Source organism: Podarcis tiliguerta (assembly GCF_965153285.1).
Source record: "Podarcis tiliguerta genome assembly, chromosome: 2".
Lineage (NCBI taxonomy): Eukaryota > Metazoa > Chordata > Lepidosauria > Squamata > Lacertidae > Podarcis > Podarcis tiliguerta.
In genome coordinates, this window is record NC_139535.1 from 76,821,401 (window position 1) to 77,109,758 (window position 288,358).

At 41.0% G+C, this 288,358-nt stretch overlaps 1 long non-coding RNA gene across 1 annotated transcript; it reads left to right on the forward strand.

The window, feature by feature from the left end:
- The first annotated feature begins 71,090 nt into the window (after nucleotides 1-71,090).
- On the forward strand, nucleotides 71,091-202,704 carry LOC310673112. Its single transcript, XR_014508864.1, has 3 exons — nucleotides 71,091-71,281; nucleotides 73,074-73,203; nucleotides 202,614-202,704. It is a non-coding gene; the product is annotated as an uncharacterized lncRNA (long non-coding RNA).
- Nucleotides 202,705-288,358: the final 85,654 nt, after the last annotated feature.

Consider the following 288,358-nt stretch of genomic DNA (forward strand, 5'->3'; position numbering starts at 1 on the left):
AGCGAAGAAAATGAGGATGAAACCAGATAAAGAGAACTATCTGAATCTGTCCAGGTTGCTATATACACCATACAAATAGGGATAGGGTCTCTTTACAAACAAAATTGAACACAGGAAGAGTCCTTCCAGATTAGAGCAAGGATTTCAACAGTTGCAACATCCCTTCCCTACCACTTGTCTCCCAAAAACAGACATTCAAAGAATGGGAGAATATGTAAACCAACTAACTTAAAGAAGACAAATTTAAAGGAAGGCTTGTAACTCAGTCATAGAGCATCTGCTTTGTATCCAGAAGATCCCAAATTCAATCTCTAGCATCCCTGTAGTTTGGGAATGTCCCCTGACTAAAGTGCCAATCAGTATAGACAATTCTGAGCTAGATGGACGAATGGTCTGACTCAGTAGAAGATTGATCCTATTATCCTCACCATTTATTTGCATCACGTTTTTAATTTAAGCCAGTTTTCAAACAATTTGGGACTAGGACATCTCCAGGAACGTATATCTAAGGAATCTACCTACTTGCTTTGATCTTCACTTGAATCTCCTTACCATCTGAGATTCAGAGGAAATATATGCACAGGATAGGTGCATGGGGAGCCTGTTTTCCCCTCCTCTGTTTTCAGACTTCTGGTTAAGCTACTACCATTCTGCCATGTCCACAAGGTAGATGGCAACTGCACTGTCTCTACTGCTTAGGCCTTTGGTGTTCCTTGATACCTGGTTGTATCTTCTGGATTGCTTATTTGTTTGTTTATTTATTTATGCATGCATTGTTAGCATCATTGGGCACCCTATACAGACAGGAAGGAAGGTTAAAATGTGTTAATAAATAATGATAAATAAATAATGCATGTAGTTTACGAACAGCAATTGGTATGACAATTAAAACAGGTCCATTTGCAATTGAAATAGAATGTTTACAGCACTCATGGTAGAATCTGAGACCTCTCGCCATGCAGTTCCCAAACCTTCAGAACTGCAAAATTTTAAATGATTCTATAAGCAATTGTGAAATGAACTCCAGTGCAATCCTGTTTGCACTTACTTGCATGTAAATCCTATTGAGCTCAAAAAAACTTTCTTCTGAGTAGACATACATAGGATTTCACAGTCTGAATTACTGTTTGGCACACTCTCACCACATCTAAGGACATTAAGCTAGATCACTTCCTTGAAAACTTAAGTATCAAGCCTCCAGCATCAAGGTCTGGTAATTACTGTACAGAAGTGTTTTTTCAGGAAATTGAAAGTAAATGCCCTGTTATTTAGCTGACAGCCTAACACTAGTTGTACAGTAATAAAAGTAATACTGTGTTGTGTTTATAATATTTTACTATAAATCACATTTTCCCCTAATTCATTTTTCAAAAAAGAAAAATAGATTCAGTTTTACAGAATTATGAGCACTGTCCAGTACTGGCTGGTTCACTAGGGGAATAGGGCACTGTCCCACCAATTTCAGTCTGTCCTTAGCCAGTCCCCATCTGCCCACTTACTTTACACCTAGTTCATAAGGTGGGACTAATGGCCACCTTCCATTTTCTTAGTCTTAGTAATGCCCTGGTGGAACCCAGCAGGGAAGAGAATGAGGGAAAGACTAGAATGCCTTGGCTGTGCCTACTCTTGGCCTCATTAGAATCATAGAATCATAGAATCATAGAGTTGGAAGAGACCACAAGGGTCATCGAGTCCAACCCCCTGCCAAGCAGGAAACACCATCAGAGCACTCCTGACATATGGTTGTCAAGCCTCTGCTTAAAGACCTCCAAAGAAGGAGACTCCACCACACTCCTTGGCAGCAAATTCCACTGTCGAACAGCTCTTACTGTCAGGAAGTTCTTCCTAATGTTTAGGTGGAATCTTCTTTCTTGTAGTTTGTATCCATTGCTCCGTGTCCGCTTCTCTGGAGCAGCAGAAAACAACCTTTCTCCCTCCTCTATGTGACATCCTTTTATATATTTGAACATGGCTATCATATCACCCCTTAACCTCCTCTTCTCCAGGCTAAACATGCCCAGCTCCCTTAGCCGATCCTCATAAGGCATTGTTTCCAGGCCTTTGACCATTTTGGTTGCCCTCCTCTGTACACGTTCTAGTTTGTCAGTGTCCTTCTTGAACTGTGGTGCCCAGAACTGGACACAGTACTCCAGGTGAGGTCTGACCAGAGCAGAATACAGTGGCACTATAACTTCCCTTGATCTAGATGCTATACTCCTATTGATGCAGCCCAGAATTGCATTGGCTTTTTTAGCTGCCGCGTCACACTGTTGGCTCATGTCAAGTTTGTGGTCAACCAAGACTCCTAGATCCTTTTCACATGTACTGCTCTCAAGCCAGGTGTCACCCATCTTGTATTTGTGCCTCTCATTTTTTTTGCCCAAGTGCAATACTTTACATTTCTCCCTGTTAAAATTCATCTTGTTTGTTTTGGCCCAGTTCTCTAATCTGTCAAGGTCATTTTGAAGTGTGATCCTGTCTTCTGGGGTGTTAGCCACCCCTCCCAGTTTGGTGTCATCTGCAAATTTGATCAGGATGCCCTTGAGTCCATCATCCAAGTCGTTGATAAAGATGTTGAATAAGACCGGGCCCAAGACAGAACCCTGTGGCACCCCACTAGTCACTCTTCTCCAGGATGAAGAGGAACCATTGATGAGCACCCTTTGGGTCCGGTCAGTCAGCCAGTTACAAATCCAATGAGTGGTAGCATAGTCAAGACCGCATTTTACCAGCTTCTTTACAAGAATATCATGGGGCACCTTGTCAAATGCCTTGCTGAAATCAAGGTAGACTACATCCACTGCGTTCCCTTCATCTACCAGGCTTGTAATTCTGTCAAAAAATGAGATCAGGTTAGTCTGACATGACTTATTTTTCAGAAATCCATGCTGACTATTGGTGATCACAGCATTCCTTTCTAGGTGCTCACAGATTGTTTGCTTAATGATCTGCTCCAGAATCTTCCCTGGTATTGATGTTAGACTGACTGGGCGGTAATTATTTGGGTCCTCTCTTTTCCCCTTTTTGAAAATAGGGACAACATTTGCCCTCCTCCAGTCTGCCGGGACTTCGCCTGTTCTCCAGGAATTCTCAAAGATGACTGCCAGTGGTTCTGAGATCACATCTGCCAGTTCTTTTAATACTCTTGGATGCAGTTCATCTGGCCCTGGAGACTTGAATACATCTAAACTAGCCAAGTATTCTTGTACTATCTCCTTAGTTATTCTGGGCTGTGTTTCCTCTGCTGAATCATTTCCTCCAAATTCTTCAGGTCGGGCATTGTTTTCTTTATCGGAGAAGACTGAGGCAAAGAAGGCATTGAGGAGTTCAGCCCTTTCTGTGTCCCCTGTTTGCATTTCACCATCTTCTCCTCTGAGTGACCCCACTGTTTCTTTGTTCTTCCTTTTGCTACGAACATACCCATAGAAGCCTTTTTTGTTGCTTTTAACCTCTCTAGCAAGCCTGAGTTCATTCTGTGCTTTAGCTTTTCTGACTTTGTGTCTACACGTGCTGGCTATTTGTTTGAATTCCTCTTTGGTGGTTTCCCCCCTTTTCCATTTTTTGTACACATCCTTTTTTAATCTTAACTCAGTTAAAAGTTCTTTAGATAGCCACCCTGGCTTCTTTAGGCACCTTCCATGTTTCCGTCTCATTGGTATTGCCTGAAGTTGTGCTTTTACTATCTCCCTCTTAACAAACTCCCAGCCATCATGAACTCCCTTTCCTTTTAGTATTACTGTCCATGGGATCTCACCCAGCACTTCCCTAAGTTTTATGAAGTCGGCTTTCTTAAAGTCAAGAAATTGAGTCCTAGTATGCTTGGCTGCTCCTTTCCGTTGTATAGTAAACTTCAGAAGAGCATGATCACTTGCGCCTAATGATCCTTCCACTTCTACCCCATTAACCAGGTCATCGACATTGGTTAGGACCAGATCTAAAATGGCTGTTCCTCTTGTTGCTTCTCCCACTTTCTGGACAATGAAGTTGTCTGCAAGGCCAGTGAGGAATCTGTTTGACCTTATGCTCTTGGCTGAGTTTGACATCCAACAAATATCCGGGTAATTGAAGTCCCCCATTACTACTATCTCCCTTCCTTTTGCTTGCTTGGCCATCTGTTCCAGGAAGGCATCATCCATGTCCTCCGTTTGGCTTGGGGATCTATAGTAAACTCCCACAATGAGGTCACTGTTATTCTTCTCTCCCTTAATTTTGACCCAAATGCTCTCACTTTGGTTTTGAGGTTCTAAATCTTGGATCTCTTCACAGGTATACACATCCCTGACATATAACGCCACTCCTCCTCCTTTCTTGTCTGGTCTGTTTCTCTGAAATAGATTGTATCCCTCCATTTTTACATTCCAATCGTGGGACTTATCCCACCAGGTTTCAGTGATGCCTATTATGTCATATTTAGTTTGCTGTACCAAGAGCTCAAGCTCATCTTGTTTATTTCCCATGCTTTGAGCATTAGTGTACAGACACTGAAGTCCATTAGTCATTCCCCCGTGTCTCTTATTTAAGGATTTTTTCCTCCCACCACTAGGTCTGCTTGCTGTTTGCTCCATTTGGTCTATGACATTTGGATGATCATCTTCATCAATTAATAGACTCCTACCTTCAGGAGCACTGTCTCCCTCCCCCACATTAGTCAGTTTAAAGCCCTCCTGATGAGGTTTCTTAGTTTTTTGGCAAAAACATTCCTCCCAACCGTTGTGAGGTGCAGCCCATCGCTTGCCAGAAGTCCATCCTCAAGAAACTGCAGTCCGTGATCTAAGAATCCAAACCGTTCCTGTTTACACCATTACTTCCACCCCACCAGTCCAATGCGCACCCGCCACCACTGGTGTAGATTATGATATAGTTTGCATTCAGATACCATATGAACAGGTTATTTTAGAGGGATGTAACAGAAACATTTATCTTTTTTTAGACAAATATAATTACAATGAAGCTGAGTTGCTTCAACCCTGCTCAGCAATACACCATCTTTGAACACAGAGGTTCCATTTAGCAATTTAGTAGATTTGTCCTCCACAATGGTGCCTGATCCACTTTTAAAACCATGTAGCCCAGTAGCTATCACCACATTCTTGGGCACCAAATTCTATGCTAATTATTATACGTGTGTGTGAAATGATACTTTCATTTGTCTTTGGTTTCAGTCCACTGCTAAACAGCTTCATTGAGTGATCCTGTGTTCTTTCCATACAATGCATAATTCTATAAGCTCATGTCTTCTTGTTAGTTGCAGGAAAACCATTAGAGAATGTATGGAAGGAAACACATCCATCTTCAGTTGGGATTCAATATACTGCTGATTTTTTCCTTCCCTCTTGACATGAACATGTGAAGTTGCCTTCCTAAATCAGACAATCAGTACTCTGATCAGTAGCAGTCCTGCCTAAGTTCTTTCCCAGCCTAGCTATTTAGATGCTTAAAAAGAAAAAAAAAAAACTTCAAGATGCCAGGGACTCTTTAATTTAGTTTCTTGGATCTGAACTTCACACTCCTATTTGTTTGTTTCTATTATAGATTGGCCAGGGCACAATCAGATCACACAGCACGGTCTCCTCTCCAGTCATTTTTAATGTGCAGCTTTGTAACAACAAGACAACAGTGCTTAAAATGGATAACCCAGCACAAATGTATACAGATTTGTGAACTCTGTCTCTTTGGGGAAGTTAGCAAGGGATATTAGGAGTGACCTGTCACCCTACCACTTTTAATTTTATCTATTACTTGCAGCTTAAATTGCACCAACCAACATAGAAATAACATAATTTGAAGTGTTATGTTTTACAGTATGCTTGCAATAAAACATGGCAATTAAGATTATTTAGCTGAGCTTCCAAGAGCAAAGCTGCTAAATCAAACCAGGCAGTGTATATACAGCATCATGCAGTGACTTGTTTTGTTCAAAAGGGGAACTATCTCAGTTACACCTGGAGACCTTTATGCAAAATTGACGCCACCTAGAACATGACCTGAGGCTGGCATCTAGATTGCATTTTTCAGGGTAAAGTCACAGTGTTGGAAGGCTGCAGTGCCTGCTGTGGCTGTAGAGACAAATATGGAAGAGACATGTTTGTTGCAGCTAGGGCAGGTGAATGTGTCTGGTTGTACTGCTGCAGATGCACCATTACGTTTCTTCTGCACTTCTCCCAGGGGTCATTTCTCCTCTGGTCACTGCTATGGATACATGACCTGACTGTCTCCAGGTACTGCAGTTGTCTGCAAAGGATTCCCACGTGGCAGGGTTGATGTTGCCAGCCTTCATGTCACGTTTGCAGACGTCTTTGTAACACGGAGTTGGTCTGCTAAAGGGCCTGAAGCCAGCATAGAGGTCACTGAGACAGGATTGCAAAAACACTGGGACTGTTGGCTTGGGAGAGCACATCTTTCAAACTGTCCTGCCATGTGATACCCAAAAATTTCCCGGTGCAGTGCATGTGGAAGGCATCATTCCTGGCAGTTGTTAGTTGCTCACAACTCATTCCATAAGCAGCTGGCTCAACATGTGAGCCTAGTAGATCATCTTGGTATTGGACTGTAGCATTTTAAATCTATTTTCATACATTTCCTGAGCTGAAGATTGTGTCCAGAAGTGTGAATTAAGTTCATTCATACTGGAATTCACAAAGAGCAAATTTCTCAAACATCTCTATAAATTGTGAACACCTCCCTGTATTAGATGCTGAATCAATATAAAGTAGTGTGTATGTTGGTAATTTGAGTTTTCTCTGTTTAGACTACCCTCCACATACCAGGGTGGTCCACTCCCACTGGCCAGCGAACAGAGAGCCACTGAGAGAATGCACCCCCCCCGGAAAAGTACTATGGTGAGGGAAGATGGCTAGTCTGCTCTTTACCATCTGTAAGAGAATGAACTGCTGCAGGAAGACTACTTTCCTCTCTGCCTTCCAATTATGAAGAGAATATCACTCTCACTTTTGCTGCCAGCCAGAGGAAAAAGGACCATTAGATGATTGCCACAGGGAAGGAAGAGGAAAAAGGACCACTGGATGATTTTGGGAAGGAAGAGGCAGGCAAAGGGCCTACTTCAGTCAGGGTGCTCCCCACCCCACCCACAGGGCCTCATTAAGGTGAAAATGTAACACCTCTTACTTGAAAAATATAAATTCAAAATGCATTGGGAATTGCATGAAATGGACCCATCTTGAAGATCAACATGGCCCCAGCTGGATGCAAATGTCCACTAACAACTCACCACTTCATTCCTGCATTGACCAACTGGCCTCTCTTCTCTGTTTTTCTCTCTACTCTCCTATACTGTGAGTCCTGTTTAGTTTAGAAGCCTGTGTCTTATATGCACTGTTTTATGTTTAATTGCTGTGAGTGACTTTGGGGGACCACTCTACGCCCTGAAGAAAAAGGGAGGCTGACTTTGTACATTCAAGCAAAAAGGGGGAGCAATGTGGCTCATAATATTTCAAGCATCTCTGAGAAACAGTTATTAAAATAATAATGGTATTTCTATCAGCTGCATAAGAAGTCACATTAAATATAGCTATAGGATGTTGTAACAGCAATGCAATTTTCTCTGCAAGCTGTTGGGAATTCTCTATAATATGCATTAATAAAAAGGAGGATTTTGTTTGGGTGGGTGATATTCTCTTTCTGTTTTTTTTTTTTGTTCTCACATTAATAATGCCAGGGAAAACATGACTAGCATTAGTGCTGCCACACGGAAAAGATCAAACAAACTGTGTGTACTCAAGACACACTTTAATTATTTTTAATTCACAGTAAGTGACAAAGTGTGCTAGTGATGCTGAAAATATTGAAGGATTCCCCTTAGGAAATCAGATTCCTCCTCTGTATGCCACACTCCCCACACCACCCCTTTCCTACACATGCCTGAGTCATTAATTTAATACCATTCCTTAAAGTGCTTTTAAAGAACATCACCACTACCTCACTCACTGAGTCACTTTACAGGAAAATGCTTTCCAGACTGGATCGCACATTCCTATATATTTTATTTTAGTCCTTGAAGCTTTTTTGTGTAATATAAAGGCTAACACTATCAATTTGCTTTTTAGAATACTACAACCAAACATCAGGGGGTTCTGAGCATCTGGAAATAAATTGGCCACTCTTAAATGTAAGATACTCAAGAGCCTGTACTAGCACAGAGGGTGTCTTCCTGTGTATTCTTTGGATTTGCTACAGAAACATTCTTAGAGTCTTTTTTTTTTAATGAAGATGCTTATGGTATTGCAAGTGTTGCATTCCTCCTAATATTCTATTATGGACTTTTTAAAAATGGTTGAAAATTCCCACTTAATTTAGAATGGGAATGAAGGAATTTGAATAGTTATGACCTGCCTGTATTAATGTCTGAACTGGTCATACATTCCCAGGTTTTTTTAAAAAAATAAAAAGCCTAATTAAATGCAAAAATATGCACATTATACATTGTTGTATGCCTCTATTTGTACCCTGATTACTTTAGGAAATACATAAGTATAATGTGTATATATGTATAATTACAATAATTGATATTTTAGTGAAACTGGTTTAAAAAAAGAAATCACTTCTGCTTGATATTAAGAGAAAAGATAAGAATTAGATAACAATGTTGTGGTTGACACTGAGACTCCATCTGTATTCCAGAGCCACAGAAAGCTTTGGCCCTTTATAGCTCTGTTTTCACGACAATTTAGATTAGAAATAGGCTGATATGACTAGTCCCACATAATGGTCAATCTGTGCAGCCTTCAATAACTGTTTGTTTTTTCTTCTGCTACTGAATTGAGAGGAATGCTGCAAAGGACAGGTAAGCAGGAGTATCAGTTGGCTTGAGCAGGGTGCTGATAATGCCAAGGCTGTAGGTTTGATTCCCAAAAGGGATAACTTCATATTCCTCCAGCTCTATGATTCTATATACTAGTTAGACTACAACTCCCATCATCCCTGACCATTGGCCACACTGGCTGGGAATAATGGGAGTTCTAATTCAACCATTTCTTGAAGACACCATATTGGCTACCACTACTTGGGAATCCTCCCGCACCAGGCCTTACTAGACCTAATATGTATCTCAACTTGATACATTTGTGCTCAGATTGTTTGCCCCTCCTTCCATATACCCATTTCCCTCTAGGCCAGAGATACCTTTAGGACAGTGGCTTTGGACACTTGGGAAGAGATATCCTTGGTGAGACAATAAATTTTCCCAGTTACCACTGAGCCAGGTACTGTACTTTCTCCCTGTATTTTCTCTTTGAGAAGATGGTACTGTGAGTGTAAATGTACAATAATTTCTATGTAAGAGTTTCTGGGTGGCAAGTCCCCTGTCAGAGTATGGTTCCAGTTAAATATTTTATTCTAGGATACGGAGACAACTCTGAACACACCATTTAAAAGAAAGTTTCATTTTGTTTCATGCTGCTGCATATAACTGGCAGATTGTAAGCTTGTAAACTGCCACAATCCATGAGGACAGTATTCTTTTCCACACTGTTGAAAGTTTCCATAGTCGAAAAGCCCTTACTATAGGTTTAGAGAATAAAGGTTTAGAGAACAAGTTACAGGGAACCAGGCAGAGGGCCTTCTCGGTAGTGGCACCCTCCCTGTGGAATGCCCTCCCACCAGATGTCAAAGAGAACAACAACTACCAGACTTTTAGAAGACACCTGAAGGCGGTCCTGTTTAGGGAGGCTTTTACTGTTTGATGTAGTACAGTATTTTAATATTTTTTTTGGAAGCCACCCAGAGTGGCTGGGGAAGCCCAGCCAGATGGGTGGGGTATAATTTTTTTTTTTAATTATTATTATTATTATTATTATTATTATTATTATTATTATTATGGTTCATCAATTAGCACCCAGTGGATAGAAATTCATTTGTCCCACACACGCTGATAAAATGATATTGGTGGACTGTCTAAAAACTAAATAAAGCCTCTTGATGACTGCAAGCATGATGGATATATTAATGAAATATTAATTAGATGGAAGTAATTAATTTATAAAAAGGAGAAACAGAGGGAATGTTTCCCAATTGTTCTGGGCGAAAACTCTAGACCTGTGTTGGATGGATAGTGTATGATGGCTTTCTTGAGGCGTTCATAGTTAAGAACTTAAGATATCAGCTGTGGTTGTGAGGCTTTAGTCGAGTCCCTTGTGGAGTCAAAGAAACACTTCAAATTTAATAAACCTTTCTCAAAACTGTCTGTTAAAGAAAATACATTTATGTTGAATCATAAAGGGCTTCAGAACTGGCTGTGGGGCAAACACAGAGAGTTTGCATCTGGAACCACCCTGTACATATACAGTTCATAACTTACACTTCCCAATTTATCGCAGAACTATTTGGGGAAGCATACAAATGCAATAAAGTCTGCTGTCACAGAAAGGCCTCCTTTGAGAAACCTCCTACACAAATAAAATCTTGAAACGTTGTGATGTGAAGCATCAATGCCCCCTCCCTTGAACTGCAGGAATCAGTAAGTTTCAAAAGCAGAGCAAGTTCATCTGATAGTTCAGGCAGGCAGTTTCTGGTGTAATATGGTAGATATGGGTCTATACTGATGAATTTCTTTTATACTGTGCCTAAAGTGGCAGTTGTGAAAAACTTTTCTTGTCCCCTTGCAGTCATTTGCAGTAAATTGAAATAGCTCTTATTACTTGCCATGTATCATCCCCATTGCAATGACCGGAAAACATAGTTGAGTGCATGTCAGTGCATCAAAAAAAAAGTGAAGCAAAACAGAATCTTCGCAATGTATCCAGCTTTGACAGGTCATTCAGGCTGCATTTTTGTTGTTTCATTTTTAATCACTTCTTTGCCAAGCATGTACACATGCTCTGCATTCTAGATTGTGAATTTGTGAGTAGGAGGGGCCTAGTGCATGTAACAGTGCAATCCTATACCTCCCTTCTCAGAAGCAAGTTCCATTCTCTTCAATGTGGTTGAGTTGCAGATAAGTGGATATAGTTTTGCAGCCTTAGATGCTTTTGAAAAATAAATAAATAACAAATATATTCATTCTATAGCAAATCGAGGCTTGTACTCCAAAAGCTAGGGAAAAATTTAAAGAAGGACTTGACCAGTACAACAGCCATGTTCTAATGATAACATATGACATCATTAAAAGGATTTGAAGGTTGGCAGGCAAATATATAATACCATCAAAAATAAAGGTATTATCTAGTAAGAACTACAGAAATTAAAATATCCATTCACTGAATATTGGTGGGAAACATTATTAATGTCTGAGTCATTGAAAGTATAGGGCAATAACTATGTGAACTTCTTTACACAGAGCAAACGATTGAATTTACTCCTGGAAGAAGGAGTAATGATGATGATAATGAAGAATTCAAATAATAATTATTATTATATACCACCATTGATCCGAAGTTCTCAGGGTGGTTCACAAAATAAAAATGCAGGAAAAACAAATAGTTGGCTCCGAACTTGGATAACTTTAAAGATAATTAGACAAATTCGTGAAGCATAAGGCTATCAATGCCTACTAGCCATAATAGCTATATTCTACTTCCACTGCCAGAGACAGTATATCTCTGAATGCCACTTGCTGGGACTCACAAGTGGGGAGAGTGTTGTTGCGCTCAGGTCCTGCACCATAAAGCATGGGATGAAGATCCTTTTTTTAAAAAAAAAGGAGGGGGATGAATGCTCAATAAATAGTGGAAGTTGTAGAACTCCCATGCAAGCAATTCAGAATGAATGCTCAACCAAGAGCAGATGTTGTTTAAGCTTGTGCAGAGGTCATACAGTGTCTGCTCTTTACCAAGCATTCATTCAGATTGGCTTGTGTGGAAGTTATACGGCAGATCAGGATGAATGTACAATAAAGAGATTGTCTGGAATCTGCCTGTAACTGAAAAGGCAATTACAGAGCTCTGATTTTGACAAGATAGAAAAAATTAAGAAGCAATGTACAGACCAGGAAATATCCACCCAGTCTAGCATTAGGTCCATTTGCTAGATCCAGTAGAACATTTCATTAGAATTGCAGAAAGTTGTACCTACTGAAAGGTACATGGCCGAAGACAGGCACTTTCAACTACCTGATGTAGAATCCTTTGTGACTGCAAAGCCTGCTGAGACTTATTCTTCACCTGAATCACATAAACATAAGAGTATGGGCACTTTGTATCTGGGAAAAAAGGTAACTTTCCGTTAGAAAGAAATTATTCTTTGTATTAAATCTTTCAGATTGTTCTCTCTTTTTTATTTATTTGAGATTCGGTTTATGAGGGCCCTGCAGGAGTCTAAATCCTGATTCAGCTTTTATGAAACTGGCTATATCAAACTGAACTGTTCTCAGTAGGCAAATCATTTGAAGCCAGTGCCACCAGAACAGATACAAGCCTTTTTAGAAACACTTACATTATATCAAACTGCCTCCCCATCCCCCAGCCTATCATCACTAAGTTAGGAAAATTCTGAAACTTCATGCCAACCTAGAGAGAACCATGCTGTAGTTTTAACCTGCAACAATACTTTCTACAGCCCACAGCCTCAAGAAAAAGGGAGCCAGAGAAGATTACAAATCTGGATCAAGTACATCAGCCTGCCTTCAATTTATTAATTTTTAAAAAAGAATAGTAGCAAATGCTTTCATAATTGGCACTGAGAGCTGTGCTAGTCAATGAATACAAATGGATATACATATACCAAATAACCAACTGTGCACATTCACCACACCTCATGCACATTGTCCATGAAGAGGGAATTGTGCACATATGCATAACCTCCAAGGGAAATTGGGGAATATGCATGTTACCTGATGTTTGCATACTCTCTGGTCAGTATGCATAATCACAAACAGGTTTGGGAGAATGTGCATTTTGTACATGTTCTGGGCATTATGCATACCAATGCTTGGCCCTAGATCTATTTGATTCCCCCCCCCCATCACATTATATCTCTCTCTTCATATCAATGCATGGGTTACTTAGCACTTTGTATTAAATTTCAGACTTCTGTTCCTTTGCTACAACCTATAGAACACAATATTGCTTGCTTCTGCTAGCTGTTTTCTGGATTAACATCTGACACCAGTTATATTTTATCTCCCCATGTACTTATTTCTCATTTCCCCCCACTCTGTCATATGCACGGTCATCTTTATTTCTTTCCACAACTCTTGTCTCCATCCCTTTGGCCATGCTTTTCTATCCCTCCAATTATCAAACTACCACCATCTCTTCCACGGATGTTCCAAAACACCAAGCTATTCCTACCAAGGCTTTTCTAGATTCACCTTGTCTACATTTCCAGTTCCACATGACTCCCCATGAACATTCTTCCATCACCTAACATATATGAAATCTTTCTTCCATCTTGTCTGCCCTCATATAATAAGACCTATGGGGAGGTAATCCATCCCTTCAATGTTACAGCACCTAACGTTCTGGTGTATGAGACAAACATGAAAAAGGCAATGGTAAGATCACTAGCATCTGAGCATGCAAAACTGAATATTATCAGTACATCTATAGACAAGAAAAAGTATGCTAAAAGACTCATGAAATATTTCTTGTTTTCCATTTCAGATAATATTCTGTTTCAGTATTAGCTGTGCTTTATAGTACACCTTTTTAAATACAAGTACATCAATCTTTTTTAAAGCTGTTGATATTACATTAATCCACAAAATACTGCATTGGTAAAACTAGTAAACAATATTTTGGTCTCCTATATAATATGGACCCCCACCTTGTAATTATACTACTAAAACACAAAACAATCAGCTTGATACTAGTTTAACTGTATATTTTTCACTATACCCTGCCAAAAAAACAGGGCCATGCCTGTTAACTACATAATGCTTTCCAGCATCTCACAGAGGAAAATAGGAACAGCAGTGTATATAGAATGTTCCCTGTTTTCATGCCTGATTATTGTCTTGAGAACACATACACGCACACACACATGCACACTATTTCAAATTAATGAAGGTTCTTCTTTGTCTGCTGTTTTCTCCAATATCCTTTATTGTCCTGATCTCTGTAGGAAATTAGGACACATGGCTATTGGAGGAAGAGGGTGATAAACTAGAGGTAAAGGAATCTTTGCACTGTCATTTTGTGTTAATGTAAATGCACTTACATATTGGAGTATGAAGGCAAGTGCTAGAAATATTGAAAGAAAAACACAAACAAAGGAAATATGAGTGCTAGGGGTAGGGGGTGACTGTTACTGGTAAAAGGGGACAGTTGGACTTACGTATGTACACACATTTTTTTTAAAAAAAACCCACACACCATGAAAATAATGTTCGAGTCATTGTTTGCCCAGAAGGCTTAAAAATCCATATAACATGGAAAAGACAAGGATGAAGAAGACAGGGACTGATAATGAATAGCAGGGATAGATGGTGGGTACAGGGAATCATGTAGCAGTGAAGCAGATGGTAAGGATAAGCCAGGGTGCTCTAGGAAATATTCTGTTATAGTCTTGCAGGAGAATTCAAAGAGAATAAATGAAGGGTGTTACAAAGAGTGATATTCTTACCAAGTCACACAGAACAGTGTGGTGGGATGCATGAAGATGGACCTTAAGATATTGCAGGGTTTTGTGTTTTTAAGCAACAACCAACCTGATTCACACTTCCTGCAGTAGCAGATTGGAGCACATTTATTCTTTGGTTTTTTACATTTCTTCAAATGCTATAATGCAGCTCTTGGCTTTTAAAAAGTGCCAAATGGGTACATTTGTTCTGGAGGTCCGTTCTTATTCGGAAACTGTCCCCCCCAAAAAAAAAAGTTTAATAGTTTTCTCTTATAACACACAGACAAAAACACAAAAGAAAGACATTACATTTAACACAACATAAAAACTTAACAATAAAAACACACAAAATAAAAGAATTTTTTCTTCATATTCCCTGGTGTAGACTTCCTTGACACCCTCCAATCAGAATTTCATCATATCACATATTTGTGTAATTAGAAAATCTCTTTATAATGTCTGGATAAGATATAAAGATATCCTAGAAAGAAAAACTCCCAGGTGGCTATCACCGTTGGAGGCTAAGGTCACAATATAATGATGGAAGATTGGGAGAGGTTATGAAAGAAAGGGGTTAAGTTTACGGCATGTACTGTATTAAAAGAAAATATTATGAAGATGATGTACAGATGGTACTTAACCCCGGTGAAACTAGCAAAAATCTTCCACACTAATGATAACCTAAGTTGGAAATGTAAAGAGAAAGAAGGCACTTTTTATCATATATGGGGGACATGTCCCAAGATGAGACTTCTGGGAAAAGATTTATAATGAATTTTTAAAAATGTTGAAAAATACATTTATTAAGAAACCAGAAGCCTTTTTACTTGGAATAACAGGACCGGAATTGCCCAAGAAGGATGTTAGACTGTTTTTGTATGCCACTACAGCAGCAATCGGAAACTGTTCTTAACCTGAAGCACCACTTTAGCCAATGGGGCCTCCCGCTGCTGCTGCTGCGCCACCGCCGCACGATTTCTGTTCTCATCCTGAATCAAAGTTCTTAACCCGAGGTACTATTTCTGGGTTAGCGGAGTCTGTAACCTGAAGCATATGTAGCCCAAGGTACCACTGTATTTAAATGATTATTTTACGTTACGATGCATAGAAAAATGTGCATTTTAGGATAAAATTTAGGAAGGATTCACCTAACAAGTTCCATCAGTGCAAGCCCTGCATGAGGGCTTCTACTTGCAAAATAAGGATTTCTCCTCTTCTTTGCCTCTTGCACCCCAACCCCTCTGCAACTGGCTCTTGCAGAGGGGTGAGAGAAGCCCCAAAACAGGGTGTGGAACGATGCCGTGGGAGGATCATTCCATCTGGCAAGCTGCAATGTTTGGGCTGCTGGGATATTCACCATAGTGCAGTGTTGAATTCCACCCTATATATTTTATGACCAAAAGGTTCAAAAACATTTGGACTTCCCTGCAGTTTTTTTTAAAAAATTATTGCAGATAGATGCGCAAATGAGACAGAAGGGAGTTATGGAAGGAAACATAAGAAACTAACATAGATCAAAATAGACTGATCAAGTCATACCTGAGTGTAAATGAAAGGAGGAGGCAGCAGGTGAATCTCCCAAGTATGGGAAGGGTAAGAATAGAAGATTTATAAAACCAAGACTTGAAAAATTGTAGGACTTATGAGATATGCCATGAATAATGATGTAGCGAGTTAAGGAAAAGCACTGATTCCACTTCTGACACCAGTACGTAGAGACAAGCAGCGAAGATTATAAGGTACAACTCACTTGAAAACATGTAAGAATCCAAACAATCATGGCCAATAATGAGAGATGATGGAAGTTGTACTCTAAAAACATCCGGAGGGCCACAGGTTGCCCACCCCAAACCTAGAGCATCTAGTATTATTTAAGACAACAAATGAAATGTCCTCTACCAAATTTTGTAACTAGAAAACGTGACAAGAAAGTAACAACTAACCTGTTAGGAATATCATTTTGTACCAATTTAACTTGAAGTAAATACTTTGCAGCGGGTGTAATGGATCTGTCAATATATGCTACAAGCATGACTTTATATATATATTGTTCGCTATCGAATGCCCTCAGCCTGAACTGATTTGCTGATATATCACAGAAAACCTACATTTTGAATCTAGTTCTGGGTAATATGAGCATCAGTCCTATATAGTTTTAAACAGATATGTGTGCTGTTTACAGACTGTAGGAAGGCAACTAATATAGCAGAACAGTTGAAACTGAAATGCATCCACCACAGCAGCTAGGCATAAACCTGAATGTTCTCCCCTCCCAACCACTCTGATTCCACAGTAATTCATATAACTAATTAGCTCTTCTCACTTCCATCCTTCCCAAAGTATTTTCTCCTTCTGAAGGACAAGGATGTTTTCTAAATAGTGCTTCTCTGCACTGCAGTCTTTTCTACTGAAGTGTTTTATAAGGAAGAATTAATATGAATCTTATTTACAAGAGGCAGCACCTCCTCATAATATCCAAGAGATGCCTACTAAATCCAAAAATGCTTTAGAAAGTCACGCACTAATTTTCTTAAGGGTCAGAAAGGCATTCAAATATAAAACATGATCCACCTAGATTACAAAAAGAGTGTGACACAGAATGACTGAGAAAGCCCATGAATTAGGAACATAGGAACACAGGAAGCTGAATTATACCAAGCTGAACCATTGGTCCATCTAGTTCACTGGCATCAGCTCTCAAATGTTTCAGATAGGGGTGTTGATCAGCTCTACCTGGAGATGCCAAGGATTCATCTTAGCACTTTCTGAATATAACGCAGATGTCCTACCATGGAACTACAGCCCTTTCCACGTTAAATAATTCAGTTTACAACATTATTCTCAATAAACTTCAGAGTCGCAAGGTCCCATCCAACCAGGAGGAATTCCACTGACAATCACTGAGGCCCAGTATGCATGGCCAAATTCCAAAAGAATAAATCTTAACATCATAAGGAGTCATCTACATCTGTGACACATTATCAGTTTCTTTGCCTGATCCTTTGAAAATTGTGTACAGCCAAGGCTCCTGACCCTTTCTCTTATGTGTGAGAAAGTAATAAAACTTTATGAAGGCTTACAATGGGATAGATAAGGATACAGATCACCAAAGGGAAGGAGTTCAAGAACAGAATTGGGTCTGAAGCTGTTTCAACAAATGGTCATAGCCCCCCTGCCAGCTTCTAATCGCGAGATATGCCATACTCAATCATCAGACTCGGTCTTGCTATAAGAGTGGTGTACTTCTCTGAGAGGCAGGGGTCTGCTGCCAGTGGTATAAATGGAACTGAGTTGTCAGCCATGAGATAGGTATAATTCCTTCTGGATCCTCCTCCTCCAGCTGTCAATTCTCCCCTCTTGGGTGGTGAACAACTTCCCTCATTGCTAGGGAATCTCTGTTCTATTAATGGGGCAGGACAGGGAGCTGACAGGACTGCTTCCCCCTGGCCTCTAAAGGCAAAAGAGTGAAGTCAGTGTCCTGGAGCTCTGCACCCTCCTCTTCCTCTGACAGCAACAGCCACTCCAACTCCAAGCTAGCCATAATTGTAGGGATCACAACATGTACATCAAGGTGGATGCTCTGTACCTTCCTAAATCACGGTAAACAACAACTTCCAGTCAGTTCCCTATATTTCTCTTTCTCTCCCAGAGTGGCCCCAAAGAAGACAGGGAGGGAGAGAATACCACCAGGGTATAGTTTTCCTCAAGTACAGCAGTGCATGGATATAATTACTCGATGGTTTAAGAAAAGGAAATTAACATGGAAAAAGCAAATATGAAGCCAACATCATGCTCCCAATTTGCTAACCATGGTAAGATAGTGGAAATATTTCATCTGCAGCAAGCCTGTGCACCTGTGACATTGATGTAAGCATGATCCAAATTGCATGGGTAATTACTACAGGCATACTGTGAGGGATGGTGGTGGGAAACAATTTTTTCACAGCAACAAAATATTGCAATTTAAGTAATCAGAAAATAGGATTTCTATTTTATAAAGGCACTTCCTAGAGGAAATGTACAGTGGATTAACTACAACTACTGTGCCATTCATTGGACACAGACAAACTCTGGAAAAGCCCTCAGTTCTCTTGCCAAACAGACTGACCCCTGAAAGCAGCAAAATGTATCACAGTTTCCTCAAGTGCAATCTGTTTTTAATCTAGCATTTGACACGATATAATATTTAAAATTTAAACCTCTGTATGTGTCTCAATATGACATGTCAAAGACTCAGCGTGTACTCAGGTGAAGTGGCCCACTGATTTGCACTGCTGGAGTCAAAGGCTGTTTTGTTACCCTCTGACATAAGAAAGTACTTCAGCCTCCGCTGATGCTGCAACCTTTAGAAAGCACTGACATCATTTAAATAAAACAAAATCGACATTTTCACTCAATTATAGTCTTATGCTACATATAATAGTGTGTCAACCACAGTGAGTAGCATTCACATTCATTACATCGTCTTCATTTTACAAGTAGAACATTCAGGATGATCTAATCTAACCCCATGATGCTAAGAGCAAGAGTTACCACTGATACTTTTCTGTAACAGTATCAAATATCTCCGGAGCATAAAAAGCAGGTGTGGACTACAAAATGAAAACACAGTTATTGAAAAATGGAAAAGGCCCAGAGCTATCAGGCAACTTTAAACACATGTAAATTCTTTCTTACCTTTCTTCTTAGTACATAGACTGGATCTTACTGACTTGCATCTGTCCAATAGGCTTTGATCTGTTCAGCTTCCATAGCTTCACTTTGAAACAGCATTGCTTTGGCAATTAAAGACATGATTATACTTAAGGCAACTGTGATGTGTTCTGCTGCTGTCACCACTTCATCTGTAAAGTTTCCAGATCCTATTAAGTGTTTTTAATTGCAGCGCTGGAGTATAAAGCACTGATGCATTTTGAAAAGAGATGGACAAAGCAAGATGGACGGGTAGTGGAATGTTTAATACTCAGCATGTGTAGTTACAGAAGCTCCATACCAAGGGTAGCATAGTATTGGTTTTAATTCAGCACATCCATGGCCTTCCTCATGGCAGTTAAATTAAAGCTTCCTCGTGGCCTTTCTCATGTCAGTGAAATTAAGTACTTGTACTTTTAGCATCTCAATTAATTATCCTGTACAATGTCCCCAATTCAAAATGCACCCCCTCCCTCAAAGCTGTGCTGTGCAGCAATATATTCTGCATGATTTGAAGCTATGATACAGTGAGATTTATCAAATTTGACAACACTTCTAATGCCAAAGAGCAATGGAAGGGAAGCTTGCATGAGCCACACAATTCTAAATACTATGCTGAAGAGTGAAAAAGCTTGCTAGGGTGATGTAGAGTCCCTGTGGTGATTGTAACATATCGCCTAGGCCTAGAGGTGTGCAATGAGAGGTGTGGTGAAGGACTGGTGGGTCAAAGTCTGAGGTAAAATATTTTCGAATGTTGTGTAAATATTAAAAGAAGAATATGTTTTGAAAGCAAATGTGGTGCTTATAGGTGGGAATCAGTGAGAGAGGTGAAAAAGGTCAGCCTGCTCTATATGAAGTCTAACTGTTACTTTTGTATGGTGCCTGTAAGTTCTTACAGCTACAAGAAAGCTATCATTGCCCTTAGTGGTTCGTGTTACACCTGTCAGTTCCCATGCTGGACAGGAGAATTCAAAAGGTCAAGTTTTGATAGGCCAATTACTGAACATTCCATCAGCTCTCATTGGTTTAAAATTGTAGGCATGTGGGCTGGCAGCGAACTGAAGTAATTCAAAGCCATTGATCCTGACTGAAATGGTATAACATGGCAGGCACAGATTTGTTTGATCTAGTGGTCAGCAGTGATGGCCACTGCTGCTGCTGCAGAAGAGCTTAGGGAGAGCTGATGCATTAAGGCAAAAAGCATTAGAAGTAGGAATGAGAGGAAGACTCCAGAGGTGGTTTTCAAGGGTAGTTTCTAGCCAGAGCAACATTTGTAGGCAGTTGGCCTAAGAGAGGCAACTATATGTCATCTTCTTGGCTATGACCTGTTACTCAAGTCCCTGACCAGATGATTTCAAGGGAAGCTGAAGCAGCCCTGTCAGAGAAAGTACATGTCTCAAGAAAAAAGTCCATTGTAAGGGAGGTAGGTGTGTGTGTGTGTGTGTGTGTTTGTGTGTGTGTGAGAGAGAGAGAGAGTGAAAGAGTCAGAGAAAAACTGCAAAGCAGTTTCTAATAATATATTGCACTTATGTATGTTAGTTTCACTAATATATGTATTGATAGGCACACTTTACCATTGTATGTGTATTTCTGTCTACATTACTTGACTACACAACTGCACTTGAGAAGTGCACGTTTTGAAGGATGGCTGTTTCAGTTCACATTTTATTTCAGAAAGTTCAGATTTAGTAAGTTCACCTTTAAATGCAAACTAAATCAATCCGCCCCCCCATTCCTAGCAGTTGAGAGATTATGTTCAACCCTGTGTCCATTCACAAAGTTCCTGACCAGATGGTAAATGTCAAATCAGGACTCTGGAAGGTCGAATTAGGAAAAGAATAATTAGAAAAGAGGGATAAGGCTGTATCAGATTCCTTAAAGAAACAGTTCATTGTAAGCAACTATTGAAACTTATGGATAACATCTAGTCTCATATATTATTAACATGCATTATATGCAAATCAGGTTTTTAATAATTATATTTGTTTAAATTTTAAACAATTGTTTAAATAATGTTCATATTTGGCCTATAGACTAATACCCTACTAATGTATTATTGATGGTATACTAAGAGATAAGGTTTTATTAAAGCATTTATAGTGGCAGCAGAATTATAAGGGATAAAAAAATTGAAGTCTATGCATAGTCAATTTTAGAAAGGGTTTTAGAAAGGGTAAGCTAGAGCCTTCAAAGCATGGGGAGGTTTAGAGGGGATAAAACTCCTCCCCCATCTTTCACATTTGGTGGCCCAGTGGTGTTACAGAGGTCAACAAAAGAAATAACATTACTCTTGGGTTCACCATTTCAAAATTGTATTAAAATACAACTGCTTCAAGCACACAGCTCCTCTGAATGGCCATCACATTAGTAATGAAAAAAATTGACCCTTGTAAGAGACAATTCCTCATGAAAGCTTCTTTTCCATATGTCTGTTTTCACCCTCTTTGCCAGATGTCACAACTTCATTTTCATTCATGTGTCACATAGTAAATTTGATGCTGTCCTCTAAATGTATCCCATCTGTAACCCTGAAACAGATTTAAAGCTGACAGATACTGAAAAACGATTTGACTAATCCATAAGCTGCTAACATTTTTGTCATTTTATGCACACACACACACATTTTTGCTTTTCTTAGGTTCAAAAATACTAAGGAAACAAGGTTCTAATTATTATGCTATAAGATGCTATATGTTAATTACTACTCAGTTCAAAATTATTATGAGCTATCACAGCTATGGTTTTGACCCTTGCATTCTGCAAACCTATTATTTACAGTATAAATGTCAGGAAACACATTGATCCAGTAAAAACATATTTGCATGTAATGGGGTCTCTATCACCTTGAAATTTACTATCTGAGCCTTCTTGCACAGGCAAAGACCCAGCTTCCTGTTGTTGTGGGGAGATGATGCCTTTCCAGTGTGAGTGTGTGAACGGACTATTGTTCAGAATACATATTGGGTTTCTCAATTAGATCACAGCATTAGAGCCCAACGATAACTTTTCTGGCAATAATCCTTGTCAAACCAGTAAAGCCCAGGATGAGAACTCAGATCCTTATTGATGTAGCTACTATATTTTCTTGTCTTTATAATTTTCACTCTTTTTCTACAAACAGGCAATGCCCCAAGTCCCATCACAAACATAGTAAAATAAATGTAATGATACAATTATCTGGCAATAGCATAAATGATTCACGTAAACCACATGGCAAAAAAAAGAGAAAAAAAAGAAGCTGATTTGAACCTCCCCTCAAAAACAAAAATCACTTGGCGCTACCCTAGATAAAATAAGAATTCTGTAGCTTGGCTCACAACTGAAATCCAAGAATTGGAAACCAATCATTCTGCATTCTCTTCTGTTGGCTTTTGATGAATTCACATAGCAACATTCTTGTTTAATTGCAAATTAAGTGTTCAAAAGATCACATAGCCAATCTTCCCCTGAGAACAACATTTGATGTTCTGATATACATAGGGGGGGTGAAATCACAGAGAGAAAAGACAGATATTTAATTATTAATTGATTATTTTAAAGGTAGGGAAGGAACATGGTTTAAGGAGTGTTCGTTACTAGAGTATATAAATAGATCTAGCTGAGAGGGTGGCAGAACAGAGCCAAGGCAGTAACTAGAAATGCGCTGACTACAGAGCAAGAATATTTTGAAGCTTAGATATCTTCAATAAGGCTAAGCCAGCTCAAAAGATTCCACTGCTGCTCTAACACACAAGCCTTTGATGTTCCCTCATCTTTACATCATAGAAGGAGCTCAAAGGGTTAATTAAAATTTAATGATATCGGCAGTACTTTGAAAAAGTTATGAACTTGTGCGAGATCAATCATTTTCTTGGACTGCCTGACTTCAAAGCAGACATTATGCAAAAGGGGGGGAAAACCGTCCATTCTGTACTGAATTCATAAGCACGGATTTTCTCATTAGTGGTCTAGGCACAGAATAGATTCCAAGTTCAAACCGAAAATGGGGGTGATGTGCCAAAAAGTGGTTAATCTGAATTTTAAGCCTTTGATAGCAATCACGTCTTTGTTGAATCAATGCATCACTGCATTCAAACACAAAAACAAGAAACAAGTGCACTCAGGCAGACCCAAAATAAAACACTTGGAATTATGAGCTGAATTATATTTTCCCTTCTAACCACACTTACACAATATTAGAAAAATAATTATGAACTTGTTTACCTTCTTACAATGATATTCAGTAAGATGTCAACTGAAATAATAACTGACAACTTTAAGACAGAGAGTGGAAGTGTGTGTGAGAGAATGCCATTTCCACCTGATTAGTGTGAGCACCTTTGCCAGACCTGAGTTCCCCAAATAAAAAGATTTACTTGGTTTGTCCTGGGGTGGTGACTCTTCCATCAGGTGGCAATCAGAGACAAGAGGAGTTAGGGTTATAAGCTTGCTTCATTCCTTCAGCTCTGCAGTTTTTCCTGTGCTGCACCCTCCCTCCCTCTGCAGTATGGTCTCTGTTAGTTGCCTGTTCATGGGGCTAAGTTGGAATTGGGGGGGGGGGAGCCCTTTTAATTGTATAATCATAGAATGTAGAGTTGGAAAGGAACCTCAAGGGTCATCTAGACCAACGCAATGCAGGAATCTTAAAGCATCCATGATAGATGACCATCCAACAAATGCTTGAAAACTTCCAGTGAAGGAAAACCCACAACCTTCTGAGAGAATCCGTTCCACTGTTGAACAGCTCTTACCGTCAGAAAGTTCTTCCTGATATTTAGTTGGAATCTCCTTTCTTGTAACTTGAAGCCATTGGTTTGTGTCTTACCCTCCACAGGAGAAAGGAAGCTCCACCCTCTATATGACAGCCCTTAAGATATTTGAAGATAGCTATCACCCCTCCTCTCAGTTTCGTCTTTTCTAGGCTAAACATACCCAACATCCTCCACAGTTCCTCATAAGTCTCAATTTCAAGACCCTTTATCCTTGTATGCCTTCCTCTGCACGCATTCCAGCTTGGCCTACTTCATAATGCTTGGAGTCTTGTTTGGTGTTGTTTATTTGGTTCAATTTGCAGTTAGTCTGGGCAGGAAAGTCTGAGTGAGAGTTAATGGGTAATTCAATAAGGTAGTGCTGCGTTAAGGGCACTCTGTCACATTTCGCTGTGTGGGGGTCATTGGGGGTAGCCTTATTCCTGGCATGCATCCTGGGGTAAACACTGAACTGGCAGGGCCACAGTGCACATGCCAAGACCAGATTCCCCAAGTATTCAGAGCAAGGATGAAGAGTTCCTTCCAATCCCCTTTTCTGACACCAGAGGCAAAGCCTGTGAACCTACCCATCACTTGTGAAGGAATTTATCTCTTAATCAGAGAGCTTCCCTGCCTGGACTGTATTTTGGTTTGGTTAATCAGGTTATTGATTTGCAGATCCTCAAGTTTTGTTATATTTCAATAAATAAAGCCTTTCTCCAAAATGCTGTCATGTGAGTCTTTTTCCAGGCATGTTGGCAATGCAAGCTTCCCATTTCCTTCACTTCGATCACAATCTTCTTTCTACCATTACAGATTTGGAAAAACTCCCTCTCTCTCTCTCTCTCTCTCACTCTCTCCCTCTCTCCCTCCTTCTATAGATTGCATTTTTGCTTGAGATAAATAGGAATATTGTTTAATTACAGGATAAGTTTGCTAAGTAACTCTGAAAACCCTGACATATCTACTCAGAGCAACCTGGGGTGGCAGGGTGAGGTGGGGGCAGGGATTTGTGTGACACAGTAACTGCCACTTCCAAAGCCTAGGCAGGCCCATGCCAGCCAAAGCAGAAATGGAGGGATTTTACCTGTTGTCTTCCTCAACAGTTCTCTTATTAAATTACCCTTTCCCATTGGTTCCACCAGGAGGGGAAATAACTGTAGCAGCCCCAAAGCTGGTGTAGTTTTTAACCCCATTCTGTCTTTGTATTATTAATTTCCCTTTATTCAATTATCAATACAAACAGAGCTACAAACCTATATTGAGATGGCAGAGGAGATTCCTAAATACCGTATTTTTCGTCCCATAGGACGCTCCGTCCCATAGGACGCACCTAGTATTTGGGGGGGGGGAAGTAAAGGATTTCCCCCCCCTTTATTTCCCCCCCAAAAGCAGGTCGGGGAAACCGAACCAGGTCGAGGAACAGCGGGGTGGCGGTGCTGCGCCTCCCTGCTGTCCCCCGAGCTTGTGGGGCTGGCCAATGTCTGCCCGGCGCGAGGGGCACTCTGCTTCAGGGCGCCCCACCAGCCGGGCGGCAGGCTGCTATCCGCAGCGTGGGGAGCGCTGCGGGGAACTCCTGGAGGGCTCCCGACGCTGAGGATGTATGCCTGGCGTAAGGGGCGCCCTGAAGCAGAGCGCCCCTCGCGCCAGGCAGCAGGCTGCTATCCGCAGCGTGGGGAGCGCTGCGGGGAACTCCTGGAGGGCTCCCGACGCTGCGGATGTATGCCTGGCGTGAGGGGCGCCCTGAAGCAGAGCGCCCCTCGCGCCAGGCAGCAGGCTGCTATCCGCAGCGTGGGGAGCGCTGCGGGGAACTCCTGGAGGGCTCCCCATGCTGCGGATGTCTGCCTGGCGCGAGGGGCGCCCTGAAGCAGAGCGCCCCTCGCGCCAGGCAGCAGGCTGCTATCCGCAGCGTGGGGAGCGCTGCGGGGAACTCCTGGAGGGCTCCCGACGCTGCGGATGTATGCCTGGCATGAGGGGCGCCCTGAAGCAGAGCGCCCCTCGCGCCAGGCAGCAGGCTGCTATCCGCAGCGTGGGGAGCGCTGCGGGGAACTCCTGGAGGGCTCCTGACTCTGCGCATGTCTGCCTGGCGTGAGGGGCGCCCTGAAGCAGAGCGCCCCTCGCGCCAGGCAGCAGGCTGCTATCCGCAGCGTGGGGAGCGCTGCGGGGAACTCCTGGAGGGCTCCCCACGCTGCGGGTGTCTGCCCGGCGCGAGGGGCGCTCTGCTTCAGGGCGTCCCACCCGCCGGGCGGCAGGCTGCTATCCGCAGCGTGGGGAGCCCTGTGGGGACCTCCCGCAGGGCTGCCTAGGGTGCGGACGTGTTCCCGAAGCGCCGGGCGCTCTGCTTTCAGGGCGCCCGACGCTCCGGGAAGCAGGCTGCTATCCGCAGCCTAGACATCCCTGCGGGACCTCCCGCAGGGCTGCCTAGGCTGCGGATGTCTTCCTGAAGCCTGGAGAGCGAGAGGGGTCGGTGCGCACCGACCCCTCTCGCTCTCCACGCTTCAGCGAAAGCCTGCATTCGCCCCATAGGACGCACCCAGATTTCCCCTTCATTTTTGGAGGGGAAAAAGTGCGTCCTATAGGGCGAAAAATACGGTACTCATCCCACCCACACAGGAATACTCCCTTCTTGGTCTTACCACTCTCAGAAAACCAGTGGCAGATCTATAACAGTGGTGGAGCAGCTTATGATTGCCCCATAAGATATTTATTTTTCTTTTGTAGAGAAGATCATATTGCAGGGATTTGGACCAGATCAGAGTTTCCTGATCTGGTCTTGTTTTTTAAGTACAATTTCCACCATCCTTGACCACTGGTCCTTCTAGCTAGGGATGATGCGAGTTGTAGTCCAGAAACAGATGGAGACCCAAGTTTGGGAAACCCTGAACTAGATGATCCTTGTGATCCCTTTCAACTCTACAGTTCCAAGTTTCCATATTAGAGATAGTGAAATACTAACTTTTAAGCTGAGCTGAATCATTAGTGTGTTGTGTATTTTAATTATATATATTTAATTATTTGAAAATAGTTTTACACTTGTAAACTGCTTAGAATTCACTTTGGCAATTGGCATTTTAAGTTATGCCATCTGTATATGAGCAGGTAAAACTATTTTTGCCATTACAGTGGTACCTCGGGTTAAGTACTTAATTCGTTCTGGAGGTCTGTTCTTAACCTGAAACTGTTCTTAACCTGAAGCACCACTTTAGCTAATGGGGCCTCCTGCTGCTGCCACGCCGCCGGAGCACAATTTCTGTTCTTATCCTGAAGCAAAGTTCTTAACCCGAGGTACTATTTCTGGGTTAGCGGAGTCTGTAACCTGAAGCATATGTAACCTGAAGCGTATGTAACCCGAGGTACCACTGTAATGCCTTATGTCAAGCACTTATGTTCCTAGATCCCAGGCTTCCAAGTTCATGCAAATCAGATCTTTCTATTATGTATGTTAGAAGCTTCACATCAGTGAAGCCACAGCTTTTTGGTTCTTCTTTCAGAGCACACAAGTACGTTTTGTCCACCTTACACACTTCACTGTCTGCTTCAACAGTGCAGGGTCTCCCATCTGGTCCTGGTCTTTTAAGCTACCTTTAAAATCTATTTAAGCTTGGGAAAACAAGTAAGCCTTCACTGAACTTTCCCTAGCTGGATGACTGGATCTCTCAGCCTTAGTTTCTCCTTCCATCCCAGGTCCTGCTAAGAGATTGCATAGAGACTGCAACAGGACAAAGGTAGAGGAAGATGAGAGGGGTGGCAGAAAGTGCAGGTTTACTTGGGGCAGGACTAGGGAGCCTCAGAAGGCAATGGGAATCCTTATTACAGTGATACACATAGAACAGCTCCTCCTATGACATATGGTAGGCACCAATGGTGATGGGCTTTTGCCGTCTGTTCAAAATATGTTTATTTCTGGCCACAGATACCTATTCCTCTGCCTACTGTATATGCATATTGTATTTTCCTTAATGTTTTCTTTGGAATGGTTTTATATTGATATTGTACACCATCCTGGTATTTTCATTTGAATGAAAGGTGGTATAAAACATCCAAACTTTGGGCTAAATAAGACATTTTACTTTTGTCCCAACACCTTTGAAAAGGAAGGTATTAAATACTAGATAAAGATTAGTGGGGTACTTTAAAGATAATTGTGTTATTGGACTTTCATGCTTCTGCTCCTCCTTTTTTCAAAGTTCTGGTTAGGCTCTTGCAGAAACACTCCAACAGGATGGCACCATAGTCCCAGGTTTGCATTTTTATTGTTCAGTAGAAAAATCTTAATTTCATCTGTCACAGCACCAGCCAGTTACAAGTGAGCTGTGAGGAACTCCATGGGGAAACATGACCTTGCTGTCATTGACAGTTAAAAATAAAGCAGCATTGCATTAAATTTGTATGAGATATAGATTTTCTGAGCCAGATTGGCATCAGGTGTAATTTGACATGGGTCAGTTAAACCAATGGAGTTCCCTTGATTTAGATACCTTCATCAAACCTGGTCCTCAGCATTTTGTGGCTCATCTTCATAAAAACCAGAAGGAGTGGTGACACTCTGGGGCTGCTACACAAGTGTTCCATTGTATTGCCTTGATAAATTGACGCACTTGGAACAGATGCACTGTTGAAACATGCTCTATAGATCCACAATGGGTAAAGGCTCTTAAATATCTCACTCACATGAATAATGGGCATGAGGATTTGTTTATGCTCAGCCAGGTTTTCCAGATCAAAGCGTTCAGAGCCTAACATTGCAACATGCAGCACAGATGTCTGCAGATTGCCCTGCAGAAATTATGTGTGGCATTTGCCCATACACACAGTTCTTACAGTGTATTGCAATATCAGTCTACCTACAGCACACAAACAAAATAGGACTGTCAGCCTTATGTGGGTTCTGAAAACAGGCATTTTTGCTACATGTACAGCATTGCCAGGGGTGCCAAAGCTGAAGGGAGTAAATTGTCAGTCAGTGTACAAAATTTAAGACAAGGACCCTTCAAACAAATATTTCAAATATTTGTTCAGTTATAGTAAATGAAATACATACTCAGTTCTTCCAGTACCTTTGTTTTTCTGTCCTCTTTGCCAGATGCAGTCCCCAAAAGTGTTCTGTGCTGATAAAAGTTGCACAGAATGGGATAATCTATTATTTAGTATTACTAGAATGAGCTACAGCAAGCCCCATTCCCATGAGCTCCCCCAAACCTCTCTTATCTTTTAGCATGGCCACGAGGAGATTGAAAGATTTCAGTTTGGTTTCAGATCAGCAGCAGTTTAGAGTGTCTTCAGAACCCTAAATTCTGGTTCAGCTAATCTATGGTATGTTGAAACATGCCTTGTTCTTTAATTATAGTTTAAACTTGAAATTACTTTGATAAGATTGTTCAGAGTTTCTCCGAGCCCACATGTCACTATAAGCTACAGTTTGTTTCAATTATTCTGAAGGAACTGGGGGTTGACTTCATTTGGTCCCTGATCATGATGTTAAACTATGGTTTAGTGTTGTGTCTGAAACGGCCCTCAATTTCTTTATAACCTTTTCTACTGTCTTCTTGTTATTCTAATCAGACTGCTCAGTCTAGTTTTGAACATCTTCTTTCCCCCTTTTAGTGCCCTTCAGATGTTGGACTCCCATCAGTCCCAGCCAACATGGCCAACAGTCATGAATAATGGGAGTCCAATATATAGACTCCTCTTTGGGGAATGTACTGCAAAACAGGACAATTACTATTCCAAGTGATATGCCACTTCTACTCTAGTTTTTAAACTATTGATTTAGAGCATTAATATACATTTCATTTTCAAATTTTGGAGGGAAAAATATTACTTTCCTATATCAAATCATGACCATAAGAATTTATGATTCTACAAATTGCATTACATTCTGATGAAATCCATTTAGCAGATGAAATATATTTTAGTTAGCAGCAGTATAAATTGGAGCCAAAGTTTACCCCAAGCTATAACTGAACCAACATTCGCCCTTCTGTGAGGTTCAAAACAACAAACAAAACTGAGAGTGAATGAGCATTTTATGAAATTAATGCCACTGGAATCAAATTATTTCTGTACCAGCTAATACACAAAGTCAAGGCTAGCATTTCAGTTACTGATCATTACACCATACCAGCAAATCAAGGAAATGAACAATATATATGCCATTTCCTTAACACAGAGAGGCAGTAAACAGCAAATGTACATATTACAATGGATATGCACAACAGAATGGCGCTGAATATATATACAATAATAATAATTCATCACATAAATGATTGTAATATGAAATAACTCAGATTATTCCCTTGAAAAATTAAATGCATGCTCAACATAAATATTTATATTGTCACATGTGCCTGCATATCCTGCCAACCTTGTTCTTTCAGGTGACTGGTGTTCAAACTAGCACAAAATACTGGCATGTAACTCACTGAAAAACATCCAATCTGCAACAGTTAAACCCTCTTTTTTCCACTGAATCATAGGTGTAAGGCCTTGTTTATAGTGATCTGCAAAAAATTTTTTAAAGAAAAAATTTAGGGTCCTTCAGGCCTTTAGGGTTCCTATTCTTTATTTTCATATTGAGTATTATTGTTAAAATAATGAACATAGTGGGACTTACTTCCAAGTAAATAGGCATTGGATTGCACTGTATAGCAATATTTACATATGTCTTTGTCGTACACTTTTTTCCGATCAAAATATTTGCTATTTCATTTTGAACCCTCTAGGATTTATTGCATTTTTAGAAATAATCCCCCCACTCTTCTTGGCTTAGCTTAAGTCCCGTCTTTTTAGGTTTCCTGTCCATCTTGACAAAATGGTTAGTGACTGCAGCTCACCCAGGACTGCTAAAATGAACAATTTCTGCAAAATGCATTTTCATGAATTTCATCATCTTGATAATCCTAATAATACAATTCCCCCAACCCACCCCCATTCTTTCCACCTGGGTCCATTTTTGAGAGGCAGCTTCATGCCTATATTTCCCTTGTAATCTTACCCATATATTAACATTATTATGGAATCGAAGTTAGAAATTTCTGGTGGTATTATTATACCCAGGGTAGCTTTACAGCCATCACAAAGCAATTAAATTTATTTGTACCATAATACCATCTCAATATTTAGTACACCAGCTGTCTCCACCTAATTATTTTGGAGACTACTATGGGGGCTGGCTCTGTTTTCTACCCACAGGTGACCACAGATGATGCTGCTGGTGCTAAAAGGGCCCTGTGGTGAGAAAGGAAAATTCCATCAGGAGCAGGTTCTGTAGTGGTCTTGGCCTGCTTGCCTCCCTCTACCATCATTCTTTCCACAGGACAGTTGATGGTAAGTGCCCCTGTGACAGGTAAGGAAAGGGAAAGTCCAATTGGAGAAGATTCTGAGGTGGCAGTTGCCTGTATCCCCCCTTCTCTCTACTGGAGTATAGGGCAGTTGGTGGTAGATGCTCCTGTGGAGAGGGTGTCTAGCTTAGGGTTGTTGTTGAGCTTTTTTACGGCAATTGCCCAATAGCCCTACCACCGAGTCTGAACTGCCCACCATAGTCAAAGCGCAGGTTAACTGAGCCAGAGCCTGGGGCATCTGCATCAGAGCCAAAGCCTACCATGCACATTTTTTTTTTTAAAAAAAAGAACAGTTTTTGTTTGTTTTTGCTTTAAAATGTAAAATCCCCCTCAGATGGGCATGTAGGACCCCCAAAAAACTACATGTCCGGGAATTCCCGGATTGTATGACAACCCTGCTGGACTTCTAAATGTAAGCACTTTTCAAGGTTTGGGCAAGAACTGTTTGAAATAGTATTAATTTGTTTGCTGTGTGTTGCTGCACTTATCAGGAAAGTCAAGCCAGCAGAAGCTTAGTGTGTTGTGGGCACAGTGGGGACGCTGCACTGGCTCCACCATGGAGCCGCGCCATTGTGAGCTCCCACTGCCTTGCCCCTCAGCCTCACCCTCTTGGTAGGCAGCAGCAATGTGTGGCATTGAAAGGAGGGAGAGCAACATAGTCCCACCTGTGCAGGCCTACTGGCCACAACTGGCACTACCATTCCATATTGTAGAAGCAACTGAGGTTATAAGAAATATAAATTATTCCTTAAGACTTCTGCCTACTACAAACATCTTTTGTCCTTCCATTGACAAAGTGATTAGGTCACAGTTGGTTAGAGTGTGGTACTGATAACACCAAGGTTGCAGGTTGCATCCCCATATGGGACAACTGCATATTTCAACATTTCAGGGGTTGGACCAGATGATGCTCAGGGTCCCTTCTAACTCTACAAATTCTACGATTTCTATGGTTTTCAAAAATATTAGTATTTCCTGATTCTCACACATTTAATACCTTTCCTGTGAGTCATTTCACAATTTTTCTGAATTTATTTTTTAAAAAAACTATTTGTAAAAAAACAACTACTTCTCGCATTTAAAGTTAATTGCTAAAAAGAGATGCTCTGATATGCCCAAAAGACTATTATTGAAATGTGGCTCAGGGCATCTAACCTATGCTTAGCTCAGGTACCAAGAAACAACGGATCTGGTTTGGTTAATATATAATGAGTAATCATAATTTATTGATACAACAATGAACCATAGTGAGACTCAAACCTGAATAGTCCCACCTTCCCTTTCCTTCTGCCTTGTGTGCCTGAGTAACAAATCACTTTGGCTTTTATTTTTAAGCTAACCGCAGTTCTCCGTGTCTGAACTCAGGGAGCTGTAATTTGTTTAGACTGTGGTTTGAGAGCAGGTGAGGATTTGAAACCACAGTCTGATCTTAGCTGGTCTTCACTAACCATAATTTAAACAAACCGCCAGTATCCACATTTCATCATCTTGGGAACCTGTTTAGCTTAAATCTGAAAGCAGGACTCTTATCTCCTCTTCTGGCTGCTAAAGAGGAACAGAGGGAAGCTCAAGACATGAGCCCAAGACTTGCTGCCACTTGCCAAACTCATGCGTGTCAAGGAAACTATGTTTCTTATCATGCACAAACATGGGCTCTTCATCAGTCTAGCATACCAGTCAGGTCAGAGGACCATAAGGATGTGGGTTATGGAAATGCTTTGCATCTAAATCAGACCTGAGAAGCTTGACATGCACATGAATCTCACATATCAAAATAAGCACACTCCTGGAGAGGTGTGGCCTAGCAGCAAGGCCAGCAATTCCATATGAGACTTTGCCACAAGCAGAAACTGAATTAGATGTTCTATGCAAAGTTCACTCCAAGATAAATCAAAAATTGCATGACTTTTTAAACTAACTGGGTTGCAATGCATACACAGCAGCCCCACTAAAATGTGTTACTTTTATCAGAACACACTGAGTAACCCATGGTTAACAGGCATTTGTGACCAATTTTGCGTGATCTGAAATGGACGGAAGGTAAGTTGACAATCTTCCTGCTCAAGCAGGCAGTGACAAACACTTGGTCAGAATATACAACTTGTAGGCTGCAACTGATTTCAAGTATCATGTCTAGATTTATAAGATTTCTAGGTTACATACAAGAAAGCAAAACCTAAACATTTGTGTTTTGATCATTTAAATATATGTATAAACAAATTTTAACAAAAAAATAAGATTTAATAACAAAGCAATAAGTGTACTTAAAATATTGTACTCCCCCCACCACATAAATACAAAAGGAACAAACTTGCAATAAATGGAAAACACCATAAATGGAAAACACCTATTTGCCCAAGTTACCTCACATCTATTAAGATTGTTTAATCATTGTTACAATAGGCCCTATCTTCTGAATCCATACAGATAAAATGGTGTACTGTTCCTTTTCCAGTTCTTTGCAGTAATTACTTATACAGCTACTCTTTCTGTCATGCATAGGTTGGAAGCAGAGGAATGGTGGGAGGAACCTGCTGGAGAACTTTCAAGGGAAGAAGACTTAGAGCCCAGAGAGTCGTGGTGGGACAATGATGAGTGGTTAGAGGGAAAACACGGAGAAGAGGATGTGTCGGAAGCTGAAGATGTAACAGGGCTTAGTGAGCTGGGATAGTCTGTGGCAGAGAGAAGTCTAGAATCAGATGCAGAAGCTGAAGCAGGGGAGGGAGACTAAGAGACAGAGATGAGTCAGGCAGTGAAGAGTCACAGGTGTCTCCTCCTGCTGCTGTGACAAGCTTCCCTCCCCTTGGTCTCCCAGAAACAGAAAAGGCATGGAGAAGGCGGAGGAGAGGTTGGCTTCACGCAGGCACAGTCTCCAATTGTTTGGGAAAGCCCTGGAGAGGAGGGGGCTTAGAGGGCTGTGGGGGTGGGGACGTGCAGTCTCAGCAACTGATACATGACCAGCAAGCACTATTTGAGCACAAGAGCATTCTCCCCTTCTGTGCTTCCCAGAAGCTGGTATTCAGAAGCATTGTTGCCTCTGACCATGGAGGCAAAGCATAGTCACCAACACTGAGCTTATTGCTCCCCTAATATGAAAAGAACTGAAGCACTAGAGATATAGTTCCTTCTATTTTTCTAATTATTTCCATCTCTATTATCATTTGATGTATTACAGTGGTACCTCGGGCTACATAGGCTTCAGGTTACATACGCTTCAGGTTACAGACTCTGTTAACCCAGAAATAGTGCTTCAGGTTAAGCACTTTGCTTCAGGATGAGAACAGAAATCATTCTCTGGCAGCGCGGCAGCAGCAGGAGGCCCCATTAGCTAAAGTGATGCTTCAGGTTAAGAACAGTTTCAGGTTAAGTACAGACCTTCAGAACAAATTAAGTACTTAACCTGAGGTACCCTGTATTTGATATTAATTCTGCATACAGATGAGTCAAATATTGGAACTGAACCACTGCTGTGTTTTTCAAAAGTTTAGCTTTATCAGTTTAAAGCTAAACAGTTGTAAAACACAGCCATTGTTCTTAGTGTCAATTTAGGAAACTGATTCCATGTCAACGGCCTCTAGGTTGATCTACAATATTGGCCCAGGAGAAGGAAGTATGTCAACTCAAAAATTTGTTAAGTGGACATGTGCAGTAAGTACCCAGCTGCAATTTGAAAAGAGCTAGTCCTTACATTTGAAATAGTTCTTTCAAAAAGAAACTTGCTTAAGGAGGATGAGGTGGCTCAAGCCTTGCATTGTCCACACTCCTTGCTGATAACGCCATTTCCATTTCTTCAAATCTAATAGCAACAAAACACATCAAGTCTGAATTCCAACTTTTGTTTAAAATATTGAGTTGACGGGTTTCACTTCAATCACTTCTCCCCGCTTTTTATTATAACTATCTTGTGAGAGTGCCCAGAACCACCTGAGAATACATAACAGTAGTTAAGAAGTAATTTTCCCCTAGGAGAAAATTACTTTTATGCACAGAATAAAAATGAATTAAATTATTTGAGGCTTGAAAAATTTAGTTCTTTACACAATGAATCTCTTTAGTTAATTTATTATTTCCAGCGCATGCAAAGGCTTTTTCGAACTTATGTGTGTAATATAATAAAGACAGCATGCATAATTTTTAACCTCTGTGATATAACTATGTTAAATTAGAAAAACAGTCAGAGGAACTATCTTCATGATATGCACGACCTTAATTATGTGACGAGAACATTTGTTCTGATTCCTCATGAAGTCTGTAAACACACCTTTTCTGTATTCACAGAAAGAACACAATGGAATACCTTTGAGAATAATAGGTCTGTCATAATAAGTACAAGCACTGCATTGCTTAAAAATCAACTTTATCTCATCTTAAAGTTCTGGCCTCCCTCCTTATGTAAATAAGGTTCTTTTGGAATATGGAAACAGTATTGACTTAAATATATAAAACTTTCAAAACAATGCTATTGCATACCCCAACAATTGCACTGGTGGTATCAAGCAGCCATTTATTCCAAAGCCCTATTCTGACTGCAATTGCTTTAATGTTTGCCAGAGGAAAACGTTAAAATATTAATAATCTAGTAACCTATTCCACAACAGTGAGTCACCAGTTTGAACTTTCATTTGTCACACACATAGACACAGGGAGAAGTAAACTTTAATATAAATACGGAAATGGAAGCAGATACATTATGAAAGAAGCAATATCGACTCTAACATTTTATACTGGTGTGAAATTAATGATTGTGCTGGCCTTTCAGGATTTTGCTGAATTTTTGAAAGCAGTGCTGGGAAGCGATTCTTTCCTTCCCTCTGCCATTGCAAATATAGAACCTTAACTAGATGAGAAAATCCCCTGTTTAGCACTTTTAACTCTCTCTCTCTTTTAAGATACAATTTGGAGCCTGTTGAGATTTCTATGCATATGAAATTAGTTTCTTTTAATCAAAAAGAACTTAAAGTGCATATTAGAAATTCTATTATAGAAATAATAGGCATTACCTGAAATGAACATGTACAAAACGCTAATATTTACTGCTACAACATCACAGGGTGTGGAAGTTCTTCTGCCTCCAGTGGTTGTATATATTTGCAATTGGACAGAAGTTGCAGCAGAGATGGCTCTATGCCGGGGGTGGGAAACTTATGGCCTCCCTGATGTTGCTGTGACAACACAAGTCCCATTATCCACCTTGCTTGGCAATGCAGACTGTGGCTGATGGAGCTCAATGACATCTAGAGGGCAGTCTGTCATCCTCAGTGTAACATATGTGATGGTGGGGCTTTTGAATATGAAAGAACTGGATCACTTAATGGGTGGCCTAGAATCAACATTCTATTTTAACACCTAGCTTGCAGTGCTGAAAAATCTAGACAGCATCTTAAAAAGCAGAGACATCACTTTGCCAACCAAGGTCCGTATAGTTAAAGCTATGGTTTTCCCAGTAGTGATGTATGGAAGTGAGAGCTGGACCATAAAGAAGGCTGATCGCCGAAGAATTGATGCTTTTGAATTATGGTGCTGGAGGAGACTCTTGAGAGTCCCATGGACTGCAGGAAGATCAAACCTCTCCATTCTTAAGGAAATCAGCCCTGAGTGCTCACTGGAAGGACAGATCCTGAAGGCTCCAGTACTTTGGCCACCTCATGAGAAGAGAAGACTCCCTGGAAAAGACCCTGATGTTGGGAAAGATGGAGGGCACAAGGAGAAGGGGACAACAGAGGATGAGATAGCTGGGCAGTGTTCTTGAAGCTACCAGCATGAGTTTGACCAAACTGCGGGAGGCAGTGGAAGACAGGAGTGGAGGGTTCATAACCATTTTAAACATGCACACTGATGATTTTATTCATTTTACAGTATCTATTTGCCATGCATCACTTAAGTCCTCTGGGTACCTAATAAATTAAAAATGCAAAATTACAATCCATTAAAAAAGCCCAACTATTTGCACACACACAAAAAGCCAAAGTCCAACATAAACATAGAGAAATAAAATAATAGCAGCAGCAATGACAAAAGAAAATGATGGAAGGATTTAAAAATAAAAAGTCTGTAGTAAAGCTGGGGAGGATAAGGTACCTCAAAGACTTCAATGTGAACATTGGACAATCATCTTGTGTGGAGGGAAAGAGGAACTTGGAAAGGGACTCTGAAGATCTTAAACTACACGCCGGTACATATGGGAGAAGGAAATCCTTCAGGAAACTTGCCCCCCCCCCAAAAAAATACTGTTAAAAAATGCAATTTCAACCTATTGCATGTATGAATGTGTCAATGTGCACTTTGGTATAAAGTTCACACAATAGAATCTTGATAAAATCCTATATACACTGACATCACAATTGCTTCTTTTCCCCTTTTGTTTATTTGTTTGCAATACATTGTTCTTTAACAATGCACAGATGCACATCAGCAATACAAAGCTGTGAAAGAACTTAATTCTGTAGCACATTGTTCACACACAGTGCTATTGTAACAGATTTCAGAAGCCAAAAATATAATCTAATGCATCAGTTCCACTTTGGAAACAAGAGCGTGCACTTCAGAAGCCCAAGCCCAAGGGAGAAATTTGGATGAGAACATTTAGACATGCCAGAGAGTGTTCAGCACTTAGGATTGGGCTAATATGGGGATATTGAGGCCATCCAGGTGTTGTTAGATTCCAGCACCTATAAATGCTGGCAAGCACAGCCAGTTGTCAGTGCTGATGAGAGTTGTAGCACAGGGTCACTCTGGTCTAATGCTTGAACCTTGACACCGCCCATTCTACCTGCCTGTTCTTCCTGAATCGCACATTGAGATGAAAAACAATGTTCATGCACAGGAAGAAAGAAACATTTACAGCTCTAGATGATAGTGCTAAAAGAGCTACTTCTTAGGGTACTATTCCTCTTTATTCAGCTGTGATTCTGTACAGGGCAGCCTTTCTCCAATTTTTAAAACATACCTCCTATGTTTGCTCTTCCTTGCCCTGCCTCCACCAATGTTCAAAGATCCTCATGTATTTCCATAAAGTCTATTGCTGCACCTGAGCATCCACAGACTGGGGCCTATTCAAAACTTGCAACAGAAAACTAAAAAGTACATTTTTGAACCACCAGAGAACTATCATTTGAACAAAGCTCTTCCTGGGCTTCCTTCTTCCCAAATTAGGGTCTGAGAGTCTTATGCCAGGAGTATTCAAACCCTTGGCTGATGGGTGATGGGGAAACAGGTTCCATCTTTATCATGGTCCTATTCTTTCTTAGAATTTTGTAGCTCTATGGAAGAGTTTCACAATCACCCAAGAGGGCCTTGCTCCACAACCTAAGAACCACTGATATAGGAGAAACGTAACATGAGAATATGAGACTGGAACTATTCCTTACCCACAGACGAAAATTGGCATGCATGTCTTTCAGGGTGGTCACTTGCAGGAGCCAAGTGACTCACACAAGAGCATACTCCCCGGGTGTTTTGGGGGCTGTGCTCTCACAGCAGGCAGGTGACTTGCTCAAGAGCACCCCCCCCCCGAGTGGGCATTTTTAGGGCCTCACTCTGACAGGAGCCAAAACAGGACATCCCAGGATCCAATCAGTAGCTGAGTTTCTGTAATTCCAGCATGTCCCATTCAAATCGGGACAGTTGGTGAGTATGCTATTCTTCTGTTTGAAAATTGTTTTAACTGATTTTAATATTGTGTTTTCACATTGCTGTAAATTTCCCTGGAACCTTACGGTGAATGGCAGGTCAGAAAAACTAAGTAACCATAATTCCTTTGAAATCTAAATTAGAAATCTAAAGAAATCTAAAAATACAGTTTGACAATGTGAAAAGCTTCCAGACTGAACAGGGACAGAGTTAAAACTGGAGTTGCTGCTTCACTTATATAACAAGTAACATGAGGGAAATAGCAGCCTACGTACTGCTTCCTCTTTTGTATCTAGATGAAAACAGTAATAAAAAAATGTTATTCATATATGTATTACTTTATTAAATTCAACCTTTACAAAATTCCTGCACCCATTTGCTATTTCTGATTATGTAGCGGACATGAGATTGTCAGGGATGCAAATTTTTAAATGCAAAGCAAAGAAGTCTGGATGATGACTATCCCTATATACACATTGGCCCCATATTTTCCTGGGAGCTAGTAAGGCTGCCAGCACACAAATTATTGCACTCCAAAGCTCTTAGAGTTCCTCATCTCAGATCTTTTCATGCCAGGAATGATGCTAATTGTGATCTCTTTGTTGCAAAACACACAAGCCCTTTGTGGTACAACTCTGTTTAAGCTGTAATCACAATATTAGATTGAGTTTGGTAGATTGATGTCTGGGCCAGTGTCGATGGTGCTAATTCAAATCAGGAAGTGTGGGCAACTAGGGAGACTGCAGAGTGCTAGAGAAATGTTTACTGGAAACGAAAATACACCCAGCATACCCAGCCACCTCAGAATGATAAAGGTCAACCTAAGAATTAGAGAGGAAAAGAAAAGCCTCTTTCAAAGAGGAAGAAAACTTTCACAGAGGGCAAGTTTCAGAAAAGCACTAGCTGGATCATCTTCCTGACGTGTTATGCTTTAGATTTTCATTAGCAATAGGGAAAGGTTATATCATGACCCTGGAAGGATAGCCTACATTATAATTTCTAAGGAAAGAGTCTGTCTTTTGTTCAGAAATCTTGTCTTTAAAATTCTACTGTTCCAGTCATTCATTCTCCAATTACTTATTAATTTAACTGATAATTTCCTGTGGCTAATCTCATAGACCTGAATCTATTTCAGCCTTCAAAGAAGAATTTAAGCCTTTCTAATATAATTCAGGAGTTCAGACTTGGTTTCAGATATCCCTGTCTTTAGGCTTCACATCCACACCCTGCATTGAAATGAACACAAGCAGCTAGTAGTATATTGTAGTATCTTTTAAGGCTAAAAGTCCAGGGAAGAATGGGGAAAGGAGTGTAACCAGTGATGTGTGAAAGGGTACATATTAATTGGCACCTGTAACACAGGAATGGTACAACTCTGACAGCACAGCTGGGGATATGAGAGGAATCCATCTTACTTACATTCCAAAGTGGATTCACCCTACCTGATCTGGGTGGACCATGGCCCAGATAAAATTGATGGTCCACTTCCAAATTGGCAACATGAGAATATGAGAATGGAACTATTCCTTATCCACAGACGAAAAGTGGCATGCATGTCTTTCAGGGTTGTACACTTGCAGGAGGCAAATGACTCACACAGGAGCATACTTCCCGGGTGTTGTGTTCAGCAAATGCTCTGTCTGTCTCTCTATCACATACCTTTTACCCTTCTCAAAATAGGCCTGGAGTGACTAATGCATGGTGCTCCTTACCCCCAAGCATTTTGAATGCATATAGAGCAAGTCCCATAGGAAGTGATGGTACTTGATGACATGCTGCCTATATCAAAAGACTGGAGGACATGGCTGCCCATAGTTTGTATATGTATGTAAATATATATACTTTTCCATTAAGAGTCCCCTTGGAAAAAGGGACAGGATGAAAATGGACTGGATTTCAGTGAGGGACCATCTGCTGTGGGGAGGACTGCAGGGCCTGCTCCCTTCCAGGGCCTTTTCCAACTGGCCCGGGGATGGTGGTGGTCCAGGACCTCTCTCCCAGCTATAAGGTCGTGGCGGATTTTCTCCTGGAGACACCTAGTTTGGTTGTCCTAGGGGATTTTAACATCCATGCCGACACGACCTTACAAGGGGCTGCTCGGGACTTCATGGAAAGCATGGCCTCCATGGGGCTGTCCCTGAATAGGTTTGGCCCAAGTCATAGTCATGGACATGCCTTAGACCTGGTGTTTACCTCTAGTGACGTAAGTGATCTGACACTAAGTAAAAGTGAAACAAAAGAAGTGCCATGGTCAGATCACTTCCTGGTGCAACTAGACTTCTCCGCAACCCTTCCCCTCTGCAGGGAGGTGGGACCAATTCGGATGGTCCGCCCCCGCCACTTAATGGATCCAAATGGTTTCCAGACAGTGGTAGGGGATGCTTTATCCCATGTTGATGGCCTTTCAGCTGATTCCCTGGTGGCCCGCTGGAATGCGGAGTTAACCAGGGCTATCGACTGTCTGGCTCCGAAGCTCCCTCTCCAATTGCATGGAGCCCGGACAGCCCCATGGTTTTCTTCGGAGCTGAGGGCGATGAAACAATCGCTGAGACGGCTAGAGCGTCAGTGGCAGAAAACTCACTCCGAATCTGACCGGACACAGGTTAGAACTCAATGTCGAGCCTACCAATTGGCAATAGCGACGGCGAAGAAGACTTTATTCACCGCCTCTATTGCATCTGCAGAAAATAGTAGCAAGAGACTCTTTTAGGTGGTTCACAATTTGCCGGAACCACCTTTACCACCGGGGCCTTGTAAAGACCCCAAGATCTCCTGCAATAATTTTGCAAAGTTTTTTGCAGATAAAATCACTCATATTCGGAAGGAGCTAGACACCACCGTGGGAGCAGGGCTGGGGCGGGAGAGTGCTAGAGCTCTGTCTAGTCAGGTTGCATGGAATCAATTTCAATCCGTTACCCCCGAGGATGTGGACAGGCTGCTTGGATGCGTGAAACCAACCACCTGTCTCCTTGCTCATTGCCCATCCTGGCTAATAAAAGCAAGCCGGGAAGGGCTGGGCGATGGGCTCGGCGGGGTGGTGAATGCTTCCCTCTGTGAGGGAACATTCCCAGATCCGCTGAAAGAGGCTGTCATTAAACCGCTTCTTAAAAAAACATCTTTAGACCCAGCCAGTATGGCCAACTATTGCCCAGTCTCAAATCTTCCATTCTTGGGCAAGGTGATTGAGCGCGTAGTTGCTGAACAACTCCAGGCACGCCTGGAGGATGCGGACCATTTGGATCCCTTCGAATCGGGATTCAGGCCTCATCATGGGACTGAAACTGCCTTGGTCGCGCTGGTTGATGATCTCCGGCGAGCTAGGGACAAAGGTGAGAGTTGTTTCCTAGTTCTGCTGGATCTCTCAGCAGCGTTTGATACAATTGACCATAACATCCTTCTGGACTGTCTAGAGGGGCTGGGAGCTGGGGGCACTGTTATACAGTGGTTTCGCTCCTTCCTCCTGGGCCGTGTTCAGAAAGTGGTGGTGGGGGATGAGTGTTCAGACCCCTGGGCCCTCACTTGTGGGATGCCTCAGGGTTCCGTCCTCTCCCCCATGCTTTTTAACATCTATATGAAGCCGCTGGGAGAGATCATCAGGGGGTTTGGACTGGGTGTCCATCAATATGCAGATGATACCCAGCTCTATCTCTCTTTCAGATTAGAACCAGTGAAGGCGGTGAAGGTCCTGTGTGAGTGCCTGGAGGCGGTTGGAGGATGGATGGCGGCTAATGGATTGAAGTTGAATCCTGACAAGACAGAAGTACTGTTTTTGGGAGACAGGGGGCGGGCTGGTGTGGAGGACTCCCTGATCCTGAATAGGGTAACTGTGCCCCTGAAGGACCAGTGCGCAGCCTGGGAGTCATTTTGGGCTCACAGCTGTCCATGGAGGCACTGGTCAATTCTGTATCCAGGGCAGCTGTCTACCAATTCCACCTGGTACGCAGGCTGAGACCCTACCTGCCCGCGGACTGTCGCGCCAGAGTGGTGCATGCTCTAGTTATCTCCCGCTTGGACTACTGCAATGCGCTCTACGTGGGGCTACCTTTGAAGGTGACTCGGAAACTACAACTAATCCAGAATGCGGCAGCTAGACTGGTGACTGGGGGCAGCCGCCGAGACCACATAACACCGGTCTTGAAAGACCTACACTGGCTCCCAGTACGTTTCCGAGCACAATTCAAAGTGCTGGTGTTGACCTTTAAAGCCCTAAATGGCCTCGGCCCAGTATACCTGAAGGAGCGTCTCCACCCCCATCGTTCTGCCCAGACGCTGAGGTCCAGTGCTGAGGGCCTTCTGGCGGTTCCCTCATTGAGAGAAGCAAAGCTACAGGGAACCAGGCAGAGGACCTTCTCGGTAGTGGCGCCCGCCCTGTGGAACGCCCTCCCATCAGATGTCAAAGCGATAAATAACTACCTGACATTCAGAAGACATCTTAAGGCAGCCCTGTTCAGGGAAGTTTTTAATGTGTGATATTTTAGTGTATTTTTGGTTCCTATGGAAGCCGCCCAGAGTGGCTGGGGAAACCCAGCCAGATGGGTGGGGTACAAATAATAAATTATTATTATTATTATTATTATTATTATTATTATTATTATTATTATTAGTCTGACTGTTGCTAAACACACCACTGTGGCAAAGTTTACCTTGATGTTGCAAACAAAGATGCTAGTATACATGTTCAAGAGTTCCAGATGCCTGAGAGGTGTTTAATGAGATCCATTTGTGCATAGATGCACAAATCACATTTTTTCTATATACATGCCTTGGAAGTCGAACGGAATCCGTTCCAGAAGTCCGTTTGACTTCCAAAACATTCAGAAACCAAAGTGTGGCTTCTGATTGGTTGCAGGAAGCTCCTGCAGCCAACTGAAACCCACAGAAGCCCAGTTGGACGTTTGGCTTCCAAAAATAGTTCGCAAACCAGAACACTCACTTCCGGGTTTGTGGCGTTCGAGCCAAAACATTCAAGAACTAAGCTGTTCGAAAACCAAGGTACGACTGTATTACAACTGGGTACAAAATATTTTACTATTATTTGAAATAATAATTCTATCTAGACTCTTTTTTAAAGAATCACTGCAAGGCTATTGTTTCCATGGTATTAATGAACACATTTAAGCTTTTGTACAACTGATGGCAATCTAAGTACATGAATACTGTCCCCCCCCCCCCCAGCAGTTGCCATCTGTGTCTGAATTGTATTTCTACTTGTTAAGGATGGAGGAGATAATGAGGATCATGGTAAAATGATGATTTAATTGCCTTTTCTTCATTACAGTATTTTCCAGCACACACCGAAAATAGAGGCTGAAAACAGCTGCGCTTGGCTACTCTTGTTCTGAACAATACAGTCTAGTGGTTTAAGAAAGAGAACCAGAGCTGTACCAGAACAGATTGTCTTTAAACCACTTGTTTAAAACCAGGAAAAAATTATATCTAACCAAAACATTTTATGATATACTCAAGACTTAGGTTAGGAAATTGTGCAAAACAAGTTGATTAAAAGTCACAATAACCTTAAGCATATTTAAGTACTGGTACATATTATTAAAACGAAAGCAGTTAATAAACACAATACACATACAGGCAACAAAACAAAATGACTTAAAATGTGCAACTCTTAATAACATAAGAAGAGTGTGTTTTTACTTAGTACGGTAACTTGTAAACAGCATTTAATGCTTTGGCAAAGGAGTATTACCGAAATGTAGTTCAACCTTTAAGAAATGGAAAATGTATACTTCTGCAGCTTAATTTATAAACTGTGAGTTGATATGATCTTTTACCCTTAGCGATATATGTGCCAGTAATGTACTTAACAGATGCACTGTATTTTAAAAATCTTTTACTAAGTTGTGACTTAGAATACACTTGTTTTGTAGTTTTATATCCTATCTCTTAAGTATATATTGTACCTGCATAGGTGAACAATGTCACTAACATATTAGATAAGCAAATGATGGAAAAGTGACATACAAAATTCTCACAAAGACTTCTCTAAGTTGCTGTTGCCCTGATGAATCTCTGTACCAGCTGCAGATTCTGTTTGAACCCTGATTTGGCACTTCATAACACAGTCTGCTTCAATCTGAAATACTTCAAAGGCTGGCCTATTCAGCTTATGGCCTAAATCCAAATTCACATCAGAGAAAATAAATTTTGTCTTCCCTATTTCATTTTATCAGAAATTAACAACTATAGATTGTTTTCATTTTGACATAAGTGAATAGAATTTGCAGGCAAATGTCTGAAGTGCTAAATTGTATGCAAATAGATCCAGGGTCTTTTGTGCTGGGTTCTTCTAATGTTTGGACTACTTTTTTAAATGGAAACTTCTATAACTTCATTTTGGGTCCAATTTAATGAAATTTGCACAAATGGTATCTTTTTCTGCATGGATGAACCCTATCAAACATCAGGAAATCTTCTATTACAGTTTTGGGGTGGCTAAGATTGGAATAATTCCCCCTTGTGTATCTGAAACAAACTACTTCCAGAACTTTCAAGTTGCCATCTTACACTACACTCTTAACCATATCTACTCAGTAAGTTGTATTTAATTCAGTGGGGGTAAGTGGAGTTAGAATTGCAGCCATATACTGCAGTCTGGCTGTGTTTGGGGGGGGGGATAATTTTGCATATGGCTAATAACCTATATATATGAATATGCTACAGCACTGTATGGCTCAGAATTATCGTTCACAGTTCTGAGTAATCCAATTTTACCTAGGACGGGTTGTTAATTTGCTCCTGTAAAAAATACAGTTTAAAGTTTTCTACTGGCATTAGAGTTGAACTATGAAAAATAGTCAGGCCTGTTTACTTAACCTTGCCATTGTTAAAACTGAAATTCATTTTGTAGCATTGATCAGGAAATATAATCTAGCTACATTAAATGTATCTGTTTTGCTGAACTTTATACAGCTTAGCTGACAGCAGAAATGAACCCAGGTTGTTTATGAGCTTTTCCTATCACCTACTCTTGTAGTGAACAGAACAGCAAGCATTCACACCTTTCCTTTAATGCTTTTCTGAGCCACAAGTGTCATGCAAGAATCACATGATGAGTCACTTAACTGTACTGTAGAACAAGGACATTTGCTAAAACAGAGGGGGAAATGTTACCACTAAACGACTTGCTGTCTGCAAGGTCTTTCTAAGCATTACTCTTCAATAAACAAGCACTATACACAATCTCCAAGGATACTAAAACAATAGTGTGTTTTTCCTAGGAAACTGAAAGTATATGATGAATAGCAGATAAGGGGATCTGAGAATTCAAGCAAATATTTCAGAACACAAAGATGGAAAGCGTCTAAGATTTCAGTTATGTTATTATCATAAATTACTTCTCAGATAAAAATCCTATAATATTAGCCTTGGGGACCATATATTTAATCCTTCACCATATAACTAGGTAATTGGCATAATAGAAACTAGAATAAAAAGCTAGCAGAAGGAAGGGAGTATTTTCAGGGTCATGTTTGGCAACAGCTTTTGATTTCAACTGCACAGGCAACTAGTGGGTAAGAAGTCACTAGTCAATTTCCATGGCACATGCAGCTGCTTTTTCCTGGATCCCTCAGAAGCATTCCCAGAACCACCCAACATTTACTAAAATAAAACTGCTATATTCCAGGGGCCTATAATTTGAGTGAGTGTGTGTGAAGCAATCCTAGTGACGCAGAGCCCCTATCTTGCAAATAATCAAGGGATTGTCTCTCCCCAGAATACCAAGAAGAGGATTTGCGTTTTTCTTATCTACAACAACTTTGTAAAATTATGCTTTATTCAACAAAGGATTTCCTCCCTCGTTGGGATATCTAAACATTTGCAAGCGAAGGGTCTTAGGAAGGGATTGGTGAATCTGTTGATGATGGCTTCTATCAGTTTCTCATGTTTCTGAACTTGTTTAGTTTGCCACATTTACACATCAGTCTCTGTACCAGCTGTGGTTGGTACAACTGGACCAACTCCTGGACCAAGATAGCTTGACCACAGTTGTTCAGACATGGCTAACATCAAAACTGAATTACTGTAATAATGCCTTTTTCGTAGTGCTATGTACATTAGGCAGGGCCCCTTGTTATATTGTTTAAAATGCTTGCTGGAAACATTTGTATTTCAGCAAGTTTACCCAGGCATATAATTTAGATATCTATGTTTGTTTTTAAATGTTTTGCGTACTTTATCTGTTTTATTCATAATTAGTTTATCTATACCTGTTTCTTTAGCAGTTTTGTGTATTTTAGCTGTGCTTTGAGATTTTAATTGTGTTGTATTAATAATTTTATTAAGGACACTGCTTAGGAGAGTTTCGTAAGTGGTATATAAATCTTAACAAATAAATGAATAAAAATTGAGATTTTTCTTTTAAAAGGTAAAAATGAAAAATTGCCAGACATTTAGTACACAACATTACTATCATTTTTACATTATCTAATGCATTTTTCACTAGTGTATGCATTTTCATGCACACTTCCCCCCCCCCAAAAAAAGTATTTCTGTGCACACTTTTCAGTTGGTAAACCACATTGCAACATTTGAAGTGTGAATTTCAAAGAAGAAGAAGAAGAAGAAGAAGAAGAGGAGGAGGAGGAGGAGGACGACGACGACGAAGAGGAGTTTGAACTTGATATCCCGTCTTTCAATTCCCTTAAGCAGTCTCAAAGCAGCTAACAATCTCTTTTCCCTTCCTCCCTCACAACAAACACTCTTTGAAGTGAGTGAGGCTGAGAGACTTCAGAGATGTGTGACTTCTCTGCAAGTGGAGGAGTGGTGAAGAGAACCCGGTTCAGTGGATTATGAGTCCACCGTTCTTAACCACTACACCATGCTGCTGTAGGAAAGGTTTGCCTCAGTTCACATATTGTTTCAAGAAGTGTGACTTAGATAGAAATGCAGACTTAACCAAATTTCTCCCCAAACCTAATCCTAGGATGTGCACCCTGTGATCAACACACTGTGTGATTATGAGGAACTTTTCGGCATCAAGAGGAAGAGATTCATTCACTGTCAAAAGTAATATGCATTGATTAGGAATTCATTCTGAGGTAGGAAAGAAAGACAATTGATTCCTTCCTTCCTTTCCATCTCCAATTTACTCCATGAATTTATTTGCAGGTTAACCTGTTTCATTTAATCCCTCACCCCATAGATAACATAACTTGCTCATCTCTTGTTAACTATGAAGCCAATTATAATGAATTAATTGCTTTCTGACATACCAGGGCTCTCAGGAAGTTTGCCCCATCCAAAGTTTCAACAAAATATGCCAGTAAAGCACATTTAAGAAAAATCATCTTAACTGCATTTGACAATAAGAAACAAGAAGTGAAGAAAGGGAAATCAAACACCAAATGTAGGAGGGAAATTCCTGTAGAGCTTTACAAGTACACGATAAATATCGAAGGGATCCACCCAGCTCATGCCCATGAAATGCACAGCAAAAACTGGTCAGGGGGATCTTCAATAAACACTATGTGTCATGTCATTAAAAACATTCCAGCAGCTGCACTGAATAATTGACAGTGAAGCCATACAACTAGCGCAAGATTTGAATCTCTCACTGAAAAACTTAAATCATTATTACCAATGCCTCAGGGTAGTAGCCCAAGAACAGTTCCCTGTGGCTGGACTTTGTGTCTCATTGCTCATGTATGAAAGCTGATAATGAGGATCATCAGATTACTTCCTAGGACAGTGCTGCCTTCCATCAGTTCTGCAATGCCTCATGGCCAAATAGGGAGTTTAATGGAGATATGGATCTTGGTCTCCAGTTTAACATTCCAATCTAGCCAGTTCACCAGGTCAACTTTCAGCAACAGAACAGTATAATTTTATGTTAATAAAAATGTAGCAAAAACCAGCAGTCTTAGTAATTTCCTACCATGTAATACATTAAATAGGGACGCGGGTGGCGCTGTGGGTTAAACCACAGAGCCTAGGTCTTGCCGATCAGAAGGTCGGTGGTTCGAATCCCCGAAACAGGGTGAGCTCCCATTGCTCGGTCCCTGCTCCTGCCAACCTAGCAGTTTGAAAGCACATCACAGTGCAAGTAGATAAACAGGTACTGCTCTGGCGGGGGGGGGGGGGTAGGTGCTGTTTCCATGCGCTGCTCTGGTTCGCCAGAAGTGGCTTAGTCATGCTGGCCACATGACCCAGAAGCTGTACGCCGGCTCCCTTGGCCAATAAAGTGAGATGAGCACCGCAACCCCAGAGTCGGTCACGACTGGACCTAATGGTCAGGGTTCCCTTTACCTTTAATACATTACCTAGTTTGCTTCTTATCCTTTGTGCTAATGGGGTTCTCTGCAAGATAGCATGTTCTGCTCAGTTACTATATATTTGTCTGCTTCCCTAAAATTTACATCATCTTTTTCATTTCCTACCTAGGAATTCCATAAAAAGTGCCATGGTGCAATTCAATGCCACACTTCCACTGACAGAGTTAGTTAGGCAAAGCCCACCCTTAAAGTTTCCGAGTCTGGAGCAGGAAGGACAACCACTTAAGCTCACAGTTTTCAAAACACTTGGTTTGTAATGGTTATGGCAGGGGGAGGCGCAGGAAAGCACTCATGCTCTTATGGCAGAAAACATGTCAAGCTCAAGATGGATTGGTACACAGGCAAGGTTATGAAGAGCTTTTAGGACATAAAGAATATCCCTCACCACTGGACTCCCAACCAAATAGTAGATACTCTTACAGTTTGTAATGCATGTAAATAACAATTCAGGCAAAGGCTAAGGCATGGGACATTTCTAGCAAACTCCCAATTCCAGAACCTCAACGTTATTTTTCTGACAGACCATATCTGAAAGTATCCATCATTTGACAAGCAAGAAACTGCCAGAAGTAATGAACAGAAAAATAAGGATACAGGCAGAGAATCAGAGAAAGAAGATGAGTTGGGAAGAGGGCATATAAAGCAAATGGAAAACAGAAAGAAAAGGAGTTGAAACTATCACTGAAAATACCATAACCCATAATCAGTGGCTCCCAGTTTCCCCCTCTACCATCACACTGAGAAAAACTACTTTGACGCCAATATTGAAATCACTTGCTCAGAAGTAGCCCCCACTAGCTTCAGCAAACCACTCTGAAGAAATTGGTTTCTGGATTGCTGCCTTAATTGATCCCACAAAAATGTTATGTAGGAAATACTTTGCTAGCTGTATGTTTTGCTTGGAACAGGAAGCATTTCATATTGAAGCTTAATGGATTCTTTAAGGGAAAGAGTGAATCATATTTGTCTAGACCTGTATTTTTTTTACCTTTTCTATTCTAGAAATTAACACTCTGGTTCTAGTGCAGATAATAATTGGTGATTGCCACCACCCTAAAATTCAAAGAAGGAAGTATGCAAGTTCTGAAATACAATAATACCCTGCAACAATTCAAGAGCAGAATCATTCTCTGTTATTACCACATCACTGTAAACATTACTCTGCTTTTCATTTTCTTTACAACATAGGTTCATAAAATCTCTCATGTTGAGTCTGTACTAAAGATGCTAATCACAGTTATATATTGGTACCAACCTGCAAATAATCTTATCCTTTGAATCAGACCCTGACCTTTTCAGTCAAGAAGATGAAAAGAGGAAACCTAACATTTATGATCTTAATTTCTATAGAATAGCCTGGATCTTTGAACCATTAAAAATAAGTGTTTGGGTGATGTGTAATATTTCACTAACTTTTAACTTAATGGTGCAATTCTGTGCATATATACTCACTGTGTTCAGTGGGGACTACACAAAGAAAAATATGCACGGGTTTGCAGATTTAGTGTAATTCTGGGATTGCTCTAGTGACAGGCAAACAAAACTTTCTGATGAACCCAGACATACAAGTGAATATTAGATCAAGCATCCAGCTAAATATGCATCTGTATAGAGTTATTTTCTGTGGTGGTTCCAAAAGTCATTCTTTAATGGGTTTAGTTTTGATTATGAAATTCCTAGTGGTGTTATCTGAAGCAAATATGAACTACCAAAATAAAACAATAACGCTTTGAAACAAGTGGCAAAACAAGTTGCACACACCCAGTTTTACTTGGTTAGTGAAATTCTACACTGGTTGCAATCTTAGCATTTAACCAATTTAAGCATATTTATAAATGGACATTAACCCTTCTGAGCCAACTAATTATATGAAAAAATATATTTTATATGCATATATATATGTGTGTGTGTGTGTGTATAACAGATAAAATATATATAATAGAGTCAAGCTCTATGTGGTACTATAATATGGAATAATAAAATTTTTTTTTAGTGGAACCAGTAAAAACAAAACAAAAACAACTACTTTTTGAGGTCAAGGGCTAAGACAGAAATGGGGGCGGGGGCGGGATGGGTAAGATCAGCCCTGAGATTTTCAGAAAACTCAATCCCTATGCTAGATTACGTAATTTGTAGGGCTAGTGTCAACATCACTGTGTACCTCTTTGGATCTTAGCAGGACACACCATCCCTGGAAAAGGAACAGCAGGGATTGTAATTAGCCCAAAATCTGCATCTCATCTATTTGATTTTGTTCTTAGATGCCCTCCCAACAAGAGCAGTTAGGTTGTGGACATCTGCCCAAGATCTTCTGCAGTGAAGAAAGATGCAAATACTTTATCCAACTTTCTCTGCAATCTCCCTATCCTCCTTCAGTAATCCTTTCGCACCTTTGTCATCTACTAATTAGCCACTACTAATGATGTTTATATTCATATGCAAATGTCTCCAGATGAAAAAAAAACAAGCTGAAACATCCCATCTGTTTATAGAAAATAGCTTCCGTTCTCCACATGTTGCCTCTTTCAGTCATAGAAATGATATACAGATAGTCATTCATTTTGTGTCCTACACAACTGTCCCCCAACCTTCCTCATTCCTGATGTTGGCTGGAGGTGCTGGGATAGTGTGTATTCTATTCACCTCTTTGATGGTCTCAACCAGCAAAGAGCACCACAGTGGAGAAGTGAGCACTATCATGGCAAAGGCTGCAATTTTCCTCAGCAGTTCTCCAGCATCTGGCAGGTGGTGCAAAAATCTGAAATGGAGTGTTTCATGGCAGGGCACCCAAGTGACCTGATCCTTGGGGCCCTCTACAGTGCCAGCCCTGGAGTGTGTGAAACAAAGCAAAAGGGTGAGGGGAAGCCTTGCCTTCTGCCCTGGGAGCAGAAGCCAACTGGGCACTGGCAGAGGAACGGGAGTGCGGAGGGATTGGACCGCCCCGGCACCACTATTCCGGTAGGGTGCCATTGCGGCGGCCCCCCCAGACACACGCCGCGCAACCCCCTGCACGCTGGGCCCCACGCCCCCACAGGCAGCATGTCACGGCCCTGTGGGCAGACTGCCATGCCCTCGTGGGTGGCATGCCATGTCCCCAGGATGCGCATCATGTCCCCACCTGCTCTCCGTCCCCGGTAGCAGAGCATGCAGCTTCGCCACTGCAACTGGGATGTAGATTCAATGATTAATCTGCCTCTCTGCACCTTCCCTGTCCCAGTTAGGTTCAATCTTTTAAATAATTACATCTTAGCCTTTTTTAAAAATTAAGGGCATATTCAGAACTGTTAACTAGGTTAGGGATGGGAAACCTCAGGCCTTAGGGCAGAGTGTGGTCCATGAGTCCATTCCATCTGACCCCTCATGGGCCGTGCTTTGCACCCAAGTGTTTTTGCCAGGCTGAAATGTGGCCCTGAATTCTGACAGTGCCTCTTGTGTGCCTGAATGGAGGATCTAGAGGGGTATTTGAGAGTGTATAGAAGCTAGCCTATTGTCCAGAAGGAAAATCTACATTTATTGCTCTGCCCAATTTTGCCTCTGGCCCTGTCCACCACTGGCATGTGGTCCCCTTAAGCTTGCTTAGACTGGAATGTATCCTTCAGGTTGAAAACTGTCCCCTGTCCCTGTTCTAGGTCATTTGACTTTCAGGACTACCTTGGATATAGATACTAGGAGTTTTCATTTCGGAAATGGTTACTTTGTTATTTGCTTCACACTGCATACAGAATACGCAGGAAATTCCTCCTCCATCTACCAACTACTACGTTTATAATCTGCAGCATGATTTGTGAACACACACAGCTGAAAACAGCAGATTGGTCTCATGTTGGGCGTGTCAACAAAGCTTTGATCCTGTGATCAAAAGATAACCAAGGATCTAAGCACTTAAACACATGCCTTGGATAACTGTCAACTCAGAGGACTTATGGATCGATCATATACACTTTGAAATCAATAAATAACATTTCTATTGAGTTGAGGTCATTGCATGTGCCACTTTATCTATACTGTAATAATTCAATTGAGTGAGCACAACTTGATAGCAAACACTCTCATGAGAAAAAATATGTCTTGCCTAGGTTCACAAACAACTGGTTAAGCTTCTGAAAGCAAATGCTATTTTCTATGTCAATATTAGAATTTTTACACGATGGTAATTAAAAGTATGTAGGACCTTAAATTTATGATGGCTACTTCAACGTGACACAAAGCACGTAATTAAGTATCTGTGGCAAATGTGTTAATTAAACTGGCATGAATGTTTACATGATTAGCTTTGTCAGTGGTCTGGAAACCTTACAGGTAATATTTATGGTAGAGTAACCTTTATGGGGGTGTATACTGATGCCATCCAGTAATAAATAAGCAAGCTCCTGAAATGAGCTCAACTTTTTAAAAAAATCCACAGCAGGCTACTTATCAGGGAAATGTTTGACTGTTAGACTTCTCTGTTTTATCAAAAGCTGCATTTTAACAGCCAGAGCAAAGGCGCTCTGCTGTTGCAAGCAGCCTTGCATAGTGCATATACACAAGAAAGGTGGGACAGAAACTGAAATTTTGGGTGGGTACTTGGGGCTTCATGAAAGACCAGTACTCGGAGAACTGAGTTCACAACTGGTAAATATGATGAGAACACTCCTCAACTTATAGGACATTTTTCTTGCTAAATAGAAATCAGAATTATTGGAACTAGTTTAACTAGCATCAGAGCTGCTGTGTCACATACTGGCAGGATACTGAGGAAGGGAAAGATCATCCCGGTGAGGGGTGTGGACACAATTGGTACACACCAGGACAAGCTGAAGATAGGGAAGGGGAGGTTGGGGACTTGGGAGGTACTCACCTGACACCAGAGGATATTGCAAGAGCAGCCAACAGTTCAGAGGACTCAGGGGATGGGGACACATCACCAGAACCAGAAGTATTCCTCCCACCCAGCTCCATGGACATGCCAGGCTCTGAGGTATCAGGAACAGTGGGAAGTGCACTTCAAGAAACTGAGGCAGGCAAATGAACACAGCCCAGCTCACCAGTGGAGCAGCTGGAGATCATGAGGCTCGTTAGGTCTGAGATGAGGTTTGTGGTCACTCAGCTGGATTAAGTCAGGGCAGGTGAGAATCACATGCCTCGTTAAGCAGAAAGGCACCACTGCTCAAGTAGAGCAAACTCAGGTGTAGCAATCAAAATTGGGAAGGATAGAAGGGAAGCAGGGCAGAGACTCTGTTATGAATCCTACCTAGTCAAAGATAATGAGAACATAATTATTTTTGACTCACTTTTCTTGAACCTCAGGGAGAGCATCTACCTGTCTGAATTACACATTTCCTGTCAACTCTTGACCAGTTTCAATTTACTTCATTGTCCTTTACAGCATCCCTTCCAGTTGTATCAATAATAAAGATGCAGCTTTAGAAGAATCCATAGCAAAACATGAAGTGGCAACATTTTAATCTATTGACTGATAATAGACTGTGCAGTGTTTCTGAAGACCTGCCTAGTCCAGGTGTCCCTCCCTCCCTCCCCATTCTTCCTGTACACATAGAAAAATGAAGAGAAAGTAAAGAAGTTAATCAAGAAGAAAACTTTTATTGCATGTGAATATGTCCTCATATAATGTTTTTATTCAGAGATGCTGTGGTCTAATTTTCATGAACAGTCTTCTCAAAGATTTCACCCTCATTCTGAATGTAGCTATGACAACTACGTCAAGGTCCAATGATTCCAATTAGAGAGGTTTTCTCATGAAGGTAAAACATACTGCGCTTCCTGACAATTCTGTATTAGGTCACAATTACTGTTAACGGGTTTATCTTAAAAGGGGACAGTTGTAGCTACAATCTTGTTCAGTTACTCAAAATTGCGACAAAAAGCACTGGCTAGCACTATCTGCCATTGGCATAGACTCTACAATGAAAAAAAAACCCTTGACTTTCATATACTTGGTTCTTTCTTCTCTATCTCTCATTGTTGTTTTAAAAAAGAATTAAAGCAGAAGTCAAGGCAAATTTGAAAGTGGGACAATGAACACTAAGGTCCCTACTTGCATTTAAAGTATTATCATTAACTTTTTGTTTATGTTGAATTCATCATTTGGGTATGTGCATGTGACTAAGTGTGTAGGAACTTAAATCTGAGATGAAAGGTACAGTCTTTACTCATCCATAAACCCATAAACTGGCCTTAAGCAAACAGCTCTCTCAGCCTCAACCACTGATCTGCAATTGGGAGGGAAATAATTCTGGGCCACCTTAGAGGATTATTGTAAGACTAACAATGCAAAGCTAAACATATAGGACAGATCCACACCATTCATATAAGAGCATATGAAGAATCTGCTGGATCAGGCCAATAGCCCATACTTTCGAGCATCCTGTCAGGGAAGAGTTAGAAGTTTCCAGTTTCTCAGAGGGAGAAAGCATTCCCCAAGGGGGGAAGGAGAGCAGTGAATCTAATAGAAGAGAGCAACAGGAACAACAGGGAAGGACCGGCTGTTCACAGGAAAGGCAAGGGTTAAGTTCTAGCTCAGATTCGGAGGAGGGGAGATACAGGCCAGCTCTAGCCAGGAGGTTAGAAAAAAGAGCGGGAAAATGAAGGGAAGGGCGCCTTCGCCATTTTGAGAGTGGCTGGTCATGGAGAAGCAGAGCTCAGAAGGTATCTGAAATAAGTGACTCTGAGGAATAATAGTTAAGAACCGTTTATAAGATTGTTTTGTTAATATGCAATAAAAAGTTATAAAAGACAAGAAGCGTTTGTGTGGTGATCTGAAGAGGACAACGACCAGTCCTGACACATCCTATTCTCATAGTGGTCAGCTAGGTGCCGATAAGAAACCCTCATGCAGGACTTGAGTGCAAGAGCACTCTCCCCTCCTGTGGTTTCCAGCAACTAGAATTTAGAAGCATTGCTCATATACAGATGCACATTTAAAGCACATGACTTTCCCAAAGAATCATGAGAACGGTAGTTTCACCTCAGAGCTACGCTTCCTAGCACACTTGACAAACTATAGTTCCCAGGATTTATTAAGGGAAGCCATGTACTTTCATGGTTTTAGGATGTGCTTTAAAGGAATGGTGTGGATCTGCTTATAGCGGAAACATCAAGTGAGCATTTTGTATTATATGACAATAATAATCCGTGCTTGAACTCCTGCATCTCCAATATCCATTCATGGTCTCTAAACTGAGGGAACTGTGCCATAGAGCCCTCCACCCTCTGATAGTCCATATAATCCTTCCAGGAAGAAATGCTGAACGTAGACCAGGGATCACTTATTTGCACAGTATTCCTTCTTGTTACGGTAACTGTGGCGATCATAACGAGCAAATGTTACCGGTACATAAAATATAAATTATTTTGTCATTTGATAGCAAGAAAAACTAACCTATAAAAATGTCAGATTGCAACTGCGAGCCATTTCTGCTAAGAAATCAAATCCCTTCTGCTGTTATAGAGTGTATTTTCCAAATGGTTATGAATGCCCTGGAAGGCTATTAGCTGCTTTTAAATGCCACAATTAGAATTTAAGACTGAGAGCTAAGGGGGCTTATACAGGTGATTTCCGATACATTAAAACTATGCTGACTGGAAATATTTCCTTCCTTCGCACAGGACTGAGCTTCTTAGAAGGCCAGACAATACAAAGGAGACCTTTTGTGGTGGTTTCTCCTTCATGATCACTCAAGCTTGACCACTATCTCTGCATTTATTTTTGTGTGCACACTTGACTTCCCACCCCGAATCTGAAGTACTGTACAAGGAGGAACCGGGGTGGGTGGAGTGGGTGAGATTGAAACTTCATGCAATCATTAGCTAGCATACCAGAATATTTCACTGGTCAGCCCTTGACTTTGTAAAATGTTTTGTTTTACTTGGAACTGATTTCCCACTATTCCTCAGTAATATTTCTCACTACTGTTAAAACTGGGTGACATTTGAAACAGATGGACATAGTATCAGCAATGCCAAGCTGAAATAATAGACTAAGACTTGTTTCCACCAGGCACCATTCCTAAAAATTGGTCTGATGTTCTGGCACCTGCAAGATCTACTTCATTTTTTCAAACAACCCAAGTTGATATTGATATTGATAAATACAGGAAATAAGATGACGGGTAATTGAAAGGCTTGTGCAAGCTGTGAGATTCATATTTGACAAAGGACAACCTCTGAGCAAAGTAAAACAATAAGAAATGGTGAATGGGGAGTAGACTAAGTAGATCTAAATCATGCAAATCCACACATTCATGAATAGGTCAAGTTGGGCCTTCTCAAAAGATATCATTAACTATATTTAAGAATCTACATTACACCATGATAGAAGCATGAAAGAAGGAAGACTCAGCTCTATATAAAATGCAGTTTTTGGAAATAAGTTGTAATATGAGAGTCACAAAGGAAGTGTGGGAGTTTGGTGTGGATAATCAGATACATGAGGTGAAGTGGGAGGCACTTTGGAGCATACAACTCATTAGGACTACATTGGCCAGGAACCAGGTGAAAATGCTGGAAACGATGCTTTGAATTGCATGAAGATAAAATTTAGCTGCATCAATAAAATGCTGGTTTTTTTAGTTGTTGGGGATGCAAGACAAATGGTATGTTCTTTTGTGTGTGGTGGAGTTTTTTCTACCTCATACCCAATACATGAACAGAAGCTCTTACATGCAAGCAAGGAACAATACAGGCTTGACAGTGGACACAGAATTTGAGCCCAGGAGTCACAATTCAGGCATTCAGAGATCAGGCATGACATTCAGAACTGGACAGAAGCAATGAAAGTGTCCCAAGTTCCATTGAACTATCATGGTTATCTAACCTAGTGGTCATTACTGTATCTTGTAGCAGTGACTTTCAAATGTTAATTTTGGATGCAACTTAGTTTGCCCTGGAGGCGCATGGAGAGAGAGAGAGAGAGAGAGAGAGAACCTCCAAGTTTCCTAGACTATTATTTCTGACCTAACCTGTGCTGACTTACCCTCAGGAGCTAGACTAATGCTCTTAAGGGTGTTGCCCTAATTTCCAACTTCTTAATCCTGACCTTGAGAGAGGAGACATCCTCTGTGGTGGAAGATCAAGCATGGCTCAAGGCATCTCCACCTAGTTAGATAGAACTAGGATCTTTCCTCTCAAACATGTAATAAAATGAGCTCAGGGAAAAAAGAAAGCTTATCACTCTTGGTGTGGGTATATCATAATTATAATTATAATTAATTGATTAATTAAATTTGTTTACTGCCTTTCATCCAAAAATCACAGGGTGGTTCAAACAAAAAGAAAAAGAAAAGAAAATGAGAACACAAAATACATAAGAAAAGCAAAAACAAAAACAAACCAATAACACACATGTCATATGAACACATTGAAAAGGACACAGAACGTTAATCAGCCAAAGACCTGGTTAAAAAGAAACGGTATATGTAGGGTAAAGATTCCCTCCTCCAATAAGGATTCAGTATCCTTCCATTTCTGCTTAGCTTTTTAACTCCAAATGCCGACATTATATGTAGTGTGTAGAAGTACAGTGGTGCCTCGGGTTACATACGCTTTAGGTTACATACGCTTCAGGTTACAGACTCCACTAACCCAGAAATAGTACCTCGGATTAAGAACTTTGCTTCAGGATGAGAACAGAAATTGTGCTCTGGCGGCACTACAGCAGCAGGAGGCCCCATTAGCTAAAGTGGTGCTTCAGGTTAAGAACAGTTTCAGGTTAAGAACTGACCTCCGGAATGAATTAAGTACTTAACCCGAGGTACCACTGTACTCACTTTCATCTATCCTGAATCAACTTCCTTCAGTTTCACAGGGTGACTCCAAAGTTTTCACTTTCAGAGGCAGGCAGCAAAGTCTCTCTCACCACACCATTCATAATTTAATAAATTTCTACGATTCCACCCCCGTGTGCTTCTAAAATAAGAATTCCCAAATGCTCCAGCTTTTTCTCATGGGTAATGTTATCCAAATGCAATGTTTGTTTATTAAAATCTTTTCATTAAAAATGCTCAAGGCAGCTTACAACACGGCAATGAATAAAATAATTACAATAAAATACAAAACCCCTAGTATAGATAAAGCAGATAAAATAGTTCAGAATTAGTATTCCTGGGAGATTAAAACTTAACAGGTCAACATCTGTTGAAAAAGAAAACACTTTGCACGGTGGCAGAAGTCCATCGAAATGCAGGGTTTTATGGTTGCAGAGAGTTTTATGGTTAGTTTACAAAACCTTTGTGCCATGAACAGACAATCACATATGGAAGAAGACAGGCCTTAGGGCAAGGGCCTTATGTGATGCCATCCTGATGTTGTTGGACTACATTTTCCACCATCCTTGACCATTGACCATGCTGCCTGGGGCTGAGGGGAGCATGTAGTCAAACAATATCATCATATTGGCTACCCCTGCCTTAAGGTATTCCGGTTCCAACCATCTAAGGCTTTGCAGGTCATAAGCAGTACTTTGAATTGGGCTCAAAGTTTGAGCAAAGCCACTGAAGCTACTAGGATAACAGATTTGCATGTTCCTGTTGACCAAACCTCTTGTCCTCCATTCTGGACTACCTGGGGCTTCCACACACCGCTCAAAGACAGAACCACCTAAAACACATTACAGCAATCTAATCACTATTTGAATATGAATTCTCTAAAAACTGGTAAACCAAATCTGGAAAAGACACTCTTGGCCACAGCTGCGATCTGGAAATCTAAGGTCATTGTTAGATCCAGGATGAACCTTCCATTTTATTTTGTTCCTTTCCAATTTTCAATTCCATTCCTTTCCATTTTCTGCTAATCCCAAATGGGAAACTCACTTTTCCCACTGTCCCTACACACTAACTCAATATCTTCAGGTACCCACCTCAACTCTAAGCTCTCCCTGGTTACTCATTGCCAGTTCAGCATAGCATAGGAAATGCAGGATAGTTAGACAAACATGTGTTTATTTCAACACATTTATTTCCCCCAGATTTTACCCCTCCCTCTGCACTGAACACACAGCACAGCTTACACCCAAATGCAAAAATTATACTCTTTTTTTATTTGCTAATACACTTTCCATATGTATTTCATACCTTCTATTAGGTGGTTGTTACAAAAATATCAGGGTCCTTCCTTTTTTTCTCCCACAGGGCAATCTCAATTTTCACATTACAATAACTGCACCGAGGTCTAGAAAAGTGACTCCTGATTGACGGTGGAGTAAACAAGCAACAAAGCCCAGTTCCTTTAACACCATCACTTTCTATGCAGATATCAAAGCAATTTACAAAGGTGGTTAAGTTTTATTAGCTACATTTTACAGCTGGCCTAACTAAGTAAAGAAATTTCAAACAATTTTCCACACGAGCTGATGTGGATTAAACATGGATTTCTCACTTCCAGGATCAAGCTGCTTTTCTGAGCTCTGCTTCAGAGCTGCTATTTACCGGTAACCTCCACTTCCTCCTCCCCCCATTTTGCTTTTGGTCTTTAGTTACTACAGATAAAAACCAACAACCCTCATTTGTTTTCTTTCTTTTTATATAAAAGGCTGCTTATGTTTATCCATTTACCAGACCCTCCAAGTACCCCTATTTTCAAGGGACAGTCCTGGATTTACGATTTGATCCCAGAATGTTCTGTTTTTCCTTAGGATGTCCATATTTTCATTGGAGAAATGTTGGAGGGTATGAATTACATGTGTATTCAGGAAGTGGGCATGCTTTAAAGAAAGGGGAGGGGGAAATTGATTGTGTGGTAAAGTATAACTAACCTATAAGAATATCTTACATTGTCATATGGTCACAGATCCAAGGTCCATGCTATTGAACTCAGTAGGCCAGGCTTGGGGAACCTGGGATTGGACTCCATCTTCCATGAGCCCCATCCAAAAGAATCAGTGGTCAGTGATTATAGGAGTTGTAGTCCAGTGAAATTTGGAGGGCTACAGGTCCCCCCATCCTTAGACTGATTCTAGGCTTTTGCACCCTTAGAGAGATTTCTTATTAAGTGGTTTATAGTTTTTTTTATTAAGTAAATCAATAAAATAATTATCAATCTTTTGTCAAAATAAATGATTTTGGAAAGGTTTAGAGGGTTTAAATATATATATATATTTAATGATGCCCAGGAAAAGCTTCTTACTGTTGCTTTTTCTCTCTAGCAAATAGTATTTTGCCCCACTTCTGTTAAATTAGTGTTAAAATATGGCATGTTTTGGTTCATGCTGTCATGCACCATTAACCAGATTTCTGTTAGAAAGCAGTCTTTAGAAAGGAACCCTGCTTAATATCAGGAAGAATAACGCATGCTCTTATTGTGGAATAATGATAGTGCAATCTGTCCTTGAAGCAGTTATAAATAAGCCTTTGAAAGCAATTTTGTTTTTGTATTTTCAATAAAGGATACAGCGAGTCCTGAAAAGGATCTAGCCTTGTTAATATTACAAGCTGTTTCTCTCTTTCTGCACTTGGAATAGTCTTAGTAGAGCATCTGCCTTGAAAGGGGCTTCCACAAAACTGTCAGCATAGAATCCCCACGGTTTACACAGAAAATGAATACAGCATTACTCCAGTGGGAGTCTTTAGTAATCCTCTGTCTCAAAAGCTGCCATGTGCTGGCCACTGGTCTTTGAAGTTGCGTAAGGCGAGAAGTTGATGAAGATTATTTAAAGCCAATAACTTTTGAATGTTTCCTCCCCTCCCTAAAAAAGAGGCTTAAGAAAAGGTTGCAGGAAACGATAGGATTTTGCCATCTTGTCTTTAATCTTTAGTAGAGGGTTTAGATTTAAACCAATGCCTTGCTATAACTCAATCTATTCCAAAACAAGTTGACTTAAATGCAGGGAATGCATTACTTTCTCTGTGTGCTTTTAAAATATTATCAATAATACTGTAGCAGGTAGAAGCAAAGAGTTATAAAACAAAACTTCAGATGCTCTGGGTGATCTAAAACCCTGTATCAAAAGAATGCTGGCACCACATCTGCTTGAATATAGACTAGACTTGAATGAATGAAAAACTCAAATTTGAAATCCTCACAGAGGTTTTGCCAGGTGATGCCAAGAGGCAGGGTGTCATAGGACTTTCAGAATTTGTACAAGTCCTCTAAAAACACAACTTTGGAGTTCCTGAATAAAGTGCGAGTATCCTTGGTGATTTGTGGTGGCTTGATGGTTTCCTTTTAGTTAAGCTCTTTGCTAAAAGTCCACCAAAGAAGTTGAGATTTGAACTCAAGTTTCCTGGGTCCCAGACCATTACACCACATTGGCTCCAGTTAGCACCAACATTAGTGAAATATTTGCATGCAATAAATTATCTCTAGGAATAAAATTTAAAATTGGTGTGCGTGGGGAAACTATTCTCAAGCCCAAAGACAATAAAAACGTTTCAAACGTAACAAGAATCAGACAGATGAAAGATAGCTTAGATTATTAAATGACAAAACAAAGTAGACATCCAACAACAGAGAACACAGTTACAGCTTTCCTCTATAGACTCCCATCCCTGATGCTGCCACATTGTACCCCTAGTATATCTGTGAATCTTAATTTCCTTTATCAAGAAGAAAGCCTAACAAAAGTACTGCAATCATTAAACTGCAAAAGGAACATTAATTAATTATGGGAGTGTAATTATGGATAGAATAGCTTTCAGAAATGAGTTTAAAAGGGTAGCTTCCCAACACTCGTAAAGCTTTATCATAATTGAAATAAGCTGCACACGTGATGATAGTTTGCGATGAATTTATCTTTGTGAAGACAATAGCTCTATCCTTATTGGCACTGAGGCATGAATTTTGTGTGTTGCTTATACTCTCAAACTAGCGGCTTCCATTCCCAAGCCTTCAATACTTTTTTGTTCCAATACAACTATGAGGACAGGACCAAATGTGTCTCTTAACTGTGGCTGTGCTACATGGAGAAAGTGTCCTGAGAGGAATCTTTCATATTGGGAATACTTATGTTGTAATTAACCCTGTTAGTAAGATCAGCTACTAACTGAAACAGCTCAGATTTCAGAATCCATGGTTAATGATTTTCTGTTTGTCTTCCTTTTGCCAGACTATAATATTAAGCTCACTGGTATTGCATGAGCTTGATTTATTCAACAATTTCCTATTGCCCCCAAGCTGGGCACAAGGCTTTTGTTATTTTAATCATGAGAAGGAGTCTTTGAGATGACCAATAAATGAATCACATGATAAATGAGCTGAAAAATTTAATAAAATTTTGCTTGAGAGTTGGAATATAAAGTTGCTACTTTCTTTCCTGAATTAAGGCCCTGCACAGTAGAATATAAATTCAGCCTGTGTAGTTTTTACTGGCATGGAAATGCGGTGATGAAAGCTGCAACCCTAAATATATGGTAAATTCATATAAATCAAGGTTGGCATTCTCCCACCGTGCTAGGAGGGGGAACACTTTCAAATCAGCTTGCAGTAGATACTTCTTGAGTTTATGAATTGTTCAGATGGTGGACCAATCTGTATTTGGAAGCTTGCCAAAGACAATAAAGGCAACTTTTCCAATCAAGAAATGAGTAGAATTCAAGGACCTACAAGTGCTGGAAATATTTTGTAGGCATTTTGTTTGGTGGCTATGTTCCTAGATAGGGTGTTCATTTCTTAAATCAATATAATTCCTTCCTTCATTTATGTAACTTGTGACACAGCCCCACACGCAAACTAGATCAACAACAACAAATAGAACATTTGGAACTCCTGAATAAACAAAAATCCAGAGACCTTTTTTTACACCTCCAATCTTCTTTTCCAAGTTTAATCTCCTCTTAAATAATAGTCCAACTGCTCTACACTGTCTACTTTTCTGTAAGGGAAGTTAAGAACTTTTATGATGGTGAAACTAACTTCTAAGCACATTTCTCTTTGACTGATTAGAGACAGTTGCTCCTTTTGCCATTGATTCAGACTATAGTTCATCTAATGCATTTTAAGGTGATTTTGGGGTTTCTGTTTGTTTTTATGATTGACTGTTTCATTCTCTGTAAGATGAGCTGTACAAATCAAGAAGTGCAGACTCTTCCACACAAACACCTGTACATTTGCGTTCAGTGTAACATGTCAAGAAGCCTACAGTGTCCTCTCAGCTTGGGAGAAATAAAATGAAAACTTCAGAGCCAGTGTGGTATGGTGGTGAAGAGCGGTAGACTCGGAATCTGGTGAACTGGGTTTGCTCCTCCACGTGCAGCTGCTGGGTGACCTTGGGCTAGTCACACTTCTTTGAAGTCTCTCACCTCACAGAGTGTTTGTTGTGGGGGAGGAAGGGAAAGGAGAATGTTAGCCGCTTTGAGACTCCTTCAGGTAGTGATAAAGCAGGATATCAAATCCAAACTCTTCTTCTTCTTCTCTTCATTTCACCTCAAAGCTGGGATAGATACAGGGGTTATTGCTTGTAGACTGCCTAGAATTCATCAGAAGGTTCTGACTGATGACAGCCTAAGGATGCTTTTCTGGGGAACACTTAGAGGGGGTCAACTGCGGTAGCAGTCAGATGGGCCACAGTGCTCACCAGTGTTACTTGACTAGGAGGGAGAGGGGGAAGGGAGAGGCCTTATGTCAACACACCACTCTCTTGCCTGTCCTGGCTCCTGTCACTGGTGATGGGTGGTCAAGTATGCATCACTGCTTCACCCTGCCAATTGTTACTGGTTAACAATAGGGAAAGATGTCCTCACCAACATCACCCAGACATGTCACACCACTTAAGACAATATTGGCTTCCCAAACATTCTCCTGTCGAAGCCCTGGATAGACTTAGAGCTGCTTGATCTCACCAAATCTGCTGGATGACATGTCTTCAGGCCACAGACTGGGCATAAAATTACGAGTAAATATAGGGAATATCTTGTTAACCATGTACAAGTGATACTGTCAGAAGACACAGTCAGTACTTTAATCTGACAAGTTTAATTACAAATAACTAGGAGCCCAAATTAATATAATGGTTGGTCAGAATCTTAAGTAGTGGAGCAGGGAAATTTGAACAACTCGTTTTTGAAAGGACAGGTGATATTATTGCCAACATGATTCTTCTGGCTGTTAAAAAAAAATCCTTTTGATAAGTTCAAGATGTGCTTTGCTGTCTTGTGAAAATACCAAACTGAAAAGACTTTCCTTACGAGGCAGGAAATGGTTGGTGCCAGTATAAATGGCATTAATTAACTCCAAAAGCACAGACTTACGAGCACTTTATAGAAATAATAATAGAAAGGCATACATTATGAGGTGGGGGGAACTCTACCCAAAAAAAACCCACTGATGTAAAATGAGTTGAAAGTGATTGTACAGAGAATATATTAAATTGTTAAGTCCTAAGGTTAATAAGAAGAGACAGAAAAATGAATAACAGACAAGGGCAAACTGATGTTTTACAATAAAATTTCAATAAAGGAAAGAAAGCCAATGAGACAGAGACCTTCAGAAAGTCAAGTTTGGCTGGGAGGAATAATTGACAATGTTGCACCTGGTTATATACTCCGTGTGCTGCAAAGTACATCCTATTGGCTGTAGGCATTTTGAGAGGAATCGACTTTTTTTGGCCCTAATGCCAACTATTGCTTCAGCATATAAACTGTTTGCAGAATGAAGACCTAGGGAACGCGCTATGTAGCTGCAAATATAATGTTTTAAGTGCATTTTAGTACATTATACACTTGTATAATGGTGAGCTAATGGATGATTCAATATATTTAAAAAAAAATTCCAGTGTTTTTATATTCCAACCTTGTGTGAGACTTCAGTGAGCAGGAGGCAGTAAGTTGGAGGCAGAAACTGACAGTATTATCACTGAAGAAAAAGAAGGGGCACCGTCTAAGAAAACTGTAAAGTGAAGGGGGGGTATAGATTATTATTTATTTTTTTAAAAAAGAAAGCCACTGATTTGAAATTAATTTATTTCATGCAGCCCCCACCTTGCAAGGAAGATTGGCTCTGACCCTGAAGCTTACCAAAGCAATCTCTCAGTGGTGAATTCTATTTTGTAGAGATAGGGTTCTGTTATCTGCTTGTCCTGAATTATCTATTGACTGACCTACCTGTATCATGTTTATCTCATGTTATGAGGAGTCTGTATGGCTTCTGACCAGCATATTCATCACATAGGTTCTTGTTATGCCTCACTATTTCATAGTCCCAAAGGCAAGTGTACTTATAAGACCAGGAGGAACTTTAAAATATGGTTATGTGTATCTAAGAATGAGAAAGATAAAGAAAAGAAATTGTTTGTCTCTGATGCCTTCTTTTTGTGTACACAAATATAGCTACTCATGCACCTACATGCATAATATCATTGGAACTGCATGCGAATTAAACACCAGATGGACTTCCCAGCCACCAGGTGGGACTGCCAATCAGATGAGACTGGGCTGGGGAATTTGAGCAGTTTCCTTAGGAAGTGGCTTCTTGTCTGACTGCCAACTGAACTTCCATACATTATATCTTTTGGATAGAAGTGAACTGCCAGTCTATCACCTCATACAGTTTGCCCTTTATTTCAAAGAGTTCATAATAATTATGGTTACATTTAAATTTCCCTGCACAATGTGACCACACATACTCGCCTAATACATTAACAAGCCAAACTCTTCTCTGCAAATGTTATTAATTTTCGATTGCGTAATATCGGATGATGTCATTTCTAAATCCAAAGGGTAATAAATAAATATGGCGTTGATAGCCACATATACAGTATATTTCCAGAAATGCCACATCCTTGCACGTTATAAGACGGAATCGTGAGTATGCCAAACAACTAATCATGTTAAGAAAATTAAGGAAGGTGGTTTCAGCAGATACTGGTGTCCTCCCTGCCTATACCATGGGGAAAGAGCCCCTAGCCTGTGGCCACAGCCTGTGGTGAGGGGGAGGCTTGGAGAGCAAGAAAAGACAACACTGCCCCCCACTATTTACCCCCTCCTTTGATGGGATGGCTGCTTTTGCATGTGTTGGCTCAGAAGCTTCCCAGGCATTGTGGGTGATACACCAAACTTTGTGATGGCTAGGACCCTCAGACAGCTACAATTTCCAGAGTTCCTTGGGAAGAAGGAATGAGAATTGTTGCTGTAGGAGGTGAATAGGGGTTTCTTAACAATTCTCAGTAGCCATAACAAACTACAGTTCCCATGATCACCATATTTTTTGCTCTATAAGACACACCCGACCATAAGACGCACCTAGTTTTTAGAGGAAAACAAGAAAGAAAATATTCTGAATCAAATGTTGTTGAAGAGGCTTTGCGTGGCTATCCCTGAAGCCAGAACAGCAAGAAAGCAATGTAAAGGTATTTGGGAGAAGTTGTTACTGTTTAAAATGGTGCAGTACTGCTTTAAATGAATAGTTCATATGGGGCCCAAGCACATGGCTTCACTATAGCCAGAAGGCTCTAGAGCCCTGCCAAAGGGGTAACAGTGGCATGGATGACTAGGCCAGTTCCTTAGGTGGATGAAAGTAGAGAAAAAGCACCCTAACTCCCCTATATCCACCGATTGCAGATCGGTTGTATAGAATGACAATAAACCCTTAAAGAGTTGTAATCCAAGGTCAGCCTCTACCTCTTTACTGCCAACCACAATAATGCAGAACATGCAGGTCACCAGCACACTGGCAAGCATCCAGTTAGCAACAAGTCCATAAATCTGCATTTAGTACGCCTCTGGTCAAAGAAGTTAGCAGCAAGAGAAAGTTTCCCAAATCCCAACATACTTGGTGCAAACAAGAGGTTATGCTACTAATTTGCTTTAGAAAGTTATAGTGGGATTAATTCATGATGATCCTCAAAGTTTGCTGCTCCCGAGACAAACAGCAGGATTTTCTGATGCTACACAGGTGAATTTCTTTCTCAAAAATACACTGATGTTTAATTTTGCAGTAAATCTTGGAGCATGCTGAGAGCAGTTTTGCCAGTTTTTCTGCTTTTGAGCTCCCACTGTTCTTTATTGTGTTAATTTCAGCTGAGTATTTGCTTTTCTAGGTCTGTTCATCTTGTTTTTATCCTTTTTTCCCCTGCCTGTCTTCTCTCTCCCATGTCCTCTAGAACAGGAAAATGAGAAGGATGGGAGGATAGCCCTGCCCATTTGCGTCGCCTTCTCAGAATGAAATGGTGTGCAGGAGTCCTGTGTCAATTGTCCCCAGTGCTGTACGCATGAAATCACTGGAATCAGTCTCCAGCACTCTGTGGGACTCCATTTTGATCTCTCTTTGCACGCTGTGCAATCATTGTCTTCCACAAAGAGCATCTGCTGGTAGAGCCACATCAAAAGCTTTCCGTCTTTTGTAGATCTCTCATTTAAGAGTACTCCGCACTATGTTCACAAACTTGACACTTTATTTCCTAATGTCCTCTATGATCCTTTGCTTCAAGTCTCCCACAGCTTGATGTGTGCTGCCTCTTCCCCTTTGTTCTGTTCTAATCTCCATTTTATCTGCCCTCCTCAATCAAAAGTGCTTTGTTTTTATTAGAAATTGTGCTTTTCCTAGCATTTGTCTGCTCACTTTGGATTTCCTCTTTGGCTTCATTCACTGGACATGTTGCTTTCAATAGTTTGTCACTCAGATCTTGGTTTTATTGCCGCTCCCCAGGGGTATGACATATTCCATAGCTGAAGTCTAGGGAAATACTATGAGAAATTCTATTTTTTATTTCTATTTTCTTAGGCTTGATGTCTTAATGCTGTTTTGATTGAAATGTACAGTCAATCATCACATGCTTAAAACAAATATGCATTTACTTTTGCTTTTAAAATGGGGAAAAAAGCAAAATGCTATATGTCTAATGCATATTTGCTCACATTATTCCAGGTTAACCTTGCTTTCTACATGCTTTCCTCTATTTTTTGTTTCCAAACAGCTGAAATCTTTATTTTAAGCTGGGAATTATCTATTGGATATCAAGCCAGAAATGAAGAATGCAAACAAACCTGATTCACCAAAACCAGACTTTTTGCGATAAGGAAAGTGATGTGGAAATGCACTGAAAACTCTTGCATGATACAGTTTTTGAACCTTCCTCAAAGCAAGTCAGAACGAGTGCTCAAGTCTGTGTAGAGAGTTGTTAGGAGACCCCTATCACCCTCACAGGACTACTATTCTCAGAGTTCCCTGGGAAGAGAGATTTGTAGTTAAACCACTCTAGGAAAAAAATCTAGGATTTGTCATTAAACCACTCTAGGAAAAAATCAAATTTCAAAGGAACATGAAATCCATCTGAAATTTGACAGGATAAATACAATATAACAATCTGTGTGTCAACAAAGTGTATATGTGTGAGTATATGTGTGTGTGTTATGGTCATTTTTAGAGATTTAGAACTTCTGGATCATGATCTAGATTAAGATCCAGGACAGGTTAGAATGAGTCCAGATCGGTCCAAGACAGATAGGGTCCAATTAATATTGTAAAATCAGCCTAATATATTCTACAATAGACTATTTTTAAAAGCCAAGTTATAAAAATTTACTTGAAACACAACAGTTAAAAATATAGCTAAGTAGCAATAGTATGTGGAATAGGAGATTGTGTACTGCACAGTTCCCTAGTATTCATTTGCATATATTTGCATCAATGTGAGCTAGGGACAAGATAGTCACTCACCCATTTGGCCATACTACATGTGAAGTTAATCATGTGTTTAAACAAGTGATTAACATGGAGAAAAAAAGCTATTGCAGGATCCAGAATGTGCTCCCAATCTTGATTAAAGTCTTGCACTATTTGTCTGCTATTTAATTTCAAAGTTGCTATTTTCAGTAAATGGAACTTTGGGGGAGTAGTTTCCCCCCCAGCAGTGTGGGCCCCCATTCTGGATCAGGACCCCAAGGCTGCTGTAATCAAAGGGGACAGATTAATTAGATTTAGTGAGTCATGTGGCTAACATCACATGTTGTTTAGCCCTCAGAGATTATCTAGAGAGTCTGTGGGGATTTCTAATTAATTCCTGAGATGATAAATAACCCACACCAACATGGTTTTAACAAGGCATCCTAAAGGGGAAAGTGGGGATTCACAGGAGACAGAATGATACCAGAAAATAGGGGTTATTGGAGTGTATTGGAGAGGCAAATATAATTGCCTCCATACTGCAGGTGTGGAGTTGGGGCTGGGAAACTGTGAGATTTGAAAGAGGGCATTTCTGATCTGTCAGTATGGTGTAGTGGCTAAATCATTGGGATAGGACTGGGAAGGCTTCCTTTCAAATCTTTATTCAGCCGTGAAGCTGACTGGTAACCTTGGATTGTTTGCTGTTCATGTGAAAAATAAATTAAAATTTCAGCAAAGGGATAAAGAAAGAAGATACAGATTATTTCTCTAATATTTAACCTAGCAGGCCATGCGACCACTGGAGTTAACAGAGTCCTTGTTAGCACAAGGATTAAGTAGCCTAGATAGCCTGTTGTTTGGTAGGAAATAGTGAAGATAGCTGGCACTTTTATTACCATATTGTATGTCAATCTTCTACTGACAGCCAGTGCACTGTAGTGGTGAAGGAAGATCCAGATCCAAACCTTCACTCAGCTATGAAGATCACTGGGTCCCTTTGGGCCACTCACTGTTCCTCAGCCCAGCCTATCTCACATGAGTGATGTGAGGATAAACGTGGGAGAGAACCACACACACTGTCTTGCGGTCCTAGGAGGAAAGCTGGAACTCAATCTAAATAAAATAAAAGCTAGGAAGCATCCATTCTTTTCATTTCATTCCTGGAACACCTCCTGCCTTCTCCACTCTGGCCAGCTCTATTTTCATCCCCACCTTTCATGCCCACTATGCTGTGCCTGGCCCCAGATTTTTGTGGTGGCAGCAGCACAAGCAGAATCAGGCAGAAGAAGGATGAATCCTTTTTTAAAAGCGAAATCTGCAGTGTCATACCTAGCCAAGGAGAAAATGAAAGAGATTGGACGGCTAGACAAATTAAGCACAAATGCGATCAGGCCAGATTGCATACGGATGCAATGGAAGGTGGCATAAACTCAGCTCATGACTGCTGTCGGAAGGAGAGAGAGCAGGATATACTACAGCTCATCAGTGCCGACGGTTGTTAGCAGGAGGGAAATAGACATATAGAGACTAAAGATGAATGAAACCAGAGACGCTCAAATGTGATGTAAGTAATAGTAATGCTGTTGCCTACACATATATCTGTCTGGCTTGTAGGAGAAGCGCTTCCTTAAAGAAGCTTAAGGGGAAAGAGAACCTTTAAAATGTAGCACATGTGAATTAAATTCCATTTTGCATATTAAAAAAGAAAGATGTGGCATGGTTATAGGATGCAAAATCAGTATGTCACTCAAAGACTGGCTTTTGCTATAATTTTGCACATGCCGGGGACTCAGAAATAGCATATGGAATAATGTAAACATGAGCTAGAAGAAAGATGTTGCTTGGGAACAGGGGAATTTTGTTCATATCTCAATATAAATGAGATGTTTTGCAGATATGTGCGTAACACGACTCTAGCAGAAAGACAAAGGCCTCTCCCTGTTGCCACCTGAAAAGGAATTTATCTGTTTACTCCTAATCATTAGGCAGAGCCTGCAAATTTTAGTATTATAATTGCAATACAGAACTCATTTTAACATTTATTGTGGGGACTTGCAAGGACACAGTTCCTTGTAGCCTGGGAAAATCTCTTCTGAAGCCAAGACACTGCAAACGACAATTATGATTATGTAACTTTCTAAAGCATTGTTTCCTTGAAAAGAACTGTCATGTTCTCTTAAGCTACCAAAGCCTTCAGTTTTTATTACTCCATGAATTTGAAGTAATCAGTTCACAGTGTCATTTGTCCTGGTTCCACACATTTTCATGGACCATTGACAAAAATGACGATCAAAAGCAGGTAAATAGAGCTTGTGACACAGATGTGTCTCCATTTACAAGTGTAGCCTGGGGCTTTCCAGGTACTTAAAGCTCCCAGCGACTGCAGCAATCTCTCAAACGGGGTAGAAAATTACCAGAGTGCGGAGGCACTGTTATTTTCCAATGTTCTAGTATATAATGCATCAAAGGATATTTTATATCTGATGGAATGTACACACTGCAAAACAGAAGTAGTGCTGCAAAGTCCACATATAGCAGATATATCCATTTTGCAGAAGCAAGATTAGTTTGTGCTGACTTTTTGGCACTGATAAGACAGGAAGTATTTTGTGCCAAGGAAATCCCAATTTCCCTGTGCGAGGGGGTTTACTTCAAGGTGCTTCAAGGCAAAACTAGACATCATTCTAAGCTCACTCACCCCCCTGTGTTCCCCCCAGCCTGTGGCTCCCGCTAGGAGGGAAACGCAGACTGTGAGATTTCAGAGCTGGGTAGGTGATGGCACACACTAACCCTTTATATTTATTTTATTTTTAAAGGATTAAAACATAAATAAATAACTGTCTGGAAGAGCTCCACTCACTACAGCTATGTTCAGGCACTAGCTTGGACACACCATTTTTAAAACTGGGGACATGGAAGGGTGTGCAAAGCAGCCCTGCCCCCAGTCTCCCTGTGTGCATCAAGCTTCCTGCGCAGTCCCTGAGCACCGTGTGCCCGGTTCTCTTGCCACCAGCTTTTTAAACATCACAACAGAATTGTTTTAAGGATGAAATGGGAAACAGAATGAACCGCACACTCTGCCTTGAGCTACTTGGAGGAAAGGTGGACTATATATGTAGTAAATAAATTTTCCCATTTCCAAATTAGCACTAATGGAGAATTTCACAACACCACACACATGGCAATAATCACCAAACAGCAGTGGGGAGGGGCGGTATCTGTGGTTAAGCACAGTTGTGGGACTGGAAAAAGAAAATCTTAAGTAATGCCTATTGACAACCAACTATTAAACCCACACAACGGTTTTGTTTTTAAGAAACTTTGCAAATGATATGTTCCTTTACTTCCTGCAACAGGTGGCTGAACTATTTTTAAGGCTAGAAGCTTCACAGAGAAAGAAAATGTGGCATTGGATGCAAAGCAGAATGGAAATTATTTCAAAGAAGTTACAGGAAGATGTATCTCAGAAAATGGTCCATCTGGCAGGTAGGCAAATGCTCTTCCCACCCCCCACTCCCACAAAAACCAGAATTCAGAATGAAAATACATACCGCAAGGCTATTAGTTTCCGTAGAAATTGTAGTATCTACAAGCAGTCATTAGGATTCATCTCTGCTTGGCCAATTTTAGCTTTGTTTGCCTCTTCTGGATTTCCAGAGTCCTCCTAGAACAGCTTTCCCCCACCTGTTTCCCTCAGACATTTTGAATTACAGCTATCTCTCATACTTGACCATTGGGCCATGCTGGCTGAGGCTGATGAGAGCTGTAGTCCAAAACCTGCAGAGGCCACCATGTTCAGACCATTTCCTTTGGCCCTAATTGGTTACCAAGTTGAATCAAGCATATTTTGCCCTTTTATGACTGAACTATTTTTGAATCCACTGCTTAACTTATGGCAATGCAGTAGAGTTGAACTCACAAGCCTATTAATGGAACAAAGATGGGATGCACTTTGTGTGCTGCTAAACTACAGTTCACATCCTTACTGACCAAGGCTGATTAGAGTTGATCAACACCTGGAGAGCCATGAGTCTCTTATAACAACAGCAACAACATATTTATACCCCACCCATCTGGCTGGGTTTCCCAGCCACTCTGGGCGGCTCCCAACAGAATATTAAGCAGAATAAAACATCAAACATTATCCCTCTTCTAGCTGCTGTCACAAGATAGCTGTCACAAGGGAGACTTTCCCCCACCTTAATCAACAGCAGTAAACATGGGAAGAGCACTGAGAGAAACCAGTCCCCCTTTTCACTACCAAGCATATAACAAATGAATACAACAAGGAAGCAATTCAATTAGTGGTGTGAGTGTATGGAATGGTCCCATCTACAGTTCAATGAGAAATCCTTAAACCCCCAAAGAGCAAGGAGAACTAGTAAATTTGTGGAAAACTCATTTTAAATCAACTGTAAGAAAAACAGAATATGTAAAATTAACTCACTATCAGTGCATAATGTTTGAGGAGAGAGTAGGGAATTTTTCTGAGAAGGGAGGAAGATTTCCTAAAATGGTAATTCTGGTGCAATGCTAACAAAGATGTTAAAGAGCAGGTTAGGGTACAAAGTTCATGACTTTTAAAAGTGTAAAAAAAACCCCAACCCAAACACAACCCACTTGCTTTTAGAAACACAATTCACTTTTTACTCAGATTCTGAAGGTGGCCTTGGCTATCAAATCAGCAGACAAAGGTTTGCTGTTGTTTACATGTACCACTCCTCAGAACTGCGGAAGAAAAAAATAGTACATTCCTAGGTATGTATCCACATTTTAACAAAATGACTGAAAGAGAAATACTCTTGCCTGAGGGAGGTAGTACAGCATGAGCAGGGAACATGTGCCTACTCATATGTTGTTGAATTGCAATTCTTATAATCCATAACTATGGGTCATGCTGGCTGAGGTTGATGGGAGTTGGAGTTCAACAACATCCGAAGGGTCAGAAGTTCCTCACCCCCATTGTAGAAGAATGCATGTGGCAAATGTCAGTAGCTTTAAAACTGTAGCCAGCTTCTCCAGTAATTCCCTATGGTCTGAAGTTGTTATCTGTATTCATTTTGTAGTGGTGAAATCCTTGATATTTGTTCATGTACTCTAAAACTGTATTCCTGTAGTATGAGGATTAATGAGGGGACAACAAAAGTGGACTTTACAAGCTGTTATGGTCACTAAGAGACATATAATACTCACTGTCTGTACTTCACTACTGTGGCTATAATTGACTATATTTCATATAGACAACAATTTTGTGTGGATACCTATTTCGCCACCTGCAAGACTTCCATAAATGTACATATGTAACTTAAGACGTATGTAGGCTGATAGTTATTCTTAATGTGATCTGCTGCTCCTCATGATGATTCATTTCCCCCTCCCCCCCCTTTGTTGCATTTGCTAATAATAATAGTAGTAATAAAATCAATTGCAACTGGGCAGAAGTTACAATGATAGCAGGTTAAGGATAAAACTTCCTGCTTCCCAAGTGCTTCTGAAGACAGCCAAGGGGAGGAAGAGTCCAAGTTCTTCTCTAGGCTCAGAAGGAAGAAAGGCACAGACTTTCCCTGATACTGTGCTGAATATCAAAGTCTCTTAGAAAATTGTGATGAATCTCACTGTTTTTAGAGTGTCTCCACAGTCAGAATAGAGAGTCCCTTCGCTACTCCAGGCAGGGGAGCTGTCCCTGGTACTGCAGTGAGACAATTGCCTGAAAACAGCAAGGCTTCTCATAGCTTTCTGAGCAGCTCTGAAGGTCAGGGCAAGAAAGCCCGCATCACTCTTCCCAGCTGAAAACACTTTGGATGTACCTTTTCCTTAGCATGATAAAAACAGCAGTCCCTTCTTCCTTTGCAGGAGAGGAGGGCATCAAGGTTTTGGTACATTTGCAAACACATTTGTACAAATTTCAAAACTTGAGTTCCACAACTATGATGTAAATTTGTCCAAATTTGACAGCTACAAGTGTGTACAGCAAAATCTGAAGGCTTTATTGTTGTGTTATTCTACATAACCCTATGTAAGTCATCCAAAGTAGGTACCACACAGTCAGATCCGATCATGTGATAAGGGGTATAAGAAGAGCCTTGGTGGATCAAGCCAAATGTGCATTAAGTCCAGTATCCTGTTCTCACAGTGGGACACCAGGTGCTGATGGGAAGCTTGCAAGCAGTTCCTCGGTAAAACGTACGGTAAAGGATGCATCCTTATGGAAAACATTCCTCCTGTTGGTAAAGTTTGTTTTCAGAGCCTGTTCTTTTTATTTAATTCTGATCTACAGTGGAATGTTTTGCATGAAACAGAATATTTGAACAGTATAACCCCAAATCCTGTTGAGAACTCAGCATTAGGAAAAACCCCACTGTCATTTAAAAAATTTATTGTCATGATAGCATTGTCATTGTAAAATGGGAATATTAAATCATGTGGGGATGCTATGAAAGACATAAAACTTTAAACTAAATGTCATTCGTAACACCTCAAAGCAAGGAAAATTATGTGTCTTTGATATAAGGAAGCACATCTCCAGCAGTATCTGTCATTAATAAATTGTCAGATAAATTTTCTCCAGATGATGGCTGTTTTTACAGTTCTGAAATAATAAAGATATAGGATGTACATTTGTATTGAGCATTTAATTTTATGTTTTGGTTAAAATGCCACGTAGTTAAACTGGCTCTCATCAACAGTTTTATCAGTGTCAGGATGGATTTTCCAACACGTTATACAAAGAAATCTGCAGTTTTTTTGCCATGTGTTTTTCACCACATATTTGAGAACATGCCCCAAAGGATAAAAAGAATTATGAGCGAGCAATGATTCCTGTTCCTGCAGTTATTCTATAACAGGCTTCCTCAACCTCGGCCCTCCAGATGTTTTTGGCCTACAATTCCCATGATCCCTAGCTAGCAGGACCAGTGGTCAGGGATTATGGGAATTGTAGTCTCAAAACATCTGGAAGGCCAAGGTTGAGAAAGCCTGCTCTATAACATTCAAAAAGAAAGCTCATGATTTCCCACCCATCCCATCTGATTTGTGTGCAATGCTAATTTAGGTAGCATCTCTGTATGGAAGAGATGATTATGCTCCTTTGGAACATTATAAAAGAAGCAATGGAAGAGGAATTGTGACTCAGTACTTCCTTGGGATTCAGGTAGGTCGCCTTGTTGGTCTGACACAGTTGAAATAAATAAATAAAATTGTCCAGTAGCAGCTAAGAGACCAACTAAGTATGTTCTGGGTATAAGTGTGCATGCACACTTCTTCAGATACTTCCTTGGGAGTTAATGGTGCATAATTAAACTGGAATTTACTACCACCAGAACTAATGATTACTGCCAATCTGAATTACTTTAAAAGCAGATGAGACAAATCCATGCAGAATGAGTCTATTGGTGGCTATTGGCCATGATGGCTCTGTACTACCTGTGTGAACATTGGTTGTTGGGGGAACAAGAATGAGGAGAGTGCTGCTGTGTTCAAATTCCATTTGAGGATTTCCCATAGACATCTGGGTGTGGCCACTGTAAGAAGAGAATGCTGAACTAGCTGGGCATTTGGTCCTCATTGAACTCTGTAGAATTTACTGTGAATGGTGCTTCCTAATTCAGTACTTGTTTGCATGCTAGAAGCTGCTCTACCTTTAATACAAAGTTCACCTCTTCCAAATTGTGGGATTTGGAAAGCAACACTGAATTTATTTTTATTTATTTATTTTTTGCAGAGCAAAATGCTCAGCAACCTTTGCAGACTCAAAGGCAAAAGGATATTTGAACCTGGGAAATCCAAGTGATGCGAGATGCTTTTGCTGGACAGATTGTCATGGCTTGAAGGCTTGTGTGCTGAAAAACAGGCTTTGTTGGAGCTGTTGATCTATGCATTTCATAGTGGTTTAGGGTGTGGTTTTGATTCTATGAGATTATTTTGTGGGGTTTTTTTTTGTTATATTACTGTATTACTAACCTCTACTCTGATGTGGGTGCTTTGTTTTACAGGATTTTTGGGGTGCTGTGATTTGATTGAATATGTGCTTTAAATAGCTTTAATCTTCTGGCACCTAGAGAACTCTGGTTTTGAGGCAACTAATAAATGTAATAAATAAATAAGATCTCAGATGAGGCTGAGGAAATAAAATCAAAGTCGACTGTTCTAAAGGTAAGCTGTTTGAACTGTACAGGAAGGGAAGGGGTGTGATGTATGGTTCTTATGATGGTGTCATTTCAAATTGCAGCTGGAATTGCATGTTGTCATATGTTGAAAAGTTCCCTATATGTAAAGCACAGGAATTCAGTGCACAGAGCACGTGACAGCCCCCATTGTTGAAAAAAATATGCATCCAATAACTCTTTAAAATCCATGTGCATGCTCACAAGCAAGAAAGTGGATTTTTTTACCCTGTATTTATAGTAAGAGAGGGGAATGCTATACCTCCAGATGTTGCTGAACTTAAGCTCCCATAAGCCTTAGCAAGCATGGCCAATGACCAGGGATGAAGGAAGCTGTAATTCAGCAACATTTTTTTTTGGGGGGGGGTCATAGGTTCCCCTCACTTGATTTGGAGGCTTTAGAAGTCATGCACAGGACTGCAAATGAACCCTTTTGTCAGACTGAGGACTACGGTATGTTCCCTTGCTGGAAATATTCCAGGGGGCCACACTGAAGCTGTGAGCAGGCCAGAACCAAATGTAGGGAGGGTCAGCAGCAAATATGAGCCGTGCAGCAGACATTCCTCTTACGTTTCTGGAGTAGGCTGCATGCCCATTGTGCAATGTGTGAGGTTTCTGCATCCACCCACCCATCTCTGCATCCTTAGTCCAGGCCAACAAGAGGCACGGTTCAAGGACATATTACAGTCAGACCCCAGAAGTACAGGTCCAACAAATGTGTGTGGCCCGGGCATGGAGCTGGCCTAAGGATTTCTAGCCCCATCACAAATAATGGGAGTCCTTTTACCTGCAAATCTGAGGCACATTGCAAGACTGTCCTTCTGACATGATCTTTCATTTGCCTAATAAGGCAAGGATCCCTGAAAAAATACAATACAACCTAGACATGTACGGAAGATAGCAAAGCACTATGTTCATTCCAAATGCAGAATATGGGTGTGGGAGCACAACTGTTAGGGGATTTCAATGACATATGGTAGGATTCATCAGTGAGAACCCAGCGCAAGGACTTCCACTTGTGCAATGGGGCTTTCCTCCCCCACCTGCACAACCCATGAATTTTGCACTTGTGAGGGTGGAAGAACCTCCAGGAGGAGGACAGAGCAGATTCTTTCGTCTGGCAAGCTGAAATGCTTGTGCAGATGGAATGATTGGAAAAGCGTTACACTGAATTTTCCCCAATCCTAGCCAATCTTAAGGGATACAAATAATAATAATAAAATTGGCATAAATGAGAATCTTAAACTATGGAATGTATTACATACAGAGAAAAATGGAAATTGGTTGACTATAGAAAGAGAAGGTTCACTTCAGGACCAAGCCCAAATAATCTACTGTCTGAGGCAGCCTTGATGCACAGTATCTGTCTTTGATGCTTTAGTTGAGATTCCTGCATTGGGGGGGGGGTGTGGACTAGATGACCCCTGCGGTGCCTTCCAACTCTACAGTTCAATGATACCCAAAGCCAGACAAGTTATTTCCATCATGCGGGCTTCCCACAGACATATGGTTGGTCACTATGAGAACACAAAGCTGGACTATGCAGACCTTTGATCTGATGCAGCAGAGCTCCTTACGTTCTTATTTCGAAACCTGAGAAAGAAAATTCCACAGGCAGGTCTCTTCCTCCCTGGCCCCTGCCCAACAATAACAAATTAAATAAATAACAATTTGCTGTCTCTTCGTGACACACAAAATCAGTTGCCTGATGCAGCCACCTCGTTCTGTCTAATGGTGGGACCAGCCCTGTGGGCACTCCATTGCTGTTACCTCTTCTCCTACAAAAACATCTTCTTGTAAGTGGGATCAATATTCACTCAGCTTGTAAATTGTACATCAAGGACAGGAAAAAACAGCTACGTTTATCATTACGCACTGGATGTTCAAAGCAAATACAGACTTTTTTTAACAATACAGATATGTCTGGGTTTTGAAAAATATATAAAAGAAGTTTGAATAATGCTTAGACAAGTGGCCCTGCTTGGCAAATAATGTTTTGCAATTTATTTAGTAAGAACCCTTGTCCCTGATCCTCAGCATCTGCTCAAACATTACCGGGAGTTACTGTGGCTGCAAATCATTATTTTCAAGTCAAGTAATGACTTGTATTAACTTGACCAATAAGAGATCTCCTAATGGGGCTGCAGATAAATAGTATCACTCTGGTAACTACCATGATCAACTCTAGTAAGCAGAAGAAAGTGAATCATTAAGCGCTTCAGTTTGTTCATGTATCTCTATTGACTTTAAGTGGACTGAGAGTGCTTGTGTGCCCCTAGGACTGGAAATTAAGCCTTGCTATTTATAGTCCCTCTTCCTAGTTTTCAATGCTGTTCAAGGAAGATGTCACAATAATGCACCATTATATTCATCCAAGTAAAGCAGTCTATATACTAGTGAGTGAGGATGAAGATAGATTGGCATTTGGAATGGTAAATTACGAGCTGTGATAAAAGCATCTACCACAAATGGTGTTTGCTGTTTCTGGGACATTTAGGTTTAAGTTTGGGATTATAGCCCAAGAGCTCTCTTCTTCTCTCTTTGCTAGGTCTGAACATTTAGGAAGGGGTTCCACTGAGTGCAGGCTAAAACCTATTTGTAGTACTGAGACTAGGCTACACTCAACATGAAACTTGCCCTTGCAAACTGTCCTTACATTAAGGAATAATTTTTTAAAATTAAAAAATTGTCCAGTAGCACATTAGAGACCAACTAAGTTTGTTCTGGGTATAAGCTTTTGTGCGCATGCACACTTCTTCAGATACACGAAAGCTTACACCCAGAACAAACTTAGTTGGTCTCTAAGGTGCTACAGGACAATTTTTTAATTTTTAAAATTTATTTCATCTGTCAGACCAACACGGCTACCTACCTGTTCTTACATTGTAGCTGATATATATCACACATTCCTCATCATATTTCTTGTTCCTTTTAGGTGTTGTTGTTTTTAACTGTGTGCCCCAAAATGTAAAGGGTAATGCAATGAACAGGTATTTTCGCTAATAATAAGCAGTCACCTGAAGTACACAGGGGACATTGGTCCATTAGGGCAAATAGAGTACTTTTGTCTGACGGCTTACTTATTTACTACTGAGATACCTGCTGGTACTGGCCGACAACCTTCTGCTTGGCCAGCTTCAGTCTTGTCCTAGTGAAATTCTGCCCCTACTCATCTCAAGAAACAGAAGGTTCTATAAGGATAGATGTAGCCATTGCTTATAAAGAAACAATGGAATATTAGGAGGAACAAGTAGGAGGGAAGGAAAGAGTGGCAGTTTTGGTAAAATGATTTTTGCTTAGGTTAATTTATGCACTGCCTGCTTAGCTTCTACTTTTGAGATGGGAGCGCCTTCAGTCTGCATTCATTCACTTATTAATTAATTATATTTATTAGTCACTTTTGTCCGAAATGCGAATTCAAAGCAACTTACAAAAATAAGCATTAAAACCCTTTGTGAACCATCTTGGGGACCTTTTTGGCCGAAAGGTGGCATAGAAATAAACTAAGAATAAAAATGCTCTTTGATACCCCTCTTGCTTAAGAGGCCCTGCACTCGCTCTTTTTTGGAATGAGGAGCTGGAAGGATGTGTTGAGAGGTCCTGCCTTTCTCCCAGCAGAGAAGAAAGTATGACAGTGCCCAAGTATACTGAGCCAAGAAATTCAGCTAGAAATTCAGTGTCATGAAATTTTACTGCTGTAGCCTCCATGTCGTTGAAGGGAGGGAGAAAGGAACAAAAACCGGAATTAGTTGGTTGTGGCTCTGTTTCCGCCTCCCATTGACCATTCTGCCTGGTTCCAATGGACACCAGACACCACTGAAATAGTAACTCTCTTGTGTACCATCACAATCTCCAAGGCCAACAGAAAAAGCTTGCTTTCTGCCTGCTAAGACTAAGTGAATATAAAGCAATGATCATATTAGTTGAGAAGATGTGGCTCTAAGTAGAAGCTTGCCAGAGGCAACAATTCCCCCTCCCACAAAGCCTTGGGGGGGGGGGGAGTAGCAGGAGGAAAGGAGGGATGCCCTGTTGCACAAGTGGGAGACCCTGTGCATGGCTTCTGCTGCTGGGACTTGTTAGGTGAATCAAACCCAAAGTAGTCTAATGAAAGCTAACCACAAATAAACTGAAATACCATAGTATGGTCTTTCTTTAAACCAATATATTTAAGAAAAGTCTAATCTGTCAATCTCCTTCTCACTTGCATTCTTAGCATTGTTAGAGCCCAGTTTTTGATAGGATTGGGATACCTGTTAAACCGTTTAAGCGCATGACATTGATCACTTCTACTAGTTGCTCAACATGGATAACTTATACATGTCTGTTCTCTGTGCAAACGCTCCATCTCAGACCATATAGAAGATGTATGTACTGCCTGCATAAATAAAAAATATGTTGTTGTTTTTTTAAAAATCAACTCACAGACCCTCGTATCACAATGTGAACCTACTATGGTTTTGAAAAGTGATTTGCTGCCCCAAAATGTGGGATTATAGTGTGATTGAGGTTCTTTGCAAGAAGTTATTTGGGGAAGCTACTTGCATGACTTTTCAGTCTTAGCCTTTAGACTAAGTGTCCTTCAGTAATTAGACAACATCTATGCAACTTGTCTGTTTTGGCTTAGTCCCCCCCCCCAAACAAATATAACAGAAGAGTCACACATTATTAATTAAGCAGAAATTCCCAGAATGACACACACTCAACCTATTTATTTGTTATGCTATTTTCTAACTTTTCGGTTGTCTGATCCAACTCTTTTGTAAATAATTTATAGTGGCCCCAGTGAGCCAGCACTGAATTCTAGGTGGGCAGGAGTTAATATTCCATGTGGGCAGGAGTTAAAATTGGATTCAAATCAAGGGCATTCCTTGTGATGAGTGACAGTTATGAAGCATGCCCTGAAGGAATTTGGATCTCTAAGCTAATTCCTAAGGGTCACATCCTTAGTTTCCTATTCATTCACCTGTGTGTCAGGATTTGCCACAGTGTGCATGTCTTATTCAGCAGGATCTTGACACTTCAATTTCATATTTCTTTCCACTCACAGCCTGATGTATGACACCCATTAATGCTAGAATGGAATACATATACACAGAAAGGAAAATAAATATCACAATCAGTTATACGCTATGTTATGGATATAGAAATTAGATGCACTGTTTATTATTAAGTTTACTGTGAATATGATGATGAAGGATATTTCAAAAAAAGTTTACAATTGAATATATGCATGATTTTTAAAATAAAAAACCTCTGATACACACAGAAATACACACATACATATGAATGAAATAAAAACAACCATATCTCCAATTCACTTATTCTGCTGACAAGCAGAGCTAACCACTCAAAATAATAAGTAAGCATAATTATTTTTAATACATGTCTACTCTACAACCATATTTCCTGCTGATATCAGGTGTTGGATAAATCATGGCAATTCATTTATGCAACACTTTAAAACATAGAACTGCATCATATAACCTGTTATGTGTTAAAGGTAATGCTATTAAAATACAAGTATGAATATATAAATGCTAAGCAATTAAAATATAATGTAAAACTGGATGCAGACAATCACAGTACTGAAGCATATCAGGATGAATTTTATAGAGGGAAAATATTACTAATAGAGAACAACTTTCTTTCCTAATTATAAGTTAACCTATATCTGAACCTAGCAGTTTACTTCTTTCTTCACTCTTGTTCAACATTTGTATGAAACTAATATAGCCCTGTTCAGGTATTGCTGGCAGTAAGAGAAATGTGATGTGGAGCCATGCCTTTAGTCATTGCATGGTTCTTCTTGCTGATCCCATGTTCAGCTGCTACATCTGAAGTTGGGAGCCTCTTGTACTTGTTAAGGCTCCCTCTGCATTTCAGAACCCTAGAAGGACTTGTTTATACAATGCACACAGAACTACCACGAATCCTGAGGTTCCCTGCTTCAGATGCAGCAACTGAACACAAGAACAGCGATAAGGAACTGTCTGATGAGAAGGGTGGGGTAAAGGTGCCCCCACATTCCATTTATGTTTCGTCTTCCTGCCAGTAATACCTGAACAAGGGGAGCATGTGCTGGAATCAATGTGTGCTAATATTCTGTTTTGCTTTTCCTTTTTGCCTAACAGACCTGGAAGTAGAGATAGAGTAGAAATTCAATTCAGTACAGTGGTACCTTGGGTTACATACGCTTCAGGTTACAGACGCTTCAGGTTACAGACTCCACTAACTCAGAAATAGTACCTCGGGTTAAGAACTTTGCTTCAGGATGAGAACAGAAATTGAGCGGCAGTAGGAGGCCCCATTAGCTAAAATGAGTTTCAGGTTAAGAACGGACCTCCTGAACGCATTAAGTTCTTAACCCAAGGTACCACTGTACACAGTTAAATGTGAATCTATCAGATTTGCACTTGCGGAAACAGTATGTGAAACACAGCTATTCTCTGAAATTCACACTTATCAAAATGTTGCAAAACATTTCTCCAACCAGTCAAGGCTTTTAAAAAATGCACATATACATAAAGTATGCATAAAAATGAAGATATTGGTGAAAATAGCATACATTAGAGCAGGCATAGGCAAACCCGGCCCTCCAGATGTTTTGGGACTACAACTTCCATCAGCCCTAGCTAACAGGACCAGTGGTCAGGGATGATGGGAATTGTAGTCCCAAAACATCTGAAGGGCCGAGTTTGCCTATGCCTGCATTAGAGAAAATGTGGATATTAGTTAAAACTGCATATAAAATGGCTTTAATGGGTTTATTTTTAATTCACAAATTGATTCAAAAAGTGTAGAACTGAATTTAAGATTGGAAAAAATAGAAATCTGATCTTTCTGGTAGGGATGGGAGGAAAATTTGATTTCATCCAAATTACACTTCCAAAATAATATACAAATTGAAATGCAGCTATCTTTCAAAATGAATACAATATAGAATTTTGCACTCCCTTCCAAAAATGTGTATATTAGGAGAAAGTGTGAATACAAATGCATATATTGGTGAAAATAACATGCAAAATGCATTTTATTAGGGGAAATGACTTGCAAAAATTATTATAAGAAATATGTACTACGTAAAAGGTTGATGAATTTTTAAGAGGACTTCAAAACAGTTCATAAACCAATGCAGAAGAATGGAGAAGTGTACTTAAGATCACAAAAAAGGGGGAAATTGAGAGACACAAAAATTGATAGCTTCATCCATCTCTACTTCCTTTGTATTGCTCTGATATCTCTGTTCAGAGCATATGCAAACAAAATGCTTGAGAGCTGAGTAAGGACTAAAGGAGACACCCACAGAACCACTGATGTCATAAGGACTAGAGTGTGAGGAATCAGTTTGAACACTGAGACACATTTGGAATGGAATGGATACAATGTCAAATTAATTACTGTATTATTGTTATTTTGCCAAGGTGGCAACAGTACCACTATAACCTTTCCCTTAATACTGTTGCACACCATCCCAATCTCAAAATGGTGTGAGGTTCCAGGCATTCCATGCACCTATCCAAGGTCCATGTTTGCTTTTGGAAATGAGGCACAGCTAAGACTGTGGTGCCTTTATGATATATGGTTTATTTACACATATCTACAACCTGAGCCTTTGATGGAAGGGGTTCACACCATCAATACCCCAAGTGGGTCTTTTCTCTCCCATAGTCACAGTTTTAGATTCAAGCAGAAATCTGGCATGGCTTGCTCTCTCTGCTTGCTGCTTTGCTTCTAGCTCACATCACTGCAACTTCCAACCCTAAAAATCTGGCTCTGTCCTTCCAATTAATGGTAAGCTGGGGGAGGGGCCCAACCCACTTACCATCTCACACAGAGCCCCCTTCTTTTGTTTCCTTTAATGGCCCATCATCAAGGGAAGCTAGCCTCCCGTATATGTTAGCACTTACTGGATCCAGGGGTTAGAAGGGGGGGGGTGTCAGGCATATCATGCCTTGTAAATTCTAAACTTATGTCACTCTTACCATAACTCTCTATCTGAAAAACAAAAGGCACCAAAATATAACTTCAGGAGCCACCCACTTTTGACATGATTTGCTCTGAAATATTCATTCAGCTTGTTCATTCAGCTGAAATGTTAAAACAGACTTTCACAGATCAAAACAAAACAAAACAAAATCCTGAAAATAAAAAGGGTTGGTTTTGTATTGATCCTAACTTGATTCCACCCCCATTCATGGAGTACTGCTGCTGTCTATGGCAGGGAGTATAGTTCTGATCGTGTTATCTCCACATGCCTTGGATTCCTTATATAACAGATGAAACAGATGAATGGCTCTCAGTGAGACTCAAGACTCCTGCTGAAATTGTCCTTAAACAGAACAACAACTGGCAGCTGTTTGGTGGCACCAGGGAGTCTTGTTTGGCTTGCTGTGGGGGGAGGACTGTAAAGAATGACTACAGATTGAGGGGTGTGGGAGAGAAATTCCTGCTTTTCTGTCTCTGATAGATGGAGGAGACTTGATTCAGCACCCCCAACATCCTCAATAACAATCTTCCCTTTGCCCTGCTGCTTCCATCTGGCCACTGCCACCCCTCCTCAGAAGAGGGATGGCCCTTTCTCCCAAATTTAAAGGGCTTGGAAGAAGCAAGGGCAAGTAAAGACATGATGGGACCCAATCTGAATCAGGACCAAACTCAGTGTATTAATTCAAGTCATATCGGTTGTTGTTGTTTAGTCATTTAGTTGTGTCCAACTCTTCGTGACCCCATGGACCAGAGCACGCCAGGCCCTCCTGTCTTCCACTGCCTCCCACAGTTTGGTCAAACTCATGCTGGTAGCTTCAAGAACACTATCCAACCATCTCATCCTCTGTCGTCCCCTTCTCCTTGTGCCCTCCATCTTTCCCAACATCAGGGTCTTTTCCAGGGAGTCTTCTCTTCTCATGAGGTGGCCAAAGTATTGGAACCTCAGCTTCACGATCGGTCCTTCTAGTGAGCACTCAGGGCTGATTTCCTTAAGAATGGATAGGTTTGATCTTCTTGCAGTCCATGGGACTCTCAAGAGTCTCCTCCAGCACCATAATTCAAAAGCATCAATTCTTCGGCGATCAGCCTTCTTGATGGTCCAGCTCTCACTTCCATACATCACTACTGGGAAAACCATAGGTTTTACTATACGGACCTTTGTTGGCAAGGTGAGGTCTCTGCTTTTTAAGATGCTGTCTAAGTCATATCTGAATCATACCTAAATTGACATTTGAATTGGGACAATGGTGACCAAGATCAGTGGGCTCTTGCCATCCCTAGTTCCAACATGAGTCACATGCCTTGGATTTTTGCAAAACCCTCTGAAGTCTCTGTAAATATACTCATGCATTCATTTATCTCTGGAATGCTTTGTTGCTATATTTCAATGTAATCACTTATGAACTGTGGGATTGTGATGAATGAATGAAAGCTGGAGGTCTTCAAATTTACCAGAGAAAGTAAATAGCCTTCGGGGACTGAAGGCTCTCTCAGATAAACAATGTCAACAACAGATTAAAGGGAAGAACTTCCTGTGGAAGATAAAATGGCACATTCCAGGACCATTGTGCCCTCTGGTCGTTAGACAGAGCAGCTACTGTTGTAACCATATCCTTGTAGTGCATCTGTGCATGTGCTGTATGACTGAGAGCCCTTGAACAAGTGAAATAACTGGCACCACTGTCTTGGTTTTTGCTCTATTCGCCTTTGATATCAGGATGCATTCATGACACAACTCACAAAGCAAAGCCCAAGACATTTTGTTGAATGAAGCAGAGCTCAAATGGCACACCCATTCAAATAGTAGGATCAACATTTTTAAAAGTCTTGCTGCACTAAAGGTGCCACCTGAAGGAGGTTGCTTCATTTTGCATGACAGGCCTAGTGGCGAGCTATGATTCAACCATTAACGTGGGATATTTCAGAGCATTCATCTAGTTGCCATACTAAATATAATCATGATGTGACCATTTTGCTGTTGATCCACGGATCTGAGGTTTTCTACATACAAAATCTTCTCTTTGTATATTAAAGGTAAAGGTACCCCTGCCCGTACGGGCCAGTCGTGTCCGACTCTAGGGTCGCGTGTTCATCTCGCTCTAGAGGCCGTGAGCCGGCGCCGTCCGCAGACACTTCCGGGTCACGTGGCCAGCGTGACAAGCTGCATCTGGCGAGCCAGCGCAGCACACGGAAACGCTGTTTACCTTCCCGCTATAAAGCGGTCCCTATTTATCTACTTGCACTTAAGAGTACTTTCAAACTGCTAGGTGGGCAGGAGCTCGGACCAAACGACGGGAGCTCACCCCACGGCGGGGATTCGAACTGCCGACCATATGATCGGCAAGTCCTAGGCACTGAGGTTTTACCCACAGTGCCACCCGCGTCCCTTACAGCGCAATTCACATACATTACAACCACCTTATGAAAGCAGGCAGAAAGTGTGTCTGTTGATCCCTTTGGTAAGTTTCTGTGTGATCCTTTGCCATAAAGTATATCTGATGTTGGCCTGAGGTTTCTTGGTAACAACCATATGGTGGGGGTGAATCTATGTAGTGTATAGACCAGGGGTAGGCAAACTAAGGCCCAGGGGCCGGATCCGGCCCAATCGCCTTCTCAATCCGGCCTGTGGATGGTCCGGAAATCAGCATGTTTTTACAAGAGTAGAATGTGTGCTTTTATTTAAAATGCATCTCTGGGTTATTTTGGGGCATAGGAATTCGTTCATTCCCCCCCAAAAAAATATAGTCCAGCCCCCCCCCCCAAGGTCTGAGGGACTGTGAACCGCCCCACAGCTGAAAAAGGCTGCTGATCCCTGGTATAGACCAAATACAATACCTCAGCCATGTGGAAACACTTTCACATGACAAGCATCTTATATAAAAAGTGCTGTGAATAATTTCCTAGTTATGAGACGTCTCTCCTGAGCTGAAGAAATGTTTGCTTATATGTTAAAAGTCATAACTGGGAAAATAAAGACTGCAGCTAAGTACCCAAATATCATAACTAGGATAGCATAAGTGCACTCATAGTAAAAGGACAAAATCAGAAAATATAGGCATTCATTGCCTCTCTATGAACAACATTTCTATGCTAGTTGTAAAAAGGTTTACTAACGGAAGAGTTTATATATTCTGCATAGCTGCCTCTAATTCCTGCCCGGCACCAGTTGTGTATCTGTTCATACACATTGGCACTATTTTGTCTTCTACCCCTTCTATCTTCACCAAAATAATACACAGCAGCAGTAAAATGAATGAATTTTGGTGACAAGCTGCACCTGCCAAATTAACACCTGCAACAAATATGTCTCACTGCAATCTAATTCTCAAATCACTTTTTTTTTTTTGCAAAAAAAGCAGGAAGTAGAAAAATATGGGAAGACTAAAGATCATCATGGAGAGGGGATATTTTATTAATGGAATTATATTTGCTTTTCATCAAAGGGGCAAAGGTGAATAAATACAAAAGTCCAGGGAGAGTTTTCCCCAATTTAGATTTTTAATTTGAGGAGTGAGGACTCATTATCCTTTCACCTTTAGGTACTAGGAATATTAATTTTAAAGTGACAGTTGCTGCTTTAAACTCTGCTCAAGAGCACTGATGGTGAAGGTTCTGCTCTTAGATTGAATAACAAATTAAATGCAATTAATGTGCTAAAATGCAATTATAGGATGCAAATTCTAAGCCACAGAAATGCAGTTCTGCTGAGCTCACAGCCATATAAAAACCCAATCAACTTCCAGTGCACATTATGTGCATTAAACAGGGGATGAAAAAGGTAAGTGGTATTTCTGAAAACAATTATATTCGGTAAGATATTTCTGTTGAACTGCATGCTATTTATTACCTTACAGTATATTTCTATAATTTATTTATTATTAAATGTATATATACAACTTGCCATTTTAAATATAACAAAATAAAATCAACAGAGTGGACAAGCAAAGAAATCCTAGGCAGAGAAGTGGGGAATGCAATGACATAACAGTGCACCAAATCATGTAATATGTGCATTTTCCTATAATATTTTGAGTATTATTTTTTTTTAAGCATGCCCTGAAGGGGTAAAAAAACCATTCAAGTTTTGTAAGCTCATAGGAGTAAACATCACACCATTTTTCTCTCTGTTGCCCTCCAATTATGGATTTTAGTGATACAAGTGCAGTTACTGTGAAGAAAATTCCCTCCACTCTCAAGAGCTGCTATACCATAGTGATTTGGAAATGGCACTCAGATTCTGCCTCTGCTAGGATCTCACTGCATGGCCTTTGGCAAGCCCCAACCTTTGGGCTGCATTTGAATATGATCCTCTTTCTCTCCCTACTAATTCACTAAACCCCTTTCCCTCCCATTGTGGCAGCGAGCAAGAGAAAGGAAGAGATGGAAGTCTCTCTCTCCCCCCGACAATACACTGGTTGGCTTCACCATTATGGTAAATAACGCCAGAAAGCAGATCCCAGAGGGCAATGGCATCAATCCTGTGGTTGTTGTTCTTGATTCCCTTCTGCTGGAGGGGAGTGACCATTGCTGCTTTAAGCATGTGTGTCCCATGGCCTTACTTCATCCTCTAAGTTAGCTTGCTGCCCTCAGGTGTGCTTGGGGATGCACTCCTGTGACAAACAGTGGAGTAAGATTCAACGCCCAGGCAAGTTCTTTCTATCTGTGGAAAGCTCTATCTCTTCTGCATGTGGGTGCATGTTGAGTCAGCCTTGTCCCCTCTCCAGTACCTAAAATTGCACAGCACACAGGTTTTAATTAACTCCCAAGACTGCGATCCTGTGACTATCCTAGGATAGGTCCCACTGTCGTCAATGAGGCCTACTTATGAGTATCTATTTAGCTTTCCTAAGGGCTTCTGTAGTGTTAATGGAAGCTGCTTTGATGGGAGTAAGAGAGAAATTCTTCCCCATCTCTGATAAAAATCTGAAACAGAAAGGAATTCAGGAGTCTTAACCTGTGCCCTGTATTTGGAGTATTACAAGCTTCCCATACTAGTATTTCTGTGCCTAGAAATACGAGTCTTGGGGACTAGTTTTTGTGTCTATGAATTTTCTTTGCAAATGGACATTAGGCAGAAGTGATAAACTCTTGAGGAACACGATGCTCTATAATAAAGGGTGTGAGTATAGAATGAGCTTCTCACAGATTACTTTGATCAGCATGAGAATGACAAAGCAGAATACAATGCAGAGCTGGAGACAGCATTGTGACTAGTCCTAGGTCCTCACTAGTGAAAAAAATACTTTGTTTTATTTACTAGTTGTTGAGAAAAAGGGAGAGACTTCTACTGATATAATTGGCACCTGTCTTTTGCTGTATCTGGGACCAATGTTCTGCAGCCCCTCAGCATGTGGGAACATTCTGTTAAGGCAATAAAGAAGTCTTCAGAGTTTTTAAAAACTTTGATACATAAGAAAAGAGAACTTTTTGACTAAAGAAGTGATGTAAACTCTTCATAGGAAATCAAAGTGAATAATTCTTCAGGAAAAATAGAAACTGTGCTGGTATAATTCTCTGTTTCTTCTTCTGTCAAATAGTTAAGATCCCATGACCATTTTGCTTTGATCTTACTCATAGCTTTGCTATCTCTTTGAAGCAGCATGGCACAAACTCTGGGCACCAGCTTATTAAAGCACAAGTTATTGTTAAAAGCAAATTCCAGCTGAGTACAAGCTGATTCAAATAAGATCCCTTCAAATTGTTTACAAAGAATACTGTTAAACTGGCAGGGGGAAAATGGAAAGAAAAGCTAGCCTGTAATTTGTTTTGGAATGTTTTTATTCACTTATGAGAAATTATTTCATTTTTCTTTAAAAATAAATAATGTTGCATTTCTCCTCGGAAGAATAGTATATATTGTCAATGAGATTACATAGGCATACCTGGCAGGCATAATGTATTTCCAGTTACTTGCCTTAAAAGCCCTTCTATGGAAACAGAATAAAGATCTTATTTAAAAACCCATGTAAGATATGAGTACATTGTTCTTTCTTATCAGTACCATTGACTTACATATATGTAAGCAACAAAATGGTTCTAGATTGTTTCTCTTCCATTGTAAAAACAGCCTGGCCAAATGAGTCTTGATATTCTCAATTTTATTGATCATAGCGCTTGTTGAAGGCTTGTATACTGACTCTGTTTGGACATCATATTCTGCTTAATGGTGAAGTCAACAAACTTTGAGACAGACACTGTTGGGGATCATCTGTCCTTCCTCTGTCCTATGCCAGGGTTGGATGATTTCCACTAACACCCCAACTGAGGATGATGGACAACCAACCAATAAATCTTAGCTACAATTGCATACTGATTCTATCGGACCTCAGCTTGAATAATGGCTCTGACTCCCACAATACTTTTACACATTTCTTTAGAGTAGGAATAGGGAACCTGTGGTCCTGCAGATATTGTTGGACCATAACCCAGTTAGACACAGAACTAGGCTCAGAACACAATGGGGGGGATATCTCAAGAAAAAAATCTTGTTTATTTCATTTTTCAAACCAGTGTTGAGGTCTGGTCACTCTCCCTATCTGCTTGAATGAACCTCAAAACCTCATATCCCTCACCTATCTATCTACCCACCTTTCCACACCCACTAATCTGGGTTGCACTTACCAGTAGAAGCAAAAGGAGATGCAAAGCCTCAAAATATCAAAATAATACTGCAAAATGAACCTTCTTGCGGGTTGTGCCATTAAGGGTTCACTGTCAAGGGAGAGAGTGCCTTGAAAGATAGCCTTAATCTTATGTCCCTGATCAAGGTTGTTATCAACAGAAATATATCAGGCATTTTATTGTTTTTCAAGGACTACTGTTATTTGCTAAAGACTCATTTTCTAGCACTATTTTGAGCCTTTGTCTCTTTTTCTTGTTTCCTTTGGTGCTACCTCCTCTTTCTTCCTCTCAGCACTCAACAGTGGCACCAATGGAATATAAAAAGACAGTGCGGCTCCCCTGCCCTCCCAACTGATACATTGCTATGGCTATCATTGTCAGGATTCACAGAATGCTGTGTGAGATAGTAAGTCTGCAGGCTTGAGTTTGCTAGCTGATGCAACTGGCTGATGCAATCAGCCTGAAATACTTTGTATGGAATACATTCTGACTCAGCAGTAATGTGCTGTCAGTTGATTGGCTGTCATTGGTTTAAAAGGGAAACCCATCCAGCAGTAAGGGTGTGGTGTGGAAGAGTGTGGTCAGTGAGAGAGAGACAGAAAGATCTTCCTATTTGCCTTAAGGTGCAGGCAGGTACTCTGTTTGACTGTATGAACTGCTCGTGTATTATAGCCTGTAGATATTTGTATATATAGCTCACAATAAATATACTACACTGAAGAACCTGGAACTCTGAGCATTTCTGCTAAAGTGCCATGAAGAATTCGCGACAATCATCTGGGCACCAGTCCTCCCAGAGCTACAGATGCCTATATATATCAAGGAAATCACTAGAATGATTTATTCATCCTGTAAAGCTTAACTCTTCCAAATTGTCAAACACAGAACTGCACTTAAGTTCCAAAGGGCTCCATCCAGTGTCTGCTACTTATGTCCCATGCTGCTTAGACTGTGAGCCTGTATGGAGGGATTTGTGCAGCACCTGGTTTATACATAATAAATCAGGATGAAACAGTTGCCTAGACGTGCCAGCAAGTTCCACTCTAGACTGAAGGCTCCAGGTGGCCTTCCTGGTGTGCTTGACTTTGCTATGCCTTTGCAGAGACCTCTGACAACATACACAGGTAGTGCTGCCATTGCAAAGGCTATAGATTGCATGCCATAGGCTGGCCCTTCTTGTTTCGCTTCTGGCCCACAAAATGAATGTTTTTGGTGTGTCAGTGACATGCAATGAGGCCGTTTTAGACTGAAAGCCTTCAGCCAATCTAATCCACAATTAATTTTACATGCAAAGGAAACTTTTATGCTTTGGTACATTTCTTACCTCCTATTTGTTTCTGATTTCCATGGGTGTTTGCATTAGCTTAAGAAACTGGACCTTACAACCCAACTGGTAGTTTTCTCTTCAGGACCAGATATTGTGGACCATATTCTATTATCTATCTGTCTCATGATAAATAATGATAGGAAATGCCATCTCTCTCTGTAGCTGGATTTTATTTAATGCCATTTGGTTGGGAGGGAATCATCAATGAGCATTTTCAATTCCACACTTGCATAAAACACTATTTCTTTGCCAGTGAGATGCCAGTGCCCTTCAGCAGGACTGTCAGCCTCCTTTCCAAGATAATGAACATATCACTCCTGCAATATATCTTTTCTCAAGCAGTGTGCTGCCTAAAAATTCAGAGGCATATTAAGAGTAAAAACCTCTGGTCCCTGTATGCCAACATGATGTGCTGCCACCAACCATGCCACTAAGTAGAAGCTATTAGGCTGTTGCAGTGGTCCGACCGCTAGTAATATTGAACTGCATGTCCTGGGGTAGCTCAGAACTAAAATTGAACCAGGATTACTGAGGAGTATATTTGAATACAAAAATATAGATGCCATCATTCAAAGTCTGAAAATTAGTACGAGTAGCATGCTGCGAAGTTAAAGAGAAGCTGCTGAAATAATACAACAATCACAACCCTTCATTTCTGGCACTTTTAAAAGAGGTGTTGATGAAGGGGGGGGAAAGCCCACGGAAGATGTATAGCAGACACACAGCAGTAGCTTAGCCCAGAACTGTGGTTTTCTTCTTGTTTGACTCCACATAATTTTACTATTGTTTTCACATATTTATTTTCCTTATTTATTTTTAATTGGTGCATAGTCATGCATTTGCCATTAGTTCAACATCTTTTAGTTTTATCTAAAAGCTTAATTAAGGGGATATTGTTCCCATGCTATTCATGTGAAATGAGATTGTGTCACAGAAATATTACAGTAGTTCTCATGTAGTGCCGAGGCAGATATTTCATTCAGTCATTCCCCAGAGTGACTGGGGAAACCCAGCCAGATAGACAGGTTAATAATAATAATAATAATAATAATAATAATAATAATAATAATAATTTATCATAATAAATGTAACTTCATTCAGCAAAATTAATGATGCCCCATAATAATCTCTAGGGAAGTGTGGAAGGCCAGGTGCCCGCTGGTGTGAATGAAGTTTAGTGCAACATGGCAGTCTTTTAATCAAAATGGCACAGTTCCATAATGCAACAGGTAATGCAGTGTAAAGAGAATATTAGAAACCAGGACAGAAGCACTAGAACAGGCATAGGCAAACTAGGCCCTCCAGATGTTTTGGGACTACAACTCCCTTCATCCCTGACCACTGGTCCTGTTAGCTAGGGATGATGGGAGTTGTAGTCCCAAAACATCTGGAGGGCCGGGTTTGCCTATGCCTGCTCTAATGTATGCTATTTTCACCAATATCTTCATTTTTAAGCATACTTTCTTCTAATATATGCATAGGCTGAGTTTGCCTAGCATTATAACCAGGAAACATAATGCCACCATCCCCATATTCTGAATGCACCATTAATTACAGCCACAAATGGTTGTTTGACTATTTTTAAGCTGCTTTTTTTACTTAACACTATAGAGTTATTATTCATGGCCAAAGGTGGTCAAACAAAGATGGTTGTTAGACTTAGAACAAACACAATATAAAGTACTTTTCTGTGGGTTCCTAACATGAAAGAGTGTAGTGCTGCAATACCTGCATTGGGGGCAGAGCTAACCCTATATGTTTGTGGTATTGGCACCTCTTCCCAATAGTGCGTCAACTGTGGGGAAGGTCCATGTGATTTGCCCTGACTATGCAGTTGTGACCCTTTCAGCATTACACGAATGTCACTGGAGGAAATATGGCACAAGCATAATGTTTTAAGAGTAAGCCTCTTCCTCCGCCCCAGGATGCCAAGTTTTCTATTGTAAAACTGCACTTGTGAGCTTTCAAGGCTTGCAGACAAGGAAGGAGGGAATGAAATGATACTTCAGGAGACACTTTTATGTTGTGTTTATAGATAGATAGATTAGATGATAGATAGATAGATAGATAGATAGATAGATAGTTTATAGTGGTCTTCCTTAAATCTTAATTTATTGCTTCATAACTAATGAAAGAGCATCTACTCATGGAGCCATCTAGGAAGTGTTAGGACACACCTGCCCCAAGGTTCAACTGTTGATATTGCAGCAAAATGAGAAGCTACAAGCAACATCAAAGTTTATGTGGCTGTTCATTTTGGGCTATATATCTTTTAGACTGGAAAAAGATTAATTCTCCCCCCAGCAATTTTATAACCAGCTTCAATCAACAGCTGTTGCAAGTGCTCCAACACTATCATTTTCCTTATGAGGTCATAGACATTTCTTATCTGAGCAGACCCAACCTACACTAGTAACTAGCATTTCTCCTTTACCTTTTTCCTGCCCAGAGACTGAAAGGGCAAAATATCTATGTGACATGAATGCAACCAGGGATTGGTGAGGGAAGGCACAGAGATCAAGGCAACAGTACCAGCAGTAAAAAGTAATTTATTAATTTCACCCATTCAAAAATTCTCAGTTATGCAATGCATTCCCAGATGCTTAGCTGGGATTCAATTACAAATGATAGCTTTCTTCTCTATGGCCAGTCTAGTAGCACAGACGAAGTGCTGCCAAGATTTTTGCCTGAAAATGTCTCTTTCCCTAAAGTTTTCATAGTGTTGCTGTCTCCAGTTGCTCAGTTCTCTGAGGCTCTTTCTCCATTTACTCTGTCCAAAGTTGTAATACAGGGAAGCTGACATCATGATTACAGGGATCTTTATCCTTAATCAGGATGCTGCTTCCTTTCTGGAAAACTGTCACCCTGACTATGCAATTTCAGCCAGTTCTTGCCTTTTTAACTGTAATGAATACATGTGTGCATCAGACTTACTGAACAAAATAATATCTGACTTACTGTGGTGCATGGCATGTGTGTCTTGTCATATTTGGGTAAAATATAAACATGTACAAGAATATGCAGGGGATCCTCATAAATTAAGCATATGTGCCATTTCTAATAATAATAATAATAATAATAATAATAATAATAATAAACACATGCTAGCAGCTTCTTTGGTGCCACTTTTCAGGTTGAGATCTGAGTTCATACTTTGAACAAGGTAAGTTTATCCCATGGATATTTCAATTATTCTAAAATTAAAGAATACCTTTAGAACACAACTCTAAGCATACTCATTTGGAAGAAAGCCCCACTGAACTCAGTCTGACATACATTTGAGTAAACATGCATAGAATTGTTGAAGGAAGATCCATAGCTCAGTGTCAGAGAACATAAGGACATAAGATGAGGCTTCTGGATTTGGCCAATGGCCCGTCTAGTCCAGCATCCAATAGGCTTGTATTAAGTTTTGTACTGGAAGCTTTCATTCCCATAGAACACTATTTTCTCAGCATTGTATTTACACTAGTTGCCTACCTACCCAGTGGGTGTGTATGTGTGTGTGCACCCACGCACACCACCCCTATGATTGTTAATATGCTGAAGACTGACATGGTATTTTTCAAGTTGAGAAGTTGCTGAATTACAACTTATTACTAAACTGAAAACTATGCAGAGACCTGGTCTGAATAGAGATATTGGATTCTTGTCTCTAAAAATAGCTAAAGCTGTTTTGGGTCATCTGCATACTATCCCTTGCTTTTTTCTATAGGGCTAATTGCAGTCATTAACAGTCGTCAACAGGTTTACCATGCCCACTGAGTCAATCATCCATCTCCTACTACCCTTCTGAGAAAAATCCCACCCCACCACTAAGGGTCTAGTGACTTCTGTTTCAGTGTATCTGAAAAAGTGTGCATGCACATGAAAGCTTATACCCAGAACAAACTTAGTTGGTCTCTAAGGTGCTACTGGACAATTTTTTATTTATGATATTTTCAGAAATGGATGTCTTGCATAATGCAGCCTGCCAGAATCTAGCATACATACAACACACAAGCAGAATAAACAGGGCTTTTTGTTCCAGCTCAGCAAATGTTCATAAGAAGTGTCTCGGATAATTCCATTGCTACAGTTGGAACGGTGGGCGAGTTGGGTTCCTATGTTATTTAGCTTCCCATTTCTTGCCAATTTGGCATATTTCCCCCATCTCCCTCCCCCCCAACTCATGTGTGCTTGCCAGACAAAATTTCACCAAATTCTCAAAGCTATAATTAAAAGCTACATTTAGTTAAAGTAAATTAGGAGTTACAATAAAGTGGAAGGAACATGTGAAATGAATAATTAACATGGTATAGACTTCGGCATCATAATTAAGATTAACTACTGCATATATTCAAACTAGATTAGCACAACCATTGAAAGCAGCAATGAGCTCAGTGGGAAGAGTCTATGCATTCACTAAATAATGTGTTATGAAGAGTGTTCCAAAAACATTAAGCATAAGGTTGTCATATATAAGATGATTAAAGTTTTACACAAAAGAAGCTGTAATTCCAGTAAATGAAGTAATTTCATTTCCCTGCTGCTTCCACCTTTAGGAATATACTGTAAATGGAAAATGGCTCAATATGAAATCTTGCTAAATAGAATATGAATCCCCTTGTCTCAAGCTAATGAGTCTTGGATACCTGCACACACAAAAATTCTGTGTATTTTAATCGCTGGTTGCACTATGAGTTCCACAGGAGACCCACTTTTCATTTAAATTAACACTTCCATTGTCTTACAGTTAACTAAAGTAAATGTCAGATTTTGCTTCATGATAGCATCTCTGTCTTTCTCTTTAAAAGTATACTGTGTATGCCTCGCTTAGAGACAACAGCACCTCTTCCTGTTTCCTTTTGGTAAAAGCACTGTCACATTTTTATGTCCAGTGATGATTGGTTCTTAGTATATATGCCAAATATATATGCATGGCTCAGTCACCCCCCTCCCCCCATAAAAAGACAAATCGGAGGCCTCTATTCACTGCATGACTCCCTGACTGGTTGTCATTGCACAAATGACTTCTTTGAAAAACAAGCAGTCCCAGTTATGATTGGAGAAACATGGCTAAGTGAAGAGAATTGTTGGTTCTTTTTGAGGGGTGAGGTGATGATTGAGGAAAGCATGTCATACAAAAAACGGGGGGGGGGGGGGACACAAAAATAAGCCCTGTACCTTTACCTTTAATTTCAAAATTGGATAACATCCAGAATATTCTAGCTATGATAGATAAGTTTTTGATGTCATATCCAGTATCACAAGAGAGAGAGAGAGAGACAGAGAGAGAGATGAAGCATTTTTTAGAAAGAGAAAGGAAATGCTATTTTTCAGTTACCTTTGTTGAGGTATATTACAAAAGCCATGGCTATCACAACACATAAATCAAAAAAATTGGTAAGAACAGTTGTAGTTTATCATATTGTATAGTATTTAGCCTGTTTTGAAACCAGCTTTTATTTTTTTAACATCTTTATTTTATTTTTCATGCAACTACAAAACTACCCCCCCCACTCAAACCAAATTTGAGATGACTAATATACAGTGGTACCTCGGGTTACATACGCTTCAGGTTACAGACTCCACTAACCCAGAAATAGTATCTTGGGTTAAGAACTTTGCTTCAGGATGAGAACAGAAATCGTGCTCCGGCGGCAGCAGGAGGCCCCATTAGCTGAAGTGGTGCTTCAGGTTAAGAGCAGTTTCAGGTTAAGAACGGACCTCTGGAACGAATTAAGTACTTAACCTGAGGTACCACTGTACACATCTTGAATAGCACTCATCTACAAATCAGTACAAAGGCTTTAGATGTAACCAGGTTTCCTTCCATTAAAATAACAAAATAGAGTTGCTCCCAGATAACACACAGTGGTACCCAACTAAGTTTCACTCAGAGTAGACCTATTAAAATTAATGGCCCTAACTTAGTCACGTTCATCAATTTAATTGGGTCTACTCTGAGTAAAACTTGGATATAGGAGGGGAGAATGTGGTTGCACTCTGGGGTCCTGCTTGTTGGCTTCCGGGGGACATCTGGTTGGCTGTGAGATGGGTCACTGGCCTGATCTAGCAAGGCTATCCTTCTGCTCTCAATGTTAGTTCTCTATAATAAGATATATACAATCGAGTGCTTGAGTTCCATAATATGAGTCCTAACATAAGTCCTTCATGCATGTGGGCCTCAATGTAAAGTGCTCCTGTCACACATAGTCATTATTCGCCACATTTTGTATTCACATATTCCATTTGGTATGTGGTTCATAAGAAGGGCACAGATAGCACCGAAGGCCCAGTAACTGCATGGACCACTTGGGCCCCCAAATATTCTAGTCTGTTCAGGAGCAGCCTAACCCTACTGTTGTCCTATCCCACCCCAAAAAGCAAAATGAGTATGGCACTGCACCACCCCACCACTCTGGTCACTCATGAGCTTGCCAGTGCCTTAAGAACTGCAAAGGGGATTTTCCCTCTGCATTCTATCATTAAGATATGTCCATTATGTGGTAATACAGTGGATGACATTCTCTGTGGTGGTATTCCATCTGTTGAACCCCAGCCCCTTCAGCTGTGTGAGAGTGAGGACTTTATTATCACGTCAATGATAATTTTAAGGGTGACTGATGTGATTTCCCCCCGCTATTAAAAGCCAATATTTTATGAAATATTATTTACATGCCGTTATTACAGTGGTACCTCGGGTTAAGTACTTAATTCGTTCTGGAGGTCTGTTCTTAACCTGAAACTGTTCTTAACCTGAAGCAATGCTTTAGCTAATGGGGCCTCCTTGCTGCTGCTGCGCCGCAGGAGCAAAATTTCTGTTCTCATCCTGAAGCAAAGTTCTTAACCCGAGGTACTATTCCTGGGTTAGTGTATGTAACCTGAAGCGTATGTAACCCGAGGTACCACTGTATATGGTGGCAGTAATTGGAGTGGGATGTCTGAATTCAAAACAAACAGAATTCAGAAACACACTATGCATGAATTTTCTGCATCAGCACCAACCACTGTTCTAGACTGAAGCACTTTTTAAAATGGAAAAGAGAACAAAGCAGAATTAATTGTTGCAGATCCTTGTTTGGATTTACTTATTTCTGCATTGTTTTACTTCACGTATCACATAATATGAAGCTGATTTTCTTTCTCAGATGAAGAGTTTAGTTATTGCTGAAAAAGCCTGGTGCAATATAAAACATCCAAAATGCATTTTGATCCTTCTGAAATTCTCCGTGACTATTTATGCATTTTGTTTATCTTCATGTATATCACACACTCCTCCCTCTGGTCTCCCGGGAAGTGTTTTTAAGGTTTAAATAATGTGCAACCTGTTCTCTCAGTGATATTGCCACCATCTGAAAATAGAAATGTCACAAACAGAAGAGATAGAGTGTTGCAGGACCCTTTCAAATGGCACCCAGAAACAAACAAGCATGTATATATCTGAAGCCCAGCTGCTCTGCCTCACATTGACTGCTGAATGCCAACAACTAAATCCGAAAACACAAAGTGGCTCAGAAGTTACTACAATATTTTGACTCATGCGTACTTTATATTCACATGTAATCCACATGTCAGCACTTCCTTCTTGAATAAGATGAGAGAAATGTAGCATTTACTGTACAGCAAATATTGTAATTTAGCATTTCCACTCATTCCTAAAAAGGAAGCAGGAAAACAACCTACTAACTGCCAGGCAGTTCCAACTTGACTGATGTAAGACACAGGCTCAAGCTTTTGAAAGACCAAATTTAAACATTATATACTGGAAAGTTCTTGGTTGCACTAACGCTGCAAAGGAGGAGTTGAAAACTCCTGTGCATAGCTGCATCAGAACCCAATCTGAGCACACCTCTACATAATAACCAGTGATTCTTGGAATGTCATGACTTTCCAAATAGGGCACACCATGACTTCCATACATAAAGAGCAGTGTAATACCCTAAGTATTTATGCAGCACTGTAAATACAAAGCTTATTATGCAGTGTAAACACAAGGAAAAAATCCATGTGTGACAACGTCTGTGCTCAACATTTCACTGAATAACTGAAGTCAGATGCATTTTGAACCAGGCAATGAATTCTCATAGAAATTCCTAACTTTGGACCAGGAACACAGAACAAAGAGGATTTTTAAAATACAGTGGTACCTCAGGTTAAGAACTTAATTCGTTCTGGAGGTCTGTTCTTAACCTGAAACTGTTCTTAACCTGAGGTACCACTGTAGCTAATGGGGCCTCTTGCTACCGCTGCTGAGCAATTTCTGTTCTCATTCTGAAGCAAAGTTCTTAACCCGAGGTACTATTTCTGGGTTAGCAGAGTCTGTAACTTGAAGCGTCTGTAACCCGAGGTACCACTGTATGTATCTTACACATTTTAATAAATTATATTTTCCTGAAGATTTATGAAAATGCTCAGATATTATTTTGGAAAATTTATGCAATGTATATGCAGTTAACTAGAAGAATGGTTTGGTATCCTGAAAAGCATGTACAAAAGATATATAACATTTTAGTGTTTTGTGTCTACTTGGGAACTTCATTCTTATATTTATTGAATTGGTGAACATTGCAATTTATGGAACCAAAATACTACAGATCTCAGGGAGTCTAAATCCCACTATAACAAGCATACAATTTTATTTTTACAAGCCTATAATAGTGATATTTGTGGGTTTAGCAAGTATTTTTGGTATACGTGTGTCTGTTCTTACTCACATTAAAATTGTAGTACTTTCCCGTGAAGTATAAGTTTGTACATTTCTTCTTCAAATCTGGAGCTCTGATGTACTGTAAAATTGTTCAGCTCCTTGTATTCTAGTTAGAAGTTGAAACTTTGCACATACAGTCATAGCTCGGGATAAATACGCTTCAGGTTGAGCGCTTTCGGGTTGCGCTCCGCGGCAACCCAGAAGTAACGGAGCGCATTACTGCATTACTTCCGGGTTTTGCAGCTCGCGCATGCGCAGACGGTCAAATTGACATCACGCGCATGTGCTGAAGCGGAGAAACGCGACCTGTGCAGACGCGCTGTAGCATCTTACGTTCTGTTCGGGATGCGAATGGGGCTCCGGAATGGATCCTGTTCGCATCCCGAGGTACCACTGTACTTAGCCCAAGACAATTTGATTACTAGTAGAAATGTTAGAAGGAGACCTATCTGTTCCTACAAATGGATAGCTAAAAGTCTATTACAAAATGATTAACACAGAAATTTTTTTGAAATGTGGCACTTATTCCAAGGCAAATTGGCAAACTAGAAAGTGTTGAATATTGGATTTTATTATTAGTATTGATTGAATTTATATACTGCCCTATACCCACAGGCCTTATTTAACATGCAGCAGGCATACTGTGGGGCATGACATTTACCTTATCCAGTGGCAGAACTTCATGCTCCAGCACCGGGGGGGGGGGGGGGTTGGGGGTTGGAGAGCAGGCAGGGGCTGGCACGTATCCCGGGCATGTGGCGCACCGCCCGCAGGGGCGTAACATGCATCCTGGGGGGGTGGCGCCTAGCGTGGGCAGCAGGGCAGCTGCGATGGCACCCCACCAGGATCGCGCTGCCAGGGGCGGTGCGTCCCCCCCCCACTCCTCTTCCTCTACCAGTGATCTTATCATAGATGGGAACACTTCAGCACACAGCAAGCCCTAGTCAGAATGTTTTTATTTATAAAAGTATTTACATACCAGCTCATAAAATATCAGGGCAGTGTACAGCAGTATAAGAGTATTAAAAAGCGATCAAAACCTGTACAAAGTAAAATGACTGATTAATTAAAATAAAACCTAAACAACCACATAGGCAGAAAGTCAAGAGTGTGGATTCCTGCTGATGCTGTGGTACAGGGGCTCATTTCATAATTTAATATGGGAGAGGGACCACTCCACATAGCAGCCAGAAACATTGTTCTCTGCCTGCAAAATGCATGCTTAATTTACTAGTATAGTATATAAGCATGGTGGCGTAGCTTTTTCCATGTGGTTTCCAGATGAACAAACATGAAAATTAATTAAAAGCACTTTCTCAAAAGTGCAAGCATTACTTCAAATGAAAGCAAATTCTAATTTTACAATGTAAATATAGTCTTTGATAGAAATGAGAAAAGGAAATACAGTCCATAGCTTTATGGATTTGAATAATACAGCTTCAGGTCTCTCAAGCAGAGTGCTAGAGACCATTAGTGTAACAATAAATTTTAGTTTATAGCAGTATAATTGCAGGTCCTAGGTTTAGCTAATATTAATAGCCTTATCAATTACAGTGTCATAAACATACTTTATAGCGGTATAAATATTGATATTAATGCAATCAAGCATCACTGTACTAATTCACAGTTTTGAGTCTGATTCAGCTAGCTATACTCAGCGTTTCAAGTTTAGAACTGCTGTCAGTGTGGATCTCCAAATACAATAATTTCACGTGCAATTCTAATCACATTTTAATATGGATGGAGACAAATAAGCTCTGTTAAATTGAAGCATTTCAGGTGGAAGCAGTTTTCATCTTGTAAAGTGCACTCATTAAAATCAAACCATTTTGTACAGGGATAGTACTGAGATGAAATATTAATTTTGCACTTAAAGACACAGTCATGATGATCAATAACTCTAACAGCAACACAAACTTCACATTGAAAAGTACAGGAAGCTACAATTTCCTCCTCTGATACCTAGCGAAGATGACATTTGAATTAATGCATTTCTTTGTGCTTTATAAGCCTTGAACTATATGAACCCCACTAGAACACTGCTCAGGAAGATGATTTGTTACGAACCAGGACTTAGCAATAGACACTCTTTTACACTAGTTGACATCTTTCTCTGGCATACTTTTAACATTTCCACAGCAGGTAGAAATTCAAGCTTTTAACAACTCCATGGCAGGCATGACAATTAAAACTTTACCGGTTGAATTTCTTCCTGATGTTGCTTTGCTTTCAGGAAAAAGTAGAAGGTTAATTGAAATAAACTATCCTTTAGATGTTTCACTAGTAAGTAACCTATTTATTTACACACAAAAAGTAAGTTACTTTTTAATGCTAAACATCTGAGAGATGGTTTATCCAGCAGAACCAGGATAGAACTATATCTATCTTTTTGTATTTGTCTCGTAAGCAACTAACTAGACATAGTCAAATTTATCACATACCTTGGGGAGTTTTTAAGGACTTTTGAAAGAGGTCTGAGGCAGCCATTCTAAACACACCAGGGAGAAAGCTCCATTAAACACTCTTACTTCAAACCAAACATGCATAAAATGGTGCTGTAATTCAACATATTCAAATAAATAAATCAGCTAAGTGCCAAATTTGTACTTCACTGTTACAACAGACCGACTGAAATAAATTAATTTGAGTTAGCTATGGCTAACTTTGACTAGCACTGATTTCAGAGTGCCTCCTCTGAGTACAGCTTAGCCGAATACAAGGACAATTTAAATGGCAAAACAGCTTAAATGAAAATTCCACTATCAATTGACATCTCAGTAACCTCAGATCTCTTCCCTGGCAGGAAGTAAAATAAATAAAGATGTAATACCAAATTATTTTTAACTCAAAACACAGAATTGTTTGTGCACATATGTCAAAGTTTAGAAACCTTCAATTAAAGGTTTTCTTTCTATCCTCATTGTCAATTGACTTGTGGTATAGAAATGGATACATGCCAACTTTTTGTCTATATTTAAATTTAATTTACATTTAATTTAATGATTTTCCTTCAAGAGAATGTGCTGGTTTACAAAAGTCTTAATAAGTCTAGACGTTTCTTCAGAGTAAAACAAAGCCTGATGGCATTGTGTGCTTCATTAAGATGTCATAGGGTGCAATCCTATATTGAAGAACTGCCAAGTCAGAGGGTATAGGATTCAGCGGAAGACCTTCTATGCTGACAGAATACTGGATATTCTGCTTTCATATTAGAATGGCTAAAATGGAATTGTGGGCAGAATGAGAGTGGCAAAGGGTAGCAGCACACTTACATCTAATTCTGTATCCCAGAAGTCAGCAATGTGCCAGTTTGTGCTGCAGGCAGAGGCCTTCCCTGGTGATCAAAGGATCCACTCTCCTTGCTATAAAGAAACTGACTAGATTGTGGTGTGTGTTTGTTTGCAGAATGTGTGTGTGTGTGCATGTTTAGTGTAGAAGAAGATGAGTCGGTGGAGGCAGAAGCAAACAAGGAGGAGAAATAGTATCTTGTGTATGGGGATTTTTGAAGGGATATTTACTGAGACCATTCACTGGTGTTGCCACAGAGGCAATGGCGGGCACACTTGCACTGAAGGGCATATGGGTGACTCCAATCACAGCACACCATCACCTGTAGCTGAACCCACAAAGGCAAAAGACATGTCAGACGAGAATATGCAGGGATAATAACAGGTGTGATCACACATGTACTTTTGGAACGGTGTCTAAATATCAAACCATAATTTACATGTGTGAAATGATCACCACAGACAGAAACACTCTGGACTGAGCAGAAATGCTATTTTATGTCACTGCAGACCCAATTGAACCACTTCAGTGGAAGTGGTTCAAATATTCAGCTGTGATGGAATGGAAAGAAGCATATGGAGCATCCAGACCATTTAAAGCATGTGACAAGGTAGCACAAGCTTGTCCCATCCCCTTCTACTGCCATATCTTCTGCCAGACAAGTATGAGAAAGAGCCCTACACATGTTCTGGCATACATCAAGAGAGCTCTTGCACACTGCCTGGTCCAGTCTCCCCATTTGATTGGCAGAGTTCAATAGTAAATGTGCAGGGTCCCTTTTCGAATTCCTCAAACATGCAGTGTGTTACCCCACTGCCTGCTTCAGCACAAGAGTAGGTTTTCATTTTGTACATGCATATCTGAAATAGACTTGAGCTTTGGAAACACCATATCTGTGTTCCAGACCTGCACAACCAGCAAGTCAAACACATAACACAAGTCATACATCATATCCTTCCAGAAGAGATTGCCTGCGCCATACTGCAGAAATAGGGAGGGGTGTTAAACACTGTGCAGGTTACCTGGCAAACCACTATAACTAGCTGCATTCACCTTGGTGGGTTCAGTGTTAATGATATCGTGACTCTCACTGTCATTTACTTTCAGCAAAAAGCAGCAGGCAAAGGAAGAGACTCATATACATTGTCAGCTGCCATAATAAGAGAGCTCAGCATGCAGACAAAGACGTGCACAATTAGTGATTGCCAGGATGCTTCTGGGACTTCTCACTCTAAATGCACCCTCATCATCAGGCTGATGGAAGCAGCAATAAGGACCATGGCATGTCACCAGAGGTCCATGTACCATTGTTTGAGAGCAATTGTTTTCTAATATACGTACAACAGATAGACACAAGTGTGCCAGGTAATTAATGTTAACTCACAGCTAAGGTTAAGTACTGCAGCAAAAGTGCTTGTTATTCACCTTGGAGAATGTGTTTCAATTCCAACATAATCTTCAAATTAAAAAGTTAAACATGTTGGCATCAGCTCTGCTCCTCATCACAGTAGTTCACAGTGTCCCAAAGCATCCCACGGGGCCTCTTGCTTGGTAAGCCATTAAAATTACTCTCACTTGTATACTAATCTAGCATGGATGGAAATAGGTTAACAGAATAAAGGGCTGTAATAAAGGCCCTAATTAAAGGCAGCACAGTTACAATCCCAAGGAAGTGTGTGTGTGTGTGTGTGTGTGTACGCACGCACATGGGTGAAATAGCTCTAAGAAAAATTGTGTCATTCAATTGTTTTCCTTCTTACTTTTCTAGAAGCAGAAGTCCTGGCTTTTGACAAATGATAAGGCCATACATTGCATGCAGTAGATCCTTGTTAGAAGGCCAACTGCTAATTTTGAAATTCTACTGTTCGGGCTCATCTATTTAGAAAGTCTACCATGCTCAATTTTCAACTAGGGACTTTTATTGAGAGTGAAGCAGAATATATCTAAGGGCATTCAGGCAGTTGTATAAACAAAACAAAACAACAACCAAAAAAGAGAGAGAAAGAAAGGAAAAGTCTTAATAATAGTGCTGGAGTGAATATTTACATAAGCTGGGTTGCTGAAGTGAAGCAGTTGAAAGAAAACAGCTGTTTAAAGCCAAAGCCCTTTGTATTTTAATTAGTCCAGCTTGCAAAATCCTTCTGTTGCCAAACTAAAACAAAGGGGGGAGTAGCTATCTTCAGTCCCAGGTAAACAATTCCTTAAACTGGGCCTGCTTTTTTATCATGCAAATAAAACTCAGCAACTCATTAGGTAGGACTCATGGTGGTTGGGATGCAGAAGAAACTTGGTTCTTTTACCTCAGGAAGTGTGAACCTTTCTATTTTCAGTGAGTGTTGCTTTTGCCTGTTTCCCATAACTGAATTCTGTTTCATTTCTGCTGTTAAAACTGCCCAACTATCTCAGATGTACATATATCAGATAATCAGAATATGTACATAGATGTGCCTTTTCTCTCAGAATATGTGTGTTGTCTTTCAAAATCCACGCATAAATATGTATTTCCTTATGTTTAAATTGTTGAGAACTGCCTTTGCACCTATGTCAGGCGCAGAACCGGTAATTTCATGTCAGGATTCACAAAGACTGAATTCCTTAATTATTAAGAATTCTAAGGTTTTTGGAAGTAGTTCCCATTTAAGCACTATGAAAGTTTGCCGTGGGTTATAGTGTGATCATTCTAACTCCCTTCAGTTTAGGAACCTTTTAAATTTCATTCTGTACATATAGCCATGTACGTTGATAGTAAATAAATGCTAATGCTAATAACGCTGAACACAAATAATAATTAGTCATAGGTAGCTTGCCTCTACGTTGCCACTTGCAATCCTATGCTAGATAAATGGGACACTTCTATTGAAAAATACCCTGAACAAAACCAATTTCCCTTGGTGCCACAAATTTTCAGTGTTACGCTAACACCCAAGCTCTGGAATGGCAGGTGTTCTCAGTAGGCCTATAGGACACATTCTTTCTTGTATGCCACAGCTGCACAACTCTGGCAGATATCCTGTGCACTGGAGCAACTATATAGGTGGAAAAGGAAATTGTGACCTCCTCACCCCAACAAATGCTTGTACCTTTATAAGAAATGTTATGCTTTGCTGCCACTGCTGTGCCTTTGGGGCATGGGGATCAGGCCACAAGTCAGTAAGATTAAACCATAATAAACCCATTGCAATTTCATCATGTGTAAGTGCAGAGTTGAATATATTAGGGATAGCAAGCAACTTAAAATGTGCAGATATGTGCTCTACAAAAGCAAAGTTCCCCTCAGGATGTATTATAACTTATGGGTTTAAGCTCTGGTGTTATACATTTTGTTCAGCTGTGGCTTGCTTTGAAGTTTTTAATGAGGAGATGGCTGATGTTTCCTGGAGTGTGAATCAATTTTTGCCTACCATACCCCCCCACACAAACGAAAAAGGGGGGGGATGGGGGAGTGCTAATCCCCCTCAGGACACATAAAAGTAATTGGTGAACAGTGTAAAGAAACTTTCGTTATGACTGCTGGCTTACCTGTATTATAAAACAATAGCCAGTGGACAAAAGGCATCCCAGCCATGAGAGACCATGAAGTTTCAGAGGTACAGTAATTATATGGCAGAGATATTAAGTGGCAAGTTAGCTCAGCATGATACTGTCATGACTTTTAGCAGCCAATAGATGCTTATTAGTGACGGAAATCATGTTTTATGTGTTTATGGTCCATGACAGACTTGCTGTTTGTGCTCCAGACAACAATTGAAGCTAAATCATATTTATATGATTTAATAGATAATTATATGAATTTGAATTATTAATGCAAATATAATACCAGGAAAATCTAAATAATTAATGACGTACTTATAAATAATTTGTATTAGTGAAATAGATTGAGAAAATGATTTGTTCTTAACAGTAGGCATATAAATATTTAACAGCAGCCAGTGGTGGAGTTTAGAGACACTCAAATACCCCAATGTTGTTATGCCGTTCATATGACACAAAATGTAGTTATTAAATCAGAAACGTCACTCTTTCACTCGCATGCACATGTGATAGCAATGGGTTTGAATCTATGCTTGGGTTTGAAGCCAATAAGCCACCAATTAATCTATGGCTGAACTCCTAAGCAAACTTACTTGGAATTCCACTGAAATCAATGGGACTTCCGTCAAAGTAAATGTGTATAAAACAGAGGTGTTGGCACAGATGAGCGTTCAATAATGTACTGTATAAGCAAGAGAATTAGCATGTTATGGAACTATTACCCTACCATCCTTTTCCTTGACAACTTTGTCTTCTTGCTTGAAATTTGCTGCATGGGGGAACTTAGGAAGGAATGCCAGTAGCTGCCTTATAGACTATTAGCCCAGTTAGCTCCATATTGTTTACACCATTGGTGGAGAACCTCTGGAAATGGCTCCCCATGGTTTCAGACAGCAGTGTTTCCCAGCCCTACCTGGAGGTGCCAGAGTTTGCACCTTGGACCTTTAGTTTGCAAAGCATGCACCCTGACACTAAGCTATGGCCTTCCCCCAAAGAAGGGTGGACCAACAAAGCTCAAGCAACAGAGTCTTCACACAAGGCTGCCAATCGTGTGTCAAGTTCCTGCTACTACTCCTTGCCATGTGGAGTTATGGAGACATGTGATGTTTGGGCACCCTACACACCTACTGTGAAAGCTAATAACGACGAGGCATGCTAGCAACACATCCTATGTTTCTACAACTGCAGGGCAGAAGAGGGTAAGCTTAACACGTTTTTTTGGCAGCAAGAACATGCTTGTCGCCATGCCTGATTCTGGCCTGCATGTCTGTACATGTTACAAGTGCAGACTGATCAGTTGGACTAAATGGCAAAGAAACAAGTAACACATAGAACTATTCATTTGGGCTTTCCCTTATGAGCTAGGTTGCCTGGGCATCTGAGTCTCAAAGTCAATCTTAACTCATCTGTAAGGATTGAGTACCTGGGAAAGGGAGGCAATGGAGCTTTTGTAGTGCATCACCACTTCTATAGACACAATGAAAGAGACATGCAGATGCTCAAGAACATAATTACTGCACTCATTGGCATGGAAACCATATCCCCATAGATAGGCCCTTCAGAGAATGATAACCTTTCTTTAGCATTTAGAAACTGTCATATAAATGTCTGTCTATCGCGCAAACGTAGCTCCTCAATTCTGAAGGCTCGCTGAAAAATCCTGTAGAAATGACATTTCCTAGTTTTAAAGAGAGAGTTACAGGGTTTTGTGCTTTTCCCTTTTTTACATGTCACGTGCTCTTTTTGTAAACTTCTTTCTGTATTTCTGCTTGCTTACCTCCACCTGGTATCCCGATAATTGCAACTATATTAAGAATATTTGTGTAGTTTTGCGGCATAGATAGGCCTTACCAATAATTTAAAATCTGGTTTAACAAAAGTGATACTTATATTTATAGCCACAGGGTCACCTTTACTGACGACACTCATCAAATTTGCAACCTTGGGGAGAATTCCACTGCTGCTATATTAATTCAAACAATACCAGGAGGCCACCTGCCTAAAGTGTGCCTGACCATTTGCAGACCTGCCCAGCTGTTAAAATTGCATGTAGATTTATAATTAGCTCATTTTACACTGGCTGCAGTCCCATACCCTACAACATTCTCCAGTGAAAATAGGGACGTCCTATTAAATATTATTATTATTATTATTATTATTATTATTATTATTATTATTATTATATAATTTTATTTATATCCCAACCATCTGACTGGGTTGCCCCAGCCAATCTGGGTGGCTCCCAACATAATAAAACATTTAACATTTTAAAAAACTTCCATCTATAGGACTGCCTTCAGATGTCTTCTAAAGGTTGTATAGTTAATTATCTCCTTGACTTTGTATCAGGAAATACATAACTCCATACCCAATTCCGATATTTTTTCGATGAAAATAGGGACATTCTAAGGAAAAGTGGGCCATTCTAGGATCGAATCAGAAACCAGGATGGATTCTGTAAACCATGATTAATCATACTGTTGTATAATATATAAACCTGAACTGATTCTTCCAGTAGAAATATATTTGCTCCCTTCCCCCACCCCCGGTCCTGGCATTCACTATGAAATTGAATTTGGAATAGAAAACAGGATATTTTGCTAACTGAAAGGGCCAATAATTACTTTCTTCTCTGTCTGTTGCATACTAGTCTCCTTAGATTACATAGGCAAGTGCCCTCATACTAACTGCTGCTCTACATTTAAAGCTGTGAGCTATGTTTTCTCTTCTCTGGGTTAATTAATGACATTTTAGCTGCATAACTTCATTTCTCCAAGTTATACGCTGTTTAGATGCTCCATTCTTTACTACTGTGTTTGGGTAATCAGTTTGTCAGGGAGCATATTAATTTCACATTAGCACGCTCATTCTCATTCCAGCTTTATTAATGCTACTATGTTTGGCAATTTGTCCACAGTGACTATGTTACATAAAAACATAAAAAGGCACCTGTTGGATCAGAGCAGAGATCTAGTCCAGAATCCTGTTGCCTATAGCAGGCAACCATTTGCCTACAGGAAACGCACAAGCAATTATCCAGCAGCTGGTATTCAGAAGCATGCTGAGACCGCTATCCGAAATGAAGTTGTCTAAGCTCCTGTGAAAGCCACCGAAGTTTGTGTCCATCATGTCTAGTGGGAAAGCTGTCCATAGATTAACTATGGGATATATGAAGAAGTACATTGTCTGTCCTGGATCTCCCATCACTCAGGTTCATTAGACACTCCTGGTGGAGTCAGAGTTCCTCAAGTAGAGCAGGAGACCTCCACATACAGACACCACCACACAGCAGTCATGTATCAACATCCTTCCACTGCCAGTACTAGCGACACTGGAGGTGACAAAGAGGATGTGTTCCAGGGGTAGATTGGGTGAAGCTTTGGATCCACTGAATTAAAAGTCCAGATTTTTGCGAGGGAAGGCAGTATGTCAACTAATGAAAGCAAAAAAAAAAAAAAAAAGGGGGGGGGGAAGGAAAGGGAAACCTTCTGCCCTGCTGATATGGACCTGGCAGGGATTTGGTTCTGGCAGTACTTCTGCTGGCATTCCCCACCCTGTTTGGATTGCTGTGCCCCACATGCACTAACTTGTTAAGAGGTGTGTAATTTTGAATTTATTGAATTGTCTTTGCAATGAGAGTGGGGGCCAATTAGAACTGTGCTTTGCATGAGCTGATACAGCTCATGACTGACCACTGTGAGAGCAGGATGCTGGCCTGATCCAGCAGGTCTCTTCTTATGTTCTTGTGAAGTGTGCACCGAGTGATCAAAGTTGTACCTGGACATATGGCGGTGAGGTCACCCAACCACATAGGCAATCACATTGTGATAAGCTGAATAAATTTCATTCCGGCTCATCACAGGCCAAAGCAATTAGACATCCAGCAATTAGACAACTATTGTGCATCTGAGCATGTGGCAGCTTGTGATGCATGCAACATTACCTGAACCAAACTAGATCTAGAACTCTTTCATCTTTAAAAGATTTTGATTACATGAATGGCCAGAGTAAGAATAGATTAAAAGCTTCATCTGAGTGGCTTAACTTTGTCAGCAGCAGCCCTCTGACCTGCATTTCACTATTCATCCAGTGTATATTATTTAGCAGATAAACCTGTGTCTAAAACTACACTGGTCAATTGCGGCTTGTTTAAAATGCTAATAAAAGCATTCGCCTAATTATTGCTTTTAAAACTTAGCAACAGTCTTTTGCAATTTCCTTCAGAAACAGTGGTAAATCTTGGGGTTTTTTTTGTTTTTTTTAATAGGATGACCTCTGTATGATCTCAAATCAAACTTAATACTGTCCTTACATGTGGGAGAAAAACTTAAATAAAACAGACCTTTCAGCCCACAGACAACCAGGCACAACTTGTGAAGTGACAATGCAAAGCCAGCTTCCTAGAAGATTTGTGACTATGGCTCACCAGGTGGTGCCGGGGGGGGGGGGGGCGGTGTTTGTGGTTACAGGCAGGGCTTTTCCTCAGCCAGAACTCACTGGAACTCAGTTCTGGCCCCTCTCCTGTGGGCTCCATTATTATTCTAAGAGAACAAGGGAGGCACTCATGGTTTGTTCCAGGGTCTCTTTTTCTAGAAAAGGAGGGCACTGGCACACTGGAAGAGTCAATCCAGCACTACTGCTTGTGTGCCTGTCCTACCCTCCCAGTAAAGGACATCAATGAAGCTGCCAGGATGTCTGTTCTACATTGCTACCCTGCTCCACCAGCTACTCCTGCATTTAGCTGCATAGAATGGTTGGATTCTTTACTTTACATTTTTATTTCTACAATTCATACACCACTAAACCCCATAGCCTCTAAGCTGTGTACAGTAAAGATGCAAAAGAGAGACATGAGATAAAACCAGCCAAAATTACTTAAAAGCCTGAAATAAAAAGTTTCCATCAAGCACCAGAGGTTCAGCACAGAAGAGGCCTTAGCTGGAAGGGACTTACACGGAACAGGACCCACAGTACTGAATACACAGCTCCTGGTGGATATGAACCATGTGTCTGAGCCATGGGGGATCAGTAACAGAGTGGAATTTAACCTTGTGCTGATATGACCATTCCTTCAGCTTGCCAGATGGAATGATCTCCCTTCTCTTCCCCGTCACACTGTTCTGGTGGTTTTGCTGACCGTCCTGAACAGATTTGAGGGAGGGGAGAGTGGAAGTTAGTGGAAGTCTTTGTGCTTGTTTCTGCTAGTGCACCAGATTACTTGAATCCAGACACCCCTAAAGATTTAAGTGCTTGAACCAGGGAGTCTTTTTTGCTTTCTGGACCTCAGTAGGTGAGGGTCTTTGAAAATTAAAACAAGAACCTTGAACATGGGCCAGTAACACATAGACAGCCATTGCACGCTTTTAAGTACAGGAGATATGTGCTGGCTGTCCTGTATCCATCCCACATCCAGGGCCCCTCCCAAACCCCCACTATGATCAAATTTAAAATTCCTATGGTGTGGCTGCAAGCCCCACAATGGGCATTTAAGCCTTTATAAAACCAAACTTCATACATTAGTGATGGGTGAGGCCCCCACAGCTCAATTTGTAATTAATTCATTTTCCCCAGGCTTTCTCAGAGAACTCTGAAAAACCAAAACAAAAACCTAAGCTTGTCTCTAGCTGTCCCTGCCAGCTTGTCCTCTATTTCAATCAATCTTACTTTCCTGGAGAATTGGAGAAGTAGTTTTATCCTTAAGGCCAGCTCACTCCTTCAAGCTCAGGAACATCATTTCCTTTGGGTTGCATGACACCTGCACCAGATTCCTCTGGTGCATATAGGTTTTATATCCATATAATTTCCCCCACAATGAGAAATGCATACAGTATACTTGCTAGACAGGTATTCAAGCAGAACTTTCCTCTTTCTGTGGGGTGTCTTATGAAGAATCGAGCATGTATATTCTTAACTGTAAGAACCAGGGTTTTGGGGGCTGGGGTCTTTTTTTTTCCAGTAAAAGGTATGACACAAACTGACACAAGGTAGGAAATTCAAAGCAGAGCCTGACATATTGCCTGGGACCCATGCTGTGCTGCTGTCACAAACAGATGGAGCTAGAGATGTGATGTTAGCCCAAACGTTGACTTCCCTGATTCCCTGCCTTTCATTTAAGCACTGTTAGCCAAGTTATGGCTGCCCCTGCAGAGCCATTCAAAGCCAGTCCCTCCACATCCATAAAACACATGAGGAAAGCAGCCATAATGCATTTGCCCTTGTTTTCTGAGAAGTATTATCCTGTGACAGCAGGCTTCTGTTTCAAAAATAAAATAAAATAAAATATTCCTTTGATCCACAGTAAAGTACCTACAACTTGTTTTTCTTAAGCCACTTGGTTGCTGCTAGGAACAAGGCAAACTGTAGAAGAATTTTGCGGAGAAGGAACTTTGCACATGTCCTATGCTACACACTGAAGGTGTGAAGAAAGAAGTGAGATCAAACTCCCCAGCCATTCCCCCACAAACCTTTGTATGTTAAGCGAACCTCTGTATGGAAGTTGTCCTTCCACACATCACAAGAGCTTTCTGTGCATATAAGTCTTTTCCCCACCTTCTATGAATGCCTAGAGCAGGCATCCCCAAACTCGCCCCTCCAAATGTTTTGAGACTACAACTTCCATTATCCCTAGCTAACAGGACCAGTGGTCAGGGTTGATGGGAACTGTAGTCCCAAAACATTTGGAGGGCCGAGTTTGGGGATACCTGGCCTAGAGGTCAGGGAATGGGGCCAGTGAGTATATACATCTATACATCAAAGCATTCTCTCATTGAGTTGCAGAATGCCACATCCTCCAAACTGTGCTTATTCTCGTTACTGAAACCTGCTGTTGTCCTACAAACTACAGCAGAAAGTTCCACCAGAAGAAATGCCAAAAGGGGAGAAATAGCCCAGCTGCTATTTGGCTTGAGATTTATCCTAAAGCAAATCAATTGCAAAACACTGAAACTCTATCCAGGCTGGGCTCTCACAACCTGGTCCTAAACTGGATTATTTTCATGAGTAATAGGACATGCTCCCCTGTTAGTATGTGAAAGATTCTTTACAGCTTCTGGAAAATGCTGACTAACACTCCTGAGCAAAGTTCAGTTTTACAAAAAAAAATCTTTAGTACAGGTTTACCAGAATCTTTATGACTGCTTGATCCACAGAGATTGAAAAAGTGTGAGGTTGCCTGGATAGAGAATTCCCAGGTTTTCAGTGGAAGCCATTTTTAAATCTCCCCTAGGGCAGAAATGAGAGCTGCCAATAGGAGATATCTGAGGTTTTAGTGTGGCTGCTATAAAACAGAAATACTATGTCTACCCAGAAACACAAGGTAGCAGAAAAGATACAAGTTTGTGCTTCTCCTAACACAAGTCTACTTTTATGTTATTACTTTTTTAAACAAAAACCAAACAAACATTCATTTGAAGCTTTGGTTAATATAAAATCAAGTTGAAAGCAAGTTGAAAGTATTTGTATTGAGGAAGCTTCTGCTGCTGCTTCAGCATCAAGGCAGCATTGACAGGGGAAATAAGCATCATTCGTCAGTCCTGAATGGACATGCCAGTAGTAGCAACAAGTAACTGCTAGATGTACATTGGCAAAGAGCCCCTGGGAGACCTATGCTCCATTGGGGAAATCAGTTTTTCAAAATGGAGAAGACTGTATTAAGGACCGTGCTTGTAAATGAAGAAAATACACTTAATCAAAAGCCGTGTGCTCTGAATTTTGGCACATTTTATTTCATGAATACATTATTAACACCTCAGGCCAATTGGCTTAATGCCTATTTAAACACGTTTTGACCCTACAAAACCTAATGGATCTTACAACATTCTGCTTCTTCCTTTAAAAATGTCTTCCATCCTTAGTTAGTGACCTGATAAAATGTGCTGGCTTTTCTAAGGCCATTATAATCTATCATGTTAATCTTGCCACTACGAGTTTTAAATGTTCTATTAAAAACATAACAGGCATGGTCAAGAGGAAAACAAAACAAAACCCCCAAACAATTTTCTAATTAATCCATCATTCTCGGCTGCCCAACCCCCAGAACACATTAAGACATTAATCCATCTAACAAACTAATTGGCACTACATTTACAGGCTGTGAAATTGTTTTCATCTAAAATAATGCATAAACAAATATCACCTGTTTAATTACCTCCCCCTTGCTATTGTGAGTCTCTGCAGTCCCTCCTTTGCCCTGGGTGCCCTGCGCCTTTGGGGAAGAATAAAACATGGTGTGAGGCTGCAGGGCATTAGGGCTTAATGTGTCCCAACCAGAATTATTCAGGCTCCCCGTCCTACATTCTTCTTGGCTGCAGCAGAAGGCAATGTCTGTGTGATTGCTTGAAAGAGCAGTGGCAGACCAAGGTATTGTTGAGGCAGTGAGTGGCTACACAGCTTGCAAGTAGAAGTGGCGGCAAAAGAATCAGTGAGGCTGCTGGGCCTTGAGTTTCGGGAGCTTTTATTCCCTAGTATGAACAGGGCCTTCTGGAACCTTCTGGAAGGTTAATGTGCCCAGTGGAACCATTTTGGGCTGTGGCAGCTTATTTGTAGCAAACTGTGAGTGGCAGGTGCTTGCATCTCCCCATTGAGGAAAATTAGCTATTTTCTGGGGCATTCCCTTTCCCAGCACTTTCCATTGGCTGGTGAATGAGGGTTGTCTGTGGCCCTGTGTGGGTCGACCTTTTCTCCTTTGGCGAAACCAAGGCTTTCCCTGGGCAAACGTTGAGTCCCATTGACCCTCTTTTAGTACCATATATTGCTGGACTAAGTGGAAACCGTGCAAGCTGTTGGAAGGGTTGAAGAGACTAGATTTGTTTGGTATTCTGTGCTCCTTGGGTGCAACTGTTCTTGTGAAGGACACATTGTGTGATTGGGGCACTGCTGTGTGGATATAATAGGTGGTTCTGCCAGGGCTGGCCTGCCCATGAAGTAGAGTGAAGCAGCTGCCTCGGGCTGTGGAATTCCACAGGGCACTGTGGGATCCTGCCTCCACCTAGCAATATCTTACTGGAAGCCGCCACATCAGCGGCATCTGCCTGTTTTGTCTCAGGCAGTGAAACAGGACAGGCTGCCCCAGGTTCCTCACTGCTGGGGTGGCATACCACCCTGAAATGTCAAGCAGAAAATAAGATGGGATTGGCCAAACACCTCTTTGAGTGCATGTCTTGTTTTCCCAATGAGAACACAGAGAAGGCAAGAGGCCTGACTGATTCTGCTGTAGGAGAGTGTACAACTAATACTCATAAAAGTCTGTATGATTCTGACCTGAAAGTATATTGAGACCGAATCAATACCTTGAAGTAGATATGGGATGACAAGGAACTTGGGACCTGAAAGGATGATACCTCCAGCATACAAGTAAATATTTTAGGGCAGCACCATTCTAACTATACAGAACAAGATGTGACAGGCCAGGTAGACCCTTACTTAGGGTGAGCTGCCTCAGTAATGGTGGAGCTGGACTACTCTCTCCTACCAACTACACTGGTTGATACAATGAACCAACATAACACCATCACTTAACCTTGGGCACATTCCTTCATAAGGAACCATCTGAGAACCACATGACCATTGTTGGCAGGGCAGAAGCAGAATTGAGCAGATCAATGGCTTAAAGTCTTTGCACATTCCATCCATGTAAAAGGCATACCCATACAGCCACAAATCTTCCATCCTTCATCCCGCCAAGCAAAAGGCATTATCACAGTTCAAGGCCACATTCCAGCCAGGTAAAAGCACCTGAGGAAGGGACAGTGTGGGGCATGGCCTGTGAAAGCATCCTTAGGGCCTAACAGAGGGACCTGAAGGGTCACAGGAATGACCCATGGCTCAGAGATTTTTCAAGCTTACATAAAGAAGGCTACTCACCCTGTATACGAATCAGGGCCCGCTCAAGTGAAACCTGCCATGCATTGGAAAGAATGCTCACTGGAGACCTATTCCCACATACCACCCTGCGGTGGTCCCCAAGAAAGAAGTTCAAAATGGGGGAGCAAGTAATGGTGGCTCTAGTGGTGGATTTGGCAAAGGAAGAACAGCACTTCCTCCTTATCCATGCTGTTTTCAATACCGATGAAGACAAACATCTTACTCAATGAGAGAACTACAAGTCCCACCATCTCTACCAGGACTTGACATTGGCATTTTTTGCTTGGGAAGATGGAAGCTGTAGTTCAGTTCCATGATCCCAGACATAAGTCTTGATATGTAGCATCAATTTTCAAAGAAGGATGGTGAAGGAGAAGAGGCTTGATATCTCACCCAATCAACAATATAAGCATTTTCACATTATAGATCAGGTCGGGAGCAGAAGTGTGTTAGAAAAATAAAGGAAGACAATGAGCACCTCTGCTCAGTTTCTTAAAATATTCCTCATGGCTCCTTTGCCCGACCCCAATCACCATTTCCCTTGCACAGGAAATATAGAGAATTACACCAGTAAAGTAAAAGGGAAGGCAATTGGTACCCATGGTGTGGTGCAACAATGATACGACTATGCACAAACAGACTATTAATAATCCACACAAAACTTGTCCTACACTGCAAAGACAACACTCACTGAGACATTCAAGTGAATGGGCTAAAAAAAGTAGGTTCTAAAAGCAGTGGTTCAAATAAGTTCTAAATTTAGAAGGGGAGAATTTGGATCAGTTCTGTGTAATCAGAATATGTTCTTTGAGAAAGATGCACAGGAATGCCAGCTGTTGAAAAGTCTGCATTATTAAACTTCTTTAATTAAATCATCTGAATTTTCTGCTATTTTTCTTCCATCTCTAGAGAAAGCTGAATTCTTCCAGGCTGAGTATACTCTGTAGTCCTTCCTGTGCTTCACTTTTCCTAATACCCTTATTTCACTATTCTCTTCCCCTTAAAAAATACCAGAGCCAGTGGTAGAATAAGAAAATCACTAAACGATCCTTGATCTTTTCTTTTTTCTAATCCCATTATACTGGCCACAACAAAGTATCAGCCTCTATTTGTTTTTGTTTTTACATAAAATCTCTCATTTCCCTTAAATTGGGACTTTGACACCTGGAAATACCAAAGGTCTTTCCATTCTAATATATGATGATTTCTAGCGACTAGGAAATACCAGAGGTCTCACCCTTTAATAGACAATCATTTTCAGTGACTTCTTGAAATTATCTGCAAGCCCAGGACAAGGTTGCACTGCATATTTAGGCTTGAAAAATGGCTCCTTCCAAATTGCTACTCCTCTAAGTTATAAGTGTCATGAACAGAACTGTTACAGACATTGTTATTCTGGTATTGCCTTTTGTTGACAAAAATCACGTCTCCAGGACTAAATTATACTTTATAATGTTTTCATACTTTTGCATGTCAAAGTAGTACATTCTGTGAATCAAACAGAGTTGAGCAACCTGTTACTTTGTATTAATTGTACCAACCACTGATCACCTCTGATTACTGTATTTTAAGAGACCAAAGCATATTTCAGACCAAAGCTCTTCCACTGATGATGAGATTATACCTAAGGAGAGGGAGCTTTGAAGCTCCCCCCCCCCCAAAAAAAAGGACAAATGAATGCATGTTCTACTGTGGATTTGTCTCTGCCATGAATATTTGGAAATATATTATACAAAGATTGTCTTTTTTGTTGTTATCACTGAGGCAAACAGATCAGCTTTGCTAACTCCTAGGCATTCTGTCCGTCCCCTTCATGGGTGTATGTATATGATTGCAGCCTTTAGTCACTAATACCATAATGTACAGTAATTTTCATTCCTGCATCAGCTTGCTTTCATTCAGACCTTCAGGATTTACTTTTTTTCCAATATGTGTGTTCTTTTCAAGCCACATTTCAGCTTTCTGGTATTAGGGCTTTTCAACATTGTTAAACCCCATTGTGACCCACATGTAACACAATCACTATCACTTCAAAATACTATGACTGAGATGTCTCTGTGGTCCACAACCTTAATACCAGATTAGGGTTGCCATACTTCCGGAATATCCCAGACATATCCGAATACTGCAGTCAGCAGCAGTGACTGGCGGAAAACAAAAAGCTCAACAACTCTGCCAAAAATAGCTCAACGAGTTTTCTGTTGAAATATGGCCTATACCAAGTGCATGGACTGTAACCCACACCTCCAAGTGTCCCTATTTTCCAGGGACAGCCCCTGAATTACGAAAGCCATCCTGGATTCTGCCAGTTTCTGCCAGCACCGCCACCGGCAAGCTTAGGGAGGAGGATGAGCTAGTGGCTGCAGTGGTGGCCTCTTCATGGCCACCACTGCTGGCCTCATCCCTTGGGTAGCTCATAGCACTTGCTGCAAAGTGGGCAAGGAGGAAGAAGAAGAGAGGCCCAGCCTCGTATGACTCTCTGGCTCTGAAGTGTAGGCAGAGGGCAGTCATGGCTACCCCCCCCAAAGAATACTGGGAACTGTAGTTTGTTATGGGTGCTGATAGTTGTCAGGATATCCCTATTTTCCTTCCAGAACTACTGTTTCTAGAATGATTCAACAATCAATCCTCTCTTCCCAGGGAACACTAGGAATTGTAGCTCTACTTATATACACCTCCTCCCAGATATTTGGCCAATCGGAGAGGTATGAGAGTTCTCTAGGTTTTTCTTTTCTTCATTTTTGTTTTGTTTTGTTTCATTTCCCCTTAAAGTTCAACTTTCTGAACTAAACATTTGTCCCTCCTGGTCAGCACAGCCTCTAAAACATTTTACAGCCAAAACAGAGCACAAATGACTAACAAGTTTTTGTTCCTTCACAACAGGCTGGAATTCGCCTTTTTCATGGCTGCCAGTCACTGGGTAGATATCTTTATTGAGGTATCTACTAGCATGCCAAGTCTCACTCCAGCTCTGCCACCTCCAGTTCAGACCCCAGGAGCATGTATGTGAAATTAAGATTCTTTGCTCCAACATGCATCACTTTACACTTGTTTACATTGAATTGCATTTGCCATTTTATTGCCTGCCCACTCACTCACTTTAGAAAGGTCCTTTTGCAATCCCTTTTTGTTTTAACAACCTTTAACAATTTACCGCCACCAGCAAAATTTAGTGGGGTCCACGTTACTGCAGATCACTAGAATTTCTAGAACACCAAATCATAGGAACATATTTATCTATCATATAGATATGTGACAAGCGTGTTGAGAGAGTGCCTTCCCCAATACCTCCTGACTTTGAGCCCTGCAGGCAACACTAGAGTCCCTACTTGTGATCTCATCAACCCTGGCAAGATAGTAACACAAGATAGGATGTTCTTGGTAGCAGCACCCCATTTACAGAACTCTCTCCTGAGTAATATCTGGCTGTATTCCACATAAGATTTATATTAAAATCATTCATATGTACAGGCCTTCATGTCTTAAGTCATTCCGGAGCAGATGATGCTGATTGGTTTTGATTTATGTTTATAGTGTATTTGATTTTAGACTGTTTCTACTGTATATTTTTATATTCTCTTCTATACTGAATTCTCTTTGGGGTGAGCTACCCTGTATTCCTACCTTGGAGAAAAGGCTGGTATAAAAAATGCAGAATAAATAATAAACAAACAAACATTTGGGAGCACCATGCTGGCCAACCCTGGCATTGATCAAGTACATACTGACAGAAATGTCACCACATTCTTCCAGGATTTTCACATAACCTAAGTAATCCCTGTAAACCTCATTGATTCAAATGCACATTTCAAATAATCTGATTGCTGTTTTGCCCTTTTGTTGCAATTTGATAGCTCTGCTCATACTAATAAATCTCTTACTTTAAAAGTTGCAGTTTTAATCTGGTTATTTCTTTTTTAAACAACAACACTGTATTTGTTGAGAAAACCTGTTTGCATTTGGTACGTTTTAAATTGCATATCACTTTAGCATCTCCCTTATAACTTCCTCCTCCTCCTTATGCTCATTTGTTATGCAAAATTTCAATATGGGGGAGGGGAACAAAAGGAAAAGAAAGGTTGATATTTTAGTGATGATAAACAGGATGGGAAGTGGCAGTAGCAGAGAAGGATTTCCAGCTCTGTGGAAAATAGAAAAGAACAATTTGATGGATATAAAGCATTCCCCACGTCTCCTCACATAATAAATTGGAAAATAGAATGTTGCCTTCTTTGTTTCACTGAAAGCAAACAGAAAAGCAAATGATTTAAGACACATTTTTTCTGGTCATGACTTCCATTTTACAAAGGAGTTTTCAAGATAATATTAGATAACTGTTTCAGGGAACAGAAGTTTATAAATCAGTCATGACAAATTCTTAAATTAATGGATGTTTCTGCAGAGAGCTCAGCATTTCAGCAGTGCTTCTATTCACTGCTGAGCTTGAGCAAAATCACCAAAAATATAAGGATGTTTGCAATCCTTAAAATGGCAACAGCAACATAGCAGTAGCTCACTTTCCCCAGAAACTAACACCTATTTTATAAATGCCCATTCCCCACCCCAAAGAATATTCCAAGTCCTCAATACACAGCAGACATCATTCCAGAACTTAATCCTCTTCTACACATCATTCTCCTATCTTCAGCTTCCATTTCTGTTTTCCTCAAAAGCTGATGAATGAAAATTCTCTCCCCTGTACTGAGGTGGAGCTTGTTTGTTTTTGTTGCCAAATGAAAGAAATAAAGACTGACAGGCATAATTCTTACATTAAAAAAAAAAAGTTGATATGCCCATGTTTGCTATTTGCCTATTCCCTCTTTCCATTTGAATTGAAAAGTACCACTTCTTAAACATACTCACCAGATACTTAGTAGATATGGAATGGACATTATGTTTTGAAATCAGATCTAAGACAATGTTCCCTACATCATGCTATTCAAGCTGTCTTTACAACCTGCTTTGTCTATAGTCATATTTTAGCCTTCCTTTGACACAATTAGAGAGAAAGCCAGGCATAGAACAGAGGCCAGAATCACAACAGGCATTTAGCAGAGCAAGTTGGCCCTTCTGGGTATGAGGCCTCAGCTGCCTCTGCTTTGGGCCAGGCTTGATTTCCATGCTGTTGAAGCTTAATTGGTAAATGTTGACCAGATGGCCAGGATATACAACTTGAAACAACATGCTAGGCCAGAATATTGAAGGAGGAGAGGCTGCTTTAGTCAGGGTAGGGATCAAAATCAGAATATAATGGGAATAAAAGACCTCAACATCTGGAATTCCTAGTGTAGAGGACTGTATGGCCTGCAACTATAATCTATTTATTTACCCATCAATCCATCAGGGCAGAGGAGGCAGGCTATCTGGTTTTGAGGACATATAACTGTGATCATATGCAATTGTTTCTGTGCTTGATTTAAAGTGTTTGTATTGATCTTTGAAAGGGTAAGGATACTCAGAAACTGTAAGCTCTCATATGAATCTGCCTTTAAGACTGACCATAGAGCCCACTGTCAAATACAGTGCAATGTCTGTCTCATCCATATGAGAAACTGGTTTTATAAGTGTTTTATTTTATTGTAAGACACTTTGTCTCAACAGAAAAGCAGCATAAATAGAATGGGTGAAGTCCAATTGCATCAGTCCACCAACAAAATTGACACTATTGCTAGAAATAGTTCTCCCTTTATCTGTAGCCCCCTCCCAGCACCCCATACATACCTCCAAAACCTGCCCCTCTGGGACCCTCCAGGAAATATTGGTGGCACAAGGAACAGTCATGAGGGAGGGAACAAAGAACAAGTCCTGTTGCATGAGTACAAATATACTTGCACAAGATTCAATGTTAGCCAATAAATTAAATCAACGTGTGCTTCTGTTTCTAGCTCATGTGCTACTGTGTCTAACCAGTTGTATCTCTTTTTTATTATTACTCTGTCACCAGGTTACTGTAACAGAGCCTTATTTTGCATTGAGCAACATTTCTGCTTTACCTTTCCAGTTTTGCCTATTATTATGAAGTTAGACATGCGTTGTGCAAAATACATTTTTTTATCAGAGGAAAAAAACTAATTAAAAGAAAATGCTAATGATAAGAATTTTAATTACTGCTCACTAAAGATGCAATTATAAGCAGATAACTTTCAATTACAGAAGCAGTGATGAAATAGAAAGAGAACGACAATTACTTTTTCTTTGGGCTGCCTGTAGACTCTTCCATTTAATATCCTGTGACCTGAGGCCAACATGGAAAGAAACAGAATTTGACACAAGGATTGGGGGGAAACATGAACATACCAATCATATGGAATATTTAGATGAAGGTGGCTTCCAGAATGCTGCAGCTCAAGTGTGGAAGTATTTGGGTCCAATCAGAAGTTTAAATTTACTTCACCAGAAGCTGGATATTATTTTGATGTGAAGCCAGGTCAATCTTGTGCAAATGTTGTTGGTTTTTTCTGTATGATGGAAGACCTTCAACAGATTAGGCAGATCATGATTTTCAACTGCTAAGGAACTTAAGGTAAAGGTAAAGGGACCCCTGACCATTAGGTCCAGTCATGACCGACTCTGGCGGTGCTCATCTCGCTTTATTGGCCGAGGGAGCCAGTGCACAGCTTCTGGGTCATGTGGCCAGCATGACTAAGCCGCTTCTGGCAAACCAGAGCAGCGCACGGAAACGCCGTTTACCTTCCCGCTGGAGAAGTACCTATTTATCTACTTGCACTTTGACATGCTTTCGAACTGCTAGGTTGGCAGGAGCAGGGACCGAGCGACGGGAGCTCACTCCGTCGCAGGGATTCAAACCCCCGACCTTCTGATCAGCAAGCCCTAGGCTCTGTGGTTTAACCCACAGCGCCACCCGCGTCCCGCTAAGGAACTTACTATTGGACAATTGTCTTCTGCAGAGAGTTACTTTGCAGGATTATTCAAATTGTCCTTATGTTTTGCTGTATAGTATTGACGTTTGCTTTAGCATCGCAAAGCACTTGGCAATCCACTGATCAATGGGAGTAACTGGTCATATCATTATACTCTTTATCTCTGGCTGAATTTGCTTTCTACGTCTGAACTGAAGAGTGCAGATCTATAACTAACAAAAGCAGATCAGGCTCCCATAAATATTAAAGAGATACAGTATAACCTACATTATTAAGTCTATTTTTTAAAAAGGATATATTATACTTATGAAGAAAACTGTGTGTGCAAAAGAAAAACAGGAAGCCACCTTCTTCCATTAGTCATTAGTGCATCTAGTTCAGGACTGGCTTTCCAGGGCTTCAGGCACTTTTCTTCCAAACTGCCTGAATACAAAAAATATGCCTTTAAACACATGTTCTACCACTGAGCTATGGTTCTTCTTCACAGTGTGCAAAGCATTTTCTATTTTTATTTTGCTTGTGACAGAAGAGATGTTTGCTCCACTGGTAAAAGAAATCTATGTGACATACAGCTCCATTTGACAAAGAAATGATATCTGATATACTCCACGTCTGAATTATGAAAAAAGATCACTAACTATTCCTGCAGTCTAAATTCTTTAATCCTACTAACAGAAACTCTTGATATCTATTTCCATCACTATTTATGCCTTGCTGTTTTGAAAACCTGTATTGAGTATTTTTAAAAATGAAATATTCTCCCCTTCCCTGTCAGACAAGCCTCTTTTCTATCCTGTAATGGACAAGAAATTCCAGTCAATTCATTGATAGAATTCAAATTTTCACCTTAAAGGATGTGTTTTGGAATGGAAGCTTGAAGTTATGCTCATAAGCATGTCTGAGACCAGCTCCACAGCAATTGTAATTCTTGTAAGAATTACAAGAAAGTAAGGCTGCTTGGGGAACTTGTGGTCCTCCAACTGCCATTGGACAGCATCAGCCCCAGCCAAAATTGTCAGTGGTCATAGATAACAGGAGCTGCATTTCAACATCTAGAGGCCCACAATTTCCGCAACCTTGTCATGCTATACAGATCTGTAGCCCCCTAAGAGTTTCTTGAGACCCCCTAAGAGTTTCTTTAAACTCTTGAGAGTCCCATGGACTGCAAGAAGATCAAACACATCCATTCTTAAGGAAATCAGCCCTGAGTGCTCACTGGAAGGACAGATCGTGAAGCTGAGGCTCCAATACTTTGGCCACCTCATGAGAAGAGAAGACTCACTGGAAAAGATCCTGATGTTGAGAAAGATGGAGGGCACAAGGAGAAGGGGACGACAGAGGACGAGATGGTTAGACAGTGTTCTGGAAGCTACAAACATGAATCTGACCAAACTGCGGGTGGCAGTGGAAGACAGGAGTGCCTGGCATGCTCTGGTCCATGGGGTCACGAAGAGTTGGACACGACTGAACGACTAATCAACAAAGAGTTTATTGAGGAGGGTCATGGCAAAATTGGCTTAATTATCTAGTATAGTCTGGCACAATACAAGTCTGTGGCTTCAGGCATCAGTTAGGGTTTAGGTCATAGGCCAATACAGTGGTACCTTGGTTTAAGAACAGCTTAGTTTATGAACAACTTGGAATAAGAATGCTCCAAACCCGGAAGTAGGTGTTTTGGTTTGTGAACTTTGCCTGGGAAGCAGAACATGTTCCACTTCCTGTTGAGTATGTTCCATTTGTAAATTGAGTCCCCCGCTGCTATGGGAGAGCACGCCTTGGTTTAAGAACGCTTTGGTTTAAGAACGGACTTCCGGAACAGATTAAGTTTATAAACCAAGGTACCACTGCATTGAACATGGAGCATTATGACAAACCGCTCATTATTTTTACGCAGCCCTTCAGATGGTGGTGGTGAATGACAAGAAATCGTTGACCGAATTGACTTGAATCTTAACTTCCACTCCCAGACCAGGGATTTCCTGCTTTATACCTCTGTGTGCATTTTCAAATATCTGCTTCTGTGGGTTGGGATATGCTTTCAAACAGAATGGCATCTGCAGCTGCAGCAGGAAGAGAGCATTAACAAAAGTGGGGCTTGTATGAGAGGAAGTGCACACAGTGGTTTCAACTTCTGCAGCATCACCATCCGATCTAAGCTGTATATTGCAGCTCCTTAAGAGAATAGTTGTATGCCAATGAGAAGAATAAAGATGCACTACAGTCTCTGTAAAAGCAAGTTCGGTTCCAGATAGATGAATCTTGCAACATAAAGATTCTAGGGAACAATAAGTCCCAATGAAGAATTAAATATACTTAGCACAAAGTGAATGTGACACAGAGGGCAGGTTTATCATATTCCAAGGTCTTTAAATTTAAATTTGGTCAGGGCTCAGCCTGACTCCATTTCTCTTTTTGTATAAGAACTAGTATGAAAGAGGCCTCCCAGCATTTTCACAGGCCCATATAAGAACAGCGTAAACAGTTGGGCCTGATGAGCATTTATCCTAATCCTGAGGAAAGCCATCAAATTAGATTTTAATTTAATCCTGACTAGATCTGAGTCGTTGATTGACTTTTTTAAAACCTCCAATCAACGCCTAAAAAACATTTTTATAAATATATAGACTGACCACAGTGGTTCCCTTGAAACTTGATTACTGTAACATGCTTTATGTGCGCCTGCCTTTGTATCTGGTCTGGAAGCTGCATGTAGAACAGATTCTGTTTGTTTATTGGACTTACGCTTATGGATTTGTGTGTGTGTGTGTGTGTGTGTGAATTCCTGCATATTTTTCTCTATTATTAATTTCATTGTTCCCTGCCCCCAGAATGAAATAGTCAATGAAGACCAGGTTAGAAATACTCAGAAATAATAATAAAAAAGTAGTAGGGGAGAACACAAACCATTTCAAGGCAGCATTCATGTGCATTTCTCTATGAAATAAAATTCCTAAACATTGTGAGAGTACACTTTCCCCTCATAATTCCTTGAATCCTTCGAGCAACACACACATATACCTGCTTGCTTTCAAGTGTTCTCTCTCTGGGCATGAAGCACATTGAGTTATTTCAAAGAGCTCATACCCAGATACAGATAAGAGGCATTTAGTTTTTACATCTGAGCAGCTCTTGTCAGGCCTTAGCATACATCTTGTATACAATTGCTTTGCTGCCCTCTTTGTAAACAAAGGGACTAAAGTAAGTCACATGCATCTGTAGAGGCTGAGGGCACAGCACACAAATGGGATAGAAGGGGATTCTGGCTTACACTGGGAAATGTTTCCAGTGGGTGAAAAGAAAATTCAATACGAAAAATGTGCAGAAGGCTTCAGTAATAAAAGCAACTGAACCAGATGCAATAGGCAGACATTACTGGCAGTACTTTCAACCCCCCCCCCCTCTTTTCTTCATATTATCATGTTAACCTTGAACCCATCTTTTCACTTAGCCTTCTATAGAATTGCCCACTCAAAACAAATGTTCACAAAAGAGATATAAAGGAAATGGGGTCTGAATGCTTTAATTGAAAAATATTTTCTTCCATGAAAAACATGTAGAAAAGCACCTAGGGAAATAAATGGAATCTTCTGCAGGTTTTACATTCTTTTTTTTTTTTTATAAAGGGGGAATGGAAAAACCCACAGAGAGTAGAAAATAAAATAGCTGTAAAAATTCCAAGTTGACTATTATAGTAAACCCATCAGTACTGTATACTGTATTTATAGTATCATTTCTTTATTAATGCAGAAAAATAGCAAAGGAATTATTACAGTTCATGTTAATGTCATTTTATCTGTTCTGAAAGTCTCCAGCTATTTGCCTTTTTTCAAGTATGGGCAACCCCAATAACCAACACACAGTCTCTCTCTCTCTCTCTCTCTCACACACACACACACACACACACACACACACACCACAAGATCTAAATGAAAGCTGGAAATGATTGTCCCTGAAGAGTCCACCATGTGGCCTTATTGCCAATCCCATACTTCTTTTTCCCTAATGAAGGAAGAAAAAGAAGACTAGTAACAAGAAGAGTGGGCAACCCCTTGTAACTGGGGTAGGAAACCTCGCCCAGGGGCCTAATTCAGTACTCTAGCTCCCTCTGCCTGGCCCTTGGCACTTTCCCTAGGCCACCCCACTTCCCAGGACACATCCCTGAGCCGTCCTGCTCTCCTGGAATGTGCTCTGGAAGCAATTATGCCTCTTCCTTGCCTGGATGGAGAGAGATGTATGCCCGGTTTCTGCATGGCTGGAATGTAGCCTGTTGTGCAAGGCTAAGAGTCACATCCATTGCTTCACCCACTTTTGACTTTTGCTCCACCCACTACTGGCACGCAGCTGCCAGAAGGTTCCACATAAAGGATTGTGGCCTCCCAATCATAATTCTTATGGCCTGTATGGTCTTGAGTATGCTCAGTACTGGCAGTCTTCCTCCCCCATGCCCTGAAGGATGCTATGCACATTGTGGAGGGAAGTTGTAGCCTGTAAGAAGTGCTAAAAATTGTGTGTGTGTGTGTGTGTTTGTGTAGGATAAGGGCTGATGCACTCCCACGACAGCTAACAGTAATCCCTACAATCCCTACATGCACACCGACACACCCCTCACTTTCAGAAAGAGAAATATTGAGGGCAATTCCCCAACACACAATCAACTCCACAGCAGGTGGGCTGCCTGATGCTGGATACATGCCCAGTGCTTTAGCCAAACCTAATATTTCCTGTAATCAATAAAGCTGTGGCCTAATTCAACCCAATACTAGTCTCCTGTGTCCATTTTTGTGGGCTCCCTTCTTTCTGCCATGGCCATTATGTGCCTGTGCCAGCAACTGTTTATTCATTGTCCTTTAGTTATAAGTTGCAGTTAGTAATAATGTTACACACAAATTATTAAAGGCTTTTTAACATAAGGTCCAGGGCAAAGTGCAAAAGTGTGCATTTTGTTTAAGTAAATGTTATGGTGTTAAAAGACCCATGCTTAATTAGAAAAGACAGCTACTTAGTGATTAATACATTTAAAGACTAGCCACATAGCTTGATGGATTTTTCTCACAGCAAATCAGCCTTTGGAGTCTGGTAAATTTTCAAAATGTTACAGCTTTGAAAATTTAAAGTGAAACTGGAGCTTGGAAGCAGCAGTGGGAATTATGAGCAAACTGAAAGGCATTTCTATAAAATGTGCCAGAGATCTTGCTGCATTTACAAGGCAAAAATAATTTTGCTATCTTTCAAAGCATCTTGGAAGCCACATTCAGATGCAAGAAGGCCCTACAGCAAAGCAAAACAAGCCAGGGTGAAGTGGCACTACAAAGAGAGCTTACAGAATCCCAACTTCCTCTGACTACTTCCCTTTAGGTAAAAAAAAGCAACCATTGTTTGTTTTACACATAAGACTGGGCCTGCCATGAAACAAGATGAAGCCACCTGCTTCTGGAAGCAACATGAAGGAGAAATAGATGAAGGCAGGAACTGATGTCTGAATGGTGCAGAAAGTCTCAGGCCCCAGTGGAGAGCAGTAAGATGTCATGGGCTGGCACTGTTTGACTCTCACCAGTTTTGCAATTGCTGCAGTGTTCTCTCTTTCTTTCAATGGGTTTAAGGCCATAGCTCTGTGATAGAAAACCAGTTTTCTATGTAGAAGTGCCCAGTTTCAATCCCTTGTGTCTCTGGCTAGGGCAAGGTATCCCAGCCAGAATTCCTGGACAGCTGCTGCAGTTAGTATGGACAATGCAGAGTTAGATGGGCCAAGGGTCCCATTCAGAATAAGGCAGTTTCCAATGTTCCAATGTTCCAATATTCCTAATGCATTGTATTGAGATGGAATGTTCCACTTTGAATCACCCAGAATTCACTGTCGTTTTCCTAGTGCTCTTCTAGATTATACACTCATACAATCCTAAACATGTTTACCAAAAAGGTATGTCCCACTGAGTTGAATGGGGTTTACTTCCAAGTAAAGTGTGAACAGCACTGGAGTCTTAAATCACACATTATTTATTATTTCCTCAAAGCATGATGTGGGCCAACTCAAGATGTTTCGTGGTCTAAGATAAAGGACAACGACTGGACTGGATTGGGAGTTGAATCTAATTTCATTACTGGCTGTGGGATAGTGTCTTCCACTGCACCCAAGTGCAGTAGGCTGGCTATGGAGGTAGGCTTGTTATGCCCTACAACAGAAGGGTACAGCAAGAAGGCTCTCAAAGGCAGTGAGAGGGCTTTCTCCTTTGCCCCCACATTAGTTGCTGCACTTTTGCTGCAGCCTGGGATAGTTGCCCCATTTTGCCTAATTGTAGTGTTGGCCCTGACGATTATCAAAAAGTGAAGTTCTTATCTTCATGGCTTTTTTTAAATGTGATCGTAAAAGTGTAATGCTCCTCGGAAGGAGCCGGCATTTTTGCTTCAAATTCTGCTTTAACCAAAATATGGTGACAATCTATGGATGTGCAGATTCCACCCATTATTTACCCCTGAAATTTCACTAGATTTATCATATCTTATTTGGTTTCCATTTTGCCTGAGAAGAAAGCCATACATTTGCAAACATTAAGCAAATTAAACCTTTCCCGGTGATGTATTTCCATGAGATGATTTGCTTAATTTCTAAGTTTAAGAAAGCTGTCAAAAGCACCAATAAAATATGTCTGGAAATCCTAAACATATCTATCTATCACAGATGGAGTAGTAAATAGCCATTGATGTATGAAAAAGCCTAGCTATGTTGAAGAAGGAAAAGCAAAACAATCACATCTGAAGAAAATAAAGCATATTTAAAGTTTTTTTTAAAAAAAACAAAGCCCCATAGCTATGAAGATCAGATTTTATTATAATAAAACACTATAAACCAAGAAGATGGCCTTTCTTTTAAATCAGCTTATTTCTATTCATATTTCCTTTCCTTGACCAATTCATGGCTGCCTTTTCTTTTCTTTTTTGAATTTCACAAGGTTTTCCAGGAATTGAAGGGGGGGACGACACCCACACTACCCCCCCCCCCACATTCACTGAAATAATAAAAACAAAAGAGGGAGATGGCAGGAATGAAACACCAACTAACTTTGCATTAGCACAGACTTGCCAGGGTGACTGGAGGGCATACATATCTCCCAAATCCACCCTTGGTTTTTTGCTCTATCAGGCATTCCTATCCTCATTGGGATTTAAAACAATTTGAAGTGTAAATTATTTAATTTGGCCTTTTCAAAATAGGGAGCTCCTGATTTTAGAGCTTCTTGGATTAGTAATAGAAGCTGGTGCACTGGAAAGCTTCTTTGAAAGAAATCTGAAACAAGGTAGCTGGCAGGTAAGTTTGCACTGCAAGGGCTTCTGACAGCTTGTCAAAGTCCCACTTTTCTCACATTCAATCAACTTCTGTCTTCTGAAGAAAAGCACAAAATAATATGTCAAAATGACAACCACTGAAACCTAGCACAGCAACAACAGCCTTCCAGACCCATTGCCTCTGGAAGGATATCACTGTAAGGTTGTGTAAATGATATGTGCTTAAGAGAGGAATAATTTCCCTGGTCAAATAGGAGCACAATTAGAGTCCAATTAAGACTTCAGGTGTTGCTATTAACTGCCTGTGTCTGATGGCCACCGAAGCTCTGGAAAGAGGAACAGAACAATGCTTCAAAGAGTTTGTGCACCTTGCGATTTATCGCTAATGATTTCCCACAATTAATTTGCCACCACATTGACTGCAATTAATTTGAAAACAAGCTCAGCAGAGACAATGCTGTAATTACATGGGATTTTAGACTAGTAAGTTGGGTCAATATAGCCATGATTATCAAAGGAGATGGAAAAACAAATGAAATTGTTTATTTGCTTAAAGTCTTAATTGATAATGTCATCATTGTCAATTCTGCACCCTTTGTCAGAAGTCTGTATGCATCATTATAGCTTCAGGGGAGGGGTGAACATGCAAATGCAACATACCCACTTGAAAGCAACTCTTGTTGATTATGGTTTGTTCATGAGTAGCTCTAGATAGATCATATTCAACTGTATATTTTAAAGCTGCTGTGATACTTGCAGCCTTTTAAAACATCAGAAAGCTGAGCAATTTAGACAGAGATAATAAAGGATATCCTTCCAAGGGAAATCTATTCAAATAAATTTGGATTGGTTTCTTATTTTTCTTAAAGGAGAAAAATATGAAAAATGAAATTGGCAAAACTCCCGCCCCCCTCCTATTTTTTTCTAGATGTCAGGAAAAGCTTCATTTGCTTAACTGCTGTGTATTTGGGCTGTTGTTAAAGACACAGGGGCAGGGTGGCTATGGAGGTGGGAGCCAGCAATGGTGATACCAGTTAGGGTTGCCTAGTTGAACCTTCAAAAGTTGCAATGTACTTGCAGCTTCTTTGGTGAGGTAATCTAGTGTCCTGCTCCCTCCCTTCCTGCACTTTATGTAGCAAACAGATGGGGAGGAAGGATAAGCAAAGTGTTTGATGAAGAAACAGGGCATGAGAACCTGTGGCTCTATCGCATCCCACATATCAGCTGGGGGAGCCACACAGTTGTTGTCTTAGTGTTGTCTTAGTTGTCTTGAGATGTTACTGAATTACAAGTCCCATTAGAACGTTCAGTCAAAAGGCCTAGATAGTGCTGAAAAGGCTGGATGCCTTTTTGAGCTGTTGGGCAAGAAAGGCAGAGCAGGTAAATTCCCTGCATCGACTGGTTCATTTCTAAGGTGGTCTGAGTGAGTGGGAAGGGCTCGATCACACACAGGGGGCAGGTGTGGCCGCTAAGGTGCAAGGGTGGCCTTAGTGCTTGAAATGTGTTGCTGACTATGTTTTATTTTGGCAGGTGCCTAAATCTGGAGGGAGCTGTCCAGGGTGCTTATCTGCGGCCACACAATGGTGTTGGGAGCCAGTTGGAGGGCTGCTGCTTCCAAGTTTGGCACACAACTAGGGTTCATCCAGTTGGCATCAGTTTAGTGGTTGGGCTGCTGAGGCATACATTGGGACGTGTTGCTCCCTTTGCTGTTCCAGGAGGCTGCAATGCCTGGGCCTTCCCAGGTGCTGGTGGTCCACCTGGGTGTCAATGATCCAGGTTTGCTGAAAGGAAAGGCTCTGAGCCTGTAAGCCATGTTGGATTTTAAGGTTATCCAGCATCGTTGGCCAGTGGTTACATTAGTTTGGTCCGAAATACTGCCTAGAAGGGTATGGCAGGTTTCTTGGAATCCAAGGGGAATAAATAGGACAAGGAAAAAAGTCAACAGCGAAGTTCGGCTTGCAGTTGAGAGCCTGGGAGGTCAAGTAATCCACCATGAAGGTATCGGGGCGGATGGGGTTGAACTGTATAGGCCAGAAGGAGTCCATGTAATGGATGCTGAAAATAACATCTTTCTATCCAACCTGCAGAGGGGGCTGCAACAGTGTCTCTCAGGGATGGGGAAAAGGGACTAAACAGAGATTTGTCCCCTTTCAGTGGCAGTTTAGGTGTGGGAAAAGAAATAGTTTGGTTTAGCCTGGTGATGCCCTTTGGGTACCTTTCAGGTGATGGTTCGGCCCTGAGGCTCACTTCTCAGACTTTGTGGTTCAGAGGGTGATATAGGGGCCTCCTTTGAAGCCAAACTCCCTCATCCACCTGGGGTTCTGCAGTCCCGGTGGGTGGTGACAAGGTAAGACCTCTCTTCTCACCTTCAGGGTGTGGCCTGGGAATCTGGGTAGGCTAAGAAGCCATGCCCTAATTCCTTAGGCAAGGGTGGGTTGCCCAATGGCTACAGTTATACAGTTAAGTAGTTCCTGCCCCATAGTACTGTCTCTCTGCTGATTTCAATTTAAGGTCTAAAAAAAAGTGGCCCAGTTCTACCCCTTCTAATGTGCCTGCCTCTTTATTTGCCTATTGGAGCGCAATCCCTGACTATTGGCCATGTTGGCAGCTGTACTTCAGTAGCATTTGGAGGTCCACAAGTTCCCCTCACCTAGCTTAGCATGGTGTGAGAACCAGGCCAGTAATTAACTTTTAAATGAAAAGACAGCACCTCCAGGTTGCAATACAGTAACCACAATGTCAGTAGAATACTAAGTATAATTATCCAAGAGAAACATGCCCTTCCCTATAGTAGAACATACACATGATTAAAATTTGAAAGCTGGTTGCTTGCTGTAGCCATTAATAATAACTTGGCACAGGATACCACTAGAAAACAGCAGGGTGGCCTGACAATGGGGCAACCCCTCAGTGTGGGAATGCATGACCCTGTTTCCCAGTATTTTGGCATGATGCTATGAGAAGCCCAACTCAACAAGAAAACACTTTAAGAGATGACTTGCTTCCTGTCATTGATCCAACACTGCTTTCTGGGCACTAGTCCAAGAGAGACCTGGGTGAGATTGAGAGCAGAGTCATTTTCAAAACCTCATTTACACGCTTTTAATATTTCAAATTAATGATGATGGCATACTGTTTGGTGGCTCAAATCAAACCACATACATGCATTTATACAACAAAAAAATGCTTTAGGTGGCTTATTATCTTCCAAACAGGCCTCGGCTTCATTTGCCTTCATCTGAACCTGCTATAACTGCTGCTTGAAAGGCAATAATAGCCCTTGTGCTTGGGCATTCACAAGAACCCTCCCTGATTTCTGAATTATATAGCATATCAAAGCTTTTAGAGCTCAGCTTTCTAAAATAAGAAATGCATTTTTCCGCTACCAAAGAAGTTGATTGGACGTAATGCTTAACAAGTGCTTTCTAGGAACTCATGCCTCAAACCCCCCCCCCCCTTTTCTCTTCTAGACTGACTATAATATACACCTCAGTGCCTGTGAGTGCAGTGGCAACCATGAGGACTTTCTCTGGTATCCACAAAACCTCTGAGTCCTTCTACTCATTGTCCCTCTTTTCATGAGGTGCCAAGAGGTTTTAGGTTTTTCCTGCATTGAGAAGTATATAGAGCTGAAGAGAAGGTCTAAGAGAACAACACTCCTTCCCACTTCGTCTTTCAGTTCTATATGCTTTTCAAGGAAAAGATCAGTACCCACTCTGAAAAGCACAAGGGTCAAAAGAGAATGTGGGAAGAGTGAAAGGTGGGAAGGTGGGAAGGAAAGGGCAGGGATATGGGAGACCAAAGACAGGATAATGGAGTGGCAGGAGGCAGAGGCAGAAAGTGCAGAAGTCAGGGATGAGAAAATGGAGTGGCAAAGGAAAGCATTCATACATGTTCTTGTGCACACACACATTCTATCAATTAAAAAGGGCCCACTTGCAATTTTCACAGCTTCCCCCAACCCCATTTTTAGTTATGATGACAAATAGCCACTAAAAGTTCTGTCCTTTATGGATTTGTACAATCCTATGGCCTTGCAGCTAGTTAGACTATTTGGTTCATCTACCCCTGATTGTCTACAGTGGCTCTCCAGAGATTCAAGCAGGATTTTCTTGCAACCCCAACTGGAGATGGCTGGGATTGAGATGGGGGTCTATACAGCATGTTGTTGTTGATCATTTTTTAAAACCAGCATGAGGTCCCAGGACTGTGCTCTGTTACTGAGCTATGGACCTCCTCCATCTTAGCTGGTACTCATCATAGCACCTTCAAGTTAACTTTTGTTCTGCATGAAGTAATACTTTACTTTTTGTCTTGAACTTTCTATCGTTTTCATTGGATGAGTCCAAACCTCTAGTGTTCTGAAAGTATGAAAGTAATTTATCTTGAGCTCTTTCCACACAAACCTATATTTTTATATTTAAAAAATTCACCACATCCTGTCAGTTGGCTTCTTATAAACTAAAAATATACTGCCTTTATCACAAGGTACAAAAATTATTGAAAGATTTCTTATGCTATAAAGCAAAGGTGGACAGGTTGTATACAAATTGACAAAAATAGATAAATGAAGATAAAATAGTCGCCTAAGATAGTCAGAGGTAGGGCAGGCTTTAGCTGAGAAATAACAGCTTAGTTTTTTGGCTAGTTAGGCTCTTCAATGGGTTTCTGAAGTCATTTGGCACAAGTGTCCTGGAAATATGCATTTCTCAAAATTTTACAGTTTACCTGTAGGGATCTATCAACTTTGGCTTCAATCAGTTTCTTGTTTTTCTTCCTTTAATCAAACTTCATAATTATAGTAAAAAATCTACTATAATCTGGTTCTCCCTCTCCTGACATCTATAATGACAATCCTGGCACTTGTGTGGCCTAAATGGGAAAAAAATTAGTAACAGTAAATAATAACTTTTCTCCAGAACTAAGTTTTCTGAATGTGAGCATGGAGTTAAAAACTATTGAGTGCAGAACCATTTCCTCAGGAGCTTCAAATGTTATTCTGTATTGTTATTAATGATAGATAAATCCCTCAAGGTTTGGGCTCAGAGCTATGTATCACTTTCTTAGTTCTTTGATATAGTTCAAGACTACTGGAAGTTCTTTCACAGAAGTTACAAAGTTATTAGACTCAGAAACTTGGAGACTCCCATTTGAAATCTTTATTTATTTGGGTAACTCTACAGATGTTCAATTTTGGCACAACTTGGGAACCTACACATAATTGCAAAGGAATACTATTTCGTAAGAAAACCAACACACTTGAAAGAAGTTCTGAGAAGATGGCTTTGCTATCCTGACTCAGGGGAAGGGCTGATGCTCAGTGGCAGGTATGTTAACTAAAGGGGTTAGTCCCACTGACTTGAATGGGGGTTTACTTCCAAGTTAACATGACTAGTACTAAATATAGTAATGCTAAAAAAACGATATCCCCACTGTGGAAGCATGTGTGGATCCAGAATTGGACTCCAGAGTCACTTACGGACTCACTGTTAAAACCGTGTTTATGGAAGGCAATCTTTGTTGTTGTTTAGTCCTTTAGTCATGCCCGACTCTTCATGATGCCATGGACCAGAGCACACCAGGCACTCCTGTCTTCCACTGCCTCCCGCAGTTTGGTCAAACTAGAAGACTAAATCTTAAATCATACATTATTTCTTCTTTCCTCAAAACATGATCTGGGCCAGCTCAAGACATTGCGTGGCCTGAGGTGAACCCGGCAAAGTGGCACCTCCTTTACACACTGGCAGAGGGATAATGTTTTCCACTGCACCTGTGTGCAGCAGACTAGCTCTGGAAGTAGGCTTGTTATGTTATCCAACAGAAGGGTGTTGCAAGAAGGCTCTTGAAGGCTGCCCCTCTGCCAGTGAGTCTGCAACAGACCTGAGCTAACTGGAATTTTGATATTTCTAGTCAACTGAAAAGCTGTGCTGGAAAACTGGTAGGAGAAAGTTGTTTGTTACTTTCCAACTTTCTGACACTCACTCGAGGTGAATGATGTGGTTTCTTTTTCCATGGATATGCCTGACAGGACTATAAAACAAACATGCATGTTAACAAGGATGCAAAAGGTCCAGATTCTCGTTCTTTGGTATGAACACAGATTTAAGACCAATATGGCTTGGAGAGAGGGGCGGGAGGAGACAAAGGAAGAATATGAAACTAAAAGTAATTTCTCGTAAAAATGGAAGGGCCGCTGCTGGATTTTGCCTGTTGGGATTTCCAGTGTGCTCAGATTTCTATACCTTAAGCTATGAAATATGCGCCAACACTGCTATGCTTTGCATGAGAAGAATACACAGGGGACATATTAATGTATAGAAAATCAAAAGTAGACATGTAATATGCAGAAACACATATTGCCCATCACGTAACTAAACTCACAAGAGCAGTTTGGAATTTGCAAGCCCAGGCTTAGGTTTTGGTTTCACATTTTTTAAGAACTCTATTCCTAAGCACAGTCATTTTTTCTTATCTCAGAAAGAACAAAATTAAGTTAGGATTGGAACCCAGTATGTTGATAGGATGAGTGTAGGTACACACACACACACACACACACACACACACACTTATGATTTTAAGAATTTCAGGTCTTTTCTCGAAATATGGTCCTGATTCCTCTCTCTGCTTCAGGAAGGTAGGAAGAAAGAAAATCTCTATAAAGAAAAGCAATATAAGTAGGCTGACTTTTGCTGCTGAAGTGCTTACTATATCATTTGAAACTTTTACAACAAACTGGGACAAATATAATGTCCACTCCATAACAGACATACAGTCATTGTTAACCTTAGAAAATCTCACACCAAGCAACTTAAAAGTGTTCAGCCACCATAGAATTTAATTTACACCTCAAATATGGGAGCAAGATACATATCTATAAAAATAGACCTTTCTGTTCAGAGTAGCAGATTGACTGACCCTTATGATTTGTGAAGAAAAGAAATCCCTCTCTTTCATTCTCTTTTATATATGGGAGACATTTGATGTGATACTGCCCAGACTTCCTATTTTATCCAGGGGCAAATTTACTTTGGTATATCTTAATGCGTCTGGATCCCTAATAACTTTTTTTCTTTTTCTTTTTCGTATTGGCTATAATGAGTAACTTTTCATCTTTGCAGCTCAGTAAACACACTCTTGTAGCAGGAAGGCTATGCTCTAATGATACCTAAGATCCATGATCAGAGATTTGTCCTGCTATCAGCAAGCAAATCACATTTGAGGGAGAAACATTTTTCAATTGCTAACTTACACTTTTAAGTTTCAAGGCACTGATTCTTGTATAGAAAGCTCTCGTTTTTGCATGACCCAGCTGGAGAGTCAAGATGATCTTTGGCCTCTGTTGGCAAGATCATCATTTACTCACAAAATAAAAGGGGGATGGGAGAGCAGAAGTGAGAAGAATTGTTCTCCCAGAATAAAAACATCTTCCCCAGCATCCCAATACCTTACAGTACATATCTACTCTCCCTCATTTAATTGTTCACCCATGAGCTCACTTATGCTGCAATTACTTTCTACAGTTTAGATGCCAAATTCAGATAATTGTTGTTAACCGTTGAAATTATTTCAATAAGCAAGAAGAAGCAGAGAAACCTCCTCATGTCAAGGCTTCATCATTTTGCTGGGTGGTCAAAATAAGAAAGTGGGAAAGTTAAACCCTTTGCAGCTGCACATGTTGCATGAATGAAAGATCTATGTGCAGCTTACAAATTCCATCCTACTAGTACACACACCTGTCTATTACCTTGAACCAAAATTATTTAGAATAAAAAGTATGCTAATTTAGGGTTGGCGGTGCTCTTCCAGTCCCCTCATTACTACCAGCACATGTGCGATGCAGATGACAGAGTTAAAGAGCAAAAGCAGAGATTCCTGCTCAGTAATGTAAGATCCAATATGTTCAATATCAATTTATTTTTGATGGCGGAATGATAGGGGGATGGCTGAGACAGGGCAGAACTTCAGGTTCCTGGAAGAGGAAATGACAGTCAACATATAGAGCATATCCCAGGAATAATACCTTATGGAAGGACTCATAACCTCTGCCCTTAACACCAAGGGGCCTATGATTCTCCAGCACATATGCCTGAAATCCTCATTGGATTCAATAGCCCTCAGTTCTGAATAGGCATAGTTAGAATTACACTGTTATATAGAATGTATGTCACCGGGAAGGATCTTATCCATATACAGTGGAACCTTGGTTCTTGAACTTCATCTGTTCCGGGAGTTTGTTCGACTCCCAAAACAGTTCGAAAACCAAGGCATGGCTTCCAATTGGCTGCAGGAGCTTCCTGCAGTCAAGTGGAAGCTATGTCAGATGTCCGGCTTCCAAAAAAAACATTCGCAAACCTTAATACTCACTTCCTGTTTGCGCTGTTGGGAGTCGATTTGTTTGAGAGCCAAGCCGTTCAAAAACCAAGTTACCACTGTAATCATTCTACCTACAGCAGATCACATTTAAACACACTTTCCAAGTGCCCACTCATGTGTAATAATAGTGACCAATGGTTTGGATGCATGTCCAATGTTTTTGTAAATATGAATGGGCCAACACACCCACTGGCTGCATTTAAATGTGCCAAGGCTTGTGAGGAACACTGACGTATGTGAGAGCTTTAGCCACAGACACCCATTATAAATCAGGCTTGAGAGAGGAATGTTGAAGAAATGCTTGCAAAAAGAGTGATTAAGAGCAATAGAGAGTAAAAGCAAAGCGGGGGTGGAGAGTGGACAAAAGAAGACAATGAAAATGAACCACTAAAGAAATAGGAGGCAGAAGGCTGAAATAAGAAAAGGGAAGATGGAGGGCAGACTAAGTAAACATTGGAAAAATTTCGATGTGACAATTTTCAAGAAACATCTGATTCCTGAGAATGAGAGTTGTGCTCTTAGTTCCATAACTGTTCAAGAAAAGAACACTGAAGGGTATTGTAAGTCAGAAGAATAATATTGGACAGAGGGTATTAAAGACTAAGACACTTGAGGTGCTTCTACTACAGGGAGCTTGTTTATCAGTATTTGACTCTCTAGTGAACAGATTGCCACAGCTTTGCAAGTAACTATAGCAGATGGGGTTAATTAACAGGATGTTGGCTTATTCAGTCCCATGAAAATTAGTATTATTATTTTTTTTAAAAAAAATCTGAACTCAGCATACCAGTTTCAATAAGGGACCCAAAATGAGATTGTTGAAGTAAATGTTTAGTATTTACTAATTGTCTCTCCCCAAGGATATATGCCGTAGTTACATTTAGTAACATCTTCTGTTTAATATTAAAGGGGGGCAGGGAAAGCGTGTATTCAGGGAAAGGCGCTTGGCAAAAATCCTAGAGTATTGTGAAGGGACAGCCACTGCAGTCACAAAGTTCCCCACTTTATGGTGGCAAGGAGAATAAATTAGAGATGCCCCCTTGATGTGTAAATTATAGCTACCATAATGGAACAAAAATGCCAAGATGTGAAAAGCCAGTTCCACTGTCGAACAGTGACCAAGACAACAACCTTTTTTCCTTACGGGGCCGAGTCTGTGTAATGGCCTCCCTTCTAGAGGAGTAGGTCAGGTGTTACAGTGAAATTATTTCAGCACCTACTGAGAACTTACTTGTTTTCTGAGGCCTTTTCTAAGTATCGATGTCAGCTTGCTTTTTATGTTTGTAAATGCAGCTGGATTTATTGTTTTAATATATTTTTAAGTGAATTTTATTATTGTGAATCACCTTGAGATAGTTTCTGATAAATGGTATAAAATATTTTAAATAATAATGAAATAAATAAAGAGAGGGAGGGGGAGCTATTTAACCCTTTGGAATCACCTATCACTCTGTTGGTGTCCCACTGAAAACCATTCCATCCCTTCTCCACCTCCACCATCCTGGGGCTGCTAATGGTTCCCAAAAGCTGCTAGTAACATAACAAAAAATGTGCACATCAACTGCATTCACATAATTAACCTCATATCTAGTTCAGCCAGTTTAGTTTATTTAGCATGGAAGGAAGGACCCCTTTCTGTTGTCAGATTAGCGGACAGGGAAGTGAAAAAAGACATTCATCACTTGCAAACTTTCAGGGCCCTTTGAAGCAGGATTTTTCATCACAACTTCTTGAGTAGCAACTTAAGGGCTGTAGGAACAGAGCCATTCACCTCATATGGAGACAAACGTGCCCAGGCAGTGACATGCTGCAAAGGGCAGATAGAGATGTTTTGAGAGACGTTTGTCTCGCCACAGATCCGACTTGCAGCTGTTGCTTCATAAGCCTCTGCTTGTGCCATAACAGCTACAGCGGGGGTTAGGATCAGGCTGCAAGTGTTACTGCTGTTTGTCTACTAAAATCACATATTTGAGAAAGCGCCACTAAAAACCCTTCACAAATTCCCCATCTCTTTTAGCATTTCCTATCTCCCGAAAATAGAAAGAGATAAAATGTCTCACTCTTTTTTGCCCTTCAACAATGAGTGCAAAACCACAGAGGATTAAATGAGCACTGACACAAAAAAATCAACCTTTTCCAAGCTGAGTCCCTTTGGTCTGAGGTGCAGATGTGATTGTGTAACAACTTGCATTCCGCCTCATGCAGTGGGAAGACACACACACACACACACACACAAAGAGAGAGAGGTTTTTAAAAGGCTTTGCCTGATGGAGGCAATTTAATTAATTTATTTTTGGTGGCATTTCCGTCTTGTCAACCTTATTATTTCTGTCATATTCCTCTAATAATTATGCTGCTTCACACATTATATTCATCAATATGTGTACACATGCATCTGCACAAATCCACACTGAGAATATTTGCATTATACCTAATGATAACTGACATAGCTGTCTCTGGCCTTGTGTGGTTTCCTTGCCTGTGATATCTGAGTACTTGACAGCCTCCATAGATCTCCCTCTTTTAATACACAGGTGAAGAAGAGAACTATTACCTGCAATATAATGATGGGAAGCTGGTGTCACAAAGCAAACCAAATATCCTGCATCACCCTATCTTCTGATACAGCTCTTAGTTTCTTTAGTGAAGAGACTGCCTTTAAAAATGTTTTGCAAAGTAATTCCTTAGCACATAAAACATTGTTTTAGACAAATGCTTTCTATCGTTGTTGAAGGTTCTGTGGAGATTTCCCAGCTTTCTCCCCTCTTCTGTGTTTAACACTGGTATGGAAAAGTGTGAACTTCCCCTAAAATTCCCTGTAGCTCTATCGCATAGGAGAAGGGGCAGGTTTTTAAAAAGCCAGGCTAATTTAATCACTGCCTCTGATGATTAACAAATCATAACTACAGTTTACTGAGTTCTCTTTCACAACTATTTCTGGAGTTTTTGTTTCTATTAACTATAGCATTTACCCTTGAGTCATCTCACTTAGGGCACTTCCAGACTTACTATTTTTGGGTGACATTCAGTCACAAAAAAAGAAGAAACTGATTTGAATTATGGGGACCAAATTATATACTAACCATTAGCAACCACTGTTCCCTGCAAAATGCGCTGATGGCTTCAATGGTGGCCAAGCCCACTTCGTCTTATTACACTTCAACCTCAGATACCCAAGCAAGGCTGTTTGTGAAATGGAACCTGCAGTGGGTTGGAAGAAATTTGTCAGAACCAGGAATCCTTGACTCCTCCTTGTTATATTGCAGAATAAAAGGTCATGTAAAAACAACAACAGGTCACTGCCTTAGGATATATATCAGTATGAAGAGGTGGGTGGTATGCAAAGCAGTTGTCATCTAACCCAGATGACTATGCACTGCCTCCATGCCTAGAGACAACATGCTTCCGAATACCAGTTGCTGGAAACTGCAGGGGGCAGAGTGCTCTTGTCCTTGGCCCTGGCACCAATGGAGCTTTCCTCCCATTGCAGATAGTGGATGTGGTGGCGGATTCACATTCAGCAGGGACAAAGCATTAAAGCCCCTCTCTTTTACACTATCATTCTAATTTAGCTTCCCCACCTTCGTCTACTTTTTTGTGTGTGTTTAAAATAGTTCACTCTACATGACAGGTGTCACCTCTAGTTTGGCCTTGCCCCATGCATCAGACAAAGTAAGTAGTAGCCATGAAAGCTTTGTCTTTTCCAGGGTCTTTTCCAGGGAGTCTTCTCTTCTCATGAGGTGGCCAAAGTATTGGAGTCTCAGCTTCAGGATCTGTCCTTCCAGTGAGCACTCAGGGCTGATTTCCTTCAGAATGGATAGGTTTGATCTTCTTGCAGTCCATGGGACTCTCAAGAGTCTCCTCCAGCACCATAATTCAAAAGCATCAATTCTTCGGCGATCAGCCTTCTTTATGGTCCAGCTCTCACTTCCGTACGTCACTACTGGGAAAACCATAGCTTTAACTATACGGACCTTTGTTGGCAAGGTGATGTCTCTGCTTTTTAAGATGCTGTCTAGGTTCGTCATTGCTTTTCTCCCCAGAAGCAGGCGTCTTTTAATTTCATGACTGCTGTCACCATCTGCATTGATCATGGAGCCCAAGAAAGTAAAATCTCTCACTGCCTCCATTTCTTCCCCGCCATGAAAGCTACACTCATTAATTCTTAAGGTGCCACATATTTTACAAAGCACTCTAAATGTATGAGTGAATGGGTGTCAGAGAGGGGTAGGACCACGTCATGCTCCTTCTAGGGTAGTCTGCCTTTGCTCCTCACCCTGCACTCAGCTCTCATCTGTGACTTCTAGAAGCTGTCAGCATGTGACAGCGGTCAACCTCCAGGAATGACTTCGACTGGCTGGCTAAACCAGGTGACGGTAGCAGATGGGTCTCAAACCTGCAGGGCTTGTAGAGAAGTGAGAGGCAGATGGGGCTCATCAACCTGGGGAAATAGCCCATCTAGGAGAAGGAAAACTCTGATCCTAAAACTCTGCTGCCTTTCAGGAAATCTTAGGAAGAAGAAATGGCTAAGGTTTAAACCCTACACAAGTCCAGAGTGGAGTCCCTAAGATAGTTGGATGGTGCCTTGTATGCCTCCTTCTGGCAACCAAGTTGTTGCTAAAACTATTACTTTTCTTTTCTTTGGACCACATCAGTGAGGCTGAGAGCAGGGTCTTGTCGTTGAGCACCTCAGAACCTCCATACACACTGCCTTGTGCCCTGGAGAGGTCACTTCACTGCTACTAATGCAGCAGTTTGATTTCACCCCTGGAAGTGCACTCAACTGTCTCTTTAGTAGATGGATGCCAACAACTCTAAATGAGGTTGATCAGAGTAGATCTATATTCATTAGCAGTTAAAATTTTTGTTGCTTGTTTGTTTTCATTTGTAAACCACTCAGAGAATTTTTGTTATTGGTAGTATCTTCCCAAACACAAGAATTAAATAGTATTTGCCCAAAAGGTAAAAGGCAAAAGATTTATACGATCTGAAGAGAAACCAGAGTAAGAAAGTGTTTAAATACACATTCCCGAAGAAACCGGAGGCTTTTCTCCTGGGCATGGTCAATAAAGAGGTACGTATGAAAGACAGGATATTTTTTATGTACGCCACAACAGCAGCAAGAATACTTATTGCAAAGTATTGGAAGACACAAGAATTACCCATGCTGGAGGAATGGCAGATGAAAGTCATGGACTATATGGAATCCGCAGAAATGACTGGCAGAATCAGAGACCAGGGAGAAGAGACGGTGGAGGAAGATTGGAAGAAATTTAAAGACTATTTACAGAAACACTACAAGATTAATGAATGTTAAAATAACATCAGATTGAATGTATAAGGTTATTGGAGTAAAACTTTAAAGATTAGAAGACCCAACATCTTAAGTTCTAAGCATTGAATAAGCTATATTAAGACATTCAAATCAAGAAAGGAGGTTAAATATGACAGAGGGAAGGGATTTGTTGTTTAATTGTATGAATTGGAATACAGGGAAGGGAGACTCGGGGAAGTCAGAGAAACAAGTTAATGCAAGATCAATATGAAGATAGGAGTGTTTTTATTTCTGTTGTCTGTAGTATGTTATGTTTGTGTAATTCTGTATGTTTTTGGTGTATTGTTCGTTGTTTTTGTTTTGCTTTGTCGTTTTGTATGTAAAATCGAATAAAATATTTATAAAAAAAAAGAAAAGGAAAAAAAGTATTTGCCCAAAAGGGCCTCCCCCCTCTCTGTGTGCCCTCCACCTCTCTCTCTCTCTCTCTCTCTCTCTCTCTCTCTCTCTCTCTCTCCCTCTCTCACAAACCCCACACTTTAATATATAGTAAAAGTGGTTTGCATTGGCTCTAGTCCATGAAAGATGCCACAAGTCTTTTTAGTGATTTGTATTCAGCATGAAGATTTTGGAGTGGTCTATCAAGCTGTGTCAAAGCATGAAATGGGCAAAGGTGGCAGGTAGAATTAGAGGATATTTACCCATACCTATGAGTCCTAAAAGCTTTATACATACTTCGTAGTGAAACTTATCCTTATCATCTATACAGGATGGTGCTGTCCCATTAGTTTTATACATAATGTTTTATTTCAGTACCGATTATCTTATCTATAGGACTGCAGTATCTTTCTTTCATAGTTGACAGCAGCGATCACAATAATCAATACACACTACACTTATTCAGCTGATTCTGCAAACACACTTGGCATAAACTGAAAAACAGCTTATTTTGCTCTAGTAATCCACACAGTTCCCAAATAACATATTCCACATTTCATAAACTTAAACAAGTTCTCATCTGAAGCCAAGGTGATCAGATGAATAAATTCTGCTGCCTTAGAAAAGTTAAGGAAGTCTAAAGGCTACTGAATGCACTTTTCACAAGATAATACAACATTGTTTAACATAGGTGTTTCCACAGCTGATACACTGAGAAGGTTTTACAGTGTTCAATGACACTCACACTTTTGCTGCTATTTCTATGGTGTCATTGACAAGCACAGTGAGAATGAAATAGAGGAGTGTTGAAAAACTCTCTTCTTGTTTAAATGGGTGGGTTTAAATTTGTGGCCAGTTAATTCAATACCACACAAACATTTCTGCAATGCTCTGGGTAATTTAGTGTTTCCTGGTTGTTGTCAGTTTCCTACCATGCAATTCCTCATGTTACCAAGATGGTTTCAGAGGGCTGCTAATTATATGTCAAGTTATCAAGCCTGGTTACATCTGCAGCTCAAACATGAAGAAAGTGTAAATGACTGACTGGACAATAATAATGTTGTTGTTGCTTAGTCGTTTAGTCATGTCCGACTCTTCGTGACCCCATGGACCAGAGCACGCCAGGCACTCCTGTCTTCCACTGCCTCCCGCAGTTTGGTCAAACTCATGCTGTGGGCAAGAATCCCGTAAAAGAAATGGAGTGGCCCTCATACTCAACAAAAGAGTGGCGAAAGCTGTTGTTGTTGTTGTTTAGTCGTTCAGTCGTGTCCGACTCTTCATGACCCCATGGACCAGAGCACGCCAGGCACTCCTGTCTTCCACTGCCACCCGCAGTTTGGTCAGAGTCATGTTTGTAGCTTCGATAACACTGTCTAACCATCTCGTCCTCTGTCGTCCCCTTCTCCTTGTGCCCTCCATCTTTCCCAACATCAGGGTCTTTTCCAGCGAAAGCTGTACTGGGATGCAATCTCACAAATGATGATTTGTGGATGATTTGAATCATTGCATGTGGGAAGCCCTGGAGTTGAAGCCATAGGTGTCAGAGGCTTCTTTCCTACTTACTGCACCATCACTGTCTGCAATGGTTTAACAAAGTTATCTGTGGAGCTCCGCAGTCACACACCCCAGTCTGCAATGGGAAATGTGCCGCGGTCTCTCATTCTGTCTGTTCAGTTGCATGTGTTTTCTGGGTAGGATACTGACATATGGCATTTGTACCATATCTGTGAACCAATTGATGCCTTCCCCATACAGATAATATGTGAGGGCATCACTGGTGAGAGACCATGAGTATATACAGTGAGCAGTTGCTGGAATGGCTGCCCGCATTTCTATGTTGGCTTTGTTTCTTATACAGATGCTCCTCAGGTTGGTTCATATTTATTCCTCTGATTAATGGTATAGCAGAATGGTATACCAAAAACATAATAACCTGATGGTGGCCAAGGAATTAAAGATTTTGGCAAGCAACTGGTAATACTGATTTCCCCCCATCTTCTTTGTGATCCAGTAAATATTTCCCAAATGTACTGTTGCTGTTGCAACCAAACAAAATAATACAGTTCTTTTTCTACCATTCATTAATTACGTTACATCTGAGACTAAAATGCTTCTTAAAGAGCAACGGTTCAGTTGGAGGCTATGATTTAATGTGTCAGTCAGCCTGAATTATAGGTTGGATATTTAAGTATTCCCACGATTGCGCTTCCTCACTCACAAAGGCAGATAATATCTTTTAAACGTTATTGAACGTTTGCAGCTTTCTTAAGTCTGAGTTAGAAGATCAAGGAGATTTAGAACTGTTATAAGAAGAAATTCACTTATGTGATCCTGTCCTCATACAAAGAAAAATAAAAAGAAGGAGAATGAGAGGAGTGGTGGGAGGAGGCCATGTGTTGAGGAAAAAGGACATTTCAAAGCATACGTTCATATGCAACAGAGTCAGATTGCTCATTACATTTATTTGACAAGTGAGATTTAATCAAGTCTCTACAGCCGAAACTGTTCAGTCTATTTTCAAAGAAAGTCACAGCACCATCAATGAGAGATTAGGCTGAAGAACGACCCCCCCCCCCTTATGTTCACAGTAGCCTTATATGAATTCAGGGCATTAACTCTAAGTTGGATGACAACAACAACAAAATTACTGTTTGCCTCTTAGATGCAATGCTATCATAAGGCTGAAAAATGGTAGCAAAAAAGATACTTGATTTTAAGATCAATGTGATAAAAACTTTCCTGGTCAAAAAGTGTGGTGCTAATATTATTTCGCATCAGTTGTAATTACGCAGTGCAGGGAAATCTGGTGATATTTTAACAGACAGCTTGGATATGCCATTGTTTTCAGAAACATTACTGTTTGCTTTCAGGGCACTGCAAAAATGGCCAGAAATGTCTGCGTTGAACAGCTACACTGAATTTATTGTGGATGTTTTGCATAAATATTTTCCTTTTCCTTAGTGCCCTTTCATTTTAACTCAGTTTGGCCTCTAAGGTTTGCCTTTTCCCACTCTGCACTTGTGGGTTGGACTCATCTGAGTTAAGAAGGCATTTGGGGGATTTAGTATTAAGAGAGAAACTGTTGGTTAATGTTCTTCCCCCAGCAGTCTTCCCCACATTAAAGCTTTTGCTTTAAATTTCAATACTGCTTTTTAAACTTGAAAGTTGTGGAGATCCATTGGTGCATCATCCAAATGACTCCTTTGGAGAAAAATATGGATGCCTGTGTGCATTTCTCTGAATCAAGGTCCAATTGTGCTATATAATTGGCTACCATTTTCTGCCATATTCTGGATATTATGGCTCATTTTCTTTCCATTAGCTACAGGGTTACACAAAGCATTTATACAAACAGTATAGCACTTAGGGATAGTAACTGTAAATGCTTGCATTATTTGCTCAGAGCAATTTACTTGATGTGTAAAGCATTTTACCCCCATTTGTGTATTTACAATGAAATCGACTTATGACCCTCTGTTGCCATTCAAAGTGTGGTCTTAGTTCAAAACCACAGTCCTTTTTCCTGAGTGAACTTCAAGCCGACAAATTCCATTTCAAAGCACATAAGAAATATTTTAATAGGGTCTCACTTTGGTCTCCAGTACAAATGGTGCGTCAAAATATGCAGAATGACGTAAATGTCTGATTGCTCATTAGTGATTGCCACATACTAAAACAAATTCAATATATTGTTTCTCTGTTACACCCAAACTGTTAACACATTACTTGGTTTATATTACATCTCTTTAAAAAATGAGATTTAAAATATTTTCTTGAAACAGAAGACTCTGGGATTCAATGCAATTTAAGTCTCTTGCATATTTAACAATCAAATAGGTTCTTAATTTATTTTGGGGAAAACAAATCAGCAAAACATTCACTATTTTCAATATCTATTTGCCAATTACTTCTATCAATCTAAAATGGATTCACCAAGCCAGTTTTGCAAACAAATGCCTTATTTTTACTAGCTTATTTTATTTTACTTTTTATTTTACAACATCCCCATACTGGTAAGGTGGTGATTGGGCTGGATGAAATGATCATAATCCATAATACGCCCTGAGAGTGAGTCCCATTGTACTCAATGGAGCTGATATTTTAATTTGGTTGTGCTATCAATCATTTATGACTTCAGAGCATGATAGGTCTACACAACTTGAAAGGAATTAATAATTTCAGAGAGAAATGGTTATTTTTATTCCAGATATGGCTTCAGTTTGCCATTAGTATTTTTGCCTGTCTCGTACTATGGACATGCCTGCCCTAAAGCAGGAACCTTGGCAGAGGTGGAACAGGAGTCACACTGCTCTGCATAGGCAAGTATCCACCTTCCACTCTGCCCTGATGAATCTTTCTCATGGAGAAAAGAAGGCATGGGTCCTTCACACTCTCACTAGCCCCACCCAGGGTGCTGCTGTGGGGTTTAGCTTAGAGAATGGTGACAATGCTCCCCTCATGTCAACCTTATAGGCTTTTAAAAGGGGGAATCCATAGGAATATATGGGAATCATCATGTACTGCCCCCCAATCTCCTGCAAAGTCAGGGAAGCAATTTGAAAATCCATATTCTAAAGTAGATTCACCTGCTCCACAACACCAGTTCAGAACATGGTCCGCTCCACAAACAGCCATCTCAAATTTTTCTCAAAGAAAGGGCTACATTTTATCATTTCCCCCTTTTGATTTTTAACAAGATCTATCTACAGTCATACCTCGGGTTGAATGTGCTTCAGGTTGAGCGCTTTTGGGTTGCGCTCCGTGGCAACCCGGAAGTAACGGAGCATGCTACTTCCGGGTTACGCTGCTCGCGCATGCACAGGCGCTCAAAATGACATCACATGCATGCACGGAAGCGGCAAAACACGACCCGCGCACACGCAGATGCGCCATCGCGTCTTACGTTCCATTCGGGATGCGAACGGGGCTCCAGAATGGATCCCGTTCACATCCCGAGGTACCCCTGTACTTGGATCAGCTTGAAAGCAATTAGATTCCAAGTACTTTGAATGGGGCTGGAAATGCCCATATGTGGGATGGTACATGATGACATACTATCCCACAGAAATACAGTGCTTGGAGAGGAAAGAAAGCTATCTGCTTCCATGCAATGATGGGCATTGGTCATATTTTCCCCCATACAATGTTCCTGTGACATTTATGACATACTGTTCTTCACAGTGACAAATCCAGCCCCATTTCGCACCTGCTCCAAGCAGCTAAATCTTCTTTTAAAAAATAAGCAGCACCACACATGGTCTTTCAAAAACATACACAACAACTAATAGTTGGTCAAATGCAAAACTGGTATGGACCAAATCGAGTCCAGTTTCTTCAACCCTATCCTTTTGCTCAAGATCATACAGATTTATTTATATCATAGTCATGGAAGGGAGTGGGAGAGAACTTGAAAGAATACAACTTGCAAAATTATTAACTCCCAATAACAGAATTATTCAAGGGAAATTTCAGCTCTGCCTCAGTGGGAAGAGCAGTGTTGTGGTGGTGTTCTGAGTAAATTCGGTCTTCATTTCCTGGCAACCCATGGGCTATACAGAACACAAGGTATTGTGTTTTGGAGCATCTTCTAGGACAGTGAACTAATCTCAGGCTCGAGATTAGGACTGCCCACTCAAGCTGGCTCTCCTGATCTTTGTGTGAGCAAAGTCCAGAGGAACTGAATTCCTTGACTCTGACTCCTACCTAAGAACATAAGAAGAGCCTTGCTACATCTGGCCAAATGCCCATCTGGTCCAGCATGGTGGTCAATCAGATGCCTTCAGAAGCTCACAATTGGGTTCTCCCCAATTGTGCATCCCAGAAATTGTCAGAGGCTTATAGAACTGAAAGTACCCACTGATAGCCTTATTCTTATTCTTTCCCATGAATTTGTGCAAGTCATCCAAAATGGCTCTGCCTTCCTAACACAGCTCCTGTTTCTCAGCTCCTACAACTTAGCCCTTACATTAAGGTAGTCTCAGACATGATTTTGAAGTCTCCAGTTTTTTTCGTGTCAGGGTATTTCAGCATTCATGCCAAATTATTCTATTGGGGCAGCCCAGCATGTTATGACTGTCATGACCCCAAGGCCTTTTAAAGGCTATGTAGCAGGATATGAAATAAATACATAAAACTGAAGGAAGAAAATGCAGCAGAATAACTTATTATTATAGAAAGGATGAGTGATTTATTAAAAGGGCCTGTTATCAAAAGGAGACAGCCTGCTACTGATGTGCTACATATTCTGCACAGCTGAAGTGTGAAGAAAATTGGTAAGGCCAATTATAGCAAATGTCAGGTAGACAGAAGAGAAACATCTTTTGATCAAAGTGCAGTTGGTGCAAAATTTTAGTGCCTGAGTCCTTCACTCATCAGAACTGGTACTAGTTTAACAAGTCAAGTTGCAATATTGAGCTCAGATGAAAGGTTGCTTCTCTGTTTCCTGTGCAGTAAGTGATGATTACCCTGTCTTTTCATCATGTAGCTAAAGTGATTACTGTTAGTCAACTCCCTTTCTAACCAGATTAGAACATCAACAAATCTCAGCTGGTGATTAAGACTCGTTTATGCTAGCACTTAGGTAAGCGTAAAGAAAATTTAATGTCACATGTGAAAAAGGGGCCCAGCAATGGAAGCAATTTGGCCCATGCTGAGCATTCCTGACAGCAAGGCAGTTGTAAAACACTGAGGCTCCACTTTGATGCAATATTATTAGCACTGAAACCTGATAAGAGTGTAGGGATCCCTGGCAGACTGGTTCAAACAAATGAATGGCACTTTCTCCTTCCACAATGGTGATTTTAGGTCAGGGATGGGGAACCTGTGGTCCTCCAGATTTTTTAGACCTACAACTCCCATCTTCCAGAGGCTGCTGGGAGTTGTAGTCCAACAACCTCTGAAAGACCATACATTCTTTACCGCTGATTTAGATACACAAACTTTTGGAGAAAATGTGTGAGCCCACCTAGTCTCTTCCATGAGGATCACTACCATTTTACTGCCTATTCCTTCATAATAATGTTAAAAACAGTGTCTTTGTATCTGACTCAAAACTATCTAAAACAGGGGCCCATCATGCCAGAAGCTTCTTGTGCATAGAAGCCACTTAAAGTTTATATCAGAGTCTGTATATAAAATGAGAGCAGACTCAATAAACTCTCTCACTTATGATATGAACTTAAAATGAGCTTTGTTATTGTCATGGGCACATTGTAATGCAGAGAAAATGGCATGATGGGTAGGGTGTGTGTGGAAATGAATGTGAGATAAATATTTTGCACACGTGCACCCACCCATCCACTCCTTGGTACAGATGATTTCTATTCTCAGCAATGATGCCTTTGGCTGCTAATAAAAAAGGAAGTATTTGTTCATAAGTATCTGTTTTTTATTTAAATCTATAACTGTTGCTCAAGTAGTAAAAGAAGATATGTATTCACTGCAATACAGTGAATCATTCAGGGATGGTTCATGCTTGTCAGACTCACAACAGTTCTGGTCAACTTTTAACACTCACAAGCAAGTGTAAGTCACCAGATTTCATACTAGCATGAAACTCAAGATATCTCCATCATCCAATCGGTTTCTTTACACCCAGCAGCTAGGGTTTTGTGCAGATCCAGAATGGTAAAATGAGCAGCTGTCATAAAGATGGATTCTGTGCATTTGTCCTATGCAGAAGAAGGCACACTGAATGCAATATGATTTATTCACAAGTAACCTTTCATAGGACTGCAACATTCGTTTCTTGGAACACACGTTTATTTAATTCCAGAGATGAAAAAATAGTCTTAATTCTCCCTTTATACTATGTCAAGAAGAATGTGCTTTAAGAAAGTGATTTAAGACTTTTTGTTGGCAACATCTTTGAAGAACCTAGAAACAAATGAAGAATGGCTAAATAAGGATATGATTTATTTGGGAAATGAAAAATAAATTGAGACATCTACAAAGAGCGCATGAAGAGGATTCTAATTGATAAACTAGCTTCACATCTAAAAAGCCAAAGACCTAACACAAACCTCTGTGGCAAAAGCATCCCCAGTTGATAGTCCATTAGGTTTCTTGGGGCACTGCACCACCACCTTGTTTGCCCCCAGCCAGCCCCCACCTGCCTGTGTTATTACAACCTGTCCAAGGTGCGGAACTGCCTGTTAACTTCCTCTGCCCTAGTTGGTGTTGTCCTTGTAGAACATAGGAGGGAGGACGATAATGACATGACTAAAACTAGTTGGCTATAAGGCCACTTACTGTTGGTCTCCCTGCCTTCTTCCCGCCAATGGCCACTAGAATCACGTGGTATTTTCCAATTTTCATATATTAACAATGAACTCATTTAACACTGGTGATGATGTAAGAAATAATAAGTTTTAAATGAATACTAGATCAGTCATAAAGATGAAGCATATAACCTAAAGCTGAAGTTTTTTGACAGTTGGCATGCCAGGAAATCAGTGAGATCACTGTCAATGGATACATCCATGTGCAACACTGGTGTTGTTAAATATGTTTCTTGCATCGGAAATAATGAAAATATATCATTAATTGTAATATTGTACTTATTTTGATGATCTGGAATACTGCTTGTATGTACTAGATGCCTTATAATATTGGATACATTGTGAAGAATATATTTGTTGTACAGTACTTTGCTTGCCATATATTGTGTCTTTGTATGCTGGCTTGAACCCATGTTTTTCTATTTATGTATGAGTCATTTACTATTGGCTGTACACACAGTTGTCACTCAGAAATGGAAGACATGTCAGAACATAAATATTGACCAGTGATACCAAAATATTCAGCAAAGAGCCCTTTTACAGAAACTAACACAAGACAAAGGGCAACCAGGGGCCAAATGATAGAAGATCCATTTGAGAAAATATGCAAAATGTGTATTGATCATTCACATGTAAATAATAATGCCAGCTTTCTGCCCTTGATACACCCTAGACTATGGACCTTTAAAGTTATCCCTTCATCTCAAAGTTCATTAAAGAAAAATCCTGGAAAGAAAACTATGGAAAGAAAATATATAGAATAAAATGTTAAGATTATCAGTATGTATAAGTTGCTGAGCTGTCTTAAGCCTGTCATGTTAATAACTCACTATTTGCATATGTTTTGTTTTGCTTCCTTTTCAATTTATCTCTTCAAAAAAGGTCAGTTAAAACATTATTAAAAATAAATAACCTAAAGCCACACCAATATTTTCAGCCAAGTTGATTCTATTTGCTTTCATGGTAGGAGGCAAAGGAAAGAAGGAAGAACATGAAGGAAAGAAAATGCTCCAGAGATTTACGGTGGGATGGGATAAATTTCTGATAATTTCCAGGGACCGGAGACATTAATTTACTCTACGGATCAGGTGAGCAAATGTAATGTGTCCCCCACTTCTTTTTTCAAAACCTCGTCTGCCACTAATCGCAGCCAGTGACACTGTCCATTCCTGCAGCCTTCTGGGTTCCTTCTGGACATGTTCCCCTTCCTGTGTCAGTCAGATCTCCATGGAAATAATGCTATTTAACATTGTTTCCATGGTGATCTGGCACAGGAAGAGGAACACGGCTGGAAGGTATTGAGAAAGAAAGCTGCAGAGGTTGACTCTGTTTTTCCATACCTAAGGAGTGGCCTAATTATTTGGGTTTCAAAAGGTACAGGTATATTTACATTACTATCCAAAGATTCTTTTTTCCCCCCTTCCTGGTTGTGGTGTAAGCCATCTTAACCTTTTAGAATCTTTCCCACTTCTCTTATTAATTGAATGACCTTTTCAAAACTGACTTTCTGAATAGAAAACAAAACTTTCAGACCTTTCTGAACAGTGCAAAAAAAAATTATTCTGCAAGCAAACTGAATCCAAAATGGCAGCCAGTGCTTAATAATTCTGCACAGTTCTGTGTGAAGACAATGGCATGGATAGTCAATTAGGAAATACGATATTTCCTACATCGGAATTAGGAAATCTTTGTGTGGCCCACCTGGAAGTGAATGAAGCTTAAAGAATTTACTGCTACACACATTATTTTCATCCTCTGCCATGTAGACCTTTGGCAGCTGATAGAAAAGGCAATATTTGTTTATCAGCATTGATTTGTTTTTAATTTAAACCTATACTGTTGCTTAGCCACTTGAACCATGCACATATCCATCACCATTAAAGGCAGAGATTCTTTGTTTGTTTGTTTTATAAACTGCTATAAAAGGAACATTTATTTATACCATACAAATAGCTTGCTCCCAGCCTATTGTCTTCCTAGGACTGTGCTAAAACACTGTAGTCCTTCTTGCAGTAAATACGTATGTAGGACAGCTGAAGGCAAACCACTAGGCTGCCAGGAGTGGATAATAGCCCCCAAAGTACTATGTAGTGCATGACCCATCTTGCAATTCCAGCTGTTAAAATAACGGCTGGGACTTTGAGAGCCTTATGAATGCTTACAAACCATTTAAACAAAGATGCTCTTAAATGCACTCAGAAAGCATGAGTACCTGAGGAAGCTTGGAATTACCAAAATAAGTTATCTGTGTTGGCCTAGCAGAACAGAACACAAACAAGAATCACATACTCAGGGAAGCAGTGTATTTTAACAAGATCAACTACTTTTCAGGGAAATATGCTAGCTTTTGAGATGCAGAGAACTATTACTGTTGTTTATTTATGGAGGCCTTTAGCGTGCTGGTGTCTGGAACTCCCATTACACATCAGATAGGTGTGGTTTCTCTTGCATTTTCAGGGCCTGTTGTACACCTTCCTTTTTCAACAAATCTTTTAAAGTGGAGATGTTTAGCCAATGTATCTATCTTGGCTCTGGAATGCTTGTATATGTATGTATTTCTTTTTTATTTTATTTCATAAAATTTATATACCACTGTATGGGGGGGGAGGGTGTTTCCAAAAAAATAGTTAAAAAACCTCAAAACAGTGGAGAGTTTTTTTGGTTTTGGTTTTACATATGGAACTGTTCCAATGCTAATGCTTTTAACCGTGAAGTTGCTTTGAGATATTTTTGAGGAAGTGATTCATAAATGGAATCAAATAAATAAATACAGAGTGCAAAGCACTCTATGAAGAGCAAGAGAACAGGCCTCTGCTCTGAGGAATATACAATATTCCTGCTCTGAGGAATATACAATGTAAAATTTGACAGACGTGAAACAGAGGAAGGTGAGGCAAGGATAAATAGGAGAAACATACACTCTTTCTCTCCATGTTGTCAGTCATAACTCTTACTAGGTCTGCAGGTATTATTATGAAAATGGAAGACAACAAAGAACAAGCAGCTTATGTCCAAGCTGCATACTAGTTTTCCAAGTTACACAAAAACTTAGACCAAAGAAATTATGACTTATCTGCTCTCTTTTGGAAATATAAAAGCCATCCATATGATATGCCTAATTATTTTCAAAGGTTACAGATCTCCCATTTCCGCTTTGATGCAGCTGGTTTATGTGTGTGTGTGTACTGATAGAAATTAAGAGTTTTGTGGGATGCTGTGGTTGAGAGAAGTAGCTCAGTGGCTGTGGGAAGGAATTAATGTGGAGAGATGACAGACTCATCATTCCATGATCCCTTCAAGCACTGAACCTTTTCATGACTGTCATGTCACCCAATTAGGGAACAAAATCTGAGTTCTGCTAGACATCACACGCGTGCATTCTCACTACACACGCGCACACACACACACACACAAAACTCAATGGAAGAAATCATTTGATTTCAACTGCTTTGGGTTCCTCTCTACTATTTTTTAAAAGAAAGAATATATTGCGGTATTCACAACAACCAAATGATGTTCGAAAGTAAAAGCACAGATGTAATGTATGCAACAAAGTATTGAAAAGGAACCTAAAAGAGGGTGAGAATGAGCATGTCTCCACTAAGTGATTCTACACAGGTCCTAGACTTTGTGGTTGGTTACAATTCACAAAATTAAAATATGAAAACGATTACTGTATATTGTTCTCTTATCCTGAGTTCCATCAGTAAAAGATCAACACATTTGGATAAGCTACTTAGCTTTGTAGTCTTTAAAAGTAAATATTTGATCAGACTTTGTCATTCTCAACATACTGCTTTCAATTGAGATTCTAGATCCTGCCACCCACAAGGGTGAGTATGGTTTCTTAATGCATGTTTGAAATCCTTCCCCTTGATTAGGTTTTCCTCCCTGCAGTGCTCCAGGTGAATGACAAAGGAAGTGATGAATGCAATCTTGGCATGCACCCACCCACAACATCATTGGGCAGATGTAAATAGACTCGCCATTGCTGGGACTGCCTACATCTGTTTTCAAATGGATACACTGCAGAGTAATGCAGAATCAATCTGTAAACAGCTTTTATTTTCCGAACTAAACATTTTTTTAAGAAGTGCTTTTCAGAGCCAAAGATATGCAATAGATTTAGACTGTGTGTGCACTATGTAGAAAAACCAAGTACTCCACTGATTCTAGAATAAAATGCTATGCCATGTCTTCACCTTCATTCCAATTGATAATTATTCCTTTTGTGTTGGCCCATCTCATCTTTTACCATGTGGAGCTAGGCATCACTTGCAAATGCAATTCCATTAGTATCATCTTTTCATTGCATGTGATATGGACTCTGGATAGAATCTAGAGTTACACAAGCAGACTTTCACTGGTGCAATAGACCTTCCTCTCCTCCCCCTACAGTCACCTGCATGCCCCTAGAATCATATTTGGAGGTGCAAGGTAAAGGCAAGTGAACTTGTGTTGCATGAGTAGAAGTCTGTTCAACTCACACATGGACAGTGTGGAGTATAACCCAAATGAATTAATGAGCCTATTTTGCTTGTACATTTAGAAACCAATATGTTGAAGATTCCAGTCCTCTCACATCCAAAGAAAAAGCCTGTAGCACAGAGGTAGGAACTGGTTCTGGTCAACAGGCCAAACTCTGACTTTCCATAGTTTCTGCTGTTCACTTTGACAGGTGGGTGGGGACTGATGGAACTTATTTGGCCTGCAGGCTGGAAGTTCACCACCGCTATAGAATTTCTTTCAATTTTTTTCCTGTCTGGGAGAAAGTGGGGAGTTGGTAACTTTGGGAAGCAATGACAAATTTCTGGTAGGGAAGATGGTCTATAAAATAGCCTAATTTCTCCAATAACACTTCAGAGAAAGAACCAGCAAAATAGGAGTGAATGAAATTCAAATCAGGAGTAAGTATTCTTAATTAAGCTCTCCTTAGGATTGTGAGCTTCAAGGATTTAATTCTTTATTGAAAAACAATAAGAGCGCTTACCCACCATGCTGGATTTTTTTCAAGTTCCTGCAGCTCTAAAAGAAATCTATTATAGATAAAAAGAAGTTTAAACAGCATATATTACCGCTTGCTTTTGTTTATACATGGTGAAGACGAGTATTCAGAGTAGACCACATCTTAGACTTGCACTAATCCTTAAATAATTACAATTCAGCTACTCAACACTGGAAAAAACCTCATGGAATGTGACTTTGTTCTGCTGGCTTGTCTAATCCAATTCAATTACTTCAGTTTCCTTTCCCAGAGGTCTTACACTTGGAAAGTGAGCTTTATGTAAGCCAAGAAAGGGGGGGGGGAGGGAAGGAAGAAAGAAAGAAAATGGGGGGGGGGGGTAGGCAGAGGAGAGGGAATGATTTAGTTGCAGTAGAAATGATTCTTCACTTTTTTAAATAAAAAAAAAAACCTTAGTCTATTGCCAAACATCACACCATCAATAAACATGAGAAACAGCTTGTAAATTCACAAAGCCTACAGCAACTCTGTTGTGATAAGGGCAAATTGGTCTGGCCCTGAAAACCCTGGAGATGGGAATAGTTCAGTAGCTTGGACCAATTTGAATGGATGGAAATCACGGACGTCCCTGAAGCTACCAAAAACAACCCTACAGCTGGCCACTGTTTGTCATCTGCATGCAGAAGGCAGCTGAAGAGTTAGAAACAAACAACACAAAGTGAACCATTTCTACATCACCTGTAAAGGATTTTCTGCTAGGTGGGGGTGGGAAAGAGATGATCACTTAATAACTGAAGTTGATTATCACCCTTCTCCCTTCCCACCCTTTATAAAGCTTGGCCAGAACTAAAAGTTTATAATATTGTTTAATAAAGGAAGGAAAATACTACTGAAAGCTGACAGCTGAACAGAAATGCCACAAAAGAAATGATAACACAGTGAAAACTATTTAGAGGAATTATACACACAGTCTGTCGTATATTACTGAGTTTGATGATGTGGGAAACAGAAAAAAGTATGTGGTCTCAGGCTTTTATCCAAAGCAATTCTAAGCCTTTTATTCTTTTAGCACAATAATTTATGCTTGCACTTCCCTTCCATTTCTTCTGTGCATCCTCTAAATCTGCTCTGGGTCCCTCCTAAGCCTCCAGAGCAGATCTGGAGAGGATGCAGAGGAAGGAGGGGGAGTCCCATTGCGTAAAGTGTAAAACCTTTTGCCAATGGAACAAGGGTATCGCACACTGCCCTTAATGAAGCACTTGGATTTTCACTGAAACTATTTAAAAAAAAATTTTTTTTGGCAGTTCCGCATTTGTCACCATTCCTGACCTTGTGCTGCAACCTTTGCAGAAGATGAGAACTTTCATTTACAATTGTCTCGATCATTTCCACATAACGGAGTGCAATTTTTCCTGTTGAGGGATTAATCACAAAAAAGGGAAGGCATTTCTGACAGGACAGACCAAGAGGACATAACGATCTACGGCAGTAAAAAAAAGGCTCCACTGGCATAATATGGCAGTTGCCTTCGCCATGCGTAACCTAACAAGTTGTGCTGTATTTCAAAATGGAAAACCAAGCAAAGACAACATTTGCAATGCATGGAGGGTGGACCTTATGGTGCTGATTGTTCTGCTTCCCTCTGAGCCTTCAGATTCAGAGCAGGAGTGGAAGGCACTTGAGGATGAGGACTCAGAATAAGAAGAGGGGGACTTTGCATCAGAGAATGATGGATGCAGCTGGACCATAGGAAGCAGGACCCTAAGGTCTTGCCTTTCCCAGCCTATGGAGAATGAGTGGGGTTTAGGGGTGACAGAACAGGAGAGTGCAGAGGAAGAAGTGCATCTGGTGATGTCTCCTGGGGAGCAGTGTTACATTAAGAGAGGAGAAGACACATCTCACCCAACCTCAAGTCAGGAAATCCTGCAGGGACTGGCCTTCTCAAACACGTGGAGCAAATGCTTGTGTGTGGCTAACAGCTAAAGCCTATTCAAGCAAAAGTCACTTGCTGGTGCATGGGGCATTTCCAATAAAGGACCTGCCTCCAGTGATGGGTTCAAGTCAAAATGGAGATGAAATGCTTCTTTATGCAAAGCGCAGCTTGGGCAAGCAGAAGTTCCTCCTGCTGGTTTGAAAAAGCCCCTGGCCACTCGGAAAGTTTCTTTTGGCAGAGAAATGAGCATCTTTCACTGCCTTCATAATCATCACCACCACCAAGCAAGCCTTTAAATAGGTTCTATCACATGCATGGTCAGACGCGTCATGGTGTTGTTGCTTTTGCAACGTACAGTCTAGTCATCACCCACACCACTTCATTGACTGCCACTCCCCGGTATATCTTGGAGCAATTGGGTCAACTGCCAGAGTCAATTCCTTATTCCAGAGATCAATCGGGAAGTTGACAGGAAGGCTGGAGGTGACAGCTGAAAACTCCCCAAGAGCTTTTAGGCAATGCATCACAATGGCCATTTAATAAAAGAAAGAAAGCTCAGTGCTGTCATTCATATTTGTAATAAGCACACCTGAAAGAAAGCAAACATCCAAACTGTATGGGGTTGGGTTTGTTTGTTGTTGTTGTTTTTTGACATTTACTAATACCTCCTAGTCTTCTGCAACCACCAGCTGTAGCCTTATTCAATCATTATTTTCTCTCCCGTTACGACTAGCATGCAAGAGAGAAGCGGGGGCTTGTTGGTCCCTCCCCCTTCTGCATGTTTCCCTTCATTGTTTTTGAAGGCCCCTTCCTGCTGGTAGCTGAAAGTCTGCACCAAGAAGCCTGTCCTGTCCTAGAAAAACCAGGGCTCTATATTGCATGTTGAGCCTCCCTCAAAAGACTGCTAACATCCTGTGAAATGAGCAAGAGCTTTAAGCTTTGGCATGAAGGGACACACTAAGGGTACACATATTTAAAAAAATTCTAAACGTGAGTTCTCGGAACCATATTTCCTTTCTGGGTGATTTCCTACTATTACATAAACAGGGGAGAGATGTGGAAAAGACGCTCCTCCCCCTCCCTGCTGAAAGACAGTTTGTTGCAAAAATAAAAGGCTGCTGCACAAAGCAATGGCAACTGCCAGAGGAAACTGCAACAGGTTAATATAGCTTTATTCCTAATCAGCAAATAATCGCTTCAAACAATTAATGGCAACTCTTCCATTCCATCCGTTTTAAGCAGCCAGACTTCCGTGACATACAAAAGGAAACATTGGATCTAACAAGCAACATGTTCTCGATGCTCAAACTTCAGTACAGACCAGTACAAAAGCAAAACTAGCCACCTGGCGTTTGATGCTCTCTGATACAAGCACAAATAATCGAGAGAGGTGTGCTTCCTTTCACATTTCCAAGGATTAATCAGGCTGTAATTAATTAATTAATTAATTGGCCTCTAGGATTCTAGCCTTGGTGTGATTGCATTTGTGTGGCATGCATTAATTATTTGCACTTCTATCCTGCCCTTCACCAATGCTTTAAACACCACTGTGAGCATCTTTAATTGGACATGGAAGCCAAGTGACAGTAAATGCAGCTATTTAGAAACAGGAGGGAGTTCTTAACAGAACCCCAGCCAGTAAGCTTTCTGCTGTCTTTTGGACCAACTGCAGTTTCTGAACAGTCTTTTAAGGACAGCCCACATAGATGCCTCTGAGATACTAAATGCAATAATATTTGTTTCATGTTGCCTCTATGTTTCTCATTAGAAACACTGAGCATTACACCTTGGTCTGTACACCACAGTGAAGAAAACTGTGTTTCTCATCCATTGTCTACATTTGGCCACAAATGGGATTAGGGTAGGGAGATTGGAGATCCAAATTCACTGATGCCCTGCTCCGACACACCATTTGGGGGATTTCCATTAGCAGTCTTGGAAAAGTCAGATGGAATGATGTGTGTGTGTCAAGAAGGTGGAAGAGACTGCTCTAGTGTCAGTGATGGGGCACCTAGGACAGCCCACACAAGGAATGTTAACTCAGTCTAAAGCAGGCATAGGCAAACTCGGCCCTCCAGATGTTTTGGGACTACAATTCCCATCATCACTGACCACTGGTCCTATTAGCTAGGGATGATGGGAGTTGTAGTCCCAAAACATCTGGGGGGGGGTCGAGATTGCCTATGCCTGGACTAAAGTAAGTCTCATTGCCTTCAATTGGGGCTTACTCCCACGTAGCACATCGGACGGTAGCATAAAAGGGCATGTGGGACTGTGCATGGATTAGTGGACTAGTCCTGCCACCCCAGCATTTTTACCTATTCATCCCTCAAGCCTATGGAGTCCGCAAGGCCTAGATGGGAAGCAAAACAGGGTAGGAGGGAATTTGCAGCAAGGTGCAACTATGTATAAAATTAAAAACAAGGAGCTAATGCTTGGACTTTTTTGCTTGCACAGTAAACGTTTTCCCAATGTTGTGGGAATGGATACTGATACATTGCAATGGGCATCAAGCACTGCATTTTGGATCACAGGGAACTAAATGTCTTGTCCATATTTCCAGCTGCCTCCAAATGCCAGTCCCTCGGTAGTGTGGATGCAACTTTGTTAGCAACAGCATCCCTCAGCTGGAATCTGAATTAAGAGAGTGCAAATCAAAGACTCTAAGATTACTTACAGTGAGAGCCAGTGTGATGTAGTGGTTAAGAGCGGTAGTCTCGTATTCTGGGGAACCGGGTTTGCGTCTCCGCTCCTCCACATGCAGCTGCTGGGTGACTTTGGGCCAGTCACACTTCTTTGAAGTCTCTCAGCCCCACTCACCTCACAGAGAGTTTGTTGTGGGGGAGGAAGGGAAAGGAGAGTGCTAGCCGCTTTGAGACTCCTTAAAGGGAGTGAAAGGAGGGATATCAAATCCAAACTCTTCTTCTTCTACTACTTGGGACTTGAACACAGGAGACAATGTTAATTTTTCTGGAAATCTGCTGTTTGGTTTCAGTAGCATGGTTTCGCATCTTGTCTAGTTGTTTATTCAAATATGCTTTGTTGTCTTTGAGTTTCCTCCGCTTATGAGCATGTTCAAGCTGGACAGAAGGGTGGGTTTCGGCTGGAGAATGTCAAACAACAGTTTGATAGCTTGAGTCCAAAATCTCAATAAAACATGTTTTGCTGGCTCTGCTCACATGTGGCAGGGAATGAATCACTGAAAACATGCCCTTGAGATTTGCACATTTGAAAAAAAAGAGTTATTTTGACTGTCGTGAAGACTTTGAAAGCTGTTGTTGTTGACTAATCAGTCCCTAGGTTCCTTTGCCTTCAGAAAAGAAAGCTGAGTTGTTAGTTGAAGAAGAGAGGGGGTGGTGGTATGCTATAACCTATGGCATATTTTATATCAAGTGTTAGTTAAAAATATCTGTAGATCTGTTGATTGCTTCAGGGAGTTCACTGTATGCCCAGGTACAGCCTTGTGTTGTTTTCTCTTCTTGTGTTCTAAACTAGATCATGTCCTTGAAGGACCTACATTTGATATGATGAACAAAGGCCTATAAGCAAAAAAATAAATTAAATAAATTCTGTTTTGTGGCTAAAGGTGAATTATGGTCCTCAGCATGAATCTTAAGTACGGTAAATACTAGGTATAGCTAGCAGCCACATGAATTTACTCAGGCAAAGGATTTGACAGTTTTAGACTATGCCGTACTTAGTGTGATGCAGTTTTAGACCAGAGGACATAGATTTTAAATTAAAATACAACTGGAGAGAATGAAACAAGCAGTTAAAATATTTGCCTCTCAGATCATGGAATTACAGCACCCTGGAACTACATCTCAGTGTACATCTAATCCAAACCACTGAGCCAAGATGGCATTATGGTTGCATTCTTTCTTGAGCTGATTGGTTCCTGTGATCAGGGCTGATCCGTTAAATATTCTCTGAATGGGAGCTAATGGCTTCAAATGAATGTTAATAACCACCTTTCAAAGGGAACCCTTCAGGTAGTGAGATGAGCAGACAAACAGTGTTGCTACAGATTCAGCTGAGAGGCCGAGTCAGAGAGAGCACTCAGGCATTTTTAGCAGGACTGGAAATACAATGGGAGGCTGTGGGGGTTCACAATGTTGCTTTGAAAATTTGATGCAGGGTCATTTCTTGAGAAAGGAGGGCTTTATTAATACTGTGGCAACAGAATTTCTATTAGTAGCTGCTCACTCTAGCCACCATTTTATTTTCCCAGAATGTTGTTCTTGGATGGTGGCAGCTGTCATTAAACAAAAAGGCACTTCCCAGTAGTGGACTCCATTTCATCCCCTTCACCAAAATTATTGGGAACAAAGAAGCCTGCAGGGTTTATTAAAACAAATTCTGCTTGCTGCTGATCACGTCAGAGATGGATAAGTGATGGATGAATATGATTGACTAACAGCCACAAATGCGGTGGTCAAAACGGAACCCATTGGTGCTGTGCAGAGTTTGTCTGAGGCAACTTTGCTAGAAGAAAGTTATAAACTCAAACAAAAGAAAAGAGCCTGTCCCTGGCAGGGTCCCCCAGCCAACTTAGCCCTCTGAATCTTGGAGCAAATGTTGCCTTCCTCCTGGTGCCATGTGTCATTCAGTGCTTTTTTTCTGTTTGAGAACAAATGAAAACTCAACAGAACAGGCTCAATTTTTCATTCATTCCTAGGTAAGTATACACCCCTGTGGGGGGGGGGGGGGCTTATGCCTATGGCTGTAGAGGCAAAACAGTCTGAGCAGCCAATATTCCTAAATTTAAGATCTTGCTGTGTAAGTGATGGGGATGGCAGAAGAAAAGGAGGACTGTTTCATCAAGAAGGGAAAAAGAGAATCCTTTTACAGAACTGGCAATTGATTGAAGTTTAATGATATACTAGGATGAGGACCACTTTTTTGACTGACAATTTGATGTATCATCATCATGATGAAATTTATTACCCACTCTTCACCAACAAGCCACAGAGTGGTCTTTTGTTACTTGTATGCATCTCAGTTTACTTAGCCAATCCAATCTGGAAGGAAAACCCTACAAAATCCTAATGTAGCCATCACCGTTAAGCATGCTTGTAGAACTACCGTAAGTTGACTGAGCTTCCCAAACAAGTCTTTCCCCTCTAAGGTAAAATACTTTACCTAATATATTGTTTCCCTTCTGGCTATTTTCTAGAAAAGGAGTAAAAGAACAGAAAAATGAAATCTTAAGTGTGATTTGTACATCCTTTCGATCCACATCACTTTTTGCTAAATGTGTGAATTGTTTCCATTGAAATATGAAGTGCAATGAATATACTGTTTACGATGGTATGTGGTGATCATTTCAGAATTACAAATCACCATTTGAAGTCATTCTCATTGGGTACCAGTTTTTGTGTGACATCTTGCGTGAACAATGTCCTTCTCCTGATCCCATAAACTATTATAAAGGTACCACATCTTCTTCTCTAAAGCATTCACCTTTTTTTAAAAAAGCCAAAGGTGTAAAGTAGTGAGTATTCCAGACTAGAAGGAAAGAGGGCAATCTTTTGTACTCCATCCCTACCACATATGAGCAAAACATGAATATCACTACAATCAAGAAATCAAACACGTAAATTCATATTTGACATGTAAAGTTCCCTATCTGCTCAAGTAACAGGTGTATCTACTTTAAATGTGTAGTCCTTGCTGCTGATTTCTTATGAGCCCTTTACCAAAAGGGAGCATCTTAAAAGCAGTATGCTGAATAGAGAAGTGCAAAGGAAAATAACATTTATTTTTATTTCTTGCTGTATCGTAACCTTTGCCCTACAGGGAATAATCTCTAGGATGTCATCTGAAGAAGGCACATTAGTAGTATGCTAATCAGTGTTAAACCTTTCAAGTAGTGGTTGCTGATTGTATCAAAAATGTGCCAAAAGAAACAAACTGTGAATGTAAAATCTATTTGAATTTTCTTTTGAAGTTAGAAGGGTTTGTGTGTGTTTTTTTAAAAAAGAAGCAAAACAAACTCCTGGCAGCACTAGGCCTTCCCACCACATAAGATTTACATACTTTATGTACTTCAAAGAGCAAATGAGGACGATGGCCTTATAGTGCCTACATGTCCCTATATTTTATTTATATTGTATCTGTGCAATCAGGAAAAAAGGTATTTCTGTGACCTTCTATCAGTGAGACATCTAACAAGACCATTCAGACCCATTGAAAATTCACAGTTAATTAAAGGTTAAAAGGAACTTGCCAATTAGTATGACAGATAATTGTTCTCCTTTGGTTACCTGATTATGTTTTCAGTTGGATATGCTCAAACGTGTGTTGCCATGCTGCTGTTAAATGTAATCATTAGTGCTCACAAAACCATGCCACTCTTAAAATGCCTAGAAACCAGAGTTACGTGGGGAAAGAAATAATCCTGCGGCATTTAAACTGTGTATAAAAGATGTGAGAGAAACACTTCGTTGTAGATTCATGTGGATAGTTGGACCTGGAATCCAGGACTGCTAGTGCTCAGTCTGGCATCTGTCAGAACAGATTTACTTGCTACTGGGGAAGTATTGTGGCCCTGTGAAATAAATAACTCCCCCCGCCCCCGTTAATGAAGTCTTGGTTAGAGGAGCTAGAATGACTAACAAGACTAACATTCTTTTTACTAAGACAGATAAGCAAGTTTTTTTCACAAGGAAAGATGGACATCTTCCTTGAATGTTTCTAACACAGCACATTTTTTCCCATTCTGTGTCCTTTAGTCTCTCCTTGCTACTCCCAGAGAGAGGATGACTTAATAAATCAGACTTAGTATTGACTTTTGATCAACAACAATTTGATAATCTTCCTACTGCAGATCTCCCATCTCACTGCTGCTTTCTAGGCCTCAGAGTTTGTTAACTTCCTAGGACCAAACTCCTGGACTTGTCTTCTGCCATTACTGAGCATAGTCCTCTGCTTCTGACTCTGTTCCTACCAGTTCTTGGATTGCGTTTCAAGATTTGACCATCTGTCTATTGCACTTTCCCCCCTCTTTTGATAGTCCAAATATTGACCCACAGTATATACTACAACTACACCAGGTGCTTCATTGCAATTCAAAATCACACTGAAAGAACTGTGGTTCTGCAGAATGAATCCCAATTCAGTGGAACCAATAATTTATGGGAAATGAAGATGGTACAATATTTGCTTATGCAACCTGCCACTGAATTCTAAAGCTGAGTAGATATCCTTGCACTGATTGTGCCATGTTGCTGCTGAATTAGTCCCAACAGCTTGCAATAATCACCATTCTTGCAGTTTCCTATTTAATTTTTACAATTATGCAAATGTACAAACTCTCTTATGCCATAAGAGCATATGTTTCTGCAGTTCTTATTGGAACAGCAACAATAAAGGACTAAACTGGAAGCTGTGGCTCAAATTACTCCATGTGAACAAAGATGGTAATTTATTCATTATCTATTCTTTTCCTTGTGCCAAAAATGTGAGTAAATTTACCTGCGATGCAAACACAGCATTGATTATATAACGTTTGCAGATCTGTAAATGATTTAACATTTAAGTGTCATCATTTTTCAGTTTTTCATATTCATGTCTTCATATAACTATTGACAACATTATTTCCTCCCACTATACATTCCCAGAATGAGTCACTTGAAATCTTGAAAAATAAATAAATAGCTTGTTATATACATATAGCCTACTAATACAAAAAATTCAAGGGACCAATTTCTGTCAAGGCTCTGCCAAGAAGACAAATAGGGCCTGACACTACTATGTGCAGTATCATTTAGCATGATGGGGTTGATAACCCCAAGCCGGAATGAAATCTGTTTTACGGCAGAGGGGAAGAAGGATCCAGCTGTCTGAAAACAACCCACTCATATTCATACAGCTACAAAGACAGAAGACATGGCAGTTCTGGTGGAAAAGAAAAGAAAAGAAAGAATGACATCTTCCCAACCATGTGAATTGCATGAGAAGTATTTTCTAGAGTCCATGTATATAAACATAAATACCTGTTATGTTTTGGGTAATGCTTTTGGGGAAACCCAGCCAGATGGGCAGGGTATACATCATCATCATTATTATTTTGTACGGAGCTTATACTGCAAAAATTATATAAGAATAAGTAACTGTAAAAAACAAAAAGTATATGTGACATTAAGAAAAAACGCTTTGAGGATTCAGCTGAAATAATGTATCAGTCCTTCCATTAATCCAACAGTCTAGTTGCTTGAAAGGCAAAGATAAAGAAAGCTCGTATGTATGGAATGGATTATAGTCTTGATTCTGTGAGTCACTCTGAAAGCATATGTTGATATGTTGTCATATAAATTTAGTAGTAGTAGTGGTAATAGAGGTACATCTTAGGAGCACAGGAAGCTGTCTATACTGAGGCAAACCATTGGTCCATCCTGCTCAGTACTGTTGACAATGATTGGCAGCAGTTCTCCAGCATTTCAGGTAGAGTTATAACCCAGCCTCACTTGGAAATGCAGGAGATTGAATCTGGGAGCAGCAGATATAAACTATAGTGTGCGTGCATGGATATTTTGGAAGCTGGTTGAGTTTTTATTATTATTATTTCAACTGCTTTTAGTGTCTTGGGTTTATGGGTTTATTGGTGTTTCTGAAAGCTAATACAAAACTGTGACAGGCAGAAAATAATTGCATTGCACTAAATGTGTTTAAGTAGGGATTAATACCACAATTTCACTTCCCCTTTGCATTATATATTAAATAATCTTACAAAAATGCCACGCTCCTGGTTATACTTTTGTGCAACAGAAAGGCAACCACATACCTTTGCGCATTATTCTTTCCAATCACACACAGAATGGCTTTTCAAGGAACAGAGGGTGATTAAGTGAACGAACAAATTATATGTCTGAGGTTCCCACTGGCCCAATGAATGATGCTCCTCCTGAAATGGACTGATGCTCTTATCTTGATTTAGACTTCTTTGTAGAAGAAGAAAGAAAAAAAACCTGGCTGAAATCCCAAAGGATCATAATAGTCATCTGTGCCTCAAACAAATACTCAGTTTGCCTGTGTTGGCTAATTCTTTAATGGGCAGCCATTATTCGGAGAGTCTTGCGACTGTTTGTGACTGAAGGGACAGGGCAGTTATTTTCACGGGACAATAATCTCTAGCCTGGTGTTTTTGCTATTCTTTTCATTGCTTACTGCACTCTGCTTTTCCCTAAAATATCCAATCTCCTGAAAAGATGAAAACACATCCTCTTGCAGTGCCTGCTCAAATCACATTGCCACAGTAAGTGGCACTTCACAAGGTTTCACTTGAGCTGTGCCAATGCTCTATTGTTCGCCTTTTTCAGCTTCACCTTTGAAGCACAATGAAATTGTTCAGTTTCTCTTTGCTTGGAATGGTGGTAGGGTATAGCACTGATCAAAGAGTGGGCAATCAAATTCACAGTCAGACAAGCACTGCCTTTGGCTGTAAATTGGCATTCTGATGCCAACCATTGGGACGTGATGAGAAATTGTTTTTCAGTCTTTGCTCACTGCCTTTGCAGAATGCCATAATAATGTAAAAAAACAACAAAAACCTGAATTCACAAAAGTAGGCTGGGACTTCGATCTTACAATATTTTGGATCAGGGAGAGGAGACAAGAGAAAGAGGAGATCACACTGGCTTTGAATCTCACCTGCTTTTTGCTATGCCAAATGTCACTTTTTTTAATTATTAAAACACTTGCTACCAGTGCAAAGGCCTTAAAACGTAATTAACAAAGAATTAAGGAGTAGTGTTGAGATGCAAGCCCCTTTGGAGCGGCTTTGTCAATGGCTGACCGACCTGGCACATCACAGTGTTTCACATAGCAAAACAGTGTCATATCCTTTCATTTTCATATCAGCTGCTGCTTGCTATATTGTAGAATAGGGCACTTTGATACAGAAACGAACATATGAAAACTTCAAGTAAAGATATTAGGTGGTATTACCCAAAGGTCAATGCATTTTAAATTTTAAGCACCAGCTTGTGTATGTACATATATAAATATACTGCTGTACTTTAACGTATATAATGACGTCCTTGGGTTAGAGGTAGCCATTTTACATGTGCCCATACACAGAGAATTCAAAACAATGGAAGCACTGGCAATGGAATATCTGTGTTGAAGTACAGGGTTCATATTGAGATCCTCTACAAACAGTTTCACACATTTCTATTTTAAACATTCAATCTTATGAGTATTGCAATTTTGCATTCTCTTTGTCACATTGTGCAAGCCAAGAAATACCAGAAAAGTATGAGTGAGGATGTACCGGTGTGACTAAGTGACTGAGCCACAAATCAGGAGACCTGTGGTTCAGATTTCACCTCTCCCACCAACTCACTAGGTGGTTTTAGGAAAACTGCTCTACGTCAGCCAAATATTTATAAATTAGTGAAGTATAACTCTATTCAACCCAGATCTAGCTGCTAAAAGCCACCTCTTAAAAGCATACCAAAGGCATGTCACTGTGAAAGTGAGTCAATAAATTAACCACTGGATTAACTACAATTAAGATTCATCTTCTTCCTTGGCACAATTAATGAAGTCCACGTTTTTGGATGTTAGCTGCAAGGAAGCTGTTAGTGACATGTCTCTAAGCTACTATCTATACTTCATGTCTTGGCATTAAGTACCCCTCAGTTTGTTAGGACATTCATGGTTTGTAATTACCTCAGAGTTCTGATTAAAAAAAATAAATGGTGTAACTGTTAGTGTGAGCATTTAAACTGCGAGGTGGGGGACAGGGAGAAAAATCATAATGGCTATTATGGTGTTGAGGGACATTGCAATGATAAATCTGCAAGGAGCAACATTAATTCACAGTTAGTTCATGAAGAGAAGATAAATATAGTATCTATTTTGGCTGCAATCTTAACCTCATTTACCGAAGATTAAGTCTCATTGAATTTAGTGGGACTTACTTCTGAGTAGATATGGTAAGAATTCAGTCTTTTTTGCCTATCAATCCTCCACATCACTAAATAGACAGAAACATAAGCACATAACTTAAAAAGATGGTATTCAGTAAGTTTTATTTATAGTAAACCCTCTGAAATTAGCCATGTCCATTAATTGTAGTGGATTTACTCTGAGTAAAACTTAGGTGAATGCCACCCAAAATGCTTGATTCTCTGTTGTTGCTGGTACAGTATTTACATTTCAAAGTGGATAACACAAGTATACAGGTTGCTGTCAATCAGCTAAAGACAATTGTGTTTGCTGTTCTGTATTATTTACGACTAGGTTTATCCAGAATCTGTTGCTTTACAGGTAGGCACTGATGCCTGCCTACTGACACCTCAGGATCTACAAGGTTTCTGTTTTGCTCTAAACAGAGTAAGAGAGAAAAATTATCTATCCACACACCTTACTTCATAATGGCACAATACATATAATATATAACGAGCTGTAGGATAAATCAATTTGACCTCTTTTGGCCCCAATTTTTCATTGGGCTCTATATGCGTTTTGAAAGAGAGCTTGAGGGAGGGGGAGAAGGTGTAGGAAAATATGGCCAGGAGGAAAGTCCAATGAAAGTAGTAGGGAGGAAAAATAGAAATCAATTCAGGTGTATGCACTTTTTTTTTTAAAGATGAGGGGGGAGAAAAGAGTTGGAGAAAAGGGCAGAGAGGAAGACCTGTCAGTTGTATAACAAAAGGGAGAAAGAATAAAAAATAAATACATTTTGAAAGAGCAATCTGCCACTAAGGATTGAAGGGACTTTAGAGAACAGTTGATAAAAGGGTAATTCAGAACACTGTACTAACTTTATCAGAACTTTTCATTGGAAACATATAGAGTTAGACCTGTTAAATGAAGCACAATAAAAAGGCAGTGTATCTTTAAGAAACCACAAAGTACCAGCCGCTTTGCTAGCCTACATGTGACTGGGTTCCGGGTGAAAAGAGCTAGGAAATAGCTCCTAAAGCTTGAAGCTTATAATCTCTGCACTTGTTTGGATATTCATTCACTGTTCTACTTTCAATGTTTAATTAATGCCTCTATTTGTGCATGGCCTTCTCAAAGGATTAACATTAAGAGGAACTAATAGGAATTCTATAAACGAAGAAACTGAGGTTGCATTGAAGCAGAAGGATGGAATAACATTAAAAACAACCTCCGTCCCGTCACATTCGGTTGCAGTTTTCTTTTGGGATCTCCAGCCACTTGGTAAAAGGGAAACATGCTAAAGCTGATGAAATATATCATGAACATTTGCAACAAATGGGAGAACACCTTCATAAACATCTGTATTAAAGGTGTGAAAACAAAAAAGGTAAATGCTAAACGACATACGTCTATAACAAGATGCAAGAGAAACACTAAATTTGTTCAACTCTTGTGGAAAGCATAACAATCATTACCATCATCGCACTACTATCAGTGTGCATGGCACAAGTGGCCAGATATCCATTCTGAGGAGCTTACAATCTAAATTTGATACGGTTAATTTGGTGGTTGATATTAATATTTATGGCCACATTAATACTTCCAGAGTAGTGGAATAGCCTTTGGTGCTGAAACAACTCCAAGCCCCTGAAAGTACTGTTATTTTATGGAACTATCAGATATATCACTTTTCCTCTTTCGAAAGCTATTAATCCTTTTCTCCCATATAGGATATTCTCTACAGCCTCCTATCGTCTATATGATGACATTGAAGCTTCCATTGTAACATGGTGCTCTTTTGTCCCCTCAACCCCCAAATACTGTTCCTGGGAACCTTGAAAATATTAGCTATGAGAGCATATTTTTAAAAAAAGTTCTTCATATTCTAGATGTTTTTATTTATCCTCCCTGGGCTTCTTTGGGATGAAAGGCAAGATGGAAATACGAATGAGGTATTCTACATATGCCTTCCTTGTTTTCTGTCCTTTTTGCCTTTCATTGCTGTATTATAAGGTTGCCTCCTTTTCGACTTCCAAATACATTTATTCCATTTTCCCAACGCAGGCCCCCTTGATAACATTTGCTTCAATCTGATTTCCAACTGTTAAGAGATTTGTTTATTCACTTTCTTGGTCTGGAGCCCAATCCTTCTGCATCAATTTTGTTACCACCAAAGGCAGCAGGAAGAGAAGTCAGATGGTATTTTTGCAGCCATTTGTTACTGCTTCACTGAAGAATTCACAGTTCTTTGCACAGATTGTCTTCTGCTGGGAGAATTCATGTTTTTCCCCCTTTTCTTGTCAGCTTTAATTGAGGAAGCCTCTCTGTGTGTAGACATTTCACTGTATGTGTGCACAGAGGGGGGAATGCTAGGAAAGTTATATAACTCACACTTTGCCAGTGCAATATTTTGTTTGCACATTTGATAATTACTTTGATTGCAAATCTGGAAGACGCTCCCCAGAACATCTTTGAAGATAAAGATCAAGTACAAATGGAAGTTGCTGGGTTGGTGAGGCAAGCTGCTTCTATTGAATTATTTGAGAACTCAGATAGCTATGTGAACTGAATGTTATCACTGGCCCATCTCGCCCAGTATTATCAACTTTGCAGGCAGTGGCTCTCCTGGAATATAAGCAGAGGTCCATCCCATTAATTGCTGCCTGGTTCTTTCAACTGGAGACTTTGAAGGTAGAACTTAGGACCTTCAGCATTAGTGATGTGCCACATTCCTGCACCTCCCCCTCCCTATTTATAAGAGAAAGAAATTGTATTTTAAAAATGGAAGAGGAATCTCATTGATTCGTGGGAGGTTCACAGGCTTTCTGTTGTGCTTATCTTACTTTTGAAGTGTTTGTGAGTGCCTTTCCTTTCATTTTCTCTGATTTACATGCCATCTTTACAGTAATCTGTACTCTGCAGCTTTCCCTAAAACCATGTGATGGCCTAAGCCACGTTTTCATGTAAACAAAGGAAGGGGAGGAAGTTGCCTACTGTACGCATCTCACACTTTCATATAGTAAGTTTTTTTTTAAAAGGTATAAAGAAGGATTTCACTTAAAATCAGCTAGTGCTGCAATCTCGGGCATTTGGTAGCCAGCCCTGTACTCTATCCCTCTTCACATTTTTCAATTACAGCTCAGGGGGGGAAGCTGAGAGGCAACTCCTTCCATGGGGATTTTTTTTTTTCCAGATCAGGAAGCTCAAGGAGCAAGAGAGGCTGTAGAGTGCTGGAGAAATGTTTAATGGAAAGAAAACACACACACACACAGAGGATGCAAGAAGGCAGTGATTCCCATTCCAATCTGAATTTGACACATTCAACACTGTTTCCATTCTGATACAGTTCAGTTTCTGTCAGTACTACGTTATTCATCTCACTGTCCGCTATTCAATGTAAATTTACCTAAATGACATAAACATACAAAAAAACCATTCTTGTTTGCATACTTGAAGAAATCAACAACAATTTGAATGAGTACCAATCCTATTTGATTGAATGATTTCTATTCCTCATCACAGACAAACCCATAAAGTGTGTCAGTTTCCACTTCATTTTCCATTTTCATGGGGATTCTCTGACATTCCTACACACCACCCACTCAAGACTCCTTTGGAACAAAAAAGTCAGCAACTCACCAAAATCTGATAGAGATTCTAAAGAGCCATGAGCATGAAACAGGAAAATAGTTACCTCTTTTGCTGAGAAACTAATCTTTCAATAAATTAGAGGGCAGGTTTAGACCCAGCACTAATCTTAAAGTCCAAATGCAACCACTATCTCTCAATTTTCCATACAAAAAAGGATGGTAATTATTTAGCAGATCACAGAGTATTCGCAATGACCAAAACAAGCATGTAAATTGTAAAGAATATTGAAAGATGTTGAGATGATGGATACTCCTCTTAACACCCGTAAGGTGTTAAAATAGAGGAGTCAAAAAGGTGCTAGATTAAGTAAATCAATCTATAGCTTCTAAGATCCCCACCAAGTAATCAAAGAATCTCTCTCTAATTCTTCAATAAAGTTCACAGTTTTCCTTAAAGATAAATAATTACACTGCTTCTTCATTAATTTGTCGGTAAATTCTATTAGACTTTGAATCTTTATATCCTGGAAATGTATCTGAAGCTAAATGAACCTCATTACACACTTTTCATGAATGTGATAATGGGGGTAAATGCACAAATCACAGCCTATCATAATTAATTGCTGAACTCCCAATATTACAAACTTTAAATTTGCACTACTATTTAAAATGATAAATTTATTAATGGGAGACTTTCTCTGCTGAAGTCTACATACATTGGTAGCAGTCTGGGGCACCTTCTTAATGCAGCTTTTAAATGGTATAGAGAGATAAACACAACAAGATTTTTATCAAGGTTTTTGATAAATGAATGTCTTTGCAAAATTTTACAGCTAAAAAGGTTATTTACTTAAAGAGAGATTTTTCTGTACGTGTAAAGGTCAGATTTTTTAGATTGCTGTGAAATTGCTTCTGCCTTTTAGCAAATCTTCCAAGACGGCTTTTCTCCTTGCAGTGTTGACAAGGACATGGAAGGACATGGCCTAAAGAAATCAAATGAGCAGCATAAACTCTTGTCTGGAGTCTTCTGGAACAATAGAGCATGATCCCGCCAAAATCAGCTAGGCTCTACCAAGAGCAGATGATGCGGCAAAATAGTTCCTCAGCTGCTGTAGTTTAGATTCCAGGCATGTTGTGTATGGTGTGTGTGTGTACTGCATGACAGAATCTCCCATATATACATTCTGCTCTGCTCCCCCCCCCCCCGGGGATATTCAAGGTTTGCAGTACTGGCACCTTTGTCCCCCCCCCCCCCATGTTAAAAGTGTGGCACTTACTTAATGGCGAGTACCAGCACAGTTATTTTTAAGCGCTGCATTAGGGTGCAGGGGGAGAGAGGCTAATTCTAGCACTCTCACAAACATGGCATCATATAGGAGAGACAAAAATACAAGCCTTTTGAGATCTTGCTCAGTCTGCATCCTTATTTGAATTCTTTTAAATGTGTTTTTATTGTTTATTGTTTTCCCACCCTAGCCTCCTTTGGGAGGAATAGCAGGATATAAATTTAATAAATAAATAAAAGGGATTAGACAGATCCCAAGCATAGATCCCAAGCATACAGTTAAAGCACCGTTAAAGCACCTATAGTTCTTCTTTTTAAGGGTGCTGGAAATTATAGCTCTGTGAGGAATAAACTACAGTTCCCAGGATACTTGGGGAGAAGCCATGTGCATGTCTGCATCCCCCCTTCTTCTGTTGTTTCCTTCTGTCTAGTTCAAGTGTTAAACCACTTCAGGAGGAATATATCACACCTGTTCTTTGTAAAGTGCCATCTTTATATAGGTCGCGCTGTATGGATAAAACCAAAAATGCAGCAGGGCTCTTCTTATGTTGTATCTTAACTTCTCTCAATGCCTTGACTCTGCATTAAATTTATATTCCACACTTGTTCCCAAAGCAGTCCAGGATGGCAAACACCAAGATATAAACTTATTAAAGACATATTTAAAACAATTCCAGTGTAGATGGTACACACGGGAAAAAACCATCTAATCTGAAAAGGCTTGTTGAAAGAGGAAAGTCTTTAGTAGGCACCAAAAAGAACAGTTCTGTAGACCACAGCAACTCCACACACACACACACACATCCCTGCAACCTGTGCTAATACTAAGCTGAATATACAGGTGGACAGAGCTGGGTCAGGATCAACTCCCAGCTCACCCACCCAGGTCTCGGTAGTATATGCCAAATCAGCATTCTCATCCATTATCAAATTACTTGATTCCTTTTGGTATTTTTGTTAACTCTGCTAGTTTGGACCAGTGTGGCTAGACCTACAGAAACCCATCCTCTAGCAGCATAGTTAGGAATGGATTGGGAAATGTTTCTCTAACAACATCTGAACTAAATTCATCCATGAATTCATGTTCTAGAATGGCTTATTCCTCAGACATAATTTGTAGACAAGTATACAAATTTAAAGCCTTGACCAAATATGATCTGGAAAGCTGTCTGTGGCATAGCTGTCAAGTGTCCCTTATTTGAAGGGACAGTCCCTTATTCCAGCGCCATGTCCCGCTGCTGTCCCTTATTGATGGATGTCCCTTAAATGTCCCTTAAATGATGTCCCTTAAATTTCAAAGGAAGCAGCTCCTCTCCCTCCCTCCCTGCCAGCCAGGGAGGAGGGAGGCTCCAACTGTGTTGCTTGGCTGTGTTGCTCACCCAATAAGAAGTCTAAGAACGACTGCGGGGTGGAGCTTGCATGCCTTGTGTGTGGCTAGTTAATGCAAGCTGAGGGGGGTTTTGAATGCTGGATGCCATTTTGTTGCACGTGCTGCTGCAAACTTTGCAGTGCAAAGCCAGGCCAGGGAGCCATCTTAAGTTGAGGCTACATAGGCCTTGTGGTGCATGTGATTCAGATTCTATTCAGTTGAACCTCTGGTTACAAAGTAGGTTGGACTGTGTTCTCGAAGCTACCAGCATGAGGACAGGAAGACTGGAGTGCCTGGAACAGGTGAGGCTGGAGGTCCCTTATTTTGGCTGCTGGTCCCTTATTTTCAAGGCTGCTGGTCCCTTATTTTCAAATCTGTAAGTTGACAGCTATGGTCTGTGGACAAATGCTAGCTCCCTTGGCCTGAAAGCAAGATGAGTTTCACACCCCAATCAAGGGCACCAACTTTTTCCTCACTGTATTTGATTAGGGATTAATGAATCTGTGAATTTTAGTTTCTCTCAGTTTCTTATTTTTCAAATCTTAAATTCAGTTGTTCACACTTCCACAGCAATCCACAGTTTTATTCATGCACCAGCATATTGGCATGAATTTATCCATAGGTGTGTATATGAAGCAGCAAAAATTTAGAAGGTTAGCTGTGTTGGGGGGGGGAGAGAGAATTAGATAAGTTCTCATTAAAATGCAAAAAAATCCCCAACTATTTTATCCCCATACCTTCTGTGGTTACTGCATTTGAGTCTTTTTACTTTGATAAGGTTTTCCAGGGATGTTTTTGTAACATCCTCTTCTCACAACTACTGTGCCTATCATTTGTTATTTCCAAATGTTCAAGTTCAGTGAAAGTTTGACTAGATGCTGAAGATGCTCACAAATGCCTCTAATAGATCTTGCAAGCTGCAGTCTACCGCTACAGTCTGTACAGTGCACTGCACGTAGTGTTTGCACCATGTCATGTTTCAGCTGCAGGGTACAATTTACTTCAAGGGGGGCTCGCAAGTCTCTTAATAGCATCACTCCACATTCAAAGTAATAACTGAAAAGACATGGAGTGCAATTCAAAAGGCCATCGCTGTGACTAAGTCTCACTTGTGATACTGTAAATACTGGAACATTTTCTGAATGTGTGAAATATTAGATCAGTGTTGGATAGAATATTCTATTAATTGAAATTACACGTCCTTATATTTGTCCAAGCCTGTTTAAAAATGCAAAACATTTTGTACCATCAAGGTTATTCTGGGAGAGTTTCTGTGCACATTAAATTGAGGTTAAAATGGTTGGTAAGTGCAGGGTTATATAGTAATTGCACCACTGTTCCTGAAACCACAGATTGCATACATTTGCCAAGTCTTCAGAGAGATTTTTTAGTACAAATGAGAATTCATATGCATTCTCGCCTTAAATTAGAGCTATCTGAAGAAATGTAATAGCATTAGCATTTAGGACACTGGTGATAAAATCAACCACTGGTAGCAAATAATTATTACTGAACACCATGCCACTGTTGTCTTCACACAAGATTTGGCTTATCACCAGCTCCGCCCCAAACACATATATGAGCCCTCTCTTGCCAAGTCTAAGATAAAGCTCATGGGGAAGAAGTAATGAAAATGCTAGCCTACTGACTCTTTTGTCCTCTCATTATCAAAGGAGGAAGGATGGATTGAGAAGTTTGTGAAGGACAAACCAGTTATAAAATTCTACCATGGTATGCTAGCAGTTGCAGTCCATGTGAAGCAATCATAAATCACATTTTCTGCTGCCAGGTCTGATCTGACAGGAACAGAAGAACAAAGTGGCTGCAATCTCCTGTTTGGGAGCAGGCATGTTTGCACATTCATGCTAAGCCATGATTTGGTGTAGAGTTGTGTGTGAATGTGGCTGTGGAATCCAACAAGTCAACTTCCTCTGTGGAGGCAGGAAACAGAAGTAAAAGATAAACATACTCACATACACAAAATCACCTGCATAAAACTTTCAGGGGGAGGGGAATCACCCAAAGATTATTTTCTTTATGAAGAGAGCAAATGTTTGCAAATTTCCCCCCTCTGCTTCAATTCATCTTTACATACATGGCACAGACATATGTATTTGTCTTGAAACTTTGGTTGCTTTTTAAAAAAAAAAAAATATAGGGGGGGATGCTATGATTTTTCCAAGCATACATTAACAAAAGAAGAAAGGGGGGGGGGAGCAAACAGTCTATTACCAATACTTACTACAATTACAATTTTTATTGTGACAAGTGAAGTTTAACAAAAACATAGTTTAGCAAAGAAGAGAAAAAGAAGATTATATCACAATTCAGACTGCTGGGTTTCATAACAGTAAGAATTTCTAGATTTTATCTGATGTCTTATCATTTTACTGCTATTAATTCAAGTTAAATTACCTTTTAATACTGCTGCTCAAGCATTACAATATCGAGATTCACCACTGCAATATTTTATAAATTCAAACTGTTGAAACTTTGTTGATTACTGCTGCTGATCTAGCATAGCTGATCCATAGGCAGGTGGTAATACTATTTTAAATGTGCGGTTATATCCTGCCCTTTATGCTGCATACCCCTATCAACCACAATGTGCTAGCATTTGCCATGGCACCTCATAAACAAAGGGAGAAAGTGCCCATGGCTGAATATAGATTTGTCTGCCTTATAGAGCAGCTATTCCCCATGTCTTTGTCATTGTTTCCATTCTGCTGAATTAAAAAGCAGAAGAGGATGGTGCTTTCAAGAAATGAAGAAGGAAGAGAGTGCGGTATCCACAGGCAGAGTCTGGCTCCGTGTAACTCACTGTGAGCATCTTAATTGACGGGCAAGCATGCCAAAGTTTCACAAGCACTAATTTGTTATGAAGCACGGGGTTTCACTTCCTTCAAATTAGAGATAATTGGAAAACATCATCTAGGAATCACATACTATTTACAGCCAGTAGCACCACAAATTAATGGACATGTTCAACTTTACCTTGTGAACGATTCTTGAATTATCATGAACTGAATGCTTAGAGAAGAACACCCAAATGCCATGGCTCCAATCCAAGGACTTTTATGCACCTAAAGCTGCAATACTATACACACTGATCTGGACTGAAGTACCATTGAACAGAACAAGATTTACTCCCAGGGAAACAAGCCCTAGATTGCACTGTTTACCATCTTGAAATACACAGGGCCACTTAGTTGCAGCTAACTTCCTCCCCCGACCTCTCCCCATAGTCATTTCCCCCTCCCCATAACAGAAATGAAGCGTAACCCCACGATGCATTTGGACTGCAGTCCTTTATACACTTACTTGAGTGTAAGTCCCTTTGAGATTTACATGGCTTACTTCTGTATAGAAACAGACAGAATTGCTCCATTAGTCATCTTCAATGCACCAGACTCAATTATTTCTCCTGTAGGGCAAGTCAGTGGATTAATCACCACCTGCCTCCCAGTTTAAAAAACACAAGGGCTTATATTCTCCCTCTTGCCACCTTTATGTAGCTTTAATTGAATCAGCAAGTAGGCCACATCCACACCATACAACTTCGATACTACTTTTAACAGCCACAGTTTCCCCCAAATAATTATGGCAGCTGTAATTTGTTAAGGGTTCTGTGAGTTGTTAGGAGACCCCCTAGTCCCCTTGCAAAGCAGTTTAACAATAAAGCCCTCTTTACAGCGAACTCTGGGAATTATAGCCATGGAATGGAAACAGGGGTTTCCTAACAACTCTCAGGACCCTTAACAAACTACAGCTCCCAGAATTCTTTGGGTGGAGCTGTGGCTGTTAAAGTGGCATTACAGTGGTACCTCAGGTTAAGTACTTAATTTGTTATGGAGGTCCGTTCTTAACCTGAAACTTCTTAACCTGAAGCACCACTTTAGCTAATGGGGCCTCCTGTTGCCGCTGCGCCACCGGAGCCCGATTTCTGTTCTTATCCTGAAGCAGAGTTCTTAACCTGAAGCACTATTTCTGGGTTAGTGGAGTCTGTAACCTGAAGCGTATGTAACCTGAAGCGTATGTAACCTGAAGCGTATGTAACCTGATGTTCCACTGTATAGTGTTTAAATGCATGGTGTGAATGTGGCCTTAGATTCCATACACTATACAAATTCCCATTTGCGGTTCCATCTTAACCCAGCCTCCTATCCCTACTGATATAACATGAAGTTTTATCATTAACCACAAGATAAGCAGGAAGTAAGAACATGGGCTGAACTTGAAAGCAATAAAGTTAATTGAAATTGCCAGGATATTTGTTGAAAGAGACTGAGTTGCAATCGGGGGAACCTGGTCGTTCGGATGAGGACTGATGCATAACATAACATTGTATGGTGGTATATTCAAGTGCTGTATGGAATAATCGAGGCAGCACTTAGATTCCACAGTAGACAATCAGTTTTTTTGTGGTGTATCCCCTGCCCTGCATATATCCCTACAAAGACAACAATTTAAAAAATTGGGATCTAAATTCAAAGCACAGCCTAGAGTTGTTAATAGATTTCCACCCTCTTTTTCTCTAGCTTCTTTCCAGTGCATGTGTTCAGCTTGCAAGGAAGGGCAGTCAAAAATGAAATGAGATTTTTGCCACTATTCTCACCCTGCTAATTTGTTTTGAAATACAAAAGCCACATACATATGGGATGCTTAATATATAACAATGAAAAATAAATGACATACATTTTTCATAATGTTTTGGGAACCAGCATAATACCTAGCAGGGCCAACATTTATTTAAAGGAATAAATCTGTGGAGACCCACTAGCAGATTATATCATCAAACAGAACAAGTTTAGACATAAAATAAAAAATGTAATTTAAAATCAAATAATGTGGCCATTATTTTAGAAATGGGAAGCAAACAAATATAAGGTCCAGAGGATAAATGGCTGAACTGAAATGAATTTGTTCAAGGTAAACAGACTAGATATGTAATAGTATGTATATGATTGACTGGGTGTACCAGTGAAGAAAAAATGAATATTGGCTTTAGCCGTTATCAGGAGCTCCTATTTCTGCGTCTGGGATCATCTCACATTCCTGATACAATCCCTGTCCCCCAAAACCTGAAGTTTTCACATGTAGATAGATAGAATCAGAAGACCCTGTTTAACAAACCGTGCATTAGAAACATTAATGCAAACTAATGTAATACAAAGCATTTTAAGAGTCAGTGTGTTTAAACACTGGGAGACGGTACTTTTGTTTTACGAGCACACACAACAAAACAAAATGAAATCAGCATACAATTTATTTCCTACTTGGGTGAATGTTTATGCACAAGCTATTGTTTAACAGCACAGGCTGAAAGCCAGCCAGCTGCAATGTATTTTTCTCAGCAGTTGATTTCACTCCATGGATGTGTGCACAGCGCTTGATGCCTTTGGTGACAAATGTGTCTTACGCCCCACAGCCATGCATGGTCCCACTGTAATTGGCATATACGTTACCCAACATGGTTTAACAATTTCTTTGTTAAATACCTTTTTCTCTGTGCCGATGTCTCTAAATTGAAATCAATGAAGAGAAGCACAAGGGCACCATATGAGTTCTTATGCTTGCAACAAGATGCACCAGGCATTCCAAATGATGCTAGAAGTTTATAAAATGTTTCTAGCTTATTATAGGGGATGATAAAAAAATGTAGAAATATGAACCGCCAAAACCAAAATTCACAGTTCAATGGCAGTTATTTTACTTAGTGAGGATATTAGATTGTTTCACAATAATCTACATATTTCTCCTCACAAAGACAACAGCCAAGCCTTGGTCAAATAATCACACAATCAAACCAAACTGGCTGTCTCTCATTAGGTGTTTGTAGAGAACAGAAGCTATTAAGATCGTTGATGGTCGGTGAATACTTCAAGTCAATGGGATTTGGGTCACCTCCCACCGGCCTAATAGAAACACTTCTGTGAACTTGGCTGAAGAGCAATAGAGATTTCAGACATCTGACAAGAAACATCTTTAAATGTATTTCAAGTGTCTGCTGTTGATTTGGGAGGATGCTATTTCAGAAGGACAAGTGTAATGGGTATATGCCTATGGGGCTGTCCCTAATGGTCACTTGTCAAACACATTGAGGAGGGCATACCCTTAATGTAGTCTTTGCCCCAAGTGGGGAGAGTCCAAGACTGAAGGTCTGAAGGCAGGGGCGAGCAATGCACTTCCTTTTTGTTTTTCATGGTTGGACCATTTCTGGTGAAGTTTGGACTGGTAGCAACAATTCCCCACTGTAAGGTTGGTGGGCCCCTCCTCAGAGACTGATGGAATATGATGTACTCCTGCTCGCTCTGGAGGATTTTATAGTGAGAAAACTGATTATCCGTTCAAAGCTCTGGTCATACTACTCTGCATTTTCTTCTCCTCAGTCTGTGGTAACCAATGAATGTGGCACAACGAAAAACATGTAACATCCTGATGTCAGCCATATTGTGAAATGCTATTGGGGGGTGGGGTTGAGAATGACATGCATGTGTGCCATTTATTTATTTATTTGCACTAGCTGCGAATTTCTGGCGTTGTCTTCTCTTTAAAAGGAATGCCTTCAAATGTAGCTGATACAGTTTGTAGGAATTTGGAAGCGTTCCCAGGCACTAATCTTAGTGATGCTGTCAAAGTTTGATGATCCTGATTCTCATCATGACTTTGCTAAACCCACAATATTCTTAATGCATTTTGAGGCAATCTCCCAACATTCCTGGAAATTATATATTTTTTTCTGCATGCAAATGAAATGGAGAATATTGCAATTGTTTTGTAGTAGGCACACTACTGTGTTGAGCACAGGTTGGCAACATGGTCATTCACTGCTGAAACTTAACCGACTCTAAAATGTACATATATTTAATGGCTGAGCCATAGGCAGCTATCATTAGTCCCCAGCTACATCAGTACCCTTGTGAGAAAGGGAGAGCAGGTGAACCAGAGTGCCCCCCCCCCCGGTTTATCCTCCTGCCCCATGAACCTTTCACTGTCAGCTGGTGAAAGCATTTTTTCTCCCAGACCACCTCTGCCAAACAGCCTGAAACTCTATTAGGTATTCAATAATATATCTGGGTAATGTGCAGTTTGACTTTTAGACATGGGGGTGAGTGAAGTAATAGGTCTGATGAACCAAAGTCAAAAGCTTGCTAAAAGTATAAGAAATTGTTCTTAGGACAAAAAATGTTTTAAGATAGAACTATAGTTGCATGCAAACAAACCCACAGAATCAATAGAGTAGAGAAAATAAAACACATCACTGAACTGTTTCTTAGCAGCTACAATTCTACTTAAGCAAAGGTCTTACAGTTAGAATTCTTGAAATATTACTGTAGGTTGCAGCTCCCTCCAGCTAGCAATATTCCAGTGTCAACATGTTCTTCTGTGTTTTTTTACCCTGAGATCCACACCATCTAAAAGTCATCCCAAGTAATAGGCTAATTATACCCTCTAGCTACCTTTGATCATAACAAGTTCTCACTCCTGTCATCAACCATGTTGTAGCATTCTGCACTGGTCTTTCTCTGGCTTGATTCAGAGCCCAAAACCTCCCAGAATACCAAGCAGCCACTCTGGCTCCACTATGCCAGGAAGGATGCTTGGGAGCAATCATGTCAACTGCTCATTTCATCTCCATAGCCAGACCAGAGCAATGGGTGTGTGTATGTGTGTCATTGTCAGCAGCAGTACATCAAGGCAACTGTTTTGTTTGGCTCTCAGTTCTGAATTTCTGAAGAAGGCACAGAAAAGGCAATATTTGGATTGGCCATGGTGATTTTAAAAGGCATGGATGTGAAGAAATCACAGTATAAATGAGCACAGATACTGAGACTCCCTGCTTTTGCAACCTTAATGTGAATATTCCGAACGGTGAGCTCTGCACGCCTTGAATGAAATAAGAGGGGAAAGTGGGAAGCAGAAATAAAGATCATAGAGTTCATACCTAAATGATGATCTGATTCATGGTCACATTTACGTGTTCCAGAAGAAGCTGAAAATATACATCCCCTCTATATGTTGGTGCTTGGTTTCATGAATTCTAAACAAAGATGCCTGTGTTGATGGCAAAGCTGCTTGATTTTGCTTTCTGTCTGACTTAAATGTAGGCAAAATGTAAAATATTTGATACTAAGTCTGACTACACTTTAAAGAGCTGATTCTACTAGTTGAACTAATACTATATATATATATATATATATATATATATATATATATATATATGGTGCTGACTAGATTGACTTGACTGATCATAACAAACTGAATTGTATTTTTGTAAGGCTCTTCAAGAGGCAGCCAAATAAATAGCTTTTTCCCTGCTGCATGGTTTGCTGTTTGCTTAAGCAAAAATCCAATTTCTAGAGAAGACTCCACGAGGGCTAAATTCCCTGCCATTTACAAGTGTCCCATTAGAGTAGCTTTCTATATGGAAATAACATTCCAAGACAAGGAGAGAAACACTAGGTCTGGGGTCCACTGTTCCTGATGTATTTTATTATTTCTTTTCCATTTGAAGAGTAGAGCTGTGTTCCCATGAGAAAGACACAAAAAAGGGGAGGGAGTAATGTTTGAATACAAATGTCTCAAGGAACTGAAGCATCTTTAAAAGTAAAATCTCTTTCTTGGTATGCATCAAGGACAAGGAGAAAACTGACAGCTTCAGACTCAAGCTGCCTCCTGTTAAAAGCTTTTTAAATTAGGGATTCAATGTAAAACTCCTGCTGGAAAAGCATACATGAGAGGTGCCGAGATCTGGACTTGATTACTGGTGCTTTCGTAGATGTAGTGCAATCATTTATTTGAAAACAAGTCCTTTAAAAATAAAATGTTGTGATGGTATGGCAGTTAGATGTTCATGGTTTAGCAGCAAAAAAGACACATACGTATGAGTTACCAATGTTATCGTGTGCCAAAAGCAAGTTAAATAACAACAGCTTCCCTTGAAAAAGCATGGATGTGCATTTAATTTAGAGCTAAGACAAGATGTATGTAACATCCAGTGTCTTCCATCATTGCATAATTAATACTGAAGAAACATGTTTTCACAAGTCTGTTGTGACTTTTTTTTAACAATGCTGTCTGCTTAACACCGCAAGTCGCACTTAATTGGATGTGCTTTTTTAAAAACATGTAATTCTTTTTTCTATCTTTTCTTCTTTTCTTTTCTGGTGAAGGAGTAATTCTACAGGCTTCTGGGAGCAATTAAAAGAAGGAGGAGGGGGAAAAAAGTTCACAGCCCAAAGGCATCCCCTAGCCTAGAATTCTTAAATGGCATGTCCTTGCCAAACAGCCACCTGTGACAGAGGAAGTGGGCAAATGGGTCCTGTTACTTAAACATGCAGCAGCATCCCCCCAGCTTCATTTTTCTTACAATGGATTTCTGGGCTAAGGATATTCATTCATTCAAAAAACAAAAAACGCAGCTTCAAAACCATTGCACCATCAAGTGCATGAAGCCAAATTCATGGGCAGAGAAATCCAAAATGCTGGAGGGAGGAGGGTTCCCATATTTCAAGAGTTAAAATCTGGACAGAAAAAGTTGTTGAGTTTTTTTAGGGCAATCATACAATAACTCCTCCACTGCCGCCAAGGCAGAACCACCCACACCAGAGCCAGAACCATCCGTGCACGGACACACACACACACAAACCCAACAACCCCAAATCCAGGACATTTGCTTTAAAATGTAAAATTTCACACACACACCCAGATGGGTATGTAGGACCCCCCAAAGAGGACATGTTCGGGAATTCCCAGATGTATGGCAACCCTAATACCCAAGGCAGATGGACTACCTTTCCCCTCTTTTATTTTCAGTTCCACATACAAGTATTCTCTCTCTCTTAAACCCCTTTCCCCTCCCGTAGACACCGGGGGTGGGGGACTAATTAAGCCAATTCCAGGACTGGCAATGTTTCTTCCTCATTCAGGAGAAATATTAGGATAATGGATGGGATGTAGATCCTTCCTCTGTCCACCTGCCCCCACAGTCTCACTGGGAAGGCATCCAAAGACAGATCTCCCTCTCTGAGGGCAGATCTCTTTCACAACTCTCTGAAAGGGAGATCTAACAGATCCTATAGTCCATCAGATGCCAGCCTCAGATGCTGAGTGATTTCTAGGAAGTACTAAGGATGACTGAGCTGAAACTTAACATTGTGTTTAAGACTGCTTTGAATGCCTTCACCTACATTTTGGCATTGCAAAATACTGGAACATGGCATCTCTCTTGATGCTCCCCATTATGTACCAGATCCAAGCAGCCTCTCCTGAATTCAGTGGTGCATCTCAAATGTTGCAAAGTGGCCTCCTTTATTCTCTTATTCACCACCCATTCTCGCAACCATGTCAGCCAATTACACCCTGAGATGATCCTTACTTGATGTGTATCCATAAATGGTAGGTTCCTGAGTTTAGATTTATTTCATTAAAATAATTATATCCTACCCTTTGTCCCAAAGCTGCCCAAGGTGGCAAACATCAGAAAGATAAAACAATGCAAATTAAAATAATATAAAACATTTCAAAACAATTCATATAGATGTAGAACACAAGGAAGCATTTAAACATGTCCTCACAGTTGCTAATTTCAAAGTTGCTGTGACCAGTATCTTTAAGCCATCAAAAGTGTAGGAATACAGAAATGTTCTTAAATTTCTTCGGAAAACAATGACAAAGACAGGCACATCCCGCGGGGGGGCGGGGCTGGTTCCACAAATGTGCAATACCACTGAAAAGGCCCAGTCATGAGTCAACACTACCTGGGTAGCAGCCACCTCCAACAGGGCAACAGGGACTATGGTGTCTTTAGGATATATTGTTTCGTTTACATATATTTACACCCTGAGAACAGAATGGAAGGACTCATAATATTAACACTTCAGGATATTGCTTTCTTATTAGGTGTTGGGTTGTTTTGTTTTGTTTTGTAAGCCCACAAAAGCTAAAGCTTTGGATCCAGCACACCAAGAAGGCAAGCCCTCTCTCCACAGGTTCCAGTTTACCCAAAAACCACACACTTAAAAAAACTCAGCCTATTGTTCTCTTTCCTAGGGTGACAAGGCCAGTTCAGCAGGTTCTTCTTTGAGATTCTAATACAGAATCACAGGTCTGGAAGGGATTCCTATCCAGACCAACTCACCAATCCCGTAGCTATATGGTAATGATGAAATAAGGCATGGAGTGTAAGGGCAAACCACACCAGCCCTCCTAATGTTTAAAGGAAGAGTTCCAATAGATGATTTAGTGTTCGTGACCCCATGGACCAGAGCACACCAGGCAGTTCTGTTTTCCGCTGCCTCCCGCAGTTTGGTCAAACTCATGCTGGTAGCTTTGAGAACACTATCCAACCATCTCGTCCTCTGTCGTCCCCTTCTCCTTGTGCCCTCCATTTTTAGCTATCTCCAATAACCAGTGGTCTTTTTCTAGAAAAAGAGGTGCTGGAATTCACCTCCTTTGTTCTCTTATACAGTGGTACTTCGGGTTACATACGCTTCAGGTTACAGACTCCGCTAACCCAGAAATAGTACCTTGGGTTAAGAACTTTGCTTCAGGATGAGAACATAAATTGTGCTCTGGCGGCATGGCGGAAGCAGGAGGCCCCATTAGCTAAAGTGGTGCTTCAGGTTAAGAACGGACCTCCAGAACGAATTAAGTTCTTAACTTGAGGTACCACTGTAATGGCAATGGTGCCCACCTGAGAGGCACCGGAACTGATTTCCAGTGAGTTCCGGATGAAAACAAGCCCTGCCACTAACCCACAAGCTTAGGCAAACTAAAGTTTTTCAAAACTTAGAATTCTTGAAGCAGATTATTTTAAAATAGCATTTGGATATGTCATATGCCACTTAGTGGCATATCCTGAAACTTATGCTTAAGGCAGTAATAATAAATAAAGCAGTGTGTTCACCTCATTCCAAATACTTCATTTTTTCAGAATTTTATAGTCAAAAGTTTAAACCTATTTTAAGAACCCCTTGCAAATAGCCCTTTTCATGATGACTTTTTGGAAAGGATTAACAACGTTTTAAATATAGCTCAGATATGCACAATGTTTCAAGAACTGTCATTAAAACACAAGCGAGTGTTATCCAAACGATATCAAATCAACCACCATGCCCTTATTACTGAACTTTCTTGGCAAGTATTATGAATTGGCTTCAGGTTGCTGCATACATACCCCATCTGTACTGCTTCTGCTCAATAACGCATTCAAACTGCCTGTGAGTATTATGAGATTTAATATCAGCTTGCTGCAGTTAAAGCAATAAGTAAGCTAACTTCTTTACAGTTAAATCTGGGCAGCAGTGACTTCCTAGTTATTAACCACCCAGTGCTATAAATTCAGCCTGAGCTATATATTAACTCACAGCTCCAGAAACAAGGAAGGAGTTCTTAGCACACTTGTTTCTGTCAAGTCCAATGCTAGTGATTTTCTCAGAAGCAAAATGGATAGACAACAACAATGTAGTGTGTAGCGTTCTTAGCTTACGCAATGGTATGAAACTGAAACAAACAGAATCATGTAGTTGCCAAAATGCTCTTTAAAATATAAAAGGTATATAAAGTAATTGTGTGTGTGTGTCCATTACTATTGCTTAGATGACAGCAAGACTTCTGTTAGCAGATCAACGAGGGAAGAGCAATTTCCAACCTTCCCCTCTGCAGTCTTCCATACCCATAGCTGTCAACTTTCAGATTTGAAAATAAGGGATCAGCAGCCTCGAAAATAAGGGATCAGCAGCTTCACTTGTCCCAGGGTCAGTCTACGGCACGGGTGTCAAACACAAGGCCCGCGGGCCGAATCCGGCCCGCCAGACCTCGTCATGTGGCCCGTGTAGTCTGGTCTATATATATATCTGTGAGGGAAGCTTGGGCTGCGGTGCGCGCGCAGGGCGCCTCGGGTCCCTTCTGCGCAGGGGCAGGCGCAGGCCTCCCCCTCCTCCAGCTACCTAGCTGAGACTTATTTGACACGGCGAGGGCGGGGTTGGATATGGGAGGCCGCTGCTGCTGCTCGCAACTTCTTTTCGGGCTCGCCGGGGTGAAATAAGTCCTGGCGGGAGTGCAGCGCGCCTGCGCGAGGTGGAACGCGGAGAAGGGCAGAGCCGGCTTCGCGTGCGTTGGAGAGAGGGAGACCGAGAGCGCGCTTGTGTTTCGGGAGCGCGCCCTGTGAATACTCGGGGCGGCGTGCTTTTGCTTTGCTTTTCTTTATTTATTTCTTTAGGCGCGTTTCCGCGCTGCCCAATGAACAGCATCCTCCGCCTCTGGGGATTCGTGATTCAAAAGCAAATTCGATACGCAAGTGCATGTTTTGTAAATAACGTCAGGCGCGGCTTCCGCAGGGTGTGCGTTGCAAAAATTTATATATGGGGGGAAAGCTGATAAGGAATTGGTTTATTTTTTAGGGTATTTACACATCATGCAATTTTTCCCTCAATGTTATTACAGGGTCCGGCCATCAGTTCCCACCCTCCTCAAAGGTTTAGGGTAGGTAGCAAAGGGGGGGAAATCCAAACAAATGCTCGATTAAAAATTGGGGAATGAGAAAAATTAAAACCTGCACATCTTGTGTAACTTAAACACCAAGCCAAGCAGGAAACAATTTTTATGTTCATATATGTATTCAAATGAAATCAAGGTGTAGTGTTCCATGAGCCAGAAGCTTTGCATTACTTAATCCAGCTGTTAAAGGTGTCATGGGCTTTGAAGACACTCGAACTCGAACCAGCCCTTTGAGGGTGACCAAACTGCTGATGCGGCCCCCGGTGAATTTGAGTTTGACACCCCTGGTCTACGGGATATCTAACAATCCGGGATAGCAGTGGGAAGCAGCGGGAAACGGCACTGGAATAAGGGAATTTCCCACAAAAAAAGGGAAGGTTGACAGCTATGTCCATACCTGCCTCCTCCATCTTCTCAGAAGTGTTCCCCAACCCTCTGAAGCAGATTTGGAGAGGGTGTGAGGAGCTGTAAGGAGAAAAGGTACAGGTGGAAATTACTTCCCTCTTCATTCCACTGATGTTACACCCCTGGATACAACCGTTTTTCATCAGAATTAGAAAGAAAAGAAAAGAAAAGAAAAGAAAAGAAAAGAAAAGAAAAGAAAAGAAAAGAAAAAAGCCATTCATGAAAGCAATCAAGACTAAGGGCTCACCCAGACTTCTGCTTGCCCCATGTCTAGAAAGCACAGTTTTCTACTTCTCCCACCCCTTCCCCCAGGAAAACTTGCTATGTAGTGCTGAAGCAGAGCAAACTTCAATCCACGGAAAATCCAATTGACATTTGCTCAGTGGAGGCTCATGGGAGCAAATGAGTCCCGTGAATGCAGCAGAACTCAGATTCCCATAAGCAGTCTCTAGAGCAGAGCACAGATATAAGTGAGGGTGTGCCCAAGAGGAAATAAATGGTTTTGGGTTACAACAATCATAATATTGTGATACAATAATATTTACATACTGATTCACGTATACTGGCCATGCTTTAGCATCACTTCTACGTGACACTGCCAGATGCTTCCCCCTCCCCTCAAAATTAGAGGTAATTCCAAAAGCAGGTTGCAATGCGACTCCCCACTGAGTGTGTCTGTTTTCTCTGAATAGGGACCATAATCTGTGCATACAAAGGCATCTAAGCACACTGTGATATTGTAGTAGATAAACTGCACAGCAGGTTGCTATACACCACATAAAAATCCTAAGTCCTCATTTCTGCAGTATGGGTGATACGGCAAGTTCTGTATTTGACCACAAATCTCCTTCATTTTTGCCAGTATATGTGGAATTGGAGAGGATCAATAAAGGGAAAATCTCTCCACCCAGTTTTTTGACACCTGCCCTCAAGGTTACCGTTGACAAAATCCCACTGAGTGTAGGCAAAGCCTTGAGACCAACAATTGGTAAATGCTTTGGGATGCATAGCATGCTGCCAGTGCATCTATCCAACCGTGTAGAAAATCCACAGGATATAAAAGAAAGCCAGCTAGGTGCACGCTGGCCTGCTATTTTAAAACAGGTCCGCAGTACTTTTCTCACACAGTGCAGTTTGTCATTGAACTATAAATTGCCTTTTCCTCAGTCACTCTCCAATATTTTATATATATTGTAAGAAGGCGTAATAATTTATACAGGAGAAGCAAGGAACCAGGTGGTAATGTGGAGCCTGTTTCACTTTAACCAAAATGTGAGTATATAATATTTTCAAAGGCCCCAACCACTAATTTTTAATCTGTCCCGTCCCCCTCCAGCTGTTGACTGGAAGATTTTCACAACTGTGGATTGATAGAATTGCTTCAGACATCACGTTTTTATAAGGCTGATGCTCAAAAGCATTTAACAAAGTGTAAGGTGTGCAAGAACGCACATATATGTCAACATTCAGTTTCCGCATTTGTGTGAAACCCAAAGAAATGAAAAGATCTATATGTTTCTGAATTCTTTACTTGCTTAATAAAGTAAAAAAAGGGGGGGCAAGAGATGTCAATGCACATCATATTTTAAATAAGATTCCAATTTCTTGCTATGATTAATGTGGATCCGATGGAACTTTTTTAAAAACAGCTTTACCAAGCTGTTTATGGTCTGGCATGCTGCCACAGAGTGATCTATAACCCCACACCTCACTATTATGCAAATATCCATTTGGCAAGGAGACCTGAGACTTCAGAATTTCTCTAAGGACAATCATATCTTTCAAACTCCTTAAACCAAATTATATTTGACATTTAATTTTAACCCACTTATCCTGAAAAATAACTTTTAAAACCCCTCCTGTGTAAAGCTGTTAATACAGCAAGTACATTTTATTTTAATTCTCTCTCCCCCACCACACCGCCATTTTGCTTTCTGCAGTTGCTGTCAGTGAAGTTAATTCAGTGGTGAAAAGTATATCTTTTTATTGTATTATTGAGAACATTTAAGTTAAATGTTAATTCTATATAAAGTAAGTCAAAATGTAAAAACACAGGAAAATTCAAGTTCAGGTTTATTTTAAAATCAAAATATGCCTGAAAAGAGCGTATCATATGCCTTCAAATATGTTGTATGGAAAAGTAGTGCTTCCAAAAAGGTTGATTTTAAAACCTCGAGTATAGATGCTGGTCACTGAAAGCAGGAAAGGTCAATTTATAAAGTATTATTTTATTAAAGGAACAAAGGGTGCTGTAACAATTCTAGAGAACATAGGATGTGACCAGCTCCAGCTTCTCTCATTTCACCATAAGGTCACCCAAATTCTCTCTTCTACACAGAGGTTAAATTATAGAACCTCCATCTTCCTTTGTTGGTGCTTAACCTACTTGGTTCATGCTTATTTACAAGAATCCCTGAAGCACTTTTAAGATACAGGGTAGACCTACTTGGCCAATTCTATCCCTCAGAGAAGTACAATCATGTGATGGGAAGAGATGATGTTGCCCAGGCTTGCCATCTTCCATGACCTGGGTGGGGTAGATCTCAAGTGGGGAACCCACTCTACACATTAATGCTCCCCATGTGATTGAGATCCCGGCACAATCAGTATTCTAAATAAGGGGTGGGGAACCTCTTTTAGCCCGGACACCTTCTGGGGGTGCTGGAGGGTCCTGGCAAGCAAGAAGCATTATCAGAGGCCCAGGACAGATTCCAGCCAGGCAAAAACACGTGAGGTGTGAAGCAAGGGCCACTGACTTTGGTTGGTCACCGTCAAGGGGCCTGGTAGGAATTTTTTTGCACCTGGCAAATTGGCACCAGCCATTTGGTTTTTCGCCTACCTCATAGCAAATCATCACAGCTTGCTCGGCATTGGTAAGGGTTTTGTTATGCAGATGAGTGGGGGGGGGGGAGGAAGCGCCATCACCTTCCCCCATATCAAAGGGTAGTCCGGTAAAGGATTCCGGGGGGCGTTGCCCTGTCCGAAGCCTATGGAGGTGTGGGCCTAAGGCACGCCCCCTGAGCAGTGACCCCGGGGGATCTCCTAGTTGAAGTGCCTCAGCAGGACTCCCCCTACTGGTGGTTAACCCTTGCCGGTCTTCTAGCAATCAGGCTGAAACCGGTTAGTCAATAGGACCAATGCCTAAGCCAATACCGCTCAATTCCTGTAATCAATAAAGTTGTGGTCTAATTTTGCCCATTAACCTAAAATACTGGTGTCCTGTGTCTTTATTTCCATGAGGGAGGCGGGAACTCGCCACGCAAAGAGTTCCAAGGGGCAGATAAAGAAGCATTTTGGCTCTGGGCCTGATGCTCCCCATCCCTGTTGTAAATCATATGGGGAGTCTACATGCACAGAAACAGGCCCCACATTTCAGGCCTTCTCCATTTGATGCATGGAAGGCAGCAGGGCTGGACAATGGGGTTGCAAGAAAAGGAGGCACAGCCAGTGAATGTGGCCCTACTTGTCCTCCTCATAAGATGAAGGTGAGCACCTATACAAGGCTGCAGCTTAATGTCCTTGACACCAAAGAAAAGCAATGTGGTATTTTGCTTGATGTGGACCAGATTGTATTAGACTAAAAACCCTTTCCACCTGTCTGCAGTGCCATGTCTGCGGAGGTGACAAGAAGGCACCCCGTGGGGGCTCACAGTGGCACAAGCAGCCATTGTGCCGCTGCAGCTGCATGTGGAGGATCCTCCGTTCGTGAGCAGAGGATCCCGGCACCGTCCGTACAGCAATGGTGCGGCAGCACCCAAAAACTGCTATGTACAGAGCATGTGCGGCACTGCTACGTACAGTGCATGCGTTGTATGCAGCGACACCACACATGCGCCCTACATAGCGATGCCCAGGGTGTCACGAAGCCTTTGTTCGCCCCTGAGGACAAGGCTGGATTTATCTCTCTTTCCTCATGGGCTCCTGTTTACGTAATGAACAACTTTCCCTACCCTTGCTTTATCAATTAGAGCAGGACTGTGCTTCTGATTGCCCCATGTAACCAGTTTGGCCTGAGTCATTATTCTTAAGAACAATTAAAAGGCCCCATGTTTATGCCTAAGCAAGAAATCCTTTTGCTTCAAATATGAAAAACCCAAAGTGTGTGTGTGTGGGGGGGGGGGAAACACCACATACCATCATGCCACTTTGATATACATTGGTGTTAGTTATTATAAGGGTAAGAAATAAAACAAGCACAATGATTTACTTTTAAATGCATGGATTTAATAATCTTTGAATATATCAAGAGCATGCTTGTGAACCTTCATAAACACTGCCAACCTGCTGTTGAAACACTGCATATGCCTGCGCACTTGCATTTAATATGCTGCTTATGCAGGTATAAATGTGTTCAGGAAACAGAGACCTCTCCAGGCCCTGTAGGGAATAGCAGTGTTTGGTGTTATGTTTGCATCAGCTCTTATCGATCACATATATAAAACAGTCCTTCACCAGGTTCCCAGCAACAGCCCTGAGTACCTTGCACCTTATATAAACTTAAGATGGCAGGGCCAAGCCTAGTTTTGCAAAAACCTTTTGCAGCTGGAAGTGGATATAAAGCTTGCATTCAAGGGAAATGTCAAGATTTCAAATTAGCCTTCTTTTCAAGTCAGAAAAGAAAGCCAGAAAGAAAATAATTCATGTATTCATGATAACCTTTTCAGTAACCTATCATATCCACTTTAGCTCTTTATCTGAGTTGTTCCCTTTTTTGATAGATGCTTGTGACCCAGAATCAATCCACCCACCCACCCACCCATCCAACACTGAGTGATGTTGTGTCATGAACCTCAAATAGTGTAGGATATTTTGTAAGGATCACAGTGCCTTACAGGTATCAGCAAAGGCTTGGAAACAGTAGTCGAAAACCCTTAAGCAATCAAAGACTGTGGAGGGAAACGTTTGGTTTTCTACATTGATGTTTTTGCTGCTCTGCTTAAACCGAGGCAACGTGCTCACTTTGTAACTGCAATATTTTTGGTTAATTCTACTCCCGTCCTTGAGACACCTCGCAAACATACACTTCTAGTTATATTGTTATATACGCATTGCTTACAATGAGCATCTTCACAAGGATGCATCATTTTAAATAATATAATACTTTTGTTCAATCCACGTTAGACAATGCTATTGTAAGCTTCAGCTGGTAGAAGATGTTGCAGCCCAGCTTCTGTTAAATGTTAGTTATTGAGTAATCCATTTGCCACTGCTTTCGATCCATGGGTAACACTGGGGAGGGGGGAAAAGCACTAAGAATGCATTTTGAGGGGGCAATATTTGTCCTGAGATGATTTCTAAAAAATAATTGTGCTTTTCACATTGATGTCTGCTCTTCTAAACATGCTGGGATGTGTCCAAAAATGTCCCTAGAAACTGAGATCCACTAAGCCATGGTTCTTAACATGGGTCACACACCCCACAGGGGGGCAATTTGATTTTTAAGGGGGGGGGGCAATTCGAGAATGGGTTTATTAACAGTTAATGGCATTTAGCCTTCCTCCACGTGAATAGGAGTTCACTTTTTGAATAATTATTATTATATGTCACGGGGGGGGGGGGCGTGTCAGGATTTTAGAGATGCTTAGGTGGACATGGCCAAAAAAAGATTGGGAACCACTGCTGGAAGAAAAAGGGAGGGCAGGCAATTCTTGCCAATTGCCCCTGCAAAATCATCATACCACCTCCCACACTGTTCTAGTTAGTTACCAAACTTTCTGGAACTATCCTCCTGGAATTTTTTGGAAAGAAGATTTTTGTGTGTGGTAAAAGATTTTTGTGTGTGGTAACCTTGGATGCGTGGAACTATTTCCATAGCTGTTTTGGATTAAATGTGTGTCCCCCCCCACCCCATTTCACACTGATTTGATGACTGAAAAATGCTGCTAGCAGAAGCAATAGCAAACCAATTCCTAGTTCAAATATCTCTGTCCTGAACTTGCAGTAGATGGCTTTCATTAACTCAGTATTCACACTATCTCACTGTGCACAACTCATCCACCCTTGAGCTAAATTGCCAGGGCTGGTTGTTGTTAAGTATTATGAAAGGCAGAGGCTCTTTGGGTAGGTGGTTCCCATATACGTTCAGGAGATAGGCAAGTTACCCTTTATAGTTAAGGTCACACTCACTCTGAAGGAGCAGTTACGGAGATTGGGGTTACTCCTGAATACATCTCTGTCATGAGAGGCTCAAGTGTCCTAAAAATGCATTTTACTACCTCTGTCTGATTTGCCAGCTAGGGCCATTCCTGGACAGGGAGAGCCAGACCACTGTAGTCAATGTGCTGGTAGCCTTGAGGCTGGATTCCTGTAATGTTCTCAGTGAGAGGCTGTCCTTGGGCTTGGATTGGAAGCTCTGTTGGCCAGACTGCTGATGAGGGCACATGGCTGAGAACATCTGCACTGGCAGTCCATCCACTGTTGAGCCAGGTTCAGGTCCTTGTATTAATTTACAAAGACCTGAACAACTTAGGTCCCAGGTATCACCTGAATCTTTATATCCCAACTTGATCATCAAGATCGTCTACCAAAAACTTTAATGCTGCCAAGCTTATGCAGGCAATTAAGATCTTTCTGCAATAGATAGCTGATGATCTCCAATATTAATTGCCCCCCAAGGTTTTTGTTCTGTAAATGTGTGGTTGTAAACTGCTTTGCTTTTTTATGAAATGGTGATACCCAAACATTTTTATAAATAAAAGAAATATAAATGGCTATGATGAATGGGAAATACTTTGGAACTCTAATACTGTGGTACCTCGGGTTACAGACTTCAGGTTACAGACGCTTCAGGTTACAGACTCCGCTAACCCAGAAATAGTACCGTTAAGAACTTTGCTTCAGGATGAGAACAGAAATTGTGTGGCGGTGGCATGACGGCAGCAGGAGGCCCCATTAGCTAAACTGGTGCTTCAGGTTAAGAACAGTTTCAGGTTAAGAACGGCCCTCCGGAACAAATTAAGTTATTAACCCGAGGTACCACTGTATAGGAACATCACCTCTTCATCTCAAAAGCCTTATTGGTTTTGTTATCACTCCTTATGAATGCTTGCAAAATCCAGATGGCATAGGCTCCCATTCTGAAGCAAACAAATATTGTGTGTGTGTGTGTGTGAGAGAGAGAGAGAGAGAGAGAGAAATGAATGGCAGGTGGGAGCCTTTGTTCCCAGACAGACATGTAGACTGGGAGAGTATCCTAGCTCACAGGCAGGAAGGAAGGCTGGCTGCAGAAGTTAAAATCACACTTCTGAGTATGCTCAGAACTGTTGCGAACAATTTTGCATATGGATTGACCCACTGGATAGCATATAAAAACAAAAAAAGGAGTCAATGAATTAAAAAATACACAGGTGAAAGAAGAAGTGATGTGACTGGAATATGCTGTCCTGATGCTAATTTCAAATATTAAACTGCATGATAAGCCCATCATTAGAGCTAAGCAAATAATTCACAGTGAATAATTTATTCAACAAACTCTGCTTCTTTTTTTCCTGTATACACAATGTCCGTGAGTAGATTGCAATTTCCCTGAATTTATTCATGATTCACTTTTACGCAAATGCTTGTGAATCTGTTTTTTTAAACTCAAGGGCTGTCCATGAGCAAGTCTGAGTATTATGAATTGGAGTGTTGCCGGTTTTGAAGAGAGATACTAACTGGACTTATTTCTTCTAGTTTTCAGTTAAAGTAATTTGCATTTAAAAATACAAACTAAAGTTAGAAGCAACTAATTAGACTGGGAATCCTACTTAACTCAGGTGCTTCATTTAGGTTGCAGTACTTAATATTAGGGGCCCAAAATATAAGGGTTATTATTGTTTTATTTTTGTTTAGCTAATTCACCATCTCATAGAACCTCCTAGTGGTGCACCAATAAAACTGCTAGCACATTTACAAAGCTAAGCAGCATCTGGTAGAGTTTCAAATTAGATGGGAGACTACATGTAGAGATTCCTGGGTTGCTGCGGTTTGGATTAGATGACACTTGGGGTGCCTTTCAACTCTATGATTCTGTAAGTCTTACCAGTGTTTGAGCCTAAATTCTTACTTGTTTGGGAAGGCATGGGTAACTGTAATCTATGTAGAAAAATTGTTTTCTGGAACATTTACTACCTTCTGTCAGCTTCTAGAGAGAAATGAATCTTAGAATCCTAGAACTGTAGAGTGTGAAGGAACCCCCAAGTCCAACCTCTGGCAATTGGAATTGTCACACAAAAGCAATTACCAAGTCTGTTTCCTTATTCAGATCCACCTGAAGTCAAAGAACCTGGTAGAGATAGATAGCTCAGATGGTTAGAGTGTGGTGCTGATGACACCAAGGTTGCAGGTTCATTCCCCGTATGGAATAGCTGCATATTCTTGCACTGTAGAGGGTTGGACTAGATCAGCCTTTCTCAATCTGTGGATCCCAGATGTTGTTGAACTATAACTCCCATCAACCCTAGCTAGCAAGGCCAGAGCTCAGGGATGATGGGAGTTGTAGTCCAACAACATCTGGGGATCCACAGGTTGAGAACTGCTGGACTAGATGATCCTGAAGTCCCTTCTAACTCAGTTCTCTGATTCTCTGACTCAAATGTTCATCTAGCAAACCCAAGTTATATTAAGCAATAAGACAGCAATATGTCCTCCAACATTACTACTGTGTACATCTGGAATGATCCTTCTATTGGTTCTTTATATCTAAAGCTGGTAAACGGTGAGATGCGTAGGGATTCAGTGGAAATCTCTCTTTCTCTCTCTGTTGTAGCTCATGTATTTTACATGCCAAAGGCAAGTTTTAAAAGGAGGAGGTAGCAGGTACACCATCTGCCTGAGATCCTGGAGAGCAGATGGTAGAGTAGATGACACTGCTTTAGATGGACCAAAGATACAAGGCAGCTTCCTATATTAGTCTAAATGTCCTAGAAGGTGAATTGTGTGCTTTTTTTTTAAAAAAAAAGAGGGGGGGTCTGTCTTTTACATTTCAGCAGACTTTCATCAACAGAATGAGGAGGAAAGGCATTTTTCATATAATCAGTCTCATCCCTGAATCCCCATCACCCAATCCTCTACAGACTGTTGTAGGAACCTTCATAACACAGCAAGGGGGGTGGTACAAGGAGGGTGGGCAAATTGGTGAAAATAGCCTTGCTCCCTCTGCTGGATCAAGAAGCCTTCTATAGTGGACAAACAATATATCAGATATAATCCATTAAGCTCATCAAGGCTTTCTTTCTTTCTTTCTTTCTTTTGTCTGGTTTAAGAAATTACTTTCACAACTATTTTTAAAGTACCAAAAATTATAATGAAATTTGCTTCAAATGTTACAAATGTGGAATTACATCTTAGTCCCTAATGTGTGAAAAGATTCCAATTCTCTTCTTTAATTGATTTCTTCAAATATTTAATACTGCAAATTTGGCACAACTATGCTGATTAACTTTGTCCAACTCAAATTGGATCTTATAGATTCTATCAGAGATTATTCAAATTTCAACTCATGTCAAGCCCACATTACCTAGTTTCGCAGTACTTGTTGCATCTTTTAAACTAATCTAACATTTATATATTTTCATATATATTCCTAACCTTATTTTTCAGAAGCCAGAAGAAGAAGAAAACCTTTTCAACACTCTGCAGCATCACATCTATGAATGATGCATAAATCATTTAACACTTATTTTCAGGGTATATTATCTCCTGCCAACTCATTTATTCTCATGCTGATAATCTTGCCTTAAAAGTCTAGTGTTCTGAGGTACTAAAGCATTTCTGGAAGCAATCACATTTGTGGTAATTAGTCAGCTGAATAGTCATGAGGAATGGGATACACTTCTTCATCCTGTCAATTCAGAGCTCCAAATTGTTACCACAAACAGATACCTTATCTCACTCTTGTTGGATGCCATAAATACAAATTTAGAAAGATAATCTTTAGCTACTATTTCCTATAAATTGCTTCACTGGGTTGAACACCACTACTAATGTATAACAGACACAACTAAACACATAATTAATCATATACAGAATGAGTCATATACCGAGTAGTTACATTGATTTCAATGGGTCAGATCTAGTATGACTAAGAGTGGATATCTATCAAGGCTTATATCATGATTTCCACTCCCACCAGCAGAAAACGCAATAGGGGACTTTCCCCTGATTCTCCCTCCCACAAACAACAACACATGTTTCAGGAGACTGGGGGCTCTTCTGGCTCAGTGGGGAGGTGTAGCACTGGGGACTTCAGGATGAATTGACAAAATATAAAACACCAAGTGGCACTCAAGCAATAAAAAGAACAATTTTCTTGCGGCATAAGCTTTCATAGACCACTTCATCAGATACATGAAGGATTTGCTTAAATTGGCAGACATATAGACATATGGTGAGGGCAAGGGAATGGAAAGAAGTGAGGTAAGAGCAAAATTAATCACAGAATTGTATTAATGCTGTCCTGTACAGGGATCAAACCTGCAACACTGGTGTTATCAGCACCACACTAGCCAACTGAGCTATCACTAAAGATAGTGACATCTACATAAAAGCAAAGCAACTACAGTGTCAGTGTGATGTAGGTGTCAAAACTAACATCATGGCATTAATAACCTAAATCAGAATCACAATCACTCAAATAAGAAATTTGAGTAAACTTAATTTGGTTCCAACATGATACATATTACTGACCCAGCTTTTATTATCTGTAAAGGGACGGCTACATGTTTGTTAATGGGTTAGGGAACACTGCACCCTGCAACCCCCACTTCATTCACCCCTGTTCCAAGAATGGATCAATCATTATCCTCCAAATTTGTTGAGGAACTGAGTTATACATCACATAGAAGTACAAGCAGCAAGGGCCATAAATTTTCCAGGAGTTTGAACCATTTATATGCCCTGCAGCATGAACTATGACCTTCTCTTGTATAAGACCATCTACAAAATGTTCCAAGTAAATCAGGTGCAGAAGAAATATGATTACTGGGCAATCAAATGTTAACCTCCAAGCTTGGAATCAGAAAACTTGAAGAAAGTTTGGGGCTTTTTTTATTTTTGATCCTGAAATCATGATCAGTCAGCACATTTAAATCAGGATATGAATCTGTTTAAACCAATGTGTGGAATCTATACATTTTATAAATTGTAGGGATCTTCTTTAAAAACTAATTTGGTGAGAAATCTTATTTGTGCCCAGAAAAATTACACAACCAAGCTGTTGATGAAAACAAACTCTCAGTTTGAAAGAACGTTACTATAGTAGCTGCAATCATCATAGTCTAAAATCCACAAGTGTTTTAGCTTTCTAGAAGAGGGCAATGCATTACATTCTGTGCAGGGATATAGCCACAATTCAGCTTCCTCCACCCACCCAACACTATGGCTCAGGAGCACTACTGCAGCCAGCTGGGGAGAGGTAAAACACAGGAACACCAGAGTATGCAAATGTATGTCAGTATCAATGGACACATCACTGAGATTCGTAAGCCCGTGTCATTCCTCCTTTATCCTCTTTGGCCTTTTGGGCATCTGACCAGCCGACCCTCTATTGCAGTGGAGAATTACGGCTGTTTTGGGGCCTTGTAGGAATCGTTTGCCTGTCCACAAATTGGCCAAGTTGGGCAGGAGCTTTTGTGTGTGTGTGTCTCCTCTGCACCGGAAGCTGAAGGTCAGTCAGAACGTAGGGGTGGCTGTTGTTAAATAGGTTAATTGGTCACATTGTTTGAAAGGAAAGTGCGGGGGGGGGATAAAGGGTGAGCACCCTTAAGCACCTTTGAAGGTGAGGAGCACATATCTCTGGGTTCGGTGGCCTTAGCCTCAATAACATCCCATATCCAGGCTAACTGACCACACCAACCCCGTAAGTAGGTAGGTTGGGCAGGAAGGCCTCCCTACTCACTAGAAGACAAGGCTCAGACCTTGGGGTTATGCCTCACCAGACACCTAACCATGGACAGCACTGGGCTCACGGCCACAACAAAGATTAACTTCCTGCACTTCTCATTACCCCCAGCAGATGTTATTAATAAAAGCTGGTTCCAAGTCTTATGGGTCTGGTCACAAAATGGGCTGCAAAGAAAGATGTTGCACTATGCCTAGTATTGCATGGTAAAAGTGTTTGACTCAGTTCACCAGACACAAATCCAAGGGGCAGGTGGAGGTTGACTACTGAAGACTGATGCAAAAATGCATTCCCTTTTTACTTAGGGATGCATCAGTTGGGTGAAACAACTGCAAACATTCCTAAGTATGTTTTTATTCTTTGTATCTCACATTGTTGTTTTATTGCTATGGCCAATGGCTGACGCAAATAAAGGTTCATTCAGTCCTGAGTATGACTGATTATCTGGATCGATGGCGGTCTGGGTTCATCAACAATTATTTCCTTGGGTAAAATGGGTCTTAAGGCTGGTACTGTTAGGAACGATACTGGTTACTTCTGTCTTAATTGGAAGTGTGTGTTTCAAACAATCCTCGTGCATCTTCTTTTTACCAGGCCTTACAATACCTGTATAGACATCCATCTTTTTCAATTTAATGGAATATGCATGAATAGGTCCATTTGTATTTCTCTGCACATCAAAGACTTGCTTACCAAACAAGCTAATCAATTTATCAGACCTTTTTAATTAGTAAGATGAATGTGACTAGTCTGGCTGTGCACTTGTTTTATCAATTATGTGACATTAGTGGCAATACAACATGACACTGATATTGAAATTACAACATTAACCAGCTATGCAAACTAAAACCTAGTCCTTAGAAATTCTCATGCTAACTGAATATTACTCACAGAGAACTGGGAAAATGATACTAGCAAATTGCAACAATAACATTTTCAGTAACAATGGAAAGATGGATGGGGACTTCAAAAATATAAAACTGAATGTAAAATGTTCCTGCATTTATGAAATAATAAAAAAGCACACAATTTTTTATCAAAGTTGATAGTGTTCACACTAAATCAAACATGACAGTGGAGGTTGTATTTTACTGACATGCTCCCTGTTAATGTGCAAAAGATAGCTCAGTTGGTAGAGCATGAGACTTTTAATCTCAGGGTCTTGGGTTTGAGCTCCTAGTTGGGCAAAAGGGTCCCTGCATTGCAGGGGGCTGGGCTGGAAGACCCTCATGGTCTTCTCCAGCTCTATGATTCTGTGATTATATCTCTTGCTTTTATATGATGATACCACAAGGTTTGTGGGGAGAGGGTTGGTTGGTTTGCTTTTTGTCGTGGTGGATTCTGCAATGTTCCTGTTTTAAAATCCAAAAATTACAAAATGTTTTTGACCATTGCTGGCTGAACATAATAAAATATGAAGTTTTGGGCCAGGGGTTGTTTAAGCTTCCTGCCTTGCAGGGAAGCAGCTGAAAAGTCCTGCTGAAATATAATGCTGATAGGATCTGTCACAGAGTGTTGACAAACACAGATACCATGAGAAAAGTGGAAGGTTTAGTTAACAACGGAAAAACCCTCACACATGCGATAGGGACAAGAGGAGCAAAATGCTATTTTCTTTTCTTTTTTTTAATAGCAAAAGTGAATGAGCAAGGTGGAGTGGGGAAGAACAACAGGGTGATGGAGTGGCCAGTCCAGTGCAGAGGGGACATCTTGCCCAGGATCCTGTCAAACCTGGCAGCACCATTGTTTACTAACCTCCTTCAGCTGAAAATTAAGCTAATCTGTGCACAGGTAAGTACCAAGATATGTCTTCCCTCCCAGTTTGTAAGTGTGTTTTTAAAAAATAAAATAAAATAAAAAGTCAGTTGGTCTAAAAAAGCAATTCTAGAATGTATGCCTAGCCAGCAATATTCTGAGGGGAATTTAAACTGGTAGGTTGTAATCCAAGAGGGCCACAGCCCATTTGCAGTCACTCCCATGTACAACACAAATTTAGATAATTTGCAAATGAAGCCAGCATTCTGAAATATTTAAAATGTGCATATCAGTGCACATTTAATATCAATGAGCTAAATTGGCAGGCTCCACTATCACCCCCCCCCCCTTGCAAACACCACATTTTTATCAATGACCTATAGCAAGTTGTTCCGCCTCTTGGTGTTGACAGTATAGTACCCTTCGGGATAAAATCATTTTTCCATGTTGATAATAATAGCAATAAAACTAATAATAATACTAAAAGAAATGCGTATTAAGAACCAAGCTTGTAAGCAACTTATCCAGATGGCTTAACTAATGAGTTTTATAAAAAGCTTCTCTAGTCCTTGGTGAACTCTTATATTAGCTAGCTTCGAGGGCTTTATATAATAATTATTTCATTACTGGCCTGGCTCTCTTTATACAAACAGCTTAGCTGTTTAACCAAACAAAGAGTCAAAGATGCTGAAGTGGCAATGTAGGCTTGGCATTTATCAAGTGAAATCTATAAAGGAGGAAGAACATTAATATTTTGATCAGCGCCCTAGCATTTCACCCGCAACTGACATCCTCCAGAGCAGTATGTGAAAATCATGCCAAATATATTAAATTCATTAGTTGGTTTATATGCTGATTTTCAGCCAAGAGGGGCTCCCCAAGTGGCTTGCAACAATTAAAACCCAACCACAAAGATATCAGAGGTATTTGGGTATATGTACATGTCTCCTCCCACTCGACATTTACTAATCACAGTACATGACAAACAGCAACCAGTGACCGTCTCTTGCAAAAGGCAAACAGGACCTCTTCTGGGGAAATCAGCAACAAGTAAATGCAAGGATCGAACTTCAAAGCTCTAATATGAAGTCCAACATGGGAGTCGGGAGAGGAAAGGGTAGAGGAGGGGACAAAGGGCAGTTCTTTGGAGGGGTGCCAAAAGCCAACAACTAGCTTGTTATGAAACAAACAAATGGAAAGAACAATAGCCTTAGCTGACACCCTCAGCTGACTCCTGGATCCCTCCAGATCTTTTATTATTGTACTGAATTGCATTCTATTGAACCACATAGGGAAGAAAGTATGACATGGTTACTTAAAGTGAATTGTTGGGGGAGGGTTCAAAATAAACTTTTTAGAAATACTGCAGGCATGCCAAGCCAAAACTTAGGAAAGTAAGAATTTGCATTGTTTTTTTAAATTAAGATTGTTTATTAGATACAGGGTTTTTTTTGGAAGGGGTGACAGAATGAGAGCCTAAAAATTCATGTCACCTTTGCATTGAAAATATTGTCCTTTGTTCAAAATCCCAATTGCTCCTTGCAACAACCTGTGCAGATCACTCCTCTGGTTTTTAGTGTCACATTTGTAACATTTAGCTATGCAAGCCTATGCATATTTACTCAGAAGTAAATCCCAATGTGTTCAATGGAATTTACTCCTTTAGAACCCCCTTTTTTTTTAACTCGAACAATGGGTGATATAAAATACCTCCACTACAGGACATATTATATGGACGTTATACCAAATTCCCATCTTTTCCTATCTCAAATTATTTCTCATGTGGACTAATTTCCATTTACTCTACAATCCACATATTCCCCTCCTACACTTCTCTACATTTTCTTGCTGCCCTATCTATCACCTCTAGTGTGGCCGGTCTGTTTATGTATATGTGCCATATGGAAATATTTGCTTGGAAGGTCCCTTTCTGCGACGTATATGGCCTCTGTTAGTTTAGCTCGGATTATTAAATTTATTTATCACTTCACACAAGTGAAAGGAATCCCAAAGTGATTTACAAGAGAAGTAAGTCACTTGTGCTGCACCCTCTCTTGCAGAAGGCAAAAGCAGGGAATTTTCTAGAGAAAACAGCAAAATGATCCAAGGACTCATTGGCCTAATATGCACTTTAAAAAGGAGCAGGCGACTGAAAGATGCTTTCAATTGGAATTGTGGGTGGGAGGAAGAAAAGAAAGCAAAGGATAGTTCCTTGAAAAAGTAAAAGCCAACATGAAGCACAGGGCAATTGGAAAGCCATGTTGTTGTTGTTGTTTTAAAAAATCTTTGACTGTTGCTAACCACTAATGCAGAGATGGGAAACGTCAAGCTATAGACCAAATGTGGCCCTCAAGGCTTCTCTATCTGGCCTGCTGAACTGTCCCCAATTCATATTCCTCACAGCCCCTGCTTCACAGCCTGAGTATTGTTTCCTAGTTGGAATGTTGCCATCAAGTTGCTTTCCTGCGTGGAGGATAAAGGCATGTGAAAGTGTAGAAACTAACCTACCTATTGTACACAGCTAGCATTTGCTCTTGTCGTTCCACCTGATTTTGCCTCTTGTTCTACTCAGTATCTGAGAAGGTTACCAATAAGGGAATGTGATTCTCTGGATGGGAAAGTTTCCCTGACCCCGACTTTGAAGTCCTAAATGGCTCAGGGCCTGGTGACACATTAGATCACATCTTCCTACAAATGTCTAGCTGGTCCTCAAGATCATTTTCTGACATCCTTCTCCAGGTGTGGCATGTATGGAGTGTTGGGATTGTAGTACCTCTGGTGTGGAACATGTGCTCCTTCTGGGGTATTTTGTCCACCTTTGGTCCCCTGCACTCACCTGGGGCTCCTAGAAGCTGTCAGCATGTGACAGCGGCTACACCCTGCAAACGGCTTTGACTGGCAGGCTATACCTGGTGAGGGTAGCTGATGGGACTTCTCCTGTATGCCTCCTCTGGACTATTGAGTGGACAAGACCAATAGAAGGTCCAACAATCAAGAAGGCGGTTTCTACATGTGCTGTAGAGGGAAGTGTGGGGCAGATGGGGCTCATCAACTTGGGAAGGTAGGAGAAGGAAAATCAGCCCTAAAGCTCTGCTGCTTTGTGGGACATCTTTGGGAGAAGAAAAGGCTAAGGAGTAAACAACACAAATCCATAGTGGATTCCCTAAGATGGCAGAATGGCACCTTGCATGCCTCCTTCCAGCAACTCCTGCAACCAAGCTGGTACCAAACATTTTGCTCTGCTCATATGCTGATGTTTCGCTCCTTGCCCAAGCAAAACAAGCATGATGAAACATTAAATTAAAAAAGGTTTAAAATCCCACCCCCCACTGCTGAGTACATTGTAACTTTTCAGCAAGTATGGAAATGCGGTCTGACGCTGCAAGTGTTTAACATCCACATCTGCATGTAATTTATCCAAGTAAATTACAGGTAACTTATCTCTTGGAAGTTATAAAAAATGCATGAATGAGTTAATAAGCATGACTGGAATAAATGAATATTAAGTAAAGCACGCCATATAGATAGTTCTTCCCTGAGCCACTACTGCATGCCTCAGGTGTGCTGAGAAATGCAGAGCTAAAGACTGCCTGAATTCAGCCATCTGAGAAGTGTGGCCATCTCCTAGAAATTGACTAGAAATTGGCAGTATTTACACTTTTAACTAGTACTGTTGAGCTGGAGGCAGATATCAATGTTTCATTAGTGGCAATTTTATTCTTTAAAGGCTGCTACTCAATGTGTCTTGTACCATACTAATGTCCCAGTACTTGCATTTATTCTGAGCAGCCAGAGAGGAATGAAAAATATAGAAGAGGTTGTCTCCCATCCCCAGTGCAGTTCAGAGGTTGCCCAAGTGAAAATGTCTACATGCATATTTTATCAAAATTGCAATCTTTGACCCCAAAATTGCATCTAAACACCCAGGCAGTGTGACACCTGGATGACACAAACTTTGTTTTGCATGTCAGTTTGAGAGAGTATTGAGTTTTCATACAGGAATTCACAAATACTGAATTCCTCAGCCGTACCCATTTCCTTGCTGTCATGAAGCACCATAGAAAACAGAACGCAGCATAGTCTTGACTCGGATGCTCTGGCACAATCAGCAACTGCTTGGGTGGATGTATACATTGAAATGAGGCAGTGTTATCAAATTATCAGGAAGATGGATTCCTAATGTGTTTGTGTGGAGTGAGTTCATGCCACTTTTGCCAACTATGCTGGTTGCTGGGGCCTCTTTCACGGGCAGCACAGTCAATCACAGGGGCATTCATTGGCATGGCATAGGGAGAGGGCAACAGGGCAGACTTCACCTCACAGTCTTCCCTCTGGTCCACTCCCTGGAATTCTAAGCTCGCCATGCCCATGCCTTGGCTACAGTTCTCCTCTGGATTCCCACCCTTCCTTCCATTTGATTTGTGTTTGGTAGCTGCCCAAGTGCAAGTGGGCTAGCTTCTGTGTGCCTTGCTACGGAAGTGCTTCGGTCACCATTTGGGGGGCCAGGGAGAAATTTTCCCTTGAAGCCAATTGGCTGGTCTGGGGTTTCTGCCTAGCTCATAGCAACTGTCAGAACTTGATGGCAGGCAAGGCGCTGAAGATGAATCCTTCGACTAAGTGTGTGAGGGGTGGGGCTTCCCTGAAATGAGATAAAGGGAGCCTGGGGCAGGAGCTTCTTAGCTGGATGCCTGGGGCAGACAGGCCATAGTACCCCCCAAATGGTGGCCCAGAATTGATGCACATCAAAGGGTCAACCCGTAACCTTGGTCAACCCTGTCAAACATCAACTGGCAGGCAGGCTGGTTGATGTCAAGATACATACCCAATGCCTACGCCAAAACCTGCTGATATCGGTAATCAATAAAGTTTTGGCATGTTTAATCCCTTACTGCTGTCATCTGTTTTAATTCTACCCATGTTGTATTCAGCGCCTCTTCTGCCCTTGGCCCCACAAACATTAAGCCCTATATGAAAGAGGACTTACATATGTCCTAAGTAAAATGTCTACACCAAGTCTATGATAGAACATTGAGGGACCAGGTTTTAGTAGATCGCCACATTTTTAATGCCTGAAATTCATCTTTCATTAATGAAAAATTATCAAAGTCCAAATCAGAAGACCTTGATTACTTTTCTTAGAATCTCCATTGGTTTTCATGACAAATAGTGTGAAATCATGTCACACTGCAGTAGCCATGGAAATGATGTATATTATCTCAGTGGATATTGCATTTTGACAGGCAGCAAGATGGGCCTTGAAATCAGAGATCTAGAGATGTTCGGGGCGGGGGGGGGGGGGGGAGAAACAAACAGAAAAACTCAGAAACCTTTGCACCAACCAGACTGAGACACGTCCATTTAACAATATGTGCGTCCCAATGCATCCAACCGCAGTTTAGTATGAAAAAGGTAAAGATGGAGACACAACAGTCTCTGCTCTGTAAAATTAAAAGATGGAAATCCCAACAGATAGATAATACCTGCTTGAGACATCGCTCTTCCAGTTCACAGATGCTGCCAAAAGCAGGGTTTTTGCTTCTGCTAATATTGGTTGGGAAACATTAATATTTATAGCTTAGCAACCAGCAGAGAGATAACAATTATTTATGGTGCAGGAAACACAGACAATGGAGCAAAAGAAATCCAGTTTTCCTGATCAAGAATCGTATTCACAAACACAGTCTCAAATAAGTCTGTTCAAGCTGGAGCGGAACATATTCATTATGAAAGCCTGTATTACATTTTATTTTCCCCCTCATGCCTTCGCCTGAAAACTCCCACAGAATAATATTGGGTGGTTATTTTCTTTTCTTTTTATCCCCCGAAAGTACAACAAGCAGAGCCATATCCTCTCTGACAAATGACCCCTCAGTATGCATTTCCTGATATACTGTGTCATAACTCTCTCATCACATCAATGTTCTTCTGATTAAAAGAAAGAAAAGAAACTGCTGCTGCATTTTGATCTAGTGTAAACCAAACCTCCTCATTTCGTAAAACATCACTTTATGCAAATATAATGAAAAACTAATTATTGTCTCCCACCAAGAAATCCAAACAATGTATTAAGACAAACAATGACTGTACTGGTCTGTCAGCTCTTCTAATATTACTCTGAAACTTGTGTCCCTCAAATGAATAATTACCTACAAAATAATTAAATGTTGCTGATATGGTGAGCACATCCCACTTGTACATAGAACAGCAAAGCTTGTCTTCCCTGAAATCCATCTCAGTCATGTTGGATAAGCTTACTGTCCATCACACGGCTGGCATCGATCCCTGCTCAATTACGGAAGAAACATAGCACCATATTAAATGACAAATAAGGCTTAATTTTAATCACAGGCAGCCTGTAAGTCCATGTTCCATTATAGATTAAAAGAACCAATTATTTTTAAAAGAAAGATTTAATGAAAGGCCCTTAGTAATATATGGACATGTTGCCCTCTCTGCATTTGCAAGTCAAGCTCTCCAGTAATGGTTGAGAGACTCTGCAAACAATCTCAGCATGCAGTGAAGATGTTCTCTGGGGATTCATAGTTCTAACTTAAAAACCACTAAACCACACAACTTCAGGACATTCTCTCTGTAATTATACCAGAACACATCACCCTGAAAAACTACATTGGACAATAAATGGTGTTTGTACATTTGTCAACTGCATCGGTATAAACCAATACGCAGTCTAGGGCTATAGTCGCAGGGCTATCTAGGATAATCTAGGCCCAGTCCATACATTAATAGGACTAAATGGGTCCCTGTAGTAGGGGACTGCATGTGATGTCAATTCAGATGCCTTGTGTATGTTGTAACACTTACAACAGCCAATTGGTGTGATCTTTCCACACTATTTTGGAGAGGGAAGACCCATGCAGTTTCCTGACCTGGATAAAAAAAAGGATGTCATAACATAGGAAGGGGTATGTGCTATAGGAGGAAACTTGGCTGGTCAGTAATTGCATGATCAATGTACTTCCCTACATCAGGATCCTCCCTTTATGCTTAGGTAAAGAGAAAGACTGAACAAGCCACCAATCACTCTGACAGTATTTTGTGACATGCACAAGAACATGGGGTTCTGCATCATAGCAAGTCAGATCAATGGTGCAGCTAGCTCAGAATTATCAATACAGAAACTAGCAGTAGCTCTCTAGGGTCACAGGCAGGAGTCTCTCTCGGACCAGACTAAAGATGCCCAGGATTGAACCTGTGACCTTTTGTATATGATGCATGTGCTCCATCACTGAGCCACAACTCTTCTCCACAAGTTTGCAGCTGACAAAGTGAGTTTAAAAACACAAGGGTAAGTTGTTCTGCATGCAAAACATTCTTCTGCTTACAGACAGAGCACTGTTTTCTTAATACAAGCAAACTCGTGCACAAACCACAAGAGAGACAAAATACCAGAATTCAGATTTGCCCAAGTGCACTGGCTGTTTTGCTTTATTTACATGCCTCACACTGCACATTTGCTTGTTCAGGGTCTTGCACATTCATGCACTGAGATGCTTATTGTTTTGCACACAGAGCCCTCTGGCCATTGTTCTCTGCAGTATTAGTTTGCACAATGTTTCCTGCAGTGTTATTTTACTTACAGAGCTCTGACCCTGCATCTGCCACATACAGAAAGACTCATGAATGGTATCTAACTGAATGACAAACTATTTTCAGACACTGGACAGCTCACATGATAAATGCCTGTGTATGGATGAACATATACATGCACTTATTGTCAATCCTATGAACAACAACCTGAACCTACAAACATAGTGTGTGCATGTGAACTATTTGGTGGATAACATGTTTGTGCATAGGACTCATGCTACATCTAGCAATTAGGTTGTATGAAATGGGCTTCAAATCAGTTCAATCATATAGATCAGGATCTGCACTAGAAAGCTTTTCATGCATAAGTGATGGTTGCTCTGCAGAGGTCTTCTTGAGAATAATCAACAGTGCTATAATATAGCACAAATAATGACAGTTGTTACCATGGTTTCCAAAACGATTCAGAGTTAACTGTGGTGCACAGCTGGACAATAAATCCATAGATGAAAGAGACAATGACTATTGTTTTTACTTGATAACCTTTAGAGATATAGAGAACTGTAGGCTTATTCTTCATAAACAAGTTGAAGATAATTAATGGGAAAACTGGGAATTTCTTTATGCAAAATACTGTAATGCAATGCTATTTCCTGAACACCAATTTAATGACTAAGAGAAATCCGATTCAATCAATGATATATTTCTTAGTATTCCTAAACTTTATTAGCCTCAATAGTTAGCTACCAGTCATTTAGTTACTACGGTTTCACTAATGATACCCAACAATTTGCAAATTATAATTAATTTTTTACAGAAGCAACATCAGATACCCTTTGCAGAAAATCCTATTTTCCTGAGCTGAAAAGCCTGATCTAGGAACAGAGGCTCCATCAGTTATCTTTACATGCTTGTTTTTTTTGCAGGGAGTCAGACTGAATTCAGCTCTCTACTCTTACGCTCCACAAGATATGTACCACTGGAAACAATTTGTTTGGAATAGTGCACACAAATCTTAGTTTCTGAAATCAAGAAGCCTTGTATGTGAGATCATTCAGAGCACATTTTTCCTCCTCTTTGATTGAGGGAATTGAATAAATACAGCAGGTGGAATCCAGCTAGCACCCTTTTAATCCCCAACAGAAAAGGAGGGAAGGAGATGGTTGGGAATCACCACCCCTAGATAGTTGAGGGACCCTCAGAACAACATGGAAGGTGGCATGTGGGCTGCAGGGTGGAATGGGAATTGTTGTAAATTTCATCCCCTGCTCTTCTGTTGCCAAAGGCATCTATTGGATCAAAAGAACTTCGGCAAGTGCTAGAGCAGAAATCGGACTCCACTCATTGCTTGCAAATATACTATTAAGAATGGCATGTCCACGGTGTAGCATGAAAAGCTCTTTGCATTCCTAAACAGTTTGAGCCTTATACACTAGATGCTTTATTTCTGCATCTGTAATGAGAACAGAAAACCTGTATCAAAGAGGGCATGGGTTTGGTCTTTAAATGGCTTCCTTCCATTTTCTGTCCTATGCTAACAGCATTAGCACATGCATTCATACACCACACCAGAAGCTCAGACAGATACTTCTTAAATATTTGAAGTACATGTCCCATTTACCCACCACTGACACTTAGTCATTGTCACATCAATGAGAAAGTACTTTGGATATGGACACAGCCCCCAGAATTATTACTAATAATAAAACAACAGAAAGCTAATGTTTAAGAAATATTCTACAAATGAGAAAAAACTGGTGCAAAACTTAATTGTTGGGTGTGCTTTTACCAAAGAAGGAGAGAGACATCATAGAATAGGAGTAGGCAATCTTTAGTCTGTCAAGGTAAGTGGTGAGCCAGACCTTCTTCTCTTTCTGCCACCACTTAACTCTCTCCTCCTGCCTCCTTCTCACCCCTTTTGTGCCCAGCAGTCAGCTCTAGCCACAGGGCTAACTAACAGCTTTCACAGGAGTTTTGAAATGAGGACAAGGGCTACAGACAAACCCACTTGCCACTTAGAGGTTGCCCCACTGAGCCATAGATCTTCACCTATTGAACTGCTAAGTGACCGTGCACTGAGTCTTCATAGACAGTACCTTGGATCAGTGGGTGATTTTGCTGAGAAATGCCTTAGTGGTAGGCTAAATGAATAAACAATCTATCACTCTGTTCTTCCATAGTTTCTCAGTCTTATTATAATTGCCACGTAGCGAAACAGAAATAAAATCGTAAGTTCTTCCACAGCATTGCATTTCCCACATCTAATTATTCAGACATTTGGAGATAGGAAACTTTTACCCCAGTACAACAGAATATTCTTCCTCCCACATTCTACCTTCCCAGAATATATCCCAGCTAAGCACTGTTTATTTTATATGCAAAGGAAGTTTGTTTTTTGCTTGCATAATTGAGTTATAAATAAATTGACCATTTAAAAATTTCCTTCAAGGTGTTAGCAAAAGAATTGTAGTTGTTTTCAGGTGAATACGTAAATTCTTCTACATAAACAGGTAAGCAAGTATTGTTTTTGCTCTAGTACCTAGGACCATTAAAATATCTCAAATAGAAAAGCAATTGATCTTCAAGGCACTAAATGAAGAATATCTCCAAAATATAAAAGGTAAAGGACCCCTGACAGTTATGTCCAGTCGCAAACGTCTCTGGGGTTGCGGCACTCATCTCACTTTGCTGGCTGAGAGAGCCAACGTTTGTCTGCAGACAGTTTTTCCAGGTCATGTGGCCGCTTCTGGCAAAACCAGGGCAGCACACGGAAACGGTGTTTACCTTCCCACCGGAGAGGTACCTATTTAGCTACTTGCACTTTGGCGTGCATTTGAACTGCTAGGTTGGCAGGAGCTGGGACCAAACAATGGGAGCTCACCCCGTCACGGAGATTCAAACAGCCAATCTTCCAATCGGCAAGCCCAAGGCTCAGTGGTTTACACCACAGCACCACCCGCATCCCACTTCTCCAAAATATAGGTCATAATAATTACTTCCCTGGTTCCTTTATCTCATAACATTGCTTAAAAAACCCCACAACTTCTCAAAAGAATGTTTAGCAGCATAGCCAGTTCTATAACTTTATGGTCACGCTCCAAAGAGTCACATCTAAAACACCGCAAGCAGGCTTTCTCTGACCTCTTTCTTATTGCAGCCCCTCCTGGTCCTGAAATATGACGGAACATCATTTCTACTGGCAGGATCCAGCTGAAAATTAAAGTTGTTAAATCATGTCCCATATTTGAGTGGAACTGTGCGAGGGTTGACTACAACTTATGCATATTATTTTCCAAACCAAACTGTATTACACAAATATTTCATAAATTTCCCAGAAGAAAGATGGAATACCACTTTGCAACTTTCCATAAAAGCAAGTAATATCAATATGAAAGTTTCTGATCTCTCAAAATTCAGACTACATATCCGGAATATTTTTAAGGCATTAATTTCACATCAGTTTAACAGGTAGGAAATAGAAAATGTGTAAAAGAATATATTAATGCAATAAACTGGCATGTAATATATACAAAACTCTCACTCATATTCACATTTCCAGACAACAACTCAATAATATACTCAAGTATTGAAATGTTTGTGGAGCGCTTTTTTATGTTCTCATTCATAGGCACCATTTTGAAATTATCTGTCTCATTCTGGCTGCATTCAACTCTGAAAGCATTCAATAACCATATAAATTTAACCAAACAACATTTACTAACAAGCTTCAATGTAGTACAATGCAGAATTTCTGACAAAAATACCTGGTGATGAGTAGAATCTCATATCTTTAATTATTGTTGCAATTCAAATGATGAAAATGTAACTGTGTACTCACCTGGATGGAACCCAAAGGTTGTTGCTTCCAGGAAGTGGAGATAAAGTCTCTTCTGTGAAATTCAAGATGTCTTCAGTGACTTTTACACTGAGTGACTATATCTACAGAGAAAATACAGCTAAATGTTAGGAGAAGTTGAATTCATGGGGTTGAATTCAAGCCTGTGGTGATCACAGATTTAGTTAGTTAGTTAGTTAGTTAGTTAGTGTGTATACAATCCTTCATCTGTAGATCTCAGGGAGGTTGACAACATTGGGTAAACCCACTGAAATCAAAGGCCATGACTAGGTTAAGACCACTGATTAAAATGGCTGTGCTCTGATTATGACTGACTTGGTCTCAACCCAGAATTTGTCTGATCTCATATTCTACAGAAAAAGTCAACTGGTTTGAGAGCTCATTTCAGGTTTAAAATTATTCATGTATATCTTGCTCTTCATCCCTAAGGAGATCAGAGTTCACTAAAAATTATAGAACAATATAACAGACCAACAAAGAACAAAACCCACAGCAGCAAAACAATGTATCAGAGGGCTCAGGAGTTGGAGAGAAGAAAATCTTTTAAACTACCTCATAAATGAAGCAAGTCAGGAAGCCATCTGAATTTCCCAGGTCAGGGGGTTTCAGAGGATATTGGAGAGGGTTATTCACAGAAAAAGGCCCTCATCTTTATTGTCACTTATTGAATTCCTGAAAGGACAATGAGAAGGCTTCTGGGCAAGATCTCAGCTCTTGAGCAGGAATATGTTGAATAAGGTCTTCTACAGGCAACATGGTCCCAAATGTTTTGCTTAACACTTTATAGGTCAAAACCAGCAGTAGTATTATTTGACAAGCTGTTGCTGCTAAACATGGGATTTTAACTTCAGAACAAGCACTAATGTGAATATTGCATGGATTTCTTCCTCTCTGAATCACATTAGTCATCTTCCGATATGGGGGTGGTGTGTTGCTCTTTGCAGGGTACAGTTAGCGTTACTGATGCCAACTACGCTTTGCTGCTATTCTGTTCTATGATCCTGGACAATGAAGCACTGACTACTAATGTGATAATTAAATTAATCTCTGTATCTTTTAGTCATTCAAATGTAATTTTGCATGCAAGTGGAAATATGCATAGCATCATCTAGCATTAATGTCTCGATAGGAAGAAAGATCATTATTGCGGTAATGAAGTTGCAGAATTTCAAAACTACTTTTCTACTGCTGTCTCTGTGGAGAGATGGTTTCACTTTTTAAGAAAAACAATAAAATCACCAAGATCCAATGGGAAAGAACTTGGGTATGACAGTTGTCTTTTTATTTCGAAGAGCAGACCCATATTCCTTTCATGAAAGTATCCAAAGTTTTCAGAGATGTTGGCTATGTGTGCAGATGCACAAATAGATATGTACATGGAACTACTTGCATAGTTCTTGATATCAGAGTGTATGTGCACACTAGTATCTTAAAAGGCAGTGAGGTTGTCCCCCTGCAACTGCGTTTCAAGTCACATTTGTGCTTGCTGTTCACACCAGGGGTGGGTGGGTGAATGTCTTCACCCAGTGTGCTGTACCTGATTTGTTTCTCTGTACCTGCAAACACTCCCAGCCTGCCACATCCACTGGTGGGGGAAGAGGGGCGGGGGGAGCGTACCGCCCTGGCACCAGAATCCCGGTGGGGTGCCATTGCGGGTGGTGTGCCATGCCCCCAGGACGCGTGCCACGCCCCTGCGGGTGGCACGCCATGCCCCTGCCTGCTGTCCATCCCTGGTACCAGAGCATGAAGATCCACCACATCTATTCAAGGAAGTTATCATCTGTGCATGCACAATGACTGTCTGAACTGTACACCCTTCATCTTAATGGCAGCTTGCATTTACAAATCAGATGGAAGCCTGTTTGAGGAGAAATGCACCAAGCACAAGTATTTCTCAACAAACTGCAGGGTACATACAAAATGTGGCTCACAACATGGCTTTATGGCACCAGTGGTTGGAGCAAACTGAAACCAGAGAAAGCGGTAATGGGCTCTCAGCCCTGGAAGGTCTTACAAGGCTATCAAACTAGCATGGGAAAACCTTATATCAGGGGTATCCAACATAGTGCACTCCCAGACTTGTAACATTACAACTGAAATGCCCTGGAGTTCTCCACATTTGGAGGCTACAATAGGTAGTCTCTTTTTACAGGAAGGGCATGAAAGCAAGGACTTACTGCAGCCATGATCATGCTCCCTGCAACTGCAGGATGCTTCGTTGCCCTCTCCACTTTTAAATCAAGGGGTATAGGAAGACAGAAACTTCTGCCCTCATGATGATGCAACATATCCAATGAGATTCGGCTACTAGATGTCACTGAAACCATGCAAGAGTGAATGGAATGCTCACTGACCTTGTTCTGGCTAAACACAGAGAGAGGAGAGAGAGAGAGAGAGAGAGAGAGAGAGAGAGAGAGAGAATGAGATTCAGCAACAGGAGAGAACTGCAGTTGCTGACATAAGGGACATAAACAGATAGCAAATGGAAATGAAAAAGGTGAAGATGAGCCTCCTCCTTCAAATCCTTGCCTTTTGAACCAAAAAGGTTTGCCTGAGATTTAGCTCTAGCCTACAAAAGGCTAATACAGGCTCTAAAAAGAAGGTTGCTTTAATCAATAGTGGTTTTATATTTTACAGTCATGCTTTTAACTGGAATGTTTTCTTAAGCCCTTTTTAGTTATTTGCAATTAATTTATATGAGGTTTTTCATGCTTCTGTTCTTATTTTGTAAACCATCTAAAGGAGGTTTGTAGTTTTACCTTTAAAGTGGCATAAATAAATAAGGTTTATTAATCCCTTAAAGCTGTACATGGGGGGGGGGGGGTACTATGTTGCATGAATATTATCCGGAGAAATTTTCAAAAATGGGGGAAAATAGTTATTTTGGGCTTTAGCACTGCATCACCAAGCCGAATCTGATGAGCAGCATCTTGCTAATAAATTGTGGGTCGTACATGTGCATATCACAAAGTGCCTAGAAATATACACAAAGCATATTCATTAAGATGCTCTATTACCCAATACAATGTTTTCACTATAGAGCAAAAAACAGGAAGCAAAAGCAAGAATCTGTTTGGGAAACCTTATAAGCTTCTGAATTAGGGCACCATCTTATTATTATCATTATTTTCTATATCACCTTCACCTGAGTATCACAGGGCAGTTTGCAATATAAGACACAAAAATGCATTACATAGTAAAAAAAACCCAACTCTCTGCACACACAGTTTAAAAGGCCATAGATTGTTTAATTGGCCTAAGGCCCAGGAGACTAGAAATGTTTTTGCCTAGATATGCAACAAAGGTGCCAGGTGAACCTCCCTAGGGAAAGCATCCCACAAGGGGGAGCCACCACAGAAAAGGCCCATTCTCGTGTTGCCGCCCTCTGGATATCTGGCAGAGGAGACAAACAAAGAAGGGCCTCAGATGATGATTGCAGAGTCTGAATCGGTTCACATGGAAAGAACTACTCCTTGAGGTACTGCAGCCTGAGGTACTGTTTAAGGCTTTATAGGTCAAAACCAGCAATTTGAAATGAGCCCGGAGACTAATTGGCAGCCAGTGCAGCCAGGCCAGGATTGGCATTATATGCTCAAATCTTGTCCCAGTGAGCAACCTGACTGCTGAATTCTGCACCAGGTAAGTTTCTGAACCATCTTCAGAGGCAGCCCCATGTATAACACATTGCAGTAATCTAACCTAGTGATTACCAGAGCATAGACAACAGAATTTAGATTATTTCTGTCCAGATAAGTTCACAGCTGGTAGCCAAAGCTGATAGAAGGCACTCTGCACCACCGAGCCTCAAGCAACAACAAGGGACCCAGAAGGACCCCCAAGCTGTGTACCTGCTACTTCAGAGTAAGTGTAACCCCATCAAGAGCAGGCAACCTCCCATCCATCTGGCCTGGGGAACTACCCACTAAAAGCATCTCAATCTTATCTGGACTGAGTTTCAATTTGTTGGCTCTCATCCAGTCCATTACTGAGGCAAGACAACAGTCCAGCACATTCATTGCCACACCTGCAGATGTAAAGAAGTAGAGCTGTGTGTCATCATATTGCTGACAACAAACTCCAAAACTGTAACTGCTTTCCGCAGAATAAACCCACTGAACTCATTGGGACTTACTTCTGTATAGACATGGATAGGACTGCACAGTCAAACTGTCTGAAGCATCTACGGCTGGTGTCCCAGGTTTGAACATTGCTAGTGATAAAGAGCATTTGGTAACTTGTCTAGGAAGTCCTCTCACACCAATGCCAAGTCAGAATGAGGGAAGGAAAGCACACATGAAAGAAAAAGGAAGCTGCTATCGAATAAATGGTGTCATAGGCAAGTTGTCTTATCTCACAAAAGCTCCTCACTATTAAATAATCTCTCTGACTTGAAAGCAGTATGGTGATTTGTGTGATGTGTGCAGCTAATTAGAGCTCTGCTCGTACAAAGACCTATACATATTCCTAACTTCAGGCACTTTCTGTTGGCAATCTGCTTCAAAAGGAATACTCAATGGACATAAAATTAAGGGCAGGAAGAAATCTTCATGGAATAGGGCCCTACATAGAGAAGAATAAATATATTGGTATGCCCCATTCATTGGTCTGGCCATGAGTTAATTTTGAATAAACTCCCAAAACAGGAGTTTAAAAGACGCAGTGAACAGGTCTAAAAAACACAAGTTAGGTTTTAACACACTTTGTGAAGCCACATTCCATATAATAGTAAGTGATCTCTAGGTGAGCTTCCCCTCATTTTTTAATGTGTCAAGATTGGGAGTGGGGACCTTAGGTTTTGTGGCTATGTGTATACATAAACCCCTGAGCCACACGGATGCCTAGTATCAGCCCCTGGAAGTGGTAGTCAGCATCACCTCTGGATATGCCAGGGTTACTAGGATCATGGCCTTCTGGTCTTGCCTAGACAATCAAACAGGATCTCCAACTCACAGCTGGCTCAGCTGTTTAGTCATTACTGTATGCAGGCTCCATGCAGGTACTGGTAACCAATATGGTTACTATCCCTGGTAGAGCCCTTAACTTGGGCTTGTAGTGAGGTTTCTAATAGCCTTGGGGTGGGCTAACCTGTGCCCCGCTCCCATGTTGTTTGATGCCAACTCCCATTATTCCAGGTCTGATAGGAGTTGAAGTCAAACAACTTCAAGAGGACAACAGAATAGTCACATATCCTGTCCTAGTCTAATGGAAGAAAGGGAAACAGGGGAACTGATGGCTGGAATGTACTTAAAGGCAAAGTGCATAGTCAATAAATGGTGGGAGAAGATGATCCTTCACATAACCTGCTCCTAAGCCATTTACAGCTTTGGAGGTGAATCTCATCACTTTGAACTGTGTCCAAAAGCATGCTCAGGCTAACCCATCCCAGTTGACATGTAGCTGCCAGAGTCCAAATATACCTCACAAAGCTGCTGAGGTGATATAAAGTGGAGCATGTACATGACCCTAACCTCCTTGAAGTAAGAAAGGAATAATATATATATAGAAACAAACAATAACAGATGAAAAAAAGAATTATTAGCCATGGGAACTTAATTACTTTGGCACAGAAAGATACAACAACAATTAGCCCTATCTAAGAACAAGAGTGTATATTCAACTAAAATATATGCTGCTGATATTGTGCTTTACAGGTTATAGTTGGCTTGCTTTTCAATTTGTGGCATTTTATTGAATATTGTATTTTGAGAATTTTGTGTTAGTGGTGTCTTGGGTTGGCAGGGCGGTATAAAATGTCATAGAATAAATTGACTAGTAACCTAGATGGACATGACTCATCTTCGAGAAGGAAATTGTGGTACAGTGGTACCATGGGTTAAGAACTTAATTCGTTCTGGAGGTCCGTTCTTAATCTTAAACTGTTCTTAACCTGAAGCACCACTTTAGCTAATGGGGCCTCCCACTGCTGCCACGCTGCCACTGCGCGATTTCTGTTCTCATCCTGAAGCAAAGTTCTTAACCCGAGGTACTATTTCTGGGTTAGCAGAGTCTGTAACCTGAAGCGTATGTAACCTGAAGCGTCTGTAACCCGAGGTGCCACTTTGCCACGTGTCCTAATCAAAGAGCTGTACAAAGTCTGTGCATGTTCACCAATGACACTGGCAAGGCTTGGTCACAGTCCACATGTCAGCCATTTAAGTTATATAAATGTAAACACAGGCAGGGGAAAGATGGAATGCCCTTATACTCTGACTGAAAATAAAGTTAAGCACATGTGCCTGCATTGAAGCTGGTTTAATCAGATTTCGTTCAAATAGATTAACTTATTTCTGTTGTGGCAATTGATTTGTTGGCAAATAGTTCAAATATAAGTTAAGACTGCATAGCAGAACTCTAGGGAACATTAATCTAGATGTGTCCAGTAACAAGTGCCATTAAAAATGTGCAGTGTAAAACAATGGATTTCTAGAAGTAGCTTTACCGAATCAGCAAACAATTGTCAGGTTCCACTACTATCATAGCCTGCGTTTGCTGAAAGCTAGGACCACATGCACCACACTAGATGTGCAGCAATAACAAGAGATGTTCACAACACCATATAATATGATGATGTGTCAATGAAACCTTTTACAATACTTGGACAAAAACTGTATTCATACAGCCCAATCCTACACATGCTTACTCTGAAATATGGCCCTCTGTTTTCAGTATGGTTATTCGCAGGAAAATTGTGCCTAGATTTGGAGCATTAATTTGTTAAATGGCAGTAGTAAAAAAAAATGAATGTACAATTATGCAGAATAACTACCTGAGCAAGAATACAGTACAGCTAAATTTCTATTTCCTTGGAAATGTGCCAGAAAAAATTAGAGAGGGCCATCTATTTAGTATTGATTCCAAAACCCATCCTTTGTAGTTCTTGCACTCAAAGAGAGAATGGTGACTCCTCTTGGTATTGTGGGATGCATGTTCAGAGTTAATTTCACATTGGTGTAATCTCAAACATAAGTATCACCTGAGATCACCACTACATCCATGGTTGGTAATTAAAAGAGAGGCTCACACATCTAAAAACAACTATATTATAAAGAACATACACTCAAGGACAGATACACAAAAGCAAATGTGCTGGGAAAACACAACGTATTTTGCAAGGACAAACGGCACTGAAAGAATAATCCATAATAGCAAGAGTTCATAACTACTGTAAAAAGTTCAAGGAACCACAGTGTGTCGGAAGTTTCACTTGGAAATTATCACAGCTGTAAATCTACAAAAAAACTTTGTTTCCAGTTGTACTTGTGACAGGTGGCTGTAACACAGCAGAAAACTCTTGTGATATAAATTGTTCAAAGTGCATAGTGACATTGGATTTGGGGGATTTAGGACAGTGAAAAGGAAATGCTTCTTCACACAGGGCACAGTTCAATCTATTGAATTCAATGCTATTTATAAATTTTATTTATTAGACTTATATACTTCCCTTCATCATAAGATCTCAGGGTGGTTCATAACATAGGAGCTACAAGATGTAGTAGAGGCCACCAATCTAAGTGACTTTAAAAAGGAGTTAGACAAATTCATGGAATACAGGGCAAGCAATGGCTGTTGATATCAAATGTGGTATTGCCACCCCATACCAGTTGCCTGGAAGCAGAAGCAGAGAGGGGTGTGGGAAATTGCAGTCAAACAGAACTGCACGAGTGCTAGCTTGTGCATGAAGAGGTTAAGACCGTAGAACTGTGTTCCTAGACCAAGTTAGGTCACACACCTCTTACCTCTGGAGGGGAAGGAAGTGAAGCTTCTTCTCTCTCTTCACACCATGTTATTGACCAGAAAGGATGTTTGAAACTATCTATCTGTATTTTGTAGTTCTAGCTGCAGCATGGAATGGAACATGAATCAGACCTTTGGACTTTGTAAGTAAAGCATTTTTATGGTAGTTTTAAAATTGTCTGAAGTCACTCAGAGTGGCTGTGGCAATCCAGTCAGATGGGCAACAAATAAATAAACAAATAGTTATTATTATAATAAACTTACTTAACAGTGTGTTGGACCTGTTCATTGCCAGGAAAAGGCAACCTATATCCTGGTGCGATACTGCTGCTGAATTTTGTGACTGTTTTAAACTCTGCGGGGGCTCTCTCCCGCTGGATGTGTTAAACCCCATGGTTTGAATTCTTTTGTTCATTATAACATCGGTCATGGATCTTTATTTTCTTCCCACAAAAGAGGGCTGTTGCAAGGGAAATGGGCATCTAGTTGGCCACTATGAGGCCAATATGCTAGTCTAGGTGCACCTTTGGTCTGATCCAGCGGGGTTCTTCTTGTGTTTCAGAAATAGGAACACGATGTGTGTGTGTGGGGGGGGGAGACTACCCATAATTCCTGGATTTAGTAAAAGTTAGAATTAATCAAGGTTTTAAACTGTGCCAAATGCCTAACTTCCAAAGGAAACATGAACCCCGAGGAAGCACCAAGCCCCCAGTAATCTCACACCAATTGGAGATTGAGGCATGTAACAATTATTACGTGTGTATGCATTGAGTTGTATCCAACAATGTCAATCAGTTGATGGCAAAGGTTTCGTCAGCAGAATGGGGACGGAATAATCTTCAGTTATTCCCCTCAACCTGCAGCCCTCCTCTAAATCTGTTTTAAAGTGTCCCCCTGTGGGTTAAACCACAGAGGCTAGGACTTGCTGATCAGAAGGTCGGTGGTTCGAATCCCCACGACGGGGTGAGCTCCCGTTGTTCAGTCCCAGCTCCTGCCAACCTAGCAGTTCGAAAGCACATCAAGCTCAACTAGATAAATAGGTACCGCCCTGGCGGGAAGGTAAATGGCGTTTCTGTGCACCGCTCTGGTTCACCAGAAGCGGCTTAGTCATGCTGGCCTCATGACCCAGAAGCTGTACGCCGGCTCCCTCAGTCAGTAAAGCGAGATGAGCACCACAACCCCAGAGACAGTCACGACTGGACCTAATGGTCAGGGGTCCCTTTACCATTTGCAACAGATTTGAGGGACAAGGGCTGTACTGGGGGGCAGGGCAGAGAGGGGAATGGTCAGAAACTGCTTCTAACCACATTCTGTTGACAGAAACCTTGGCTACAATAGTGTACAGCAATATTGGGTCATTGTTTTTTATTTGTTTTCAATGAAAATGTTTCTAATATTGAAGGTGTCCTTCCATATTATTCTAAGTTGTTTTAATAAGAAATATACCTTGATAAATGCAATGACGATTAGTAATTCTGCCCAATGAATTCAGCTAAGATCATCCAGCAGTATCTTTCCCCTCATTCACACTATTAAAAACTGAAATCTCACCAAGTAATTTGGCTGGTGTCAGCTTTCTTCATCTCAATACCATATACTCAATGGGAAACTTATAAAAAGACACCCAAACTTATCTGAGAATGTTATCCATTCCATGGTGACAGGTTTTATTTTATTATTATTAAAAATGGGAATCTTTCAATTATAGAAGCAAGAGAACATAGTATAATATAAGGAAGCTGTCACTAAAAGGAAATGTCTATCAAGTCAGATGTCTTTCTCCTGTATACATGGGGAGGGAAACTCTTGGTATAATAACTGAATGCATACCTCTCTATGCACCAAGCTGATGGGTGCAACACATGTAAATAAAAACATTGTAAGAGATATTTGCTACAGCAGAGAAGTCTCGCTGATGTGAACAAACAGAATAGGATACAGCTGCCAAAGAAAATACTGACACAGCATATTGGCTGTGATGGTTTTGATACGTTCACCATTTGTCAGCCACCGTGAGTGTTAGAACTAGGAACTGACAGCTCTGTACCCAGCTTCCCCATTGTGTGATGAGCCCCCAGAACTACAGGGTGGAGCGTCTCACAGAATTGTAGAGTTTGAAGGGACCCCAACGATCGTCTAGTCCAACCCCCTACAAGGCAGAAATCGCAGCTAATTCTTTTTGTACAGCAAAATGTGTCTAAGTATTAGCCTGACTCTGCCCAACCAAGTTGCCTATCAGCTCTCCTCAACAGGAAGGACCATAAAGCCTCTCTGCTCCTTGTCTGGACAATGTTAACCTTTTTCTGGCTCTCATTTAACCTCTCAGCTCACTACAGTTTTAACTAGTTACACGGTACAGTATGAAATAATATGGAATAGCCTTCCTCAATATGGTGAAGTCTAGAGGTGTGTTTTTTTTTTTACTACAACTGATCATACCTGCTGATTGGCTGTGCAGGCTAAGACTGATGGAGTTGTACTGAACAAGGCTGATCTAGAAGTCTAGGCCACCATCCTATGACATATTACCTTAATATATGTTGAAGAGGCTCCCCATTTGGAACATCCTATGGATTTACCATTTGGTTTCCCCTTGAGAGATTTCAGGGCATGAGCTTTGAGAGGACTAGCAAAATTTCTTAAAAGGAAGCATTCATTGCTTGAGAGACACTGAAAATATAAAAGCAAGTCAGGAGTCAAACTGCTGTGGCCATCATCTGCCTTTCCCTTTCATGCAGAAGGAAATGCAAGACCTGTGACTAGATTTGCCACACAGTTGCTCCAAAAGTAAACGATAAACATATCGAAAATGTGAGAGAAGCAAAAAGAGATTCAGTAAATAAGAGTAATAAAAAAGGATGCATATAGCCTTTCATGTAACCCTCATGTATATTGCCAGTGCTTTTTTTTTTTTTGGTGAATCTTCGTACTTTTGTCCATTTACTGTATTTATTTTCCCCGATCTGAACTATAAAATGGTGATTTTCTTGAGTCAAAATGAGAGTACCCCTAAACATTTTTATAGAAAAAAGCACTGTATACTGCACAAATGAAGCTTTCTTTCTTTTTTCTTTTTTTTTACTAAAAAAGGAAGTACGAAAAGGCAAACCTGAAAAGAGAGGCACTACCCTCCAGTGGTGGCAAAAACTGAATAAGGTGGCAATTGTATGCCGTTACCTGCATTAAAGTCAATGGGGCTTACTTCCAAGCAGACATGTATAGGATTGGAATGTAAATAAATGGGACAATTAATCACTAAACTACCAGCTTCACTGAGCAAAAAAACAAAATAAAACCGGCAAACAGGAAGCGTTATGTTGAAAGAATAATTGCCCTTAGAAGCCTTAATAGTGATTTGGCAGTCTACACTGAATCAGGTAGTGGTGCAACTGTGTTTTTTAAATTATAATTTTTTGCCATGAGTTAGGGTCTGAAAAAAACATAACAAGAAGAAAACACACTGAAATGGAGCAATGTCATGGGAATCCATTGACTGAACAGAAACTAGAGGATGTATTTAGTGTAGAAGCAACAAGAGTCCCCATTCCTCTCTCCTCTCTCAATCCAAGGATATGTTCTGACTTTTAACAGGTGACCTGGGACTGTCCACTTAGCATGCAAGGCAACAGTAATTGTAAAATATTTTTGCTTTTACAATACAGAAAAAATGACGCCAGGAATGAGAGAATGGGAAATACCGTAAATGATGGAGTTGGAGTTTAGAATAAAATTGAGAACATAGGCAAGAGAGAGGATGAAAACTGGGAAGCCTTTTTGTTTTTTTGTTTAGATCCATGAAAGTTAAAAAGCATGGGTGAGACAGAAATACGAATCTGGTTTTCATCCATGTCAATATGGCATATGGCCAGGATATTTGTCTAGCACAATTCACGATCTACATGATAATATGTAGTAAAACAATGCATAAAATGTTTATACAAGCAAGGGAAATAAAAGCAAACGTACTGCTCTATGCATCATCTTCAACATGAAGATTGCCCTTATGTTTTTTCAGATCCACCTATCAGCTGCTAAAATTGAAACTATACCCATGGCGCAAATGCAACTTAACACAGGAATAAATGCTACTCTGAATGGAAATTATAAACGACAAATTATGTATACCAGTTGGAATTACAATCCCTGAGAAATTGCTTGTTTTCAGCACTGAGACTAGAAGCAAATAGGTGTTTTCTAAATTATCTAGCAGATGGTTCAGACATAAGGACAGCTTGCTAGAAGCAGGACAAGGCTAATTAGCCCATCTTGACTTCCCTTCTCCTCCTCAGCATTCACTCCCTGATCATTTCTCCCCTGTAACAGATCAGCTTCTCTGTGGTTAGAAAATCATCGACACCCCTGCAATGATTTTTCCCCAGCAACATTCAGAGCAGATCGTAGATAAAACAAGCAAGACATCTCATGCAAGCAGAAAATAACCTGCTTGCTTGCCAGAATGACCGCTGCTTCTCCCCCCACCCCTCAGGGCGGAGGTTTTGTGCTTTTGATAGATGTATGACAAGAAGTAATTCTGCCGGTAAAGCATTCAAACTGCTACATTTCCATGCTAGGAAGGTCCTTTTTACTGTTGAATTTCTACATGCTGTGCAGCTGTTAAAGGCTCATCAGCCTTGCCAGAACAAAAAGGTGGCATCCCCATTGGGGCAGTATTCTGCATTTTACAGCAGCTACCCATGTTATATAGCTTTTGCATTTTGTGAGTTTCCTTCCCTGTCAAAGTCATGGACTATCACCCAGAAACATACCATGAATATTTAAGCAGACTGACTCTTTCAATTTGTACAGACTGCTATGCAGGATCAACACACGCCAATATAAAGATTGAAATCAATGTGCTGGATTGACTGGGTGAAGCGTGAGATGGTGCTAGTGTTTCAAACACAAGTTAAAAAGGAGTTTTCATTTAACTCCTAGCTCCCCTGCAGAAGTAACTGTAGCCCTTGTAGCCATTTCACTTCTAAATTGAAAAGCCTTGTAAATTTCTAGGATCCAAGCCTAACATTCTGCAAACATCTTCCACAAGCAATGTCACCATTATCCAAAGAGCGTGCACAGATGGGGGAAAGGACAGGACTCTTGCAACTTCAATAGTTGCATAGAAAAAGGAGTTGTTTCTTGCATAACAAAAATTAAGGGGGCATGAGCCTTATCTTTTTCATCTGGTGATCTATAGCTGTTGTTGGACTACAACACCCATCATCCCTGGACATTGCTCCTGCTAACCAGGGATGATGGGAGATGTAGTCCAACAGCTAGAGACCCAATTTTGAGAAACACTGCATTAACGGGATCCTAAGGGAGGTGCTTCTGTTTACGCACCCTGGTGGGGTCTGAGGGCCATAACACTCACCAAGATGGTGATCCTGAGGGAGTTGCACCTATTTGATGTATGTCATAGGTCAGCCCTATATCAGGAATGACCCCAATAGAATCTCCCAGCAGGTGGACTGGTTGATGCAGGAGATACCCAATGCCTAAACCAAAACCCCAAACCCATCTGTAATCAATAAAGCTGTAGCCTAATTTGAACCAAAAGAACATTGTACTGTGGTCCTTTCAGCTTCTACATACACAGCAATAGGGGAGTAGCAATATCACTGCACCCAGACACATAAATACTTCACTCACAGCTGTTCATAGAGCCTCACATCTTTCACAAACCACAGAAAACCTCCAACACACAGCCCCAGAGATTCTTGTTCCACATGGAAAACAAATGCATAAGACCCAAATCACTAACCCCAATGAAGAAAAGACTCTGTCTTCTCTCTTCCACCTCCTCCCTGTTTTCTTTTTCTCAGAGTTTCATCTGGGCTCATTTTAAAGTCTCATTCACTGCAGCTGTGACATCTCTCGTTTCACTCCTTTGGCCTCCTCACCTGTTTCTCTTGCTAGCAAACCTCCTTGGCTGGACTTGCTCTTATAGCTAGGCAGCCTCTGCAGCCAGAAATCTCAGCAGGCTGACAGGCATGGTCTTATCCACTGTAACTTACCCCTAATTAATTTTAGAAATTCTCTGGATTAAACTCGAATTCTGGAGAAGAGAAACACAGCACAGCCCGACTCGATGCAATTATAAAGGGATGGAAATCTGGAGAAATCAGCTCATGCCTGAAAAGGAATGGAAATCAGGGTGGGGAGGTGGAGAGAGAGAATCAGTTCATACCTAGAGAGAGCATAAAATCTGGTTTTTAAAAGTGCCATGTGTCACTGCCAGCCTAAAGGCAAGAAATCAGGGTCACAGCTGTCTGCAGCTACAGAATATTTCAGCAATAAGCCAGTTAGCAACCGCTGGCCTGAAGGCAAGAATCATGTCCATAACTCCCCTACAGCTATAGGAAAATCCGGCTTGGCCTGCAGGGCAGCTAACCTGAAGGCACAAAGCTGTAGGTAAGGAAGTAAGCAACAAAACTGCAATGCCATCTCTAAAGAGGTAGTATCTTAAGGACTGGACATTTAATTTACGCACTTCACAGAAGTTCACAGACTGTTGTAGTATTGTCAGAGTTTAAGATCTTTTATGCTCTGTAAGAATTTAAGCCCGCTTTATGCATGGGCCCTAAGTGGCCTCGGCCCAGTATACCTGAAGGAGCGTCTCCACCCCCATCGTTCTGCCCAGACGCTGAGGCCCAACGCCAAGGGCCTTCTGGCGGTTCCCTCATTGCGAGAAGCAAAGCTACAGGGAACCAGGCAGAGGGCCTTCTCGGTAGTGGCGCCCGCCCTGTGAAACGCCCTCCCATCAGATGTCAAAGCGATAAACAACTACCTGACATTCAGAACACATCTTAAGGCAGCCCTGTTCAGGGAAGTTTTTAATGTGTGACATTTTAGTGTATTTTTGGTCTCTGTGGAAGCCGCCTAGAGTGGCTGGGGAAACCCAGCCAGATGGGCGGGGTACAAATAATAAATTATTATTAATAATAATAATAGTATGGAGGGGGCACCTCCGTCTGAAGAGTGTGACTGTGCTGCTGGCCACGCCCCTTGTGTGTCATGTGGTGCTGCAGGTTTCTTTCCCTGCTCATACAGTGGTTTCCTGCCCTGAAGGACTCTAGACCAAGGCATGGATGCCCAGGGGTTGAGGCCAGTGATGGGCCTGAGACCAGGGGATACCAGGGGCAAGGGCCTACTATTCAGCCATCATTCATATGATTAATGCATCAACGAGTCTAAAGTCTCACTGTCATTTCACATTAACCAGGAACCCTAATTTTTGCATCCCGCTATCTAGCACAGCACGCCATCACAGCAAGAGTTAGCATTGCTTCCATTGAGAGCCAGTGTGGTGTAGTGGTTAAGAGTGGTAGTCCCGTAATCTGGGGAACCGGGTTCGTGTCTCCGCTCCTCCACATGCAGCTGCTGGGTGACCTTGGGCCAGTCACACTTCTTTGAAGTCTCTCAGCCCCACACACCTCACAGAGTGTTTGTTGTGGGGGAGGAAGGGAAAGGAGAATGTTAGCCGCTTTGAGACTCCTGAAGGGGAGTGAAAGGCGGGATATCAAATCCAAACTCTTCTTCTTCTTCTTCTTCTTCATTGCTAGGGGCATTTCTTTTTTTTAACATAGAGCACATTCCCCCCACCCCTCCCTTACATGCTTTTTGTGACTTGCTGAATACAGTTGTCATGGCATCTAACATGGGAAACTAAAATTTTTGAGCGAGGTTTCCTGTCTGCCAGATTTAATTAGAAGGATCTGACAGGTGCATATTTGTATGAATTGATGTGGTCTTTGCACAGGTGCCTCAGCACCACTACTGAAAAGGAAGCATCTGGGCTGCCCTCCTGGGTGCATGGCCTGGCTTCTCCTGGGATGGGGAGGAAATTAGCGGGATGTCAATGCTGTCTCGAAACATGAATAATTAAGGTTTTATTTTTGTCAACATTGGGAAAGATTTATGGTCCCTTTTGGACTTCCATGCGACGTCATCATTGCTGTCTAATTGATTCTGAATGCTTCTATCAATTGTGACTCTCTTTTCATCCTCTTTAATGACACCTCTCCCCCGCCCCTCCCATGCACCTATTTATATCTTATTATGATTTTTTTTTTAAAAAAAAAATCTTTTCCAGCAATTTATTAAATATAACCTTTACCAAGCTGGTAACCTGCATATGTTTTGGAGTTCAACTCCAATCAGCCCCAGCCAACATAGCTGTTTAGACTAGGGGTTGTGGGATCTGGAAGTCCAAAACATTTTGAGGGCACCAAGTTGAAGAAAGTTGATTTAACACAATAATATCCTAGTACTTCTACATCATAGAACTCAATGTGTTATACATGGGGCCTTCAAGCGGTCTCCCAACCAGGCACGGATACGACCTAAATCTGGTTGGTTTCAACCAAGCTTTTGCATCACATGCCCTCTACCCATTCTCTGGGAACTTTACAGAGGACTGGGGATTTAACAATAAACATTTATTTCACTGCAAATTTTAGGATCAATTATTGCAATGCACTATACTTTGTGGCTCTTTAATCTGGGGGCTGGATTCAACCAAACAGTTGTAATAGCAGGAGCTAGTGCAACAAGTCCTGCTAATGCAAGGAGCCTTTCCCCTTCTCCTCCTCATGCTCTCCATGCCCTAATCAGCTATTGTTTCATCCTTCTTGACTACGGGCTTTGTCTTTTCTGCTGCTTCAGGAGCAAGTCTTAGGTTCCTGCAATGTCATCTTAGGGCCTGTCCATTTTCCATTTGTACTCTATACCTGTGGTTCCTAATCCTTTTGGTAAGGTTACCCACAACTCCAATTTTTTTATGATAAGGTGACCCATCTCTCTATTGCCACATGAATTTTGGACCTTAGGTGTTTGGCAGCTGTCAATTTCCTTCATTTTGATTGCAAGTTTGCTTAGTTGTCTCAAGTAATTATTTAATACCCCTCCTAATCTTGCTGATTTTGTTGAAATCTTTATTGTACTTACATTTATTCAGTTATTTTTATGGGAATGTAAGAGCACCAGGCATCTGATTGCAAGATACTGCTTCATTAGCTATAAAACTTCCACCTCTACACTGGCCTCTTGGTGAATAAGAGGTACTGCAAGTCTCCTCCCACTCTTTTTCCTAATGTAGATCTTCACTAACCCCCTTTTCCCTGGCCCGCCGAGAGGCACCATTTTGTGGTTTGCCTCAGGTACCAAAATGTCTTGGGCCAGCTCTGGCCCTCAATAACCAAGGTCTTCAATAGTTGAAGCAGTGCCTCTATCATTATCACCGAAATCAGGCTTCTTGGCTGCTTCTGATAACAGTAGCCCATTGTATGGTGACTTCTTGGTGGTAGCATGCCAGCTGCTGAATCCACTGCTAATACAAGGTTGTTTTTCCTCATTTCTGAGGTTTCAGCAGTGTCTGAAGACACTGGGACAGACAGATTGAGGTATTCAGGATCATTGTAGTTATTGTTCACTGCTCTGTTGCATTGTATTGCTTTGATTTGATAATTTGTAAATGTTATTGGTGTGTATTTTAATGGATATTAACTGATTTTTTAATTTAAAAAATATTATAATTATGTATTGTAATTAGAACCCTGGGATGTTATAGATGTAGAACAGTTAAGAAAGAAAGAAAGAGAGAGAGAGAGAGAGAGAGAGAGAAAGGCTGTGATCCCAATCAAACATACTTGAAAATAAATTCCAATGAAATAAATTACAAATAAATAATTCTTATGATTGGGGTGTCTGTTTCTTTTCTTTTCTTTACGTCTGCTTCTTCAGGATTTGTTTGCATGTTAGTGTTCCAGTAAGAATTACCCATTCATGACATTCTCCAGTTTGTTTACACAATCAAGAATTTAATTGTGTGGCTGGTATGCACAATAAGCAAGGAGAATTACCCTAGTTAATTAGGCACTCTTAACTTGCAAGTGGAAGCATGGTCATAAGGTGCACAGAGGTAGGGGAATTCAGAATTTAATACAAGCACTGACTGACCTAATTAAGCCCCAAGATAGAAAACAAGTCTCATAGGTGGAAAGGCCATATACAATGTTTTGTAAAACAATAAAGTTTTCCTTGACTATAGAAGTTAAGGTGGTAGCTGAGAAAATGGGACATGTTCTAGGGAAGGAACATGTGCCCATATAACCTGTTCAATATACACCAGCAGCGTGTGACAAAGATACTTAATACATAGGTCCATTTTAAGGGTTTATTGTATGAATCGGGGAATGTGTGTAGCTTTTTTATGATGGTTGTGATTTATTTATTCATCACCCTCCACACACATGCATCAAGGGGAATGTGTGTAGCTTTTTTATGATGGTTGTGATTTATTTATTCATCACCCTCCCCACACATGCATCAAGGGGATGTACAAAAAGGCAATAAAACATATAAAATAAAACTATTAAAATCAGGCATGCCAGTTTGAATAAAATACTGGGGGGGGGGGGGAGGTAAGCCCCAATTGGTCGCATGATGCACACCATTTGAATGGCAATGCCCATCAACTTTGGGGGGTGGAGAGGGAGGATTGGTCTCCTCAAATCATTTATCAAGGGAGCCAAAGCCCCCTCGGCCCTAGGAGTTGGCTTCTATGATTGAAATCAAGACAGAAAATAACAGCATTTTTTTAAAAAAGTAGACACTTATGGCAAAGATTTATTCAGCCAGCTGGTAAAGCTTGCTGAAAGAAAAAGGCTCTAAATGGCAAATGCAGATAGAGGGCATCTGCTGTATCTCAACAGGAATGCTGTTCCTCAGAATAGGGTCAGCTGCATAAATAGCCTTTTCTGACTTACTCTGAAGTGAGCTTCTGGGATCTTTGGAACCTGGAAAAGAAGCTCTCCCACAGACTGCAGTCACCTGGTCCTGAGCTGCATAGGACCTGTTAGTGCCAAAACTTTGAACTTTGCATAGTAAAGGTAAAGGACTCCTGGATGGTTAAGTCCAGTCAAAGGCAACTACGGGGTGCGACGCTCATCTCTGCCTTCAGGCCAAGGGAGCCAGAATTTGTCCACAATAGATTTCTGGTTCATATGGCCAGCATGACTAAACTGCTTCTGGCACAACGGAACACCATGATGGAAACCAGAGCGCACGGAAACAACGTTTACCTTCCCACCGCAGCGGTACCTATTTATCTGCTTGCACTGGCGTGCTTTCAAACTGCTGGGTTGGCAGAAGCTGGGACAGGGCAACAGGAGCTCACCCCACCACACAGATTTGAACTGCCGATTTGAACTGCCTAAGAGGCTCAGTGGTTTAAACCACAGCACCACCCGCGTCCCCACTTGGCATGGTAGCAGATTGCCAGCCAGAACAAATCCCGCAATAGGGTGTAATAGTCCAGTGGTAGCTTGCCCCCACATGCAACCCAGCCAGCGTGTTCTGCACCTCTGCAGCCTTCAGACCAACCTCAAGTGTGGCCGCCCATTATAGCTGCATCACATGTTACCTTGTATCTGTGTTGGTGGGTGGGAGGATGAATGTAGCATTAAACACCATATGGTCTGTTTAGTTGCTGTGGTGCTGTTCTTAAAAAAAAGGTCATTTAAATTGTGTTTTAAAGGTCGTATGCTATGTATTTTATCATTGCAAGCTGTGTTGTGGATGAACAAACAAACAAATGCCGCTTCTAGATCCTCAGATGAGTGACTATGTGAAGAAACTCACTTGTAAATCAACATTTTTTAACAAAGCGTATTTCTGGTTATCGATGGAAGCTCCCAATTTCTTAAAAATCTAGATACTGTATTTTAACAACCCTATATTTCTCAAGCTAACTCTTTTCATCTAAATTAGGTGCATACCAACTAAAATGCATGCTAGTTTGATTTGAACTAGAACTATTCTCAAGCTACTCTCTTCTGTAGGGAAAGAGATAAATTTACCTATTTTTCTCCTTTAAGACAGCCTCTAGGCCTAGCCAGAGGTATGTTCTCTAATAATCTCCTATCGCATCCACACACACATTCCAATTATTGAAGAATTTCTTATTTTCCCATGCTGCCTATCCCTCTTAAAATGTGTTGTATGTGTACAACAATAAACAGTAAGAGGGCCCATAGGTTTATGGAAGAGGGCTGGACCCAGTGAATTTGCTTCAAATTTTGCTTTATGTGAAATGAGTGGCAATTCTAACTTATTGCTATTGTTATGCTTCATGTTCTGATTATGGTGATTAAATTTATGTTAATATGGTTAACCATGGAATGCGATGACATCATCCATTGATGGCATGTACAGAGAGAATAGGAGAAGGCTAGAGACAGAGCCTTGAGGGACCACAATTGAACTTGTTCAGAGACACTGTGACTCTGAATACTAGCTGGTGGTGGGTAAACAAGGAGGAGATTTCTGTTGCCTTTATCTTCTGATTGTGGCCTTCCCAATATCCTGGTTTTCACTAAAAAAAACACCTTGACAGCAGGTGCATGTACTTACAAGTAAGGAAGTGATAATTTATTGAAACTAATTAACAGTAAAGACTCAGAAGCATGGAAAGAGCCAGATACAGTCCAGCAGATCTTACAAGGTGGAGTATAGGCAGAAAGAAGGCCAGTCTAGAAGCAAGTGCCAAGGTTCATTAGTTCAAGGCTGCAAAGTTGTTCCAACAAGTTTTCCCGCCTACCTGACAAGCTTTTAAGTAGAGGTGGAAAAAGCTACTCGTACGAATCCTTGTCCCTTTAGAAATTGCTGGCCAAAAGTTGGGCACAATGTCTCCTTTTTCTCTTGCTTTACCCTGGGAGACTACACCAAACCCAGCTGGACCTCTGAAGTGTCTCACTCTGTCCCAAAAGACAATGCCCGTGTCTCACTCTGTCCCAAAAGACAATGCCCCAAGTGTTCCCCATCTCTCACTGCATAAGAAGCCTCCACAGTCTCTAACATGTTCTTCTCTTCCACAGGTAGGGAAGAGGAAGCTCTGGGACTCCTGCTTCAACAGCAGAGCTGGACATTTCCAGAGGGCCCCACTGGGTTCTGCTCCCGTGTCTCATCCCCATCTCCCTTCCACCCTTTCTCCTCCTCAAGTCCCCCATGCTCTGATTCAGAGGGAGTCATGGCACCCAGTACCATCTGCCTGGCAATTATAGAAAACAGAATGTTAAATTAGTTGGAGTCTGGGGCTGTATCAAGCAGGATTGTTATGGATGTGCATATGATTATGAATGCATATGAATATGGAATGTGGTTATATTAAGCAGCTTATAAGATTAGAATATGCTCAATATAACAGGGAATACAAACATTAGAAGAAAAGAATAAATTAATTGGTGATATTACACATACATACCATATATTGCCAAATTGGAGAGAGACGGAGTTCAGTGGTAGAAAAGTAATGTGGTCCTTGTTTGTTATTCGCTTACTATCATTAAAAAAATTCCAATCATTAAAGACACTGGGAAACTTATGAGGAAAAAAGATGATAAAACAATTTTTTAAAAAAGGCAATTTCATTCACCACAAAATGAATTTTGTTCAACGTTCTTGTAAATATTCTTTTGAAGTAGAGCTATCTAGCACAATGCTGTAATTTGAAGTTCAGGAGTTTTAATCATGCCATCAGGGATGTGGGGCTAACTAGCAGAAGGGTGTTCCTATTAGTGTCACTAACAGTAATTGTTATTTTAATTGGCTGAAATAAACTGTACTGCCCCCAGGCAAGTGATAAAACAGTACTAGTGTGGTGCTTTCCATTCTTACCCCTGCTTTAGAAAAGCTAACTTCATGGAAAAGCCTGCCTTTTGAATTAAATATATATGCAGTATTGTCAGCCAATCTCATCAAATCTCATCAAAGTGAAAAAGAAAACCAGACAGTGTTTTATGTACTCAAAGGAAAATAGGGGGAAAAGCCCATGAAAACTCCTCATCAGTCCCGATTCTTCTGCATCTGGGGGCGTGTTTGTTGTCACACAGAAGGAAATAGCCAGAAAGGCAGAACCATTCAGCAACGGGACTTCTGCATGCTGTCCAATCCTGTTACTATTTGGTGGGGAGAAGTTCCATGTCATTATCCCCTTAAATTGGGTTGGTTGGGGGTCAGGGGATTGTCCCAGAAGAGTGTGTGAAGTAGGCGTGGAGTTATTCCATCTGGCAAGGTGATATGCTTCAGCAAATGGAATGTCCAATATAGCATGGCCCTTCTCCACAACTGGGAATCAGAAATCCTTGCCAATCTACTGCAAATCACCCAGAAATCTAACAATATGTTTTGATCTTCCTTCTGCCCACCCCTGATGTAAAGCCTTTTGGCAGAGTTTGGGGCATGACTGGGAGGCATGTTTTGATTGGATGCATGGAAATAAACATGAGAAGATAGCTAATATGTCCTTGGAAGAAGCTAAGGATTGGTGAGTTAACAAGAGTGATAAGTGATAAAAGGCCAAAGAGGAGGAACAAAAGGTTGGGCAAAACCTACTTTGCCACATGTTGTCAGATGGGCTGTTTAAATGTCTCTGGCTCTTTTTGCTCATGTTCATTCATCCAATTGCTGGTTGCTCATCTGGTTTTTGCTCTCCATTTTTAAAGCTTCAAACGAGGCTTTTTATAAAACAACAACAACATTTTCTCTGTTTGTTGGTTCTGCGACTGAGACAATTTGCTTCTTCTCTCCTTTAAGACAAAGTAAGCGCAAAAAAAGACCAAGGTGACATTGCTAAATGTAGCCTGCCTGTTCTAAAATGACTTCCCCTACCCTGTCTTTACAGGTCCTTAAAGCTCTGTTATTAAGCACTGGGAAGAAAAGATACCAGATAAGGAAACAGCCGATAGGACTGAAGTGCATCACAAGGGTTGAGTCCACAGGAAACTATTTTCAACTACAATCTCTCACTGCAAAAGCTTTCAATCTCAACAGGTAGGTGCATCAACTCCAGTTCTATTTACAGTTTAATCGTGATCCTGTACTTGAAGTGCTGTTAACATTTTGCCCCTTAAAAGAAACACAGAATCAAAAGCACCACTAAAGATTGATTAAACATGGGAAGAATTCTTTCTTTTATATATACATATGCATATTATCACAAGTGGAGTGTGAAATACACACACACACACACAGTATATTGTAGTTCCAATAATTTCCAGTATTAAAAGCTACTGTTGATTTGTTGAAAATCACATGCACTGCATTATTTGCATTGCACTGGAGTCATTTCATTACCTACATTCATTTTCATATATAGTGGTACCTTGAGTTACAAACGCCTCAGGTTACAAACTCTGCTAACCTGGAAGAGTTACCTCAAGTTGAGAACTTTGCCCCAGGATGAGAACGGAAATCACGTGCCAGTGGCACACTGGCAGGAAGAGGCCCCATTAGCGAAAGCACACCTCTAGTTAAGAACAGTTTCAGGTTAAGAATGGACCTCCGGAACAAATTAAGTTCATAAATAGTGGTACCACAGTATTTCTTTCAATTTTTTGTGTTGTTGTTCTCTCCAGCAGTGACAGTGGCATCTTTTCAGTAGCTGCTTTCTGGTTGCTGCCATTCCCCCCCCCCCCCCAGAATGCCCTGGATATTGATGGCCACCATTCCTGTCCCCCCCCCCCCCCAGATGCCCCAAGATGAATGTTTTGGGTATTCTTCATTAGAAAAAAAGGAGAGATAGTTCTTAGGTGGTAGCCACTAAGAAGACTGCTGCAAGAGACTGTAAGCCTGCTAACCTCCAAATGAGTGATGAATGGGTAAATGAGTGAGTAAATTACAACAAACCCATTTGTACCCATTTGCTATTCATGACATTTGTTTTTAAACAATGAAAATAGGACCAAATCAGCCCCAGTTGGTTCAATTTCTCATTTATTCCTAAATGATTGCTCACTCCTCTTCATAGTGGTGGAAGCTTGCATCTGCTGTTTTCTACAGTAAAGGCTAAAGCAATATATTAAGTAAAAATTACACACATGGAACTAATATCTTATAAATCTAAATAAATAAAGGTTATTTAGGGTCTGGAATATTGAAATGCAATTATCTCTATGTGCAAATTGTTCAGCTTATACAAAGATGTGAGGAACATTTAGATTGCACATAAGAATAAGGACTGTGGGGTGGGGGAATCTTTTTTTGGCCCTTATGTAGTGTATCATAAGCACAGCAGAAGCTTTTGCACTGTGCATACTATTGTATTGTTGGAACCTGAGGCTCCAAAGATGGTGCATCATACAGGGAGATCTCACAAGCTGCCTATGTTATGGACTAAGTAAATGACAGGCGCCTGTCTGTACTGCCTTCAGTACCTAAAACACCTTTCCCCTAAAGCCAAAATAATAATAGTCCTCATTGCTCATTCAGTAGAATAAATTTACAAAAGTGTCTTTCCCCTGTTTTGCTGAGGTGATGAGAATGCTTGGAAATGCCCATGTTGCTGGCTACCATTGTGACCTGGGACATCCTAGAGCAGGCATAGGCAAACTTGGCCTTCCAGATGTTTTGGGACTACAACTCCCATCATCCCTAGCTAACAGGACCAGTGGTCAGGGATGATGGGAGTTGTAGTCCCAAAATGTCTGGTGGGCCGGGTTTGCCTATGCCTGTTGTAGAGCCAGGTGATGGGGAAAACCCATTGTTGGAGTGTCTCAAATTTTGCTAAGGTAATGTTCAACAGGGCCCTTATATGCTGGGGGCAAAAATCAGAGCACTAATGTTGCTGTTATTTCTTGCTCATGAACACCCCATGTTTGTTTGCTTGCCACAACTGAAGAGAGCTAGACTAGCTGCACCTTTGGTCTGATAGGAGTTTGCATGGGCTCTGATTGGAGATATTTGCTATTCTGGGCATGCCCTCCTAGCCGAGGTAACTGTGCTTTATGTTTCTCTCCGTTGCGCTTTAGACATATTTAACATCCACCCACTTGCCCTAGTACTCCAAGCATCTGAATTATGTGAGTGGTTAAACCATCAATTAAATCATTTTGAATATTGAAGAGATTCATAATAAGTCTCTTGCCCTTCCCCTACAGTGGCTGGCTAAACAGAGCCCATTGTTTGGTACAAAACAAATAGCCTGCTTAGCTCCACTCAAGTTATCCAACTCTCCTGCTCAAGCACTGCATGTAGCTAATGAGCTCTCTGTAGGCAGTGATATCCAAAACTCTTTGGTCAGTGGGAGGGTCACAGAGCTACAGAACCTTTAGTGCTACGCAATCAGGACTTGGAAAGCGAAGGCAGCTGTTACTCTTGATTAAAATGCATTAGTTTAGGTCTGGGTGAAAGGATCTCATATTTTTATCAATTTTCAGCTTCAGATTGCTTTTGATTGTATACCCGAGTGTTTTCTGCAGTCACCTGAAGTGCATTGTTTCGTGAGCTATGTATATTGAAACAAGTTCAGATATAATACAAAAACCAGGAAAGAAAATAGAAAGACGGACAGACAGACACAGAGAGGAGAGAATCTGACTTTCTACAAAATGAATAAAACCCCTTTTATTATGATTTAACATCTTAACCTCAAAGGATGCAATCCTATTATACATGTATAATTTCACTGAAATCAATTGAATTTACAAGTGTACTACTCTTGTCTAAAAGCATCATCATCATCATCATCATCATCATCATTATATTTGTACCCCACCCATCTGACTGGGTTGCTTCAGCCACTCTGGGTGGCTTCCAATATATATAAAAGCATAATATAACATGACACATCATTTAATATAATATTACATGAACAGCAGAAATATCTGCTATATACGTTTCACATTTCTAGTTCTAGTGAGATTTGGACCACATAACTTTGGACAATTTATACAATTACTTTGTACCAAAACTGAAACTGGATGTCTTAATGGTGCTCCCAGCTTGGAGTAGGAACATCTGACCACCAGGGTGTTAAAAGTTTTCAAGTCAAGCAGCCCTGCTCTGTTTCTGTGAACAAGTACAGCCCACCTTCAGAGGGTGACCCATCCTGGTTTCTGCTCACTCTTGCAACCTGGAAAGAGGAGACTTTGGAGTCAGGGGCCATGCTGGCTGGTAGGTGATACAACACCTTGGGCACTCCTAGCAATACTATATTACGGTGTTCAGTGTGATGCTGTCTGCGAAAGGGAAGCTTTGAAGGTGGGGGGTTGTGCCATGATCCTTTCCTTCAAAATTTCCCAACCCTTTCTGGCCTAACAGGAAGAGGAGTCTCTGAAAGCTGGGATTCTGTAGTTGGCTGTGATGGGAAGTGGAAACCCATTGCACAGTAAGGCAGTGATCAGGAGTGGGTGGGGCTGGGATGGGGTAGGATGCATGAAGGTGTGAGAAGATCAGGGAACAAGGACTGTGAGTATATATGGGAGAGTGATGGATAGGTTGTGTGGGAGAACTTTGCAAGCGACTGAACCAAGGACTTGGCTGTAGACTTTAATATAGCAAAGACTTTGAAGCAAAGAACCCTCTCTGAGCTCAGACAGAGAAGACTACTTGTAACATCTGTAAATAACGTGTGTATATACTGTTGTATGTTGGTGTTGGCCTAGTAAAGATAACTCTGCCAACAGCTGTTTTCTTGGTGAGCTTAACCCCTTGACTGAGCTTCCTGCAGTGCATACAATCAACAATCCCAACAATCTCCACTTCTTGAAATATATGAAATAATTATCAAGGTAGGACTTGAAAACTTCAGACTTTACAAACAAACTCAGTAAGGCCACAGCACTGACCACAGCTAAGCCTCCTTTATTTGGCATTAAAAAGCTGACACTCAGTAACATTAGGATCAAGCTCTACTTTTTAACATTTTAGAAAGGCCAGTTATTTGCAGCAAATATAATCAATCTCTTAGATATCAAGACCACAGCTTATAGTGCTGGTATGGTTTATCGTAGGATTTTTATTTTAAATAACTTTAGGCTGCTTTTTAGGGGAAAAGCCTATTCAAAGCAGCTTACAAATTAAAAAATACAATACAATCCCAATTGAACAACATGCTTAATAAAATCCAGTTAAATTATAACACCCACACAACAACACATATTTAATAGCTCATATACGGATTAAAAAACATAAGCATACTCTCTTTTCCTCCCTGAAATAGACACAGACACAGACACAGACACACACACACACACACACAGAGAGAGAGAGAGAGAGAGAGAGAGAGAGAGAGTTTATACTAAATATTCAGTCTTTTGAAAAAGATGACATAATGACAGTAAAGGGAGAGGTAATAAACCTAACAGAGTATAAGTAATTATAGTCCCAGCAGTTTATATAGTAAAAATGCCAGACAGGGAGACAACTGGTGTCCTTATGTGTTAAAGGAACTTGGCTGTAGACTTTAATATATATACACATTCAAACTTTGTGGGCGACCACTGAATTGTTGCTAAATGTCTCCAAGGAGCTCAGATTCAGAAGCAAACTAATAGTTTGTGACCTCCCCCCCTAAAATGCCAGTTATACTTAGAACCGTTGTTTAAATTTTTATAGCACTAGAATAAAACCCATGGTCATGTTATCATAGTAATGAATAATTGACCAGGAACCGTATTTTTCAGCTTGTTATTGTTCATAGAAATTGGGGGGTGGGGAGAGGGAATCACTATTACTGATTTACACAGGAAGTCTGTACCTTTGAGGCCCAGTCCTGCAGATACTTGCTTCAAAGATTTAATATGGTTGAATGATTTGGAATGCTAGCCCTGAGCATTTCGAAACCACCCCCAGAAATATGAAGCATTGATTGCAAATATGGATCTTTGGTTAAAATTTTTGCCTGAGGCTGTGTCTCCACTAGCATACCTCCAATACAATCCTCCGTATTTTATTTCTCTGTTGTCCCAAAATAGCCTGGTTTGAAGAATGTGTGAAAGGCCATGCATTTCTTCTGCCTACAAAACAATGTCTCCTCCTCCCATAGTATGTAGGCCTTTCATTCCACTTGTCAATGGACTCAAGCGTTGTTGTTTTTAGAGAGAGAAGGAACATACACCCATCAGAACATAGAACAAGCCTGCTGGTTCAGGGCAATAGCCTACCTAGTCCAGCATCCTGGTTTCTCATTGGCCAACAGATGCCTGTATGAAGCCCACAAGTCAGACATAAGTACCATAGCACTCAGCCCACCTGCGACTCTCAACATACAGTCTCTGACAGTGGAGGTAGAACACAGCTGTTGTGGCTGGAAGTCATTGATAGCCATTTCCTCCATGAATTTGTCCAGTCCTCTTTTAAAGCCATCTACGTTAATGGCCATCGCTGCCTCCCACGGAAACCAGTTCCATAGTTTGACTATGTACTGCATGAAGAAGCACTTTTTTGTCTTGAACCATCAGCTTCATTGGATGTCTACCCACACAAGATTAAAAGTTTCATGGAGAAAATGTCACTGTTGTGTGTCCACTAGTCCCTTTCCCTATCCCTTCACCTCCATCCTTCAGCAGGGTTAGCCAAGATGTCTCCATCCTCATCTTGCTGAACGACAATTCCCATCTTCCCTGACCATTTGCCATTCTTCCTGAGGGCAACATCTGGAGGGCACCACATTGGCTACTCCTGTCCTGTAGTAAGCCAGACTCCAGGAGCCAAAGGAAACTGGGTCAGTGGTGGAATGGGGAGGAAAGTGCAGCACCTGCATTTCCTTAATAATATGTGAAAGCAGCTAAGGATATCTGGTGAGAACCACATTGAAACTTGCTCATGTGGGTAAGTATAAAGTGATGGCAAAGATTAGTCAAGGCACATTTTAGCCAAGTCACTGTAACCCTGCAATTCTAAGTAGGTTTCCTCCCTTGTAAATCCGATATGGACTGGAGTCTGAATTTCAAGTTCTACTAAATCCATACACATCTACTTCATTATAAGATCTGTGTTACAATCCTGATTTATAAGAGCTAAACTATATACAGTTTACCTTATATACAGGTACCTCAGGTTACATATGCTTCAGGTTACATACACTTCAGATTACATACTCCGCTAACCCAGAAATAGTACTTCAGGTTAAGAACTTTGCTTCAGGTTGAAAACAGAAATTGTGCTCTGGCGGTGCAGCAGCAGCAGGAGGCCCCGTTAGCTAAAATGGTGCTTCAGGTTAAGAACAGTTTCAGGTTAAGAACGGACCTCTGGAACGAATTAAGTACTTAATCCCAGGTACCACTGTATTACATGCAAATACAAGTAACCTGGGATGCGAGTGGCACTGGTCTAAAACACTGAGCCTAGGGCTTGCTGATCGGAAGGTCAGTGGTTTGAATCCCCGCGATGGGGTGAGCTCCCATTGCTTGGTCCCAGCTCCTGCCAACCTAGCAGTTCGAAAGCACGTCAAAAGTGTAAGTAGAAAAATAGGTACCGCTCTGGCAGGAAGGTAAATGGTGTTTCCATGCACTGCTCTGGTTTGCCAGAAGAGGCTTAGTCATGCTGGCCACATGACCCGGAAAAACTGTCTGCGGACAAACGTTGGCTCCCTTGGCCAGTAAAGCGAGATGAGCCCTGCAACCCCAGAGTTTTTCGTGACTGGACCTAAGGTCAGGGGTCCTTTACCCTTTTTTTATGGCTGGAGGAACCTTTTTGTTGTTTTAAAAGCCGTTTTGGCATATTACAATTGATAGAACAGAGGTGGTTAGGAAGGGCTTCTTCTTTTCCCCCCTGACCTGCCATTGCTTTGTTCCAAATTGTTTTTTCCCAACGGCATGTAGGGCTAAACTCTTTGGAATTTGTAATGCTACTCTTAGAATGATACTACAAAAAGCAGTAGTAATGCAGCAATGTTTCCTAATTCCAGTTGCCAAAAGCCACAGGACAGGAGACTATAGTTGTGCCTGGGTCCTGCTTGCTGGTTTCCCACACACATTTGGTTGGCCACTGTGAGAACAGGATGCTGGACTAGGTGGGCCACCGGCCTGATCTGGCAGGCATTTCTTGCGTTTTTATAAATTTCAAGTGAAACCAAACCCCCTTGATTGCTTTGGAACAAGTGGGGGAAATGGTGAGTAGGTAAAAAGTTATTGTAAATATTTCTCCCTGACTTCACCACTATCAATTGCACCTTCTTGAAGGGTATTTTAAGGAAAAAAGAGCCATCAGGCAACAGACTTGTTTGCTACATATTTTCAGAATCTTGGATCACCTTAATGCTTTGGTTTATGTTCTCTGGTTTTTACAAAATTATAAGACACTCTTCAAAGCCATCAAAGTTTAAGCCATTTGTGAAATGTAAATCTCGCAGTCTTTACACACAAATATGCACCGCATTCCTTTTGTTTCTCCAGCATCCTCTAAACAAAATCTAGCTCCCTTTTATATACACTAGAAGTAGAGTAATATGTGCATGTAAAGTGTTAGTTTCCCCGAGTCTATATTAAATTAAATATTTACTTAGGAAGCACTGTGTCATTTATTATTTATCTCACTCAATTGTGGGATTTATTAAAAAATTGATAAAAACGGCTAGTGGCATCAACCTACAGGTGTTGAAGTGAGCTCCCAGGCCAAGCCAATTATGAGACCAACAAGCCTATAGTTACTGTGAATTTGAATTTAGCAGTGGATGATATGTGAAAAATAACTTGCATGGGGGGGCAAGGACACCAGCATGTTTATAGAACTCACTTTGTGGATTTTCCTTTTGTCTGATATTTGCCAGACCTTTCTACTCATATCTGCCCTTTTTCTCTACTTGACTTCTCATTTATTTCAATGAGAAATACTGAGAATTCCAGCACTGGAGTCTGGTCATTTTTCCTCTTAGTATTTTTAAAGGTATTTTAGTGGCGTTCATGCTTTCAGAGGTCACCATGACTGCACAATGATAAGACCTAAACCACCACAAGCCCAGGTTCCATTTCCAGGTTCCCTATCCTCGTGTGTCAGGGAACTGCCATGGGAGCCAGAGGGAGAGGGAGGGCTCCAGAGGGATTCCGGAGAGCATTCCGGGAGGGAGAGAAGCAGCACATCTTCTGGGGAAGGAAATCAGCGTAGCACCAGTGGAGGAGGGGGGCAGATGGGGGAATCGGCGAGGTGGCTCCAAGATTCCTCGCCGGGGACCAGCGGGGAGAGCACGGGTCTTCCAATGCCCACACCCTCCCTGCGCAGAAGGCTTCCATGCAGGGAGAGTAGGCGAAGACTAGGCGTCAAAAAACTTTTATGCTGGAAGAAGTTCAAGAAACGCCCACTGACGGATTCTGCCAGTGATTGAGACAGCCACGGGTGAGTGGCTGTCCAGACAGAAAGGGTTCACTCAGGCAACCCACCGAGGTGTGGCGCCGGTTTACGCACGAGCAGCCCCTAGAACCATTACATCGTGTTTGTTTCTGTGGCTTGTATCCACCTGGATGCTTTCTAGTGATGGGTCTGAGCAGTTTTGCCTTTGCCTCCCCCCCCCAAAAAAAACACACTCTTTAGCACTAAATCAAAATGAATGACAATCCACGGAAAACTCAATTGCTTTTTGTTCAGCGGTAAAGATTGGGTTTCCCCAGGGAAAGCGATGGAGCAAATGGACACCTGGATAAGCCCTTAGTCATGTTCATTCATTTCAGTTAGTCTACTCTGAGTAAATCTTAGTTGGCTGCCATCCAATGAGCACAAAATGCTAGTGGTTGTATCCAGCTAAGTCCTAATCAGGGTAGACCCATTGAAATGAATGAACTTATTTTAGTTCTGCTCATTTATTTCATTGGGTCTGTTCTGAGCAGGACCAGCATTGACTGTAGCCCTTTGACTATGCATAATGGAGGGACGCAGGTGGCGCTGTGGGTTAAACCACAGAGCCTAGGACTTGCTGATCAGAAGGTCAGCGGTTCGAATCCCCGTAATGGGGTGAGCTCCCGTTGCTCGGTCCCAGCTCCTGCCAACCTAGCAGTTTGAAAGCACGTCAAAGTGCAAGTAGATAAATAGGTACCACTCCAGCGGGAAGGTAAACGGCGTTTCCGTGCACTGCTCTAGTTCACCAGAAGCGGCTTAGTCCTGCTGGCCACATGACCCGGAAGCTGTATGCCGGCTCCCTTGGCCGATAAAGCGAGATTAGTGCCGCAACCCCAGAGTCGGTCACGACTGGACCTAATGGTCAGGGGTCCCTTTACCTTTACCTTTATGTGTAATGGACAGGGCAGAGGAATCTTCCCCACCCAACCATCTAATCCAACACCAGATGACACATCCCTAATCCCTAGAAGTGAAGACCTGCTGCCATCTTCAACATCTGCTCTGTTTTAAGCTCTTTCCATAGCCTTCCAGTCAGCCCTTTCCATTATAACTAGGCCATAGATAATGGGCCTCAGTCATCTTGGGATGAAGGGAGGACATTTGGTTTTCTGAAATTATGGCAAATTACTAGGGTAAAGCCCTCAACGTGCAGGTAAACCTTATTATCCAAACACTCATTAGTCAAATCCCAATTAGTTCTTGCTCAAGGTACAAATTTTGGTTAAAAATGTAAATCGGTTGCAGAGCAAAAACATGCTAATGCTACAAATCAACACTGTCAACTGAAACACATACTCTATCGGTTAGCATTGGGCTTAAGCCTCCCACCATGCTAGAATGGAAAATTGAAAGGAAGACAAGAGACCCAGTAATTCAAATGACACAAGTAGCCCTTACTTGCTTTGCTGATGAAAAGGGGAAATCTGAAATGTGGAAACTGAGCAACCTCAGCAGAACGAAAGAGCCACCTTCACCCAATATAAGGCCTGCAATTTGCACATGCATGCAATGAAATGCCCTATGGGCAAACTATCTTAATTCATTTCATTATTAGAGCATCCCTCAAATGTCAGCTTCTGGCTTTATCGCCAAGGTTTCTCATAGCAACGAGGTGACTTCCATTCCAAAATAGGGCTCCCATTAACAGCAAAGTTCTTTTGTGAAGTCACCAGACAAGAGGAGGTAGTATTTTATTAGAAGAAAGCATATGTCAAAAAGATGAAAAGGGGAGTTCATCATTAAATGAAAATGTCCATCCTCAAGCTGCTGCTTCATACTTCGGCTCTGAGAACTTTGTTTGCTTCAGCATAAAACTTTGCTCTTCGTGTTGTTTGCTTTGTCTGGATCTCAGGAAAGCTGGAGCAAAGAATTATATTTCATTGTGGCGCGGATATGGAAAAGAGTGATTATTTCATGTTGTAAATCCACAGCAGTGCCACAATTATGAATACCAGCAATCAAACATTAATGCTGTTAACATTAGAACAGCAATAATAGTTTTACAACTGCACATAAAGAGCTTTTACCCTGTATTAAGTAGCACAGATGGTATGTGACAGTCTCTCATTTTACTTTCTTCCTGAGTCTAGGTATGAAATCAACATATTAAATATTACAGATGCTCCTGGTGTGCTTTTGTGCTGCAGGTTTTATGAGCATAAGGGAAGCAGAAACATAACACACAATGGGCTGTCCCAAGACGTTTTTCTACCTGAGGAGCAGAACAAGATGGCGCTTCCCTGCATTCCATGTACAGAAGCTGACCAGACCAGTAGTTGAATCTTCAGCAGTAGCAGTGCCGCAGAGCCCTCTATTGCGTCTCAGGGCAGCATGCTTGCTTAGGGGGCACAGGGTAGACAATGTGGTATACACAGCTCTGTCTAATTCCTGTCCTTCAGCATTTGCTGCCAGTGTTGTCTGCCTCACTCTGCCTCATGTTGGTGCCGACCCTTTCAGTTGTAAGTACAGTGGCACCTTGGATTAAGAACTTAATTCATTCTGGAGGTCCGTTCTTAACCTGAAACTGTTCTTAACCTGAGGTACCCCTTTAGCTAATGTGGCCTCCCGCTGCCGTCACACTGCCACCGCACGATTTCTGTTCTCATCCTGAAGCAAAGTTCTTAACTCGAGGTACTATTTCTGGGTTAGCAGAGTCTGTAACCTGAAGCATCTGTAACCTGAAGCATCTGTAACCCGAAGTACCACTGTACAGTGGTACCTCGGGTTGCAAACACTTCGGGTTACAAACTCCGCTAACCCAGAAGTAGTACCTCGGGTTGCGAACTTTGCTCCAGGAAGATAACAGCAATCGTTCGCCAGCGACACAGTGGCAGCGGGAGGCCCCATTAGTGAAAGCGCGCCTCAGGTTAAAAACGGTTTTGGGTTAAGAATGGACCTCCGCAATGAATTAAGTTCGTAACCCGAGGTACCACTGTATTGTTTTATGTTGCATACAGCGGACCCTTCAAATGTCCCATTTAATCAGGACATTCCGAATTTACAGAAGCTGGCCCGCCTTCTGAACTCAATCCAGGATGCCCCAATTTTCCCCAAAGCCGCTCCAGCCCACGCCTCATCTCCCGACATGGCACGGGCTGGGGTGACCGTCCCGGAGAGCTGCTTTAGGCCTCACACCATTTCTGGCAGCAGCAAGGCCTCGTGGTGGCAAGGCATTACGCAGAATTCCAGGGGGCACTCTAGCCTTCACACCATTTCTGGAGAAACGGGTGGCCTAGGGTGACTGGACCGAAAGTGTGCTGGCCTCTGCTGCATCGAGAGAAGTGATGTGACCTGCCGGAAGGCTATGCTGGTGTCCGTCTCATCCCTGGACTCTGTGCAGGAGGACGAAGACTACCAAGGTATTGGGGGATGGGCAGGTGGGCAGGCGAGGAAGGAGTCAGCGGCAGGAAGGAGCAAGGGACGCAGTAGGGGGTGCCCCAAATTGCCTTCCCAAAATGTTGGAAGGATGCATACAGTAGGAAGCCACATATCACATTTAACATCTCCAATACATTGAAGCCACATTTAACATATTCAAATCTATCAGATGCAGCTGGTTTATTATTGTTTTATCAGATGTGGCTTAATATTGACTTTTACCAACTGAGATCATTAAGCATTTTTCATAGGAAATGCTCAATGTGGCAAGAAATATTTTGAGACATGGATTAGTACATTTATCTCCTTCAGTATACGGCCATACCTCGTGTTGCGTTTGCTTCACGTTTTGGCTTTTCAGGTTACAAACGTGGCAAATCCTGAAGTGTTTACTTCTGGGTTCATTGCGCGCGCGCACACAGAAGCAGTCTGTGAGCTTTGCACATGCACAGAAGCGCTCTATCATGCTTCGCGCATGCGCAGTGGTGGCACTCTACTTACAGATTTTCGGGGTGCGAACGGCACCCCAAAATTGACTGTGTTTGTAAGTAGAAGTACCACTGTACTATGCACAGTCTAATGAATGCTAGCACTAGGTCCCCACCCACAAGGCAACTTAGACGGCTTGCATACACACACAGAGCTATCAGGCTTCTGGGTGTGATGCTGAGATACATGTTCAAAACCGTACACCTGTTGCTGTGAAAGGAGAAATCAGGGCAGGGCATATTGGAAAAGAGGGTTCAGAAAGTACAGCTGCATTTCTGTATCTAAGGAACAGCATGGCAATGAAATGTATACAAACCATGTACATTATCTGAATCTGAATGTTTTAAAAAGTAGTTTCCTCGAATGCTTTCTTGGTTTTTGTGTCGCTTAATTTGTAACTCATTCCTGTTTGTCACAACACCTAGAGGGGGAAAGTTACTCTATTGAACTGGAAACTCTGCATTCCACAGTCTGTAACCAAGTGGGGAAAGGCATTTGAATCTATTGACTGCAACTTGTGATCATTCAACCATTTAGACCAAAAATTACTTCCCAAAAGCCATTAATGCTAAAAATGGCTGTTTCTATCCTGATCAATGGGACATTTCCTTGGAAGATCAGATTGGCAAGTATGGGTGTTTATTATTACTATTATTTCACATATTTTGAATGCTGGTTGACTGCAGTTCAGAAATGTCACACCTCTGGAGATTGGAAATTACACCCCATTATTACCTACATAAAATATATTCTGCCCATACTGAAGAAAGATAAAAAGGCATGGCTTTTCCATATGTGTTTCCTATTCTCTAATCACACTAGATGAAAAATAAAAATAAAAATGGGACTCTGATTTCATTAAATTCTAATTTTGCATCAGAATGTTTCTGATTCCTGATTCTTTTAAAGTTTGTTCTAACTTTGCCTGAAATTTAATTTCGTTCCTTATTTTCCATGCTGCACCTTACACAGAAGCAAGTGATTGATACTAAGCATTTTTTACCTCTAAGTGTTGTCTTTAATGGGATTGTTTATGATTTTTGTATTGCTGTCCACTGCCCTGATATTTTATGAGGGGGTGGTTTATAAACATTTAAATAAATAAATAATTTCTGTATATAACTGCACATGACAACCAACTTAGGGATACTTGATTTTATCTGTTATGTTCCATCGTCTAATATGTTCACTATTAAGGACCAACTATATTTTACTTTTAATCACTGGAACTTAAGGCACAAAGGGTGAGGAAGAAATGCCATAGTTGTAGAGCCTCAAAAACGCTTTCAAGGCACTTTCACTGTAGGAAATGTAACAATTCCTCTCCGGAGTTGTACAGTTTCAAGCAGAAGAAACTGTACTGAAACTTTAAGAAAGCCTCAATGGATCAAAGGTCCATCTAGTGGGAATTTGGCCAGTTTGATGCCTCCATGGCATAATGGCAAAAGAGGTCCATCCTGTTTGCTTTCTGGTGCCTGATATTTAGAGGCATACTTTCTCTAAACCTGAACATTTTGAGGCCCTCAGTTCCATCAGTTTATTATGCATAGTTTGAAGAAGTATATTTATCACCTAAATCAACTGAGGTCACTTTCATTAGATGGCAATGAGTTCTAGTATTAAGAATAAGGAAAGAAACATGTTTTTCCAGTATATCCACACCGTTCATAATTCTTGCATAAAATCAGCTGATCATCAGAGTTTGCATAGTGTGTGCATGGTTTTCTGCATGTCCTGATAGCTGCTAGGGCTTCCATGCACAGCACTATGCAAAAATGGGTCATCTGACATCACTGTGATGTCAGGTGATTGGAAAATGGGTGACTCTACACACCTGTCAAACTTGGCCTACAAAGTCAGTGGCGGGGGGCGCTAAAGAACCCGCTGGATTCCCAACCCTGCCTTGAGTGTCATCATTCTTTTTTCTAAGCACCACAACCTAAGCTCTTTAGCTTTTGATATAGACAACTGCTTGGTCATTTTAGATGTTCTTTTCTGTACTTTAAGGACATCCTTTCTCAGGTGGAACAACATTATGCCAAACTGCCAAGAAAATATGGTGATGCCCATTTTCCATCACCTCCATAACCCATGGAAGGCATGAAACGTGCCTTCTTTATACCGCACACTGAGTAGACATTTCCACTGAATTTACATATGAAATTGATATTTTCTTGTGCATCAGTACGTATGCTTTCAAACTCCCTGCTTCTTGATATTAGGCAGGCACCATTATACAGTTTTGGCACTTAGAAAAATGTTGATTTCAGCAAACCTATCCAGACAGATAATTCAGTCATATATACTTGTTTTAAAATGGTTGGTTTTCTCTGCCTTTTATTCACAGTCAAGCAGAGGCTGGATACTTCTTTTCTTTTCTTGGATGGGTTCCTACTTCATGCCAGCAGCTTAAATGGCCAGACTTCTTTGCATTTCTCATTAAAAACTAAAGGTTGCATTTTAGCTGACTGAAGACCTTTTGCTAAAGAGCAATGTGTACTAGCCACGCTATGAGCTAAAAAGCGGTGTGTGTCAGATGCTTTCTTCTCATTCAAATCACAGGACTTTTATTTGAGACAAGAATTTCCAATCCCATTCAGCAACATATGGAAATGTAGTTAATTCTGATTGCTTACCCTCGTGCATGCACCTAGGAAAAGAGTCCTTAAAAACTTTATAAGGAGGCCATGTATAATATGGTGTTCTTAAGGAATAGGAGGGAAATATTCTGTTCAGCTTTTCTTCTTTGGAGAGGCATTGAGAATATACAAAAGAAGTAAAGGATGAGATGGTTGTTAACAATGTCTCGTCTTTGTGGTATGAAAATCATGATTCAGACTTTCAAGGAAAATGCATGAATGAGGTGTTCGATGTTAAGAAACCAACATAACAGATTTGTAAAAGGATGTATAAAATACAGATTTGGAGTGACTAAAAAGATGAATATTTCAAGAAACTACGAGCAAATATTTATATAGGTTAATGTAATGTATTTTACTTGCTTCTTTCATATTTCATATTGAAAAGGGAGTATTCAGCATTGTATTATATATAGTGAAAGCTTCCAATTCAGTCCTGTAGGTTTCCTGTCTATTGTGTTCCTTACAATGTCTCAGCTCATATGTCTTTAGGCACATTAGCTATTCTGTGGTATGAGCCTTATTGCTATGCAAGTACTTGAGAAAATAACTTATATCCAAGAAAGTGCTCAAATGTATACCATTGCTCAACATTATTCAACTAGGCAAAAGCACAAGGAATTGGAAGAAACAAAAATACTTGTAAATGATTTTTACAGAAGAGACTCCAGTTACATGGAAGCGAGCTCAAAGTCTTATTGCAATCATCAGTACAGACAAATCCTGACAATGGTTTATACAGACAGGTATAGCATGCTACAATAGGGCTCATGTTAAGCAAATAAGGCAAAGAATCTTGGGTATCTTAAATAAGAGGCAGTGGGAAAACTTGGCAAGCAATTCCAAAAGTGGGTTCTATTGCAGGTCCTGTACATTATGATTATTCCAATGTAATTTGTAAACATAATTAAATATTTCAGTGGAAAAAATCAGACTCAGTTGTCATTGAATGAGGACATGCACATCAAGTCAACATCACTCTTTCTATTCTATCTTTCTAATTTCCTCCATGACCTAGTCAGTGCCATAAATGAATTCATAACAAATTGCTTCGGTTTTCACAAGTAATGTATGTTTTTTAATGTGTACTTTTCACCATAAGTGCACTTCAATAGCAATTGTTTTTGGAGCACCTCATATTTATCCCCCAGTTCTGTTTGCTCTATATCAACGACCACAAAATTGTCTCCCGTGTCCCCATCTTTTCTTTCTTTTTTTAACAGTGCATTGCTACTACAATGCACATTTTGGATATTTATGAAGTTAATTGTTCCTGTCAAGCACATTACACACTTAATTTCTGCCATTTGGTTATCTTACTTGTCATTATTTAATGTACTTGCCCCTACATATTTCATGTGTCAGAAATGACATAAGAGGGTCAGAAAAGAGCACATAGTCACAATTTATTATTAAGCAACGAGGAATGTTAAATTAGTAAGAAGGAATGTGGTACTGTTTTGCAGTGCAACTGCATCAATAGAAGGGTTTCAACAATATAACAGAATAGCAGTTTTAAGCAACACTGCAAAATACCCGTAGATATTAGAAAGGTACAGAGATGGTAGGGGAATCACTGAGAATTGCTTTCCTTCCTGTTCCTCTGATGGAAGCCTTACTATTCATACAGACTGTTGCCCCCCTAGCAAAATAGAATATGGGCCTCATTTGAAAAAGCAGTCTGTAGCACACTGCGAATTGTTTTATTGGCATGCATGAAGTCCATCATTTCAGGAGTAAACAACTTTCTTGAGCCAATAAAATTTCCCAGTATGGGAGAAGAAGGAAATCCTAAATCTGATTCACTGGAAATTAAGCCAAGAGGGCGAGACCATCAGAAATGTTATTCTGACTGCCATTATTGAATTGAATGCATTAAATACAATAGCTATCATGGTTTCTAAAGGCTTAAGAAGAGGCCAGCCCCCCCCCCCCCGCTTGATGCAATGTGCTCTAACACCAATACCAATAAAAGTTACATTGTACATCATTAACTATCATACAGATTAAGCTTCTAACTTTTACCATGCCCAAAATGCAGTCAGCTGAGGCTTCATCCCATACCCATTTTAAAATCAATTGAACTTAGAGCTGAGTTCAGGATTGTGCTGTAAACAAGTTATTAAACCTGATTCAAAAGAAAAACAGTGAGCATTCCACATAAGCCATAGCGCCCATGGAGAATATGCTCCAGTATTATATACAAAATCGCTTCATGTGGCAAAATAAGTGCCATAGGTCCGTTTGGAAAGGATTTTTCTCCTATGGCCTCAGTTCTTGCAGGCACCTTTGGTATGTAAGATCTCATGCTGGCAGTATATTAAAAGCAAATGTTTGGCAATAATATTCAACATATTACCTTTGGCAGAAGGCTGAGGACATTAATGGAGGGAACATGGATGACAAATATCATAATAAAAAGTCAATAATAAGGATAATAACAACAGATGGACAAAGATGATAACATAAGATGTCCGATGCAAAAGTGCCAATGAAAATGTCCCCACAAGGAAAATATGATTTCATTAATTTTATTTAATTTTAGTGTATGAGTGTCACACTGTCCAAACCAATATATAAACTGAAATGCAGTTTTCTTTCAAAATTCACACTTTTCCAGCACTTGTGAGCAAACTAAAGACTGCATATGAATATGTGTCTGTTAGTAAAAAAAATAGATGCAAAATGCATGCTTGTGTCATTAAATCATCAAAGTGCATTCTGCAGGGGGGGGGGAGTGCTTATACTAGGCAATATACTAGGCAAAATTGTGAATAATTTTTATATATTTGGGGAAATGTGCACAAATTTTCTTGGGAACCTTTTCAGCTGCTTCTTTTTCTTTCAAAAAATATGCAGAAATTGGGTGACCAGAACTTGAGAATGTAAAATTGAGAAACCAAAATTAGCAGATCCTTTTCTTTGTAGAAGTTTCTTACTGAAATTCAAAGCAACAAACAAAAATTAAGATACCAAAATCCAGGAAGATGACATTTCCTAAAGACTCTGTGACAGTCCAAATATATGATAACCAATGGATAGTGAAAAGAAAGGGCAACATGCTTTTTGACACAAGGAAGCGGAGGGGAGGCTTCATGGCTTCATTTGTTATGTGTTGCCTTTTAGCCTAAAGTGAAAAGCTCTCTCGGAGTCAGGCGGGGTCCAAGTTCACAGTCACTTCAAACCAAGTTAAAGATGCATTCAGGCTCTGAGACATTATTCTCTTTCTCTCACACAATAGGTTTCTAATCTACCTTTTTGTAGCTTGGTGGATGAATAGCTATATAGGCTGTGGTTATAAATGTATGCAGCTCTTTTTTAAATCTCCCTAAACTCTTGGCTTAGTGATTTCTCATGGCTGTCAACTTCAGAAATCTCTTACAAGCCTCACAGAGTGGGGCATCCTTTGGGGCATCAGGTTTGATCTCAGCCAATTTCGCTGAGTGCCTCCCACCTTTTCATATTGTAGGCCTGGATTGGAGGCGGGGGTGGATTAAAGCGGCAGATCAGTGCATAGCACACTATCTTTTGTTGGGATATATTAGTCAGGGATTTATTTTGAAAAGTCAGGCACAGGAGGTTTGGAAGAACCCTTCCCTGCTTATTGTTTCATTATCAGCTGGTATCTCTTGATGGAGTAAGATTCTTCATGTTAATCTGCTTAGAATGATTCACCCTCAGAGGCTGATTTATTCAGTATGATTTGCCCCAGATGGAATCCTGAGTGCCCTCTGGGAACTTCTACTTGACATAATTGGTGTTTGGGTTAATGTGGGTCACTCTGTAGGACACGGAGACATAATCACTCCTAAGTAGCCTCCCCTACTTGATAGGGCTTCTTTGGCTCCTTGGAGATGGAAGAGATGTAGCAGATGAAATGATGGCTAGACTGTAATTAGTGAGAAAGTAAATCCAACTAAACCCAAATTTAAGTTCACTCTGCTCTGTGATGGTGGAGGAAGTTAGAAAAAGCACTGCACCATCAACACTGAGCATCTCCACAAGATCACTGAGCAGAGCTCTTTTGAGACAATGGCTGCTTAAGAGTTCTCAGTGCATTTTAAGGACAAAATCTATCCCATCCTTAGCAACTCAGATGCAGGGCTGTTATGAGAAATCTAGGGTTGCCATATTTCAAAAAGCAAAATTTCTGACACCTGCACAGTGAAAATGACTAATATAGTTCAGTAAGCTACTCCTTTCTGGCCGGCAAGGTAACATCTTAACCAGTGAAAACTGTTGGGCTCTTTCTCTTTAAGACAGGGGTGGGAAACTTTAGGACTGGATCACCAATGTAGCCTTCTAGGACTGCCTTGTGCTCAGACCATACCCCACTTCCAAGGCTACACCCTGTCATTGCCCCTGCTTCATACACAGAGTGTTTTTGCCTGGTTGGAAGGCATCCTCGAACACTGAGCATGCCTTTTGCTTATCTGGAGGGTAGAGAGGGGTGTGCAAAGGCAAAATTTACATTTGTTGCTCCACCCTCCTTTGGCCTTGGCCCCACCTATCAATGGGATGTGGCCCTTAAAAGTGTCTGCTTCTTCTGAATCATGGAGGGTGGCAAGGAAATAATTGGCATTCTCAATAGTTTCTGACTGAATGGTGCTCTTCTTGGGAAGGTGTATCTGGTACCCACAGTAATATCTTTTCTTATCAGGACCAGAACAATCCTGAGTCTAGATGGACCAGAAAAAAGACCTTGTAGTAGTTTCCACCCCCTCTTCAAGTCACGTTTGTTTTTCCCAGTTAGTTATATTCATAAATAGTTAAGTTTTTGGAACATGTTTGCTGTGGTTCTCAAAATTAACGATAAGGTCCAGGGCAGGATAGCAAATAAAAGTGAGGTGGATTTTTGAACACTTCCAAACTTTTTTGGTGTGTATACTGGAAACAAGCAATACCACTGTCATTTCTGAATTTAACTTCATTGTTTAATTTTATCCAACAATCCACGGTCTCTAGACACTATCTTTTTAAGGACTGAAACAGCTGCTCATGGATAAGTAGTTAATGAAATATAGAGTTGGATATCATCAGCATACTGATGACCCCGTAGCCCCAAATGATCTCTCACTAGCATAATGGCAACTGGAGCAAGGCTCCATAGATCTGCCTCATTTGCTAAGCCATATAACCAAGCACGGTGCTGCAATACACAATTTGTGCTGCAGGAACTGAATTGGTTTTGTAGCATTTGAATGTGGGATGGTGTAAAAATCAGAACAGAATTTAGCAGGCTGGAATGGCCTACTACTAACAAAACTCATGCCAGAAACAGTGGGATGTGCTAGAAACACTGAGAACAACATTTTAGAACGTCCAATATTGTCCTTTTATTAACACCTTCTCACTCTGAGCACATTCAGAGCTTAATGGAAAAGACTAGAATGAGTATTGTAGAGATTTTTCTTTTCCTCTTTTTGCAAAACAAGAGTGATGTGTGCTAAATACACATGAGAACCAAAAAAATCCATGCGTTATCAAAATTTTGTTAACTCTTTTACAACCAGAATGCATTTTTTAACACAAATAGTAGATCAAACCAACTAGTTCCAAAGCATCAAAAATAGCCCATAATTGCAACCTTTAAGGAAGACAGAGCAACCATTTTTACCACCCACAAAATATTAGATGAGATTGATGCAATAAGTGACAAAACTTCCACTGAAACCAAATGGGCAATAAAGGTTAATCCAGAAAAAGCAGCCTGGAACACCAACTTCCAAGCTAGCCAAGCAAACCAAATTTCATAGGACACATTGAACTAGACAGGATTTATGTAGTAAGTCACAAACATTCCACATAATCCATGCTCCAGTACTTGTTCCATTCTGGCTTTTATGTTGCTTTTTATATAGCCCCCCTCCATCTCTATCGCCATCATATTTCAAAGCTTAGTTCTGTTTTTGAGGCATGTTACACCTTTCAAGGTATGAGATGATGCAGTATCTAAAGTATGCAATTACTACTGATTGATCTCAAACCTTCATAATATGATTATTAAACAGAAAGAGGAGCATTGACAATGCAAGCTTCTTTCTGTACATAGGGAGGAGAAAAGAGGGTGTCAGCTGCAACATAGAATCCTATTAGCCTTTGACTGCAACTGAAAAGTCTGCAGACATCTTAATTGAACTGTCTACAATTACCCCCAGATCTTATTTCCAGAGATATGTCAGCTAATTTGGAACACAGAAGCATGCATGTAAAATTCAAATTAGTTCTCCTAGTGTTTCATTACTTTGCATTCACCCAATTTAAATTCCATCTGCCATTTAGTTGCCCAGTTGCCAAATTGAGACAAGCACTTTGTAGCTCTACAAAGCATCGTGTTGCTTTGACAACCATATTAATGGAAGGCATTTATTAAGAACCACATCCTTGATGTGGGTACAGGATACAAATACAGATGACTTCACTACTTCACTTTGGAAAAAGTCCTGAGTCTGATGGATCATAGAAAACTAGCCACATTAAATAATATGGCAGACAGGTGTAACATTTATAAACTGGGGACAGGGCTCTTATTTTCTTGGATTTGTGTTGTTTTCTTTCTTTTGGAACAGTTTTATCATTGGAATGGTTTTATTTGGTTTTATAATTATATAATCTCTTGTTTCTTTCTTGCCCTTCACCATAAGATGCCTGGTTGGGTTACAACATTAATAAATGTTTCCTCTTCTCCAGTGCTAGGGTCTAAAGAAACTGGCTCAGCAAAAGTTGAAAGATATGGAATTTCACAAGCAGTAAAAGCAGGTTCAATAAAACTAGCAAAGAATATTTTTTTAAAAATTGCATATCCCTGAAACCAAATAAATGAAGACGTTTTAATGATATTACCCCACTTCTATAATAAGCTGCTACCTAGTCTTCTCTGAGACATCACTTTTTATGGTATAGTGTGAGATCTACTTCAGTTTAGGAATGGGAAATGATTCAATTTACTGCCAATCATTTATTTGCATTCTCATTGATTTGCTCCTATAATAGTACAGGTTATTCGGTGGTGTGGGTGTGCGCTATAGTTAGCGTACTTGTCCAAAAGAGCTCAGTCTTAAGATGTACTGCAAAGAACAATATGAAACGATCACCATGATATATATGAGGAGGGACACACACATACACACTTAGCAAATTTACCACATCCGACATAAGAACGTCAGAAGAACCTGCTGGATCAGGCCAATGACCCATCTAGTCCAGCATCCAGTGGCCTGTGGGAAACCAGCAAGCATGACCCAAGCCCAAGAGCGCTGTCCTCTCTTGCAGCTTCTGCCAACTGATAATCAGAAACATGCTTCCTCTAATCATGGAGGCAGAACATTGCTCTGTAGCCACAGCTACAATAGTGAGATATTAGCATGCTCAGTGGAAAAAAAGAAAGAGAAGCAAATTCAAAAGAAGAACCCCTCCTTCCCCAGAGAAACCACTCAATGAGAAGTGAATATGTTCTGTGACTACCAGGGGCAAAGCATCTTCTGTCATCACCCGAGGTGGAATTTGGGCACACCAGGGGTGTGTGCACGAGCAAGGGTGTGCAGGGTGTGTCAGAGGCAGGGTGTGCCACTGGGCCCGGCATGCTGGGGGGGGGGGGCACACTCATCTGCCAGAGTCCAGCAGACCAGAGGGGCGTGAAGCAGCCCCTCTTTTTCCTTTTTCTACCACTTCTGGCCCTGGGTCAGGCTTCACCCAGGAGTGGAGATACGGTTGGCTGGCGGTGTTGGCCTGTCGTGCAAGGAAGCTGCCTTTGGTGGCTCTCTCACACACAAAAAGTTTGCGGGTATGGCAGAAGGAGATAGGCTCTGCCCATGCGGTGCCCACCTCGTGGAAACTCTAGCTCACATGGCCCTTAAATGTAAAACGCATGATGATCTCCGCCAACAATTTCTAGACCATCTATGTATTCCAACATGGAAACCAGAGACAAAGGTTATATACTTCTTATTACAGGGGAGAGACCAGGAGCTCACCAAGACAGTAGATAAGTTCCTGTCCTTGATTTTTTGTCGCCAAAGTACACTACAGGATCCTGCCCTTGCTGGAGACCCACAGAGATGAAATAGATTGCCTCTTCTTCCCTTTGGCAAATGACTGTACTGTTGAAATGGCGACGAGATCGCACTGGCCTATTTATTCTGAATTTTTGTATGTGATGCCAATAAAGGTTTGATGATGATGAAAAAGTTGAATAGAACATTTCACTGGATATGCTGGATTATGCAAAATCATTTATTGAGTTCCACACCTATGATAATCAGCTTTCAAAGATAATGCCTGTGTACAATGTGCAGAAACTTAAGCCACTTCATTTGGGCAGGATTATCTAAGAAGAGATTCTACTCCTACAAGAGTTGCACACTGCAACTCACCCCTATGACTGGGGTGACAGTGAGCTCCCCTCTGGACCATATGAATGAAATTAATGTAACACTTGTGCATTATAGGTAGAAAACAGGTTTTACAGAGTAGCAACATGTTTACCTTGGAGTAGCAACATGTTTACTTTAGAACACCAAACATTTACTAAAAATAATATCCAATAATTATTTTTAATAGTTGTGTTTCTTTCCTGATCTAGTTTACTGGTGTGTGTTGCTTCCTTCTTCATTTTACTCTGTCACAGACACCCTGATAACACAAATGAAAATAGGTGTTTACTTTAGTCAGATTGCTTCCAGCTTTAAGAAGAACATGAGAAATGAAAGAGACTTTCAGACTTCAGGTAGACCTAAATTCAAATCTCTCATCCTCAGTCTCCTTCTACGTCCCTCGCCAAGGATAAATCTGTCGTTAACATTTGTTACTTTCCAAGCTGTATATCTAACACAGCCCTCTCCCCGCCATTTCCAGGGCTCCTGAGCGATAGTGAGTAAAGCCAAGCAAAGCTGCTGGACATTGTCTTACGTCCTCTCTCTGATTGGCAGATCACAGAAAAGAAACATTTCCCATGAGCCTCTGTGTGAGGTTGTTACTAACTGATTGAGTATTCACTTTCATGCCTTAAATCTCTGAAACCCAGGTGTGTTGTAGATTAGCACAACTTACAAGCAGTGTGTGGAGATTTATTATGATAATTGTTGCTTTTATTTTTTATTTCCCTGAACTCAAAGATAATTAATGCCAGTGTGTGTCCTGGTATCTGACTCCCTTAATTGGCCCTGTGGTGCCTTGGGTGTTTGAAAATCCACTCACTTAAGAGTCCCCCCCCCCCTTTTGACTTGTTTTCCTGGAGCTGTTCATTAGTGCCTAAAATATTTGATTACATTTAATTGTGATGCCTTCAATTCAGTGCACCTGCTGCAATTTACATAGGGGGAATGGGAGCTTGCCGAAGCTTTTTTTTTTTAAAGGCAGTGAGATTGGGGAATTAAATGTAAAAAGAATTCCCCAGTAAAGGGTAATTGGGGTTAAATACAAAAACAAAACTAACCTATAATACACTTTAGTTTTTGTTTATAATGACTACGGTTGGACCAAAAGGATTTATACTAGAACAACTTCATCTTTCTTTGTTTTTGCTAAAGGAAAGGGCCTCTTCCAATTCTTTCATCTTCTGTTGGCCATCTGCACTTTGTTTAAACCTAATCTTCAGTATTAGAAAGTCCACAGGTTGTCCTTCTTGATAGTCTGGCAGCTCTGAGGCCCAATTCTGCTTGGAGATTGTGGGATTTGAGGGGGGGGGTGTTGGTTGGTCTATGCTGTCACCTCCAGCATGCTGTTGCTTCCCAGCAAGCACTGTGTACATTTCCGCACCCGCAGCCCTCTTTTGGCGCTAACAGGAATTAACTGCTTGGCAGAATGTTATTGGGCTGGGCAATGTTCTTCCAATTGACCACACTATCATTTAACAAGTTTTGAAAAAGGAGCTGAGAAAATGTGGGACCGTGCATTTTCAAAGGGGAAATATAGATCAGACTTCTGCCCTTGCTATTAAACCGCACAGCTTCTTTTCATTTATCTCCAAAGAGCAGTGTTGTAAACCTCTAAAACTGCCTTTAAAACAAGCTTTCATAAGAAAAGTAATTAGAGTGGTTTTAACACCCCTATAATGTTAGTATTGCCTAATAAATCTCTATTTGACCCTTGCAGTAGAAAGTAAAGGAGTGCAAAAGCACCATTTATTGTGGAATGAGAATAATGTGACCCATTAATATGCATTTCTCACAAATGCCCAACAGCAGCCTCTCCAGGTTATGATTGAAGCAACAGCAGTTTCTGTTATTACTCTTCATTACAGAAAATTGCTAACAAGCTTTTGAAAAATGAGACTTTACATTTCACTGTCAAAACTTGGCATGACATTTATGTCATGAAAGAGGTCAACATTCTAGAATTTCAGTTAGGGCAATTAATTAACTGATTAATTAATTTACAGCCATGTATACCACACATAAGGGATGTCGGTGGCGCTGTGGTCTAAACCACAGAGCCTAGGGCTTGCCGATCAGAAGGTCAGCAGTTTGAATCCCTGTAACGGGTGAGCTCCCATTGCTTGGTCCCAGCTCCTGCCAACCTAGCAGTTTGAAAGCACATCAAAGTGCAAGTAGATAAATAGATACCGCTCCGACGGGAAGGTAAATGGCGTTTCAGTGTGCTGCTCTGGTTCGCCAGAAGCAGCTTAGTCATGCTGGCCACATGACCTGAAAGCTGTCTGCGGACAAACGCCAGCTCCCTCGGCCTATAGAGCGAGATGAGCGGACAACTCCAGAGTCGTCAGTGACTGGACTTAACAGTCAGGGGTACCTTTACCTTTACCTTTATACCACACATAAAAGAAAGGATCTAGCTGGTGAACTTAACATATCCATAAAGCAGCATGAAAATATTAAGGGCACAACCCAAACTCTGCCTCCTGCCTCCAGGCTTTTGTGCAGTGGTGGAGCTAATTCCATATCCACAGCACTGCTGCTCATGGCAGCCAAAGTGGAATGAGCGATGGGCAAGATAATGCAAATTCAATCACGATCCATTTGATGCTCCAGCTCTAGGCTGGCCTGATACCACTGTGCTTTGGCAGTGAGACCAACTTGGGATCTAGTGGATCTTGAACTAGCTCAGTCCTGACATTTGCCCTCAGAATGCCCAATTTCAGGGCCTTTCACTGGCTACTGCACTCCTTCCCACACATTCAGCAGCTGTTGGGAGGCCAGATCAGTCAGGAGACCTGTGCAGAGGAACATAATCCATGCATGGGGAACCTCTGACCTGTGGGCTGTTTTGGGGAAGCTATGTTCACCTGCTCAACACACCTGGCATTCTTCATGATGCATTCTACAGTGCATTTTCAGAGGAACAACTGAGAGCTTGAAGTGGGCTCTCAGTTCCTCTCCCCAACTACCCAACAGCAGATGGGCAGTAGGAGTGTGCCTTACTAAAGGAGGTGGGAAAGTAAGGATTGTGTAACCATTTTGTCTTTATCCATTATATTATTATTAATATAATCACTCAACCTTTACCACAAGGTGCCAGGACAGGTTACAACAAAATAAAAATACGATATTAAAATCAGATAAGACCAGATTGAAATGATGTGTGTTTGTGTGGGAGGGGGCTAGGGTAAAGAGGTGTATCTTCAGCATCTGAATGCTATACAGTGAAAGTGGCAGACACAGATCTTAGCCTGGCCTTTGACACATAAGACAGTATATCTAAACTATGTGAACCCACACACTGAGAAAATTTTATGGTCTTTATATGTAATTAAACAGAAGGTTGGAGGAAGCAAGGCGACTAAGGGAAATAAGTCTTAATAAATGGAAGTCTACTGCAGTGATACAAACAACAATTTTGGAGATTATCTGAATGAGAATAATGTAATTGCACAAATAGGCTAAGTCTGGTTTGTGAGTCTAGGCAAATGAAAAGGAGAGAGAGAGGCAGCAGTCATGGTTCTTGTAGTTGGTGGCATGTGGTGAATAATTGATCATCCCTTCCTTCTGTCTGATGAGTTCACAAATTCTCTCAGTGCCGCACTTCTACAAGTGTCATGATCACTATTAAGCCAGCAGAGAAGCCCGACGAGCCTTTGAGAGTTCCAACCGTCAGAGATGTCTTTTAAATCTCTGAATGAAAAATTAAGTGCACAAGGAAGAAAATGACTCTGAAAGCTTTACCTGTTCTACATGCTGTAATGTTACACTCAGCAGGCCCCTTAACCACATGCAAATACTGCACAACAGTTCACATAACCAACAACGGGGCAGCTACTGGGCAGGTGCAGAAATGCACACACTCCTCATGCACATTTTGCTTGGACAGTATGCAAAGCCTCAGCATTAAAAGGAAAAGTAGGCAAACATGCTTTAAAAGGACTTTGAAGTATATTGGTTCCAGTGAAGGTGGGAGATAGGCAAGCAAAGAATTTTGTATGAAATGCATAGACACTGCAGAAATTCCCTGTGAAAAATCATGAATGTTTGCCATTTTCAAATACAAGAGAGACTAAAAACAGAGAATGGAGATGTCTGGGGCATGGTGGCGAGAGGAGAAATAAGAAAGTTGATCAGCTGCAAATGTGCATATTATATGTATAACATTCTGGTTGAAGCTACGAATAGATGAAAAGGAAATGTTTGCCAGATTACTTCCTTCTCCTTCTATGTGTGTAAAGTTTCCGGGATGCCCTCATATTATGTTTGTATTATAAACTACTGTATGCTCAAATTCAAAGGAAAAGAATTGAGTCTTATTATGCAAATGAAGATTTTAAACACACAGAGAGATGGACTGTTTTCATTTTCCAAAGTAGCTTTTACCTGGGCTGAATTGTCAGAAATTATTCGTCCGTATTTGGAAAATGCATTTCCTTCTATCTTCTCTGGACCACCCTCTCTCCCTCCCACCCAGTAGTCGTTTGGGGGTTTTTCATTGAGAATTTAGGTTTCTCATTAGGAAAGCAGTACTAGCTACCGCAGCTTTTTGTTGGAGTAAACAAATCTTTGAGGAATTGTATTTTTGAAAAGTAATTCTATAGCGCTAAGTCTGAAGGTTTAACTGTGCACAGTGTTTCAATTTAATAGTCAGCCAGGGATAGAAAGCTATAAGAAAGGCACCAAAGTAATCTTACACTGCTCTACAGCTTCTGGATGCAAAAAGGTATACGCTTTTTAAAGTAACAAGGGACTTCTTTGTAAGGCAAAGGTGTGTGTTGGGAAGCAACAACAACCAGGAAAAACTGGCCAAAGGCCTGCATCTTCATCATGGACAGGTTCACAACAGACTTTTAACTTCTGTTACAAGTCACATACAGTGGTACCTCATGTTGCGCAACCTCCAGGTTACAGAATCTTCAGGTTATGGCTGCGGCAAACCCGGAAGTGTATACTTCCGGGTTCCGCCATGCACACATGCACAGAAGCGCTCTGCGCGCCACACGCATGCGCAGAAGTGCTCTGCGTGTTGCAAGCCTGCGCAGAAGCACTCAATCGTGCCACTTGCATGCACAGAAGGGCACCTCCAGTTATGAAGTTTTTGGGATACAGTCAGGACTCTGGAACGGATCCCGTTCATGACCGGAGGTACCACTCTATAAGCATCACACCTCCCTGCTGGCTGCTCTTGTGCAAGAAGTATGGGTTAGGTCTGCTGTGACGAGGGTTGTCATATTTTGAAGAGCAAAAAAGAGGTCACATTTGCTGACTTCTACCTTTAACTATGGATCTCTATGATGACTCTACCTGTGAAAAATGTGTCCTGGAAAAAGAGGACATGTGGCAACCCTAGCTTTGAAGGTGTGCAACAACAAAGAGCTGGAGTTGATGCTAGGGTTAACAATATATAGTTATTTAAATCTTGACAGCTTATGCACTTCAAATGTATCTGTGAACATCTAATGTTGTTTGTTTCCTGCTTTTTAAAATAAATGTTCTCATTGGCTAGGATCAGTGCCGGATTTACATATAAGCTAAACAAGCTATAGCTTAGGGCCCCACTCTCTTGGGGGCCCCAAGAAAATTTAAAGGGGGGGGGGGAATTGGATGTACATTTCCAAAATATAAGATTTAAAAAAATGGCTTTAGATGCCTATTAGGTCCATAAATTACCATATAGCATATATTCAGCACGAAAACAGCGAAAATTTGTTGTTGGCAAAGGACAGCTGGACATATAAAGGGCCCCATTACCTTCAGTAGCTTAGGGCCTCATTGAACCTAAATCTGGCCCTGGCAGGGATCCAGAGATGTCTTGCACAAGTGGAAAAGCACTATAACCCTAACTAATTTCTCTCACACACATCCCAAATCCTGCTACAATCCCAGCAGTGCTGTGATGGACATTTCACACATAATATTTTTTGTCCATATAATGAGTATTCGACCTTTTAATGAGAGCAAAAGGAAGTGGCCTGCAAGAAGTCTCTGTGTGCAGAGAGAAATTTCAGGAACTTCTGCTGCAAGGAAGGAGCCCAAAGGAACCAACTCCTAGGAGATGAAGTGTTTTTGCCCCCCAATAAAATATTTGAAGGGGCAGCCCCCTCCAAAGGTGATATGGATTGCTATTCAAATTGTATGCGTGCACAGCATCATGTGATCAATTATGCAGGGCGGGGCTTACCTTGGCCCCCAATATTTTATTCAGGGTATGTCCTAACCACAATCAAGGTGTGAGATGGTCAAGTGATCTGTTCTCTTCTTCTTGTGTACAAAAGCCTTCTTCCACACACATGCTGCAAAGTTGGGCTCTTCTGGCAAAGTCTTCCATGCCAGCACTGCTTCCTACAATAACCATATGGTCACATAATCATTGTAGGATGTCTTGCGGCCATTTGAGCCTTTTGTCAGAAAATCCCCATGATGCTGTGTGTGAAGGCAGGAGAAGACTTTTTTGAAACATGACAGGGGAGAGACCACTTGGATGCTAAATCAGGGGAAATGGTCCAGAAGAGCATTAGCCCACCATGCCCCATCTCATGTTGTTTCAGAGGGCCTGTCAACTCTCAGGAATGCCATGGTGATGTGTATGTGTTTGCTGATGACTATAGATTGGGGGGAGTCAGAGAGCAGATCACAGTCCCACTCAGTCTCCTCTGGATCTAAACTAGTGTGTCTTTAGTAGTTAAAGTGCCTTGGAAATTCTGTATGGAACAGACCTACAGAAGTAAAGAAACTAATAGATAAACAACAAGAACAAGCCATGATGTAGGCTGTGACTAATTATGCCCATATTTCAGATGAGTCTTGGGAAAACTGAAGTGGGGATTTTAGAGGCTAGCTTAAGGGCACCTAGGGCAAAGCAGTCTGATCTGATGGACTAACAAGTGATGGGTGAACTCTCCTCAGCTGAATTTGGAATCAGTTTTTCAATTGCAATGGCTTGCAACCCTTTAAGCTTCCTTTTTTGGGCCTTCCCACAATGCCACTTGGGAATTGTAGTGCAAGCATGGGAGTTATAATTGCTACCATGAGCAACGACAGAGAGCTGCTAGTAAATTCAATCATTGCTCCTTTCCAGACAAACACTCAAGGACAAGAGAGGGCTTTACCTCTGAATGGTGTTAGTATATAGGTCTCCTTAAAAGAAGTTATATTCCAAACTGAAGGGACACAAATAAAACTTTCTTGAACTTAAGAAGCCAAGAATACAGGAGGTGTGATTAGAGTTCTTTCCCCCCAACAAACTCATGAGGATCCTGATACAAAGGAATTGAGCGATGGAGAAAATGAACATGCCACAGAAAACAAGATTTATGTTCCCCAGACACTGATGATACTGCTACCAATAGATAAAAAAAATTCCAATATAAAGTAGTGACAGCATATCTGTACTTTTTTTTGCTTTGAGATCTATAGAAATCACCAAGTGAGCTTCTAAAAGATTATCATAAAGCACAGTGACTATTTGCTCACATTTGAAAATGGAATTTCTCCCTTAAATAACTTTCTTTTCATTCAAAGGTTTATTTTTAAAACATTTATTCATTTCACCTAATTCAATGCAAGCAACGGTGCTGCAATTAATGTTCTGAAAACAAATGGGTTGTTGGAACATTCCGAGTCTGCTTCATCTGAATTTATTTGCAAAATGTTTCCGTTGTCTTTCTAAAGGCTGTGTGCTCCAAGGCAGCACACAGTAACAACAAAAATGGAGCATAAGAAAAGACAAGGGCAGAATGAGTTTCCTGCATGTTCCAGACAAGAGACCTTTCATTCCACTGTAGTAAACTCTGTATGAGTGCTCAGGTTGTGATGGAAAAATAGGGGAACCACAAGCTCCACCTTGAGCTTCCTCTATTTGGGCCGAATCAAGGCCACATTGTAAGTTTCTGTAAACAGTGACCAAGAAGCAGAAGCAGCAAACAGAGGGACAATGCAATGCTGTGTTCACCAGGACATGAATGGGGTATGTGGTGGTTGACGTTAGGAGAGCAGCAGGCTGGTGGCACCAATGTCCTGCAAGGGCACACAGACTTGTGGGACATTTTTGCCACCAACCTAGAGCTCCCGGAGCCTCGCTTGTCCTGCCCTGTCCCCATGAGAACACCAGAATAACCCTGCTGAATCAGGCCTTGGCCTATCCAGTTCAACATCCTGTTCTCATGGTGGCCAACCAGTTGTATGTAATTTGTATAAAAGTAAAGGTAAAGGGACCCCTGACCATTAGGTCCAGTCGTGGCCGACTCTGGGGTTGCGGCGCTCATCTCACTTTATTGGCCGAGAGAGCTGGCGTACAGCTTCTGGGTCATGTGGCCAGCACGACTAAGCCGCTTCTGACGAACCAGAGCAGCACACGGAAACACCGTTTACCTTCCTGCCAGAGCAGTACCTATTTATCTACGTGCACTTTGACGTGCTTTCGAACTGCTAGGTTGGCAGGAGCAGGGACCGAGCAACGGGTGCTCACCCCGTCACGGGGATTCGAACCGCCGACCTTCTGATCGGCAAGCTCTAGGCTCTGTGGTTTAACCCACAGCGCCACCCTAGATTCAGTCAAATACCATATTTGTCTATACCTAAGTTAAAAGTTTGTTTAAAATAAGTGGTGCAAAAATTAACAAAGGCAAAATAAAATTTTGACGACCATGTGTTATGGAGGAATGTGTGCAAGTGATCTTCTGACTGCATTTCTCTTCTGTGATCACTCAGACAAATAAAAAAACTATACCCCCAATTGAACAAATGGTGCCAGTTGTAAGTATATTCATGCATCTATGGCAATTTTTTATTTTCATAGGTGGCACATGTCTGTACTGCACTTGAGTTGGATGCCTAGTTTTTCATTAGCAAAGTGTGTCCTTCAAATGTGGGAAGGTCTTTTTTAATAGGTGAAATGAACCTGACATTGGGTTTCATGGGGTGGGGTATGAATGACATCTTGAGTTCTACAGTGTACTTGAATCAAATGAATTATTTTCCTACCTGATTTCTAAACATTTGTGGTTACTTCTCCCATAGCAAATGACTTTCCATTGAGGGCATTCCAATGATTACATTTTATGCAGTGTTCCTTCCTTCCCTCTCCTCCCCTTAAACATCCCAACCCAAAATGAAGGCTTTAAATATTTTCTTCATCTTTTATTTTAAATTAGAAAGGTTTGAATTACTGTGATAGACATCAGTATTACTCTCATATTACTAATTAATAAATGATTAACAGCAATAACAAAAGGCAAGGGCAAAATGCACCCAAAAATGAGTATATTGCATTCCCATTGATGTGTCTGGGATTTAGTTTACTTTGCCTGGTCCTGTAGCCCTGTAGGGTTACCTACTGGCTCAGCCTCAGAAATTAACTTTGTTTTTGGTATTTATATTGGTTGATGAAACATGAGAAGAGGAAACCATGTGCCAAAGGACTACAGATAATATTGCAAGTGAATCCAATAGTATTTTTTTGCCTTGATGAGTTTTTCTTTCAAGACTGAGAAATACATTCTTAGCATAACACTCTGTTATCAAATACAAATACAAATTAAGGGGGGTGGGAATCAGTTGGCAGAGAGTGCAGTGAGAAGAAATGGGAGCCTCAAATGGACTTGCAGTGCTCAGGTTCTCAGAGCCAAACTAGATGTTACTTTAATTACGCATTGTTAAATATGGTGGTGGTGGGGAACTATGATTATTTCATTATTATGTTGTCTATTATTGTGCTTTGCATTATGCTTTTATTACTGTGGTCTGTAAAATATGTTTTTAACATTGTACACCACCCTGAGATGAAGGGTGGTATATGAATTAAATTATTAATACTAATACTTTAACAAAAAATAAGATGATGGAAGAATTTAAGTTGGGACTTCAGCATGTGGGAAAGGAGATTTTACTATTCCTTCCATGGTCACGATCCCAACAGAAATTTCAACCAGCATTTCTTTCTAAAGCTCCTGTTTGTGCCAATGGAAGTTGTTTTGCTAACGCAAATAAGACTGATTGTCTTGTGCACTGCAATGTGCAATGTTTTAAAACCCAAAAAATAGGTGTGGTCACCAACAACACAATCTAGTTTTGCCTTATTAGATTTAAACAGTGCCTAAGATAGACAATATAAGGCTAGTACAGTGTGCTCATGGGAAGTGCTGAATGGTAGTGGAGGTTGGCCCTTTAAGAGCAAATGGACCACTTCCCCGCTGACCTCAGCCTGGCCTAAGCCAGCCCCCACCAGAAAGAAAATGGATAGGGGGCATTTCTTTGAAATGGAGTGTATCCATTTTCACCTTTTATCTGTTTTATATCACAAGAACGTTTGGGTTGTTGTTGTTGTGTTTGTTTTTTGGAAAGAGATCAATGCAATGTGATTGCATGGAGTTAGGTCCATCAGCCAGATACCCTACAGAGATTCCTTGACTACCAGGCAAGAAATGAACAGATGGACTTGTCATCCTCCATTTCAGAAAGGTTGACTCTAGTGATAAGATCTGCTAATAAGCTGATCTGAAGTACCCCTTAAGAAGTCAGCTAGCTATGGCATTAGAAATGAAAGACTAAATTGGGTTAGACATGCTCTTCTCAAGGTGCTCTGTAGGTCCCATAAAGGTAATAGCAAAATGGATTGGATATTCACTCTGCATCAGCTTCTTGGAAATGACCAAAGTATGTCAAAGAAACATTACACATGGCATGATCTATGAACTAAAAAGGAACCGAGTCAAAAATAGTCTCCGTTAGTGGACTACTATTTCCAGAAGCAATATCGACATGGTTCATTACCACAGTTGGATCAGGGAAATGACAACTCTGAGGCTCTGCAAGAGTCTGAATGCATCCCACTGAATTCACTTGAATCTAGGTACTCCCTCATAAGTGTGCTTAAGACTAAAAATGCATCATTAAGCTTCACTCTGGATTCTACATGTGTCATCTGCTGCTGTGGGCTCCTACAGGAGGAAGAGTGGGAACTTAACTTTAATATGTAAATAGCTAGCCAAAGAGAGAGAAAGAAATAGTCTGCGTTGGTGAAATCATGGGGAGAAAGACAGGAGAGCTAGAAAAGGCTATAGCATGGGATATATGGGATAAATGTGGGGTAAGCAGCCTCGTATAACCTACATGATTAAGTCAAATTAATGCATGAAGGGGTTAAGACCTTAGAGTAAGCTGTGCTGCCAGGCTTAGCTAGGTCACTCCCCCACAACTTGGGAGGAAGACTTATTAAGCCTTTGTTCTTTCCATTCCATACCAGATAAGCAAGCCATCTTTGTGTTTCTATAAAAATAATTTAGAAACATCTACCACCTTAGAGCTCAAGTTTTACTGCCTGACTTTTCTTATTGCTGTAGAGAAAAATACATGAATGTGACCTTTGAAGAGTTTGTAAGTAAGCCATTTTTAGCTTACCCAATGTGTGGTCTTTTTCTATGCTAAGGGAAGAGGGGAACTTTTGAAGCACCTTAGAAGGGGATATTTTAAAGGTCTAATAGCCTATATTTCTACACTTTACTTTTCTACATATTTTGTGATTTTAAATCTTTGCTGAGGCTCTCTCGTCAAAGAGTACTTGCCCCAAGCCTGGATCTAGGCACCCAGGGAATAAATACTATCCTTTATTATACCTATATTTACATCACTGTTGATGTAAAATTTAACAGCCAGTCAGTTTACATTACACGTGGATTTGGGGGCAGGATGCCATCTTTTTCTTCACCCAAGGTTGCAAAATGATTTAATCGTATTACGTTATGTCCTGATTTTAATTTATGGGAGAGGGTTAGCTAACTTCTTATGAAAATTGCAGTGTTTCTTTTTAACACATAGCTTCCTACGTTTAATTTCCTCGTGATTCTTAAAAAGGCAGCACTTGCATTTGAGCCACAGTAAATTTAACCTAAATGTTTTGCAAATACTCCAATTCTTGTTTATTGGCGTCTGGAACTGGAACTCAAGAAGCACTGCTGAATGTTTGTGGGAACATAAAAAAAACCCCAGAAAGCTAATAGTTAGGCATATAATCTACAATTGTCTTTACATGAAAGAATAAAAGCTGGTCTGTTCACTGAGTCCCACATTATAAACAAAAGCAAACATTTTGTCAAGATAATGTGTTTTTCCAGTACGAATTCATGAGTAGATTTTACTGTGTGGTTCATCTTGTATTATATTCTGCTCTGTAATGAAGAGTAATAGGATGTTCAGCAAAATGTTGGCCTTAATTGATACTTCATCTAAGGAAAAACAAACACAACATGATTTTAAAAATAAAACAGAACATTAGTGTTTATAATTCCTTAGAAATACCCCCTCATTGTTTATATATTCATGAATTTATGTAAACAGGCTGATAGCAGGAACGATTTATAAAATGCTAATAATTTGCAAAAGAAGCCTCACTCTCATTCTGTTTCTGCGGAGTAGGCACTTCTTGTAACTTATTTACTTAATCATCTCTATGCACATAGGCGGTTCTATTTCAGTGGTTAAACACAAATGAGCTAAACTAAAACACCCAATTACAGACAAAGTAAAATGGAAAGACTTTGAATTATGCTGTCTCCAGCTTGGATTTTGAATGGCTAGGGGCAGAATATTCCTTTCCCTCGTGTCTCATCAACTGTGGGACTGTTTGAAGACAGTAATAACAAAACACCCTTGCTTGCTTTTATGCAAGGTGTGTTGAATTTAGTAGAATACAATTCTGATAAAAGCACAATGATCCTAATGTATTGCATACTCAGTAGATACTCAAAGGAAGTCATCTTGCCAATGCTGTGCAAATATATAACCTTTCCCCATTATTTTCATGGAAGGACCATATGAATTGTTTGCCCTAACTCTACCTGCCAGTAGCATATGGCATTAGGGATGTTCACTTAATACATTAAATAATAATAATGATAATATTATTATTTATGCCCCACCCATTTGTCTGGGTATACAGTGTGTAAAAAAAAATAGTTGATCTGTTCAAATCAGCAAGTGTATTGCATTTCTACCTTGTTCTAAAGGGGCTGTAGAGCACAAGTGGCTAACCCCTGTTACTGGACCCTGATATGCCCTACTCTCACCCACAAATTGATACGTGTGTGTATGTGTGTGTGTACAGATATATAACTATCTAGATGCACACACCTGATGCATTAAATAGTTTTTTTCACCAAAGAGGTTTTCTTGTTTTAGTTGCTGCCTGTTATCTTCCTGTATTCTGCTGCTTTGGGTAATTTAAAATGTCTTTGTTTTTAACTTCTTTTTAGGCACTCTGATCTTTTTTTAAAAAAGGGGCGATATAAATGTTGGAAATCAATTAGTTCCAAGCCAGGTACTTTTGGGAAGACCACAAACAGAGCATGAAGGCAATAGTGTTCGGCGGTATGCTTCGCTGCCTCTGAACTTTGCAATTTGATTTCAACCTCATCGCAGATAGCTATTGATAAATTTGTCTAATCCCCTTTTAAAGAGAGCCAAGCAAGTAGCCATCACCATTCTAGTGACAGTGAGTCCCACAAATTAATTACACCTTATATAAAGAAGTTCTTTCTTTCTCAGTCATGAATCAACTGCTAATTAGTGACATAATTTTTAAATGAAGCTCAGGTGTTTCTGAGCTTTTTCCAAGAAATTGGAAAACCCAATCATCAGTTAGATCATCCCTTAGCCCTCCATGCCAGTTCCTCCTCCCAAGCAAACCACTTCATTAAAAGGGAAGTCCAAGTCCCTGCTGTGGACAAGAGAGGCCTTGTAGGCATCTGTCATGGACTAGCAGGATGCAGAAGAGTGATTGGAGGCACCAACTGGGGAACCCCCAGGGGAAGAAGGCTCAGAGCCAGGGCATTGGTGGTGGGATGAGGATGGGTGGTCAGAAGAAGAAGAGAAGGCAGTCTGTGAGGAGGAGGTGTCTGAAGCTTAAGAGGTAACAGGGTTTAGTGAGCAGGAAGAGGCTGGGGCAGAGAGCAGTCCAGAATCAGAAGTCAGAGTAGGGTTGCCACCTTTTCATTCAGCTTAAAAAAACAGTTAAAACAAAAATGTCCTCAGTTGTTTCCAGAAAATACGGACAGTGGGCACCTCTTGTCTATCACCCAGGATACTGCTCTACAAAACAGGGGCAGTCACACTGAAACCCCTGCTCCAAGATACTATAGAGTCAGTGATTTCAATGAGAAACTCTTCAGCAGAATGTTGTCACCTGTAAGGTGTAAGAAATTCTCTCAAACTGGTTCTGATCTTTATAGGGCTTTATATGTTAGTATCAAAACCTTGAACTTGGCCCTTGAATTAAGGTGAAAGGTGGAGGCAGAGAACCAGTTTTTACCCAAATCTTTGATTCTTCTTACCCCACTGCCAAGCTTAGATTCTTGGACTCTTGTTTTCATCACTAGCTGATCATGTAAGGGCAAACCTCACGTTTATAAATTAACATTTTTTAACAGTGAAGATGTTGGCTAAATGTGTTTCTTTCACCACGTTAGTGCTATCCTCTACTTAAAGTAAGCCTGGCCCTGAAGCTCAGAAGTGCTGAAATTCATTAGAGAATAATTTTGTACTTGAGCATGCTGCTGGTGTAATGGCAGCAATTTGTACATAATCTTCAATTTGCTAACTAAGCTGTGCTCCACCATATCATGTAAGAGGAATAATGGATCACAATCCTCATGCTAAATGTTTCAATTTATTTGCCACTTACCACTTCAGTACATCTGAGGTATTAGAGACATTGTGATTTTTTAAGCTGCTCTTTTGACTAGGCTGAATGACAATACGAAACAGTGAAGAAAGCTTGCACTCTTTTAAGCAACTGTCCCAATTAACTATTATTTATGGTTCTTATTGAGATCTTGCAACATTTTGTGAGTGGGAGAAAGTTTATTTTAATAGGAAATTGCAAACTTCTTCTTGACTCATTACTCTCCTACCATTCCAACCCAACTTTAGTGATCACACCTACTCCACAACTCCTCCCAAGTCCTCACTCATCAGACAAATTGCAAACTCCACCCTAACCACCACATCATCTTCTACATACTTGGTCAGGCATGGCTAGGCTTCCCTTTTCAGATCCAGTCCTGCCCCAGATTTAGCAAAATAATTGTGATACGTGGCAGGGGTGAAACTAAGGAGCTTAACTACCCCGTGTTTCATGGCAAGAACCTGTAGCCCTCCAAATATAGTTGGACTTTAATTTCCATCAATCCTGACAGACAGGTGTCCTGTCACTGCCATATAGAGTGGAGTTTGTATGGCTCCTAAGTTCAAGTGGGGTCTAGGTCATGCATGGCCATTGTATTCACAACTTGGAGATGCTCTTGGAACTCTAATGCAGTGCATACCATCCTTCCATTTCACTGGAAAAAACACTTTCTCTCTTCTTCCTACTTATAGCATCAGCCAGCTGGAGGGAGGGCATTCAAGCTGGTGAAAAAATTGAATCTAGATCTACCTTCTAATGCAGGGATGATGGACTGGTGGTCTGTGACTTACATATGGCCCCAAGATGGTTCATTTGGCCATCTAGCATCTTTCACGACAGAGGAACATGTGATGTTGCCTCTGAGCTGCCTGGCCAACCATCACCCAGTTTTTTTAGCATGAATGAATCATTGTGTGGCACTGCCCAGGCTCCTGGACATCTTCCCATCAGCACTGGGAAGTGCTCCCCTCTCCACCTATTCATTATGTTATGCAGGTTTATTGCATGAGCAGGGGCTTTTGATAGGACACATTCTATCAGTAGCTCAGTGGCAGAGCATCTGCTTTGCATGCAGAAGGTCCCAGGTCCAGTCCCCATCATCTCCAAGCAGGACTGGGAATGTCCCTTGTTTGAATCATTGTAAAATCCCTGTCCATCAATGTAGACATTGGGAAGCTAGACAGACCAATGGTTTGACTCACTAGCCTCCAGTGTTCCTAATTGTCAGGGGTTCAGGAGCAGAGGCACAGGAGAGGGAGGAAATAGAGAGCGAGGGGGAGGAGTCCGAAGGAAATGTCAGCGATGACAGCAATCCGAGGTCTCTGAGTCTTTCCAGTGAATCGGAAGATTCACAGAAAGAGGCCCCCATGGTCAGGGCAAGGGGGGTGCCGAGGGGGACACCCCAGGAAGAAGGGGCCAGGGGGGACTCAGAGAGCAGCAGTTGGAAATCTGGACCAGCGTCCACACCAGAGTGGAGTAGAGGGGAGGAGTCCCAGGCATCGCGATGCAGACAGCAGCCATTACCGGCACGCTCAGCTCCAAGAAGAAGAAGTTCATCTGGACGGAGCAAGTGGAGCAGTCCTTTCAGAACCTTAAGCGTCTCTTCTCGTCCGAAGAGCAGCTACTGCATGTGAATCCCAGCAGACCGATGAGAGTTGAAACGGACGCCTCAGACAGAGCCGTGGGCGCAGTCCTGTTGCAGCAGAACCCGCATGGGGACTGGAGACCGTGTGCCTTCTACTCTAGAAAGCTCAGCAAGTCAGAGCAGAACTACACCATCTGGGACAGGGAGTTGCTGGCCATTCATGCAGCATTCAAGGCGTGGCGGCACTTCCTCATCGGAGCCAAACACACAGTGCAGGTTCGCACGGACCATAAGAACCTGGAGTACTGGCGTACGGCACGGTTCCTGAACCAGCGGCACATCAGATGGGCGGAGTTCTTTGCGGATTTCGACTTCCGGATAGAGTACATCCCAGGCGACAACAACATCATGGCAGATGCACTGTCCAGAAAGCCGCAATACCTCGAAGAGGCGGCACGAGCAGCGGCCAAGCACATTTTCGCACCGAAAGCGTGGGCGTGCGCCTCAGCAACCGTGGACCTGGATGCTGTCCGTAGAGCGCTGCAGGAGGACCCCTTCACACAAGCCAAGATGGAGGAGGTGCACAAGGGCACGGTGAAGGACGACGAGTTCCAGATACGCGACGGATTGCTCATCCGCAGAGGGGCCCTCTACGTACCGGGAGACGACCTCCGCGCGAAAGTACTGCAGCAGTTGCACGACGCACCCACCGCCGGGCACTTTGGCAAAGAGAAGACGGCAGAATTAGTAGCCAGAGAGTTTTGGTGGCCCAAGATGCGGGGGGAAGTCGCGGATTACGTCTCGAGGTGCGACACCTGCCAAAGGGCCAAGTCAGTGCACAAACCACCGGCGGGACTGCTCGAACCGCTGCAGACACCGAGCGAACCGTGGGAGAGGGTGGCCCTGGATTTTGTCACGGATTTACCCAGCTCGAGGGGCAAGACGGCAGTGCTAGTGGTGGTGGACATGTTCACCAAAATGGCCCACTTCATTCCGTGCGCGAAGGTGGCCACGGCGGAACAGACCGCCAAACTGTTCATAGACCACGTGTTCAAGGTTCACGGTCTGCCACGGTCTATCCTGTCCGACCGGGGGCGGCAGTTCATCTCGAACTTCTGGCAGAAGCTGATGGGTTTCCTGAACGTCAAGATCAACCTAGCGTCCGCAAGACACCCGCAGACCAACGGACAAGCGGAGCGAGTCAACGCAGTCATGCAGCAGTACCTGAGATGCTATGCAAATCAGCAGCCGGCAACATGGGTGGACTACCTGCCGCTCGCTGAGTTCGCCTACAACAACACGAAGCACGTGTCCACGGGGGTGACACCGTTCTTCGCCAACAACGGGAGGCATCCCAGAACCTTCCCGGGATTAGAGAGACTGGGGGAGGGGGAGCCACAAGCAGCGGAAGCCTTAGCGTCCGAATTGCAGGAAGTTCACGAACAGCTTTGGAGGCAGTTAGAACTAGCTAAGCACGCATACAAACTGCAGGCTGACAAGCACAGAAGGGTTGGGGAAGACATACAGGTGGGAGACTGGGTTTGGTTAGCAGCCCAGGCAGTGCCGACCAGATCGTTAGCGAAGAAGAAGCTCGGACATAGGCAGCTAGGACCTTACCAAGTCGAGGCTCAGGTCAATCCAGTGGCCTTCCGGTTGACACTTCCGGAGGGATCCAGAATGCACCCAGTGTTCCATAGATCAGTACTCACGCCCTACAAAGCACCTCACAGATTTCAGGAGCCGGGCACGGCACCAGACCAGCTCAGGGAGAAGTCCACAAGGCGGGGGTCGCCAAGAGGGGAACCCATCAACGAGGTCACAGAGATTTTAGACTCGAGATGGGGGGAAGAGGGAGTAGAATATTTTCTCGCCAGCGAAGGTACCCCGGCCAGCGCCAACCGTTGGGTGCCGGACTACGCGTTGGACGCGCCTCTTCTCAAGGAAGAGTTTCATGCCTTGTTCCCGCAAAGGCCCATGCCAGCCGAGTATTTCGACGACTGGCTTTTCACACCCACGCTTTCAGCCAGCACGTTCCAGGGGTTCACCTCGGACGAAGAACCGGCACCAGACACACGTTCCCCGGAGGGATCGCCCTCGGGGTTTGCCTCAGACCGCTCTTTTTGGTGGGACGATCGACCAGAGGAGGGGTGGAGCAGGAAGTGGCTGGGGGGTCCTTGGCAGGCAACGGCCCCAGAGGTGAACGGGGGAGAGATGGACATGGACGTGCTGGGGGAGGACCTTGGGTTCGAGCACGGCGGCACAGAGATGGAAGCAGAGGAAATTGAGGTCGGCGAGAGCACGGAGGACGAGCCGGACTTATCCGACTGGATGCACGCCACGGGGGACGAACTGTATCCGCCATTCACCCCAACGACGGAGCACCCAGCACCCACACCTGCAGGAGGGGAGGGTGGAAGGGGGGGCTTAGAGGGGGGGATGGATGTCAGGGGTTCAGGAGCAGAGGCACAGGAGAGGGAGGAAATAGAGAGCGAGGGGGAGGAGTCCGAAGGAAATGTCAGCGATGACAGCAATCCGAGGTCTCTGAGTCTTTCCAGTGAATCGGAAGATTCACAGAAAGAGGCCCCCATGGTCAGGGCAAGGGGGCTGCCGAGGGGGACACCCCAGGAAGAAGGGGCCAGGGGGGACTCAGAGAGCAGCAGTTGGAAATCTGGACCAGCGTCCACACCAGAGTGGAGTAGAGGGGAGGAGTCCCAGGCATCGGGATCAGGCAGCGCGCTGACAGCGGGAGGACATGAGGCAGGAGTGGCCACGCCTCCATCGGAGAGCGAGGAAACGGTCGAGAGGAAGGTGGAAGGCTGCGCGCGCGCGCCAAGTTCAAATGTACAGGAGGGGGCAGCAGTTGGCAGCCCGGATAGGGAGCCAGGTCCTAAAGCCCGCCGAAGAGAGAGGGAGGAGTCAGGGGGGTCCACGTCTGTGTCGGAGGAATCCAGGAAGGAAGGGACCACGGGGGGTAGCAGGACCCAGAGGAGAAAGGAGAGACGGAAGAGGTGGAGTAAGGCTAGAGTCTTAAACTGGTGTACAGGGGGCGGGGATTCAGATGGAGCTTCGCCGGTCTAGACCCTAGACGTAGAGCTGGGGCGCTGAGGCTTGGAAATGGAAACTATACTTCAATAAAGACTTTGTTACATTACTACCGGCTAGCGTTGGTCCTCTGTGAGCTGGGACCAGGAGCCAGCTCTGACACTAATGAATGAGCTTTAGTCATTGCAGGCCAAGAATTATCCACACTCCATACCTCTCATGCTGTCTTGTGGTGTTTAATATAACAGATCCAGTGACAGGCAGTTATGTTGATGTTTCTGGTTCCATGTACAAAAACAAAAAATGGAAGTCCAGCTAAAAGAAGAAAAGAGCACTCACATATTTCCTTAAATGACCCATTTGGGAATCGTGTGCAGAGCCACTGTCCTACTGTTTGGTCTAGGGCTGGCAGCTGGTGCCAGAAGATCAGCAGTGATATGGTACCAGGGCTCATGTTCTGAGAGGTGGAATGCTAGACAATTTGACAATTGCCAGACTTCCTCTCCCCATTCCTAGTGGGGTCCTTCCATACATGTAAAATGTTTTCAGTGAAGCTTTTTCACAGGGAGATAAGAGTGATAGGAAAAGCTGCAGCTGAAGACATTTCAATGAGCTGTTACAAAACACTGAAAAACAGCAAGAAAACACAAGAAAACAAAAGTTGTCACATTTAGATGCAAGGGTTAGGTTACTCATTGCTCTTTAGTTGATGCAATAAACATATGTGCATTTCCTATCCAGTTCATGCAATTGATACTTGTTCTCTATTTCCCAACAAGGAAAACCAGAAATGCTGCCTTGTCTTAAATGCAGCCAGTAGTCTTTTAGCAGGGACAAAGGGAAGAAGGCATTTAACATTTCTGAAAGCCCTTGTTTTATTAGACTATAACACTCAGTTTTGCAGTATTGACTGTTGAGATTTTCTGTGTTTGGGGACCAGGCACTGCAGTGACTCCATGTCACAGCCAGACTACGATGATGAAGTTGCATTCTGGCATACCGCTGACATTAAAGATCAATGGAGCAACTTATTTCTGTGAAATGGAAAATCCATTAGAATAAAGTATATTGATGAATGATCTGTTGACAAATAAGCACTTATTCAAGTTACTCCAAAGACTATAACTATCATGTGCTGCCAGGTCTAATAAATATATTTATTTGGATGAGTTCACTATTGACTGGCTCCTTACGCATACTAGCAATATTAGTAGTATACCATGAATATAAAAACAACATCTCATAAGTACAGTTTATTCATTTAATACAGTACCACCAACAGAAGGGCCTCTCTATTAAGATTCCCTTCTATATAAGGGAACTGTGCTATTGGAGGACTTTGAAAGATAAAGCTACTGGTACAGACAACACAAGTATTACTCAGGTGTTACTATTGTGTTACCAGGCGCGACAGCCCCAGCCCCCAGGGATCACAAGAAAGAAATAAAGACAACGTGTTATGGAATTAAAATTAGGCTACAACTTTATTCAAATTTCCAACTGTAGGCAGACCTTGGCTTAGGCCTTGGGCATGTATCCCTCCCAACCCCCCAGCCAGGGGAACTGGGGCACATCAGGGCAAGTGGGGTATGGGGGTACTCTATGAGACGTAAGTGTAGCAGGCAGCCAAGCTCATATCCCCACATGAAGGGTAGTTCACTGACAGCCTTTCGGTGTATGGCCAGTGACACCCATATATATAACCCCATTAAGAGGGACCCTGGGATCGCCGCCACAGGGGGCTGAGTCCCCACTTCACACACACCCCTGCCCCATTATAGGGAAGAAAAAACTAAAGGATTCCACCCAAGGCCATAACCACCAAAGTTGTGACGACCTGCTACGGGGAAGACAAAACCTGCCAATGCAGGAAAATTTCTTCCCAGACCTTCAACAGCATCCAGTCAAAGACCACATCAGCACCCGCTAAATAGTTAACCTGCAAACAAGAAAACATTAAACAAAGGGAGGGTAGGGAGAGTGAACCTCCAAAGCAGACTGCCTGGCTGTTGCCAGCTCCACCCCCTATTTAAACTGGGGCTGGCCCCACCTCCCAGCAAGAAGCTTGATTACTGAGGCTGGGCATGAACCTCTGAATAATAACCGAGAAACAAGCCAGCCCCCTGTTTCTAGTAAATTCCCTGGGAACTGTAGCCTTGTGCGCAATCCCGCAAAGGGCACCCACATATAAAGTGTGAATGCTCATTATTACTGTTCTGAAAACACACACACACACTTTTGCAAAAGTTTTTCACCCTCTGCAAAAGTGCTGGTCATTTTGCAGCTGTTGTTGTGGGGTTGAGTAATTTCACTGAATTTATTTTGGGTGGTATTCCATGAGAGCATCCAGTCAATGCAAAGATTTTCATTTGCACAATGATATTTTTCCCCTTCTCTTCCCCTTGCACCCTTCTCAAATTTCCTCCAGAGGGTTGGAGGCACCTCCAGAACATATGTACCAGCTGTATGCACACTATACCTTTCAAGTACATTCAAAGCACATTCCCCCCCCCCCTCAGAGAATTCTGGGCACTATCATTCACCCCTCACAGAGTTACAAACCACAACAACCCTTAATAAACAACAGTGTGCCCAGAATTATTTGAGAGGAAGAATGTTCATTGAATGTGCTTGAAAGGTATAGTGTGTACAGAGCCAGTGAGAGAGGCTGATCAAAGGCCATTCAGTTCATAGATGAGCTCAGACTAGGGACTTTATAGCTTCTAGCTGTTATGTCTAACTCCTCAGATTGCTTTGGCACAGCTGTGAAATGGGTATGCTTAGCCTCTGACAACATCAGGAAAGGTATGTGCATCTTTAGTGGATGTTTAATGTAAGAAATTTGTCAGAGAAAGGGGGGATTTAGTTTGTTCCGCAGTTTGGCTAAAGACTCCTCAAAACAGTCAGAAAACCCCCGAGAATACTTCCTAAAACTGAAGCTGATGCTTTGAGTGTAAGAGGGATGAAATTGAATTGGATGCCTCAGTATCATTTAGTTTCTCAACCACAAGTATTATCTGATATAAGGTGCTCATTCTACAAAACTAAAACACTTAGTGATTGATGCCTGTGCATTTTCATATGAACTGTTGTCACACTGAAAGAAAGCAACAGCTACTGTCAAGATTTTTGTGCCTTTCAATGCCATTTTCTTGAAACTCAACCCTTATTAGTGAAAATTAGGTGTGTTGCAGTCTACTATCAAGGCTTTCAGTTTTTTCTTTTATGTTGTTCTTCGAAATACCAGGTTTGCCAAGATGTTGCACAAACTTTTAAGGGCAATGTACTGAGACCGTCAACATATTTTCAGTGTTAAAGGAGCTAATATGAATTGTAATGAAATTTAACAGATGAAAGGCTCCACGAAATTTTGTTTAGAAAGTGTTGTCCTAGCTTCAGTAGAAAATTCCTCCAGAAATCATATTCAGGGAGGCAGAAATATGACAGGAAACAGCGCAATAGAGTGTACCTAATTCATTCCAATTCACAGCGTAATGCATTTCAATTCACACAGTGATGCATTCCAGTCACCAACATGAGAATCCAATCAAGTTGATGTTTAGTAGAGTTGAAACAAAAATCACAGAAGTAGAAAGCTGACATTGTCTATTCTGCTAAATGGAGAAATACCAAAAAGGTGGTTCTTTGTCTTTAAATATGCACCCAGATTTATTTATTAACTTATTATTATTGGACTGAATCCAGACTTCTGTCAAGTGGAATTCAGGAGACAGGATTTGCTCACTGGAAAAATGGGAGAGGCAACATTTTCAAATTATTTCTTCCCTCTGCTGCCTCCCCCTGCCCCTGAATACCCACTCCAGGGTTGGGGACCCTTCCAGAGCAGCAAAGGAGGAGCCATGGAAGAGCAAGTCTCAGACAAACTCTGCTACTCCTTCTAGTACCACTAGTTGTAGGTTTGATCCTCATATGGGACAGCTGCATACTCCTGCATTGCAGGGGGTTGGATTAGATGATCCTCGGGGTCCCTTTCAACTCTACAAATCTATGATACTATGGTTCCATGATACTACTACTACTACTAATATTCCCACCAAATCCAAAATATTCTTAGGAAATATCCAAAGTCAGCAGAATCTTTATCAAAGTAATTTCATTTGTTATGACACTGCAAGTTTGAAATGCAGCATACTTGTCACTGGTAATCGAGACCCTTAAAAACATTAGACTGACATTTACTGAGAATACATAGTGCAAATGAAGAAAATATATGGGGGGGGGAGAGCAAAATGCTATATTGAAGTGGGGCAGGTGCTCAGTTCACCATCCTTAGGACAGAGCTGTTCACAAACCCCCCATATTTTCCCTATGGCATATTGCAGCACATGAGATTAGTAAAGAAGTTTGAATGGGAATGTTTGACAAAACAACCATGTCTATAATCCCTCTGTTTGAGAGCCGGAAGGGGCCTCAAGGGTCATCTAATCCAAATCCCTTCACTGAAGCAGGGTTCACTAAATGATCCCTGACAAATGCTTATCCATCATGCCCTGGAAACCCCCTGCAACTGAGGAGGTGTCACTGTTTTCCAAGGCCACTTTTGGCCTGCCCAGCTATTTTCAGTTATCATGTTTTCCACCCAGTGTATTAAAAAAATATATCTTTAAATTGAACTCTGTTATCTCTTT